Source organism: Ictalurus punctatus, chromosome 7 (genome assembly GCF_001660625.3).
Source record: "Ictalurus punctatus breed USDA103 chromosome 7, Coco_2.0, whole genome shotgun sequence".
Taxonomy (NCBI): Eukaryota; Metazoa; Chordata; class Actinopteri; order Siluriformes; family Ictaluridae; genus Ictalurus; species Ictalurus punctatus.
This window is the reverse complement of record NC_030422.2, coordinates 2201893-2490250: the sequence shown is the minus strand read 5'-3', so window position 1 is coordinate 2490250 and position 288358 is coordinate 2201893. Positions and strand designations below refer to the sequence as shown.

The 288358-nt window shown below is 39.0% G+C and overlaps 9 protein-coding genes, 9 long non-coding RNA genes and 5 pseudogenes across 25 annotated transcripts in view; 5 read left to right on the top strand and 18 right to left on the bottom strand.

Annotated features, from left to right (window-relative positions):
* LOC108261267 (B-cell receptor CD22) overlaps nucleotides 1-16955 on the bottom strand; it is a 21501-nt gene extending 4546 nt beyond the window's left edge. The window contains exons 1-5 of the mRNA XM_053681451.1: nucleotides 16613-16955; nucleotides 13334-13528; nucleotides 6015-6050; nucleotides 5625-5876; nucleotides 5220-5492 (exon numbers count right to left, since the gene is read on the bottom strand). Coding sequence (XP_053537426.1) covers nucleotides 5220-5492; nucleotides 5625-5876; nucleotides 6015-6050; nucleotides 13334-13528; nucleotides 16613-16955 — 1099 coding nt within the window. The remainder of the gene's footprint in view (nucleotides 1-5219; nucleotides 5493-5624; nucleotides 5877-6014; nucleotides 6051-13333; nucleotides 13529-16612) is intronic.
* Nucleotides 16956-24102: 7147 nt separating this feature from the next.
* LOC100379167 (leukocyte immune-type receptor TS32.17 L1.1b) lies at nucleotides 24103-37561 on the bottom strand. The gene is given in 10 exon segments (XM_053681788.1): nucleotides 24103-24130; nucleotides 24132-24159; nucleotides 24255-24362; nucleotides 26694-26942; nucleotides 27626-27892; nucleotides 29736-29987; nucleotides 30992-31264; nucleotides 31397-31645; nucleotides 31786-31821; nucleotides 37531-37561. Coding segments are annotated over 10 exon segments (1521 nt in total).
* On the bottom strand, nucleotides 36412-36538 carry LOC124627507 (uncharacterized; annotated as a pseudogene).
* Nucleotides 37562-44835: 7274 nt separating the features above from the next.
* On the bottom strand, nucleotides 44836-55804 carry LOC108261442 (carcinoembryonic antigen-related cell adhesion molecule 5). The gene is made up of 8 exons (XM_053681450.1): nucleotides 55798-55804; nucleotides 55207-55242; nucleotides 54817-55068; nucleotides 53402-53674; nucleotides 52153-52404; nucleotides 51048-51314; nucleotides 45050-45127; nucleotides 44836-44891 (listed from the first exon to the last, which is right to left on the bottom strand). Exons 1-8 carry the CDS (start codon nucleotides 55802-55804, stop codon nucleotides 44836-44838), a joined length of 1221 nt encoding a protein of 406 aa, XP_053537425.1.
* Nucleotides 55805-80388: 24584 nt separating this feature from the next.
* LOC100304647 (leukocyte immune-type receptor 3) lies at nucleotides 80389-112435 on the bottom strand (the record flags this gene model as incomplete). Its single annotated transcript, NM_001200207.1, is given in 8 exon segments — nucleotides 80389-80639; nucleotides 81464-81730; nucleotides 82473-82739; nucleotides 83570-83821; nucleotides 106518-106790; nucleotides 106923-107159; nucleotides 107301-107336; nucleotides 112410-112435. Coding segments are annotated over 8 exon segments (1590 nt in total), but the record flags the coding sequence as incomplete, so codon positions are not given.
* Nucleotides 99528-100716, top strand: LOC128632948 (uncharacterized). 2 transcript variants are annotated; one of them, XR_008396627.1, is made up of 4 exons: nucleotides 99528-99608; nucleotides 99684-99860; nucleotides 99947-100084; nucleotides 100388-100716. It is a non-coding gene; the product is annotated as an uncharacterized LOC128632948 (long non-coding RNA). The 2 variants fall into 2 exon arrangements; XR_008396626.1 differs by having other exon boundaries at nucleotides 99947-100716.
* A 4130-nt stretch (nucleotides 112436-116565) lies between the features above and the next one.
* LOC128632952 (uncharacterized) lies at nucleotides 116566-118973 on the top strand. Its single transcript, XR_008396635.1, has 2 exons — nucleotides 116566-117012; nucleotides 117212-118973. It is a non-coding gene; the product is annotated as an uncharacterized LOC128632952 (long non-coding RNA).
* A 1401-nt stretch (nucleotides 118974-120374) lies between these two features.
* LOC108261277 (uncharacterized) lies at nucleotides 120375-121273 on the bottom strand. The gene is made up of 2 exons (XR_001811422.3): nucleotides 121084-121273; nucleotides 120375-120843 (listed from the first exon to the last, which is right to left on the bottom strand). It is a non-coding gene; the product is annotated as an uncharacterized LOC108261277 (long non-coding RNA).
* A 2408-nt stretch (nucleotides 121274-123681) lies between these two features.
* On the bottom strand, nucleotides 123682-138246 carry LOC128633001 (carcinoembryonic antigen-related cell adhesion molecule 5-like). The gene is made up of 10 exons (XM_053681446.1): nucleotides 138135-138246; nucleotides 129602-129637; nucleotides 129224-129490; nucleotides 128819-129091; nucleotides 127558-127809; nucleotides 126503-126765; nucleotides 126177-126304; nucleotides 124833-125005; nucleotides 124672-124737; nucleotides 123682-124520 (listed from the first exon to the last, which is right to left on the bottom strand). The coding sequence occupies exons 1-9, from the start codon at nucleotides 138244-138246 to the stop codon at nucleotides 124679-124681; spliced, it is 1563 nt and encodes a 520-aa protein (XP_053537421.1). The 3' UTR covers nucleotides 123682-124520; nucleotides 124672-124678.
* Nucleotides 138247-140707: 2461 nt separating this feature from the next.
* LOC128633000 (carcinoembryonic antigen-related cell adhesion molecule 5-like) lies at nucleotides 140708-153902 on the bottom strand (annotated as a pseudogene).
* Nucleotides 153903-159588: 5686 nt separating this feature from the next.
* Nucleotides 159589-159715, bottom strand: LOC128633143 (uncharacterized; annotated as a pseudogene).
* A 5729-nt stretch (nucleotides 159716-165444) lies between these two features.
* On the bottom strand, nucleotides 165445-185626 carry LOC128628778 (carcinoembryonic antigen-related cell adhesion molecule 5). The gene is made up of 12 exons (XM_053681445.1): nucleotides 185515-185626; nucleotides 176619-176885; nucleotides 176214-176486; nucleotides 174940-175191; nucleotides 173839-174105; nucleotides 170798-170905; nucleotides 169487-169591; nucleotides 169278-169316; nucleotides 169080-169154; nucleotides 167587-167664; nucleotides 167381-167436; nucleotides 165445-166218 (listed from the first exon to the last, which is right to left on the bottom strand). The coding sequence occupies exons 1-11, from the start codon at nucleotides 185624-185626 to the stop codon at nucleotides 167381-167383; spliced, it is 1632 nt and encodes a 543-aa protein (XP_053537420.1). The 3' UTR covers nucleotides 165445-166218.
* A 1165-nt stretch (nucleotides 185627-186791) lies between these two features.
* Nucleotides 186792-208767, bottom strand: LOC128632999 (Fc receptor-like protein 5). The gene is made up of 15 exons (XM_053681444.1): nucleotides 208722-208767; nucleotides 199650-199898; nucleotides 199245-199517; nucleotides 198510-198782; nucleotides 198075-198347; nucleotides 197655-197972; nucleotides 197061-197327; nucleotides 196129-196377; nucleotides 194779-194892; nucleotides 193652-193756; nucleotides 191977-192015; nucleotides 191781-191855; nucleotides 190234-190311; nucleotides 190028-190083; nucleotides 186792-188866 (listed from the first exon to the last, which is right to left on the bottom strand). The coding sequence occupies exons 1-14, from the start codon at nucleotides 208765-208767 to the stop codon at nucleotides 190028-190030; spliced, it is 2415 nt and encodes an 804-aa protein (XP_053537419.1). The 3' UTR covers nucleotides 186792-188866.
* Nucleotides 192223-193411, top strand: LOC128632947 (uncharacterized). Of its 2 annotated transcripts, XR_008396625.1 has the most exons (4): nucleotides 192223-192303; nucleotides 192379-192555; nucleotides 192642-192779; nucleotides 193083-193411. It is a non-coding gene; the product is annotated as an uncharacterized LOC128632947 (long non-coding RNA). The 2 variants fall into 2 exon arrangements; XR_008396624.1 differs by having other exon boundaries at nucleotides 192642-193411.
* Nucleotides 208768-208914: 147 nt separating the features above from the next.
* LOC128632953 (uncharacterized) lies at nucleotides 208915-211359 on the top strand. The gene is made up of 2 exons (XR_008396636.1): nucleotides 208915-209370; nucleotides 209578-211359. It is a non-coding gene; the product is annotated as an uncharacterized LOC128632953 (long non-coding RNA).
* Nucleotides 211360-213217: 1858 nt separating this feature from the next.
* On the bottom strand, nucleotides 213218-214897 carry LOC128632946 (uncharacterized). 2 transcript variants are annotated; one of them, XR_008396623.1, is made up of 2 exons: nucleotides 214096-214897; nucleotides 213218-213685 (listed from the first exon to the last, which is right to left on the bottom strand). It is a non-coding gene; the product is annotated as an uncharacterized LOC128632946 (long non-coding RNA). The 2 variants fall into 2 exon arrangements; XR_008396622.1 differs by lacking the exon at nucleotides 214096-214897 and adding an exon at nucleotides 213931-214089.
* Nucleotides 214898-217859: 2962 nt separating this feature from the next.
* On the bottom strand, nucleotides 217860-231038 carry LOC108261829 (uncharacterized; annotated as a pseudogene).
* Nucleotides 231039-234368: 3330 nt separating this feature from the next.
* On the bottom strand, nucleotides 234369-243748 carry LOC128632945 (low affinity immunoglobulin gamma Fc region receptor III-A; the record flags this gene model as incomplete). Its single annotated transcript, XM_053681179.1, has 9 exons — nucleotides 234369-235341; nucleotides 236502-236557; nucleotides 236708-236785; nucleotides 238204-238278; nucleotides 238402-238440; nucleotides 240077-240181; nucleotides 241204-241317; nucleotides 242554-242802; nucleotides 243487-243748. Coding segments are annotated over 8 exons (978 nt in total), but the record flags the coding sequence as incomplete, so codon positions are not given.
* Nucleotides 238538-239552, top strand: LOC128632951 (uncharacterized). Of its 3 annotated transcripts, XR_008396633.1 has the most exons (4): nucleotides 238538-238728; nucleotides 238804-238955; nucleotides 239067-239204; nucleotides 239508-239552. It is a non-coding gene; the product is annotated as an uncharacterized LOC128632951 (long non-coding RNA). The 3 variants fall into 3 exon arrangements; XR_008396634.1 differs by lacking the exon at nucleotides 239508-239552 and having other exon boundaries at nucleotides 238543-238728; nucleotides 238804-238980; nucleotides 239067-239499; XR_008396632.1 differs by lacking the exon at nucleotides 239508-239552 and having other exon boundaries at nucleotides 238548-238728; nucleotides 239067-239499.
* Nucleotides 243749-244168: 420 nt separating the features above from the next.
* On the bottom strand, nucleotides 244169-247822 carry LOC128632992 (B-cell receptor CD22-like). The gene is made up of 7 exons (XM_053681438.1): nucleotides 247819-247822; nucleotides 247600-247635; nucleotides 247222-247458; nucleotides 246817-247089; nucleotides 245595-245846; nucleotides 244508-244764; nucleotides 244169-244300 (listed from the first exon to the last, which is right to left on the bottom strand). The coding sequence occupies exons 1-7, from the start codon at nucleotides 247820-247822 to the stop codon at nucleotides 244169-244171; spliced, it is 1191 nt and encodes a 396-aa protein (XP_053537413.1).
* Nucleotides 247823-262705: 14883 nt separating this feature from the next.
* LOC128632949 (uncharacterized) lies at nucleotides 262706-263714 on the bottom strand. Of its 2 annotated transcripts, none has more exons than XR_008396629.1 (2): nucleotides 263647-263714; nucleotides 262706-263174 (listed from the first exon to the last, which is right to left on the bottom strand). It is a non-coding gene; the product is annotated as an uncharacterized LOC128632949 (long non-coding RNA). The 2 variants fall into 2 exon arrangements; XR_008396628.1 differs by lacking the exon at nucleotides 263647-263714 and adding an exon at nucleotides 263420-263537.
* Nucleotides 263715-265168: 1454 nt separating this feature from the next.
* On the bottom strand, nucleotides 265169-277387 carry LOC108261596 (B-cell receptor CD22-like; annotated as a pseudogene).
* A 6878-nt stretch (nucleotides 277388-284265) lies between these two features.
* Nucleotides 284266-287925, bottom strand: LOC128632950 (uncharacterized). Of its 2 annotated transcripts, none has more exons than XR_008396631.1 (2): nucleotides 287724-287925; nucleotides 284266-287282 (listed from the first exon to the last, which is right to left on the bottom strand). It is a non-coding gene; the product is annotated as an uncharacterized LOC128632950 (long non-coding RNA). The 2 variants fall into 2 exon arrangements; XR_008396630.1 differs by lacking the exon at nucleotides 287724-287925 and adding an exon at nucleotides 287528-287717.
* Nucleotides 287926-288358: the final 433 nt, after the last annotated feature.

Here is a 288358-nt window from a genome sequence, read left to right as displayed (position 1 = left end):
TTTTACAAGGGTTGCAAAAATAGTGACACCTACAGGTTATACTAGTGAACTGCATTGAATTTAAGTTACTGTGGTCATGTGATTAGCCTAACTAATAGCAGTGCAAAAATGTGCATGCAGTTTTTGGTGCTACGCTGTACACGGAGTTAGATGCTAAAGAAGAGAATAATTAAACAGTAAAGCATTACAGCTACTCCTAGATTTCTGGTCGGAAGGCGCACACGGTATGTTGGTTTGTGATGTTGTGTGTTTCATGTTTGTATTGTAATGTAATAGTGCAATGATTCCTAAGGCCATTAATGCTAGTTTAATATGTGAGCAAGATGAATGAATACTCATGGACTCTTAAGAACATGCTTATGTACAATATGCTCATGTGAGAATGTGTTCTGTACTTTATTTCAGTTTTTCACGGTGTTTGACGGTGATTGATGCGCTTAAGTTGTGAAAGAATGCAATAAAAGAAACGACAAACATCAGTTGAAGCATACGTTTTAATCTGACCAGAAGAATAAGTTTGGGAGCAGCTACACAAGGACAGATAATGTACTCTGCATGGTTCTGTAGCAGCTAAACCCATACAATGATAGCTTAGTTAGCTTAGCTTGACACCAAACTAGCCTAGTCTCGTGTTAGCCAAAAAGTTTTATATTTTATGGTCTGGTAGTCCTGCAAACAATGAAAACACCTGAGGCAAGTTTTATGATAAATCCAACTTTTTATCTGATCAAGTCATACATTTGCAGGTAAATTACCACAGCCTTCAATAAAAAATAGGCTACTAGCTGAGTTGAGGTAAAGTTCTCCAGTTCTCCAGCTCAACGTTCTCAAGTTTTACTACCTGTACCACTGAGTTGGGAATTGTGAGTCATATCAAGTAGGTCCAGCAGCAAGGTTTTTACAAACAGATTATGAAAGTTTATGCAGACACTTTGAGTAGTTTTCAATTCTCATTTTATGGGGACATGAACAAAACATCATGGGAGCCTTAAGAGAACATTAGGGGAACATACTGCAAACCTATCTTTCCAAACCACATCTTTCTATTTCCATAAAGAAAACGTTGCTGGTTAACAAAAAACAAACCTTAAAAATGTATGTTCTGGGAACCAAACATTGTTAGCTGGGTATACCTGATATCATATAATCACCTGATTATACCCCTTTCCATGTATATACTGCCCCCCAGGGGTGACAGCCTCAAAATACATGCATTACACATACATTTACAAGTGCATCTAAAAAAAAATGTACATTGTGGAAAAATGTATTTTTGCCATAATTTAATATGTATATTTTATATTCATTACACATAAAGTTAAATATTTCAAGCCTTTTTTTTGTTGTTTTAATCTCGATGATTTTGGATTACAGCTCACGGAAATAAAAAATCTCAAAATATTAGAATAATGTTAATACATTATACGTTAAACGTTAATTAGAATAACTTATAATACAATAATCAAAGAAACCTGGGCTTCCAGAACACCTCAGCAGTGCCGCAGGCTGATCGCCTCCATGCCACGGCACATTGATACAGTAATTTGTGCTAAAGGATTAAAGCTCTGACCGTGTATTGAGTGCATAAATGAACATACCTTTCAGATGCTCGAATTTCTGTATTATAATTTTTTTTTCTAATATTCTAAGATACTGGATTTTTGATTCGTATTCGCCGTATTCATTGAGATTTAAAGAAAAAAAGGCTTGAAATATTTCACTTTGTGTAATGAATCTAGAAAATATGAAAGCATCACTTTTTGAATTAAATTATGGAAAAAAAAAAACTTTTCTACCATATTCATTTTTTTTTTAGATACACCTGTGTCTACAATGCCTCCTACACACCGACCCCATAATTGCTGGTGTGCAACTACAATCCATTAAATTATCAAAGGAGCCGGAATATGTATGTGTATGTCCACTTTAGAGATCAATCCTCAGTGTCTTCTAAAAACAGGTAGATTTTAATCACAGGTCTGTCCAGTAATCCTGTTTTAGTTTTGAGTTGTGCAGTTCGTACTAGTCCTCTACTCTCAGGATATGTTTGAGTTATTTCATCAATTAGCCAAGATCTCCATGGAGCTGCTGGATCCATGATGATCACAATATCACCAACAGCAAAGCTTCTGTGTGGTTTCGTCCACTTCTGATATTCCTGGAGCAGTGGAAGGAATTCTCTGACCCACCTTTTCCAAAAAGATCAGACAAGTATTGGACTTGTCGCTCTTTACGTGTTTATGTACCGATCACTGTCTTTAAAAAGCCTTGGTGGAAGAGGTGGTTTTGATCTCAGCTATAAAATGTGATTGGGCGTAAGAGCTTCCAAGTTGTTTAAATCATCAGAAGCTTTGTGATGGGGAGGTCATTAAGAATAGCTTCAATTTCACAAAGGATGGTGTGAAAATTCTCATCATCCAACGATTGTTGTTGGAGAGTGGAGTACAGGACCTTCTTTACCAGTGTTGGCTCGAATTTAGCCTATTACCCAAAAACATTTAAAACTCAACTTAGAAGCCAATACTCACATCTACCTCTGAGCCCAGTGGGAGATAGAAAAAACACACCAGCCGTGAGTGAGAAGAAGCAAGGGTCGAGCTTTATTGTTCCATTCCACCACACGAGATCCACACCGATGAGAATTCTCAAAAGTGATCCCAATACCCTGAGCTTAAGCTCCAGTATTTATACTGTATTTACACACTAGATAACCCATAGGTTTCCAGAAAAGGCCTATTTCACTTACCCATAGAATTGAAACCAGGGGTTTTACTTTACACATAAAATCAGAACCCAGGCATTTCCAACAACCCAGGACACAAAAACCCAGAGTTTCTATTTACCTAGGTTTTCAAAAACCAGGATTCCCATTTACCTAGGTTTTCAAAAACCAGGGTTCTCTTTTACCTAGGTTTTCAAAAACCAGGATTCTCATCTCCCTAGGTTAAAAAAATGACGTAAGCAAGACGACTAAACAACCGGGAGGGACCTTGGTCTTATCGTTATCTCGAGGGGGGGCAGCCACCCTTATAACTGGCTTTCTTCATGGTTCTCTAAAAATTAAGGCTTTCCTTGCGAGACGAGAATCTTCACCATCTGAATCATGAGTAAGTTATATTTTCCTTTTTTTCCTGTATTTCTCGTTTATAATTTATTTTCATATTTGCACTATATTTCTTAGTTTATATATATTTATACTACTTGAAAAGCGGTTTACTGTACTTCCAACTTCTTAAATATCATTACAGTTCTACTGTCCTGCATATCCTACAATTCTGCTTTTTATAGAGTTTCTCTATTACTATAAGATTCTATTAAAGTTATTCATGTGTGTGTATGAGGAAGAGAGTGTGTGTGTATGTATGTTTTTAGCACTCCTCAGCTCGTAAACTTCTTTTTGACTTTTTTACTATTACTGCTCTTAAATTGCTCGTAATTCCAATCCGCCTAATCCCGCTTCTATGTGTCTAGGTGCCGGTGCCCGTCGTCAGTCCCCTCTCTCTCCGTTACTGGACCTGGATCAGGGTTTGGACCTGGATCTGGACACTCATTACCAGCTTGTGCATCTCACTGCTGATATCATGATGCTGATGGATGATGGAGAAGACAACATCATCCTCGGATTGGAAGCTAGAGGGGGGTTCTGGTTCTGACTGTGTAGAGGCGTCAACACGCACGTTCGTGGGGCAGATTCTGTACCGAAGAAGAGGGGGGAATCCCGGGTCTCTATTCTTAGGGGGGTGCTGCGAAGATAGTTAAGTAGCATCATGATATCAGCTGTGAGATGCATAAGCTGGTAATGAGTGTCCAGATCCAGATCCAGATCCAGGTCCAGTAACGGAGAGAGAGGGGACTGACGACGGGCACCGGCACCTAGACATACAGAAGCGGTTTTAGTCAGAGGTGGATAGAGTGGTGAAACACTTTAAAGATCTTTATGGGTTGTTAGTCAAAAAGTCGAAAGAAGTGTACGAGCTGAGGAGTGCTAAAAACACACACACACACACACACACACTCGTACAGTCAAGGGCGGGCAAGTAGACACAACATACATACACACACACACTCTCTTCCTCATACACACACATGAATAACTTTAATAGAATCTTATAGTAATAGAGAAACTCTATAAAAAGCAGAATTGTAGGATATGCAGGACAGTAGAACTGTAATGATATTTAAGAAGTTGGAAGTACAGTAAACCGCTTTTCAAGTAGTATAAATATATATAAACTAAGAAATATAGTGCAAATATGAAAATAAATTATAGACGAGAAATACAGGAAAAATAGAAAAATATAACTTACTCATGATTCAGATGGTGAAGATTCTCGTCTCGCAAGGAAAGCCTTAATTTTTAGAGAACCATGAAGAGAGCCAGTTATAAGGGTGGCTGGGTCAAACTGCCCCCCCCCCCCCCCCCACCCCCCCCCCCCCCCCCCCCCCCGAGATAACGATAAGACCAAGGTCCCTCCAGGGTGTTTAGTCGTCTTGTCTACGTCATTTTATTTCCCTAGGTAATTGAGAATCCTGGTTTCTGACCACCTAAGGTAAATGAGAATACTGGTTTCTGATTCTCTGTGTAATTCAAAACTCTGGGTTTTTATTTTCTGGGTTATTAGAAATGCCTGGGTTCTGATTCTATGTGTAAGTGAAATAGGCCTTTTCTGGAAACATATGGGTTATCTAGTGTGTAAATACAGTATAAATACTGGAGCTTAAGCTCAGGGTATTGGGATCACTTCTGAGAATTCTCATCGGAGTGGATCTCGTGTGGTGGATTGGAATAATAAAGCTGGACCCTTGCTTCTTCTCACTCACGGCTGGTGTATTTTTTCTATCTCCAACTGGGCTCAGAGGTAGATGTGAGTATTGGCTTCTAAGTTGAGTTTTAAATGTTTTTGGGTAATAGGCTAAATTTGAGCCAACACCAGCATGACCTAGTTTTTATGAACATGTGGCCACATGAATTTGGATACATGGTGTTCCTTTGACAAGATAACAGGACGTTTCATCTCTTCTGGCATCGCTGCTCTACTAAGTCCTCCACCAACTTTGAGCACACCATCCATCAACACTGGATGAAGGTTATGAATATCACAGCTGCTCTTTACTCCAGATCTTCCAGATCAGATGTAGTGATGTGATGCTGAAATTACTAAATATTGGTGTGAGGAAGAGATTAACACACACACACACACACACACACACACACACACCTGACACAGTGAGTGTAACAGTGTTGCTGGTCTCTGAGGTCTGAGAGTCGCTTCTTCTCCGTCCGCTGCAGGTGTATTTAGCGCTGAGAGACTCTACAGGAGTGAATGAATATTTCCTGTTCTCAGTGTAGAAGGATATTTGGACACCATCTTTATACCAGTTGTACATCCACTCAGTGTCTGCATGTCCTCGTATTTCACATGTGAAAGTGACTTCCTGTCCACTGAATATCTGTCCATCAGGCTGCAGAGTCAGAATGGCTTTTGGTCTCTCTGTACAGTTACAACAAATACATCAAATCAGTCAAACACACCCTTCTCTGACCATCTGATATTTAATCAGTGTGTTTTGTAATGATTATGTGCATCAGTGCATGTTACAGGAGTGTAAGATCAGACATGTACCTATCACTGAGAGAGTCACTTCATTACTCCATGGCGTTGACCGTCGATAAATAGACCCGTAACAGCTGTATTTGTGACTCTGATCTACATTTATAGTGTAGTAATTTTCAGCAGAACTGTGACTATAACCACCATCTTTGTACCAGTAGTACGGTCCACTCCATCCTGAAATCCTACATGTGAGTGTAACCGTCTCTCCTCTGAATATTTGAGGTGAATTCGGTTCCACAGACAGAACTGGTTTAAACACTGCTGGAAAAGTCAAAAAGCAAACACACACTGTCAATGTAAACAACTTACATTCTGCATGACAATGTACAAACAATCTTCTCCACCTTAATACAAATCCAACATGTACACAACATAGGCAATAAAATATGTATAAATCACCTTGAGCTTGTCCGACTCGGATAAGTGAAATAAGCACTAAAAAGGGAAGAGGAACAGAGAATATGATGTAACGCTGACTTGTTTCTTTTCTTTAAGAAGGCAAATAAGAACAATGTCATATACTGCAACAAAATCTGTATTTAGTTTAACTTCAGCTATAAGAAATGCAATATATCGACCTGTTTCAGTAATGAATGGAGTTTAGAAAAAGCTATTTTCTCTCAGGTCACTATGCTGCTCATTACTGTCTCATGTTTAATCTGATCCACATCTGCTAATCTGAAGCTGGATTACACACTTCCTTCGCTGTGTATCACATGAGAAAGGCGCTCCTGTGCACTAGAGCTGTGGTGTAATACATACAGCCTGCAGGATGATGTCATATATCAGGAAAAACCTGAGCTCAGTAGCACATACAGGATAATGAACACACACAGGTTAATGAACACACACAGGTTAATGAACACACACAGGTTAATGAACACACACAGGATAATGAACACACACAGGATAATGAACACACACAGGTTAATGAACACACACAGGATAATGAACACACACAGGTTAATGAACACACACTGGTTAATGAACACACAGGTTAATGAACACACACTAGTTAATGAACACACACAGGCTAATGAACACACACAGGCTAATGAACACACACAGTTTAGGATGATTAATGTAAATTGTTATTTTGTCTTCTGGGAAACATGCAAGTATCTTATTTAGCATCTGAAGGGCAGTACTAAATGGAAAAAATAAGATCTTTAAATAAATAAACAATTTAAACTGATCACCCTGTTCAAAAGTTTACACCCCCCTGAATCTTAATGTATCGTGTCACCTTCTCGAGCATCAGTGAGTGTTTTGCACCTTATGTAATAGCTGTGTACGAGTCCCTCAGTCGTCCTCAGTGTGAAAAGACAGATCTGAACATCATATAGCCTGTGTTGGAAAGGGCTAAAATATGCAGAAGGTGCTGGAAAAGCAAAGAATGTGCAGGACCTGGAGGATTTTTCTGAAGAACAGGGGGCAGTTTAACTGCTCAGGGGTTAGTGTTAAGGTTAGAACATCCAGTACATAGTATATCTAATCTAATGTCATTACACCACAGGCTGCAGTGAGGACACATCCAATTAACAGCAATCCATATAAACTATGCTGAAAACAGCAGGCCAAGTTATTTTTATTGCTGCAGACTGAAGACATTTGGGTTTGAGATCAAAAGATGAAAAGGAGAAGAGAGGTTAGAATTTCAGCTTCTGTTTCCTGGTATTTATATGTAGATGTGTTAAATGACATAGTGTGGAACAATTCCTTGTCCACTATACAGTACAGATATAACACGAGTTAAGAATTTTTGGCAAAAATATACTCACGCTACTTCAGCCGAGTCCTCATTCAGGTTCAAAATATCACACAGAATCAGTGAGTGAAAAGCAAAGGTCCAATTTTATTCAGCCCAATACATGAGATCCAAACCATTTGAGACATCCCAAAGAGTGATCTAACTAGCATGGAGCGGGGCTCCCCCTTTTATACAATTTTCTATGAGCCTCCACCCCCTTGTTTCTATTTCCCAATACCAATATGTCTGGCAATTTTTACCTCCCGTTCCCCTTATGTCCGTATTTGTACAGGTTCTAATGACCCTTATGTTTCATCAGTGCCCCGTCTCAACAACTCTTATAATCGTATTTTATCTATTTCCCTAACCCCTTGGGTTCCTGTTTTAGCCTTTTCTCAAGCCCCTTAGGTTCGACCCAGCCTGGTTTGGGTTTTTTAAAACCGTACTTCCTGTTTTGTTCATCACTTGGCTTCTGGTCGTTGGACAAAGAGGGTCTCTGTTACTTTATTTTTGGATATTTTTCCCACTAATTTGAACATGGGTGAGTGTTTTAGATTATTTACTCTTGTCTGTGACTGTTCATGTTTTACTGCTCTTTTATACGTCTTTTTCCCTCTCCTTCTGTGTGTGTGTGTGTGTGTGTGTGTGTGTGTGTATGTATAGATCTATAGATAGCTCTCTGCTTTTGCCTCATTCCTTTCCTTTCTTGGTGGCCCATTTGCAACTTAGTGGTGCATGTTATTTTGGCTACCTGTGACCAGGTGCATATGGTGAATGCCCCCCTTTTCATACCTGTTGGTATGCAGCTCACAACGCGGGACTTGGTTTCCTATTCGCTGCCCTGGAGAGACTGGAGGGCTTTGATCTCAACACTAGATACCAGCTGTCTCACATATTTGCAGACCTCGCTCTTTTGGTTGACGTCCTACGCACTCCATCTATAACGTCTAACGTCCTGTGGTTATTTTCTTACTTTCCTTATTCAATATACTAAATTATTTGCAACATTCCCTCCTCTGAGGCTTTTGGGGAAGCCTCACCTCATAGTTCAAAGGATACCTATGTATGAATTGGCTTTGGGGCACCTTTCGTCCATCTTGGGTTAGTTGCCGAAGGGTCAGTTTTACAAAGCCGTACTGCCCCTGTCCATACACCTCCTCCTCCCCTGAATCACTATCCTCACTATCTGAATCTCTTGCATTTATTACTTCCACACTACAGTTATCGAGATAGGTTTTTAATAGGTCTTGATGTGCCTGAGACTTTCTAGTGCAATGTGGTGTGAGGCTTCATAGTAAATAGGCAACTAGAGAATCGGTGATAATACGCCCCTTCTCCGTTGCCCTGTCATCAGGTATACGTAGCTCGTCATGCTTTTCCTCATTTTTAGTATGCTCGGTAATCACTACTAAATACGGATTATTCTACTACACTTCCTTCTACTACACTTGCCAACATGCTTACTGATTATATAAGGTTGCTGAGAACTACCACTACTGTTACAAGGGTTACATTCATATACAAAGTGAGAAACGTATTTCCCTAGTTTTGTCAGCAAGGTTCTTGTGACCTACAGCCTTGTATCCTTCGTGTCTCGTTTTAGTATCTCATATTCTTCTGCGTGCTGCGTGTATTCAGGGGTGGGCCAAAAAACGTTACACAAGGAAAAATTCCCACCCTGCCAGCCTTTGTTAGTGCTCGACAGTGTTTATGACCAAACGAGTGCCTGAATACACTGGTTACTGTCCTTACTGTCCTCAGGGTCTATTGTTTAGCTCTTCTTATATACTGATGGTCTGATGGTCTTCAACCCAGGTGCTTTATGCACCGTTGAGGGCCACCCTTAGGGAGAGGTTAGGCTAGCACTTACACCTAGGGCATGGCTCATCCCATCTTCTTCTGATTCTTTCTGTAGTGCTTGATATTTTATGGAAGGGTCCGATGGATTTATCAGTGGTCCTTTTCTCAATCAGGTTTCTTATAGTTGATCAATTCTTTGGATATTTATGTACAAACACAGCCTTTCGTACTTTTTGGTTCTGCACAGACCATTGTCGTACTGTCACTGTTATGTATCCCCACAGGTGTTAGTCCCCCTCGTCTACGCCCAAACCCTCCTCTGTGGGTTCAATCTGTACGATAGCTTGTTCCGGGGTAGTTTTCAATGATTCCAGGACGGTTTTGTGTTCTCGCACAGTACTGCCGGAGCTATGCAAGTAAAACGTGCAGGGTAACCGCAAAATTGAATGGAGTGCGCTGGAGTCAGGTTGTCCCGGGCTGGTATACCAAAATACAGTCATGATGTGAAATACCTGCTTTTTCTCGGATAGGTCTCTTCCGACCTCTACCTTGTATAGCAGGAACTGTATGCAATCACTGTCTTCTTATTCGTAATGTACTTGTAATCGTCCTACTGTGTCACTTGTAGTTGTCCTACACAACGTCTTCCGCCTCCCGTGTCTCGTTGTCGTTTTCAATGGTGGATGCTGCTTCATCTGCATTTGAAGTCACATCAGGAGCCGTACCAGTCGCAGCCAGATCAGTCACAATACTCGCAGCTGCATGTTCGTCCCTCGCTAGCTGTCGGAGGATTACTCTAATGAAGCCATAATTCCTTCGCTCATCCTTGTATTCAAAAGGGTCCCTTACAGTAACCACTTCTACACTACACTGATCAGGATAGGAGCTGAGGAGGGTTTGTAGACCTGGTGGGAGACGTGCTAGCGGTGTGCGCCCCGGGGCTTCATAGTAGATTGGCAGCTGGAGAATGGGCCTTATGGCCCCCTATGTCACGTCTACTTTGCGTCGGACCCATGTAGATGTACCTAGCCATAACTCTTAACCCTTAACTTCTCCTTTCAACTATATATATATGTTATTTCGAATCTAACTACCTTGATTATACGTTTGTTTGCCTACATCGATTATAAGTGTGATTAACTGAGTTCCCCTAATCATTTATTACTACTACTACTGCCGTTGCTAGGCTAAGTATGAGTGACCACTACAGTAACTACTTGATTGGATCTACACGTCCCTATCTTTTTCAGCTAGGCCTGTCAGCCCACAGTTTTGTATTTGTCGGGACCTGCAGAGTCTTGCTTCCAGGAGAGCCACGGCGGGAGGCGGAGACTAGACCCAAAGCCGGAGTTAGCCGCTTGCTCTGCTTGGAAGGCCTGTAGTTGACCCAGGACCTTGGAGAGAGCACCCTCAGAACCCGTGTGCAAAGGGATCGCAGCACAGCACTCGGGACCAATCATTGCACAGACACCCTCCTCAGGGGCACGCATCTGGTCCAGGACAAAACTGTTCTGAGCAGCCATAAGGGAGGTGGCATGGAGCTGATCACGGACCAGTCCGAAAGCACTCACCGAGTAGTTAATGAAGCGTTGCTCGTTGTACCACATGTAATTAATCCACGCCACGTTGCGGTTGATCTACACGGCCGGGAGCAAAATAAATGTTACACCACTGCCAACGGCCTCCATGGCTCTGTAGCGAGCAGGAACGCCAACGAGGGGTGCCCCCAAAGTCAAGATGGATGGTCTCATCAGTGGCCCAGTCAGAATAGCTCACTGCACCAGCGTCACGGACATACTGAGTCCACAGGGCCACATCGCAGCATGAACGGGACCGGCTGGATGACGGTTGGTCAGCCACCAACAAAACACGGGTCTTACTGTCCAGCCTAACCGGGGCGCAGCACCCCTGCCATTCCGCAGGCAAAGTCTGGCGTATACGTTGGCCCCCACAAAACCAGAAAACTTCTGCAAGGGGAACTGTACCAACACTAAGATCAGGTAGGGGAATTGTCACACTGGGGGTGCATGTGGATGAATCACAGACAGTGAGGGTCTCAGTTTGCAAATCATTAGCGAACAGGGAGACATTACATCGGGCAGACACGTTTCCCACAGGATACATGCCAACAGAGGAGCAGAGGCAAATGGGAAAGAACAAGGGCAGAGACGGTTGGACACGGACAAAAGTCAACACTTGAGTGGAAACAGGGTGAAACAGGCATGAGGAGCTTGCATTGTACATACACGATGGGCCAAAGTCAGCAGAAAGGACTCCAAGAAGGCACACAGTAGGACACAAAAAATCAACAGAATAGGGGGTGGTGAGGCATTCCGTGAGGTTCCCCATAGGCAGCATAAAATGGGGGGTGAGGCTACGATCATGAAATACGAGACACGAGCGATCCGTCACAGATCGAGCAGTATGGACCATCCATGCCAGATACATGTCACTCTGCTCCTCCGTAAGCGAGGTGTTATCGGTGGAGATTGAATAGCGTTGTAATTTCATTAATTTATGTGCGATAGGAGTTGACATTGGGGCAATGAGGAGGGGGTGGAGAGCCCGGGATGCGAAAGGTGAACCTGTACTATCATGGTAAGAACACGCTGTAGTCGAGCAAAGGAACGGTAGCCACAGGGGGCCAATAGTGGGCAGCTCAAAGAAGCACCTACTCATCCGTGCCATACCAGTAATTCTAAGATGTCCCACGCGAATCTCCGCTGATCAAGCTCGGGAGAAAGTGAATGAGGCCAAATGGGGACTTCTGCCAATCAGGGACTCTTCATCGGCAAGTTTAAGGAGAGCTAACGCGCACATCGAGCTATGTGAACCCACATTTAAGCCAGGGACAGTACAGGATCGAACATGCCTAATACAGGGATAGGGGGCTGTGCGGGAAGTAGCAACCAATCGTGGGTGAATTATATAGGAATCCAGGGCATTATTGAAGGTATGAATAGTCCTTCTAAACATCAGGTCGTAGAAAAAGAAAAAGAATGATATTAGCCCTGCTGCAAAAATCACCCTACCTCCATATGCGCTACTATTCTGCGGAGCTCGTGCCACCAGTCCCCTTCGGAACTGGTGGTAGGGGAGTGTGCAAGGATTCATGTGGAGACTGAAGCTCAGGAGTAAGCCCAGGTAAGCTCAACTGTGCTTCAAGGGACTGCAGCATATCCAAGTCAATTAGGCTCAGAGGCAAAGCGGGGTCGTCAACGTCCTGACAGAGAGTGGCAAGCGTAGACAGAAAATCCTCCTCCGGTGGGGTTACAAATTCCTGCGGGCTGGTAGCTACGACACCCGTCTCTTCTACTCGGGGCGAGAGAACAAGGTCCATATCATAGTAAGGAGTGGAGAGAAGCAGAGGGGCTAGCCGTTTGGGCTACTGGCATCAGACTGAGACAGTTTATCTAGTTTTTCCACAGCCCGCCGCTTAGTCTGGGCTTGAGTGCTGTAGGCAGGGTTCAGGGATGCCTGTCACTATCGGTGAACACCACTGTCTCAGTGGGCTGCCTTGTACTGACTAGGCCTGAGGTCGACGGTTGTTCGTCGGTAGTGTCTTGCAGTAGCGGTCCCTTACCTGGTTCGGCGCAGCTGCAGTGGTTCAAGTGATACCAGTAATTCCTCCCCTGAACTTTCACAGCCGCAGGGGTTGCAGCGACCACGGTGAAGGGTCCTTCCCGGCGTCCCGCGTGGGGGCTCTTCCTCTTGAAGATATGAATGTATACCTGGTCCCCGGGTGCCACTAGACGCACGTCCTCCCGTACCTCGTTCTCTCCATGGACTGCCTCACGAACCTGTGAATACAAATGTCTATGGATTTGGGTGAGGGTTCGCACATAATCCTGCATTTCGTCCTCCAATTGTGCCAAAGACGGCCCTGTGTATGGACCTCGGGTGAACACTATGGCCATTGGGCGCCCAGTAAGCATTTCATGAGGAGTCAAGTGCGTCATACGATTGGTCTGTGAACGCATCTTCATCAATGCCATTGGTAAGGCTTGGACCCAGTTTAGGCGAAAGCTCTCGCATATTTTTGCCAGTTTACATAGTAGGGTACCGTTCTCCTGTTCCACCATGCCCTGGGATTGAGGATGATATACACAACCTAGCTTATGATCTGGGGCTATACACAACCCTTCTATGCTGTGCCACAATCCAGTACCCGCCTCTTTGTTCACCCCCTGTTTTATCCACATCGATATTTCAGCCACCCCTGCGGTGTTCTGCAGCTCCACTAAGTGGGCCACATTGTCTTCCTGTGAATGCCGCAGCTGACTCTCCTCGGGCTGAGTTAGGGCCATCATCTGCGCAGGCTCTACGGCAGCTTTCTTTGCTGCCTCATCCGCCAGTGCGTTCCCTTTAGTGATAAAGGAATCATCAGTCTTATGTGCCCTGTATTTCACTACAGCTAATTTTTTGGGCAATGTCATAGGATATAGTAAATCTGAAATCGCTTCCCCGTGGGTCACGGCAGACCCATCTGCCCGCTGGAATCCCCTTTGAGCCCAGATTGGTCCAAACACATGGCAGACTCCATGAGCATAGGCCGAGTCCGTATACACAGTGCAACTATCATTACGGCCCAACTTACATGCAGCTGTCAACGCCCGTAGTTCAGCTAGCTGGGCCGAGCAGGGTTGGGGAAGGGGAACACTCATCACCACCTCAAACGTCGCCGGGTTTCGTCGTGCTTCTACTACTGCCAACCCAGCCTTATTGCCCATATCGGTACGATAACAGGAACTGTCCACAAAATACGTATGCTTAGCATTATCAATAGGGCAGTTCTCCAAATCCGAACGCACTTTCAAAAATTTCTCTGATTCCGCTACGCACTCATGGGGTACACCATCTATCGGGGTTACCAGTTTATCGGCCGGATTCACCGTGGTGCACCGTTCTATAGTGAGCTCTGGGGCTGACAGAATGGAGTCATACCCTGTTCGACAGGAGTTCGTTAGGAGCGCATGCAGTGCATGGGTCGTATATAATGTAACTGGGTGACCCATGGTGATTGAGGACGCTTTGTGATATGCAAATGTGGCCGCTACCAAAGAACGATAACAGAGTGGCATCCTCTTTTCTATGCTATCGAGAGCCATGCTATAATAGACGATGGCCTGTTTCCCCATGCCTTGTCACTGTCGAGTTAAGACGGCCGACGCGTACCCCTTTTTTTCGGATATATAGAGGTGAAATAGTTTGCTATAGTCTGGGTTAGCCAATGCAGGAGCAGTCATTAAGGCCGTTTTAATATCTGCGAGTGCGGCTAGAGCTTCAAGAGTCCAGACAAGGGGGGGATTTGGCTGTGATGGGTCTGCTGCCTTAATCATGTCCCGTAATGGTTGAACCCTTAGCGCGAACTATACTATTTCTGCTAGGGCAACCTTGCATTCTCTTTTACCCTAATCCGAGCTAGGTCGGCGTATTTAACAAGCCCTACGTCGGTCGGATGTTTTGTCCATAGCTGTTCTGGAACAGTTTTCAGTATTTCCTCATTGTCCTGATCTTTTGCTGCCTTAACTGCCATTTGCAAACCACTTCGGTCCGTGCTCGTGCATATGCAGACACTAGTGGCCACGGCGGTGTCAACTGCCGTTATTGAGATTCACACAAACTTTCCATCAGGCGATTTGTGCAAAGATGGATTGGTAGCTGGTTTCCACTCTTTTACTTCTTTCGCCTGCCTTATCATTGGCCCTACATCTTCCGGTTCAAGGCCTTTGGTGACCATGAGTGTGACATGGGGCGCCGTCCCTTCCAGCTGATACCAGTTTGTGATTCCCTCTGGGAGCTTGATCATAGCCGCCATTCCCTGTGGGCTGCTTATTAAATCCATGGTTTTAATGTCTGTTACTTGTTCCTGTTCCATGTCTTCCCAAAGCTGAGCATATTCCTGGTCTCGTCCACCATCATCATATTTAATAGTGCAATGTAAAGGGGCCTCCACCTCTGTGCAATCGGGCCACATGTACTGTAACCATGGTTTCCATTCTGCATATCTCTGCCAGAGTTCCGAGTTAGATGGATCGGACATCTCCAACCAGTATACCATCCTCACATTACGGGCGGTGCTAGGTGGTTCGTGCAACAGTAGGTATTGTGTGGATATTGATTTAGGGAATGTCACCCAAATCCCAGTCACCTCGCACTGTATCTGAGCTCCCAGCTTACACAGGGCATCACGTCCCAGTAGGTTAACAGGCACTCCTGGCAAATATAACAGGGGTGCTTGTATTGTCACGCCATCCAGAGTTAGTTCTTGAGGCTCAGTGAATCGTAAGGTCTGTATTTTTCCTGAGAAGCCCATAGTTTGTATTGCCTTACAGGTGAGAGGGAGCTGTGAACCTTCTTTCCCTATGCTTGAATATGTAGCTCCAGTGTCGATCATAAAGGGCGCTCGCAAGGTGTTTCCGATCGTCACTGTAACAGTTGGCTCTTGTTCTGGGTGCAGTGTGGTGACGGACTGCATCAGCTCCCCCCCGGGCTTCTCTAGGCCTCCTCAACTCTGGCTGGGTCCCGGCTCCCCATAGGGGCCATACATGGGGCCACCTGGGGGTACTGGGGGTAGCGGTTGCCACTGAGGTGGCATTCCATAGCTCTCCGGCGCTCTCAGTCCAAGCACCTGACCTCTTCTTTCGGCCCTATCCACGTGGTCTCCCCAAGTTGGTCGTGGGACACGTGGACAATTTCTCCTGAAGTGGCTAGGGTCGCTGCATCCCCAACACCCTTCAGCTGCCATATTTGGTCTTTGCAGAACTCGACCCCGTCCGTATCCTTGTCCCCTCCCCCAGGCGGGTGGCGTCCCCGGGTACATGGGGGCCCTCATTTGATATATGTAATCCATCTGGGCGGCGTGCAACATAGTATTTATGTGTGGGACTTGCGGTTGTGGGTGGGCCTGGTATCCACTGGCCAGCAGCAAAGGGTCAGCTGCCGTTTGTGAATGGGGCACCATTAATGACGCTTGTTTAATGTGTTCCGTCCTCCATTCCTTCTCTTCCTGTTTAGTCCTGGTCAGTTCGCCGAGCTGTGCTTTACAGAGTTGGCTCATTAGGGTTTCAGTGGCATCTTTAGCTTCTTTTTTCAGCTTTCTGTGTTGCTCCACGTGATGGGTCACATGTGCCAGAAATGAAGCCCATTCCATTGCGTTGAGCCCCACCACTTCCTCTGTCTTCTGCTGCACTTCCCCAGGCAGAGCCTTCTTCAATAGCAGTTTGAACAGTCCCACACTTGCCACCGAATCATCCCATTTGGCACCCGTTTCATCCCTCCATTTGTCTTGAAACTCTTGTATGAAGGTTATCACGTTTTCTTCGTCTTTCAGTTTTATATTTTCGAGCTTCCCAGGGTCCATCTTAGCCAGAAACATGCTCCTCACTGCATCCCATATTTCAGTGGTGCCTCCAACGGGGGGTGGCCCTTGAGTCCTCTTCCTCACTGACGTCCTGTTCAACTTTTCCTTCATCATCTGTTTCAGTCCCCTCACTCTCAGTCCCTCCTTGTTCGTCCAGATCCATGTCTGAATTCACTTGCTTCATCTTCTGCTGGTGGTATATTAGGCTGTTTGAGTCCTTACTCAGGCTCTTCACATGTTTTCCTACTGTCTGGTTCAGTGCTCTTCTCGACCTCTGTGATTTTGATTCTCCCAATTTACCGTCCTCCAGCTGTCGAATCCTGCCCTCCGAAAGGCTTTCGCTCTCGACCGGGGTTCTATCCTCGTATCCGGCAGCTCCTTCTTCCATTTTGGTAGGTTCTCCATCCTCCCGCATGTGATGCCCCATTCTTTGGTATCCGCTGAATGTACCCTGAATGTCCACCTCGGTCCTCCAGTTCTTGCATCATGTAGAGCCTGGCAGGTGGGGGCACTTCTGACAGGTCTCACACAGGGCGGTACTGAGGGTTATATGGGGGCGGGGCCTCGGCCCGTTCTTTCTGAATGGCCTCTTATATCTTTTTTTCTAGGCTTGCTTCCCTTTCTTCTTTCTTCCGTACCACTGCCTCTGCTCGTTCTCTCTGCCGTCTATCCTTCTCCTTCTCCTCCTTCCCTGGGTTCACAAACCAGTCCACTATCTTCTCTGTCTTCACACCTTTCTCCCTCACTCTCAAGCCTTTTTTCTGTTCATTCCATACAGCTAATCTCTCTTTCATTATCTGGCATAGCTGTTCATATAGAGTACCTTCCTCGGGCCATTTCCACTCACCACTAGTCTTCTCACTCCATTTTTTACAATAATGCCTAATGGCTTTCTCATCTGTACAGAGTTTGCTTATCACCCTCTCTATCGGGCTCATCCCTTTCTTACATTCGACCATAACTCTACTGCAGGTCGTGTCTCACACCTCTCAGCCCTTAGAGTCTTTTGTACATGCCCCCCCCTAAAACCCTACGTTATCCCTCACAGCCAAATGTTTTCCTCCTACCTTGTCCTGTTGTTCCGGCCTGCTTAACCTATCTCGTACTCGTTTATCCCCTTCCGTCCGTACTCGGTCCAGCTTCCCTAGGGACTCACAAACACTCAGAGTACATACATATCAATGCACACAATTGTGGTCTCAGAGTATAAAGCACTTTCACAACAGCTCCGTATGTATGAAGCGTACAGTCATATAAATTAAATGCAACTTTCTCCGAAACTAATTTTCAAAGCTTATCCAACACACTTATCTCCTTAAATATGGAGCTCATGTTCAGAGCACTAATTAATACATTTTTCCCTGTCTCCAAAACTAAGTTTCAGAGCTTATCGCACATGCATGCATGCTCTCACACCACACTCGTATTATAAGCACACACATTTGTTATTACACATTCATACACCGGGCACGCTGGGTCCATTCCCTAAGTTGCGTGACACGGACCTGGGCCCAGGATTTATACCCCTCTCTATCCAGACCTGGACTCAATCCAGCGGTATTAGTGGTCCCCCACCAATGCAGCCGCCACCTCTAGTAGCCGGTATCTGGGGTTTGAGGCCTCATATCCACCTGCTTCCTATCCAGCCCTGGAATTTTTAACCAGTGGTCTTGCAGGACTTTCACTCACACAAGACATACAATTTCATTAAACAGTCTTATGAACCTTATTCATAGCCCTTACACAATTACAATCGGTTCACACTTCTCTTACATCTTCTCACTCACTCAAGGTTCTTTTGGAGACCAACTTTAGTCTTTCTTCCCACCCCGGGGGCTTCCCAATCGTAACAACAGACCACTAAGACAGAGCTTTGAAATAACAGGCATCTGCAATGCCTTCTTTCTACATGGCTTATCTGTTGCTTGGAGAGTAAAGTCCCATGGGAGAGATTACAGACATATAGATCTTAACCCAGTCTCATCTGGGGTGCCAAATGCTGGCCCAAATTTAGCCTATTACCCAAAGACACTTAAAATTCAACATAGAAGCAAATACTCACATCTGTGAACCCAGTTGGAGATAGAAAAAAAAGACACAAGCCGTGAGTGAGAAGAAGCAAGGGTCCAGATTTATTGATTCCGGCCCACCACACAAGATCCACACCGATGAGAATTCTCAGAAGCGATCTGACACCTGGAGCTCAAGCTCCAGTATTTATACTGTATTTACAGAGTAGATAACCAATATATCTTAGAAAGACTATGATATCAATACCAATAGGGTTAAAAAGAGCTCATCTACATTACCATGGTGTTTAAAAAGAGGCTTATCAAATTTACCATTATGTTTTGAACGAGGACTTTCTGACTACCATTAGGATTGAAAGTGGGAGCGAGACAAAACAATTTTAGAGAGACCTTGGTCTCACTTTTATCTCGCGGGGGCAGCTTGACTCAGCTACCCTTCTAAATTGCTCCTCATGGTTTCTCTTAAAATTAAGGCCGCCGTCTACACCACACCTGACCCTTCCTCGCGAGACAAGAATCTTCACCATCTGAATTATGAGTAAGTTTCTTTGACATTTTTCTGTATTTCTGGTTTATAATTTACTTTCATATTTGCTCAATAGCTCTATTTTATATATGGTTATACTGCTTGCAAATGGTTTACTGTACTCCCTACTTCATAATATCATTATATTATCCTTCTAATATCCTACATATCCTACTACTCTTTATATTACCCTTATAATATCTTAATACTCCTTTTTATTATTCTTATAAAGATATAATTTTATGTGTGTGTGTGTGTGTGTGTGTGTGTGTGTGTGTGAGAGAGAGAGAGAGAGAGAGAGAGAGAGAGAGAGAGAGAGGGAGACAGAGAGAGTGTGTGTGTGTGTGTGTTCATGTCATTTTTATCCACAACAAAACCTACAAATATAGTCATTTGTGTGAACGCATATTGCTGATTATTGCCTTTTATTCACTTAAGTTGATGATGTTTGTGGTCACAGTTTCATTCGCTGATCCTTCATATCAGATTCGACAGACCAATATTGAGTAGCGTACATCTTGGATAAGTTTCCTACATTAAAGTTTTACACCTACAGCACACATTACAGACATTGATAAACAAACATGGATATGTTCTATGTGTCTAAAGTATAAGGAAAGAATAAACTAGTCTTATAAACTCCACGATTTAGCTTCAACTTAGATAGAAAGGTTTTTCCATATTTTAATAAGAACGTATTTAATGTAACTAGTCATAAGCATATTTCCAGTACGTTTTGTTTGTTATTTAAAAAAAAAACAACAACTTACATTTCCCATCAGGCTCGTTCAAGTCATGTGCATAGTGTCAGCAACTCACTCATCTGAATCCTCTGCAAACTTCAACAGTTAGTTGAACCGGCTCATACGGTACTTTTTGAGTCGAATATAATGAAAAATCAACTCTGCCTGTAGGTTTGATTTGACCTAGTGTAGTCTCCAACTTGTTCATTTCGAACTGGGTCTCAGGCTCGTGGCAGACACACTGGATCGTCGTTATAGGCTACTATGTTGGTGTCGATGCATAAAGTGAAGCATCATTGAACAGCATCCATTAAGTCTAATGACAAATGTAATCACAAGTTCACAACTGGAAAACAAATATATTTAGGTTTAATAGGAATGTTGTAGAGTAAAATGCCTACTTCAAATTCTCAAGACCTTAGTTTGCACATATTTTTAAATAATTCAAAAATAACAGAAACAAAGATCTGTCAGTTTACAAATGTTTCATTCCACTACTGCCATTAACGTCACAGCACATAGCGGATCCTCAGTAATCCTCGGCAAACTTCGACAGTTAGATGAACCCGTTCATTCGGTTCTTTTTGAGTCGGACATGGTGCGGAGCGTGCTACTCCAGCTGTGTCTTCATCATCAAGCCAGAATTAAAGTTCGATTCAGTGAACCGGCTTGACTGATTACTTCTTGAAAACCAGCTCAAAAGAACGATTCTTTCAAGAACTGGCCATCACTACATGCGGGGGTTAGTTTGCTGGTTCATGTGGAGTTAGATGTGAGAGTAGAGTAGTGTTGTCAAAAGTAGCAATATTGAGAACTTTTTTGAAATAGCAATCCAGTCTAATTATAAAATTATTATTATATAATTAGTATTTTATTTATATATATATATATATATATATATATATATATATATATATATATATATATATATATATATATATATATATATATATATATATATATGTACTGTATATGCCCTGCGGTGGACTGGCACCCTGGGTGTACCCATCCTTGTGGAGTAAGCCGTAGAAGATGGATGGATGTATATATATACATATATATAGCGGATATTCATTTTTCTTTTCACCATTGTGTAAATATTATTTTTTTCTTTGTTTAGCCTGAGAATGTAAAATGATGGATCAGCAGTACAAAATCAGTTTAGCACCTCCTGTCTCTTTCTCACTGTTTAAATCACACTGCTGAGAAAAGCAGAACACCACAACCGCTTTAAAGCCCAGACCACACACACACACACACACACACACACACACACACACACACGTATATAAAGATGTCATTGATTTTGGGAAGACACTGTCACTGTCTGTCTATGAAGCTCTCTGGAACTACCTGTGCAGTAGTTTTAATCGCACCACCTTCCAACCAATCAGAATCCAGTATTGAGACTGAGAATTTTATAATACAACATGATCAACTTTGTATTCTGCTTACATGGGACTGCTCCAGAAGATATACTGTTGTATAATGATTAAAGTATTAATGTTTTATTATAGAAACTTGGCAAATCAAATTTCACCTGGCCATTGGACTATGTCCTTACTGAGAGACTGTGAGGTACAGCTTTTTACTTCTTTGCATGTAAACCATTATTATCAGCAGTGGCGTGTCATCATATACTACATTCACAGTACACTATAGACTGTATGTACAGTATCTGGTCTTATTCCACTCTTCATTAACAGGGACACCACTTCAGCTTGGAGGGACGGACTGTGGGATATTCATGTTGATGGTAAGTGGTCATATAATTGCTATACCATTGCCTGTAATCAGGAGGTGGTGGTGCCATCAGTCACTACAGGCATTTCCTCTGGCAAGGTATGATACTCATAACTATAGTTTGGATGAAGATGTCCATTATGTGCATTCCCAGTATGCAGGTCATTTGTAATAAATAAAAAATAATGCACACTGGAAAATTTTTTACTGTTTTGTCACTTTTTCTTCAAAGTCAAATCCAACAGTCAGTCACCAAACAAACAATCTTACTGGCGCTAAACATCATGGAGGTCACCCCATCTGTGTTAGACCTCATGGAGGTCACCCCGTCTGTCTTAAATATCATGGCGGTCACCCCATCTGTGTCAGATGTCATGGAGATCACCCCATCTGTCTCAGACCTCATGGAGGTCACCCCAACACAGAGAATCCATGTATATATAGGGAACGTTTATGTATTGTTTGACTATCGTTTGTTTATGTAATTACCTTTCTTGTTTCATAAAAGTGTTTGTGCAGCACTTGACTAATTACATGTTTATTGAAATGTCTTATCTTTTTGTACAAAGGACTCGGCGGTGATGAAACAGACTCTGCTTGCCTGTGAGTGGGTGGAGGAGAACAGACCCCACTTTGCTGGGAAAGTTCACTTACCACGGATCATGAGGATGAACGAGGATGATGCCTTGTTGGCCATCACAATATTTTTTATGAAAGTGAAATGGACGAAGAGAAAATCCGGGCTCCCTTCCTTTTTACCTTCGAGAGATTAGAGAACATGGAGTTTTTCGTGCAGGAAATATACGATAAGAAATATTCATGTGTCTTGCCTGCACAACCCTCACCGCTAACAAGCTAATTAGTGGGGTAGATCTGTGAAAATATTGCTTTTACGTGTAGTTTTAGGTTTTGTAAAATGTTGTGGTTTTCTTTTAACCCATTAAAGTTTTGTGGGAAAAAAATGTGTTCTTGAAACCTAACATACTAAAATTTTATTTTTTATCTTTTATCTTATTATATTTTTTTTTCCTAGAGTGAAGACTGATTTTTATGTCAGATGTACATTTTGTTAATGAAGGTGAATAGAAATAAAATAAATTCAGCAACACTTGAGGGCAGTGGAGTATGTGACTAATAAATTGTAAATTATTAACACTTCCAGTCTACTACCAAATGTTCATGGAGTTGGTTGCCTTGCTACCAGTCTCAGACCACATGTGTCCTCTTGTTTTGTTCTTTAGTGTGACACGTGGCTGGGTTCAGACTACAAGACAAGTTGCTTATTACCATTTGATGAAGACAATCACATGTGGACTGAGTCCATCCAAAATTATATTCACATATTTCCATCTAAATTATATTCACAATGATACTCTCGTTGTACATGCATTCATTTTTCTTTCATGAGGTGGAGACCCTAAGTGTACATTTAAAAGCAACAAAAGACAAGCAGACAGGTAATCATTTTATTTATTTATTTATTTATTTATTTATTTATTTATTTATTTTTATTATTATTTTTTTTATCACACCTGCAAGGGTAACTCAGTTCCCATGTTTAAAAGCAAACAGCATATTAGGAGTATACTTTATTACATTAATGAATCACATATGACTGAGAAAATTCACAAATAGCGTACATAGCCTTAATACAGTGGGGGGAAAAAGAAGGTAGTCTGGTCATGCAGTTTGTCACAGAAACAGTGCAGAAAAATCATGAAATCATGAAAAATGTTAAAGAAAGATAAGGCAATATTAGCTATGCCAGCATCTCCAGTTCCATGCATGTCTCATGGTTACTTTGACCTAACCTTTGTGCATTAACAATCAACATTTTTTCCCCTTTAGGTAAGTTTGATCTAATGAAGGGCTTGCATTAACGTTAACAGCCAGTAGATGGCGAAATGAGCCATAGAGGTGGAACTAGACTACATCCATAGAGGTGGAACTAGACTAGATCCATAGATTACTAGACTAGATCAAGAGAGGTGGAGCTAGACGTCCAGCTCCATCTATTTGGCTCTGCAGTGAGCAGAAGTGATGGGAAGTTCGGACCATTTTACTGACTCGGATCTTTGAATCTCGTTCAGCAAAATGAACAAATCTTTTTTCAAGTAATTTCTTTCATTTTCAGCAGAATATAATTAAAATGTTACATGTTAAATTCACCAACACATCTAGTACTTGCGCAAACGATCACATTTGGAATAAAAATAAAGTATAGGCTATTGCAGCCAAGGCCAAATTATGAGAAAGAGAAATGATTAATAGCTTAGCATTAGGTCTTCAGGCTATACAGTCTGTTAGTTCACCTCACCTCCCGATCCGAGTCGTTCTTTCTTTTGTCACGTCGCATTTCTCACGTCTGTTCCCTGGAAACAGAAATGATTAGTTCAGCTCTCGAGTCTTCGGGTCGGAATCTTTCGTTCACCACGTTACAGCTCCATGGGCTAAATGCAGTGTTCTCTGTTGCACTTGGAGCTGCTGTTATATAAACGCTAGATGATAAAAAATAATGTAAACACCTGAGACTCAGACAGACGCTTCAGCTTCTATCACTGTACGGTCTGTTGTCCTCATCAGGGTCAGCTGTAAAATACACACTCATGAACACTTCAAATTAGCCTCTTATTAAATGTCAGGGTTTAATTTTAAGGCTAATGAAGAACACTGTGAGGTCTTACTTCGAGCTCTGTAACATTTCACTGCCATAATGATGGTCACCAGCACATACGGAGAGGCCGCTACTGCACTGCTGAGGAGCTTCAGTACCGACAGTGCAGCTTTTCCATCTGATAGAACTGGAGGGAAAAATACCATGGATAATAATAATTATATAATCATCATCATAATAAATTATAATTAATCATATATAAAGCATACATTTACAGATCATACATTTAAGTTTCATGTGAAGATATGAGTCTGAAAAGTTGTCTGTAACTTAATATGTTTCTTTAACCACATACATTTAACTGAACATTAGGGCAGTTATATTTTCCTTTATGCTAGTGATAAAGGTGATACTGACATCCAAAAAGTCTCATCTTTCTGTATTCTTTTTCCCTCTTTTTTATTCTCCGAGTCTGATCTTTGTGTGCAGATGTGTGTATAATCCTCTGTGTCTCAGATCTCTGCAGCCCTGAACACAGCGCTATCTGTTGGTCTTTTGTTAGAATCGACTGAATAAAAACATCAAATCTGTGTCACCCTAGACACTGCACTCAGTTTCTTTATAACAATATTATAATTTATTTTCAACAATTCAGTAGATTATAAAAGTGTTATCTTTATTCCTGTATATTGTACATCTATTACTGATGAGAACATTGAAGACTCACGGTGCACTGTGATGTTGACAGGATTACTGCGTCCTCCAGATTCAGACATTAATAGCATTAAATGTTATTGTTACAAAGGGAATCAAATACTTTGAAAGCTGACTGAAAACACTGTGCATATACAGTGAGGGGAAAAAAGTATTTGATCCCCTGCTGATTATGTACATTTGCCCACTGACAAAAAAATGATCAGTGTATAATTTTAATGGTAGATTTATTTGAACAGTGAGAGACAGAATAACAACAAAAAAATTCAGAAAAACGCATGTCAAAAATGTTATAAATTGATTTGCATTTGAATGAGGGAAATAAGTATTTGACCCCTCTGCAAAACATGACTTAGTACTTGGTGGAAAAACCCTTGTTGGCAATCACAGAGGTCAGACGTTTCTTGTAGTTGGCCACCAGGTTTGCACACATCTCAGGAGGGATTTTGTCCCACTCCTCTTTGCAGATCTTCTCCAAGTCATTAAGGTTTCGAGGCTGACGTTTGGCAACTCAAACCTTCAGCTCCCTCCACAGATTTTCTATGGGATTAAGGTCTGGAGACTGGCTAGGCCGCTCCAGGACCTTAATGTGCTTCTTCTTGAGCCACTCCTTTGTTGCCTTGGCCGTGTGTTTTGGGTCATTGTCATGCTGGAATACCCATCCACGACCCATTTTCAATGCCCTGGCTGAGGGAAGGAGGTTCTCACCCAAGATTTGACGGTACATGGCCCCGTCCATCGTCCCTTTGATGCGGTGAAGTTGTCCTCTCCCCTTAGCAGAAAAACACCCCCAAAGCATAATGTTTCCACCTCCATGTTTGACGGTGGGGATGGTGTTCCAGGGGTCATAGGCAGCATTCCTCCTCCTCCAAACACGGCGAGTTGAGTTGATGCCAAAGAGCTCCATTTTGGTCTCATCTGACCTCAACACTTTCACCCAGTTGTCCTCTGAATCATTCAGATGTTCATTGGCAAACTTCAGACGGGTATGTATATGTGCTTTCTTGAGCAGCGGACCTTGCGGGCGCTGCAGGATTTCAATCCTTCACGGCGTAGTGTGTTACCAATTGTTTTCTTGGTGACTATGGTCCCAGCTGCCTTGAGATCATTGACAAGATCCTCCCGTGTAGTTCTGTGCTGATTCCTCACTGTTCTCATGATCATTGCAACTCCACGAGGTGAGATCTTGCATGGAGCCCCAGGCCGAGGGAGATTGACAGTTCTTTTGTGCTTCTTCCATTTGCGAATAATCGCACCAACTGTTGTCCCCTTCTCACCAAGCTGCTTGGCAATGGTCTTGTAGCCCATTCCAGACTTGTGCAGGTCTACAGTCTTGTCCCTGACATCCTTGGAGAGCTCTTTGGTCTTGGCCATGGTGGAGAGTTTGGAGTCTGACTGATTGATTGTTTCTGTGGACAGGTGTCTTTTATACAGGTAACAAACTGATATCAGGAGCACTCCTTTTAAGAGTGTGCTCCTAATCTCAGCTCGTCACCTGTATAAAAGACACCTGGGAGCCAGAAATCTTTCTGATTGAGAGGGGGTCAAATACTTTTTTCCCTCATTAAAATGCAAATTAATTTATACAATTTTTGACATGCGTTTTTCTGGATTTTTTTGTTTTTATTCTGTCTCTCACTGTTCAAATACAGCTACCATTAAAATTATAGACTGATCATTTCTTTGTCAGTGGTCAAACGTACAAAATCAGCATCAAATACTTTTTTCCCCTCACTGTAAACTTTGTTAATAAAAAGAGAATCAAATAAAAAGAAATTCTCTCAAGGTTTCTCACCTCTGACTGAAACCCAGCTTTTGGGTGACTCTCCTCTCTCGGGGTGTTTACAGTGGTAGAAACCTTCATCTGACTTTGAGACAGTACTGATGGTCATCTCTCCTGTAGTCTTGTTCTGCAGGACTGAACCATCTTTATAGAAATCAACACCAGAAGCTGAGGTATTTGAGTTGCGAGATAAACAATGTAAAGTCAGAGGATGTCCCTCAGTCACAGGATGGACAGGACTGTCCAGGATCACATGACCATCTGTAGGAAAGAGAAAGAAGACACTGAAATCAGAAAGTGTGTAAAATACAGTAATGATTTTAACACAGAGAGCTACAGTAAATCAGTGGTAGATATCAGAGAGAGTGTACACAGTGCAGCGCTCACAGAGTCTTCATGTGTGAAAGAGAAAATGTGCTTAAATGCCAGTTTTATCAGTAACATTCAGATGTGAAAGCAGCTTTCACTGTAATATTCTAAACATCCTGAAACTAAACTAGTCTTCATGAGTTATTATTATTTCAGTTTATATTCTTATTGTTAAAACATTGTGAGAAGCTTTTTTAGGTTTACCCTCTGCAGTCTAACTTCTATATGGGGATAATAGTTTTATTTATGTAAGTCTAATGTCTTTATGCCGCTATTGCTATCATCTCTTTGTATTTTTCTTCTCTTTTTCTCCTCTGAGTCTGATCTTTGTGTGCAGATGTGTGTATAAACCTCTGTGTCTCAGATCTCTGCAGCCCTGAACACAGCGCTATCTGTTGGTCTTTTGTTAGAATCGACTGAATAAAAACATCAAATCTGTGTCACACTAGAGACTGCACTCAGTTTCTTTATAACAATATTATAATTTATTTTCACCAATTCAGTAGATTATAAAAGTGTTATCTTTATTCCTGTATATTGTACATCTATTACTGATGAGAACATTGAAGACTCACGGTGCACTGTGATGTTGACAGGATTACTGCGTCCTCCAGATTCAGACTGACACCAGTAAACTCCAGTGTGTGGTGTAGAGAGGGAGCTGATGTTACATGTAGATCCTGAAATTGATGAACAATCAGACACTGCCTCACTGTGTGTGTATCCTCTGACTGTCCATCCAGTAGAGTCACTCTGGTCCTCACAGCTCAGTGAGAGAGAGTCAGCAGTAAAGTGTTGAGTTCTGCTGGGATTGATGATCAGAGACACTGGAGGAGATTCACCTGAAACACACACATTATAATTCAGATCTTATTCTGAAAATTAACATGTATTTTGATTTTATTATGATGTTAATTTTAATGTACAGTTTAGTAAACATGTGTAACATTAAAATTACCACAGGACTAATACTTGCTCTGATTACACAATGATATCCGAATAAAAATCTACTATCAGGTGCTTATTCAGCTGCTTTACACATTCCTCACTAAGGAGTTTAAATATAAACAGTTATTACACAACATATTAGCACAGATACAACACTTAATATTAATAAATGTACATTTGCTACACTCCAACTCAACACTATTGTTGATTTATTTCCTCACCAGTGATGCACAGTGGCTGTAGGTTACTGTCCCGTGTGTGAAAGACTGGTTCTCCTCTCTCTGCTCTGCACATATAAACTCCTGTGTGCTTCACAGTAACAGGACTGAGAGTGTAGGAGCCTCCAGATCCTCTGCTGCTGTCTGAGAGGAGCGCTGTACTGTACCTGAGGGAACCCTGACTGTCTCTGGAGGGAACCTCTGTGTACCAGCTGAATGTCCAGCCTGTAGAGGAGTGTTTAACCTCACAGCTTAGAGTCACTGAGTCTCCTTCAGTCAGCCAGCGCAGTGGAGACACACTCACTACTGCCTCTGCTGCATCTGATGGACAACAAATGTAAAAATAAATAAATAAAATCATACAGAGTGGTAATCTCGTTATATATAATTAATGATAAGATAAAACAAACTCACACACTCACCTGATACAGTCAGTGTAACAGCATCACTGGTGTGTGAGGAGTGTGAGCCTCCTCTCTCTCTTCCTCTACAGGTGTATTTACCTGCATGAGATGTTTCAGCACTACTGATTCTGTACTCCTGTTCACTACTGACACCAGAACCATCTTTATTCCAGCTGTAGATCCAGTCAGAGTCCTCTTCATCCTGTAGGTCACATCTGAGAGTGACAGTCTCTCCTCTGTACACCTGTTCATCAGGATTTATGGACACCACAGGTTTTGGGAGCGCTGTACAAAGATAGTAAAATATTTCCTGAAATAATTAGTATGCTTTTGATTGATTGGTTTTCATGAGTGTGTAGAGTTTAGAAGATTTTGGAGAAGAATGTAACATTACACATGTAAATGTTTTGGACAAGTTATAACCACATGCACCAAAAAGTCCAGCGTCTTCAACAGATCCTGATTCTAATCATTTGGTATTGTGTTAGATGTATTTATATTAACGTATTATTCAGATCTGTTTAATAAAATGAAAGGTGACTCATGACATCACATTTTATTCTGTATAATTCCATGTTTTGGTCATTGGTAAGGAAGCAGAGTGGAGCAAAAGAAAAAAAATCCTACAATTACTCGAGATCCTGATGTGATCTGGCTCCAGGTCTCTTATGTATGATTTCCAAAGTGATTAGTCAGCACTTATAGAGACGGAGCAGGTGATTTATTTACAGTGTAGCTTTAAGGCCTCTGGTATCAGACACACACTGTACATTCTTTCTATATTGATCATAATTTAATATTCTGTAGTGAGTGTTTCAGCACTAATGTCTGTGTTTCAGTTACAGTTATAAACACCATTATGAGTCTGATTAACATGAGTGCTGTGTAATTATAATTTCCATCTTTCTACTACCATGAGATTTATTATCCCTACAGAACACTGATATCTGATAGTCCGTATCTCTTATAACAGAGATTCTCTTCCTGATGAACACACACTCAGCGGTACTTTAACTTTTGCTCTACTCTTCATGAATGACAGGCTTTATAAATATCTAAAATTTAATAAGAAATAACTTAAAACATGCAGTGAGAGAGTAGAAAGCATGACGTACCTCTAACTGTAAGTGTAACTGTATCACTGAGCTCTGAGTCGTAGTTTCCTCTGCGTGCTTTACACTGATACACTGTTTCTCCTGCCTTAGAGACTGTATCATGGAGTGTGTTGGTGTCTTCAGCTACTTGGACTCGATCTTTGTACCAGAGAAAAGTCCATCCATTAGACAGCAGATTACAGTTCAGAGTAACTCTGTCTCCAGTGTAGACGGAGCTCTGAGGATTCACTCTCACAGTCGGTTTGGGTTTTTCTGTTGATATGAAATGATGATGATATTAAAGTTTTCCTCTTTACAACATAAACAAGAGTTTTATCATCTTAATCAGATGATTTGTGTCTAATAATGCATTTATATTCAGCATTTGTTAAACAGTTACAGTTGTGTGACTTTATCACATGGACAACATGGTCTTATAATATCTGTCAGGAACCTCGAGTCGGCACGGAAGCAGGAGCGGGGGCAGGTGTAGAGCGTGGGATCGGGGAGTTCAAGAAACGTAGTCGTAAGACAGGCAAAGGTCAAGCGATCGGACAAACAACACAAACGGGGTCAGGCAGAGAGCGTAGTCGAAACCGGAAACAGGGGTCGAGGATCACGAGAAGACTAACTAACTAGATCGGCTTGGTAACGCAGAGAAACGAGTTGACTGAATGTAGACTTCACATTGACTCTAGGTGAATGACATCCCTAAGTACTAGCGGTGAGAGTGTGTGTGTGTGTGTGTGTGTGTGTGTGTGATTGTTGCGAGGTGTGTCTGATCAGAACTCAGGGGATGGTGAGCGCATGCGTGCATGAGAAGTGAGTGTTGCATCTTGGGAAATTAAGTTCTGATCTGACTGAGCTGTGACAATATCATTATACTGTATATATACTGTACATGGAATTAATTGAAAACATTTTTTCATAACTGAACAAACACACTGGAGATTAAAAGTTTTTTTTTTCAAATGCACTTTATGAGTGGTGCATAAATACACACTCTTAATGAATTCATCTTCATCAGTGTGTTCACTATTATGAATGTTGAACACAGTGAATGTACAACTACACCATTCATCATTACTAGACACAGGATAAGTAACTAAACGTTGTTGTTTTTTTCGGATCTGTGACATTTTAAATAAATCTTGTGACTTTAATCCACACTGCATGTAGTGATGTGATGCTGAAGTTAATAAATATTGGTGTGAGGAAGAGATTAACACACACACACACACACACACACACACACACACACACACACACACACACACCTGACACAGTGAGTGTAACAGTGTTGCTGGTCTCTGAGGTCTGAGAGTCGCTTCTTCTCCGTCCGCTGCAGGTGTATTTAGCGCTGAGAGACTCTACAGGAGTGAATGAATATTTCCTGCTCTCAGTGTAGAAGGATATTTGGACACCATCTTTATTCCAGTTGTACATCCACTCAGTGTCTGCATGTCCTCGTATTTCACATGTGAAAGTGACTTCCTGTCCACTGAATATCTGTCCATCAGGCTGCAGAGTCAGAACGGCTTTTGGTCTCTCTGTACAGTTACAACAAATACATCAAATCAGTCAAACACACCCTTCTCTGACCATCTGATATTTAATCAGTGTGTTTTGTAATGATTATGTGTATCAGTGCATGTTACAGGAGTGTAAGATCAGACATGTACCTATCACTGAGAGAGTCACTTCATTACTCCATGTCATGAACCATCCATCAATAAACCCGTAACATCTGTATCTGTGACTCTGATCTACTTTTATAGTGTAGTAATTTTCAGCAGAACCGTGACTATAAACACCATCTTTGTACCAGTAGTACGGTCCATTTCCTCCTGAAATCCTACATGTGAGTGTAACCGTCTCTCCTCTGAATATTTGAGGTGAATTCGGCTCCACAGACAGAACTGGTTTAAACACTGGTGAAAAGTCAAAAAGCAAACACACACTGTCAATGTAAACAACTTACATTCTGCATGACAATGTACAAACAATCTTCTCCACCTTAATACAAATCCAACATGTACACAACATAGGCAATAAAATATGTATAAATCACCTTGAGCTTGTCCGACTCGGATAAGTGAAATAAGCACTAAAAAGGGAAGAGGAACAGAGAATATGATGTAACGCTGACTTGTTTCTTTTCTTTAAGAAGACAAATGAGAACAATGTCATATACTGCAACAAAATCTGTATTTAGTTTCACTTCAGCTATAAGAAATGCAATATATCGACCTGTTTCAGTAATGAATGGAGTTTAGATTATACTTTTTAACCCATACTAATTATTCGATTATGCTTTAAGTAGTACTTCTAAATGTAGGTTACATATTGAATACACTTCATTAACATATCCAGAAGTGAGTTATACATATTGATTACATGTCATAGAAATTTTTATATATATTTTCTATATATTTTCCTTAGAAGCTCTTATGACCAATCACATTTTATAGCTGAGATCAAAACCACTTCTTCCAGCATGACTTTTTAAAGAAAGTGATCTGTACATCAGACATAAATGGAGACAAATCCAATACTTGTCTGATCTTTTTTGGAAAAGGTGGATCAGAGAATTCCTTCCACTGCTCCAGGAATATCAGAAGTGGACGAAACCACACAGAAGCTTCGCTGTTGATGATATTGTGATCATCATGGATCCAGCAGCTCCATGGGGTTCTTGGCTACTTGACAAAATATCTCAAACATATCCTGACAAAAGAGGACTAGTACGAACTGCACAACTCAAAACTAAAACAGGATTACTGGACAGACCTGTGATTAAAAGCTGCCTGTTTTTAGAAGACACTGAGGACTGATCTCTAAAGTAGATATACACACATACATATTCCGGCTCCTTTGATAATTTAAAGGATTGTAGTTGCACACCAGCAATTATGGGGTCGGTGTTGTAGGAGCCATTGTAGATACAGATGTATCTAAAAAATTTGAATATTGTGGAAAAGTTCTTTTTTTTTTCATTAATTTAATTCAAAAAGTGATGCTTTCATATTTTCTAGATTCATTACACATAAAGTGAAATATTTCAAGCCTTTTTTCTTTTAATCTCAATGATTATGGCTTACATCTCATGGAAATCAAAAATCCAATATCTCAGAATATTAGAATAAAGAATTTATAATACAGAAATTCGACCGTCTGAAAAGTATGTTAATTTATGCACTCAATACTCGGTCAGGGCTTTAATGGTTTTGTACAAATTACTGCATCAATGCTCCGTGGCATGGAGGCAATCAGCCTGTGGCGCTGCTGAGGTGTTCAGGAAGCCCAGGTTGCTTTGATAGTGGCCTATAGCTCGTCTGTATTGTTGGGTCTGGTGTCTCTCATAGATTCTCTTTGGGGTTCAGGTCAGGCGAGTTGGCTGTCCAATCAAGCACAGTAACACCACGGTCAGTAAACCAGTTACTAGTAGTTTTGGCACTCTGGGCAGGTGCCAAGTCCTGCTGGAAGAGGAAATCAGCGTCTCCATAAAGCTTGTCAGCAAATGGAAGCATGAAGTGCTCTAAAATCTCCTGGTAGGCATCGTATTGACTCTCGACTTGAGAAAACACAGTGGACCAACACCAGCAGATGACATGGCACCCCAAATCATCACTGACTGTGGAAACTTCACACTGGACTTTACACTGGACACAGTGGCCTCTCCACTCTTCCTCCAGACTCTGGGACCTTGATTTCCAAATGAAATATACAATTTACTGTCATCTTCCCATGATTGTGGATGTGTGTACTGAACCAGACTGAGAGATTAAAGGCTCAGGAAACTTTTGCAGGTGTTTTGAGTTAATTATCTGATTATAGCTATTCTCAGGTCTCATTTCTGCATTTTAAATTCTTTATTCTAATATTTTGTGATTTTTGATTTCCATGAGCTGTAAACCAAAATCATTGAGATTAAAACAAACAACAAAAAAAAAAGGCTTGAAATATGTCACTTCGAGTGTAATGAATCTAGAATATACATATTAAATTATGGCAGAAATGTTTTTTTCCACAGTATTACATTTTTTTTTTAGATGCACTTGTAAATGTATGTGTAATACATGTATTTGGAGGCTGACACCACTGGGGGGCAGTATATGCATGGAAAGGGGTATAATCAGGTGATTGTATGATATCAGGTATACCCAGCTAACAATTTTTGGTTTCCAGAACATACATTTTTAAGGTTTGTTTTTTGTTAGCCATTAAAGTTTTCTTTATGGAAACAGAAAGATTATAGGTTTTCAGAACGTTCCCCTAATGTTCTCTTAATGCTCCCATGATGTTTTGTTAATGTCCCCATAATTTCATGAATGAGAATTGAAAACTACTCAAAGTGAATGAGTAATCTGAGTAAACTTTCATAATCTGTTTGTAAAAACCTTGCTAATGGACCTACTTGATATAAATCACAATTCCCAAGTCAGTGGTACAGGTAGTAAAACTTGAGATAAAGTTCTCCAGATCTCCAGCTCAACGTTCTCAACTCAGCTAGTAGCCTATTTTTTTAACGGAGGCTGTGGTAATTTACCTGCCAATGTATGACTTGATCAGATAAAAAGTTGGATTTATCATAAAACTTTCCTCTGGTGTTTTCATAGTTTGCAGGACTACCAGACCATAAAATATAAAACCATTTGGCTCTCTAACACGAGACTAGGCTAGTTTGGTGTCAAGCTAAGCTAACTAAGCTATCATCGTATGGGTTTAGCTGCTACAGAGCCATGCAGAGTACATTATCTGTCCTTGTGTTCTGCTCATATCATGTTCACGTAAACTGGAACTCATATAGACATTTGCACATCAGAGGATGTTAGTGTTTCAGTTTCAGCGACTTTACTGGTTAAAAATGAATAAAAATCAGTGTATATCCATTTTTCCCCTCACACTGACTGTGTGAGATGGCTTTGGGAAGAATTGAGAGCTGTCAGCAAGTATTTCCCCGTATTTTCCTGTAAACCTTGTCTGATTGGTCTCACCTCCATTTATTGAAGATAAAATTACAACACTTCAGTATTTTACTGATGTTCAGTTACATATTGACAAACTGCTCACTAGGTGAATTATTCACTACTGAGTGATTTGGGGCTAAAGAAAAAATCTTTGGGACTATAGCCCCGAATGCCCAGGCCAGGTACTCTTTCTTGTGGGTGGGTCAGTGGGGTGGTGGCGAGGGCGCTGGTGTCGCCCTAAGGACTGCCTGGTTCACCTATGTCTAGAAACGGCCCTGTCGCATACCATGACAGTACGTACTGCATTATATTCAGTACCTACAGCTCGTTGATACAGTACGTAGCCAATTCCATTACATTATGGGATAGTGCAGTATCCACAGTGTCCACTGGATCCATACTGCAGAATCAGAAGGTCATCCGGGTATTTCTCACCTACTGTTTGATGAATACTGAGAATTCTGACATGCTACTACTTTGGTGTACTGCTTTTCTCCTACTGTGTAGTAGGGTAGTAGGGATATACAGCCTATGGTAGTACGCCAAAAGTAATAGCACTGGACACTGTGATATCCCATAATGCAGTGGTTCTCAACCAGGGGCTCCACTGGGGAGGCGGGAAGAGATCGGAAGGGAGGTGCAAAAAAAACACAGACAGGGCATCAGTTGTGTACTCTGTGTATTTTATTGCTTTTCAAATATACTGAGCATAAATGAAAAACTCAGTCTTTTCTCTCCCTCTGTATTTTCTCTTTTCTGGGTACAGGTGGAGTTTAGCTGCCTTTTATCTAGCTGTCACTGCAGACCAGTGTTGCCAACTTAGTGACTTTTCAGACCCCTTTAGCAACATTCTTTTTGCAAAAAAATAAGCACCTAGTGACAAATTTAGCGACTTTTTGGAAAAACCTTAGCAACTTTCCATTTGTGGCCAGTACTGTCCTGCAAGTGCGAGGTCTTGCTTTCATGCTGCACTCACACCTCCCTCTGAATCTGCTCTGTTCAGTGAGGGGCTGAGAGCCAGAGATTTAACAATGTCATGGATAACGAGACACGCCCTTCTTCCCAATGTGAATGTTTTTAGAATGCGAGACGAAAGGAATGCTACATGTTTTACATAGTTCTCTTGTTCAAAGTATTCATAGTGTTCAGGAACACTTTATATCATTCATGTTCAATACCTGTCCATTATATAGCTTTATAAATGTCATAAAAGTTATGAAAAGTAATAAAAGAGTACAAAAACACAAAAACAAAAATAAATGTATCTATCTATTTATCAAAAACATGTTATAGATTATGTATATATATATATATATATATATATATATATATATATATATATATATATATATATATACATAATCTATAATATGTATATATATATATATATTTAAACACACACACACACACACACACACACACACACACACACACACAAAAGATATGGGATTCTTGGGGGGGCTTTAGTTACAAAAGGTTGAGAACCTCTGCCATAATGCAACAAGATAGGCACTGAAGGGCTGTCAGAATCGGCACCAAGTAGTATTTCCCGTTTGTATTCATTACTACTAATTACTACTAATTCATTACTACCGATCAGTACTGTACTGTATCAATGACCCAGCAGTAGGTACTTTTCGGATGCAGCTGCAGTTCTTATCACACGCTCACACACAACTTATCAACACTATCTTTTATTTATTTATTTAAAAGTAACAACATAACACTCTGATCATGTACTCTTCCTTTCATACCTTCTAAGAAACAGAAAATGTTCATCCATGATAAAAGCCCACAAAAATATCATGAACCAAAATCTGATTCACGCTCAGAAAAAAACTCCACGTCACCTCAGACACTCTACAACCCAAAATAACACACATATACTGAAGATGGTAGATTTTAGATTCTACACATATGCACTAAAGTGAACCAAAAGGTCGCTGCAGTCTGTAGTGTGATTAGATTAGATTAGATTAGATTGAATTGGATAAGAACCACTAGGTACTGCGTGTTGTAACACACATGCGCAACTGCAAACACTGTACATCACTGTTATCCATCTATGGTTAGGGTTGGGGTTAGAGGTAAGGTTAGAACATCCAGTACGTAGTATATCTAATCTAATGTCATTACACTACAGGCTGCAGTGAGGACACACCCAATTAACAGCAATCCACATAAACTATGCTGAAAATAAAAAATATTTAGTCCCCTCTGACACCATTGGAACAGCAGGCCAAGTTATTGTTATTGCTGCAGTCTGAAGACATTTGGGTTTGAGATCAAAAGATGAAAAGAAGAAGAGAGGTTAGAATTTCAGCTTCTGTTTCCTGGTATTTATATGTAGACGTGTTAAACAACGTAGAACATAGCACATTTCTTTCAGACCACCCAATTGGTAGATACTAGGAAATAAAAGCTGAAATCCTAAACTCTTGTCTCATATCCATCTTTTGATCGCAAACCCAAATGTCTTTGGTGTACAGCAGAAACAAATGAATAGGCCTTGCCGTTCCAATAGTTTCAGAGGGGACTGTACTGTACGCTCCCACTGATATCATTATTAATGCAACTAATTAATACTATTCTACATATAAATGTAACCCTTACCTTAACCTCAGTAACCAAATAATAATAAAACTTCTCACAAGGGCTCAACTCAAATGAACTAACTCACACAACTGATATGGATGTACACTGATCCAACAATCATATCAGAGACTCTTACGAAAATGTTCTAATCACATATTAACCTCATCACACAGGACATTAGACGTCATCTGAACATATTGTTTTAAGCCGCCACTCACTCTAATGAAGACACAAAGAAAACATTTACTCACAGATCATCACACGGAGTGGACGGAGCTCCATCCTGTCACTCTGATGAAGGACTGACTGATCAGTGGTCTGTGTTAAAGACACTACACTTCCTGTGTTCTTACACACAGAGAGAAAGTGAGAAAGACTTCCGTTCTGGTCAAAGTTGATGTGCTCTTTTCATGTGAACCCAGAAATTATAACAACAATTTGCAGAACATAACTTTATTCAACTCCTGAACTTGTACAGTTCCTCTGCTATTTCACTCAGGTTCATGACTGATCTCAACAAGACATCCAGTGGACCTTTCTGTAAAGCTTTTTATCTCGTTTGATTGAGTAAGCAAGCTAACACTTTTAAAAGAACGAGGTCTTTCCTAAATCAAGAAATTTTTCTATTCTGTCAGATTTACTTCAGGTTTTGGGTTTGATGCATTCCATAAAGATCAGAAAAGTTCACTGGACTTGATGTCAGAACCTCCTATGAAGCTGGGAGGCAGGGCTTCTGCTAGTCACAAAATGGGGTTCTTAAATCTACAACCTAGATGTGATCAGTGAAAGGGATTCTAAAATTTAGATTTTTTCCAATAAATCTGTGTGTATTTTCATCCATTATAAGTGAATAATGATATTATGATATTATATCATTATAATATATAATGATTGATATTATTGATATCAACAATATCAATAATATCAATAATTCCTTAGATCAATGTAAGGCTTTTCTAGGCACTCAAAGCGTTTTGTATTGTGTGTGTGTGTGTGTGTGTGTGTGTGTGTGTGTGTGTAGGGGGGGGGGGGGGGGGGGGGGGGTACACCCAGTACACCCAGAAAACCCAGAACACCCAGAACACCCAGATATCGGTGGAGAGGAGAGTGATGTAGCCAATTCAGGAATGGAGATTATTAGGGGGCCATGATGGGGGCCAGTGGGGGAATTTCACCAGGACACCAGGGTTATACAGAAAAATAAGTGTTCTGGGATTTTTAATGACCATAGGACCCTGGTTTAATGTCTCATCCCAAAGACTGTGCATTAGGACCCACACTGAGCACCCCACAGAGTGAGCACCCCATGCTCTCTTTGCTGCTTCTAGCAGCAAGCTTAGTTTTCCCCAGAGAGTCTTCCATGAAGGTAATGGCCAAACTCACCCCTGCTTAGCTGCAGTGGGAAACCAGACGAGATCTACAGGGGGATATGGCTCGAGCAAATGATAAGATAACAATCTGTAAAGCTTCATGTGAAAGTAGGAGGTGTTTTTCTGGAGATGAACAAGTACTGAGTAATGCTGATGACAGGTACTGAATAAATAGGCTTGAGAAATAAAATGCTATTGAAATCTAAAAAAGTTTTAAATGAAAACAAATTAAATGGAAAAAGTGAAAAGAGTCTGATATGTACTCTGGTAAAAGTCTGGAAAGGTATCACAAAAGAGGGAATTAATAATTTGGTGATGTCAGTGAGCTGCAGGCTTGATGAAGTTATTGCAAGCAAGAGATATGCAACCAAATATTAAGTGTTATTTACTTCAGTTTACTTCAACTTATCTGTTCCTACACTTTTGCTCACCTAAAAACTGTTTGGTCTGATACAAAAGGTTCTATGTTTTATGATGTTTAACACCAAGATGTAAATACCAAGAAATAAAAACTCTAAACTCTTGTCTCATATCCATCTTTTGATATTAAATCCAAAGGTCTACAGGTGTACAGCAGAAACAAATGAATTGGCCTTGCTGTTCCAATAGTTTCAGAGGGGACTGTATGTACTAATCCCATAAACAAGTGTTTAGATCTTTTATATTTATTAATCCCCATAGTCAATGTGTGTTCAGATCTTTTATATTTATTAATCCCCATCACTAATTCATGTTTAGGTCTTTAATGTATGCTGCAGTGACATCTAGCATTGTGTTCATCTTTTATTATTAGCTCAGCTCACTGAGTGCTGTTAGTGTTTACCACAGAAACTAGAGTGAGAACATGCAGGTGTGACTGTTTTAATTTTGGCTTTACTGAGAATGTGAATGGCAGCATTTCCTCATTTCTCACACAGCTCAACTACAATATAAACCAAACCACAATAATGTTTCATGTCTTAACTGCTAATCATTTAAACTGTGTAATCATTAAAATCATTTAAAATCACATATCTGCTGACGAACAAATAAGAACAAATAAACTCTTTGTGTAGTAACGTCAATTAATCACAACATTCATTGCTAGATATAAATGGTTATTTTTTAATGTAAATCAGATCTGAAATGACTGACGTGAGATAATGTGCAGTTGTGTACAGTTTTCAGATAAGACTACACAATGAAGCAGGAAGTCTTAAACTGTATCACTGCTGCCATTTGCAAAAACTTTATCTTCATAGATTAGAGTCTGCACATCTGAGCTCGGCTGTGCTGTGTGAACCTACTGGCTCTACAAGGTACTGCAAGTAAAAACATGATCTACAGTGCCCTCCACTAATATTGGCACCCTTGGTAAATATGAGCAAAGTAGGCTGTGAAAAACCTTTATATTTTATTCAAAAAATTCACAAAAATTCTCTGGATATCATGTAAAAATATCATGCAAAAAGAAACTCGCTCATCTCCGCACAGAGCTCTCGAAATCTCTGCAGGAATTTACCCCTACTAAGCCATCTCACGTCAGTGTGTAGCAGGAGCTCAGAGTGGTCGCAGTCTGCCTTCTCCAGATGCGCACGAACAGCTGTATTTGAAGTGATCTAGCACGTATAGAACAGGCGATCTCTGTTGCCACATCCACGATCTCTTTCACGTTCAGCATTTTTGCGCATAAGGCTTGTTGGTGTATTATGCAGTGGTAGTTCAGGAAGTCAGGGAAAGCATCGTCTTCCCTGCACTTGGCGATGAATCCATTTGCGCTGCTCAACCATTGCGGGCGCACCGTCCGTGGTGACTGATATCAGTTTGCACACTGGGAGCTGGGTTTCGTCAATGAAGTCTTTAAAAGACTGAAAAATGTCCTCTCCCCGCGTGTCTTCTTTCATGGGCAGCATCGTTAACAACTCTTCTTTTGCAGTCCTGTCTGTAAACAACATCCGAATAAAAACGCACAACTGGGCTGTATCACTTCCGTCCGTAGACTCGTCCGATTGCAGTGAGAAACACGCGCCGTCTGTGATGTCCTTCCAAAGCTGTTGTGTCAAATCCTCGGCCATGACTTCACAGCGCCGTGGAACTGTACTTCTTGATAGCTGGAGAGCTCTGATTGAAGATAATACTTCGGTTTTGTTTTTAAAGTCCCGAAACAACGAGTCAGCTGCGTCTACGAATGCCTCTTTTATCACCTCTCCGTCTTGGGATGACTTCTTGTGTTTAATGATGGAGTGACTCACCCGGAACGACGCTTCGGTGGCGCCTTAGCATTTGAAGTCAGTCGTGAGAATCGTAGTTTTTATGAACAGTCCTAAAGTGCCGCTCCACATCCCCCTTTTTGGGAATAGCAATGGTAGCTTGGCAGATCAGACAAACGCACTTCGAATATGACATCGTGAAAAAAATCATCCTCCCATTCCGCATGGAAGTGATGAGTCTTCGGTTTCTTGCTTGATCCCGCTACCTCTCTCATTTTGTACCCTTTCTTCAGGAGGAATAAATCGGAAAGTTAACTCAGTGATTTCGCTCGATAGTCTTTAGCGCTGGCGCGTTTGATCGCACACGCATGGTGAGAGAAAAGACGAGATCTCAGACTGGCTGCCCTCTACATCATCATAACATCTATTTTTATTTTAATGGAGATCTACCAGCACTTCCTTTGCGATCGACCGGACGTATTGGGCACCCTGATCTACCCCTTTTATTTATTACAGTATTTGGTGAGATGAACTTGACTGGTTTATATCTGTGTGAAGCTGCTTCATTCACAATAATATTATATTCTCTTTTTCTTATTTCATTATTCATTACAAGTCATCTGGACCTCCCATAGAAGTTTGTGTGACAGAAGACAAGACAGCACTCACACTCCGCCCATCTAGTTAACTTCACATCATCTCCCCACACGCGCAGTAGTTTAGTCATTGTCTAGACTGCACACGTGGGTCTGCGCTACAGCTCCATTTCACACACACACACACACACACACACACAGGTTTTTATCACATATTACTTCTCCCTGCTGATCCACATCCCCAATAATCACACTACACACACCAGATAAGTTTAAAACAGAACATCTTTATTGACGTGTCTGTATATTTGTATAGTCTGTCTTTGTTTGTGCTGTAGATTGTCCGCGTCCGTCTTCCGGGTCCAGTCCGCCGAGACTACAGCAAGAGGGAGGAGATAAACTCCTGTCCTATTTCTGCACCAGTGTTTATTTGTCTGGGGGAAAAGGGGGACTTTTATTGAAATGAACATGAGGAAGGTGGTTAATATGTGTGTATGTTCACATTATGATCATATTATATGTTCATATCTATATGTTTATGATGTTGTATACTTATCTTTATGTGTGAGGTTGTTGTGTTCATACTTACCTGATATTTATTCTTTATAATGGTTCATGCCGAATGGGCGGGGCTTCAGCTTTATAAGCGGGCTGCTTCCCTACATGCGGCGGCTGATGGAAAGTCCGATTCATTTCCACGAACCGATTCTTTCGGACGGTTTGTTTCAATGAACCGGTTCATCGGTTCCTGTACGTCATCAGACAATGGCGTCACTACATATATCTTTTCTAACAACTCAGTGTCATGTTGCATCAATGAAACCTTCAGATAAAGTCATGTGTGTGAACGCTTATTGCTGATTATTGCCTTTTATTCACTTAAGTTAATGGTGTTTGTGGTCATTAACCATTAGTATTTCCAGAAAAAAAAAAAAAAAAAAAATTAAAAACAAATGTAAAATGTACATTTCCCAAGACATAGAATTTAATAATGCATAGACTTTTCTAAAATGAATTATACCCAGAAGATGGCACTGTTGTAATCTTTTGACAAGTGCGTAAAGGTAATAAAATGACCCCTTTATACAGAAAACACATGAATGCATTTTTGTTGTTGTTTGATTGTTTTGTTTTTAAATTTGCAATATCTTACAGTAGACTTTATTCACATTCTGTGTGATGCAGGATTGATAAAATATTTCCTCATCTGAAATTTTTCATGCTCTCTGTTTAGCTTTAGCCACTTTTTAAACATAGTATTAATGAGAAACAGAGCTGATGATTTCTACTGCAATGCAGGTATTTTTCTTGTAGAGTACAACAATAATGATGCATGAGAATGAATATATGCATTGTTTCATAGGACGTCATCACTTGTAAAGCAACTGGAGGTTAATCAGTGAATAACGCCCCTTAATAAAATACAGCTGCTTTGTATACATGTATATTTTAATGCAGGATATCATTTGTGTGACCTAAAAGTACAACTGTAATTGCTGAAATGCTTACAAATTTAAACCAAAGAAAAAAAAATAAATTAAAATACCAAGTAAATAAATTGAGGGATTGCAGTGTACTGAGCACCTCTAACTTTACATATACTGATACTGCTTATGTCCACATGGATGGAGATGAGTACAAACGTTTGCTGGAGATAAAACTGTACACTCTATGCACATGACTTTTCTAACAGGCTTGTTACAGTGCAATAAAAATACATTAAAACGATAGTTTCTGGAAGACGTGTGACATTACAGACACATTTGGTGCACACAGTTTAGGACTTGTGATAGATATTCATCTTGTTGTGGTTTGTGATATCTGGTTGTACCGTGTGGTGGAAAATACATCAGTGTATCTCTGTATGTGATCGTAACGACTTTCAGTTCTGTAGGTGTGAACTGCACACAGATGACATGATGAAGCCCCTCACATGAGTGAAAAAACATTTTCAAGAATAAAAGTTCAGTCACATTGATTTATTACTCTTACTATTACTACTAAATCCTTTTGCTTTACAACCAGTCCTAATAGTGGCACAAGTAATCAATAAAATACACCCTGTAAATACTTCTTAATGCTGTCCATACACACGTTCTTAATCCCCCCCACACACATTTTAAACCAAATAAGTGCAAAGAACCTGTACAAAACAACCTCACTCCGATTTTACTGTCACTGCACACATGATGAACTTCTCTCTCTCTTCTCTCTCGTCTGTTCAGTTGTGTATTCACTCCTCCAGCACCTGTAAATGAACATTTACAGCCGTTTTAGATTTTAGTTCCTGAAATGGTTAAACTTTGGTGTTTTAAGCCAACAGCAAATCATTAAGGAACATTTAAAAGGCAATGCAAATTTATATTTCAGTATATTCAGTAATTATAAAATATAAAGCAGTAAATAGTGATGGCTTATTTAAGGAGAAACTGTCATGTATGTTATTACACTGCAATATTTGCACTTCTTATAGTAGAATTTTTCTTAACTGCACTGACGCTATAGGATTGAGCAAGAAATTTCATGAAAATGCATCATTTTTTAATTTTATTTTAAACCACTTTATCTTTATTTTATGTATTTTCCAAAAAATTGGATTGGCAGTAGAGTCAACAACTTCGATGTCGTCTTGAACAAGAGACATGGGCTTGTTTAATCCGCACACTGTATTCCACAGTAGCTAATGATACATCAGCAAAAACGAGTCTTTGTGAATGTAAAGTTATTGGGCCAGGTAGTGGTAAACAGTTTAATACACATAAAAAGTGTATTAAATCCAGTTTCTACTGTGAAAAACTGTGAAACTGATTTACTTGTCATAATACATGTTATACGTTCAGCTGTGGGATCTGGTTGCCTTAGGGTTGTTTATTTTTCTATAGACTGAGGTTTATTTGTTTTCCTAAATTAGTTGAGGGTGTGAACACAGTGAGCTTTAAAAGTAAAGATCAACCCCAGGAATTTAAAGTTCTAGAGGACTCTCTCACTTTGTTTACTGAGTGTTTGAGCTGTGAGAGGAACCAGAATGCACATCTCTATTTTCTACTGCTAAGGGCTATAGAGCATTTCTACAGTTGACTCACTTCCACTGTGATTACATCATGATACCCAGCAGCTGGTAAGGCTTGCAGCAACAGGAAGAGGGGACACTGGAGCTGCTTTTTGACATTATTTGCTTTTAGAATTGCTTTAGGTGTAGTAATTTAGAAAGTTATTAGCAATCTAACTGAGGCTGTAGCATTTATATTACACTATTTATATTTATAACTGTTTATAACTCCGACTGAACTCCTACTGAGCAAGGCACAAAACTTGAACTAGGTTTTCTATATAATTCTAAGATCTCTCCAAGTATTTCTATCTCAATTGGAGATTTGTAAATAGAACAGATTTTGTCTTACCTATGAGTTCTGCTTCAGCTGTGAATAAACAGTTCCATACTCTACACTGACCTTCACTAGATGTACACAAGAAACGCTGAATTAATGTCCACAATCAACTGCAACTAATCTAAATAGCTAAACAGTCAATAATGAAATGAATTGGTTGATAAATTAGAAAACAATAAAAAGTAATGTACATGCAGATTTATATAAATATGTACAGATAGTTTACCTTGATTTTTCTTTGCTTTTTTCTGTGGCTTGATTTCAAGCTCAGTGTAAATCACATCACTGGGTCCAGCAACATCATCTGCAGTGACAGTGAACAGAACAAAACAAACACAGCTACAGCATTAACCTGAATCAACCTGTGTAAAAAAATCAGTGTGGGGAATTACAGGTATATGATGGGATGTAGCTGAACACAAATGTGGAGCTTATAGTCACTTCTACATATTCCATCCATCTTCTATACTGCTTATCCTCTTCAGGGTCAAGGGGGAACTTGGAGCCTATCCCAGGGAGCATCGGGCACCAGGCAGGGTACACCCTGGACAGGATGCCAAACCATCACCTTTTACATGTTATGGTTTTGAAATACATGTGTTCTCGTTGTATTTTTTTTTGTTGAAAAATGCTAACTTTATATGCACATTAACTGAAGCTTGATATGTATAGCATTAAAACCATTGACAGGTGAAGGGAGCATTGATCATTTCATCACAATGACATCAAGGGGTGGGAAATATATGGCAGCAAGTGAACAATTAGTTCTTGAAGTCGATGTGTTGAAAGCAGGAAAAATGGGCAAATGTAAGGATCTGAGTGACTTTGACAAGGACCAAATTGCGATGGCTAGATGACTGGGTCCGAAGGACAGGTCTTGTGGTGTGTTCCCGGAATGCGGTGGTAAGGAGTAGAGATTGACCGATAATCGGTTTAAACGATAATTTTCGGATGCATGTGGGAAGGGAAGGCTAGCTCGTCTGATCTGATCCCACAGAAGAGCTACTGTAGTGAAAAACTAATGCTGGCTGTGATAGAAAGGTGTCAGAACACACAGTGCATCACAGCTTGCTGCGTATGGGGCTGCATACTCACAGACCAATCAGAGTGCCATGGAAGAAGGTGGGATAAATGTCTTTTTCTTTTAGATCATGTGGACGGCCGGTTGCGTGTACGTTGTTTACTTAGGGAAAAGATGACACCAGGATGCACTATGGAATGAAGGCAAGCCAGCAAAGGTAGTGTGATGTGTTGGCCAATGCTCTGCTGTGAAACCTTGAGTTCTGGCATTCATGTGGATGTAATTGTTTGATATCCATGGAAGCAGAGTATTTTTGTGAATTCTTTAACAAAAGATCAAAAAGTTATCATATTTACCAAGGGTGCCAATATTAGCGGAGGGCACTAAAATATATATATATATATATATATATATATATATATATATATATATGATGCATGCAGATTTTTAGTATAGTAGATGATTGAATGTACTGTAGACTGTAAATATTTTTTATATATAAAATGTGAAGTTGCAGTATAAAAATACTCCAGTTTTATTGTTGTGTGGCTCCTTTTTCTTCATGACCTGTGCATAAACGGCCCCATTGAGTTCAGCTGCAGCGTCACCTAATCACAGTGCAATGTGATCGTCACTACAGGAGATGTATTTACTGTATGGTGTTAATCTGAGATTTATTCCTTCTAGTGGAAAATGGAAGTGGAAATATCTGACATGAAATAAAGAAATCTCTCTCTTCTACTAGCGTTCTCCACAGTGGCATAAATGTGCACATCTACAGAAAAGAGTGCAAATAAAGAATAAACAAGATAAATTTTCAGACAATTTTGAAAGCGTTTAAGAAATGAACATTGTTAAATTAGCTTGTTAGTAAGAACATGATCTTATATTGAATTACTGTATACATAAGGAAAGTATTCATTATGTGACACGTTGTCTGACCGGTCTGAAGTGGGGCGTGTCCTGACTGAGAATCCTCAGCTCCTGACTGACTCGGGTTCTGGCCTGGTGTCTGATTGCTGTTCTGCTGTATGTCTCTGTCCTTTCCTGTATGAGAAGACAGAAATTCTTCATTTGCTCAATTTATAAACCATACAAACTTTATTTTAGAGAACGCTTATACGTTAGTGTATGGCAAAAATGTACCAGTAAATAAAGAGAAATTACAAGCTATTAAATTATGTGTAAGCAACAATTTGTCTCATTTATCAAGCTGGATATGAACACATTTATTTGTAAATCATTCACAGGAGTATTTACATACATAATGTGTTATTCATGAATATCCAGTGAGGTTGGAAAACAATAGTGTATCCTATAAGAGCTCTTGAGTGTGGGCTAATTCACTTCTAAGGAGAATCACTAATGTGAACCAATTAGGAGAAGAATAATGGTGCCCCATATTGCAACACATTGTGGTTGTCACTAAATGTAAATCTGCTGTGTCATAAATGCACTTGATGCAATTTACAGCTGATTGGAATTCATCAACATACACGAGTATGAAGAAAATCAGTGATACTAAAACTTGTGTAAATCTAGTGAGAATTATTTTCTGTTTAGTTTGGCCTATGAAAACATTTAGACACAAGTTGATAATGATTAATAAACGAGGACCAAATTATGTAATTGCAAGTACAATGTGTAATAATTAGTATTCTATTCATATTTTTTCTTACCTTGTAACTATTTCTTATTTAATAGAAGCTATGTACAGTAGTTGTGTTAAATCATGTGTAATGAGAGTAATTATTAAAAAAGTATTAGATACAGTGGGGGAAATAAGTATTGAACGTGTCAACATTTTTGTTCAGTAAATATATTTCCAATGAGGCTATTCACGTTAAATTTTCAACAGACATAAGTATTAACTCAAGAAATCCAGAAATATAAAGAATTCACAACAGTAAAGTTCATAAATGAAGTTATGTGTAATAAAGTGGAATAACACAGGAAAATAGTATTGAACACACTAACTGAAATGTATTTAATACTTAGTGGAGAAGTCATATACAAATATATAAATACCAGTCATAGACCATTTTGTTAACATGTTTGTTATTTCCATGTTCGTGTAGCTTATACTATTTCATGTTTTGTACACCATGCTTTGTAGAAGTACTGATTACATTATAAGCAATTTAGTGAAAACTAGTTATCAGACCTTTGTTGGATTTGTGCCACCAACGCAGGATCAGTGAAAGGATGATGAACAGAAAGGCCAAACTCAGTCCCACAGACACAAATACTATAACAGTATTGTATGTTGAACCTGAGATGGAGGAAAGAAAAAGACACAAATGATAAAAAACCTGCGGTCACTAATAATAGCCCAATTTCTAATTCTCCATTTCTGTCCAAACTGTTTTAAAGAGTGTTTACCAGCAATCTCTCTGAGCCTTTCTAATCAGATCCACATTCCCTACTGAGACTGCTCTTCAAGGAGTCACTCATAATCTACTCCTTTCTGCTGATGCTGGTGCCTTTCCTCCATCAGTATTTCTAGCTTGGATCATGTTTCCTTTTTCTCCTGCCCCTGACACACAAGGTATCCCTCAATGATCAATCCTTGGCCCTCTACTTTTAACTACAGGTACAGTATATGCAGCCACTTGCTCAGATCATTCAAAAACATCTGAGTTTCCACTGTTAAGCAGATAACACTGATTTATCTGATCATGAGCTATGTCTTCCACATCATTAACTGTATACATTCATGATCTAGAATAATGGATGGACTCCAACGTTCTTAAATTGAACTCTGATAAAACAGATATTTTATTTGCACCCAAAACTCCTTTGTTCTAAAATTCCAGATATTCAGTAGATATTGATGGCATTAACGTTAAACCTTCTACAAATGTAAAAAAATATTTATCATTTTTGAAAACACAGTTTCATTTGAACTCTGTATTAGGTCACTCACAACAATCTCTTTATCAGCTCTGCATGACCCTTACTTAGTTTGAAAGATGTGGAATTTTTGCTGATTTTTGAAGATCTCCTCTTCATTCTCATTTCTGGTATAACTCTTAATCAACTTCAACATGTTTGAAAATATGTTTGCTATAGTTTTTACTCATACCAAACACACATTAAATGTGTACACTATCATGAACACTGGTTACCCATCTCACAGAGAATCAAACAAACACACTCTTAATTCTCACACAGTACATGGCCTCGCTGTAACACTCTACACCCTGGAGTCTTAGATCCACCAGTACTGATCTACTAGCGGCTCCTAACGAGCAGACTGACAAGAATGGGCAGTATATTCAATGCCATAATCCACCACCAGGCCTTTAACTGCACGTCCATGAACTCAAAACACATGCTTTGTACCAACAGCTTTCCTTTTTTTTGCTTCCTGCTAGTCATTTTCCTACTGTTTTTTTTTTTTTACATTCAGTTTGAGTAATAGGTGCTACAGAAATTGAATGTATTTGTGTTCTCCTTCTTCCGCTTATTATTATTATTATTAGTAGTAGTAGTAGTAGTAGCAGTAGTCACAGTCTCTCCTTTGAACACATGTTTATCAGGCTTTATGGTCACCACAGATATAGGAATCTCTACAGAAACAATTTTAACATCCCAGATACAAACACACTTCAATAATATACAGTTCTACTTCTATTAACTGCTACATACCTAAGTGATTAGTGATGATGCAGTTTATACGTATTATATACGTGTATTGTATACAAATTGGGCCCAAAGTGTCAATATTTTGTGTTGTCCAGCACTGTCTTAACCCTCTTGGGCATGGAGTTCACCAGAGCTTCACAGGTTGCCACTGGAGACCTCTTCCACTCCTCCATGACCACATCACGGAGCTGGTGGATGTTAGAGACCTTGTGCTCCTCCACCTTCCGTTTGAGGATGCCCCACAGATGCTCAGTAGGGTTTAGGTCTGGAGACATGCTTGACCAGTCCATCACCTTCACCCTCAGCTTCTTTAGCAAGGCAGTGTTCATCTTGGAGGTGTGTTTGGGTTCGTTATCATGCTGGAATACTGCATACTGATCATGCTCTGCTTCAGTATGTCACAGTACATGTTGGCATTCATGGTTCCCTCAATGAACTGTAGCTCCCCAGTGCCGGCAGCACTCATGCAGCCCCAGACCATGACACTCCCACCACCATGCTTGACTGTAGGTGAGACACACTTGTCTTTGTACTCCTCACCTGGTTGCCGCCACACACACTTGACACCATCTGAACTAAATAAGTTTATCTTGGTCTCCTCAGACCACAGGACATGGTTACAGTAATCCATGTCCTTAGTCTGCTTGTCTTCAGCAAACTGTTTGTGGGCTTTCTTGTGCATCATCTTTAGAAGAGGCTTCCTTCTGGGACGACAGCCATGCAGACCAATTTGATGCAGTGTGCGGCGTATGGTCTGAGCACTGATAGGCTGGCCCCCCACCCCTTCAACCTCTGCAGCAATACTGGAAGCACTCATACGTCTATTTCCCAAACACAACCTCTGGATATGACGCTGAGCACGTGCACTCAACTTCTTTGGTCGACCATGGCGAGGCCTGTTCTGAGTGGAACCTGTCCTGTTAAACCGCTGTATGGTCTTGGCCACCGTGCTGCAGCTCAGTGTCAGGGTCTTGGCAATCTTCTTATATCCTAGGCCATCTTTATGTACCGCAACAATTCTTTTTTTTCAGATCCTCAGAGAGTTCTTTTCCATGAGGTGCCATGTTGAACTTCCAGTGACCAGTATGAGGGAGTGTGAGAGCGATGACACCAAATTTAACACACCTGCTCCCCATTCACACCTGAGACCTTGTAATACTAACAAGTCACATGACACCGGGAGGGAAAATGGCTAACTGGGCCCAATTTGGACATTTTCACTTAGGGGTGTAGTCACTTTTGTTGCCAGTGGTTTAGACATTAATGGCTGTGTGTTGAGTTATTTTGAGGGGACAGCAAATTTACACTGTTACACAAGCTGTACACTCACTACTTTACATTGTAGCAAAGTGTCGTTTCTTCAGTGTTGTCACATGAAAAGATATAATCAAATATTTACAAAAATGTGAGGGGTGTACTCACTTTTGTGAGATACTGTATTTTGCCATTAGTATTATTTATTATTAGATAAACCTGTGCAGCTCTAATCTACACCAGTACTGAGTGCTGAGGTGAACCTGAGGTTAATGATTACTGAAGAGATGATCACACTCACCTGATACAGTCAGTGTAACAGCATCACTGGTGTGTGAGGAGTGTGAGCCTCCTCTCTCTCTTCCTCTACAGGTGTATTTACCTGCATGAGATGTTTCAGCACTACTGATTCTGTACTCCTGTTCACTACTGACACCAGAACCATCTTTATTCCAGCTGTAGATCCAGTCAGAGTCCTCTTCATCCTGTAGGTCACATCTGAGAGTGACAGTCTCTCCTCGGTACACCTGTTCATCAGGATTTATGGACACCACAGGTTTTGGGAGCGCTGTACAAAGATAGTAAAATATTTCCTGAAATAATTAGTATGCTTTTGATTGATTGGTTTTCATGAACGTGTAGCGTTTAGGAGATTTTGGAGAAGAATGTAACATTACACATGTAACTCTGAAAAATATTTTGGACAAGTTAAAACCACTTGCACCAAAAAGTCCAGCGTCTTCAACAGATCCTGATTCTAATCATTTGGTATTGTGTTAGATGAATTTATAGTAAAGTATTATTCAGATCTGTTTAATAAAATGAAAGGTGATTCATGACATCACATTTTATTCTGTATAATTCCATGTTTTGGTCATTGGTAAGGAAGCAGAGTGGAGCAAAAGAAAAAAATCCTACAATTACTCGAGATCCTGATGTGATCTGGCTCCAGGTCTCTTATGTATGATTTCCAAAGTGATTAGTCAGCACTTATAGAGACGAAGCAGGTGATTTATTTACAGTGTAGCTTTAAGGCCTCTGGTATCAGACACACACTGTACATTCTTTCTATATTGATCATAATTTAATATTCTGTAGTGAGTGTTTCAGCACTAATGTCTGTGTTTCAGTTACAGTTATAAACACCATCATGAGTCTGATTAACATGAGTGCTGTGTAATTATAATTTCCATCTTTCTACTACCATGAGATTTATTATCCCTACAGAACACTGATATCTGATAGTCTGTATCTCTTATAACAGAGATTCTCTTCCTGATGAACACACACTCAGCGGTACTTTAACTTTTGCTCTACTGTTCATGAATGACAGGCTTTATAAATATCTAAAATATAATAAGAAATAACTTAAAACATGCAGTGAGAGAGTAGAAAGCATGACGTACCTCTAACTGTAAGTGTAACTGTATCACTGAGCTCTGAGTCGTAGTTTCCTCTGCGTGCTTTACACTGATACACTGTTTCTCCTGCATTAGAGACTGTATCATGGAGTGTGTTGGTGTCTTCAGCTACTTGGACTCGATCTTTGTACCAGAGGAAAGTCCATCCATTAGACAGCAGATTACAGTTCAGAGTAACTCTGTCTCCAGTGTAGACGGAGCTCTGAGGATTCACTCTCACAGTCGGTTTGGGTTTTTCTGTTGATATGAAATGATGATGATATTAAAGTTTTCCTCTTTACAACATCAACAAGAGTTTTATCATCTTAATCAGATGATTTGTGTCTAATAATGTATTTATATTCAGCATTTGTTAAACAGTTACAGTTGTGTGACTTTATCACATGGACAACATGGTCTTATAATATCTGTCAGGAACCTCGAGTCGGCACGGAAGCAGGAGCGGGGGCAGGTGTGGAGCGTGGGATCGGGGAGTTCAAGAAACGTAGTCGTAAGACAGGCAAAGGTCAAGCGATCGGACGAACAACACAAACGGGGTCAGGCAGAGAGCGTAGTCGAAACCGGAAACAGGGGTCGAGGATCACGAGAAGACTCACTAACTAGATCGGCTTGGTAACGCAGAGAAACGAGTTGACTGAACGTAGACTTCACATTGACTCTAGGTGAATGACATCCCTAAGTACTAGCGGGGTGTGTGTGTGTGTGTGTGTGTGTGTGTGATTGGTGCCAGGTGTGTCTGATCAGAACTCCGGAGATGGTGAGCGCATGCGCGCATGAGAAGTGAGTGTTGCATCTTGGGAAATTAAGTTCTGATCTGACTGAGCTGTGACAATATCATTATACTGTATATATACTGTACATGGAATTAATTGACTACATTTTTTCATAACTGAACAAACACACTGAAGATTAAAAGTTTTTTTTTTATTTCAAAATGCACTTTATGAGTGGTGCATAAATACACACTCTTAATGAATTCATCTTCATCAGTGTGTTCACTATTATGAATGTTGAACACAGTGAATGTACAACTACACCATTCATCATTACTAGACACAGGATAAGTAACTAAACGTTGTTTTTTTCCGGATCTGTGACATTTTAAATAAATCTTGTGACTTTAATCCACACTGCATGTAGTGATGTGATGCTGAAGTTAATAAATATTGGTGTGGGGAAGAGATTAACACACACACACACACACACACACACACACACACACACACACACACACCTGACACAGTGAGTGTAACAGTGTTGCTGGTCTCTGAGGTCTGAGAGTCGCTTCTTCTCCGTCCGCTGCAGGTGTATTTAGCACTGAGAGACTCTACAGGAGTGAATGAATATTTCCTGCTCTCAGTGTAGGAGGATATTTGGACACCATCTTTATTCCAGTTGTACATCCACTCAGTGTCAGCATGTCCTCGTATTTCACATGTGAAAGTGATTTCCTGTCCACTGAATATCTGTCCATCAGGCTGCAGAGTCAGAACGGCTTTTGGTCTCTCTGTACAGTTACAACAAATACATCAAACCAGTCAAACACACCCTTCTCTGACCATCTGATATTTAATCAGTGTGTTTTGTAATGATTATGTGCATCAGTGCATGTTACAGGAGTGTAAGATCAGACATGTACCTATCACTGAGAGAGTCACTTCATTACTCCATGTCATTGACCATCCATCAATAGACCCGTAACATCTGTATCTGTGACTCTGATATACTTTTATAGTGTAGTAATTTTCAGCAGAACTGTGACTATAACCACCATCTTTGTTCCAGTGGTACGGTCCATTTCCTCCTGAAATCCTACATGTGAGTGTAACCGTCTCTCGTCTGAATATTTGAGGTGAATTCGGCTCCACAGACAGAACTGGTTTAATCACTGCTGGAAAAGTCAAAAAGCAAACACACACTGTCAATGTAAACAACTTAAATTCTGCATGACAATGTACAATGTAAAAAAAAATCCTACAATTACTCGAGATCCTGATGTGATCTGGCTCCAGGTCTCATATGTATGATTTCCAAAGTGATTAGTCAGCACTTATAGAGACGAAGCAGGTGATTTATTTACAGTGTAGCTTTAAGGCCTCTGGTATCAGACACACACTGTACATTCTTTCTATATTGATCATAATTTAATATTCTGTAGTGAGTGTTTCAGCACTAATGTCTGTGTTTCAGTTACAGTTATAAACACCATTATGAGTCTGATTAACATGGAATTAATTTAATAAACTGTTCATAACTGAACAAACACACTGGAGTTGTAATGAATTCATCTTCATCAATGTGTTCACTATTATGAATGTTGAACACAGTGAATGTACAACTACACCATTAATCATTACTAGACACAGGATAAGTAACTAAACGTTGTTGTTTTTTTCAGAATCTGTGACATTTTAAATAAATCGTGTGACTTTAATCCACACTGTATGTAGTGATGTGATGCTGATGTTAATAAATATTGGTGTGAGGAAGAGATTAACACACACACACACACACACACACACACACACACACACACACACACACACCTGACACAGTGAGTGTAACAGTGTTGCTGATATTTAATCAGTGTGTTTTGTAATGATTATGTGTATCAGTGCATGTTACAGGAGTGTAAGATCAGACATGTACCTATCACTGAGAGAGTCACTTCATTACTCCATGGCGTTGACCGTCCATCAATAGACCCGTAACATCTGTATCTGTGACTCTGATCTACTTTTATAGTGTAGTAATTTTCAGCAGAACTGTGACTATAACCACCATCTTTGTTCCAGTAGTACAGTCCACTCCATCCTGAAATCCTACATGTGAGTGTAACCGTCTCTCCTCTGAATATTTGAGGTGAATTCGGCTCCACAGACAGAACTGGTTTAAACACTGCTGGAAAAGTCAAAAAGCAAACACACACTGTCAATGTAAACAACTTACATTCTGCATGACAATGTACAAACAATCTTCTCCACCTTAATACAAATCCAACATGTACACAACATAGGCAATAAAATATGTATAAATCACCTTGAGCTTGTCCGACTCGGATAAGTGAAATAAGCACTAAAAAGGGAAGAGGAACAGAGAATATGATGTAACGCTGACTTGTTTCTTTTCTTTAAGAAGACAAATGAGAACAATGTCATATACTGCAAAAAATCTGTATTTAGTTTCACTTCAGCTGTAAGAAATGCAATATATCGACCTGTTTCAGTAATGAATGGTGTTTAGAAAAAGCTATTTTCTCTCAGGTCACTATGCTGCTCATTACTGTCTCATGTTTAATGTCACGTCTTGTGATGTAAGGGAGATAGGGACGGATGCAAGTGCAGTAGGAACAGTTTTATTTAATGAGAAACACAGGCAGGTAAATCCAAAACGTGATCCAAAACATGCGAGAGGTCAGGCGATCGGCAAACAGGCCTACACGGGGCAAGGCAGGAAACTATGTCGTGGTCACCGAAAACAGGTCGAGATACAAAACATGACACATAAACTATGACTATGAACTGGGAGCGGAGAAACCAGCGTGAACCACACATGAAGACTGACTGACTGACTGACTGACTTAATCTAATCTAATCTAATCTAATCTAATCTAATCTAATCTAATCTAACCTAACATTCCACGCTGTGTGCTGGGAGGCGCGCGGTATATATACACAAACATACTCAGCCTCGTAATGTCTGACGGCTGAGGGCAATTCAGACACACGTGAAACAATAGCCAATGACAGAGCAGGGAGGAGACATAACAAAACATAACAAATGCACGTGTCCAAACGTCACGAATGTCACCAAAGGGAAAGCAGGTGTTCGCGCACCTTGCTCGTCCACGCGCGCTCACATGTTCTAACGCGCGCGCTGCGCTGCGTTTCCTATGAGGAAAAAAACCCGATCTCAGTAGCACGTACAGGTAAATGATCACATTCAGGCTTGGACTGTGCAACGTACTGAAACATTTCTCTGAAAAAATGTCTATGAGGATGACTGTCGAGTGTAAAACTAAAAACTGGCATGGCTTTTAAAGTTCAAAGATGTTCTCTTAAAGCTAAGACAATATAGAAGGTTCATTCAGTCTTCACTTTCTTCTGAAACAGGTGATCCTATCACAGAGCAGGACAGAGTCAAAAGGGAAATGAAGATCTGCAAGGCTGGATTACATGGTCAAAGTAGAAGTAGAAGATCTTGCTGTTGCAGATTCGGCAATCATCAGATTTTCTCAACAAGAAACGCACAAGGGAGAGATTGCTGCCTTGCAAAATGGAAGATCTGGAGTAAAGAGCAGCTGTGATATTCATAACCTTCATCCAGTGTTGATGGATGGTGTGCTCAAAGTTGGTGGAGGACTTAGTAGAGCAGCGATGCCAGAAGAGATGAAACATCCTGTTATCTTGTTAAAGGAACACCATGTGTCCAAACTCATCTGGCCACATGTTCATAAAAACTAGGTCATGCTGGAGGAAGCCACATGTCAACACTTCAAAAAAGGTAATGAGTTATAAATGCAAACTCTGCATGTAGAAAAATAATTTCAGAATGTTTGTTTGTCAACGTCTACAGGGCAAGATGGGAGAATAAAAAATGGCTGAGACTCATGCATTAAAGTTTGATAATGGCACAAATTTCATTGGAGCAGAAAGAGAGCTCCAGACAGCTTTGAACACACTGGATCATGACTAAATCCTGCGTACATGTTTCTATCTGAGGGACTCAAATGGACTTTAATCCCCCTGCAGGATTGCATCACGGTGGCGTGTGGGAGCGGCTCATTCATCTGGTAAAGAAGGTCCTGTACTCCACTCTCCAACAACAATCGTTGGATGATGAGAATTTTCACACCATTCTTTGTGAAATTGAAGCTATTCTTAATGACCTCCCCATCACAAAGCTTCTGATGATTTAAACAACTTGGAGGCTCTTACGCCCAATCACATTTTACAGCGGGGATCAAAACCACCTCTTCCACCAAGGCTTTTTAAAGACAGTGATCTGTACATAAACACGTAAAGAGCGACAAGTCCAATACTTGTCTGATCTTTTTTGGAAAAGGTGGGCCAGAGAATTCCTTCCACTGCTCCAGGAATATCAGAAGTGGACGAAACCACACAGAAGCTTCGCTGTTGGTGATATTGTGATCATCATGGATACAGCAGCTCCATGGGGTTCTTGGCTACTTGACAAAATATCTCAAATATCTCATATCCTGACAGTAGAGGACTAATACGAACTGCACAACTCAACACTAAAACAGGATTACTGGACAGACCTGTGATTAAAATCTGCCCGTTTTTAGAAGACACTGGGGACTGATCTCTAAAGTAGATATACACACATATATATTCCAGCTCCTTTGATAATTTAATGGATTGCAGTTGCACACCAACAATTATGGGGTCGGTGTGTAGGAGCCATTGTAGATACAGGTGTATCTAAAAAAAAAAAATTCATATTGTAGAAAAGTTTTTTTTTTCCCCATAATTTAATTCAAAAAGTGATGCTTTCATATTTTCTAGATTCATTACACAAAATGAAATATTTCAAGCCTTTTTTTCTTTTAATCTCAATGAATACATCGTACACCTCATGGAAATCAAAAATCCAGTATCTTAGAATATTAGAAAAAAAATTTATAATACAGAAATTCGACCATCTGAAAGGTATGTTCATTTATGCACTCAATACACGGTCGGGGCTTTAATCCTTTTACACAAATTACTGTATCAATGCGCCGTGGCATGGAGGCGATCAGCCTGTGGCACTGCTGAGGTGTTCTGGAAGCCATGGTTTCTTTGATTATTGTATTACAAGTTCGTTATTCTAATATTTTGAGATTTTTGATTTCCGTGAGCTGTAATCCAAAATCATCGAGATTAAAACAACAACAACAAAAAAGGCTTGTCAGGTGATTGTATGATATCAGGTATATGTATGTATATATAGGTATGTGTAATGCATGTATTTTGAGGCTGTCACCACTGGGGGGCAGTATATGCATGGAAAGGGGTATAATCAGGTGATTGTATGATATCAGGTATACCCAGCTAACAATTTTTGGTTCTCAGAACATACATTTTTAAGGTTTGTTTTTTGTTAACCAGGAACGTTTTCTTTATGGAAATAGAAAGATGTGGTTTGGAAAGATAGGTTTGCAGTATGTTCCCCTAATGTTCTCTTAATGCTCCCATGATTTCATGAAGGAGAATTGAAAACTACTCAAAGTGTCTGCATAAACTTTCATAATCTTGTTTGTAAAAACCTTGCTGATGGACCTACTTGATATGAATCACAATTCCCTACTCAGTGGTACAGGTAATAAAACTTGAGATAAAGTTCTCCAGTTCTCCAGCTGAACGTTCTCAACTCAGCTAGTAGCCTATTTTTTTATTGCAGGCTGTGGTAATTTACCTGCCAATGTATGACTTGATCAGATAAAAAGCTGGATTTATCATACAACTTGCCTCAGGTGTTTTCATTGTTTGCAGTACTACCAGACCATAAAATATAAAAAGTTTTTGGCTAACATGAGACTAGGCTAGTTTGGTGTCTAACTAAGCTATAATTGGGTTTAGCTGCTACAGAACCATGCAGAGTACATTATCAGTCCTTGTGTAGCTGCTCCCAAACTTATTCTTCTGGTCAGATTAAAACGTACGCTTCAACTGATGTTTGTCGTTTCTTTTATTGCATTCCTTCACAACTTAAGCGCATTCAATCACCGTAAAACACCATCAATCACCGTCAAACACCGTCAAACACCATCAATCACCATCAAACACCGTGAAAAACTGAAATAAAGTACATAACACATTCTCACATGAGCATATTGTACATAAGCATGTTCTTAAGAGTCCATGAGTATTCATTCATCTTGCTCACATATTAAACTAGCATTAATGGCCTTAGGAAACATTTGCACTATTACATTACAATACAAACATGAAACGCACAACATCACAAACCAACATACCGTGTGCGCCTTCCGACCAGAAATCTAGCTGTGCTGTAACGCTTTACTGTTTAATTATTCTCTTCTTTAGCATCTAACTTCGTGTACAGCATAGCACCAAAAACTGCATGCACATTTTTGCACTGCTATTAGTTAGGCTAATCACATATCCACAGTAACTTAAATTCAATGCAGCTCACTAGTTTAACCTGTAGGTGTCACTATTTCTGCAACCCTTGTAGAACAAAACTCACATAGGCAAATTATTATTAATATTGACATTGCATTATTGTAATAACAACAACATAACAAATAAATACTTTAAAGGCTTAAAGAAAGAAAAGACCCATACATGTTTTCAGCAGCAGCTACATCATGTTTACGTAAACTGGAACTCATATAGACATTTACACATCAGAGGATGTTAGTGATTCAGTTTCATTGCCTTTACTGGCTAAAAATAAATAAAAAATCAGTGTATATCCAATTTTTCCCTCACACTGACTGTGAGATGGCTTTTGGCAGAATTGAGAGCTGTCAGCAAATAAGACACAAGAATTTCCATGTATTTTCCTGTAAACCTTGTCTGATTGGTCTTACCCCCATTTACTGAAGATAAAATTACAACACTTCAGTCAGTCAGTGCGGTGGTGGCGAGGGCGTTGGGGCGCTTATCGGTGCCTCCAAGCTGGTGTCGCCCTAAGGACTGCCTGGTTCACCTGTGTCTAGAACCGGCCCTGTCGCATGCCATGACAGTACGTACTGCATTAGATTCAGTACCTACAGATCGTCGATACAGTGTGTACTGATCAGTATGTGTGTAGTCTGAATACAACCTGGACATACTACATCCGACATGTTGGTGCAGACAGCTCTTCCGTGCCAGTTCCGTTACGTTATGGGATAGTGCAGTATCCACAGTGTCCACTGGATCCATACTGCAGAATCAGAAGGTCATCCGGGTATTTCTCGCCTACTGTTTTATGAATACTGAGAATTCTGACATACTACTACTTTGGTGTACTGCTTTTCACCTACTGTGTAGTAGGGTAGTAGGGATATTCAGCCTATGGTAGTACACCAAAAGTAATAGCACTGGACACTGTACTATCCCATAATGCAGTGGTTCTCAACCAGGGGCCCCACTGGGGAGGCGCGAAAAAAACACAGACAGGGCATCAATTGTGTACTCTGTGTATTTTATTGCTTTTCAAATAGAATGAGTATAATTGAAAAACTCAGTCTTTTCTCTCCCTCTGTATTTTCTCTTTTCTGGGTACAGGTGGAGTTTAGCTGCCTTTTATCTAGCTGTCACTGCAGACCAGTGTTGCCAGCTTAGCGACTTTTCAGACCCCTTTAGCAACATTCTTTTTGCAAAAAAATAAGCACCTAGTGACAAATTTAGTGACTTTTTGGACAAACCTTAGCAACTTTCCATTTGTGGCCAGTACTGTCCTGCAAGCACGAGGTCTTGCTTTCATGCTGCACTCACACCTCCCTCTGAATCTGCTCTGTTCAGTGAGGGGCTGAGAGCCGGAGATTTAACAATGTCATGGATAACGAGACACGCCCTTCTTCCCAATGTGAATGTTTTTAGAATGCGAGACGAATGGAATGCAACATGTTTTACATAGTTCTCTTGTTCAAAGTATTCATAGTATTCAGGAACACTTTATATCATTCATGTTCGATACCTGTCCATTATATAGCTTTATAAATGTCATAAAAGTTATGAAAAGTAATAAAAAAGTACAAAAACACGAAAGCAAAAATAAAATAATCTATCTATCTATCTATCAAAAACATATTATATATATATATATATATATATATATATATATATATATATATATATATATATATATATCTCACAAAAATGAGTACACCCCTCACATTTTTGTAAATATTTGATTATATCTTTTCATGTGACAACACTGAAGAAATGACACTTTGCTACAATGTAAAGTAATGAGTGTACAGCTTGTGTAACAGTGTAAATTTCCTGTGCCCTCAAAAGAACTCAACACACAGACAACACCCCTAAGTGAAAATGTCCAAAATGTTCCCAATTAGCCATTTTCCCTCACTGGTGTCATGTGACTTGTTAGTGTTACAAGGTCTCAGGTGTGAATGGGGAGCAGGTGTGTTAAATTTGGTGTCATCGCTCTCACACTCCCTCATACTGGTCACTGGAAGTTCAACATGGCACCTCATGGCAAAGAACTCTCTGAGGATCTGAAAAAAAAGAATTGTTGCGGTACATAAAGATGGCCTAGGCTATAAGAAGATTGCCAAGACCCTGACACTGAGCTGCAGCACGGTGGCCAAGACAATACAACGGTTTAACAGGACAGGTTCCACTCAGAACAGGCCTCGCTATGGTCGACCAAAGAAGTTGAGTGCACGTGCTCAGCGTCATATCCAGAGGTTGTGTTTGGGAAATAGACGTATGAGCGCTGCCAGCATTGCTGCAGAGGTTGAAGGGGTGGGGGTTCAGCCTGTCAGTGCTCAGACCATACGCCGCACACTGCATCAAATTGGTCTGCATGGCTGTCGTCCCAGAAGGAAGCCTCTTCTAAAGATGATGCACAAGAAAGCCTGCAAACAGTTTGCTGAAGACAAGCAGACTAAGGACATGGATTACTGGAACCATGTCCTGTGGTCTGATGAGACCAAGATAAATTTATTTAGTTCAGATGGTGTCAAGTGTGTGTGGCAGCAACCAGGTGAGGAGTACAAAGACAAGTGTGTCTTGCCTACAGTCAAGTATGGTGGTGGGAGTGTCATGGTCTGGGGCTGCATGAGTGCTGCCGGCACTGGGGAGCTACAGTTCATTGTACTGTGACATACTGAAGCAGAGCATGACCAGTATGCAGTATGCAGTACCCCAAACACACCTCCAAGACGACCACTGCCTTGCTAAACAAGTTGAGGGTGAATATATATATATATATATATATATATATATATATATATATATATATATATATATATATATATATATCAATCATAATTATACCTGGTCTCCTTTAATATGGGGGAGTGCCACATGATAGGGAAGGCTTGGGGGGGGCTTTAGTTACAAAAGGTTGAGAACCTCTGCCATAATGCAACAAGACTGGCACGGACGAGCTGTCAGAATCGGCACCAAGTAGTATGTCTCATTTGTATTCATGCTTACCACTTACTACTGATCAGTACTGTACTGTATCAACGACCAAGCAGTAGGTACTGAATTGAATGTAGCAGGTACTGAATCTAATGTAGCAGGTACTGAATCTAATGCAGTAGGTACTGAATCGAATGTAGTAGGTACTGAATCTAATGTAGCAGGCACTGAATCTAATGTAGCAGGTACTGAATCTAATGTAGCAGGTACTGAATCTAATGCAATAGGTACTGAATCTAATGCAGCAGGTACTGAATCTAATGCAGCAGGAAGGCTACTGAATCTAATGCAGTAGACCTGTCACAGTATGCCATTTCGGATGCAGCCGCAGTTCTTACCACACAAACACGCTCACGCACAACTTATCAACACTATCTTTTATTTATTTATTTAAAAGTAACCACATAACACTCTGATCATGTACTCTTCCTTTCATACGTTCTAAGAAACAGAAAATGTTCATTCATGATAAAAGCCCCCCAAAATATCATGAACTAAAATCTGATTCACGCTCAGAAAAAACTCCACGTCACCTCAGACACTCTACAACCCAAAATAACACACAGATCGTGAAGATTTTAGATTCTACACATATGCACTAAAATGAACCAAAGGTCACTGCAGTCTGTAGTGTGATTAGATTAGATTAGATTAGATTGCACTGGATTAGATCCACTATGTAATGTATGTTGTAACACGCATGCGCCAACGGCAGACACAGTACATCACTGTTATCCATCTATGGTTAGGGTTGGGGTTAGTGTTAAAGTTAGAACATCCAGTACGTAGTATATCTAATCTAATGTCATTACACTACAGGCTGCAGTGAGGACACACCCAATTAACAGCAATTCACATAAACTATGCTGAAAACAAAAAAAAATATTTAGTCCCCTCTGACACCATTGGAACAGCAGGCCAAGTTATTGTTATTGCTGTAGACTGAAGACATTTGGGTTTGAGATCAAAAGATGAAAAGGAGAAGAGAGGTTAGAATTTCAGCTTCTGTTTCCTGGTATTTATATGTAGACGTGTTAAACGACATAGAACATAGCACATTTCTTTCAGACCACCCAATTGGTAGATACTAGGAAATAAAAGCTGAAATCCTAAACTCTTGTCTCATATCCATCTTTTGATCGCAAACCCAAATGTCTTTGGTGTACAGCAGAAACAAATGAATAGGCCTTGCCGTTCCAATAGTTTCAGAGGGGACTGTACTGTACCCTCCCACTGATATCATTATTAATGCAACTAACTAACACTATTCTACATATAAATGTAACCCTTACCTTAACCTCAGTAACCAAATAGTAATAAAACTTCTCACAAGGGCTCAACTCAAATGAACTAACTCACACAACTGATATGGATGTACACTGATCCAACAATCATATCAGAGACTCTTACGAAAATGTTCTAATCACATATTAACCTCATCACACAGGACATTAGACGTCATCTGAACATATTGTTTTAAGCCACCACTCACTCTAATGAAGACACAAAGAAAACATTTACTCACAGATCATCACACGGAGTGGACGGAGCTCCATCCTGTCACTCTGATGAAGGACTGACTGATCAGTGGTCTGTGTTAAAGACACTACACTTCCTGTGTTCTTACACACAGAGAGAAAGACTGAAAGACTTCCGTTCTGGTCAAAGTTGATGTGCTCTTTTCAGGTGAACCCAGAAATTATAACAACAATTTGCAGAACATAACTTTATTCAACTCCTGAACTTGTGCAGTTCCTCTGCTGCTTCACTCAGGTTCATGACTGATCTCAACAAGACATCCAGTGGACCTTTCTGTAAAGCTTTTTATCTCGTTTGATTGAGTAAGCAAGCTAACTCTTTTAAAAGAACGAGGTCTTTCCTAAATCAAGAAATTTTTCTATTCTGTCAGATTTACTTCAGGTTTTGGGTTTGATGCAGTCCATAAAGATCAGAAAAGTTCACTGGACTTGATGTCAGAACCTCCTATGAAGCTGGGAGGCAGGGCTTCTGCTAGTCACAAAATGGGGTTCTTAAATCTACAACCTAGATGTGATCAGTGAAAGGGAATCCAAGACTTAGATTTTTCCAATAAATCTGTGTGTATTTTCATCCATTATATTTGGATAATAATAATAATAATAATAATAATAATAATAATAATAATAAGAATAATAATATCAATAATATCAATAATATCAATAATTCCTTAGATCAATTTAAGGCTTTTCTAGGCACTCAAAGCGTTTTGTATTGTGTGTGTGTGTGTGTGTGTGTGTGTGTGGGGGGGGGGGGTTATGCCAGAACACCCAGAAAACCCAGAAAACCCAGAAAACCCAGAACACCCAGAACACCCAGATATCGGTGGAGAGGAGAGTGATGTAGCCAATTCAGGAATGGAGATTATTAGGGGGCCATGTTGGGGGCCAGTGGGGGAATTTCACCAGGACACCAGGGTTATACAGAAAAATAAGTGTTCTGGGATTTTTAATGACCATAGGACCCTGGTTTAATGTCTCATCCCAAAGACTGTGCATTAGGACCCACACTGAGCACCCCATGCTCTCTTTGCTGCTTCTAGCAGCAAGCTTAGTTTTCCCCAGAGAGTCTTCCATGAAGGTAATGGCCAAACTCACCCCTGCTTAGCTGCAGTGGGAAACCAGACGAGATCTACAGGGGGACATGGCTCGAGCAAATGATAAGATAACAATCTGTAAAGCTTCATGTGAAAGTAGGAGGTGTTTTTCTGGAGATGAACAAGTACTGAGTAATGCTGATGACAGGTACTGAATAAATAGGCTTGAGAAATAAAATGCAATTGAAATCTAAAAAAGTTTTAAATGAAAACAAATTAAATGGAAAAAGTGAAAAGAGTCTGATATGTACTCTGGTAAAAGTCTGGAAAAGCAACACAAAAGAGGGAATTAATAATTTGGTGGTGTCAGTGAGCTGCAGGCTTGATGAAGTTATTGCAAGCAAGAGATATGCAACCAAACATTAAGTGTTATTTACTTCAGTTTACTTCAACTTATCTGTTCCTTCACTTTTGCTCACCTAAAAACTGTTTGGTCTGATACAAAAGGTTCTATGTTTTATGATGTTTAACACCAAGATGTAAATACCAAGAAATAAAAACTCTAAACTCTTGTCTCATATCCATCTTTTGATATTAAATCCAAAGGTCTACAGGTGTACAGCAGAAACAAATGAATTGGCCTTGCTGTTCCAATAGTTTCAGAAGGGACTGTATGTACTAATCCCATAAACAAGTGTTTAGATCTTTTATATTTATTAATCCCCATCACTAATTCATGTTTAGGTCTTTAATGTATGCTGCAGTGACATCTAACATTATGTTTTCAATTCAATTTCAATTCAATTTTATTTGTATAGCGCTTTTTACAATAGACATTGTCTCAAAGCAGCTTTACAGAAATATCAACACGGTGTACAGATATTAAAGGTGTGAATTTATCCCAACTGAGCAAGCCACTGAGTGGCGACGGTGGCAAGGAAAAACTCCCTAAGATGTTTTAAAAAGAAGAAACCTTGAGAGGAACCCGACTCAGAAGGGAACCCATCCTCATCTGGGTAACAACAGATAGTGTGAAAAAGTTCATTATGGATTTATATGAAGTCTGTATGGCGTTAGGAGCAGCCGTAGTCCCAGCAGTCTGGAATTAGAGAAGATTTGAGCTCCATCCAGAGGCAGAAGGGATGTGGATCTCTAGTATCTCCATAAATTCGTGTGGGGCTCGGCGAAAGGAGAGAGGGAGAAAAAAGATCATTATGACTGCGAAGTAGTAGAACAGAATCTAGTCAGGGTAGGCTTGAGTAAACAAATATGTTTTAAGCCTAGACTTAAACACTGAGACTGTGTCTGAGTACCGAACACTAATAGGAAGAATGTTCCATAATTGTGGGGCTCTATAAGAGAAAACTCTTCCCCCTGCTGTAGCCTTCACTATTCGAGGTACCGTCAGATAGCCTGCATCTTTTGATCTAAGTAGGCGTGGCGGATCATATAAAACCAAAAGGTTGCTTAGATATTGTGGAGCGAGACCATTTAGTGCTTTATAGGTTAATAAAAGTATTTTATACTTAATGCGAGATTTTACTGGGAGCCAGTGCAGTATTGATAATATCGGTGTGATATGGTCGTATCTTCTAGTTCTAGTTAGGACTCTAGCAGCTGCATTCTGGACTAACTGGAGCTTATTTATATTCCTACTGGAACATCCAGACAGTAAGGCATTACAGTAATCTAATCTAGAGGTGACGAAAGCATGAACTAGTATTTCCGCGTCATGTAGTGACAATATGTTTCTTATTTTAGAAATATTTCTGAGATGAAAGAAAGCTATCCTAGTAATATTATCTACATGAGCATCAGATGATAGACTGGAGTCAATAATCACTCCAAGGTCTTTACATGATGAAACAGAAAGACCATCCACAGTAACCATGTGATCAGAAAGATTACTTCTAGCTACACGTGGGCCTAATAAAAGTATTTCTGTTTTATCAGAATTAAGTAGAAGGAAGTTAGTTAACATCCAACGTCTAATGTCCTTTACACAAAGTGTTTATCTTTTCTTTTTAGCTCAGCTCACTGAGTGCTGTTAGTGTTTGCCACAGAAACTAGAGTGAGAACATGCAGGTGTGACTGTTTTAATTTTGGTTTTACTGAGAATGTGAATGGCAGCATTTCCTCATTTCTCACACAGCTCAGCTAGAATAGAAACCAAACCACAATAATGTTTCATGTCTTAACTGCTAATCATTTAAAATGAAAGTCGCATATCTGCTGAAGAACAAATAAACTCTTTGTATAATAACGTCAATTAATCACATTCATTACTAGATATGAATGTTGTTTTTTTTTAAATGTAAATCAGATCTGAAATGACTGACGTGAGATAATGTGCAGTTGTGTACAGTTTTCAGATAAGACTACATAATGAATCAGGAAGTCTTAAACTGTATCACTGCTGCCATTTAAATGAAAACATTCATAGATTAGCATCTGTACATCTGAGCTCGTCTGTGCTGTGTGAACCTACTGGCTCTACAAGGTACTGCAAGTAAAAACATGATATACAGTGCCCTCCACTAATATTGGCACCCTTGACAAATATGAGCAAAGAAGGCTGTGAAAAATTGCATTTATTGTTTAACCTTTTGATATTTTGTTTAAAAAAAATCACAAAAATTCTCTGCTCTCATGGATATCAAACAATTGTAAACAAAACACAGGTTTATACAAAATATTTATTTTTTAAATATAGGTGTGTAACAATTATTGGCACGCTATTAGTCTATACTTCCCTTAGCCAAGATAACAGCTCTGAGTTTTCTCCTATAGTGTCTGATGAGGTTGGAGAATACATGGCAAGGGATCTGAGGACGTTCCTCTATACAGAATCTCTCCAAATCCTTCAAATTTTGCAGTCCACATTAGTGGACTCTCCTCTTCAGTTCACCACACAGGTTTTCTATGGGTTTCAAGTCAGGGGACTGGGATGGCCATGGCAGGGCAGTCAGGTTTTCATTTAATATCTGTTGATACTTGATAGAGTCCATGATGCCATGTATCCTAACAAAATGTCCAGGTCCTCTGACAGAAGAACAGCCCCAAAACATTAAAGAGCCACCACCATATTTAACCGTGGGCATGAGGTACTTTTCCATAAGTCTACCTCTCTGTGTGCTCCAAAACCACCTCTGTGTTTATTACCAAAAAGCTCTATTTTGGTTTCATCTGACCATAGAACCCGATCCCATTTGAAGTTCCAGTAGTGTCTGGCAAACTGAAGACACTCGAGTTTGTTTTTTGATGAGAGTAGAGGCTTTTTTCTTGAAACCCTTCCAAACAGCTTGTGGTGATGTAGAAGACTTCAGATTGTAGTTTTGGAGACTTTCTGACTCCAAAGACACAACTAACTTCTGCAGCTCTCCAGCTGTGGTCCTTGGAGATTTTTTGGCCACTCGAACGTCCTCTTCACGGTGCGTTGAGACGATACAGACACACGTCCTCTTCCAGGTTGAATCATAACATTTCCAGTTGACTGGAACTTACTAATTATTGCTCAGATGGTGGAAATGGGCATTTTCACTGCTTGTGCTATTTTCTTATAGCCACTTCCCATTTTGTGAAGCTCCACAACCTTTTGCTGTACATCCCAGCTATGCTTCTTGGTCTTACCAATTGTTATGAATGACTAATTGAATTTGGCCTATGTGTTACCTCATATTCATCTTGGTTGAACAATTTCCTGTTCGTAGTCACCCAGGTGTACTAAAAATGTAAAATATCAATGGGAATACACTTCACATATCATTTTCTTACATGAATTCATAAGGGTGGCAATAATTGTTGCACACCTATATTTAACACCGATATATTTTGGATAAACCTGTGCTGTGTTTGCAATTGTTTGATATCCATGAGAGCAGAGGATTTTCATGATTTTATTTTTTATTAACAAAAGATCAAAAGGTTGAAAAATAAAGACAATTGTTCACAGCCTTCTTTGTTCATATTTACCAAGGATGCCAATATTAATGGAGGGCACTGTAACTGCAATGAATGTGGCTTTACTGAGGTACTGAGTTTCAAATATGAACCGAAAGTTATCATAATGTTTTTTATTAAATATACTATATACTCATGAAGTCATGGTAAATGTGTATGATGTCTAATAATCTAACCCAGGGGTGCCCACACTTTTTTGACTTGCGAGCTACTTGTAACATGACCAGTCACAGAGATCTACCTACGCTAAAAATGCGAAACATATATTTACTCATATATATACTGAGTATACTTCAACGGTATTTGGACTTAATAATCTTCATGTGGGAAAAGGCTGACTCACATAAATAAGTAGAGCCAAATAATGCAGTCAAGGAGGTGGCACATTTCCTCATGTTTGGGTACTTTTCCCCTGTGAGGAAGTTCCAAAACTGTCCATGAGCCCTGGACTTCAGCTGAATGTCAGTCTGTAGTTTCAAAATCTCATCCTCCACTTCAGACGAGTTCAGGTGAAACAGCGTTGCAGTTTCCGATGCGAGTGAATCAACCTCATATTGACCACGGTTTTGTCTTTTCCTTGAAGCTCTGAATTAAGCTCATTTAACATGTTGGTCAGATGGGTTAAAAATGCTGGACTTGGGTCCAGCAGCCACTGATCATCATTGAGTTGGGTGCATTCTGCATGTTTAACAGCAAAAAGAAACTCGCTTATCTCCGGACAGAGCTCTCGAAATCTCTGCAGGAATTTACCCCTACTAAGCCATCTCACGTCAGTGTGTAGCAGGAGCTCAGAGTGGTCGCAGTCTGCCTTCTGCAGATGCGCACGAACAGCTGTATTTGAAGTGATCTAGCACGTATAGAACAGGCGATCTTTGTTTCCACATCCACGATCTCTTTCATGTTTAGCATTTTTGCTAAATAATCCACTCTTAACCCGATTAAGACCATACTCTGATTAAGAAACTACCATGTAAACAGCTATTTTTACTTACCTTAATCTAATTAAGGTCACACTCGAATTAAGCTCTAATCGAATTAAGACAGGTGGAGTACTGCTCTTTTAGTCGCATTACGGACGAGTATTACAGACATGTAAACACCTTAATCACATTATGAACGCCGTGTGAGAGTTTTCACCGCATTTTGCGACAGGACACGATCACACACGGCAGTTTTACGTTTTACAGCGAACAAGAGAGATCGGCCGCGTCCCAAACCGCATACTTTCCTACTATAGGCCTGTAGTGGGGAAAAATACATGTATCTCGGCTAGATATAGACGGTAAGTACGCGGTTTGAGACGCAGCCCACGGCTTCAAGCAGTCGTCTATTAGCACGTATAGCATTACAAATAATTAACTGCACTTAAAGCGTTCGTAAAAAAAAAAAAATAAAAACACCCAAAACTGTATACGGTACCATAACGAAGACCAACTGTATGTCGATACGTGAAATGTTCTATAACATGTAAAACGGGAACATGACAGGAGTATTCTAAAAGCGACTCATGTAAACACCTTAATCACATTATTATCTTACTCAGAGTAAGTTCAATAATTAGATTACTGCTGTCCATGTAAAAGTAGTCAGTATCGTAGTTTTTATGAACAGTCCTAAAGTGCCGCTCCACATCCCCCTTTTTGGGAATAGCAATGGTAGCTTGGCAGATCAGACAAACGCACTTCGAATATGACATCGTGAAAAAAATCATCCTCCCATTCCGCATGGAAGTGATGAGTCTTCGGTTTCTTGCTTGATCCCGCTACCTCTCTCATTTTGTACCCTTTCTTCAGGAGGAATAAATCGGAAAGTTAACTCAGTGATTTCGCTCGATAGTCTTTAGCGCTGGCGCGTTTGATCGCACACGCATGGTGAGAGAAAAGACGAGATCTCAGACTGGCTGCCCTCTACATCATCATAACATCTATTTTTATTTTAATGGCGATCTACCAGCACTTCCTTTGAGATCGACCGGAAGTATTGGGCACCCTGATCTACCCCTTTTATTTATTACAGTATTTGGTGAGATGAACTTGACTGGTTTATATCTGTGTGAAGCTGCTTCATTCACAATAATATTATATTCTCTTTTTCTTATTTCATTATTCATTACAAGTCATCTGGACCTCCCATAGAAGTTTGTGTGACAGAAGACAAGACAGCACTCACACTCCGCCCATCTAGTTAACTTCACATCACCTCCCCACACACGCAGTAGTTTAGTCATTGTCTAGACTGCACACGTGGGTCTGCGCTACAGCTCCATTTCACACACACACACACACACACACACAGGTTTTTATCACACATTACTTCTCCCTGCTGATCCACATCCCCAATAATCACACTACACACACCAGATAAGTTTAAAACAGAACATCTTTATTGACGTGTCTGTATATTTGTATAGTCTGTCTTTGTTTGTGCTGTAGATTGTCCGCGTCCGTCTTCCGGGTCCAGTCCGCCGAGACTACAGCAAGAGGGAGGAGATAAACTCCTGTCCGATTTCTGCACCAGTGTTTATGTGTCTGGGGGAAAAGGGGGACTTTTATTGAAATGAACATGAGGAAGGTGGTTAATATGTGTGTATGTTCACATTATGATCATATTGTATGTTTATATCTATATGTTTATGATGATGTATACTTATCTTTATGTGTGAGGTTGTTGTGTTCATACTTACCTGATATTTATTCTTTATAATGGTTCATGCCGAATGGGCGGGGCTTCAGCTTTATAAGTGTGCCGCTACCCTACATGCGGGGGCTGATGGAAAGTCCGATTCATTTCCGCGAACCGGTTCTTTCGGACAGTTTGTTTCAATGAACCGGTTCATCGGTTCCTTTAACGTCATCAGACAATGGCGTCACTACATATAACTTTTCTAACAACTCAGTGTCATGTTGCATCAATGAAACCTTCAGATAAAGTCATGTGTGTGAACGCATATTGCTGATTATTGCCTTTTATTCACTTAAGTTAATGGTGTTTGTGGTCATTAACCATTAGTATTTCCAAAAAAAATAAATAAATAAAAATTAAAAACAAATGTAAAATGTACATTTCCCAAGACATAGAATTTAATAATGCATAGACTTTTCTAAAATGAATTATACCCAGAAGATGGCACTGCTGTAATCTTTTGACAAGTGCGTAAAGGTAATAAAATGACCCCTTTATACAGAAAACACATCAATGCAATTTTTTTTGATTGTTTTGTTTTTAAATTTGCAATATCTTACAGTAGACTTTATTCACAGTCTGTGTGATGCAGGATTGATAAAATATTTCCTCATCTGAAATTTTTCATTTTCTCTGTTTAGCTTTAGCCACTTTTTAAACATAATATTAATGAGAAACAGAGCTGATGATTTCTACTGCAATGCAGGTATTTTTCTTGTAGAGTACAACAATAATGATGCATGAGAATGAATATATGCATTGTTTCATAGGACGTCATCACTTGTAAAGCAACTGGAGGTTAATCAGTGAATAACGCCTCTTAATAAAATACAGCTGCTTTGTATACATGTATATTTTAATGCAGGGTATCATTTGTGTGAACTAAAAGTACAACTGTAATTGCTGAAATGCTTACAAATTTAAACCAAAGAATACAATACATGCTTAATACAATGAAACCATGAAGTGATGTTTGTTATGATGAAATGATACATGATCTTTTTAACTGTAGGCTGGAGATTGTGGTTGTACCGTGTGGTGGAAAATACATCAGTGTATCTCTGTATGTGATCATAACGACTTTCAGTTCTGTAGGTGTGAACTGCACACAGATGACATGATGAAGCCCCTCACATGAGTGAAAAAACACTTTCAAGAATAAAAGTTCAGTCACATTGACTTATTACTCTTACTATTACTACTAAATCCTTTTGCTTTACAACCAGTCCTAATAGTGGCACAAGTAATCAATAAAATACACCCTGTAAATACTTCTTAATGCTGTCCATACACACGTTCTAACCCCCCCCCCCCCCCCCCCCACACACACACACACATTTTAAACCAAATAAGTGCAAAGAACCTGTACAAAACAATCTCACTCTGATTTTACTGTCACTGCACACATGATGAACTTCTCTCTCTCTTCTCTCTCGTCTGTTCAGTTGTGTATTCACTCCTCCAGCACCTGTAAATGAACATTTACAGCAGTTTTAGATTTTAGTTCCTGAAATGATTAAACTTTGGTGTTTTAAGCCAACAGCAAATCATTAAGGAACATTTAAAAGGCAATGCAAATTTATATTTCAGTATATACAGTAATTATTAAATATAAAGCAGTAAATAGTGATGGCTTATTTAAGGAGAAACGGTCATGTATGTTATTACACTGCAATACTTGCACTTCTTATAGTAGAATTTCTCTTAACTGCACTGACACTATAGGATTGAGCATCAAATTTCATGAAAATGCATAATTTTTTAAAAAAAAATTTAAACCACTATCTTTATTTTATGTATTTTTCAAAAAATTGGATTGGCAGTAGAGTCAACAACTTCGAGGTCGTCTTGAACAAGAGACACGGGCTTGTTTAATCCACACACTGTATTCCACAGTAACTAATGATACATCAGCAAAAACGAGTCTTTGGAAATGTAAAGTTATTGGCCCAGGTAGTGGTAAACAGTTTAATACACATAAAAAGTGTATTAAATCCAGTTTCTACTGTGAAAAACTGTGAAACTGATTTACTTGTCATAATACATGTTATACGTTCAGCTGTGGGATCTGGTTGCCTTAGGGTAGTTTATTTTTCTATAGACTGAGGTTTATTTGTTTTCCTAAATTAGTTGAGGGTGTGAACACAGTGAGCTTTAAAAGTAAAGATCAACCCCAGGAAATGAAAGTTCTAGAGGACTCTCTCACTTTGTGTACTGAGTGTTTGAGCCGTGAGAGGAACCAGAATGCACATCTCTATTTTCTACTGCTAAGAGCTACAGAGCATTTCTACAGTTGACTCACTTCCGCTGTGATTACATCATGATACCCAGCAGCTGGTAAGACTTGCAGCAACAGGAAGAGGGGACACTGGAGCTGCTTTTTGAAGTAAAGCCTACTTATACATTTACACACTGCAAAGAAGGAATTTGAAGAAAGTAGAAAAAAGCCTTGTTTCTGGGAAATTAGTCTTATTTTTTTGTGTAAAAAGAAAAAATAATCTTGTCAAGAATGTTTTGCATTAGAAAAGTAATCTCATTTGAAGAAAATAAAAATATATAATTTTGTGTAAATAAGATATGCCAGCTAATACGGAGCAAGATTTAACCAGTAACAAGCTACAACAATGGTTTGCATAAAATACCAGCAGAGGAACAACATTATTTTCCTTATTTTAAGACTATCTTTTCAATGAAGCAGCTATGTGTCCTGGGCTGCATCTGAAATGGCGTACCCTGCTACATAGTAGGCGAAAAGCAGTGCATCAGAGGGATAGTACGTCTGAATTCTCAGTAGACGAGAAACAGTAGGCACGAAATACCCGAATGGCGTACTGCTTCCGGTGAGTTTTTGCAGTATGCAACCGATGGACACTACACTAGTCAGAAATCCCACAATGCAACGGGACTGGTGCGCACAAGCTCAGAAAAAAAAAATGGTGGAAGACAGCGTATGGGCTCTTTTTAAGTATTAAACCTTGGTTAAACAGGACTTGTTTAATAATACCTGAATAAATTGTTAACTTGTTGAAGGTTTAAACAAGAAAACTGTTGTCACAGCATTTTAAAGCTTTTTTGTCATCTCCATCATGCGTTAGCTGCCCAAGATAACTGTAACGAATTTACCTCAGCCTGTTAACCCCGCTCACATTACAAATTCAGTTAATCTGGTGGTTTAATCTGGTGATTTTTGTGTTTATGATGACATCGAAGGTCGCATGACAACGCCAACATGGCTCATGTAGTATGTCCAGGATTGTATTCATACTACACACATATACTGATTAGTATGTACCGTTTCAACGGCCATGCAGTAAGTACTGTCACAGTACAAGAGTTCAGACGCAGCCCTGATTATGTTGGAAACCACACTGAACTACTTTATCCATCAGCCACAGCATGTCACATGACCTAGTCACATGTCCAACCTATCACTCACAATTGTTCTGTGTTACCCCTAATAAGCACCCCTGTACAAGTTCTAGTTTTTCAGCACCTAACAGTCAAGCTTTTGTTGTCGTGTTTATGTGTTATCATGTGTCCTACAGCTGCTCTCATAGTCTGCATGTTTTTGCCTTGTGTCCATTGTCACATTTATGGCTCCTGCTTACACAGATTTGGTTGTTTGTTTTGCACTTCATACAATAAAACAGTTTTTCCCTGTTTCAATAAAAATGATAAAAATAACAATGCTTCTTGCGGCTTAATTTAAGACAAAGTCACTTATTTTATTATGCTGTTTGAAGAAATTGTGTGTTATTATAAGCTTGTTTTGTGCTAATTATTAATCTTAGATTAAGGGATAAATTCTTATTAAACTCAAGCAAGAGACCAAAATACTCATTTTAAGTAAGTGTATGTTGAATAACTGAGTTTTCATTACTTGAAATAAGCACAACTTGCTTAAATTTGGCATTTGTGTCTAGATTTAATATCCAATAGCATTTTTAGTGACTAGACATTTATGCTATTTTCAGGAATTCTTACCAAGTCAGTTTTGCTTACCCCATTGGCAGATTTTCTTTGCTTGATTTTAGTACACTTTAACTAGATTTAAGTGTCTCTTGCTTGTTTCAAGAAAGGCATTTTTTGCACACTGCGAGTGACCTCTAACTGAAATTTGATGCAGCGTATAATTTGCTTTTAAAATTGCTTCAGGTGTAGTACCATTTGATTACACAACACTATTTATCAGACACACTCCTATTTAACTCCTTGAACAAAAGTTGAACTAGGGTTTCTATACAAGATCTCTTCAAGTATTTCTAACTCAATTTGAGAACAAATTTTGTCTCACCTATGTGTTCTGCTTCAGCTGTGAGTAAACAGTTCCATACTCTACACTGCCCTTCACTGGATGTAAACAAGAAACGCTGAATTAATGTCCACAATCAACTGCAGCCCATCTCAACTGTTAAATAGACATGCACTAAATAAATTGGTTAATAAATCAGAAAACATTCAAAGTTGTACCTGCATTCGCATGCAAAGATAGCTTTACCTTGATTTTTCTTTGTTTTTTTCTGTGGCTTGAGTTCAAGCTCAGTGTAAATCACATCACTGGGTCCAGCAACATCATCTGCAGTGACAGTGAACAGAACAAAACAAACACAGCTACAGATTTACCTGAATCTAGCTTTGCTTAAAAAGAATCAGTGTGGGGAATTAGTATATGATGGGATGTAGCTGAACACAAGATACATTTTAAATGTGGAGCTTATTGTCACTTCTACATGTTATGGTTTTGAAATACATGTGTTCTCTTTGCATGTTTTTTTGTTGAAAACTTGCAAACTTTATATGCACATTAAGTAAAGCTTGATATGTATATATAACCTTAAAACCACTGACAGGTGAAGGGATTATTGATTATCTCATCACAATGGCACTTGATCTAATGGCACCTATCACAAGGGGTGGGATATATTATTAGGTAGAAAGTGAACAATTAGTTCTTGAAGTTGATGTGTTGGAAGCAGGAAAAATGGGTAAGTGTAAGTGACTTTGACAAGGAGAAATTGTGATTGCTAGATGACTGGGTCAGAATGACAGGTCTTGTGGGGTGTTCCCAGAATGCAGTGGTTAGTACCTACCAAAAGTGCTCCAAGGAAGGACAAACCGTGAACTGGTGACAGGGTCATGGGCACCCAAGGCTCACTGATGCCTGTGGGAGGGAAGGCTAGCTTGTCTGGTCAAATCCCACAGAAGAACTAATGTAGTGTAAAAGTTAATGCTGGCTATGATAGAAAGGTGTCAGAACACACAGTGCATCATAGCTTGCTGTGTATAGGGCTGCGTAGTCCCAGAGTGTCATGGAAGAAGGTTTGATGGTCTGATGAATCACTTTTTCTTTTACATCAGGTGAAAGGTCCAGTGTGTGTGTGTACATCATTTACCTGGGGAAGAGATGGCACCGGGATGCACTATGGGAAGAAGGCAAGCCGGCGGTTTGATGCTTTGGCCAATGTTCTGCTGTGAAACCTTGGGCTCAAGTGGATGTTATTTTGACACATACCACATACAGAAACAGTGTTGCAGACCAAGTACACCCCTTCATGGTAACGGTATTCTATAATGACAGTGGCCTCTTTCAGCAGAATTATGCGTGCTGCCATACTGCATAAATTGCTGCTAATCGATATATATATACAGTGCCATCCACTAATATTGCTTCACTGACCATAAAATCAAGGTCCTGACATGGCCATCCCAGTCCCCTGACTTTAACCCCATTGAAACCTGTGGGGTGAACTGAAGAGAGTCCACCAGCATGGACCTTGAAATTTTAAGGATCTGGAGAGGTTCTGTATGGAGGACTGGTCTCAGAACCCTTGCCATGGGTTTTTCCAACCTCATCAGGCATTATAGGAGAAGACTCAGAGCTGTTACCTTGGCAAAGGGAGGTAGCACAAAGTACTGACTAAAAGTGTGCCAATAACTGTTGCACACCTATATATAACAAAGATTTTTTTTGATAAACCTGTGTTTTGTTTGCAATTGCTTGATATTATTATTTTGAAGGCACCTTTGCTCGACAGCACTTCTTTGCATTTGAATAAATATGTAAGTGTTTTTATATATAAAATGTGAAGTTGCAGTATAAAAATACTCCACTTTTATTGTTGTGTGGCTCCTTTTTCTTCATGACCTTTGTGTAAATGTGCCCACTGAGTTCTGCTGCAGCTTCACCTAATCACAGTGCAATGTGATAGTCACTCAAGGAGATGTATTTACTGTATGGTGTTTATCTGAGATTTATTCCTTCTAGTGTAAGTGGAAATATTTGACATGAAATAAAGAATTGTCTCACTTTTACTTGCGTTCTCCATAGTGGCATAAATGTGCACATCTACAGAAAAGAGTGCAAATAAAGAACAAACAAGATAAATTTTCAGAAAATTTTGAAAGCATTTAAGAAATGAACATTGTTAAATTAGCTTGTTAGTAAGAACACAATCTTATATTGAATTACTGTATACATAAGGAAAGTATTAATTATGTGACACATTGTCTGACCGGTCTGAAGTGGAGCATGTCCTGACTGAGAATCCTCAGCTCCTGACTGACTCGGGTTCTGGCCTGGTGTCTGATTGCTGTTCTGCTGTATGTCTCTGTCCTTTCCTGTATGAGAAGACAGAAATTCTTCATTTGCTCAATTTATAAACCATACAAACTTTATTTTAGAGAACGCTTATACGTTAGTGTATGGCAAAAATGTACCAGTAAATAAAGAGCAATTACAAGCTATTAAATGTGTAAGCAACAATTTGTCTCATTTATCAAGCTGGATATGAACACATTTATTTGAAAATCAAATCACAGGAGCGTTTATATACATAATGTGTTATTTATTAAAAACCCAGTTAGTTTAAAGAAGTCTATCCTACAAGATATCTTGAGTGTGGGCTAATTTATTTATAAGGAGAATCACTAATGTGAACCAATAAGGAGAAGAATAATGGTGGAAGATATAAAAGGAGGAAAAGTTATTGTGTCTACAGCTGAGCTGTATTATCAGAAAATTTAGTTTGTTTTTCACCGTTTAGTCATCATCATGTTGTTTTTGTCTCTTAATAAGTTAATGTACCAGTAAATAAAGAGCAATTACAAGCTATTAAATGTGTAAGCAACAATTAGTCTGATTTATCAAGCTGGATATGAACACATTTATTTGTAAATCATTCACAGGAGCATTTACATACATAATGTGTTACTCATGAATATCCAGTTAGTTTGGAAAACAATAGTGTATCCTATAAGAGCTCTTGAGTGTGGGCTAATTCACTTCTAAGCAGAATCACTAATGTGAACCAATTAGGAGAAGAATAATGGTGCCCCATATTGCAACACATCGTGGTTGTCACTAAATGTAAATCTGCTGTGTCATAAATGCACTTGATTCAGTTTACAGCTGATTGGAATTAATTATCATACACATGAGTATGAAGAAAACCAGCAATGCTAAAACGTGTAAATCTGGTTGGAATTTATTTTAGTTTGGCCTATGAAAACATTTAGACTTGAATTTGATAAAGATTAATAAATAAGGACCAAATTGTGTACTTGCAAGTACAATGTTGTTAATTAGTTTTATTTTTCTATTTTTAAGCATTGTACGTTATTTTAATGATAATTATGGATGTGTATAATACTGTGTAACGAGAGTAATTATTGAAAAGTGTCATGTACCAGTCATAGACCATTTTGTTAACATGTTTGTTATGTCCATGTTTGTGTAACGTATATTATTTCATGTTTTATAGACTAATCTTTGTAGAAGTACTGATTATATTATAAGCAATTTAGTGAAAACTAGTTATCAGACCTTTGATGGATTTGTGCCACCAAAGCAGGATCAGTAAAAGGATGATGAACAGCAAGGCTAAACTCAGTCCCACAGACACAAATACTATATCAATACTGGATCCAGACCCTGAGTCTGAGGAAAGAAAAAGACACAAATGAAAAAACCTGCTGTCACTACAGTTCTGTTAAACTGTCTACAAATGTTCACAATCTAGACAGAATTTTTGACAACACACTTTCATTTGAACTCTGCATTAGGTCACTCACAACAATCGCTTGTTTATATTTGATCAGATCTGACCCTTACTTAGTTTGAAAGATGCTGAATTTAATGATTTCATCATGTTACAGTAATATTCCTGTAATTTCCTCTTCATTCTCATTTCTGGTAAAGCATGTAATAGACTTAAACTAGTTTGAAAATATGTTTGCTGTAGTCCTTACTCGTACCAAGCACAGATTAGATTTGTACTCTATCATTAACACTGTTTACCCATCTCACAGAGAATCAAACAAACACACTCTTAATTCTCACACAGTACATGACCTCGCCGTAACACTCTACACCCTGGAGTCTTAGATCCACCAGTACTGATCTACTAGTGGCTCCTAATGACCAGACTGGCAAGAATGAACAATATATATATATATAGTGCCGTAATCCACCTCTAGGCCTTTAACTGTACCTCCTTAATCCTAAAACATACATTTTGTACCAACACAAAAATTACCTCTTTTTCCTCCTGCCAGCCTGTTTCATAGTCTTTTTTTTTTTTTTTACAGCCAGTTTGAGTGTTAGATGCTACAGAATTCAAATGTACTGTTGTTGTTGTTGTTGTTGTTAATAATAATAATAATAATAATAATAATAATAATAATAATAATAGTAGTAGTAGTAGTAGTAGTAGTAGTAGTAGTAGTAGAAGAAGTAGTAGTAGTAGTAGTAATCACTGCATGTTTTAAATGTAAATGTTACAAAAGGAATCAAATACTTTGAAAGCTGGCTGAAAACACTGTGCATATGAACTTATTAAAAAGAGAATCAAATAAAAAGAAATTCTCTCAAGGTTTCTCACCTCTGACTGAAACCCAGCTTTTGGGTGACTCTCCTCTCTCTGGGTGTTTACAGTGGTAGAAACCTTCATCTGACTTTGAGACAGTACTGATGGTCATCTCTCCTGTAGTCTTGTTCTGCAGGACTGAACCATCTTTATAGAAATCAGCACCAGAAGCTGAGGTATTTGAGTTGCGAGATAAACAATGTAAAGTCAGAGGATGTCCCTCAGTCACAGGATGGACAGGACTGTCCAGGATCACATGACCATCTGTAGGAAAGAGAAAGAAGACACTGAAATCAGAAAGTGTGTAAAATACAGTAATGATTTTAACACAGAGAGCTACAGTAAATCAGTGGTAGATATCAGAGAGAGTGTACACAGTGCAGCGCTCACAGAGTCTTCATGTGTGAAAGAGAAAATGTGCTTAAATGCCAGTTTTATCAGTAACATTCAGATGTGAAAGCAGCTTTCACTGTAATATTCTTAACATCCTGAAACTAAACTAGTCTTCATGAGTTATTCTTATTTCTGTTTATATTCTTATTGTTAAAACATTGTGAGAGGCTTTTTTAGGTTTACCCTCTGCAGCCTAACTTCTATACGGGGATAATAGTTTTATTTATGTAAGTCTAACGTATTTATGCCTCTCTCTCTCTCTCTCTCTCTCTCTCTCTCTCTCTCTCTCTCTCTCTCTCTCTCTCTCTCTCGCCTGCTTTGTGTGTGTGTCTTGCTCAACTCTGTCTACCTTGTTCTTTATGCTAGTGATAAAGGTGATACTGACATCCAAAAAGTCTCATCTCTCTGTATTCTTTTTTCCTCTTTTTTCTTCTCTGAGTCTGATCTTTGTGTGCAGATGTGTGTATAAACCTCTGTGTCTCAGATCTCTGCAGCCCTGAACACAGCGCTATCTGTTGGTCTTTTGTTAGAATCGACTGAATAAAAACATCAAATCTGTGTCACCCTAGACACTGCACTCAGTTTCTTTATAACAATATTATAATTTATTTTCACCAATTCAGTAGATTATAAAAGTGTTATCTTTATTCCTGTATATTGTACATCTATTACTGATGAGAACATTGAAGACTCACGGTGCACTGTGATGTTGACAGGATTACTGCGTCCTCCAGATTCAGACTGACACCAGTAAACTCCAGTGTGTGATGTAGAGAGGGAGCTGATGTTACATGTAGATCCTGAAACTGATGAACAATCAGACACTGCCTCACTGTGTGTGTATCCTCTCACTGTCCATCCAGTAGAGTCACTCTGGTCCTCACAGCTCAGTGAGAGAGAGTCAGCAGTAAAGTGTTGAGTTCTGCTGGGATTGATGATCAGAGACACTGGAGGAGATTCACCTGAAACACACACATTATAATTCAGATCTTATTCTGAAAATTAACATGTATTTTGATATTATTATGATGTTAATTTTAATGTACAGTTTATTAAACATGTGTAACATTAAAATTACCACAGGACTAATACTTGCTCTGATTAGACAATGATATCCGAATAAAAATCTACTATCAGGTGCTTATTCAGCTGCTTTACACATTCCTCACTAAGGAGTTTAAATAAAGTTATTACACAACACATTAGCACATATACAACACTTAATATTAATAAATGTACATTTGCTACACTCCAACTCAACTCTATTGTTGATTTATTTCCTCACCAGTGATGCACAGTGGCTGTAGGTTACTGTCCCGTGTGTGAAAGACTGGTTCTCCTCTCTCTGCTCTGCACATATAAACTCCTGTGTGCTTCACAGTAACAGGACTGAGAGTGTAGGAGCCTCCAGATCCTCTGCTGCTGTCTGAGAGGAGCGCTGTACTGTACCTGAGGGAACCCTGACTGTCTCTGGAGGGAACCTCTGTGTACCAGCTGAATGTCCAGCCTGTAGAGGAGTGTTTAACCTCACAGCTTAGAGTCACTGAGTCTCCTTCAGTCAGCCAGCGCAGTGGAGACACACTCACTACTGCCTCTGCTGCATCTGATGGACAACAAATGTAAAAATAAATAAATAAAATCATACAGAGTGGTAATCTCGTTATATATAATTAATGATAAGATAAAACAAACTCACACACTCACCTGATACAGTCAGTGTAACAGCATCACTGGTGTGTGAGGAGTGTGAGCCTCCTCTCTCTCTTCCTCTACAGGTGTATTTACCTGCATGAGATGTTTCAGCACTACTGATTCTGTACTCCTGTTCACTACTGACACCAGAACCATCTTTATTCCAGCTGTAGATCCAGTCAGAGTCCTCTTCATCCTGTAGGTCACATCTGAGAGTGACAGTCTCTCCTCTGTACACCTGTTCATCAGGATTTATGGACACCACAGGTTTTGGGAGCACTGTATAAAGATATTAAAATATTTCCTGAAATAATTAGTATACTTTTGATTGATTGGTTTTCATGAGTGTAGAGAGTCTAGAAGATTTTGGAGAAGAATGTAACATTACACATGTAAATGTTTTGGACAAGTTATAACCACTTGCACCAAAAAGTCCAGCGTCTTCAACAGATCCTGATTCTAATCATTTGGTATTGTGTTAGATGTATTTATAGTAAAGTATTATTCAGATCTGTTTAATAAAGTGAAAGGTGATTCATGACATCACATTTTATTCTGTATAATTCCATGTTTTGGTCATTGGTAAGGAAGCAGAGTGGAGCAAAAGAAAAAAAATCCTACAATTACTCGAGATCCTGATGTGATCTGGCTCCAGGTCTCTTATGTATGATTTCCAAAGTGATTAGTCAGCACTTATAGAGACGAAGCAGGTGATTTATTTACAGTGTAGCTTTAAGGCCTCTGGTATCAGACACACACTGTACATTCTTTCTATATTGATCATAATTTAATATTCTGTAGTGAGTGTTTCAGCACTAATGTCTGTGTTTCAGTTACAGTTATAAACACCATCATGAGTCTGATTAACATGAGTGCTGTGTAATTATAATTTCCATCTTTCTACTACCATGAGATTTATTATCCCTACATAACACTGATATCTGATAGTCTGTATCTCTTATAACAGAGATTCTCTTCCTGATGAACACACACTCAGCGGTACTTTAACTTTTGCTCTACTCTTCATGAATGACAGGCTTTATAAATATCTAAAATATAATAAGAAATAACTTAAAACATGCAGTGAGAGAGTAGAAAGCATGACGTACCTCTAACTGTAAGTGTAACTGTATCACTGAGCTCTGAGTCGTAGTTTCCTCTGCGTGCTTTACACTGATACACTGTTTCTCCTGCATTAGAGACTGTATCATGGAGTGTGTTGGTGTCTTCAGCTACTTGGACTCGATCTTTGTACCAGAGGAAAGTCCATCCATTAGACAGCAGATTACAGTTCAGAGTAACTCTGTCTCCAGTGTAGACGGAGCGCTGAGGATTCACTCTCACAGTCGGTTTGGGTTTTTCTGTTGATATGAAATGATGATGATATTAAAGTTTTCCTCTTTACAACATAAACAAGAGTTTTATCATCTTAATCAGATGATTTGTGTCTAATAATGCATTTATATTCAGCATTTGTTAAACAGTTACAGTTGTGTGACTTTATCACATGGACAACATGGTCTTATAATATCTGTCAGGAACCTCGAGTCGGCACGGAAGCAGGAGCGGGGGCAGGTGTAGAGCGTGGGATCGGGGAGTTCAAGAAACTTAGTCGTAAGACAGGCAAAGGTCAAGCGACCGGACGAACAACACAAACGGGGTCAGGCAGAGAGCGTAGTCGAAACCGGAAACAGGGGTCGAGGATCACGAGAAGACTAACTAACTAGATCGGCTTGGTAACGCAGAGAAACGAGTTGACTGAACGTAGACTTCACATTGACTCTAGGTGAATGACATCCCTAAGTACTAGCGGTGTGTGTGTGTGAATATTTATAAATATCACAGCTGCTCTTTACTCCAGATCTTCCAGATCAGATGTAGTGATGTGATGCTGAAATTACTAAATATTGGTGTGAGGAAGAGATTAACACACACACACACACACACACACACACACACACACACACACACACACACACACACACACACACACACGCGCACACACACACCTGACACAGTGAGTGTAACAGTGTTGCTGGTCTCTGAGGTCTGAGAGTCGCTTCTTCTCCGTCCGCTGCAGGTGTATTTAGCGCTGAGAGACTCTACAGGAGTGAATGAATATTTCCTGTTCTCAGTGTAGGAGGATATTTGGACACCATCTTTATTCCAGTTGTACATCCACTCAGTGTCTGCATGTCCTCGTATTTCACATGTGAAAGTGACTTCCTGTCCACTGAATATCTGTCCATCAGGCTGCAGAGTCAGAACGGCTTTTGGTCTCTCTGTACAGTTACAACAAATACATCAAACCAGTCAAACACACCCTTCTCTGATCATCTGATATTTAATCAGTGTGTTTTGTAATGATTATGTGTATCAGTGCATGTTACAGGAGTGTAAGATCAGACATGTACCTATCACTGAGAGAGTCACTTCATTACTCCATGCCGTTGACCGTCTATAAATAGACCTGTAACATCTGTATCTGTGACTCTGATCTACTTTTATAGTGTAGTAATTTTCAGCAGAACTGTGACTATAACCACCATCTTTGTTCCAGTAGTACAGTCCACTCCAACCTGAAATCCTACATGTGAGTGTAACCGTCTCTCCTCTGAATATTTGAGGTGAATTCGGCTCCACAGACAGAACTGGTTTAAACACTGCTGGAAAAGTCAAAAAGCAAACACACACTGTCAATGTAAACAACTTACATTCTGCATGACAATGTACAAACAATCTTCTCCACCTTAATACAAATCCAACATGTACACAACATAGGCAATAAAATATGTATAATTCACCTTGAGCTTGTCCGACTCGGATACGTGAAATAAGCACTAAAAAGGGAAGAGGAACAGAGAATATGATGTAACGCTGACTTGTTTCTTTTCTTTAAGAACACAAATGAGAACAATGTCATATACTGCAAAAAATCTATATTTAGTTTCACTTCAGCTATAAGAAATGCAATATATCGACCTGTTTCAGTAATGAATGGAGTTTAGAAAAAGCTATTTTCACTCAGGTCACTATGCTGCTCATTACTGTCTCATGTTTAATCTGATCCACATCTGCTAATCTGAAACTGGATTACACACTTCCTTCTCTGTGTCTCACATGAGAAAGGCGCTCCTGTGCACTAGAGCTGTGGTGTAATACATACAGCCTGCAGGATGATGTCATATATGAGGAAAAACCTGAGCTCAGTAGCACATACAGGATAATGAACACACACAGGTTAATGAACACACACAGGTTAATGAACACACACAGGATAATGAACACACACAGGTTAATGAACACACACTGGTTAATGAACACACACAGGATAATGAACACACACAGGATAATGAACACACACAGGTTAATGAACACACACTGGTTAATGAACACACACAGGTTAATGAACACACACAGGTTAATGAACACACACAGGATAATGAACACACACAGGTTAATGAACACACACTGGTTAATGAACACACACAGGATAATGAACACAAACAGGTTAATGAACACACACAGGTTAATGAACACACACAGGCTAATGAACACACACAGGATAATGAACACACACAGGTTAATGAACACACACAGGTTAATGAACACACACAGGCTAATGAACACACACAGTTTAATGAACACACACTGGTTAATGAACACACACAGGATAATGAACACACACATGTTAATGAACACACAGTTTAATGAACACACACAGGTTAATGAACACACACAGGATAATGAACACACACTTGTTAATGAACACACACATGTTAATGAACACACAGTTTAATGAACACACACAGGTTAATGAACACACAGTTTAATGAACACACACTGGTTAATGAACACACACTGGTTAATGAACACACACAGGATAATGAACACACACATGTTAATGAACACACACAGGTTAATGAACACACACAGTTTAAGTATCTTATTTAGCGTCTGAAGGGCAGTACTAAATGGAAAAAATAAGATCTTTAAATAAATAAACAATTTAAACTGATCACCCTTTTCAAAAGTTTACACCCCCCTGAATCTTAATGTATCGTGTCACCTTCTCGAGCATCAGTGAATGTTTTGCACCTTATGTAATAGCTGTGTACGAGTCCCTCAGTCGTCCTCAGTGTGAGAGACAGATCTGAACATCATATAGCCTGTGTTGGAAAGGGCTAAAATATACAGAAGATGCTGGAAAAGCAAAGAATGTGCAGGACCTGGAGGATTTTTATGAAGAACAGGGGGCAGTTTAACTGCTCAGGAGAAACAAGGAACTCGTGAACAACTCTCACAAAACATAAACACACTCGTGGATCATCCAGGTAACGACACAGTATTAAGAATCAAGGGTGTGTAAACTTTTGAACGGGGTAATTTTCATAAACTCAGCTATTGTCTTGTGGACTATATGTAAACATCTGTTATGTGAAATAGCTTATTCAGGACAGGACTAAATAAACAACAACATGGGATTTTTATGATCAATCTTATTTTGTTAAAAGTATTAAGATTTTGCAGATTCAGCAAGGGGTATGTAAACTTCCGATCGCAACTGTATGTTCTCTATATGTTTTTTCTTTACCAAAAGTAAATATATTTGTTTAACTTATTTTGTTATTTGTTAATGAATCTTCATATTACATTCATATTATATGAATTCATATTGTTCATATTGTATTTTTAATTGTTTATAAAAGTCCTTGATGTTTTTAAGTGGTTGAATTTTTGTGTGCGTGTGTTGGTAGCTGTGTGTGTGTGCGTGTGTGTGTGAGAGACAGAGAGAGAGAGAGAGATAATTTGTTTTTGCCTTTAAATATACTGTAAATATATTTATTTGTTATTTTGTTGTTTTTAAAAGTGTGTTGTTAATAAATGTTCATATTGTAGTGTATTTGTTAATGTTTAATAAAAACCCTTAATCTTATTAAATGGCTGAATTTGAGTTTCCCTACTAAAATGAAGTACATTTAGCAGTTTCTGGGCCACATCTGGCCCGGGGACCAAGCCGACTCTCAGCCAGATCTGTCTTACAGTGCCTGGGGCAGACCCGGGCCAAATAAAACAATATAATTCACTTTACAGTGTGCGGGCCGGATCTGGGCCTGAGGAAATTGTGTGTGTCGGTTTGCAGTGTGTGGGCCGGATCTGGGCTGGAGGAAATTGTGTGTGTCGGTTTGCAGTGTGTGGGCCGGATCTGGGCTGGAGGAAATTGTGCTTGTCGGTTTACAGTGTGTGGGCCGGATCTGGGCTGGAGGAAATTGTGTGTGTCGGTTTGCAGTGTGTGGGCCGGTTCTGGCCCGGGGACCCAGGCGTATACTGGGCTAGAACTAAAGCAAGTATGTGGCCCACAAGTGGCCAGACAAATTTAGCAATCTGGGTGAGAGACGGAGATTTAACAATGTCATGGATAAGGAGACGCGCCCTTCGTCCCTATTCGTCTCAATGTGAATGTTTTTAGAATATAAGACGAATGTAATGCAAGATGTTTTACATGTAAAATAGTCCATGTTATTACAGTCTAGTTCTCTGTTCAAAGTAGTTATAGTGTTCAGAAATATTTCATATCATTCAGGTTCAATACCTGTCCGTTATATCTATCTTTTTATTGATCTATCTATCTATCTATCTATCAAAAACAGATTATAGAATATATATATATATATATATATATATATATATATATATATATATATATATATATATATATATATATATATATATATATATATATATATATATATATATATAAAATAGATCACTATTATACCTGGTCCCCTCTAATATGGAGGGGGGATGGGGGGCATGCCAAATGATAGGGGAGGCTTGCAGGGGGTTTAGTTACAAAAGGTTGAGAATCCTTCCATAATGCAACGGGACTGGCACAGATGAGCTGTCAGAATCGGTGCCGAGTAGTATGTCTGGTTTGTATTCATGCTTACCACTTACTACTGATCAGTACTGTACTGTATCAACGACAGAGCAGTAGGTACTGAATCTAGTGTAGCAGGTACTGAATCTAATGTAGCAGGTAGGCTACTGAATCTAATGCAATAGGTACTGAATCTAATGTAGCAGGTACTGAATCTAATGCAAAAGGTACTGAATCTAATGTAGCAGGTACTGAATCTAATGCAATAGGTACTGAATCTAATACAGTAGGTACTGAATCTAATGCAATAGGTACTGAATCTAATACAGTAGGTACTGAATCTAATGCAGTAGGTACTGAATCTAATGCAGCAGGTAGGCTACTGAATCTAATGCAGTAGACCTGTCACAGTATGCCTTTTCGGATGCAGCCGCAGTTCTTACCACACACACACTTAAGCACAACTTATCAACACTATCTTTTATTTATTTATTTAAAAGTAACAACATAACATGTTCCTGTACTCTTCCTTTCATACCTTCTAAGAAACAGAAAATGTTCATCCATGATAAAAGCCCACGAAAATATCACAAACCAAAATCTGATTCACGCTCAGAAAAAACTCCACATCACCACATACACTCTACAACCCAAAATAACACACAAATCTTGAAGATGGTAGATTTTAGATTCCACACATATGCACTAAAATTAACCAAAAGGTCACTGCAGTCTGTAGCGTAGTGACACACTGGATTTTATCCACTAGGTAATGTATGTTGTAACACGCATGCACCAACGGCAGACACAGTACATCACTGTTATCCATCTATGGTTAGGGTTGGGGTTAGTGTTAAGGTTAGAACATCCAGTACGTAGTATATCTAATCTAATGTCATTACACTACAGGCTGCAGTGAGGACACACCCAATTAACAGCAATCCACATAAACTATGCTGAAAATAAAAAATATTTAGTCCCCTCTGACACCATTGGAACAGCAGGCCGAGTTATTGTTATTGCTGCAGTCTGAAGACATTTGGGTTTGAGATCAAAAGATGAAAAGGACAAGAGAGGTTAGAATTTCAGCTTCTGTTTCATGGTATTTATATGTAGACGTGTTAAACGACATAGAACATAGCACATTTCTTTCAGACCACCCAATTGGTAGATACTAGGAAATAAAAGCTGAAATCCTAAACTCTTGTCTCATATCCATCTTTTGATCGCAAACCCAAATGTCTTTGGTGTACAGCAGAAACAAATGAATAGGCCTTGCCGTTCCAATAGTTTCAGAGGGGACTGTACTGTACGCTCCCACTGATATCATTATTAATGCAACTAACTAACACTATTCTATATATGAATGTAACCCTTACCTTAACCTCAGTAACCAAATAATTAAAAAAAAAGTTCTCACAAGGGCTCAACTCAAATGAACTAACTCACACAACTGATATGGATGTACACTGATCCAACAATCATATCAGAGACTCTTACGAAAATGTTCTAATCACATATTAACCTCATCACACAGGACATTAGACTTCATCTGAACATATTGTTTTAAGCCGCCACTCACTCTAATGAAGACACAAAGAAAACATTTACTCACAGATCATCACACGGAGTGGACGGAGCTCCATCCTGTCACTCTGATGAAGGACTGACTGATCAGTGGTCTGTGTTAAAGACACTACACTTCCTGTGTTCTTACACACAGAGAGAAAGTGAGAAAGACTTCCGTTCTGGTCAAAGTTGATGTGATCTTTTCAGGTGAACCCAGAAATTATAACAACAATTTGCAGAACATAACTTTATTCAACTCCTGAACTTGTACAGTTCCTCTGCTACTTCACTCAGGTTCATGACTGATCTCAACAAGACATCCAGTGGACCTTTCTGTAAAGCTTTTTATCTCGTTTGATTGAGTAAGCAAGCTAACACTTTTAAAAGAACGAGGTCTTTCCTAAATCAAGAAACTTTTCTATTCTGTCAGATTTACTTCAGGTTTTGGGTTTGATGCATTCCATAAAGATCAGAAAAGTTCACTGGACATGATGTCAGAACCTCCTATGAAGCTGGGAGGCAGGGCTTCTGCTAGTCACAAAATGGGGTTCTTAAATGTACAACCTAGATGTGATCAGTGAAAGGGATTCTAAGATTTAGATTTTTCCAATAAATCTGTGTGTATTTTCATCCATTATATTTGGATAATAATAATAATAATAATAATAATAATAATAATAATAATAATAATAATAATAATAATAATAATAATTCCTTAGATCAGTGTAAGGCTTCTCTAGGCACTCAAAGTGTTTTGTATTGTATGGGGGGGGGGGGGGGGGGGGAGGTGCCTCCTCAACCTCTACCAGTGTGTAGCATCCACCTGGATACACCAGAACACCCAGAACAGCCAGAACAGCCAGCTATTGGTGGAGAGGAGAGTGATGTATCCAATTCAGGGATGGGGATTATTAGGGCGCCATGATGGGGGCCAATGGAGGAATTTCACCAGGACACCAGGGTTATACAGAAAAATAAGTGTTCTGGGATTTTAATGACCATAGGACCTTGGTTTAATGTCTCATCCCAAAGACTGTGCATTAGGACCCACACTGAGCACCCCACAGAGTGAGCACCCCATGCTCTCTTTGCTGCTTCCAGCAGCAAGCTTAGTTTTCCCCAGAGAGTCTTCCATGAAGGTAATGGCCAAACTCACCCCTGCTTAACTGCAGTGGGAAAACAGACGAGATCTACAGGGGGACATGGTTCGAGCAAATGATAAGATAACAATCTGTAAAGCTTCATGTGAAAGTAGGAGGTGTTTTTCTGGAGATGAACAAGTACTGAGTAATGCTGATGACAGGTACTGAATAAATAGGCTTGAGAAATAAAATGCTATTGAAATCTAAAAAAGTTTTAAATGAAAACAAATTAAATGGAAAAAGTGAAAAGAGTCTGATATGTACTCTGGTAAAAGTCTGGAAAAGCATCACAAAAGAGGGAATTAATAATTTGGTGGTGTCAGTGAGCTGCAGGCTTGATGAAGTTATTGCAAGCAAGAGATATGCAACCAAATATTAAGTGTTATTTACTTCAGTTTACTTCAACTTATCTGTTCCTTCACTTTTGCTCACCTAAAAACTGTTTGGTCTGATACAAAAGGTTCTATGTTTTATGATGTTTAACACCAAGATGTAAATACCAAGAAATAAAAACTCTAAACTCTTGTCTCATATCCATCTTTTGATATTAAATCCAAAGGTCTACAGGTGTACAGCAGAAACAAATGAATTGGCCTTGCTGTTCCAATAGTTTCAGAGGGGACTGTATGTACTAATCCCATAAACAAGTGTTTAGATCTTTTATATTTATTAATCCCCATAGTCAATGTGTGTTCAGATCTTTTATATTTATTAATCCCCATCACTAATTCATGTTTAGGTCTTTAATGTATGCTGCAGTGACATATAGCATTATGTTTATCTTTTATTATTGGCTCAGCTCACTGAGTGCTGTTAGTGTTTACCACAGAAACTAGAGTGAGAACATGCAGGTGTGACTGTTTTAATTTTGGCATTACTGAGAATGTGAATGGCAGCATTTCCTCATTTCTCACACAGCTCAACTACAATATAAACCAAACCACAATAATGTTTCATGTCTTAACTGCTAAACATTTAAACTGTGTAATCATTAAAATCATTTAAAATCACATATCTGCTGACGAACAAATAAGAACAAATAAACTCTTTGTGTAGTAACGTCAATTAATCACAACATTCATTGCTAGATGTAAATGGTTATTTTTTAATGTAAATCAGATCTGAAATGACTGACGTGAGATAATGTGCAGTTGTGTACAGTTTTCAGATAAGACTACACAATGAAGCAGGAAGTCTTAAACTGTATCACTGCCATTTGCAAAAACTTTATCTTCATAGATTAGAGTCTGTACATCTGAGCTCGGCTGTGCTGTGTGAACCTACTGGCTCTACAAGGTACTGCAAGTAAAAACATGATATACACTGCCCTCCACTAATATTGGCACCCTTGGTAAATATGAGCAAAGTAGGCTGTGAAAAACCTTTATATTTTATTCAAAAAATTCACAAAAATTCTCTGGATATCATGTAAAAATATCATGCAAAAAGAAACTCGCTTATCTCCGGACAGAGCTCTCGAAATCTCTGCAGGAATTTACCCCTACTAAACCATCTCACGTCAGTGTGTAGCAGGAGCTCAGAGTGGTCGCAGTCTGCCTTCTCCAGATGCGCACGAACAGCTGTATTTGAAGTGATCTAGCACGTATAGAACAGACGATCTTTGTTGTCACATCCACGATCTCTTTCATGTTCAGCATTTTTGCGCATAAGGCTTGTTGGTGTATTATGCAGTGGTAGTTCAGGAAGTCAGGGAAAGCATCGTCTTCCCTGCACTTGGCGATGAATCCATTTGCGCTGCTCAACCATTGCGGGCGCACCGTCCGTGGTGACTGATATCAGTTTGCACACTGGGAGCTGGGTTTCGTCAATGAAGTCTTTACAAGACTGAAAAATGTCCTCTCCCCGCGTGTCTTCTTTCATGGGCAGCATCGTTAACAACTCTTCTTTTGCAGTCCTGTCTGTAAACAACATCCGAATAAAAACGCACAACTGGGCTGTATCACTTCCGTCCGTAGACTCGTCCGATTGCAGTGAGAAACACGCGCCGTCTGTGATGTCCTTCCAAAGCTGTTGTGTCAAATCCTCGGCCATGACTTCACAGCGCCGTGGAACTGTACTTCTTGATAGCTGGAGAGCTCTGATTGAAGATAATACTTCGGTTTTGTTTTTAAAGTCCCGAAACAACGAGTCAGCTGCGTCTACGAATGCCTCTTTTATCACCTCTCCGTCTTGGGATGACTTCTTGTGTTTAATGATGGAGTGACTCACCCGGAACGACGCTTCGGTGGCGCCTTAGCATTTGAAGTCAGTCGTGAGAATCGTAGTTTTTATGAACAGTCCTAAAGTGCCGCTCCACATCCCCCTTTTTGGGAATAGCAATGGTAGCTTGGCAGATCAGACAAACGCACTTCGAATATGACATCGTGAAAAAAATCATCCTCCCATTCCGCATGGAAGTGATGAGTCTTCGGTTTCTTGCTTGATCCCGCTACCTCTCTCATTTTGTACCCTTTCTTCAGGAGGAATAAATCGGAAAGTTAACTCAGTGATTTCGCTCGATAGTCTTTAGCGCTGGCGCGTTTGATCGCACACGCATGGTGAGAGAAAAGACGAGATCTCAGACTGGCTGCCCTCTACATCATCCATAACATCTATTTTTATTTTAATGGAGATCTACCAGCACTTCCTTTGAGATCGACCGGACGTATTGGGCACCCTGATCTACCCCTTTTATTTATTACAGTATTTGGTGAGATGAACTTGACTGGTTTATATCTGTGTGAAGCTGCTTCATTCACAATAATATTATATTCTCTTTTTCTTATTTCATTATTCATTACAAGTCATCTGGACCTCCCATAGAAGTTTGTGTGACAGAAGACAAGACAGCACTCACACTCCGCCCATCTAGTTAACTTCACATCACCTCCCCACACACGCAGTAGTTTAGTCATTGTCTAGACTGCACACGTGGGTCTGCGCTACAGCTCCATTTCACACACACACACACACACACACACACACACACACACACAGGTTTTTATCACATATTACTTCTCCCTGCTGATCCACATCCCCAATATTCACACTACACACACCAGATAAGTTTAAAACAGAACATCTTTATTGACGTGTCTGTATAGTCTGTCTTTGTTTGTGCTGTAGATTGTCCGCGTCCGTCTTCCGGGTCCAGTCCGCCGAGACTACAGCAAGAGGGAGGAGATAAACTCCTGTCCTATTTCTGCACCAGTGTTTATGGGTCTGGGGGAAAAGGGGGACTTTTATTGAAATGAACATGAGGAAGGTGGTTAATATGTGTGTATGTTCACATTATGATCATATTATATGTTCATATCTATATGTTTATGATGTTGTATACTTATCTTTATGTGTGAGGTTGTTGTGTTCATACTTACCTGATATTTGTTCTTTATAATGGTTCATGCCGGAGCTTCAGTTTAATAAGCGGGCTGCTTCCCTACATGCGGCGGCTGATGGAAGTCTGATTCATTTCCACGAACCCGTTCTTTCGGACGGTTTGTTTCAATGAACCGGTTCATCAGTTCCTTTAACGTCATCAGACAATGGCGTCACTACATATATCTTTTCTAACAACTCAGTGTCATGTTGCATCAATGAAACCTTCAGATAAAGTCATGTGTGTGAACGCATATTGCTGATTATTGCCTTTTATTCACTTAAGTTAATGGTGTTTGTGGTCATTAACCATTAGTATTTCCAAAAAAAACAAACAAAAAAACAAAAACAAATTAAAAACAAATGTAAAATGTACATTTCCAAAGACATAGAATTTAATAATGCATAGACTTTTCTAAAATGAATTATACCCAGAAGATGGCACTGTTGTAATCTTTTGACAAGTGCGTAAAGGTAATAAAATGACCACTTTACACAGAAAACACATGAATGCATTTTTTGTTGTTGTTGTTGTTGTTTGATTGTTTTGTTTTTAAATTTGCAATATCTTACAGTAGACTTTATTCACAGTCTGTGTGATGCAGGATTGATAAAATATTTCCTCATCTGAAATTTTTCATGCTCTCTGTTTAGCTTTAGCCACTTTTTAAACGTAATATTAATGAGAAACAGAGCTGATGATTTCTACTGCAATGCAGGTATTTTTCTTGTAGAGTACAACAATAATGATGCATGAGAATAAATATATGCATTGTTTCATAGGACGTCATCACTTGTAAAGCAACTGGAGGTTAATCAGTGAATAACGCCCCTTAATAAAATACAGCTGCTTTGTATACATGTATATTTTAATGCAGGATATCATTTGTGTGACCTAAAAGTACAACTGTAATTGCTGAAATGCTTACAAATTTAAACCAAAGAAAAAAAAAATAAATTAAAATACCAAGTAAATAAATTGAGAGATTGCACTGTACTGAGCACCTCTAACTTTACATATACTGATACTGCTTATGTCCACATGGATGGAGATGAGTACAAACGTTTGCTGGAGATAAAACTGTACACTCTATGCACATGACTTTTCTAACAGGCTTGTTACAGTGCGATAAAAATACATTAAAACGATAGTTTCTGGAAGACGTGTGACATTACAGACACATTTGGTGCACACAGTTTAGGACTTGTGATAGATATTCATCTTGTTGTGGTTTGTGATATCTGCACGCATTTATTTAAAGTGTTGCTTAATACAATGAAACCATGAAGTGATATTTGTTATGATGAAATGATACATGATCTTTTTAACTGTAGGCTGGAGATTGTGGTTGTACCGTGTGGTGGAAAATACATCAGTGTATCTCTGTATGTGATCATAACGACTTAGAGTTCTGGTGGTGTGAACTGCACACAGATGACATGATGAAGCCCCTCACATGAGTGAAAAAACATTTTCAAGAATAAAAGTTCAGTCACATTGACTTATTACTCTTACTATTACTACTAAATCCTTTTGCTTTACAACCAGTCCTAATAGTGGCACAAGTAATCAATAAAATACACCCTGTAAATACTTCTTAATGCTGTCCATACACACGTTCTTAATCCCCCCCACACACATTTTAAACCAAATAAGTGCAAAGAACCTGTAAAAAACAATCTCACTCCGATTTTACTGTCACTGCACACATGATGAACTTCTCTCTCTCTTCTCTCTCGTCTGTTCAGTTGTGTATTCACTCCTCCAGCACCTGTAAATGAACATTTACAGCTGTTTTAGATTTTAGTTCCTGAAATGGTTAAACTTTGGTGTTTTAAGCCAACAGCATATCATTAAGGAACATTTAAAAGGCAATGCAAATTTATATTTCAGTATATACAGTAATTATTAAATATAAAGCAGTAAATAGTGATGGCTTATTTAAGGAGAAACTGTCATGTATGTTTTTACACTGCAATATTTGCACTTCTTATAGGAGTGTCAGTGTACTATACGAGGAGGAAATTACATGAAAATGCATCAAAGATGTGATTTTAAACCACTTTATCTTTTATTAATAGAAATGTTACTAGGGTATTTTCCAAAAAATTGGATTGGAAGTAGAGTCAACAATTGATGATTGTTTGATGTCGTCTTGAACAAGAGACACGGGCTTGTTTAATCCACACACTGTATTCCACAGTAACTAATGATACATCAGCAAAAACGAGTCTTTGTGAATGTAAAATTATAGGGCCAGGTAGTGGTGGGAGATATATACATATAGTACAAATAAAAAGTGTATTAAACCCAGTTTCTACTGTGAAAAACTGTGAAGGCAGCTGATTTATTTGTCATAATATGCATTATACGTTCAGCTGTGGGATCTGGTTGCCATAGGGTTGTTTGTTTTTTTTTTTTCTATAGACTGAGGTTTATTTGTTTTCCTAAATTTGTTTAGAAGTTTTCTTTAAAAGTAAAGATCAAGCCCAGGAAATGAAAGTTCTAGAGGACTCTCTCACTTTGTGTACTGAGTGTTTGAGCTGTGAGAGGTACCAGAATGCACAGCTCTATTTTCTACTGCTAAGAGCTATAGAGCATTTCTACAGTTGACTCACTTCCGCTGTGATTACATCATGATACCCAGCAGCTGGTAAGGCTTGCAGCAACAGGAAGAGGGGACACTGGAGCTGCTTTTTGACATTATTTGCTTTTAGAATTGCTTTAGGTGTAGTAATTTAGAAAGTTGTTAGCAATCTAACTGAGGCTGTAGCATTTATATTACACTATTTATATTTATAACTGTTTATAACTCCGACTGAACTCCTACTGAGCAAGGCACAAAACTTGAACTAGGTTTTCTATACAATTCTAAGATCTCTCCAAGTATTTCTATCTCAATTTGAGATTTGAAAATAGAACAGATTTTGTCTTACCTATGTGTTCTGCTTCAGCTGTGAATAAATAGTTTCATACTCTACACTGGCCTTCACTAGATGTAAACAAGAAACGCTGAATTAATGTCATTAATGCCATCTCAACTGTTAAATACACATGAACTATATGAATTGGTTAATAAATCAGAAAACAATAAAAAGTAATGTACATGCAGATTTATATAAATATGTACAGATAGCTTTACCCTGATTTTTCTTTGCTTTTTTCTGTGGCTTGATTTCAAGCTCAGTGTAAATCACATCACTGGGTCCAGCATCATCATCTGCAGTGACAGTGAACAGAACAAAACAAACACAGATAACATTTTAATCTGAATCAACCTTTGTAAAAAAAAAAAAAAAAAAAAAAAAAAAGAAAAAGAAAAAGAGATCAGTGTGGAGAATTACAGGTGCATGATGGGATGTAACTGAACACAGTTTTAAATGTGGAGCTTATCGTCACTTCTCCTTGTTATGGGTTTGAACTACATGTTCAATTATTATTTTTTATTTTTAAACTTGAAAAATTTTGTATGCACATTTACTGATGCTTAGTGTGTGTGTGTGTGTGTATATATATATATATACACACACACACACACACACACACACACACACACACACACACACACACACACACACACAATGGCACATGTCAGGGGTGGGATATATTAGTCAGGAAGTGAACAATCAGTCCTTGAAGTTGATGTGATGGAGGCGACTTTGACAAGGGCCAAATTGTTATAGCTAGACGACTGGATCAGAGCATCTCCGTAATGCAGTGGGTAGTATCTACCAAAAGTGGTCTAAGGAAGGACAACCAGTGAACCCACGACAGCATCATGGGCACCCAAAGCTCACTGATGCATGTGGGGAGCAAAGGCCAGCCTGCCTATTCTAATCCCACAGAGGAGCTACTGTAGCACAAACTACTGCTGTAAATGTTAATGCTGGCTATGTTAGAAAGGTGTCAGAAAACACAGTGCATCGCAGATTGCTGTGTATAGGGCTGTATAACAGCAGACCAGTCAGAGTGTCATGGAAGAAGGTGGCCTGGTGTGATGAAGCACTTTTTCTTTTACATCATGTGGACGGCCAGGTGCGTGTGCATCGCTTATCTGCGGAGGAGATGGCACCAGGATGCACTATGGGAAGAGCGCAAGCCAGTGGAGGCAGTGTGATGCTCTGGGAAATATTCTGATGAGAAACCTTGGGTCCTAGCTTTCATGTGGATGTTATGTTGACACATACCACCTACTGAAACATTGTCGCAGACCAAGTACACCTTAATGGCAACGGTATTCCCTAACGTGGCCTCTTTAGGGAAATAAAATAACACAAAAAATAACCGTTATTTCTAATCTTTTCAGTCAAATACTGTGCTGCAAACATCAATGTTAGATTTATCTTGTCAGTACTGGCAAGTGACCATGGTATAACTGCACATCGAGTGGTTCTTTGCCTCCACGTAGTGTATTAAAATCATGTAATGTACACCTAGCCAAGGATTATCCCTTGCACATGTGGTATTATGTAGAATATATTATATAATAAACAGGTTTTAGTAGTTCCTTTCTTTCTGAGGTTTATAGTGGAACTGACACCTAAAATGGGAGGTGCATGCAGATTTTTAGTATAGTAGATGATTGAATGTACTGTAGACTGTAAATATTTTTTATATATAAAATGTGAAGTTGCAGTATAAAAATACTCCACCTTTATTCTTGTATGACTCCTTTTTCTTCATGACCTGTGCATAAACGGCCCCACTGAGTTCAGCTGCAGAGTCACCTAATCACAGTGCAATGTGATCGTCACTACAGGAGATGTATTTACTGTATGGTGTTAATCTGAGATTTATTCCTTCTAGTGTAAGTGGAAATATTTGACATGAAATAAAGAAATCTCTCTCACTTTTACTTGCGTTCTCCACAGTGGCATAAATGTGCACATCTACAGAAAGGAGTGCAAATAAAGAATAAACAGGAGAAATTTTCAGACAATTCTGAAAACAATTCCACTGAAATTAACATTGTTAAATTAGCTTGTTAGTAAGAACATGATCTTATATTGAATTACTGTATATGTAGTGAGGTGTGCCGTGACTAAAACGTCATCCTTATTAACTACATGGCCAATGGGCTCTCTCCCTACCATAGTATATAAGCTGTTGTTTAGGCCTCACGGAATGCGTCATGATCGAAAACCCACGCCTTCTTTTCGTTGCTACGGACTACAGAGGTATGTGGTTTTAGCTTTATTGCTTAGCTGTTTGATGCTAGCGTTGTCCACTTATCATGCGATTTATTTATTTAGAGTGACGTTAGGCTGCCGAGACTGTGCATGTGTGGTGTGCCGTCAGGGCTCTCAACTGTGTAGCATGGTAGTTTAACGTAGCTCCGGTCGGAGCACCAGCTGTTGCCGTCACAACTATTAAAGACGCTATCATGATTTTCGGATGTTCCATTGTGAGTATCATGTCATCGGATCACGGTAGGTAAATCGTTTAGTTCTATTACTCGAGCTAAACTCTATTGCATGCATTCCTAATTGAGGTTGTAACACCTGTTTGTTCTTAGGGTCCTCGATTTTGCATGCGTTAAGGCGGGCTGAGTGAGATGTGGTCATATCGGTATAACGCCTCCCCCTCATTCGTGAAGCCACGTTGCTGCTTGGTTGCTTTGGGGCTGCTTGCTGTTTGGTTTTGCTGCTTGATGGTCTGATTTGGTTTTATTTTGTTCTGCTTTGTTTCGTTATTTTGTTTTGTGTTGGTTACTGTCACTAATATGAGTTTTCTTTAATTAACTGTGTTGTAACAGTCTTTATCAGTTATGCTGATACTGCTATGTGGTACTAGTGGTTTTGGTCAGTCTTGGTAAACTTGCTACCAGTAATCAGTTTGAGTGTGAGGTTGTGTGTTTTTGTGACAGTAAGTTTGTCTTTGTTTTGTTTTATTCTGTTGTTTGTCAGATTTGAGCGTATTGTAATTGATTTTGTGTGTTTCTGTTATCTCCTTGTAGGAGCTGAGTGCTTCCTGAGGCTGGGAGGAGTTCTTTGCTGCACCTTTGTCTTTACTTAATTAAGGGTCATTATTATTGCTGTGTTTATTCTCGGTGAATTTTGAGGGTATGATTTTGATTAGTGGGGTGCTTTTGCCTTTTGTATAGCTGGTGCTGTCGTACTAGCCTGCCCTTCATACAGGAAGCCTCAGTGCTCCTATGATTATTGTTAACTTCCTCTTGTGACTGTTTTATTTGACCAATGCCTGACTGCGTTGGATGTTGTTTCTTTTAAATAATTCTTGACCAGTCTTTTTAACTTTAAAATAAAATGTATTCTTGTATGGAAACCCATGCCTCTTGCTCGTTCTAAGTGGAACGTACTTGCGTGTCTTTATTTGGGTTATTTTCCCTGTTTTCTCAGTGGCGTAGTTGGTACAAAAACGAAACAAATGAGTCGCATAGCTACACGTGGCGTAGTTGGCAGGATTTATGAGGATCTCCATAGTATAGTTAGTTGTTGCAAAAAAAAGAGCCACATTGCTACATATACATAAGGAAAGTATTCATTATGTGACACATTGTCTGACCGGTCTGAAGTGGAGTGTGTCCTGACTGAGAATCCTCAGCTCCTGACTGACTCGGGTTCTGGCCTGGTGTCTGATTGCTGTTCTGCTGTATGTCTCTGTCCTTTCCTGTATTAGAAGACGGAAATTCTTCATTTGCTCAATTTATAAACCATACAAACTTTATTTTAGAGAATGCTTATAGGTTAGTGTATATGTCGCTGAAATGTACCAACAGTAATTACAAGCCACTAAATGTGTAAGCAACAATTGGTCTCATTTATGAAGCTGGATATGAACAAATTTATTTGAAAATCATTCACAGGAGCCTTTTCATACATAATGTGTTACTCATGAGAATCCAGTTAGTTTAGAAAACAATAGTGTATCCTACAAGAGCTCTTGAGTGCTGAGACGGATGTACTTGCAGAATAAAGTTTAATAAAGCAAAACATACACAAATCAATACAGACGAGGCAGGAGAGCATACTTGACAAAGTGGGAGAAACAAAGCCAGACACAGAGTGAGCTGCGAACAGTGACTATATACAGACTGGCGCTTATTAACCAGAAAGAGAGTCAGGTGTGGGTGATCATGTGTCTGGTACAGACTTGTGGTGGCTGCTGGGATTTGAAGTCCAGAATCCCTTCTGGGAATTCATATAACACTGTGTCATAAATGCACTTGATTCAATTTACAGCTGATTGGAATTTATCATACACATGAGTATGAAGAAAAGCAGCAATGCTAAGACTTGTGTAAATCTAGTGGGATTTTTTTTTTTTTATTAGATTGGCCTACAAAAACATTTAGACACAAGTTGAATTTGATAAAGATTAATAAATGAGCACCAAATTGTGCAATTGTAAGTGCACTGTGTCCCAATTAGTATTCTTTTCCTATTTTTATTAGTTTGGTAACTATTTCTTATTTAATGGAAGCATTGTACGTTAGTTGAATGATAATTAAGGATGTGTAAAATCCTGTGTAACGAGAGTAATTATTGAGTGTCAGATACCAGTCATAGACCATTTTGTTAACGTTTATTTCCATGTTAGTGTAATGTATACTATTTCATGTTTTATAGACTAAGCTTTGTAGAAGTACTGATTATATTATAAGCAATTTAGTGAAAACTAGTTATCAGACCTTTGATGGATTTGTGCCACCAAAGCAGGATCAGTAAAAGGATGATGAACAGCAAGGCCAAACTCAGTCCCACAGACACAAATACTATATCAGTACTGGATCCAGACCCTGAGTCTGAGGAAAGAAAGACACAAATGAAAAAACCTGCTGTCATTACAGTTCGCAAAAATACTAGCCTTGACACTAACGTACATTCTAATGATAGTCCAATTTCTAATCTTCCATTTCTGTTCAGACGGTTTTAAAGAGTGTTTACCAGCAATCTCTCTGAGCCTTTCCAATCACATCTACATTCCCTACTGAGACTGCTCTTCAACAGGCCACTCATAATCTACTCCTTTCTGCTGATGCTGGTGCCTTTCCTCTATCAGGATTTCTAGCTTGGTTCATGTTTCCTTTTCTCTCCTGCCCCGTCACACATGATATCCCAATCCTTGGCCCCCTCCTTTTCACTACAGGTACAGTATATGCATCCACTTGCCCACATATGCATCCACTTTTCACATCATTAACTGTACACATTCATGATCTAAAATAATGGATGGACTCCAACGTTCTTAAATTAAATTAAACTGATAAAACAGACATTTTTCTAGCACCCAAAACTCCACTGTTATGAATTCCAGGTATTTCATTTGATATTGATGGCATTACCGTTACACCTTCTGGAAACGTTCACAATCTAGTTATAATTTTTTGATAACACACTTTCATTTGAACTCTGCATTAGGTGACTCACAACAATCTTTTTTTTTTTATCAGCTCTTATTGATCGTTTTTTGCTGTAGTCCTTACTCAAACCAAGCACAGATTAGATTTGTACTCTATCATTAACACGGTTTACCCATCTCACAGAGAATCAAACAAACACACTCTTAATTCTCACACAGTACATGACCTCGCCGTAACTCTCTACACCCTGGAGTCTTAGATCCACCAGTACTGATCTACTAGTGGCTCCTAACGACCAGACTGACAAGAATGAGCAAAATATTTAGTGCCGTAATCCACCTCTAGGCCTTTAACTGCACCTCCTTAATCCTAAAACATAAATTTTTTACTAACACAAAAATGACCTCTTTTTCTTCCTGTTCGTCATTTAATTAACAGCCAGTTTCAGTTTTAGGTGCTACGTGCTACAGAATCAAATTTATTATTATTATTATTATTATTATTAGTAGTAGTAGTAGTAGTAATAGTAGTAGTAGTAGTAGTACTCATTGCACGTTTTAATGTTATTTTTACAAAGGGAATCAAATACTTTGAAAGCTGACTGAAAACACTGTGCATATAAACTTTGTTAATAAAAAGAGAATCAAATAAAAATAAATTCTCTCAAGGTTTCTCACCTCTGACTGAAACCCAGCTTTTGGGTGACTCTCCTCTCTCGGGGTGTTTACAGTGGTAGAAACCTTCATCTGACTTTGAGACAGTACTGATGGTCATCCCTCCTGTAGTCTTGTTCTGCAGCACTGAACCATCTTTATAGAAATCAACACCAGAAGCTGAGGTATTTGAGTTGCGAGATAAACAATGTAAAGTCAGAGGATGTCCCTCAGTCACAGGATGGACAGGACTGTCCAGGATCACAAGACCATCTGTAGGAAAGAGAAAGAAGACACTGAAATCAGAAAGTGTGTAAAATACAGTAATGATTTTAACACAGAGAGCTACAGTAAATCAGTGGTAGATATCAGAGAGAGTGTACACAGTGCAGCGCTCACAGAGTCTTCATGTGTGAAAGAGAAAATGTGCTTAAATGCCAGTTTTATCAGTAACATTCAGATGTGAAAGTAGCTTTCACTGTAATATTCTTAACATCCTGAAACTAAACTAGTCTTCATGAGTTATTCTTATTTCTGTTTATATTCTTATTGTTAAAACATTGTGAGGAGCTTTTTTAGGTTTACCCTCTGCAGTCTAACTTCTATATGGGGATAATAGTTTTATTTACGTAAGTCTAATGTCTTTATGCCTCTATTGCTATCATCTCTTTGTATTTTTCTTCTCTTTTTCTTCTCTGAGTCTGATCTTTGTGTACAGATGTGTGTATAAACCTCTGTGTCTCAGATCTCTGCAGCCCTGAACACAGCGCTATCTGTTGGTCTTTTGTTAGAATCGACTGAATATAAACATCAAATCTGTGTCACCCTAGACACTGCACTCAGTTTCTTTACAACAATATTATAATTTATTTTCACCAATTCAGTAGATTATAAAAGTGTTATCTTTATTCCTGTATATTGTACATCTATTACTGATGAGAACATTGAAGACTCACGGTGCACTGTGATGTTGACAGGATTACTGCGTCCTCCAGATTCAGACTGACACCAGTAAACTCCAGTGTGTGATGTAGAGAGGGAGCTGATGTTACATGTAGATCCTGAACCTGATGAACAATCAGACACTGTCTCACTGTGTGTGTATCCTCTCACTGTCCATCCAGTAGAGTCACTCTGGTCCTCACAGCTCAGTGAGAGAGAGTCAGCAGTAAAGTGTTGAGTTCTGCTGGGATTGATGATCAGAGACACTGGAGGAGATTCACCTGAAACACACACATTATAATTCAGATCTTATTCTGAAAATTAACATGTATTTTGATTTTATGATGTTAATTTCAGTGTACAGTTTAGTAAACATGTGTAACATTAAAATTACCACAGGACTAATACTTGCTCTGATTAGACAATGAAATCCGAATAAAAATCTACTATCAGGTGCTTATTCAGCTGCTTTACACATTCCTCACTAAGGAGTTTAAATATAAACAGTTATTATACAACACATTAGCACAGATACAACACTTAATATTAATAAATGTACATCTGCTACACTCCAACTCAACACTATTGTTGATTTATTTCCTCACCAGTGATGCACAGTGGCTGTAGGTTACTGTCCCGTGTGTGAAAGACTGGTTCTCCTCTCTCTGCTCTGCACATATAAACTCCTGTGTGATTCACAGTAACAGGACTGAGAGTGTAGGAGCCTCCAGATCCTCTGCTGCTGTCTGAGAGGAGCGCTGTACTGTACCTGAGGGAACCCTGACTGTCTCTGGAGGGAACCTCTGTGTACCAGCTGAATGTCCAGCCTGTAGAGGAGTGTTTAACCTCACAGCTTAGAGTCACGGAGTCTCCTTCAGTCAGCCAGCGCAGTGGAGACACACTCACTACTGCCTCTGCTGCATCTGATGGACAACAAATGTAAAAATAAATAAATAAAATCATACAGAGTGGTAATCTTGTTATATATAATTAATGATAAGATAAAACAAACTCACACACTCACCTGATACAGTCAGTGTAACAGCATCACTGATCTCTGAGCTCTGAGAGTCACTTCTCCTCCCTCTGCAGGTGTATTCAGCACTGTCATCATTTATAACTGAGCTGAAGCTGAGCTCCTGTGTTGTGCGGGATGAGTAGAGTGTGTTATATTTCTTATACCAGCTGTATGTCCACTCAGTGTCTCCTCCTCCCTGTATTTCACATCTGAGAGTCACAGTCTCTCCTCTGAACACATGTTTATCAGGCTTTATGGTCACCACAGCTTTAGCACTCTCTGCAGAAACATAATTTTATTATTCATTTTATTATTTTATTTTTGTTTCATTATTAAACCGAATACAAACACACTTCAATAATATACAGTTCTAATACTACAACTGCTGTATATTTAAGTGATTAGTGATGATGCAGTGTTTTGCAACCTGTTTTCACTCACCAGTAACATTTACCCAGAATGCATCACTGTAGTATGTGTAGTAGACTGGGTTTCCTCTTCCAGCTCTGCACCTGTACTGACCTCCATCAGAGACTCTAACGGAGCTGATGTTGTAGTAGTCTGTTTCAGTCTCAGTCTCAGTGCTCTGTGTGGGTTTGATCCAGTAAAACTTCCATCCAGCAGACTGCAGCTTCAGTGTACAGGACAGAGTCACGGAGTTTCCTTTCAGTACAGCTCCTTCACGACTTGATGTGAGTTCAGGTTTAGGTTTTTCTGCAGTTGGAGATGAAACACACAGTTCAGGATGTTAACTGCTCATGTTCTGCTGTCAGAGTGATTAACACACTAATCACTACTACAGACAAACACACTATTACTGATACACTGTAAAGACTCCTGTCATAGTGAAATTATTCATGAATATCTATCAAAATATTTTGTGGTATTTGTGAAAGTAATTTAGTTTTTGTGAGAGTAGATTTAATGTGAAGTACATTGTTCTCTTATTCAAGAAAAAGTGTACAGACAAAATGTACTGCATTATGTTTGACTGTTATTTAAAACATATTTCAATATGAAATATTTGAATTTTTGTGACTTTAATCCACACTGCATGTAGTGATGTGATGCTGAAGTTAATAAATATTGGTGTGAGGAAGAGATTAACACACACACACACACACACACACACACACACACACACACACACCTGACACAGTGAGTGTAACAGTGTTGCTGGTCTCTGAGGTCTGAGAGTCGCTTCTTCTCCGTCCGCTGCAGGTGTATTTAGCGCTGAGAGACTCTACAGGAGTGAATGAATATTTCCTGCTCTCAGTGTAGGAGGATATTTGGACACCATCTTTATTCCAGTTGTACATCCACTCAGTGTCTGCATGTCCTCGTATTTCACATGTGAAAGTGACTTCCTGTCCACTGAATATCTGTCCATCAGGCTGCAGAGTCAGAACGGCTTTTGGTCTCTCTGTACAGTTACAACAAATACATCAAATCAGTCAAACACACCCTTCTCTGACCATCTGATATTTAATCAGTGTGTTTTGTAATGATTATATGTATCAGTGCATGTTACAGGAGTGTAAGATCAGACATGTACCTATCACTGAGAGAGTCACTTCATCGCTCCATGCCGTTGACCGTCCATAAATAGACCCGTAACATCTGTATCTGTGACTCTGATCTACTTTTATAGTGTAGTAATTTTCAGCAGAACCGTGACTATAAACACCATCTTTGTACCAGTAGTACAGTCCACTCCATCCTGAAATCCTACATGTGAGTGTAACCGTCTCTCCTCTGAATATTTGAGGTGAATTCGGCTCCACAGACAGAACTGGTGAAAAAGTCAAAAAGCAAACACACACTGTCAATGTAAACAACTTACATTCTGCATGACAATGTACAAACAATCTTCTCCACCTTAATACAAATCCAACATGTACACAACATAGGCAATAAAATATGTATAAATCACCTTGAGCTTGTCCGACTCGGATAAGTGAAATAAGCACTAAAAAGGGAAGAGGAACAGAGAATATGATATAACGCTGACTTGTTTCTTTTCTTTAAGAAGACAAATGAGAACAATGTCATATACTGCAAAAAATCTATATTTAGTTTCACTTCAGCTATAAGAAATGCAATATATCGACCTGTTTCAGTAATGAATGGAGTTTAGAAAAAGCTATTTTCTCTCAGGTCACTATGCTGCTCATTACTGTCTCATGTTTAATCTGATCCACATCTGCTAATCTGAAACTGGATTACACACTTCCTTCTCTGTGTCTCACATGAGAAAGGCGCTTCTGTGCACTAGAGCTGTGGTGTAATACATACAGCCTGCAGGATGATGTCATATATCAGGAAAAACCTGAGCTCAGTAGCACATACAGGATAATGAACACACACAGGTTAATGAACACACACAGGTTAATGAACACACACAGGTTAATGAACACACACAGGCTAATGAACACACACAGGTTAATGAACACACACAGGTTAATGAACACACACAGGTTAATGAACACACACAGGCTAATGAACACACACAGGTTAATGAACACACACAGGTTAATGAACACACACAGGATAATGAACACACACAGGTTAATGAACACACACAGGCTAATGAACACACACAGGCTAATGAACACACACAGGTTAATGAACACACACAGGTGAATGAAAACACACAGGATAATGAACACACACAGGATAATGAACACACACAGGATAATGAACACACACAGGTGAATGAACACACACAGGATAATGAACACAAACAGGCTAATGAACACACACAGGCTAATGAACACACACAGGTTAATGAACACACACAGGTTAATGAACACACACTGGTTAATGAACACACACAGGCTAATGAACACACACAGGATAATGAACACACACAGGATAATGAACACACACAGGATAATGAACACACACAGGATAATGAACACACACAGGCTAATGAACACACACAGGATAATGAACACACACAGGTTAATGAACACACACAGGTTAATGAACACACACAGGCTAATGAACACACACAGGTTAATGAACACACACAGGCTAATGAACACACACAGGCTAATGAACACACACAGGCTAATGAACACACACTGGTTAATGAACACACACAGGCTAATGAACACACACAGGTGAATGAACACACACTGGTTAATGAACACACAGTTTAATGAACACACACTGGTTAATGAACACACACAGGATAATGAACACACACAGGTTAATGAACACACACAGGATAATGAACACACACATGTTAATGAACACACACAGGTTAATGAACACACACAGTTTAATGAACACACACAGGTTAATGAACACACACAGGTTAATGAACACAAACAGGATAATGAACACACACAGGATAATGAACACACACATGTTAATGAACACACACAGTTTAATGAACACACACAGGTTAATGAACACACACAGGTTAATGAACACACACAGGTTAATGAACACACACAGTTTAGGATGATCAGTGTAAATTGTTATTTTGTCTTCTGGGAAACATGCAAGTATCTTATTTAGCGTCTGAAGGGCAGTACTAAATGGAAAAAATAAGATCTTTAAATAAATAAACAATTTAAACTGATCACCCTGTTCAAAAGTTTACACCCCCCTGAATCTTAATGTATCGTGTCACCTTCTCGAGCATCAGTGAATGTTTTGCACCTTATGTAATAGCTGTGTACGAGTCCCTCAGTCATCCTCAGTGTGAAAAGACAGATCTGAACATCATATAGCCTGTGTTGGAAAGGGCTAAAATATACAGAAGATGCTGGAAAAGCAAAGAATGTGCAGGACCTGGAGGATTTTTATGAAGAACAGGGGGCAGTTTAACTGCTCAGGAGAAACAAGGGACTCGTGAACAACTCTCACAAAACATAAAAACACTCGTGGATCATCCAGGTAACGACACAGTATTAAGAATCAAGGGTGTGTAAACTTTTGAACGGGGTAATTTTCATAAACTCAGCCATTGTCTTGTGGACTATATGTAAACATCTGTTATGTGAAATAGCTTATTCAGGACAGGACTAAATAAACAACAACATGGGATTTTTATGATCAATCTTATTTTGTTAAAAGTATTAAGATTTTGCAGATTCAGCAAGGGGTATGTAAACTTCCGATCGCAACTGTATGTTCTCTATATGTCTTTTCTTTACAAAAAGTAAATATATTTGTTTAACTTATTTTGTTATTTGTTAATGAATATTCATATTACATTCATATTATATGAATTCATATTGTTCATATTGTATTTTTAATTGTTTATAAAAGTCCTGATGTTTTTAAGTGGTTGAATTTTTGTGTGCGTGAGTTGGTAGCAGTGTGTGTGTGTGTGTGTGTGTGTGTGTGTGTGTGTGTGTGTGTGTGAGAGAGAGAGATAATTTGTTTTTGCCTTTAAATATACTGTAAATATATTTATTTGTTATTTTGTTGTTTTTAAAAGTGTGTTGTTAATAAATGTTCATATTGTAGTGTATTTGTTAATGTTTAATAAAAACCCTTAATCTTATTAAATGGTTGAATTTGAGTTTCCCTACTAAAATGAAGTACATTTAGCAGTTTCTGGGCCACATCTGGCCCGGGGACCAAGCCGACTCTCAGCCAGATCTGTCTTACAGTGCCTGGGGCAGACCCGGGCCAAATAAAACAATATAATTCACTTTACAGTGTGTGGGCCGGATCTGGGCCTGAGGAAATTGTGTGTGTCGGTTTGCAGTGTGTGGGCCGGATCTGGGCCTGAGGAAATTGTGTGTGTCGGTTTGCAGTGTGTGGGCCGGTTTTGGCCCGGGGACCCAGGCGTATACTGGGCTAGAACTAAAGCAAGTATGTGGCCCACAAGTGGCCAAACAAATTTTGCTATGTGGGTGAGAGACGGAGATTTAACAATGTCATGGATAAGGAGACGCGCCCTTCGTCCCTATTCGTCCCAATGTGAATGTTTTTAGAATGTAAGACGAATGTAATGCAAGATGTTTTACATGTAAAATAGTCCATGTTATTACAGTCTAGTTCTCTGTTCAAAGTAGTTATAGTGTTCAGAAACATTTCATATCATTCATGTTCAATACCTGTCCGTTATATCTATCTTTTTATTGATCTATCTATCTATCTATCTATCAAAAACAGATTATAGAATATATATATATATATATATATATATATATATATATATATATATATATATATATATATATATATATATATATATAAAAAATAGATCACTATTATACCTGGTCCCCTCTAATATGGAGGGGGGATGGGGGGCATGCCAAATGATAGGGGAGGCTTGCAGGGGGTTTAGTTACAAAAGGTTGAGAATCCTTCCATAATGCAACGGGACTGGCACAGATGAGCTGTCAGAATCGGTGCCGAGTAGTATGTCTGGTTTGTATTCATGCTTACCACTTACTACTGATCAGTACTGTACTGTATCAACGACAGAGCAGTAGGTACTGAATCTAATGTAGCAGGTACTGAATCTAATGTAGCAGGTACTGAATCTAATGCAATAGGTACTGAATCTAATGTAGCAGGTACTGAATCTAATGTAGCAGGTAGGCTACTGAATCTAATGCAATAGGTACTGAATCTAATGTAGCAGGTACTGAATCTAATGCAATAGGTACTGAATCTAATGTAGCAGGTACTGAATCTAATGTAGCAGGTACTGAATCTAATGCAATAGGTACTGAATCTAATACAGTAGGTACTGAATCTAATGCAGTAGGTACTGAATCTAATGCAATAGGTACTGAATCTAATACAGTAGGTACTGAATCTAATGCAGCAGGTAGGCTACTGAATCTAATGCAGTAGACCTGTCACAGTATGCTTTTTCGGATGCAGCCGCAGTTCTTACCACACACACACTTAAGCACAACTTATCAACACTATCTTTTATTTATTTATTTAAAAGTAACAACATAACATGTTCATGTACTCTTCCTTTCATACCTTCTAAGAAACAGAAAATGTTCATCCATGATAAAAGCCCACGAAAATATCACAAACCAAAATCTGATTCACGCTCAGAAAAAACTCCACATCACCACATACACTCTACAACCCAAAATAACACACAAATCTTGAAGATGGTAGATTTTAGATTCCACACATATGCACTAAAATTAACCAAAAGGTCTTCACTGCAGTCTGTAGAGTAGTGACACATTGGATTTTATCCACTACGTACTGCATGTTGTAACACGCATGCACCAACGGCAGACACAGTACATCACTGTTATCCATCTATGGTTAGTGTTGGGGTTAGTGTTAAGGTTAGAACATCCAGTACGTAGTATATCTAATCTAATGTCATTACACTACAGGCTGCAGTGAGGACACACCCAATTAACAGCAATCCACATAAACTATGCTGAAAATAAAAAATATTTAGTCCCCTCTGACACCATTGGAACAGCAGGCCGAGTTATTGTTTTTGCTGTAGACTGAAGACATTTGGGTTTGAGATCAAAAGATGAAAAGGACAAGAGAGGTTAGAATTTCAGCTTCTGTTTCCTGGTATTTATATGTAGACGTGTTAAACGACATAGAACATAGCACATTTCTTTCAGACACCCAATTGGTAGATACTAGGAAATAAAAGCTGAAATCCTAAACTCTTGTCTCAATCCATCTTTTGATCACAAACCCAAATGTCTTTGGTGTACAGCAGAAACAAATGAATAGGCCTTGCCGTTCCAATAGTTTCAGAGGGGACTGTACTGTACGCTCCCACTGATATCATTATTAATGCAACTAATTAATACTATTCTATATATGAATGTAACCCTTACCTTAACCTCAGTAACCAAATAATAATAAAAGTTCTCACAAGGGCTCAACTCAAATGAACTAACTCACACAACTGATATGGATGTACACTGATCCAACAATCATATCAGAGACTCTTACGAAAATGTTCTAATCACATATTAACCTCATCACACAGGACATTAGACTTCATCTGAACATATTGTTTTAAGCCGCCACTCACTCTAATGAAGACACAAAGAAAACATTTACTCACAGATCATCACACGGAGTGGACGGAGCTCCATCCTGTCACACTGATGAAGGACTGACTGATCAGTGGTCTGTGTTAAAGACACTACACTTCCTGTGTTCTTACACACAGAGAGAAAGTGAGAAAGACTTCCGTTCTGGTCAAAGTTGATGTGCTCTTTTCAGGTGAACCCAGAAATTATAACAATTTGCAGAACATAACTTTATTCAACTCCTGAACTTGTGCAGTTCCTCTGCTGCTTCACTCAGGTTCATGACTGATCTCAACAAGACATCCAGTGGACCTTTCTGTAAAGCTTTTTATCTCGTTTGATTGAGTAAGCAAGCTAACTCTTTTAAAAGAACGAGGTCTTTCCTAAATCAAGAAACTTTTCTATTCTGTCAGATTTACTTCAGGTTTTGGGTTTGATGCATTCCATAGAGATCAGAAAAGTTCACTGGACATGATGTCAGAACCTCCTATGAAGCTGGGAGGCAGGGCTTCTGCTAGTCACAAAATGGGGTTCTTAAATGTACAACCTAGATGTGATCAGTGAAAGGGATTCTAAGATTTAGATTTTTCCAATAAATCTGTGTGTATTTTCATCCATTATATTTGGATAATAATAATAATAATAATAATAATAATAATAATAATAATAATAATAATAATAATAATTCCTTAGATCAGTGTAAGGCTTTTCTAGGCACTCAAAGTGTTTTGTATTGTATGGGGGGGGGGGGGGGGGGGGGCAGGTGTACCTCCTCAACCTCTACCAGTGTGTAGCATCCACCTGGATACACCAGAAGAACAGCCAGCTATTGGTGGAGAGGAGAGTGATGTATCCAATTCAGGGATGTGGATTATTAGGGCGCCATGATGGGGGCCAATGGAGGAATTTCACCAGGACACCAGGGTTATACAGAAAAATAAGTGTTCTGGGATTTTAATGACCATAGGACCTTGGTTTAATGTCTCATCCCAAAGACTGTGCATTAGGACCCACACTGAGCACCCCACAGAGTGAGCACCCCATGCTCTCTTTGCTGCTTCCAGCAGCAAGCTTAGTTTTCCCCAGAGAGTCTTCCATGAAGGTAATGGCCAAACTCACCCCTGCTTAGCTGCAGTGGGAAAACAGACGAGATCTACAGGGGGACATGGCTCGAGCAAATGATAAGATAACAATCTGTAAAGCTTCATGTGAAAGTAGGAGATGTTTTTCTGGAGATGAACAAGTACTGAGTAATGCTGATGACAGGTACTGAATAAATAGGCTTGAGAAATAAAATGCAATTGAAATCTAAAAAAGTTTTAAATGAAAACAAATTAAATGGAAAAAGTGAAAAGAGTCTGATATGTACTCGGGTAAAAGTCTGGAAAAGTATCACAAAAGAGGGAATTAATAATTTGGTGGTGTCAGTGAGCTGCAGGCTTGATGAAGTTATTGCAAGCAACAGATATGCAACCAAATATTAAGTGTTATTTACTTCAGTTTACTTCAACTTATCTGTTCCTACACTTTTGCTCACCTAAAAATTGTTTGGTCTGATACAAAAGGTTCTATGTTTTATGATGTTTAACACCAAGATGTAAATACCAAGAAATACAAACTCTAAACTCTTGTCTCATATCCATCTTTTGATATTAAATCCAAAGGGCTACAGGTGTACAGCAGAAACAAATGAATTGGCCTTGCTGTTCCAATAGTTTCAGAGGGGACTGTATGTACTAATCCCATAAACAAGTGTTTAGATCTTTTATATTTATTAATCCCCATAGTCAATGTGTGTTTAGATCTTTTATATTTATTAATCCCCATCACTAATTCATGTTTAGGTCTTTAATGTATGCTGCAGTGACATCTAGCATTATGTTTATCTTTTATTATTAGCTCAGCTCACTGAGTGCTGTTAGTGTTTGCCACAGAAACTAGAGTGAGAACATGCAGGTGTGACTGTTTTAATTTTGGCTTTACTGAGAATTTGAATGGCAGCATTTCCTCATTTCTCACACAGCTCAACTAGAATATAAACCAAACCACAATAATGTTTCATGTCTTAACTGCTAATCATTTAAACTGTGTAATCATTAAAATCATTTAAAATCACATATTTGCTGACGAACAAATAAGAACAAATAAACTCTTTGTGTAGTAACGTCAATTAATCACAACATTCATTGCTAGATATAAATGGTTATTTTTTAATGTAAATCAGATCTGAAATGACTGACGTGAGATAATGTGCAGTTGTGTACAGTTTTCAGATAAGACTACACAATGAAGCAGGAAGTCTTAAACTGTATCACTGCCATTTGCAAAAACTTTATCTTCATAGATTAGAGTCTGCACATCTGGAGCTCGACTGTGCTGTTTGAACCTACTGGCTCTACAAGGTACTGCAAGTAAAAACATGATATACAGTGCCCTCCACTAATATTGGCACCCTTGATAAATATGAGCAAAGTAGGCTGTGAAAAACCTTTATATTTTATTCAAAAAATTCACAAAAATTCTCTGGATATCATGTAAAAATATCATGCAAAAAGGAACTCGCTTATCTCCGGACAGAGCTCTCGAAATCTCTGCAGGAATTTACCCCTACTAAGCCATCTCACGTCAGTGTGTAGCAGGAGCTCAGAGTGGCTGCCCTCTACATCATCCATAACATCTATTTTTATTTTAATGGAGATCTACCAGCACTTCCTTTGAGATCGACCGGACGTATTGGGCACCCTGATCTACCCCTTTTATTTATTACAGTATTTGGTGAGATGAACTTGACTGGTTTATATCTGTGTGAAGCTGCTTCATTCACAATAATATTATATTCTCTTTTTCTTATTTCATTATTCATTACAAGTCATCTGGACCTCCCATAGAAGTTTGTGTGACAGAAGACAAGACAGCACTCACACTCCGCCCATCTAGTTAACTTCACATCATCTCCCCACACGCGCAGTAGTTTAGTCATTGTCTAGATCAGCGTTTCCCAACCATTTTTCAGTCAAGGCACCCTTTGAAAATTAAAAAAAATATATAGCACCCTACTTTACACAAACAATAATGCTAGACAGCGTTAAACCTGGTTTATACTCGACACATCCACAATAGCGCGAGGGAACGTGTGGCATAAATTATGACATCGCAGAGTGGGCCATCGAGCGCGTTGAGTGCACGAGGCCTCGTTTCTCATGTCGGTTTGCACGACATTTTTTGTAACTTGCTGGATCCGAAAATTAATGACTTTGAGGCGACTCTTACCAAAAGGTACAATTGTACAGGCTTCTCTATGATCCATCCATGCAGGACCATAGAAAGAGCCAGAGGGCAAAAAATCCATGGAAAGGTTTTTAAAAAGTTATTTCGATTTGCTTTGTACATACTGTTGATAGAATAAAGTTAATGTTTTTTTTGGGGAGTGCACCATGTTTTCATTCATCAGTATCTTCACAAATAAACTCAGTCACTACACTACACCTTCAGACACAGTGATTAAACCTCATTCTCTTGTCTTTATACACAGAGACGTTTAGACTGATGGGTGAACATACAGAGTGATCATTCTGTAATAACTTTCTTTTGTCTCTATAAATAAAGATACGTTTACACTGATGGGTGAACATAATAATCACCTGATTTTGTAAATATGAGAAATGAAATTAGCAGGATGCTCCCACTTTTTGCTGATATCTACAGTAATTGCTAACATTTACAAAATGAGCCTACAATAAATAATAAATAAGTCTATATAATGACTGTAAAGGTCCATGTTAAATAAAAATCTTAATGAAATGAATAAAATAAAAAAATTGAGGTTGTTCAATTTAGTTTTATACATGTTCTCATATTTATAGCTATATATTTTGTTGTAATGTGATGTGATAATCTCAAGGTTTACTGGGTTTTATATGATTCTTATATGATTCTTTGTTCTTTTTTTCACACTATGGGTTTTAGTGAAGTTTACTGATATCAAACATCAACAACAAACACAACAATTCCTCCTCGGCATTCAGCAACTCCACGCGAGACGCCATGTTTGTAAACGTTGCTATGGTTGTTCAGACAAACTACTTCTTCTCTCACCTACTTCCTGTTGGTTTATAGGACGATTACTCAGAGTCGCCCCCTTTCGTTTAAAAGAATATTACAACCGCGTGCTCGTCTTGCGTTTGTGGAGGTGCGCGCGCAGGCAGTGGAGGCTCGCGCTGCGGAGTCAGGCGGAAGTATGAACAGGGCTTTAGCTCCATGAGGATGAAGTTGATGGTCCAGAAGCATCTGGAGCTTTTCTTTTAAGAAATCTGTCCATATTCTTTTGCACTACACACGCATCGTCACACGCTAATTATGAGGATGTTGACGTGCTGCTGACAGGTCAGAGAGGGGGAGGGAATTATTATTATTATATATATATTTTTTATTTTTATTGTTATGCACGTGTGTCTCTCTTATTATTTCAGTGTCTGTGTTATTATTTCAGACATCAGATATTGATCATATATCGGCTATTAAATGTTTTATAGCTACACAATTTAGCATTTTAGAAATGTTTGAAGGATTTCTACACGGCACCCTGCTCTCATCAGATGGTACACCAGTTGGGAAACACTGAAACAGACTGCACACGTGGGTCTGCGCTACAGCTCCATTTCACACACACACACACACACACACACACACACACACAGGTTTTTATCACATATTACTTCTCCCTGCTGATCCACATCCCCAATAATCACACTACACACACCAGATAAGTGTAAAACAGAACATCTTTATTGACGTGTCTGTATATTTGTATAGTCTGTCTTTGTTTGTGCTGTAGATTGTCCGCGTCCGTCTTCCGGGTCCAGTCCGCCGAGACTACAGCAAGAGGGAGGAGATAAACTCCTGTCCGATTTCTGCACCAGTGTTTATGTGTCTGGGGGAAAAGGGGGACTTTTATTGAAATGAACATGAGGAAGGTGGTTAATATGTGTGTATGTTCACATTATGATCATATTATATGTTTATATCTATATGTTTATGATGATGTATACTTATCTTTATGTGTGAGGTTGTTGTGTTCATACTTACCTGATATTTATTCTTTATAATGGTTCATGCCGAATGGGCGGGGCTTCAGCTTTATAAGTGGGCCGCTACCCTACATGCGGGGGCTGATGGAAAGTCCGATTCATTTCCGCGAACCGGTTCTTTCGGACAGTTTGTTTCAATGAACCGGTTCATCAGTTCCTTTAACGCAGTGGTCGGGAACCTATAGCTCGCGAGCCAGATGTGGCTCTTTTAATGGCTGCATCTGGCTCGCAGACAAATCTTTAATTAAAAAAATAATAACGTTAAAAATATAAAACATTCTCATGTATTTCAATCCATTCATTTGCTACCGCTCATGTTCATGGTTGCGGGTGGCTGGAGCCAATCACAGCTGTCCTCCGGGACAACACCAATTTTTTATTGGATAATGCGTAACGCACACGGGTCGTTGTGAGGTCAGGAAGTAAACTTCCCTCCTTTTAATCAAGTAGTCAGCTAGCTAATTGCAGAAACCCTTTTATCGAAGAAGATGTCTAAAAGAAAAAAAGATGAGTATCGTACTTTTCAGCAGGAATGGACAGAGGAATTCGCCTTTGTGGAGAGAGCAGCTTCTGCAGTGTGTCTAATATGCAATGATGAAACGGTCAAATATAAAGCAGCACTTCGACACACGCCATACTACACAGCGGCTTCACATCTAATCTCCTGCAGTCATTCAAAGCGCGCTTTGGAGAATTTCGTGAGCGCACTCGTCTTTTTAAGTTCATCACCCATCCACACGAGTGTGCAGTGGACAGGCCGACCTGAGTTACAGCCCCGGTGTCTCCGTCAGAGATCCTGAGCTACAAGCTGCTGACCTGAAGGCCTCAGACATGTGGGTGAATAAGTTCAAGTCGCTGGATGAAGATTTGGGAAGACTTGCACGACAGCAAGCAGAGTTGGCGAGCAAACACAAGTGGGGAGAAATGAAAAAACTTCAACCCGCGGACCAGCTGATTGTCAAAACTTGGAAGGCGCTTCCCGTCACATAGCACACACTGCAGCGTGTGAGTATTGCTGTACTGACCATGTTTGACTCTACGTATGCATGTGAGCAGTCTTTCTCACATCTAAAGAACATTAAGATCAACCTACGATCACGTTTAACGGATGGAAGTCTCAACGCCTGCATGAAGCTTAACCTCACCACGTATCAACCAGACTACAAAGCCATCAGAAAACCCTGCAGCACCAGAAGTCGCATTAATGCCAAGAAGTACTTTATTCATCATTGGTAAGAAACAGCACAACAACGTTATTAAAAAGAATTCAGAGACTTATTGTACTTTAAAAGTGTTGGTCTTACATGACATGCACACATTTACTTGTATTTAGTTTTAAACATATTGTATGGCTCACGGAATTACATTTTAAAATATGTGGCGTTCATGGCTCTCTCAGCCAAAAAGGTTCCCGACCCCTGCTTTAACATCATCAAGCAATGGCGTAGTGCATGTGTCTGTCATGTTGTATCAATGAAACCTTCAAATAAAGTCATTTGTGTGAACGCATATTGCTGATTATTGCCTTTTATTCACTTAAGTTAATGGTGTTTGTGGTCACAGTTTAATTTGCTGATCCTTCATGTAAGATTCGACTGACCAGTATTGAGTAGCCTACATCTTGGACAAGTCTCCTCCATTAAAGTTTTACACCTACAGCATACATAACACACACTGATGTACAAACACAGATATGTTCTACTTGTCTGAAGTATAAGGAAAGAATAAACTAGTCTTATAAACTCCATGATTTATCTTAACTTAAAATATAATCTGCATACACAATAAGCTATAATAAAATTCATTTATATTTCTTGATAGAAAGGATTTTACATATTTTAATAAGAATGTATTTAATAAAACTAGCCATAAGTATAATTCCAATACGTTTTGTTTGTTATTAAAGAAACTTGCATTTCACATCAGGCTCGTTCAAGTCATGTGCATAGTGTCAGCAACTCACTCGTCTGAATCCTCGCTGATCCTCTGCAAACCTCGACAGTTAGTTGAACCGGCTCATACGGTTCTTTTTGAGTCGGACATGCTGTGGAGCGTGCTACTACAGCCGTGCATCTTGCGTCATCAACCCGGAATTAAAGTTAGATTCAGTTTGATTTTGTGAACCACCTTAACTGATTACTTCTGGAGAATCAGCTCAAAAGAACAGTTCATTCAAGAACTGGCCATCACTACATGCAGGGGTTAGTTTGCTGGTCCATGTGGAGTTAGATGTGAGAGTAGTGTTGTCAAAAGTATTAATATTGTGAACTTTTTTGAAAAAAGCAATCCAGTCTAATTATAAAATTATATAATTATAGTCAAGATATATATTTTGTCAATATTAATTTATTTTCACCATCATGTAAATATTTTTTTCTTCATTTAGCCTGAGAATGTGAAATGATGGATCAGCAGTGCAAAATCAGTTTAGCACCTCCTCTCTCTTTCTCACTGTTTAACTCACACTGCTGAGAAAATCAAAACACCACAACCGCTTTAAAGCCCAGTGATGATCAGAGTGGGAAATGTGACTGTTGACTCAGTCTGACAGTCACAGACAATTCAACATAATGGCAGTATGTAAAACTGAACTCTAAAGATAAACTGAACTTTGAGACGTGTGTAAAATGTTTCCATAGCATCAAAAAATGAGAAGCTAAATATAGATAATTTGTGGTTCAGTGACACATTTTAAGTTTTGTTTCAGCTAATGTTAACACTGTATTATAACCGATTCATACAATTGGCATTAAATGTTCTTGGATTTATATTATATATCAATCCTGCATGGAAGGAACTGTTATTCACAGTTTAGTAAATCCGACTACTCCACACTGGGGAAGAACCAGGGAAATACTCCCAAATAAGTTTTACCGATTGAAGGCAAAGAACATGAGAGTGAGACATGAGTATCAATAAAAGCTACATTTTATTATCACACTTAAGCGTCATTAAAAATGATAAATATAAAGTCACCCTCCCATGAAGCACAATAAGAATTTTAAAACTAAGCAATTCTCCAGGCCCAGGCTTGGTGGGAACAAGGCAGGCCAGCTACTTCCTGGGAGGTCATCCAAACCCACCTTAATTAAAACCAAATCATTAAACACTACCTACACCACAAGGAGGTTGTTGTGCCGGCACACTGAGCACGCTGTGAAGCACACACCACCGAATGAAGGCAGCTAGCTTCCCCTGTCCACCAAGACTCACTGGCTCCTGGAGAGAAAGAAAAACACCAATTAACCCAGAATTACACAACACACTAAACAATAAGCAAAGAAAGAAAAACTAAAATATTACAGACACTGTGATGTGGTGGCTAGAACACTCAGGCCCACTGACACCACCACATGAAATAGAGGCAGTTAAACAGCTCCTAAACAGAACCAGAATGATTGTTAACAGTAAATAAAATGAAAAGTATAGCCACTATAGTGTGGAGACAACAGGACAAAGCCACAACATACACCCCATCAATAGTGTCACATGTAGCGTCTTCAGCTAGGGATTTGTCTTAGAGGAGATTTAGATGCTCAACTCCCCACTCTCACCTCAACACAAATATCAGAGTCAAATCTACCAAGTCCCAGTGTGAAAAAGGGAGAGGTGCACTTACTATTGGGTTGAACAAACACCAGACACGAGGTTGTATGATTACGCACGCGCGGCTAATGTTACCGTCACTGAACGCACGCGCCACCAGCGCCGCTCCAAAACTATAAATAAACAAATTAGCCTTGAGATGTTCACATCATTACACCCTGAGCAAAGCCCCAACGTACCTGAACTGAACCGGAAATGCCAGGGAGCGAGGAACTCTGAATCACCAATACACATATGCGCCTGCCAAAATAAAGGTCCTTAAATAATAGAATAGCTCCGACCTTATTGATCTGCCAAAGCCATACCCCGAGCAGGGTCAATAGGGTAGTTCACTTATCCTGCCACACACACACACACACACACACACACACACTGTCATTAATTTTGGGAAGACACTGTCAGTATCTGTCTACGCAAGCTCTCTGGAACTGCCTGTGCAGTAACTTTGTGCAGCATCATGGAGGTCACCCCATCTGTGCTAGATCTCATGGAGGTCACCCCATCTGTGCTAGATCTCATGGAGGTCACCCCATCTGTGCCAGATAGTGTGGTGTCTTAATGCACATCACCTTCTAACCAATCAGAATCCAGTATTGAGACTGACCATGGTATAATACATTATGATCAACTTTGTATTCTGCTTACATGTGACTGCTCCAGAAGATATATTGTTGTATAATAATTAAAGTATTAATGTTTTATTATAGAAACTTAGCAAATCAAATTTCACCTGGCCATTGGACTATGTCCTTACTGAGAGACTGTGAGGTACAGCTTTTAACTTCTTTGCATGTAAACCATTATTATCAGCAGTGGAGTGTCATCATATACTACATTCACAGTACACTGTATGTACAATATCTGGTCTTATTCCACTCTTCATTAACAGGGACACCACTTCAGCTTGGAGGGACGGACTGTGGGATATTCATGTTGATGGTAAGTGGTCATATAATTGCTATACCATTGCCTCTGTGTGTGCTAAACACTGCATTTGTTAATATAACATCAGAGTTTTGATTTTGTATTTCAGTACACCCTGTATGTGACCCTTGCAAAGCCCTTTGATTTTTCAGCTGTGAGTTTTTATCAATTTATGTTTGTTTTTTTTTCAGCAAAAAGGACCGTAAACACAACTAAAATTTTATGATTAAGATTTTCAATTGTCATCGTTTATCAGTCTGACATGCCTGTAATCAGGAGGTGGTGGTGCCATCAGTCACTACAGGCATTTCCTCTGGCAAGGTAAGATACTCATAACTATAGTTTGGATGAAGATGTCCATTATGTGCATTCCCAGTATGCAGGTCATTTGTAATAAATAAAAAATAATGCACACTGGAATTTTTATTTATTTTTATTTTTTTACTGTTTTGTCAGTCCAACAGTCAGTCACCAAACAAACAATCTTACTGGAGCTAAACATCATGGAGGTCACCCCATCTGTGTTAGACCTCATGGAGGTCACCCCGTCTGTCTTAAATATCATGGAGGTCACCTCATCTGTGTCAGATGTCATGGAGGTCACCCCATCTGTGCCAGACCTCATGGAGGTCACCCCAACACAGAGAATCCATGTATATACAGGGATTGTTTATGTATTGTTTGACTATCGTTTGTTTATGTAATCACCTTTCTTGTTTCATAAAAGTGTTTGAGCAGCACTTGACTAATTACATTTTTATTGAAATGTCTTATCTTTTTGTACAAAGGACTCGGCGGTGATGAAACAGACTCTGCTTGCCTGTGAGTGGGTGGAGGAGAACAGACCCCACTTTGCTGGGAAAGTTCACTTACCACGGATCATGAGGATGAACGAGGATGATGCCTTGTTGGCCATCACAATGCAGGACCTGTTTATCAACACTATTTTTTATGAAAGTGAAATGGACGAAGAGAAAATCCGGGCTCCCTTCCTTTTTACCTTCGAGAGATTAGAGGACATGGAGTTTTTCATGCAGGAAATATACGATAAAAGAAATATTCATGTGTCTTGCTTCACAACCATCACCGCTAACAAGGTTTTGTAAAATGTGTTTTTTTTTTTTTTAGTTTTATGGGGGGAAAAAAGTGTTCTTGAAACCTAATATACTAAAATTTAAGTTTAATTTAAGTATCTTTTATCTTATTATATATATTTTTTTTTCTAGAGTGAAGAGTGATTTTTATGTTAGATGTACATTTTGTTAATGAAGGTGAATAGAAATAAAATAAATTCAGCAACACTTGAGGGCAGTGGAGTATGTGACTAATAAATTGTAAATTATTAACACTCCCAGTCTACTACCAAATGTTCATGGAGTTGGTTGCCTTGCTACCAGTCTCAGACCACACGTGTCCTCTTGTTTTGCTCTTTAGTGTGACACGTGGCTGGGTTCAGACTACAAGACAAGTTGCTTATTACCATTTGATGAAGACAATCACATGTGGACTGAGTCCATCCAAAATTATATTCACATATTTCCATCTAAATTATATTCACAATGATACTCTTGTTGTACATGCATTAATTTTTCTTTCATGAGGTGGAGACACTAAGTGTACATTTAAAAGCAACAAAAGACAAGCAGATAGGTGATCATTTTATTTATTTATTTTTTATCACACCTGCAAGGGTAACTCAGTTCCCATGTTTAAAATCAAAGAGTATATTAGGAGCATACTTTATTACATTAATGAATCACATGACTGAGAAAATTCACAAATAGCTTACATAGCCTTAATACAGTGGGGAAAAAAGAAGGTAGTCTAGTCATGCAGTTTGTCACAGAAACAGTGCAGAAAAATCATGAAATCATGAAAAATGTTAAAGAAAGATAAGGCAATATTAGCTATGCCAGCATCTCCAGTTCCATGCAAGTCTCATGGTTACTTTGACCTAACCTTCGTGCATTAACAATCAACATTTTTTCCCCTTTAGGTAAGTTTGATCTAATGAAGGGCTTGCATTAACGTTAACAGCCAGTAGGTGGCGAAATGAGCCATAGAGATGGAACTAGACTACATCCATAGAGGTGAAACTAGACTAGATCCATAGATTACTAGACTAGATCAAGAGAGGTGGAGCTAGACGTCCAGCTCCATCTATTTGGCTCTTCAGTGAGCAGTAGTGATAGGAAGTTCGGACCATTTTACTGACTCGGATCTTTGAATCTCGTTCAGCAAAATGAACAAATCTTTTTTCAAGTCATTTCTTTCATTTCAGCAGAATATTATTAAAATGATACATGTTAAATTCACCAACACATCTAGTACTTGCGCAAACGTTGATCACATTTGGAATAAAAATAAAGTATAGGCTATTGCAGCCAAGGCCAAATTATGAGAAAGAGAAATGATTAATTAATAGCTTAGCATTAGGTCTTCAGGCTATACAGTCTGTTAGTTCACCTCACCTCCCGATCCGAGTCGTTCTTTCTTTTGTCACGTCGCATTTCTCACGTCTGTTCCCTGGAAACAGAAATGATTATTTCAGCTCTCGAGTCTTCGGGTCAGAGTCGTTCGTTCATCATGTTACAGCTCCATGGGCTAAATGCAGTGTTCTCGGTTGCACGGGGAGCTGCTGTTATATAAAAGCTAGATGATAAAATAATGTAAACACCTGAGACTCAGACAGACGCTTCAGCTTCTATCACTCTGTACGGTCTGTTGTCCTCATCAGAGTCAGCTGTAAAATACACACTCATGAACACTTCAAATTAGCCTCTTATTGAATGTCAGGGTTTAATTTTAAGGCTAATGAAGAACACTGTGAGGTCTTACTTCGAGCTCTGTAACATTTCACTGCCAGAATGATGGTCACCAGCACATACAGAGAGGCCGCTACTGCACTGCTGAGGAGCTTCAGTACCGACAGTGGAGCTTTTCCATCTGATAGAACTGGAGGGAAAAATACCATGGATAATAAAATTATATAATCATCACAATAATAAATTCTAATTAATCATATATAAAGCATACATTTACAGATCATACATTTAAGTTTCATGTGAAGATATGAGTCTGAAAAGTTGTCTGTAACTTAAGATGTTTCTTTAACCATATACATTTAATTGAACATTAGGGCAGTTATATTTGCCTTTATGCTAGTGATAAAGATGATACTGACATCCAAAAAGTCTCATCTTTCTGTGTTCTTTTTTCCTCTTTTTTCTCCTCTGAGTCTGATCTTTGTGTGCAGATGTGTGTATAAACCTCTGTGTCTCAGATCTCTGCAGCCCTGAACACAGCGCTATCTGTTGGTCTTTTGTTAGAATCGACTGAATAAACACATCAAATCTGTGTCACCCTAGACACTGCACTCAGTTTCTTTATAACAATATTATAATTTATTTTCACCAATTCAGTAGATTATAAAAGTGTTATCTTTATTCCTGTATATTGTACATCTATTACTGATGAGAACATTGAAGACTCACGGTGCACTGTGATGTTGACAGGATTACTGCGTCCTCCAGATTCAGACTGACACCAGTAAACTCCAGTGTGTGATGTAGAGAGGGAGCTGATGTTACATGTAGATCCTGAAACTGATGAACAATCAGACACTGCCTCACTGTGTGTGTATCCTCTCACTGTCCATCCAGTAGAGTCACTCTGGTCCTCACAGCTCAGTGAGAGAGAGTCAGCAGTAAAGTGTTGAGTTCTGCTGGGATTGATGATCAGAGACACTGGAGGAGATTCACCTGAAACACACACATTATAATTCAGATCTTATTCTGAAAATTAACATGTATTTTGATTTTATTATGATGTTAATTTCAGTGTACAGTTTAGTAAACATGTGTAACATTAAAATTACCACAGGACTAATACTTGCTCTGATTAGACAATGATATCCGAATAAAAATCTACTATCAGGTGCTTATTCAGCTGCTTTACACATTCCTCACTAAGGAGTTTAAATATAAACAGTTATTACACAACACATTAGCACAGATACAACACTTAATATTAATAAATGTACATTTGCTACACTCCAACTCAACTCTATTGTTGATTTATTTCCTCACCAGTGATCCACAGTGGCTGTAGGTTACTGTCCCGTGTGTGAAAGACTGGTTCTCCTCTCTCTGCACTGCACATATAAACTCCTGTGTGATTCACAGTAACAGGACTGAGAGTGTAGGAGCCTCCAGATCCTCTGCTGCTGTCTGAGAGGAGCGCTGTACTGTACCTGAGGGAACCCTGACTGTCTCTGGAGGGAACCTCTGTGTACCAGCTGAATGTCCAGCCTGTAGAGGAGTGTTTAACCTCACAGCTTAGAGTCACTGAGTCTCCTTCAGTCAGCCAGCGCAGTGGAGACACACTCACTACTGCCTCTGCTGCATCTGATGGACAACAAATGTAAAAATAAATAAATAAAATCATACAGAGTGGTAATCTTGTTATATATAATTAATGAGATAAAACAAACTCACACACTCACCTGATACAGTCAGTGTAACAGCATCACTGGTGTGTGAGGAGTGTGAGCCTCCTCTCTCTCCTCCTCTACAGGTGTATTTACCTGCATGAGATGTTTCAGCACTACTGATTCTGTACTCCTGTTCACTACTGACACCAGAACCATCTTTATTCCAGCTGTAGATCCAGTCAGAGTCCTCTTCATCCTGTAGGTCACATCTGAGAGTGACAGTCTCTCCTCTGTACACCAGTTCATCAGGATTTATGGACACCACAGGTTTTGGGAGCGCTGTACAAAGATAGTAAAATATTTCCTGAAATAATTAGTATGCTTTTGATTGATTGGTTTTCATGAGTGTAGAGAGTCTAGAAGATTTTGGAGAAGAATGTAACATTACACAGCGTCTTAGCGTCTTCAACAGATCCTGATTCTAATCATTTGGTATTGTGTTAGATGTATTTATAGTAAAGTATTATTCAGATCTGTTTAATAAAATGAAAGGTGATTCATGACATCACATTTTGTTCTGTATAATTCCATGTTTTGGTCATTGGTAAGGAAGCAGAGTGGAGCAAAAGAAAAAAAATCCTACAATTACTCGAGATCCTGATGTGATCTGGCTCCAGGTCTCTTATGTATGATTTCCAAAGTGATTAGTCAGCACTTATAGAGACGAAGCAGGCGATTTATTTACAGTGTAGCTTTAAGGCCTCTGGTATCAGACACACACTGTACATTCTTTCTATATTGATCATAATTTAATATTCTGTAGTGAGTGTTTCAGCACTAATGTCTGTGTTTCAGTTACAGTTATAAACACCATTATGAGTCTGATTAACATGAGTGCTGTGTAATTATAATTTCCATCTTTCTACTACCATGAGATTTATTATCCCTACATAACACTGATATCTGATAGTCTGTATCTCTTATAACAGAGATTCTCGTCCTGATGAACACACACTCAGCGGTACTTTAACTTTTGCTCTACTGTTCATGAATGACAGGCTTTATAAATATCTAAAATATAATAAGAAATAACTTAAAACATGCAGTGAGAGAGTAGAAAGCATGACGTACCTCTAACTGTAAGTGTAACTGTATCACTGAGCTCTGAGTCGTAGTTTCCTCTGCGTGCTTTACACTGATACACTGTTTCTCCTGCATTAGAGACTGTATCATGGAGTGTGTTGGTGTCTTCAGCTACTTGGACTCGATCTTTGTACCAGAGGAAAGTCCATCCATTAGACAGCAGATTACAGTTCAGAGTAACTCTGTCTCCAGTGTAGACGGAGCTCTGAGGATTCACTCTCACAGTCGGTTTGGGTTTTTCTGTTGATATGAAATGATGATGATATTAAAGTTTTCCTCTTTACAACATCAACAAGAGTTTTATCATCTTAATCAGATGATTTGTGTCTAATAATGTATTTATATTCAGCATTTGTTAAACAGTTACAGTTGTGTGACTTTATCACATGGACAACATGGTCTTATAATATCTGTCAGGAACCTCGAGTCGGCACGGAAGCAGGAGCGGGGGCAGGTGTAGAGCGTGGGATCGGGGAGTTCAAGAAACGTAGTCGTAAGACAGGCAAAGGTCAAGCGACCGGACGAACAACACAAACGGGGTCAGGCAGAGAGCGTAGTCGAAACCGGAAACAGGGGTCGAGGATCAGGAGAAGACTAACTAACTAGATCGGCTTGATAACGCAGAGAAACGAGTTGACTGAACGTAGACTTCACATTGACTCTAGGTGAATGACATCCCTAAGTACTAGCGGTGTGTGTGTGTGTGTGTGTGTGTGTGATTGGTGCCAGGTGTGTCTGATCAGAACTCCGGGGATGGTGAGCGCATGCGTGCATGAGAAGTGAGTGTTGCATCTTGGGAAATTAAGTTCTGATCTGACTGAGCTGTGACAATATCATTATACTGTATATATACTGTACATGGAATTAATTGAATACATTTTTTCATAACTGAACAAACACACTGAAGATTAAAAGTTTTTTTTTTATTTCAAAATGCACTTTATGAGTGGTGCATAAATACACACTCTTAATGAATTCATCTTCATCAGTGTGTTCACTATTATGAATGTTGAACCCAGTGAATGTACAACTACACCATTCATCATTACTAGACACAGGATAAGTAACTAAACGTTGTTTTTTTTTCCGGATCTGTGACATTTTAAATAAATCTTCTGACTTTAATCCACACTGCATGTAGTGATGTGATGCTGAAGTTAATAAATATTGGTGTGAGGAAGAGATTAACACGCACACACACACACACACACACACACACACACACACACACACACACACACACACACACCTGACACAGTGAGTGTAACAGTGTTGCTGGTCTCTGAGGTCTGAGAGTCGCTTCTTCTCCGTCCGCTGCAGGTGTATTTAGCGCTGAGAGACTCTACAGCAGTGAATGAATATGTCCTGCTCTCAGTGTAGGAGGATATTTGGACACCATCTTTATTCCAGTTGTACATCCACTCAGTGTCTGCATGTCCTCGTATTTCACATGTGAAAGTGACTTCCTGTCCACTGAATATCTGTCCATCAGGCTGCAGAGTCAGAACGGCTTTTGGTCTCTCTGTACAGTTACAACAAATACATCAAATCAGTCAAACACACCCTTCTCTGACCATCTGATATTTAATCAGTGTGTTTTGTAATGATTATGTGTATCAGTGCATGTTACAGGAGTGTAAGATCAGACATGTACCTATCACTGAGAGAGTCACTTCATTACTCCATGCCGTTGACCATCCAGCAATAGACCCGTAACATCTGTATCTGTGACTCTGATCTACTTTTATAGTGTAGTAATTTTCAGCAGATCTGTGACTATAAACACGATCTTTGTACCAGTAGTACGGTCCATTTCCTCCTGAAATCCTACATGTGAGTGTAACCGTGTCTCCTCTGAATATTTGAGGTGAATTCGGCTCCACAGACAGAACTGGTGAAAAAGTCAAAAAGCAAACACACACTGTCAATGTAAACAACTTACATTCTGCATGACAATGTACAAACAATCTTCTCCACCTTAATACAAATCCAACATGTACACAACATAGGCAATAAAATATGTATAAATCACCTTGAGCTTGTCCGACTCGGATAAGTGAAATAAGCACTAAAAAGGGAAGAGGAACAGAGAATATGATGTAACGCTGACTTGTTTCTTTTCTTTAAGAAGACAAATGAGAACAATGTCATATACTGCAACAAAATCTATATTTAGTTTCACTTCAGCTGTAAGAAATGCAATATATCGACCTGTTTCAGTAATGATGGAGTTTAGATTATGCTTTTTAACCCATACTAATTATTCGATTATGCTTTAAGTAGTACTTCTAAATGTAGGTTACATATTGAATACACTTCATTAACATATCCAGAAGTGAGTTATACATATTGATTACACGTCATAGATATTTTCTATATATATTTTCTATATATTTTCCTTAGAAGCTCTTATGACCAATCACATTTTACAGCTGAGCTCAAAACCACTTCTTCTAGCATGACTTTTTAAAGAAAGTGATCTGTACATAAGACATAAATGGAGACAAGTCCAATACTTGTCTGATCTTTTTTGGAAAAGGTGGATCAGAGAATTCCTTCCACTGCTCCAGGAATATCAGAAGTGGACGAAACCACACAGAAGCTTCGCTGTTGGTGATATTGTGATCATCATGGATCCAGCAGCTCCATGGGGTTCTTGGCTACTTGACAAAATATCTCAAACACATCCTGACAAAAGAGGACTAGTACGAGCTGCACAACTCAAAACTAAAACAGGATTACTGGACAGACCTGTGATTAAAATCTGCCTGTTTTTAGAAGACACTGAGGACTGATCTCTAAAGTAAATATACACACATACATATTCCGGCTCCTTTGATAATTTAAAGGATTGTAGTTGCACACCAACAATTATGGGGTCGGTGTTGTAGGGGCCATTGTCGATACAGGTGCATCTAAAATATTTGAATATTGTGGAAAAGTTCTTTTTTTTTCATAAATTTAATTCAAAAAGTGATACTTTCATATTTTCTAGATTCATTACACACAAAGTGAAATATTTCAAGCCTTTTTTCTTTTAATCTCAATGATTATGGCTTACACCTCATGGAAATCAAAAATCCAATATCTCAGAATATTAGAATAAAGAATTTATAATACAGAAACTCGACCGTCTGAAAAGTATGTTAATTTATGCACTCAATACTCGGTCAGGGCTTTAATGGTTTTGTACAAATTACTGCATCAATGCTCCGTGGCATGGAGGCAATCAGCCTGTGGCGCTGCTGAGGTGTTCTGGAGGCCCAGGTTGCTTTGATAGTGGCCTATAGCTCGTCTGTATTGTTGGGTCTGGTGTCTCTCATAGATTCTCTTTGGGGTTCAGGTCAGGCGAGTTGGCTGTCCAATCAAGCGCAGTAACACCATGGTCAGTAAACCAGTTACTAGTAGTTTTGGCACTCTGGGCAGGTGCCAAGTCCTGCTGGAAGAGGAAATCAGCATCTCCATAAAGCTTGTCAGCAAATGGAAGCATGAAGTGCTCTAAAATCTCCTGGTAGGCATCGTATTGACTCTCGACTTGAGAAAACACAGTGGACCAACACCAGCAGATGACATGGCACCCCAAATCATCACTGACTGTGGAAACTTCACACTGGACATTACACTGGACACAGTGGCCTCTCCACTCTTCCTCCAGACTCTGGGACCTTGATTTCCAAATGAAATATACAATTTACTGTCATCTTCCCATGATTGTGGATGTGTGTACTGAACCAGACTGAGAGATTAAAGGCTCAGGAAACTTTTGCAGGTGTTTTGAGTTAATTATCTGATTATAGCTATTCTCAGGTCTCATTTCTGCATTTTAAATTCTTTATTATAATATTTTGTGATTTTTGATTTCCATGAGCTGTAAACCAAAATCATTGAGATTAAAACAAACAAACAAAAAAGGCTTGAAATATGTCACTTCATGTGTAATGAATCTAGAATATACATATTAAATTATGGCAAAAATGGTTTTCTTTATGGAAATTGAAAGATGTTTATAGGTTTGCAGAACGTTCCCCTAATGTTCTCTTAATGCTCCCATGATGTTTTCTTAATGTCCCCATAATTTCATGAATGAGAATTGAAAACTACTCAAAGTGAATGAGTAATCTGAGTAAACTTTCATAATCTGTTTGTAAAAACCTTGCTGATGGACCTACTTGATATAAATCACAATTCCCTACTCAGTGGTACAGGTAGTAAAACTTGAGGTAAAGTTCTCCAGTTCTCCAGCTCAACGTTCTCAACTCAGCTAGTAGCCTATTTTTTATTGAAGGCTGTGGTAATTTACCTGTCTGTAGGTAAATTAGGACTTGTAGGACTTATAATGTAGGACTTGATCAGATAAAAAGTTGGATTTATCATAAAACTTGCCTCAGGTGTTTTCATTGTTTGCAGGACTACCAGACCATAAAATATAAAACCATTTGGCTCTCTAACATGAGACTAGGCTAGTTTGGTGTCAAGCTAAGCTAACTAAGCTATCATCGTATGGGTTTAGCTGCTACAGAGCCATGCAGAGTACATTATATGTCCTTGTGTTCTGCTCATATCATATTCACGTAAACTGTAACTCATATAGACATTTACACATCAGAGGATGTTAGTGATTCTGTTTCAGCGACTTTACTGGTTAAAAATAAATAAAAATCAGTGTATAGTATATCCATTTTTCCCCTCACACTGACTGTGTGAGATGGCTTTGGGCAGAATTCAGAGCTGTCAGCAAGTATTTCCACGTATTTTCCTGTAAACGTTGTCTGATTGGTCTCACCTCCATTTACTGAAGATAAAATTATAACACTTCAGTATTTTACTGATGTTCAGTTTTGTTTTACATATTGACAAACTGCTCACTAGGTGAATTATTCACTACTGAGTGACTGGGGCTAAACAAAAAATCTTTGGGACTATAGCCCAGGCCAGGTACTCTTTCTTGTGGGTGGGTCAGTGGGGTGGTGGCCAGGGCGTTGGGGCGCTCATTGGTGGCTCCAAGCTGGTGTCGCCCTAAGGACTGCCTGGTTCACCTATGTCTAGAAACGGCCCTGTCGCATACCATGACAGTACGTACTGCATTAGATTCAGTACCTACAGCTCGTTGATACAGTACGTAGCCAATTCCATTACATTATGGGATAGTGCAGTATCCACAGTGTCCACTGGATCCATACTGCAGAATCAGAAGGTCATCCGGGTATTTCTCGCCTACTGTTTGATGAATACTGAGAATTCTGACATGCTACTACTTTGGTGTACTGCTTTTCTCCTACTGTGTAGTAGGGTAGTAGGGATATTCAGCCTATAGTAGTACGCCAAAAGTAATAGCACTGGACACTGTGATATCCCATAATGCAGTGGTTCTCAACCAGGGGCTCCACTGGGGAGGCGGGAAGAGATCGGAAGGGAGGTGCAAAAAAAAACACAGACCGGGCATCAGTTGTGTACTCTGTGTATTTTATTGCTTTTCAAATATATTGTGCATAAATGAAAAACTCAGTCTTTTCTCTCCCTCTGTATTTTCTCTTTTCCGGGTACAGGTGGAGTTTAGCTGCCTTTTATCTAGCTGTCACTGCAGACCAGTGTTGCCAACTTAGTGACTTTTCAGACCCCTTTAGCAACATTCTTTTTGCAAAAAAATATGCACCTAGTGACAAATTTAGCGACTTTTTGGAAAAACCTTAGCAACTTTCCATTTGTGGCCAGTACTGTCCTGCAAGCACGAGGTCTTGCTTTCATGCTGCACTCACACCTCCCTCTGAATCTGCTCTGTTCAGTGAGGGGCTGAGAGCCATAGATTTAACAATGTCATGGATAACGAGACACGCCCTTCTTCCCAATGTGAATGTTTTTAGAATGCGAGACGAAAGGAATGCAACATATTTTACATAGTTCTCTTGTTCAAAGTATTCATAGTGTTCAGGAACACTTTATATCATTCATGTTCAATACCTGTCCATTATATAGCTTTATAAATGTCATAAAAGTTATGAAAAGTAATAAAAGAGTACAAAAACACAAAAGCAAAAATAAATGTATCTATCTATTTATCAAAAACATATTATAGATTATGAATGTATATATATATATATATATATATATATATATATATATATATATATATATAAACACACACACACACACACACAAGATATGGGATTCTTGGGGGGGGCTTTAGTTACAAAAGGTTGAGAACCTCTGCCATAATGCAACAAGATAGGCACTGAAGGGCTGTCAGAATCGGCACCAAGTAGTATTTCCCGTTTGTATTCATTACTACTAATTACTACTAATTCATTACTACCGATCAGTACTGTACTGTATCAATGACCCAGCAGTAGGTACTGAATCTAATGTAGCAGGTACTGAATCTAATGTAGCAGGTACTGAATCAAATGCAATAGGTACTGAATCAAATGCAATAGGTACTGAATCAAATGCAATAGGTACTGAATCTAATGCAGTAGACCTGTCACAGAATGCCTTTTCGGATGCAGCTGCAGTTCTTATCACACGCTCACGCACAACTTATCAACACTATCTTTTATTTATTTATTTAAAAGTAACAACATAACACTCTGATCATGTACTCTTCCTTTCATACCTTATAAGAAACAGAAAATGTTCATCCATGATAAAAGCCCACAAAAATATCATGAACCAAAATCTGATTCACGCTCAGAAAAAACTCCACGTCACCTCAGACACTCTACAACCCCAAATAACACACATATACTGAAGATGGTAGATTTTAGATTCTACACATATGCACTAAAGTGAACCAAAAGGTCACTGCAGTCTGTAGTGTGATTAGATTAGATTAGATTAGATTGAATTGGATAAGAACCACTAGGTACTGCGTGTTGTAACACACATGCGCAACTGCAAGCACAGTACATCACTCTTATCCATCTATGGTTAGGGTTGGGGTTAGAGGTAAAGTTAGAACATCCAGTACGTAGTATATCTAATCTAATGTCATTACACTACAGGCTGCAGTGAGGACACACCCAATTAACAGCAATCCACATAAACTATGCTGAAAATAATAAATATTTAGTCCCCTCTGACACCATTGGAACAGCAGGCCAAGTTATTGTTATTGCTGCAGTCTGAAGACATTTGGGTTTGAGATCAAAAGATGAAAAAGAGAAGAGAGGTTAGAATTTCAGCTTCTGTTTCCTGGTATTTATATGTAGACGTGTTAAACGACATAGAACATAGCACATTTCTTTCAGACCACCCAATTGGTAGATACTAGGAAATAAAAGCTGAAATCCTAAACTCTTGTCTCATATCCATCTTTTGATCACAAACCCAAATGTCTTTGGTGTACAGCAGAAACAAATGAATAGGCCTTGCCGTTCCAATAGTTTCAGAGGGGACTGTACTGTACGCTCCCACTGATATCATTATTAATGTAACTAATTAATACTATTCTATATATGAATGTAACCCTTACCTTAACCTCAGTAACCAAATAATAAAAAAAACTTCTCACAAGGGCTCAACTCAAATGAACTAACTCACACAACTGATATGGATGTACACTGATCCAACAATCATATCAGAGACTCTTACGAAAATGTTCTAATCACATATTAACCTCATTACACAGGACATTAGACGTCATCTGAACATATTGTTTTAAGCCACCACTCACTCTAATGAAGAAACAAAGAAAACATTTACTCACAGATCATCACACGGAGTGGACGGAGCTCCATCCTGTCACTCTGATGAAGGACTGACTGATCAGTGGTCTGTGTTAAAGACACTACACTTCCTGTGTTCTTACACACAGAGAGAAAGACAGAAAGACTTCCGTTCTGGTCAAAGTTGATGTGCTCTTTTCAGGTGAACCCAGAAATTATAACAACAATTTGCAGAACATAACTTTATTCAACTCCTGAACTTGTACAGTTCCTCTGCTACTTCACTCAGGTTCATGATTGATCTCAACAAGACATCCAGTGGACCTTTCTGTAAAGCTTTTTATCTCGTTTGATTGAGTAAGCAAGCTAACTCTTTTAAAAGAACGAGGTCTTTCCTAAATCAAGAAACTTTTCTATTCTGTCAGATTTACTTCAGGTTTTGGGTTTGATGCAGTCCATAAAGATCAGAAAAGTTCACTGGACTTGATGTCAGAACCTCCTATGAAGCTGGGAGGCAGGGCTTCTGCTAGTCACAAAATGGGGTTCTTAAATCTACAACCTAGATGTGATCAGTGAAAGGGATTCTAAAATTTAGATTTTTTCCAATAAATCTGTGTGTATTTTCATCCATTATATTTGGATAATAATAATAATAATAATAATAATAATAATAATAATAATAATAATAATAATAATAATAATAATTCCTTAGATCAGTGTAAGGCTTTTCTAGGCACTCAAAGTGTTTTGTATTGTATCAACCTCTACCAGTGTATAGCATCCACCTGGATACACCAGAACACCCAATACACCCAGAACACCCAGAACAGCCAGAACAACCAGCTATTGGTGGAGAGGAGAGTGATGTATCCAATTCAGGGATGGGGATTATTAGGGCGCCATGATGGGGGCCAATGGAGGAATTTCACCAGGACACCAGGGTTATACAGAAAAATAAGTGTTCTGGGATTTTAATGACCATAGGACCTTGGTTTAATGTCTCATCCCAAAGACTGTGCATTAGGACCCACACTGAGCACCCCACAGAGTGAGCACCCCATGCTCTCTTTGCTGCTTCCAGCAGCAAGCTTAGTTTTCCCAAGAGAGTCTTCCATGAAGGTAATGGCCAAACTCACCCCTGCTTAGCTGCAGTGGGAAAACAGACGAGATCTACAGGGGGACATGGTTCGAGCAAATGATAAGATAACAATCTGTAAAGCTTCATGTGAAAGTAGGAGGTGTTTTTCTGGAGATGAACAAGTACTGAGTAATGCTGATGACAGGTACTGAATAAATAGGCTTGAGAAATAAAATGCTATTGAAATCTAAAAAAGTTTTAAATGAAAACAAATTAAATGGAAAAAGTGAAAAGAGTCTGATATGTACTCGGGTAAAAGTCTGGAAAAGCATCACAAAAGAGGGAATTAATAATTTGGTGGTGTCAGTGAGCTGCAGGCTTGATGAAGTTATTGCAAGCAAGAGATATGCAACCAAACATTAAGTGTTATTTACTTCAGTTTACTTCAACTTATCTGTTCCTTCACTTTTGCTCACCTAAAAACTGTTTGGTCTGATACAAAAGGTTCTATGTTTTATGATGTTTAACACCAAGATGTAAATACCAAGAAATAAAAACTCTAAACTCTTGTCTCATATCCATCTTTTGATATTAAATCCAAAGGGCTACAGGTGTACAGCAGAAACAAATGAATTGGCCTTGCTGTTCCAATAGTTTCAGAGGGGACTGTATGTACTAATCCCATAAACAAGTGTTAAGATCTTTTATATTTATTAATCCCCATAGTTAATGTGTGTTTAGATCTTTTATATTTATTAATCCCCATCACTAATTCATGTTTAGGTCTTTAATGTATGCTGCAGTGACATCTAACATTATGTTCATCTTTTATTATTAGCTCAGCTCACTGAGTGCTGTTAGTGTTTACCACAGAAACTAGAGTGAGAACATGCAGGTGTGACTGTTTTAATTTTGGCATTACTGAGAATTTGAATGGCAGCATTTCCTCATTTCTCACACAGCTCAACTACAATATAAACCAAACCACAATAATGTTTCATGTCTTAACTGCTAATCATTTAAAATGTGTAAGCATTAAAATCATTTAAAATCACATATTTGCTGACGAACAAATAAGAACAAATAAACTCTTTGTGTAGTAACGTCAATTAATCACAACATTCATTGCTAGATATAAATGGTTATTTTTTAATGTAAATCAGATCTGAAATGACTGACGTGAGATAATGTGCAGTTGTGTACAGTTTTCAGATAAGACTACATAATGAATCAGGAAGTCTTAAAACTGTATCACTGCTGCCATTTGCAAAAACTTTATCTTCATAGATTAGAGTCTGCACATCTGAGCTCGGCTGTGCTGTGTGAACCTACTGGCTCTACAAGGTACTGCAAGTAAAAACATGATATACACTGCCCTCCACTAATATTAGCACCCTTGGTAAATATGAGCAAAGTAGGCTGTGAAAAACCTTTATATTTTATTCAAAAAATTCACAAAAATTCTCTGGATATCATGTAAAAATATCATGCAAAAAAGAACTCGCTTATCTCCGGACAGAGCTCTCGAAATCTCTGCAGGAATTTACCCCTACTAAGCCATCTCACGTCAGTGTGTAGCAGGAGCTCAGAGTGGTCGCAGTCTGCCTTCTCCAGATGCGCACGAACAGCTGTATTTGAAGTGATCTAGCACGTATAGAACAGGCGATCTCTGTTGCCACATCCACGATCTCTTTCATGTTTAGCATTTTTGCGCATAAGGCTTGTTGGTGTATTATGCAGTGGTAGTTCAGGAAGTCAGGGAAAGCATCGTCTTCCCTGCACTTGGCGATGAATCCATTTGCGCTGCTCAACCATTGCGGGCGCACCGTCCGTGGTGACTGATATCAGTTTGCACACTGGGAGCTGGGTTTCGTCAATGAAGTCTTTAAAAGACTGAAAAATGTCCTCTCCCCGCGTGTCTTCTTTCATGGGCAGCATCGTTAACAACTCTTCTTTTGCAGTCCTGTCTGTAAACAACATCCGAATAAAAACGCACAACTGGGCTGTATCACTTCCGTCCGTAGACTCGTCCGATTGCAGTGAGAAACACGCGCCGTCTGTGATGTCCTTCCAAAGCTGTTGTGTCAAATCCTCGGCCATGACTTCACAGCGCCGTGGAACTGTACTTCTTGATAGCTGGAGAGCTCTGATTGAAGATAATACTTCGGTTTTGTTTTTAAAGTCCCGAAACAACGAGTCAGCTGCGTCTACGAATGCCTCTTTTATCACCTCTCCGTCTTGGGATGACTTCTTGTGTTTAATGATGGAGTGACTCACCCGGAACGACGCTTCGGTGGCGCCTTAGCATTTGAAGTCAGTCGTGAGAATCGTAGTTTTTATGAACAGTCCTAAAGTGCCGCTCCACATCCCCCTTTTTGGGAATAGCAATGGTAGCTTGGCAGATCAGACAAACGCACTTCGAATATGACATCGTGAAAAAAATCATCCTCCCATTCCGCATGGAAGTGATGAGTCTTCGGTTTCTTGCTTGATCCCGCTACCTCTCTCATTTTGTACCCTTTCTTCAGGAGGAATAAATCGGAAAGTTAACTCAGTGATTTCGCTCGATAGCCTTTAGCGCTGGCGCGTTTGATCGCACACGCATGGTGAGAGAAAAGACGAGATCTCAGACTGGCTGCCCTCTACATCATCCATAACATCTATTTTTATTTTAATGGAGATCTACCAGCACTTCCTTTGAGATCGACCGGACGTATTGGGCACCCTGATCTACCCCTTTTATTTATTACAGTATTTGGTGAAATGAACTTGACTGGTTTATATCTGTGTGAAGCTGCTTCATTCACAATAATATTATATTCTCTTTTTCTTATTTCATTATTCATTACAAGTCATCTGGACCTCCCATAGAAGTTTGTGTGACAGAAGACAAGACAGCACTCACACTCCGCCCATCTAGTTAACTTCACATCACCTCCCCACACACGCAGTAGTTTAGTCATTGTCTAGACTGCACACGTGGGTCTGCGCTACAGCTCCATTTCACACACACACACACACACACACACACAGGTTTTTATCACACATTACTTCTCCCTGCTGATCCACATCCCCAATAATCACACTACACACACCAGATAAGTTTAAAACAGAACATCTTTATTGACGTGTCTGTATATTTGTATAGTCTGTCTTTGTTTGTGCTGTAGATTGTCCGCGTCCGTCTTCCGGGTCCAGTCCGCCGAGACTACAGCAAGAGGGAGGAGATAAACTCCTGTCCTATTTCTGCACCAGTGTTTATGTGTCTGGGGGAAAAGGGGGACTTTTATTGAAATGAACATGAGGAAGGTGGTTAATATGTGTATATGTTCACATTATGATCATATTATATGTTCATATCTATATGTTTATGATGATGTATACTTATCTTTATGTGTGAGGTTGTTGTGTTCATACTTACCTGATATTTATTGTTTATAATGGTTCATGCCGAATGGGCGGAGCTTCAGCTTTATAAGCGGGCCGCTTCCCTACATGCGGCGGCTGATGGAAAGTCCGATTCATTTCCACGAACCGGTTCTTTCGGACAGTTTGTTTCAATGAACCGGTTCATCGGTTCCTTTACTTCATCAGACAATGGCGTCACTACATATATCTTTTCCAACAACTCAGTATCATGTTGCATCAATGAAACCTTCAGATAAAGTCATGTGTGTGAACGCATATTGCTGATTATTGCCTTTTATTCACTTAAGTTAATGGTGTTTGTGGTCATTAACCATTAGTATTTCCAAAAAAACACACAAATTAAAAACAAATGTAAAATGTACATTTTCAAAGACATAGAATTTAATAATGCGTAGACTTTTCTAAAATGAATCATACCCAGAAGATGGCACTGTCGTAATCTTTTGACAAGTGCGTAAAGGTAATAAAATGACCCCTTTATACAGAAAACACATGAATGCATTTTTGTTGTTGTTTGTTTTGTTTTTAAATTTGCAATATCTTACAGTAGACTTTATTCACAGTCTGTGTGATGCAGGATTGATAAAATATTTCCTCATCTGAAATTTTTCATGCTCTCTGTTTAGCTTTAGCCACTTTTTAAACGTAATATTAATGAGAAACAGAGCTGATGATTTCTACTGCAATGCAGGTATTTTTCTTGTAGAGTACAACAATAATGATGCATGAGAATGAATATATGCATTGTTTCATAGGACGTCATCACTTGTAAAGCAACTGGAGGTTAATCAGTGAATAACGCCCCTTAATAAAATACAGCTGCTTTGTATACATGTATATTTTAATGCAGGATATCATTTGTGTGACCTAAAAGTACAACTGTAATTGCTGAAATGCTTACAAATTTAAACCAAAGAAAAAAAAAATAAATTAAAATACCAAGTAAATAAATTGAGAGATTGCACTGTACTGAGCACCTCTAACTTTACATATACTGATACTGCTTATGTCCACATGGATGGAGATGAGTACAAACGTTTGCTGGAGATAAAACTGTACACTCTATGCACATGACTTTTCTAACAGGCTTGTTACAGTGCAATAAAAATACATTAAAACGATAGTTTCTGGAAGACGTGTGACATTACAGACACATTTGGTGCACACAGTTTAGGACTTGTGATAGATATTCATCTTGTTGTGGTTTGTGATATCTGCATGCATTTATTTAAAGTGTTGCTTAATACAATGAAACCATGAAGTGATATTTGTTATGATGAAATGATACATGATCTTTTTAACTGTAGGCTGGAGATTGTGGTTGTACCGTGTGGTGGAAAATACATCAGTGTATCTCTGTATGTGATCATAACGACTTAGAGTTCTGGTGGTGTGAACTGCACACAGATGACATGATGAAGCCCCTCACATGAGTGAAAAAACATTTTCAAGAATAAAAGTTCAGTCACATTGACTTATTACTCTTACTATTACTACTAAATCCTTTTGCTTTACAACCAGTCCTAATAGTGGCACAAGTAATCAATAAAATACACCCTGTAAATACATCTTAATGCTGTCCATACACACGTTCTTAATCCCCCCCACACACATTTTAAACCAAATAAGTGCAAAGAACCTGTAAAAAACAACCTCACTCCGATTTTACTGTCACTGCACACATGATGAACTTCTCTCTCTCTTCTCTCTCGTCTGTTCAGTTGTGTATTCACTCCTCCAGCACCTGTAAATGAACATTTACAGCTGTTTTAGATTTTAGTTCCTGAAATGGTTAAACTTTGGTGTTTTAAGCCAACAGCAAATCATTAAGGAACATTTAAAAGGCAATGCAAATTTATATTTCAGTATATACAGTAATTATTAAATATAAAGCAGTAAATAGTGATGGCTTATTTAAGGAGAAACTGTCATGTATGTTTTTACACTGCAATATTTGCACTTCTTATAGGAGTGTCAGTGTACTATACGAGGAGGAAATTACATGAAAATGCATCAAAGATGTGATTTTAAACCACTTTATCTTTTATTAATAGAAATGTTACTAGGGTATTTTGCAAAAAATTGGATTGGAAGTAGAGTCAACAATTGATGATTGTTTGATGTCGTCTTGAACAAGAGACACGGGCTTGTTTAATCCACACACTGTATTCCACAGTAACTAATGATACATCAGCAAAAACGAGTCTTTGTGAATGTAAAATTATAGGGCCAGGTAGTGGTGGGAGATATATACATATAGTACAAATAAAAAGTGTATTAAACCCAGTTTCTACTGTGAAAAACTGTGAAGGCAGCTGATTTATTTGTCATAATATGCATTATACGTTCAGCTGTGGGATCTGGTTGCCATAGGGTTGTTTATTTTTTTTTCTATAGACTGAGGTTTATTTGTTTTCCTAAATTTGTTTAGAAGTTTTCTTTAAAAGTAAAGATCAAGCCCAGGAAATGAAAGTACTAGAGGACTCTCACTTTGTGTACTGAGTGTTTGAGCTGTGAGAGGAACCAGAATGCACAGCTCTATTTTCTACTGCTAAGAGCTATAGAGCATTTCTACAGTTGACTCACTTCCGCTGTGATTACATCATGATACCCAGCAGCTGGTAAGGCTTGCAGCAACAGGAAGAGAGGACACTGGAGCTGCTTTTTGACATTATTTGCTTTTAGAATTGCTTTAGGTGTAGTAATTTAGAAAGTTGTTAACAATCTAACTGAGGCTGTAGCATTTATATTACACTATTTATATTTATAACTGTTTATAACTCCAACTGAACTCCTACTGAGCAAGGCACAAAACTTGAACTAGGTTTTCTATACAATTCTAAGATCTCTCCAAGTATTTCTATCTCAATTTGAGATTTGAAAATAGAACAGATTTTGTCTTACCTATGTGTTCTGCTTCAGCTGTGAATAAATAGTTTCATACTCTACACTGGCCTTCACTAGATGTAAACAAGAAACGCTGAATTAATGTCATTAATGCCATCTCAACTGTTAAATACACATGAACTATATGAATTGGTTATTAAATCAGAAAACAATAAAAAGTAATGTACATGCAGATTTATATAAATATGTACAGATAGCTTTACCTTGATTTTTCTTTGCTTTTTTCTGTGGCTTGATTTCAAGCTCAGTGTAAATCACATCTCTGGGTCCAGCATCATCATCTGCAGTCACGGTGAACAGAACAAAACAAACACAGATAACATTTTAATCTGAATCAACCTTTGTAAAAAAAAAGAAAAAAAAGAAAAAAGAAACGAAAAAGAAAAAGAGATCAGTGTGGAGAATTACAGGTGCATGATGGGATGTAACTGAACACAGTTTTAAATGTGGAGCTTATCGTCACTTCTCCTTGTTATGGGTTTGAACAACATGTTCAATTATTATTTTTTATTTTTAAACTTGAAAAATTTTGTATGCACATTTACTGATGCTTAGTGTGTGTGTGTGTGTATATATATATATATATACACACACGCACACACACACACACACACACACACACACACACACACACACACACACAATGGCACATGTCAGGGGTGGGATATATTAGTCAGGAAGTGAACAATCAGTCCTTGAAGTTGATGTGATGGAGGCGACTTTGACAAGGGCCAAATTGTTATAGCTAGACGACTGGATCAGAGCATCTCCATAATGCAGTGGGTAGTATCTACCAAAAGTGGTCTAAGGAAGGACAACCAGTGAACCGACGACAGCATCATGGGCACCCAAAGCTCACTGATGCATGTGGGGAGCAAAGGCCAGCCTGCCTATTCTAATCCCATAGAGGAGCTACTGTAGCACAAACTACTGCTGTAAATGTTAATGCTGGCTATGTTAGAAAGGTGTCAGAAAACACAGTGCATCGCAGATTGCTGTGTATAGGGCTGTATAACAGCAGACCAGTCAGAGTGTCATGGAAGAAGGTGGCCTTGTGTGATGAAGCACTTTTTCTTTTACATCATGTGGACGGCCAGGTGCGTGTGCATCGCTTATCTGCGGAGGAGATGGCACCAGGATGCACTATGGGAAGAGCGCAAGCCAGTGGAGGAAGTGTGATGCTCTGGGCAATGTTCTGATGAGAAACCTTGGGTCCTAGCTTTCATGTGGATGTTATGTTGACACATACCACCTACTGAAACATTGTCGCAGACCAAGTACACCTTAATGGCAACGGTATTCCCTAACGTGGCCTCTTTAGGGAAATAAAATAACACAAAAAATAACCGTTATTTCTAATCTTTTCAGTCAAATACTGTGCTGCAAACATCAATGTTAGATTTATCTTGTCAGCACTGGCAAGTGACCATGGTATAACCGCACATCGAGTAGTTCTTTGCCTCCACGTAGTGTATTAAAATCGTGTAATGTACACCTAGCCAAGGATTATCCCTTGCACATGTGGTATTATGTAGAATATATTATATAATAAACAGGTTTTAGTAGTTCCTTTCTTTCTGAGGTTTATAGTGGAACTGACACCTAAAATGGGAGGTGCATGCAGATTTTTAGTATAGCAGATGATTGAATGTACTGTAGACTGTAAATATTTTTTATATATAAAATGTGAAGTTGCAGTATAAAAATACTCCACCTTTATTCTTGTATGACTCCTTTTTCTTCATGACCTGTGCATAAACGGCCCCACTGAGTTCAGCTGCAGCTTCACCTAATCACAGTGCAATGTGATCGTCACTACAGGAGATGTATTTACTGTATGGTGTTAATCTGAGATTTATTCCTTCTAGTGTAAGTGGAAATATTTGACATGAAATAAAGAAATCTCTCTCACTTTTACTTGCGTTCTCCACAGTGTCATAAATGTGCACATCTACAGAAAGGAGTGCAAATAAAGAATAAACAGGAGAAATTTTCAGACAATTCTGAAAACAATTCCACTGAAATGAACATTGTTAAATTAGCTTGTTAGTAAGAACACAATCTTATATTGAATTACTATATACATAAGGAAAGTATTAATTATGTGACACGTTGTCTGACCGGTCTGAAGTGGAGCGTGTCCTGACTGAGAATCCTCAGCTCCTGACTGACTCGGGTTCTGGCCTGGTGTCTGATTGCTGTTCTGCTGTATGTCTCTGTCCTTTCCTGTATGAGAAATTCTTCATTTGCTCAATTTATAAATCATACAAACTTTATTTTAGAGAACGCTTATACGTTATATATACACGTGTATAGCTAAAATGTACCAGTAAATAAAGAGAAATTACAAGCTATTAAATTATGTGTAAGCAACAATTTGTCTCATTTATCAAGCTGGATATGAACACATTTATTTGTAAATCATTCACAGGAGCATTTACATACATAATGTGTTATTCATGAATATCCAGTGAGTTTGGAAAACAATAGTGTATCCTATAAGAGCTCTTGAGTGTGGGCTAATTCACTTCTAAGGAGAATCACTAATGTGAACCAATTAGGAGAAGAATAATGGTGCCCCATATTGCAACACATTGTGGTGGTCACTAAATGTAAATCTGCTGTGTCATAAATGCACTTGATGCAATTTACAGCTGATTGGAATTCATCAACATACACGAGTATGAAGAAAATCAGTGATACTAAAACTTGTGTAAATCTAGTGAGAATTATTTTTTGTTTAGTTTGGCCTATGAAAACATTTAGACACAAGTTGATAATGATTAATAAACGAGGACCAAATTATGTAATTGCAAGTACAATGTGTAATAATTAGTATTCTATTCATATTTTTTATTACCTTGTAACTATTTCTTATTTAATAGAAGCTATGTACAGTGGTTGTGTTAAATCATGTGTAATGAGAGTAATTATTAAAAAAGTAGTAGATACAGTGGGGGAAATAAGTATTGAACGTGTCAACATTTTTGTTCAGTAAATATATTTCCAATGAGGCTATTCACGTTAAATTTTCAACAGACATAAGTATTAACTCAAGAAATCCAGAAATATAAAGAATTCACATTAAAGTCCATAAATGAAGTTATGTGTAATAAAGTGGAATAACATAGGAAAATAGTATTGAACACACTAACTGAAATGTATTTAATACTTAGTGGAGAAGCCTTCGTTTGTAAAGCAGCTTCAAGCTGCTTCCTGTATGAAGAAATTAATCGGCCAAAGTATTCAGGTGTGATTTTGGCCCGTTCTTCTAAACATAAATAAACACTGTAAATACCAGTCATATACCATTTTGTTAACATGTTTGTTATTTCCATGTTCGTGTAGCTTATACTATTTCATGTTTTGTACACCATGCTTTGTAGAAGTACTGATTATATTATAAGCAATTTAGTGAAAACTAGTTATCAGACCTTTGTTGGATTTGTGCCACCAACGCAGGATCAGTAAAAGGATGATGAACAGAAAGGCCAAACTCAGTCCCACAGACACAAATACTATAACAGTATTGTATGTTGAACCTGAGACGGAGGAAAGAAAAAGACACAAATGATAAAAAACCTGCTGTCACTAATAATAGCCCAATTTCTAATTCTCCATTTCTGTCCAAACTGTTTTAAAGAGTGTTTACCAGCAATCTCTCTGAGCCTTTCTAATCAGATCCACATTCCCTACTGAGACTGCTCTTCAAGGAGTCACTCATAATCTACTCCTTTCTGCTGATGCTTTTCCTCCATCAGTATTTCTAGCTTGGTTCATGTTTCCTTTTTTCTCCTGCCCCTGACACACAAGGTATCCCTCAGTGATCAATCCTTGGCCCCCTCCTTTTAACTACAGGTACAGTATATGCATCCACTTGCTCAGATCATTCAAAAACATCTGAGTTTCCACTGTTAAGCAGATAACACTGATTTATCTGATCATGAGCTATGTCTTCCGCATCATTAACTGTATACATTCATGATCTAGAATAATGGATGGACTCCAACGTTCTTAAATTGAACTCTGATAAAACAGACATTTTATTTGCACCCAAAACTCCTTCGTTTTAACATTCCAGATATTCAGTAGATATTGATGGCATTAACGTTAAACCTTCTACAAATGTAAAAAAATATTTATCATTTTTGAAAACACAGTTTCATTTGAACTCTGCATTAGGTCACTCACAACAATCTCTTTATGAGCTCTGCATGACCCTTACTTAGTTTGAAAGATGTGGAATTTTTGCTGCATGAGTTTCACAGTTAGACTTTTGAAGATCTCTTCATTCTCATTTCTGGTATAACTCCTAATCGACTACAACATGTTTGAAAATATGTTTGCTATAGTTTTTACTCATACCAAACACACATTAAATGTGTACACTATCATGAACACTGGTTACCCATCTCACAGAGAATCAAACACACTCTTAATTCTCACACAGTACATGACCTCGCTGTAACACTCTACACCCTGGAGTCTTAGATCCACCAGTACTGATCTACAAGTGGTTCCTAACGAGCAGACTGACAAGAATGGGCAGAATATTGAATGCCATAATCCACCACCAGGCCTTTAACTGCACGTCCATGAACTCAAAACACATGCTTTGTACCAACAGTTTTCCATTTTTTTTCTTCCTGCTAGTCATTTTCCTACTGTTTTTTTTTTACAGTCAGTTTGAGTGATAGGTGCTACAGAAATTGAATGTATTTGTGTTCTCATTCTTCCACTTATTATTATTATTAGTAGTAGTAGTAGTAGTAGCAGTAGTCACAGTCTCTCCTTTGAACACATGTTTATCAGGCTTTATGGTCACCACAGATATAGGAATCTCTACAGAAACATTTTTAACATCCCAGATACAAACACACTTCAATAATATACAGTTCATCTTCTATTAACTGCTATATACCTAAGTGATTAGTGATGATGCCGTTTATACGTATTATATACGTGTATTGTATACAAATTGGGCCCAAAGTGTCAATATTTTGTGTTGTCCAGCACAGTCTTAACCCTCTTGGGCATGGAGTTCACCAGAGCTTCACAGGTTGCCACTGGAGTCCTCTTCCACTCCTCCATGACGACATCACGGAGCTGGTGGATGTTAGAGACCTTGTGCTCCTCCACCTTCTGTTTGAGGATGCCCCACAGATGCTCAATAGGGGTTAGGTCTGGAGACATGCTTGGCCAGTCAATCACCTTCACCCTCAGCTTCTTTAGCAAGGCAGTGGTCGTCTTGGAGGTGTGTTTGGGGTCGTTATCATGCTGGAATACTGCATACTGATCATGCTCTGCTTCAGTATGTCACAGTACATGTTGGCATTTATGGTTCCCTCAATGAACTGTAGCTCCCCAGTGCCGGCAGCACTCATGCAGCCCCAGACCATGACACTACCACCACCATGCTTGACTGTAGGAGAGACACACTTGTCTTTGTACTCCTCACCTGGTTGCCCCACACACGCTTGACACCATCTGAACTAAATAAGTTTATCTTGGTCTCATCAGACCACAGGACATGGTTCCAGTAATCCATGTCCTTAGTCTGCTTGTCTTCAGCAAACTGTTTGTGGACTTTCTTGTGCATCATCTTTAGAAGAGGCTTCCTTCTGGGACGACAGCCATGCAGACCAATTTGATGCAGTGTGCGGTGTATGGTATGAGCACTGACAGGCTGAACTCCCACCCCTTCAACCTCTGCAGCAATGCTGGCAGCACTCATACATCTATTTCCCAAAGACAACCTCTGGATATGACGCTGAGCACGTGCACTCAACTTCTTTGGTCGACCATGGTGAGGCCTGTTCTGAGTGGAACCTGTCCTGTTAAACCGTAGTATAGTCTTGGCCACCGTGCTGCAGCTCAGTGTCAGGGTCTTGGCAATCTTCTTATAGCCTAGGCCATCTTTATGTAGAGCAACAGTTCTTTTTTTTCAGATCCTCAGAGAGTTCTTTTCCATGAGGTGCCATGTTGAACTTCCAGTGACCAGTATGAGGGAGTGTGAGAGCGATGACACCAAATTTAACACACCTGCTCCCCAATCACACCTGAGACCTTGTAACACTAACAAGTCACATGACACCGGGGAGGGAAAATGGCTAATTGGGCCCGATTTGGACATTTTCACTTAGGGGTGTAGTCACTTTTGTTGCCAGCGGTTTAGACATTAATGGTTGTGTGTTGAGTTATTTTGAGGGAACAGAAAATTTACACTGTTACACAAGCTGTACACTCACTACTTTACATTGTAGCAAAGTGTCATTTCTTCAGTGTTGGCACATGAAAAGATATAATTAAATACTTACAAAAATGTGAGGGGTGTACTCACTTTTGTGAGATAGTGTATTTTGCCATTAGCATTATTTATTATTAGATAAACCTGTGCACCTCTAATCTACACCAGTACTGAGTGCTGAGGTGAACCTGAGGTTAATGAGTACTGAGGAGATGATCACACTCACCTGATACAGTCAGTGCAACAGCATCACTGGTGTGTGAGGAGTGTGAGCCTCCTCTCTCTCTTCCTCTACAGGTGTATTTACCTGCATGAGATGTTTCAGCACTACTGATTCTGTACTCCTATTCACTACTGACACCAGAACCATCTTTATTCCAGCTGTAGATCCAGTCAGAGTCCTCTTCATCCTGTATGTCACATCTGAGAGTGACAGTCTCTCCTCTGTACACCTGTTCATCAGGATTTATGGACACCACAGGTTTTGGGAGCGCTGTACAAAGATAGTAAAATATTTCCTGAAATAATTAGTATACTTTTGATTGATTGGTTTTCATGAGTGTAGAGAGTTTAGGAGATTTTGGAAAAGAATGTAACATTACACATGTAAGTCTGAAAAATATTTTGGACAAGTTAAAACCACTTGCACCAAAAAGTCCAGCGTCTTCAACAGATCCTGATTCTAATCATTCGGTATTGTGATAGATGTATTTATAGTAAAGCATTATTCAGATTTGTTTAATAAAATGAACAGAAGTTTGAGATTTTTCATATGAATAATTGTTGTTTTTTTAATCCATTTATTTGACATCACATTTTATTCTGTATAATTCCATGTTTTGGTCATTGGTAAGGAAGCAGGGTGGAGCAAAAGAAAAAAAATCCTACAATTACTCGAGATCCTGATGTGATCTGGCTCCAGGTCTCTTATGTATGATTTCCAAAGTGATTAGTCAGCACTTATAGAGATGAAGCAGGTGATTTATTTACAGTGTAGCTTTAAGGCCTCTGGTATCAGACACACACTGTACATTCTTTCTATATTGATCATAATTTAATATTCTGTAGTGAGTGTTTCAGCACTAATGTCTGTGTTTCAGTTACAGTTATAAACACCATCATGAGTCTGATTAACATGAGTGCTGTGTAATTATAATTTCCATCTTTCTACTACCATGAGATTTATTATCCCTACATAACACTGATATCTGATAGTCTGTATCTCTTATAACAGAGATTCTCTTCCTGATGAACACACACTCAGCGGTACTTTAACTTTTGCTCTACTGTTCATGAATGACAGGCTTTATAAATATCTAAAATATAATAAGAAATAACTTAAAACATGCAGTGAGAGAGTAGAAAGCATGACGTACCTCTAACTGTAACTGTAACTGGATCACTGAGCTCTGAGTCGTAGTTTCCTCTGCGTGCTTTACACTGATACACTGTTCCTCCTGCATTAGAGACTGTATCATGGAGTGTGTTGGTGTCTTCAGCTACTTGGACTCGATCTTTGTACCAGAGAAAAGTCCATCCATTAGACAGCAGATTACAGTTCAGAGTAACTCTGTCTCCAGTGTAGACGGAGCTCTGAGGATTCACTCTCACAGTCGGTTTGGGTTTTTCTGTTGATATGAAATGATGATGATATTAAAGTTTTCCTCTTTACAACATCAACAAGAGTTTTATCATCTTAATCAGATGATTTGTGTCTAATAATGCATTTATATTCAGCATTTGTTAAACAGTTACAGTTGTGTGACTTTATCACATGGACAACATGGTCTTATAATATCTGTCAGGAACCTCGAGTCGGCACGGAAGCAGGAGCGGGGGCAGGTGTAGAGCGTGGGATCGGGGAGTTCAAGAAACGTAGTCGTAAGACAGGCAAAGGTCAAGCGATCGGACGAACAACACAAACGGGGTCAGGCAGAGAGCGTAGTCGAAACCGGAAACAGGGGTCGAGGATCACGAGAAGACTAACTAACTAGATCGGCTTGGTAACGCAGAGAAACGAGTTGACTGAACGTAGACTTCACATTGACTCTAGGTGAATGACATCCCTAAGTACTAGCGGGGTGTGTGTGTGTGTGTGTGTGTGTGTGTGTGTGTGTGTGTGTGTGTGTGATTGGTGCCAGGTGTGTCTGATCAGAACTCCGGAGATGGTGAGCGCATGCGCGCATGAGAAGTGAGTGTTGCATCTTGGGAAATTAAGTTCTGATCTGACTGAGCTGTGACAATATCATTACACTGTATATATACTGTACATGGAATTAATTGAATACATTTTTTCATAACTGAACAAACACACTGAAGATTAAAAGTTTTTTTTTTATTTCAAAATGCACTTTATGAGTGGTGCATAAATACACACTATTAATGAATTCACCTTCATCAGTGTGTTCACTATTATGAATGTTGAACACAGTGAATGTACAACTACACCATTCATCATTACTAGACACAGGATAAGTAACTAAACGTTGTTTTTTTTCTGGATCTGTGACATTTTAAATAAATCTTGTGACTTTAATCCACACTGCATGTAGTGATGTGATGCTGAAGTTAATAAATATTGGTGTGGGGAAGAGATTAACACACACACACACACACACACACACACACACACACCTGACACAGTGAGTGTAACAGTGTTGCTGGTCTCTGAGGTCTGAGAGTCGCTTCTTCTCCGTCCGCTGCAGGTGTATTTAGCACTGAGAGACTCTACAGGAGTGAATGAATATTTCCTGCTCTCAGTGTAGGAGGATATTTGGACACCATCTTTATTCCAGTTGTACATCCACTCAGTGTCTGCATGTCCTCGTATTTCACATGTGAAAGTGACTTCCTGTCCACTGAATATCTGTCCATCAGGCTGCAGAGTCAGAACGGCTTTTGGTCTCTCTGTACAGTTACAACAAATACATCAAACCAGTCAAACACACCCTTCTCTGACCATCTGATATTTAATCAGTGTGTTTTGTAATGATTATGTGCATCAGTGCATGTTACAGGAGTGTAAGATCAGACATGTACCTATCACTGAGAGAGTCACTTCATTACTCCATGTCATTGACCATCCATCAATAGACCCGTAACATCTGTATCTGTGACTCTGATATACTTTTATAGTGTAGTAATTTTCAGCAGAACTGTGACTATAACCACCATCTTTGTTCCAGTGGTACGGTCCATTTCCTCCTGAAATCCTACATGTGAGTGTAACCGTCTCTCGTCTGAATATTTGAGGTGAATTCGGCTCCACAGACAGAACTGGTTTAATCACTGCTGGAAAAGTCAAAAAGCAAACACACACTGTCAATGTAAACAACTTAAATTCTGCATGACAATGTACAATGTAAAAAAAAATCCTACAATTACTCGAGATCCTGATGTGATCTGGCTCCAGGTCTCTTATGTATGATTTCCAAAGTGATTAGTCAGCACTTATAGAGACGAAGCAGGTGATTTCTTTACAGTGTAGCTTTAAGGCCTCTGGTATCAGACACACACTGTACATTCTTTCTATATTGATCATAATTTAATATTCTGTAGTGAGTGTTTCAGCACTAATGTCTGTGTTTCAGTTACAGTTATAAACACCATTATGAGTCTGATTAACATGGAATTAATTTAATAAACTGTTCATAACTGAACAAACACACTGAAGTTGTAATGAATTCATCTTCATCAATGTGTTCACTATTATGAATGTTGAACACAGTGAATGTACAACTACACCATTAATCATTACTAGACACAGGATAAGTAACTAAACGTTGTTGTTTTTTTCAGAATCTGTGACATTTTAAATAAATCGTGTGACTTTAATCCACACTGTATGTAGTGATGTGATGCTGATGTTAATAAATATTGGTGTGAGGAAGAGATTAACACACACACACACACACACACACACACACACACACACACACACCTGACACAGTGAGTGTAACAGTGTTGCTGATATTTAATCAGTGTGTTTTGTAATGATTATGTGCATCAGTGCATGTTACAGGAGTGTAAGATCAGACATGTACCTATCACTGAGAGAGTCACTTCATTACTCCATGGCGTTGACCGTCCATCAATAGACCCGTAACATCTGTATCTGTGACTCTGATCTACTTTTATAGTGTAGTAATTTTCAGCAGAACCGTGACTATAAACACCATCTTTGTTCCAGTAGTACAGTTCACTCCATCCTGAAATACTACATGTGAGTGTAACCGTCTCTCATCTGAATATTTGAGGTGAATTCGGCTCCACAGACAGAACTGGTTTAAACACTGCTGGAAAAGTCAAAAAGCAAACACACACTGTCAATGTAAACAACTTAAATTCTGCATGACAATGTACAAACAATCTTCTCCACCTTAATACAAATCCAACATGTACACAACATAGGCAATAAAATATGCATAAATCACCTTGAGCTTGTCCGACTCGGATAAGTGAAATAAGCACTAAAAAGGGAAGAGGAACAGAGAATATGATGTAACGCTGACTTGTTTCTTTTCTTTAAGAAGACAAATGAGAACAATGTCATATACTGCAACAAAATCTGTATTTAGTTTCACTTCAGCTGTAAGAAATGCAGTATATCGACCTGTTTCAGTAATGAATGGAGTTTAGAAAAAGCTATTTTCACTCAGGTCACTATGCTGCTCATTACTGTCTCATGTTTAATGTCACGTCTCGTGACGTAAGGGAGATAGGGACGGATGCAAGTGCAGTAGGAACAGTTTTATTTAATGAGAAACACAGGCAGGTAAATCCAAAACGTGATCCAAAACATGCAAGAGGTCAGGCGATCGGAAAACAGGCCTACACGGGGCAAGGCAGGAAACTATGTCGTGGTCACCGAAAACAGGTCGAGATACAAAACATGACACATAAACTATGACTATGAACTGGGAGCGGAGAAACCAGCGTGAACTACACATGAAGACTGACTGACTGACTGACTGACTGACTTAATCTAATCTAATCTAATCTAACCTAACATTCCGCGCTGTGTGCTGGGAGGCGCGCGGTATATATACACAAACATACTCAGCCTCGTAATGTCTGACGGCTGAGGGTAATTCAGACACACGTGAAACAATAGCCAATGACAGAGCAGGGAGGAGACATAACAAAACATAACAAATGCACGTGTCCAAATGTCACGAATGTCACCAAAGGGAAAGCAGGTGCTCGCGCACCTTGCTCGTCCACGCGCGCTCACATGTTCTAACGCGCGCGCTGCGCTGCGTTTCCTATGAGGAAAAAAACCCGATCTCAGTAGCACGTACAGGTAAATGAACACATTCAGGCTTGGACTGTGCAACGTACTGAAACATTTCTCTGAAAAAATGTCTATGAGGATGACTGTCGAGTGTAAAACTGAAAACTGGCATGGCTTTTAAAGTTCAAAGATGTTCTCTTAAAGCTAAGACAATATAGAAGGTTCATTCAGTCTTCACTTTCTTCTGAAACAGGTGATCCTATCACAGAGCAGGACAGAGTCAAAAGGGAAATGAAGATCTGCAGGGCTGGATTACATGGTCAAAGTAGAAGTAGAAGATCTTGCTGTTGCAGATTCGGCAATCATCAGATTTTCTCAACAAGAAACGCACAAGGGAGAGATTGCTGCCTTGCAAAATGGAAGATCTGGAGTAAAGAGCAGCTGTGATATTCATAACCTTCATCCAGTGTTGATGGATGGTGTGCTCAAAGTTGGTGGAGGACTTAGTAGAGCAGCGATGCCAGAAGAGATGAAACGTCCTGTTATCTTGTTAAAGGAACACCATGTATCCAAACTCATCTGGCCACATGTTCATAAAAACTAGGTCATGCTGGAGGAAGCCACATGTCAACACTTCAAAAAAGGTAATGAGTTATAAATTGAAACTCTGCCTGTAGAAATAAATTTTCAGAATGCGTTGTCCGTCAACGTCTACAGGGCAAGATGGGAGAATAAAAAATGGCTGAGACTCATGCATTAAAGTTTGATAATGGCACAAATTTCATTGAAGCAGAAAGAGAGCTCCAGACAGCTTTGAACACACTGGATCATGACTAAATCCTGCGTACATGTTTCTGAGGGACTCAAATGGACTTTAATCCCCCTGCTGCATCGCATCACGGTGGGAGTGGCTCATTCATCTGGTAAAGAAGGTCCTGTACTCCACTCTCCAACAACAATCGTTGGATGATGAGAATTTTCACACCATCCTTTGTGAAATTGAAGCTATTCTTAATGACCTCCCCATCACAAAGCTTCTGATGATTTAAACAACTTGGAAGCTCTTACGCCCAATCACATTTTATAGCTGAGATCAAAACCACCTCTTCCACCAAGGCTTTTTAAAGACAGTGATCTGTACATAAACACGTAAAGAGCGACAAGTCCAATACTTTGATCTTTTTGGAAAAGGTGGGTCAGAGAATTCCTTCCACTGCTCCAGGAATATCAGAAGTGGACGAAACCACACAGAAGCTTCGCTGTTGGTGATATTGTGATCATCATGGATCCAGCAGCTCCATGAGGTTCTTGGCTACTTGACAAAATAACTCAAACATATCCTGAAAGTAGAGGACTAATACGAACTGCACAACTGAAAACTAAAACAGGATTACTGGACAGACCTGTGATTAAAATCTGCCCGTTTTTAGAAGACACTGAGGACTGATCTCTAAAGTGGACATACACATACATATTCCGGCTCCTTTGATAATTTAATGGATTGTAGTTGCACACCAGCAATTATGGGGTCGGTGTGTAGGAGCCATTGTAGATACAGGTGTATCTAAAAAAAAATTTAATATGGTAGAAAAGTGTTTTATTTCCATAATTTAATTCAAAAAGTGATACTTTCATATTTTCTAGATTCATTACACATAACGTGAAATATTTCAAGCCTTTTTTCTTTTAATCTCAATGAATACGGCTTACACCTCATGGAAATCAAAAATCCAGTATCTTAGAAAAAAAAATTATAATACAGAAATTTGACCATCTGAAAGGTATGTTCATTTATGCACTCAATACACGGTCGGGGCTTTAATCCTTTTGCACACATTACTCTATCAATGCGCCGTGGCATGGAGGCGATCAGCCTGTGGCACTCCTGAGGTGTTCTGGAAGCCAAGGTTTCTTTGATTATTGTATTATAAGTTCTTTATTCTAATATTTTGAGATTTTTGATTTCCGTGAGCTGTAATCCAAAATCATCGAGATTAAAACAACAACAAAAAAAAGGCTTGAAATATTTCACTTGATGTGTAATGAATATAAAATATACATATTAAATTATGGCAAAAATACATTTTTCCACAATGTAACATTTTTTTTTAGATGCACTTGTAAATGTATGTGTACTGCATGTATTTTGAGGCTGTCACCACTGGGGGGCAGTATACGCATGTTAAGGGGTATTATCAGGTGATTATATGATATCAGGTATACCCAGCTAACAATTTTTGGTTCTCAGAACATACATTTTTAATGTTTGTTTTTTGTTAACCAGGAACATTTTATTTATGGAAATAGAAAGACGTGGTTTGGAAAGATAGGTTTGCAGTACGTTCCCCTAATGTTCTCTTAATGCTCCCATGATGTTTTGTTAATGTCCCCATAATTTCATAAATGAGAATTGAAAACTACTCAAAGTGTCTGCATAAACTTTCATTATCTGTTTGTAAAAACCTTGCTGATGGACCTATTTGATATGAATCACAATTCCCAACTCAGTGGTACAGGTAGTAAAACTTGAGGTAAAGTTCTCCAGCTCAACATTCTCAACTCAGCTAGTAGCCTATTTTTTTATTGAAGGCTGTGGTAATTTACCTGCCAATGTATGACTTGATCAGATAAAAAGCTCGATTTATCATAAAACTTGCCTCAGGTGTTTCATTGTTTGCAGGACTACCAGACCATAAAATATCAAACTTTTTGGCTAACATGAGACTAGGCTAGTTTGGTGTCAAGCTAAGCTAACTAAGCTATCATTGTATGGGTTTAGCTGCTACAGAACCATGCAGAGTACATTATCTGTCCTTGTGTAGCTGCTCCCAAACTTATTCTTCTGGTCAGATTAAAACGTATGCTTCAACTGATGTTTGTCGTTTCTTTTATTGCATTCCTTCACAACTTAAGCGCATTCAATCACCGTCAAACACCATCAATCACCGTCAAACACCGTCAAACACCATCAATCACCGTCAAACACTCAGTGAAAAACTGAACTAAAGTACATAACACATTCTCACATGAGCATATTGCACATAAGCATGTTCTTAAGAGTCCATGTGTATTCATTCATCTTGCTCACATATTAAACTAGCATTAATGGCCTTAGGAAACATTTGCACAATTACATTACAATACAAACCAACATACCGTGTGCGCCTTCCGACCAGAAATCTAGGAGAAGCTGTAACGCTTTACTGTTTAATTATTCTCTTCTTTAGCATCTAACTCCGTGTACAGCGTAGCACCAAAAACTGCATGCACATTTTTGCACTGCTATTAGTTAGGCTAATCACATGACCACAGTAACTTAAATTCAATGCAGTTCACTAGTTTAACCTGTAGGTGTCACTATTTCTGCAACCCTTGTAGAACAAAACTCACATAGGCAAATTATTATTAATATTTACATTGCATTATTGTAATAACAACAACATAACAAATAAATACTTTAAAGGCTTAAAGAAAGAAAAGACCCATACATGTTTTCAGCGACAGCTACATCATGTTCACGTAAACTGGAACTCATATAGACATTTACACATCAGTGGATGTTAGTGATTCAGTTTCAGTGCCTTTACTGGCTAAAAATGATTTTAAAAATCAGTGTATATCCATTTTTCTCTCACACTGACTGTGAGATGGCTTTTGGAAGAATTGAGAGCTGTCAGCAAATAAGACACAAGAATTTCCACGTATTTTCCTGTAAACCTTGTCTGATTGGTCTCACCTCCATTTACTGAAGATAAAATTACAACACTTCAGTCAGTCAGTCGGGTGGTGACGAGGGCGTTGGGGCGCTCATCGGTGCCTCCAAGCTGGTGTCACCCTAAGGACTGCCTGGTTCACCTATGTCTAGAACCGGCCCTGTCGCATGCCATGACAGTACGTACTGCATTAGATTCAGTACCTACAGCTCGTTGAAACAGTGTGTACTGATCAGTATGTGTGTAGTCTGAATACAAAGTGGACATACTACATCCGACATGTTGGTGCAGACAGCTCTTCCGTGCCAGTTCCGTTACATTATGGGATAGTGCAGTATCCACAGTGTCCACTGGATCCATACTGCAGAATCAGAAGGTCATCTGGGTATTTCTCGCCTACTGTTTGATGAATACTGAGAATTCTGACATGCTACTACTTTGGTGTACTGCTTTTCTCCTACTGTGTCGTAGGATAGTAGGGATATTCAGCCTATAGTAGTACGCCAAAAGTAATAGCACTGGACACTGTACTATCCCATAATACAGTGGTTCTCAACCAGGGGCTCCACTGGGGAGGCGGGAAGAGATCGGAAGGGAGGTGCAAAAAAAACACAGACCGGGCATCAGTTGTGTACTCTGTGTATTTTATTGCTTTTCAAATATATTGAGCATAAATGAAAAACTCAGTCTTTTCTCTCCCTCTGTATTTTCTCTTTTCTGGGTACAGGTGGAGTTTAGCTGCCTTTTATCTAGCTGTCACTGCAGACCAGTGTTGCCAACTTAGCGACGTTTCAGACCCCTTTAGCGACATTCTTTTTGCAAAAAAATAAGCACCTAGTGACAAATTTAGCGACTTTTTGGACAAACCTTAGCAACTTTCCATTTGTGGCCAGTACTGTCCTGCAAGCGCGAGGTCTTGCTTTCATGCTGCACTCACACCTCCCTCTGAATCTGCTCTGTTCAGTGAGGGGCTGAGAGCCGGAGATTTAACAATGTCATGGATAACGAGACACGCCCTTCTTCCCAATGTGAATGTTTTTAGAATGCGAGACAACTGGAATGCAACATGTTTTACATAGTTCTCTTGTTCAAAGTATTCATAGTGTTCAGGAACACTTTATATCATTCATGTTCAATACCTGTCCGTTATATAGCTTTATAAATGTCATAAAAGTTATGAAAAGTAATAAAAAAGTACAAAAACACTAAAGCAAAAATAAAATAATCTATCTATCTATCTATCTATCTATCTATCAGTCAAAAAAATATATATAATGTACATATTTATAATATATAAGATATATATATATATATATATTTAGTATAGAATAGATCATAATTATACCTGGTCTCCTCTAATATGGGGGGGTGCCACATGATAGGGGAGGCTTGGGGGGGCTTTAGTTACAAAAGGTTGAGAACCTCTGCCATAATGCAACAAGACTGGCACAGACGAGCTGTCAGAATCGGCACCAAGTAGTATGTCTGGTTTGTATTCATGCTTACCACTTACTACTGATCAGTACTGTACTGTATCAACAACTGAGCAGTAGGTACTGAATCTAATGTAGTAGGTACTGAATGTAATGCAGTAGGTACTGAATCTAGTGTAGCAAGTACTGAATCTAATGCAGTAGACCTGTCACAGTATGCCATTTCGGATGCAGCCGCAATTCTTACCACACACACGCTCACACACAACTTATCAACACTATCTTTTATTTATTTATTTAAAACTAACCACATAACACTCTGATCATGTACTCTTCCTTTCATACGTTCTAAGAAACAGAAAATGTTCATCCATGATAAAAGCCCACAAAAATATTATGAACTAAAATCTGATTCACGCTCAGAAAAAAACTCCATGCCACCTCAGACACTCTACAACCCAAAATAACACAAATCCTGTAGATTTTAGATTCTACACATATGCACTAAAATGAACCAAAGGAAACTGCAGTCTGTAGTGTGATTAGATTAGATTAGATTAGATTGCATTGGATTAGATCCACTACGTAATGTATGTTGTAACACGCCTGCGCCAACTGCAGAAACAGTACCTCACTGTTATCCATCTATGGTTAGGGTTGGGGTTAGTGTTAAGGTTAGAACATCCAGTACGTAGTATATCTAATCTAATGTCATTACACTACAGGCTGCAGTGAGGACACACCCAATTAACAGCAATCCACATAAACTATACTGAAAATAACAAATATTTAGGCCCCTCTGACACCATTGGAACAGCAGGCCAAGTTATTGTTATTGCTGTAGACTGAAGACATTTGGGTTTGATATCAAAAGATGAAAAGGACAAGAGAGGTTAGAATTTCAGCTTCTGTTTCCTGGTATTTATATGTAGACGTGTTAAACAACGTAGAACATAGCACATTTCTTTCAGACCACCCAATTGGTAGATACTAGGAAATAAAAGCTGAAATCCTAAACTCTTGTCTCATATCCATCTTTTGATCACATACCCAAATGTCTTTGGTGTACAGCAGAAACAAATGAATAGGCCTTGCTGTTCCAATAGTTTCAGAGGGGACTGTACTGTACGCTCCCACTGATATCATTATTAATGTAACTAATTAACACTATTCTACATATAAATGTAACCCTTACCTTAACCTCAGTAACCAGATTATAATAAAAAAGTTCTCACAAGGGCTCAACTCAAATGAACTAACTCACACAACTGATATGGATGTACACTGATCCAACAATCATATCAGAGACTCTTACGAAAATGTTCTAATCACATATTAACCTCATCACACAGGACATTAGACTTCATCTGAACATATTGTTTTAAGCCACCACTCACTCTACTGAAGACACAAAGAAAACATTTACTCACAGATCATCACACGGAGTGGACGGAGCTCCATCCTGTCACTCAGATGAAGGACTGACTGGCCTGTGGTCTGTGTTAAAGCCACTACACTTCCTGTGTTCTTACACACAGAGAGAAAGTGAGAAAGACTTCCGTTCTGGTCAAAGTTGATGTGCTCTTTTCAGGTGAACCCAGAAATTATAACAACAATTTGCAGAACATAACTTTATTCAACTCCTCAACTTGTACAGTTCCTCTGCTACTTCACTCAGGTTCATGATTGATCTCAACAAGACATCCAGTGGACCTTTCTGTAAAGCTTTTTATCTCGTTTCATTGAATAAGCAAGCTAACTCTTTTAAAAGTACGAGGTCTTTCCTAAATCAAGAAATTTTTCTATTCTGTCAGATATACTTCAGGTTTTGGGTTTGATGCATTCCATAAAGATCAGAAAAGTTCACTGGACTTGATGTCAGAACCTCCTATGAAGCTGGGAGGCAGGGCTTCTGCTAGTCACAAAATGGGGTTCTTAAATCTACAACCTAGATGTGATCAGTGAAAGGGATTCCAATATTTAGATTTTTCCAATAAATCTGTGCATAGCTTCATCCATTTTACAATAATAATAAAAAAAAATAAAAAATAAAAAATAAAATAAATAAAAATAATAATAATAATAATAATAATTCCTTAGATGCATGGGGGGGGGGGGGGGGTCTTCTCAACCACCACCAGTGTGTATGATGCAATAGGACATCCACTACACACCATCCATTGGTGGAGAGGAGAGGAGAGTGTTGTAGCCAATTCAGAGATGGAGATTATTAGCAGGCCATGCTAGATAAGGGCCAATGGAGGAATTTCATCAGGACACCAGGGTTACACCCCTACTCTTTACAAGAAGTGTCCTGGAATTTTTAATGACCATAGTGAACCAGGACCTTGGTTTAATGTCTCATCCCAACGACTGTGCATTTGGACCCACATAGACCATTAAGTGAGCACACCATACTGGCCTCACTAATAGGTATTTAATGTATAAATTTTATACTAATCCCCACAAGTATGATAAACAACTAGCTCTTTATTTACTGAATCCCATTAGCTTTCCACAGTTCTACAGGTTCCTGTTGCTGCTGAAGGTCACAGTGAACCTCCACTGAGTCTCAGGATTTTCCTCCTTTTTGCATCTTGCTTACTGTTAACAATTTTCAACAGACTAGCAGATAAAATATCCAGTTTGTGTGAACACAGCACTGTACTTAAAGCTTTTATGTTAATTCTTCTTTCTGCCTGTTGATGATTCAAGTTATTTACATTCTGAGCTCTCTGTGTTTAGATGCATTTAATGGAAGCACAAAGTAATGTGTTATAAGATGACATAAGATCTAGCATTATGTTTATCTTTTATTATTAGCTCAGCTCACTGAGTGCTGTTAGTGTTTACCACAGAAACTAGAGTGAGAACATGCAGGTGTGACTGTTTTAATTTTGGCTTTACTGAGAATGTGAATGACAGCATTTCCTCATTTCTCACACAGCTCAACTAGAATAGAAACCAAACCACAATAATATTTCATGTCTTAACTGCTATTCATTTAAACTGTGTAATCATTAAATCATTTAAAATCACATATTTGCTGACGAACAAATAAGAATAAATAAAACGTTTTGTGTAATAATGTCAATTAATCACAACATTTACTGAATGGTTATTTATTTATTTTTTTGATCAAGGTTTCTTTATTAACATTTTTCAAATTAAACATACAACACCAACCAAACAGTCAGAACAACCCCCCCCCGCCCCTTGCCAGACACAGAACATACATATTACATATTATAAAGCCAGACCACCACAGAAGAGAGCAAAAGAAATAAAATTATAGACAATGATCACATAACAATACTGTCAGCATCCACGTCTCTGACAAAGAACAGAAAAGGTTGCCAGATTCTGTAAAATTTCCCAGTCGCCCCCATGACAGTGTACCTAATCTTTTCCAACTTAAGAGGAGATATGACTTCCCTGACCCAACGACCATACACTGGTGGAGCAGGATCCTTCCATCTAAACAATATTAATCTCCTGGCCAGGAGAGTGCAGAAGGACATCATGCTGGTCTCGCACCATCTGAAAGGAGTATTCTCCGGGGTCACCCCAAACATTGCAATAAGAGGGGACGGCTGTACTACTCTTCCCAATATCTTAGTAAAGGTCTCAAATATAGATTGCCAGAATGTGTACAGCTTTGGACATGTCCAGAACATATGCAACAGAGTGGCTGGGGCCTGTCTGCATCAATCACATGTGGGATCTATGCCGGAATTAATCTTCGAGAGTCTAGCTTTGGACCAATGCAGATGGTGAACAATTTTAAATTGGACAACCGCATGTCTGAGACATATGGAGGAGGAGAAAATCCCCCGGATTACCTTGCACCAATCAGCGTCAGAAATTGATTCGCCTAAGTCCGCCTCCCATTTATTCTTAAGGAGATCTAGGGACGACAAATCATGCATGCTGAGTAGGTCATAGATAACCCTTATTGTCTGCTTCCTGGCCAGTTTTACAGTTAAAATTGGGAAGGGCACAACGGGAAGGTGTCCGAATTTAAGGCGACAAAGCTTCTAAGCTGCAAATATTTATAAAAATGCAATCTGGCAATGTCATATTTCTGCATGAGCTGCTTGAATGAGACAAAAACACCCTCAAAATAGAGATCAGGCAGTAAGACAGCTCCCTTTCTAGACCAAGTAACGAAAGTCTTATCCAACAAAGATGGGAGAAACAGATGATTATTTGCAATTGGCCCCATGAGTGACAAGTCCCCAAGAGAGAAAGATCTTCTAAACTGATTCCAAATTTTGATTGAGTGTACAGCAACTGGATTACAGGTAAAGCTAGACTGGGGTTGTGCGAATGGTAATTTAACACACAGTAGGGCCGCCGGGGAGGTGGACGCGATGGACGCCCCCTCCATAATTGTCCATACAGGGGCTGCCACATTCTCCCCCATCCAGGACAACAATGATCTTGTATTAGCTGCCCAGTAGTAGTACATGAAGTTTGGGAGTGCCATCCCTCCCTTCCCTCGAGGTGTCTGCAATATATGCCTTTTGATCCATGGTGGCTTTTTGTTCCAGATAAAGGCTGAGATTTGATTGTTCAGTTTTGAAAAGAAGGATTTCGTAAGAAACACTGGGAAACACTGAAAAACATATCAAAATTTAGGCAGCACATTCATCTTTATAATATTGATTCTGCCCCCCAAGGAGAGAGGCAGGGGATCCCACCGCTCAATATCTTGCTTCAGATTAGATAACAGGGGCTGATGCGTAACCCACACCCCGGGATACTTGAATTTCTTTAGACTAATTTTGAAAGGGAATGAGTCCAGGGGTACCTGGAGTGCCCCCTCCCCAACAGTCATCAGTTCACTTTTTTGAATATTGACCTTATAGCCCGATATTCTACCAAAAACCTCGAGTAGGGTCATTAGTTCAGGGAGACTCTCAAGGGCTGTGAGATGAACAATAGCATGTCGTCCGCATACAAGAAACTTCATGCTCTATCCCCGCACGCCGGATCCCCCTAATGTCAGCATTCTGTCTTAGCGCTACAGCAAGTGGCTCCATTTTTGCAATGGCAAATAGCAGTGGTGATAGAGGACATCCCTGTCTTTTACCCCGCTGGAGCTCGAAGTAGGTGGACAAATTATTATTAGTGCGAACAGCAGTCCTCGGAGACGTATATTGAAGTTTGATCCATGATATGAACCTGGGACCAAACCCAAACCTCTCCAGCACGCTGAAAAGATAGCCCCACTCCACCCGGTCAAATGCCTTTTCAGCGTCAAGTGAAAGCATCACTTCTGGGGTACCAGGTGGGGAGGGGCTATAGAGGATATTGAAAAGGCGTCTGATGTTGAAAAAAGAGTATCGATTCCTAATAAAACCTGTTTGGTACGGTGATATAATGGATGGAAGAACTCCCTCCAAGCGACGTGCCAGAGTTTTAGCAAGGATTTTAACATCGCTATTTAGTAAAGAAATTGGCCGGTAAGAACTGCACTCAAGAGGGCTTTTGTCTTTCTTAAGGAGTAAGGAGACAACTGCTTCACGCATAGTAGATGGCAGGGCTCTCAAGGAGAACGACTCCTTGAAATCCGACGATAACAAAGGGGAGAGTTGCCTTGAAAACTTTTTATAGAAATCGTTTGGATAACCATCCGGTCCTGGGGACTTACCGCTCTGCATAGAGCCAATCGCTGATACTATCTCCCCAACCGAGAGGTCCTACTCTAACCCTGCGGCTTCCCCTGGATCTAAGGACAGAACATGCAGGGTCTTAAAAAAATCTTCCAATGCAGAAGGGTCTAATAAAATATTTCCTCATCTGAAATTTTTCATGCTCTCTGTTTAGCTTTGGCCACTTGTTAAACATAATATTAATGAGAAACAGAGCTGATGATTTCTACTGCAATGCAGGTATTTTTCTTGTAGAGTACAACAATAATGATGCATGAGAATGAATATATGCATTGTTTCATAGGACGTCATCACTTGTAAAGCAACTGGAGGTTAATCGGTGAATAACGCCCCTTAATAAAATACAGCTGCTTTGTATACATGTATATTTTAATGCAGGGTATCATTTGTGTGACCTAAAAGTACAACTGTAATTGCTGAAATGCTTACAAATTTAAACCAAAGAAAAAAAATACATTAAAATACCAAGTAAATAAATTGAAGGATTGCAGTGTACTGAGCACCTCTAACTTTACATATACTGATACTGCTTATGTCCACATGGATGGAGATGAGTACAAACGTTTGCTGGAGATAAAACTGTACACTCTATGCACATGACTTTTCTAATAGGCTTGTTACAGTGCGATAAAAATACATTAAAACGATAGTTTCTGGAAGACGTGTGACATTACAGACACATTTGGTGCACACAGTTTAGGACTTGTGATAGATATTCATCTTGTTGTGGTTTGTGATATCTGCACGCATTTATTTAAAGTGTTGCTTAATACAATGAAACCATGAAGTGATGTTTGTTATGATGAAATGATACATAATCTTTTTAACTGTACGCTGGTGATTGTGGTTGTACCGTGTGGTGGAAAATACATCAGTGTATCTCTGTATGTGATCATAACGACTTAGAGTTCTGGTGGTGTGAACTGCACACAGATGACATGATGAAGCCCCTCACATGAGTGAAAAAACACTTTCAAGAATAAAAGTTCAGTCACATTGACTTATTACTCTTACTATTACTACTAAATCCTTTTGCTTTACAACCAGTCCTAATAGTGGCACAAGTAATCAATAAAATACACCCTGTAAATACATCTTAATGCTGTCCATACACACGTTCTTAATCCCCCCCACACACATTTTAAACCAAATAAGTGCAAAGAACCTGTACAAAACAATCTCACTCCGATTTTACTGTCACTGCACACATGATGAACTTCTCTCTCTCTTCTCTCTCGTCTGTTCAGTTGTGTATTCACTCCTCCAGCACCTGTAAATGAACATTTACAGCAGTTTTAGATTTTAGTTCCTGAAATGGTTAAACTTTGGTGTTTTAAGCCAACAGCAAATCATTAAGGAACATTTAAAAGGCAATGCAAATTTATATTTCAGTATATACAGTAATTATTAAATATAAAGCAGTAAATAGTGATGGCTTATTTAAGGAGAAACTGTCATGTATGTTTTTACACTGCAATATTTGCACTTCTTATAGGAGTGTCAGTGTACTATACGAGGAGGAAATTACATGAAAATGCATCAAAGATGTGATTTTAAACCACTTTATCTTTTATTAATAGAAATGTTACTAGGGTATTTTGCAAAAAATTGGATTGGAAGTAGAGTCAACAATTGATGATTGTTTGATGTCGTCTTGAACAAGAGACACGGGCTTGTTTAATCCACACACTGTATTCCACAGTAACTAATGATACATCAGCAAAAACGAGTCTTTGTGAATGTAAAATTATAGGGCCAGGTAGTGGTGGGAGATATATACATATAGTACAAATAAAAAGTGTATTAAACCCAGTTTCTACTGTGAAAAACTGTGAAGGCAGCTGATTTATTTGTCATAATATGCATTATACGTTCAGCTGTGGGATCTGGTTGCCATAGGGTTGTTTATTTTTTTTTCTATAGACTGAGGTTTATTTGTTTTCCTAAATTTGTTTAGAAGTTTTCTTTAAAAGTAAAGATCAAGCCCAGGAAATGAAAGTACTAGAGGACTCTCTCACTTTGTTTACTGAGTGTTTGAGCTGTGAGAGGAACCAGAATGCACATCTCTATTTTCTACTGCTAAGAGCTATAGAGCATTTCTACAGTTGACTCACTTCCGCTGTGATTACATCATGATACCCAGCAGCTGGTAAGGCTTGCAGCAACAGGAAGAGGGGACACTGGAGCTGCTTTTTGACATTATTTGCTTTTAGAATTGCTTTAGGTGTAGTAATTTAGAAAGTTGTTAACAATCTAACTGAGGCTGTAGCATTTATATTACACTATTTATATTTATAACTGTTTATAACTCCGACTGAACTCCTACTGAGCAAGGCACAAAACTTGAACTAGGTTTTCTATACAATTCTAAGATCTCTCCAAGTATTTCTATCTCAATTTGAGATTTGAAAATAGAACAGATTTTGTCTTACCTATGTGTTCTGCTTCAGCTGTGAATAAATAGTTTCATACTCTACACTGGCCTTCACTAGATGTAAACAAGAAACGCTAAATTAATGTCATTAATGCCATCTCAACTGTTAAATACACATGAACTATATGAATTGGTTAATAAATCAGAAAACAATAAAAAGTAATGTACATGCAGATTTATATAAATATGTACAGATAGCTTTACCCTGATTTTTCTTTGCTTTTTTCTGTGGCTTGATTTCAAGCTCAGTGTAAATCACATCACTGGGTCCAGCATCATCATCTGCAGTGACGGTGAACAGAACAAAACAAACACAGATAACATTTTAATCTGAATCAACCTTTGTAAAAAAAAAAAAAAAAAAACAAAGAAAAGAAAAAGAAAAAGAGATCAGTGTGGAGAATTACAGGTGCATGATGGGATGTAACTGAACACAGTTTTAAATGTGGAGCTTATCGTCACTTCTCCTTGTTATGGGTTTGAACTACATGTTCAATTATTATTTTTTATTTTTAAACTTGAAAAATTTTGTATGCACATTTACTGATGCTTAGTGTGTGTGTGTGTGTGTATATATATATATACACACACACACACACACACACACACACACACACACACACACAATGGCACATGTCAGGGGTGGGATATATTAGTCAGGAAGTGAACAATCAGTCCTTGAAGTTGATGTGATGGAGGCGACTTTGACAAGGGCCAAATTGTTATAGCTAGACGACTGGATCAGAGCATCTCCGTAATGCAGTGGGTAGTATCTACCAAAAGTGGTCTAAGGAAGGACAACCAGTGAACCGACGACAGCATCATGGGCACCCAAAGCTCACTGATGCATGTGGGGAGCAAAGGCCAGCCTGCCTATTCTAATCCCATAGAGGAGCTACTGTAGCACAAACTACTGCTGTAAATGTTAATGCTGGCTATGTTAGAAAGGTGTCAGAAAACACAGTGCATCGCAGATTGCTGTGTATAGGGCTGTATAACAGCAGACCAGTCAGAGTGTCATGGAAGAAGGTGGCCTTGTGTGATGAAGCACTTTTTCTTTTACATCATGTGGACGGCCAGGTGCGTGTGCATCACTTATCTGCGGAGGAGATGGCACCAGGATGCACTATGGGAAGAGCGCAAGCCAGTGGAGGAAGTGTGATGCTCTGGGCAATGTTCTGATGAGAAACCTTGGGTCTTAGCTTTCATGTGGATGTTATGTTGACACATACCACCTACTGAAACATTGTCGCAGACCAAGTACACCTTAATGGCAACGGTATTCCCTAACGTGGCCTCTTTAGGGAAATAAAATAACACAAAAAATAACCGTTATTTCTAATCTTTTCAGTCAAATACTGTGCTGCAAACATCGATGTTAGATTTATCTTGTCAGTACTGGCAAGTGACCATGGTATAACCGCACATCGAGTGGTTCTTTGCCTCCACGTAGTGTATTAAAATCGTGTAATGTACACCTAGCCAAGGATTATCCCTTACACATGTGGTATTATGTAGAATATATTATATAATAAACAGGTTTTAGTAGTTCCTTTCTTTCTGAGGTTTATAGTGGAACTGACACCTAAAATGGGAGGTGCATGCAGATTTTTAGTATAGCAGATGATTGAATGTACTGTAGACTGTAAATATTTTTTATATATAAAATGTGAAGTTGCAGTATAAAAATACTCCACCTTTATTCTTGTGTGACTCCTTTTTCTTCATGACCTGTGCATAAACGGCCCCACTGAGTTCAGCTGCAGAGTCACCTAATCACAGTGCAATGTGATCGTCACTACAGGAGATGTATTTACTGTATGGTGTTAATCTGAGATTTATTCCTTCTAGTGCAAGTGGAAATATCTGACATGAAATAAAGAAATCTCTCTCACTTTTACTTGCGTTCTCCACAGTGTCATAAATGTGCTCATCTACAGAAAGGAGTGCAAATAAAGAATAAACAGGAGAAATTTTCAGACAATTCTGAAAACAATTCCACTGAAATGAACATTGTTAAATTAGCTTGTTAGTAAGAACACAATCTTATATTGAATTACTGTATACATAAGGAAAGTATTCATTATGTGACACGTTGTCTGACCGGTCTGAAGTGGAGCGTGTCCTGACTGAGAATCCTCAGCTCCTGACTGACTCGGGTTCTGGCCTGGTGTCTGATTGCTGTTCTGCTGTATGTCTCTGTCCTTTCCTGTATGAGAAATTCTTCATTTGCTCAATTTATAAATCATACAAACTTTATTTTAGAGAACGCTTATACGTTATATATACACGTGTATAGCTAAAATGTACCAGTAAATAAAGAGAAATTACAAGCTATTAAATTATGTGTAAGCAACAATTTGTCTCATTTATCAAGCTGGATATGAACACATTTATTTGTAAATCATTCACAGGAGCATTTACATACATAATGTGTTATTCATGAATATCCAGTGAGTTTGGAAAACAATAGTGTATCCTATAAGAGCTCTTGAGTGTGGGCTAATTCACTTCTAAGGAGAATCACTAACGTGAACCAATTAGGAGAAGAATAATGGTGCCCCATATTGCAACACATTGTGGTGGTCACTAAATGTAAATCTGCTGTGTCATAAATGCACTTGATGCAATTTACAGCTGATTGGAATTCATCAACATACACGAGTATGAAGAAAATCAGTGATACTAAAACTTGTGTAAATCTAGTGAGAATTATTTTTTGTTTAGTTTGGCCTATGAAAACATTTAGACACAAGTTGATAATGATTAATAAACGAGGACCAAATTATGTAATTGCAAGTACAATGTGTAATAATTAGTATTCTATTCATATTTTTTATTACCTTGCAACTATTTCTTATTTAATAGAAGCTATGTACAGTAGTTGTGTTAAATCATGTGTAATGAGTAATTATTAAAAAAGTATTAGATACAGTGGGGGAAATAAGTATTGAACGTGTCAACATTTTTGTTCAGTAAATATATTTCCAATGAGGCTATTCACATTAAATTTTCAACAGACATAAGTATTAACTCAAGAAATCCAGAAATATAAAGAATTCACATTAAAGTCCATAAATGAAGTTATGTGTAATAAAGTGGAATAACACAGGAAAATAGTATTGAACACACTAACTGAAATGTATTTAATACTTAGTGGAGAAGCCTTCGTTTGTAAAGCAGCTTCAAGCTGCTTCCTGTATGAAGAAATTAATCGGCCAAAGTATTCAGGTGTGATTTTGGCCCGTTCTTCTAAACATAAATAAACACTGTAAATACCAGTCATATACCATTTTGTTAACATGTTTGTTATTTCCATGTTCGTGTAGCTTATACTATTTCATGTTTTGTACACCATGCTTTGTAGAAGTACTGATTATATTATAAGCAATTTAGTGAAAACTAGTTATCAGACCTTTGTTGGATTTGTGCCACCAAAGCAGGATCAGTAAAAGGATGATGAACAGAAAGGCCAAACTCAGTCCCACAGACACAAATACTATAACAGTATTGTATGTTGAACCTGAGACGGAGGAAAGAAAAAGACACAAATGATAAAAAACCTGCTGTCACTAATAATAGCCCAATTTCTAATTCTCCATTTCTGTCCAAACTGTTTTAAAGAGTGTTTACCAGCAATCTCTCTGAGCCTTTCTAATCAGATACGCATTCCCTACTGAGACTGCTCTTCAAGGAGTCACTCATAATCTACTCCTTTCTGCTGATGCTTTTCCTCCATCAGTATTTCTAGCTTGGTTCATGTTTCCTTTTTTTCTCCTGCCCCTGACACACAAGGTATCCCTCAATGATCAATCCTTGGCCCCCTCCTTTTAACTACAGGTACAGTATATGCATCCACTTGCTCAGATCATTCAAAAACATCTGAGTTTCCACTGTTAAGCAGATAACACTGATTTATCTGATCATGAGCTATGTCTTCCGCATCATTAACTGTATACATTCATGATCTAGAATAATGGATGGACTCCAACGTTCTTAAATTGAACTCTGATAAAACAGACATTTTATTTGCACCCAAAACTCATTTGTTTTAAAATTCCAGATATTCAGTAGATATTGATGGCATTAACGTTAAACCTTCTACAAATGTAAAAAAATATTTATCATTTTTGAAAACACAGTTTCATTTGAACTCTGCATTAGGTCACTCACAACAATCTCTTTATGAGCTCTGCATGACCCTTACTTAGTTTGAAAGATGTGGAATTTTTGCTGCATGAGTTTCACAGTTAGATTTTTGAAGATCTCTTCATTCTCATTTCTGGTATAACTCCTAATCAACTTCAACATGTTTGAAAATATGTTTGCTATAGTCTTTACTCATACCAAACACACATTAAATGTGTACTCTATCATGAACACTGGTTACCCATCTCACAGAGAATCAAACAAACTCTTAATTCTCACACAGTACATGACCTCGCTGTAACACTCTACACCCTGGAGTCTTAGATCCACCAGTACTGATCTACAAGTGGTTCCTAACGAGCAGACTGATAAGAATGGGCAGAATATTGAATGCCATAATCCACCACCAGGCCTTTAACTGCACGTCCATGAACTCAAAACACATGTTTTGTACCAACAGTTTTCCATTTTTTTTCTTCCTGCTAGTCATTTTCCTACTGTTTTTTTTTTTACAGTCAGTTTGAGTGATAGGTGCTACAGAAATTGAATGTATTTGTGTTCTCATTCTTCCACTTATTATTATTATTATTAGTAGTAGTAGTAGTAGCAGTAGTAACAGTCTCTCCTTTGAACACATGTTTATCAGGCTTTATGGTCACCACAGATATAGGAATCTCTACAGAAACATTTTTAACATCCCAGATACAAACACACTTCAATAATATACAGTTCTACTTCTATTAACTGCTATATACCTAAGTGATTAGTGATGATGCCGTTTATACGTATTATATACGTGTATTGTATACAAATTGGGCCCAAAGTGTCAATATTTTGTGTTGTCCAGCACGGTCTTAACCCTCTTGGGCATGGAGTTCACCAGAGCTTCACAGGTTGCCACTGGAGTCCTCTTCCACTCCTCCATGACGACATCACGGAGCTGGTGGATGTTAGAGACCTTGTGCTCCTCCACCTTCTGTTTGAGGATGCCCCACAGATGCTCAATAGGGGTTAGGTCTGGAGACATGCTTGGCCAGTCAATCACCTTCACCCTCAGCTTCTTTAGCAAGGCAGTGGTCGTCTTGGAGGTGAGTTTGGGGTCGTTATCATGCTGGAATACTGCATACTGATCATGCTCTGCTTCAGTATGTCACAGTACATGTTGGCATTTATGGTTCCCTCAATGAACTGTAGCTCCCCAGTGCCGGCAGCACTCATGCAGCCCCAGACCATGACACTACCACCACCATGCTTGACTGTAGGAGAGACACACTTGTCTTTGTACTCCTCACCTGGTTGCCCCACACACGCTTGACACCATCTGAACTAAATAAGTTTATCTTGGTCTCATCAGACCACAGGACATGGTTCCAGTAATCCATGTCCTTAGTCTGCTTGTCTTCAGCAAACTGTTTGTGGACTTTCTTGTGCATCATCTTTAGAAGAGGCTTCCTTCTGGGACGACAGCCATGCAGACCAATTTGATGCAGTGTGCGGTGTATGGTATGAGCACTGACAGGCTGAACTCCCACCCCTTCAACCTCTGCAGCAATGCTGGCAGCACTCATACATCTATTTCCCAAAGACAACCTCTGGATATGACGCTGAGCACGTGCACTCAACTTCTTTGGTGGACCATGGTGAGGCCTGTTCTGAGTGGAACCTGTCCTGTTAAACCGCTGTATGGTCTTGGCCACCGTGCTGCAGCTCAGTGTCAGGGTCTTGGCAATCTTCTTATAGCCTAGGCCATCTTTATGTAGAGCAACAGTTCTTTTTTTTCAGATCCTCAGAGAGTTCTTTTCCATGAGGTGCCATGTTGAACTTCCAGTGACCAGTATGAGGGAGTGTGAGAGCGATGACACCAAATTTAACACACCTGCTCCCCAATCACACCTGAGACCTTGTAACACTAACAAGTCACATGACACCGGGGAGGGAAAATGGCTAATTGGGCCCGATTTGGACATTTTCACTTAGGGGTGTAGTCACTTTTGTTGCCAGCGGTTTAGACATTAATGGTTGTGTGTTGAGTTATTTTGAGGGAACAGCAAATTTACACTGTTACACAAGCTGTACACTCACTACTTTACATTGTAGCAAAGTGTCATTTCTTCAGTGTTGGCACATGAAAAGATATAATTAAATACTTACAAAAATGTGAGGGGTGTACTCACTTTTGTGAGATAGTGTATTTTGCCATTAGCATTATTTATTATTAGATAAACCTGTGCAGCTCTAATCTACACCAGTACTGAGTGCTGAGGTGAACCTGAGGTTAATGAGTACTGAGGAGATGATCACACTCACCTGATACAGTCAGTGTAACAGCATCACTGGTGTGTGAGGAGTGTGAGCCTCCTCTCTCTCTTCCTCTACAGGTGTATTTACCTGCATGAGATGTTTCAGCACTACTGATTCTGTACTCCTGTTCACTACTGACACCAGAACCATCTTTATTCCAGCTGTAGATCCAGTCAGAGTCCTCTTCATCCTGTAGGTCACATCTGAGAGTGACAGTCTCTCCTCTGTACACCTGTTCATCAGGATTTATGGACACCACAGGTTTTGGGAGCGCTGTACAAAGATAGTAAAATATTTCCTGAAATAATTAGTATGCTTTGATGGGTTTTCATGAACGTGTAGCGTTTAGGAGATTTTGGAAAAGAATGTAACATTACACATGTAACTCTGAAAAATATTTTGGACAAGTTAAAACCACTTGCACCAAAAAGTCCAGCGTCTTCAACAGATCCTGATTCTAATCATTTGGTATTGTGTTAGATGTATTTATAGTAACGTATTATTCAGATCTGTTTAATAAAATGAAAGGTGATTCATGACATCACATTTTATTCTGTATAATTCCATGTTTTGGTCATTGGTAAGGAAGCAGAGTGGAGCAAAAGAAAGAAAATCCTACAATTACTCGAGATCCTGATGTGATCTGGCTCCAGGTCTCTTATGTATGATTTCCAAAGTGATTAGTCAGCACTTATAGAGACGGAGCAGGTGATTTATTTACAGTGTAGCTTTAAGGCCTCTGGTATCAGACACACACTGTACATTCTTTCTATACTGATCATAATTTAATATTCTGTAGTGAGTGTTTCAGCACTAATGTCTGTGTTTCAGTTACAATTATAAACACCATCATGAGTCTGATTAACATGAGTGCTGTGTAATTATAATTTCCATCTTTCTACTACCATGAGATTTATTATCCCTACATAACACTGATATCTGATAGTCTGTATCTCTTATAACAGAGATTCTCTTCCTGATGAACACACACTCAGCGGTACTTTAACTTTTGCTCTACTGTTCATGAATGACAGGCTTTATAAATATCTAAAATATAATAAGAAATAACTTAAAACATGCAGTGAGAGAGTAGAAAGCATGACGTACCTCTAACTGTAAGTGTAACTGGATCACTGAGCTCTGAGTCGTAGTTTCCTCTGCGTGCTTTACACTGATACACTGTTTCTCCTGCATTAGAGACTGTATCATGGAGTGTGTTGGTGTCTTCAGCTACTTGGACTCGATCTTTGTACCAGAGAAAAGTCCATCCATTAGACAGCAGATTACAGTTCAGAGTAACTCTGTCTCCAGTGTAGACGGAGCTCTGAGGATTCACTCTCACAGTCGGTTTGGGTTTTTCTGTTGATATGAAATGATGATGATATTAAAGTTTTCCTCTTTACAACATCAACAAGAGTTTTATCATCTTAATCAGATGATTTGTGTCTAATAATGCATTTATATTCAGCATTTGTTAAACAGTTACAGTTGTGTGACTTTATCACATGGACAACATGGTCTTATAATATCTGTCAGGAACCTCGAGTCGGCACGGAAGCAGGAGCGGGGGCAGGTGTAGAGCGTGGGATCGGGGAGTTCAAGAAACGTAGTCGTAAGACAGGCAAAGGTCAAGCGATCGGACGAACAACACAAACGGGGTCAGGCAGAGAGCGTAGTCGAAACCGGAAACAGGGGTCGAGGATCACGAGAAGACTAACTAACTAGATTGGCTTGGTAACGCAGAGAGACGAGTTGACTGAACGTAGACTTCACATTGACTCTAGGTGAATGACATCCCTAAGTACTAGCGGTGTGTGTGTGTGTGTGTGTGTGTGTGTGTGTGTGTGATTGGTACCAGGTGTGTCTGATCAGAACTCCGGGGATGTTGAGCGCATGCGCGCATGAGAAGTGAGTGTTGCATCTTGGGAAATTAAGTTCTGATCTGACTGAGCTGTGACAATATCATTACACTGTATATATACTGTACATGGAATTAATTTAATACATTTTTTCATAACTGAACAAACACACTGAAGATTAAAAGGTTTTTCTTTTTTTTTTTCAAAATGCACTTTATGAGTGGTGCATAAATACACACTATTAATGAATTCACCTTCATCAGTGTGTTCACTATTATGAATGTTGAACCCAGTGAATGTACAACTACACCATTCATCATTACTAGACACAGGATAAGTAACTAAACGTTGTTTTTTTTTCCGGATCTGTGACATTTTAATAAATCGTGTGACTTTAATCCACACTGCATGTAGTGATGTGATGCTGAAGTTAATAAATATTGGTGTGAGGAAGAGATTAACACGCACACACACACACACACACACACACACACACACACACACACACACACACACACACACCTGACACAGTGAGTGTAACAGTGTTGCTGGTCTCTGAGGTCCGAGAGTCGCTTCTTCTCCGTCCGCTGCAGGTGTATTTAGCGCTGAGAGACTCTACAGCAGTGAATGAATATTTCCTGCTCTCAGTGTAGGAGGATATTTGGACACCATCTTTATTCCAGTTGTACATCCACTCAGTGTCAGCATGTCCTCGTATTTCACATGTGAAAGTGACTTCCTGTCCACTGAATATCTGTCCATCAGGCTGCAGAGTCAGAACGGCTTTTGGTCTCTCTATACAGTTACAACAAATACATCAAATCAGTCAAACACACCCTTCTCTGACCATCTGATATTTAATCAGTGTGTTTTGTAATGATTATGTGCATCAGTGCATGTTACAGGAGTGTAAGATCAGACATGTACCTATCACTGAGAGAGTCACTTCATTACTCCATGCCGTTGACCATCCAGCAATAGACCCGTAACATCTGTATCTGTGACTCTGATCTACTTTTATAGTGTAGTAATTTTCAGCAGATCTGTGACTATAAACACGATCTTTGTACCAGTAGTACGGTCCATTTCCTCCTGAAATCCTACATGTGAGTGTAACCGTCTCTCCTCTGAATATTTGAGGTGAATTCGGCTCCACAGACAGAACTGGTGAAAAAGTCAAAAAGCAAACACACACTGTCAATGTAAACAACTTACATTCTGCATGACAATGTACAAACAATCTTCTCCACCTTAATACAAATCCAACATGTACACAACATAGGCAATAAAATATGTATAAATCACCTTGAGCTTGTCCGACTCGGATAAGTGAAATAAGCACTAAAAAGGGAAGAGGAACAGAGAATATGATGTAACGCTGACTTGTTTCTTTTCTTTAAGAAGACAAATGAGAACAATGTCATATACTGCAACAAAATCTGTATTTAGTTTCACTTCAGCTGTAAGAAATGCAATATATCGACCTGTTTCAGTAATGAATGGAGTTTAGATTATGCTTTTTAACCCATACTAATTATTCGATTATGCTTTAAGTAGTACTTCTAAATGTAGGTTACATATTGAATACACTTCATTAACATATCCAGAAGTGAGTTATACATATTGATTACACGTCATAGATATTTTCTATATATATTTTCTATATATTTTCCTTAGAAGCTCTTATGACCAATCACATTTTACAGCTGAGCTCAAAACCACTTCTTCTAGCATGACTTTTTAAAGAAAGTGATCTGTACATAAGACATAAATGGAGACAAGTCCAATACTTGTCTGATCTTTTTTGGAAAAGGTGGATCAGAGAATTCCTTCCACTGCTCCAGGAATATCAGAAGTGGACGAAACCACACAGAAGCTTCGCTGTTGGTGATATTGTGATCATCATGGATCCAGCAGCTCCATGGGGTTCTTGGCTACTTGACAAAATATCTCAAACACATCCTGACAAAAGAGGACTAGTACGAGCTGCACAACTCAAAACTAAAACAGGATTACTGGACAGACCTGTGATTAAAATCTGCCTGTTTTTAGAAGACACTGAGGACTGATCTCTAAAGTAAATATACACACATACATATTCCGGCTCCTTTGATAATTTAAAGGATTGTAGTTGCACACCAACAATTATGGGGTCGGTGTTGTAGGGGCCATTGTCGATACAGGTGCATCTAAAATATTTGAATATTGTGGAAAAGTTCTTTTTTTTTTCATAAATTTAATTCAAAAAGTGATACTTTCATATTTTCTAGATTCATTACACACAAAGTGAAATATTTCAAGCCTTTTTTCTTTTAATCTCAATGATTATGGCTTACATCTCATGGAAATCAAAAATCCAATATCTCAGAATATTAGAATAAAGAATTTATAATACAGAAACTCGACCGTCTGAAAAGTATGTTAATTTATGCACTCAATACTCGGTCAGGGCTTTAATGGTTTTGTACAAATTACTGCATCAATGCTCCGTGGCATGGAGGCAATCAGCCTGTGGCGCTGCTGAGGTGTTCTGGAGGCCCAGGTTGCTTTGATAGTGGCCTATAGCTCGTCTGTATTGTTGGGTCTGGTGTCTCTCATAGATTCTCTTTGGGGTTCAGGTCAGGCGAGTTGGCTGTCCAATCAAGCGCAGTAACACCATGGTCAGTAAACCAGTTACTAGTAGTTTTGGCACTCTGGGCAGGTGCCAAGTCCTGCTGGAAGAGGAAATCAGCATCTCCATAAAGCTTGTCAGCAAATGGAAGCATGAAGTGCTCTAAAATCTCCTGGTAGGCATCGTATTGACTCTCGACTTGAGAAAACACAGTGGACCAACACCAGCAGATGACATGGCACCCCAAATCATCACTGACTGTGGAAACTTCACACTGGACTTTACACTGGACACAGTGGCCTCTCCACTCTTCCTCCAGACTCTGGGACCTTGATTTCCAAATGAAATATACAATTTACTGTCATCTTCCCATGATTGTGGATGTGTGTACTGAACCAGACTGAGAGATTAAAGGCTCAGGAAACTTTTGCAGGTGTTTTGAGTTAATTATCTGATTATAGCTATTCTCAGGTCTCATTACTGCGTTTTAAATTCTTTATTATAATATTTTGTGATTTTTGATTTCCATGAGCTGTAAACCAAAATCATTGAGATTAAAACAAACAAACAAAAAAGGCTTGAAATATGTCACTTCATGTGTAATGAATCTAGAATATACATATTAAATTATGGCAAAAATGGTTTTCTTTATGGAAATTGAAAGATGTTTATAGGTTTGCAGAACGTTCCCCTAATGTTCTCTTAATGCTCCCATGATGTTTTCTTAATGTCCCCATAATTTCATGAATGAGAATTGAAAACTACTCAAAGTGAATGAGTAATCTGAGTAAACTTTCATAATCTGTTTGTAAAAACCTTGCTGATGGACCTACTTGATATAAATCACAATTCCCTACTCAGTGGTACAGGTAGTAAAACTTGAGGTAAAGTTCTCCAGTTCTCCAGCTCAACGTTCTCAACTCAGCTAGTAGCCTATTTTTTATTGAAGGCTGTGGTAATTTACCTGTCTGTAGGTAAATTAGGACTTGTAGGACTTATAATGTAGGACTTGATCAGATAAAAAGTTGGATTTATCATAAAACTTGCCTCAGGTGTTTTCATTGTTTGCAGGACTACCAGACCATAAAATATAAAACCATTTGGCTCTCTAACATGAGACTAGGCTAGTTTGGTGTCAAGCTAAGCTAACTAAGCTATCATCGTATGGGTTTAGCTGCTACAGAGCCATGCAGAGTACATTATATGTCCTTGTGTTCTGCTCATATCATATTCACGTAAACTGTAACTCATATAGACATTTACACATCAGAGGATGTTAGTGATTCTGTTTCAGCGACTTTACTGGTTAAAAATAAATAAAAATCAGTGTATAGTATATCCATTTTTCCCCTCACACTGACTGTGTGAGATGGCTTTGGGCAGAATTCAGAGCTGTCAGCAAATATTTCCACGTATTTTCCTGTAAACGTTGTCTGATTGGTCTCACCTCCATTTACTGAAGATAAAATTACAACACTTCAGTATTTTACTGATGTTCAGTTACATATTGACAAACTGCTCACTAGGTGAATTATTCACTACTGAGTGACTGGGGCTAAACAAAAAATCTTTGGGACTATAGCCCAGGCCAGGTACTCTTTCTTGTGGGTGGGTCAGTGGGGTGGTGGCCAGGGCGTTGGGGCGCTCATTGGTGGCTCCAAGCTGGTGTCGCCCTAAGGACTGCCTGGTTCACCTATGTCTAGAAACGGCCCTGTCGCATACCATGACAGTACGTACTGCATTAGATTCAGTACCTACAGCTCGTTGATACAGTACGTAGCCAATTCCATTACATTATGGGATAGTGCAGTATCCACAGTGTCCACTGGATCCATACTGCAGAATCAGAAGGTCATCCGGGTATTTCTCGCCTACTGTTTGATGAATACTGAGAATTCTGACATGCTACTACTTTGGTGTACTGCTTTTCTCCTACTGTGTAGTAGGGTAGTAGGGATATTCAGCCTATAGTAGTACGCCAAAAGTAATAGCACTGGACACTGTGATATCCCATAATGCAGTGGTTCTCAACCAGGGGCTCCACTGGGGAGGCGGGAAGAGATCGGAAGGGAGGTGCAAAAAAAAACACAGACCGGGCATCAGTTGTGTACTCTGTGTATTTTATTGCTTTTCAAATATATTGTGCATAAATGAAAAACTCAGTCTTTTCTCTCCCTCTGTATTTTCTCTTTTCCGGGTACAGGTGGAGTTTAGCTGCCTTTTATCTAGCTGTCACTGCAGACCAGTGTTGCCAACTTAGTGACTTTTCAGACCCCTTTAGCGACTTTCTTTTTGCAAAAAAATATGCACCTAGTGACAAATTTAGCGACTTTTTGGAAAAACCTTAGCAACTTTCCATTTGTGGCCAGTACTGTCCTGCAAGCACGAGGTCTTGCTTTCATGCTGCACTCACACCTCCCTCTGAATCTGCTCTGTTCAGTGAGGGGCTGAGAGCCATAGATTTAACAATGTCATGGATAACGAGACACGCCCTTCTTCCCAATGTGAATGTTTTTAGAATGCGAGACGAAAGGAATGCAACATATTTTACATAGTTCTCTTGTTCAAAGTATTCATAGTGTTCAGGAACACTTTATATCATTCATGTTCAATACCTGTCCATTATATAGCTTTATAAATGTCATAAAAGTTATGAAAAGTAATAAAAGAGTACAAAAACACAAAAGCAAAAATAAATGTATCTATCTATTTATCAAAAACATATTATAGATTATGAATGTATATATATATATATATATATATATATATATATATATATATATATATATATATATATATATATATATATAAACACACACACACACACACACAAGATATGGGATTCTTGGGGGGGGCTTTAGTTACAAAAGGTTGAGAACCTCTGCCATAATGCAACAAGATAGGCACTGAAGGGCTGTCAGAATCGGCACCAAGTAGTATTTCCCGTTTGTATTCATTACTACTAATTACTACTAATTCATTACTACCGATCAGTACTGTACTGTATCAATGACCCAGCAGTAGGTACTGAATCTAATGTAGCAGGTACTGAATCAAATGCAATAGGTACTGAATCAAATGCAATAGGTACTGAATCAAATGCAATAGGTACTGAATCTAATGCAGTAGACCTGTCACAGAATGCCTTTTCGGATGCAGCTGCAGTTCTTATCACACGCTCACGCACAACTTATCAACACTATCTTTTATTTATTTATTTAAAAGTAACAACATAACACTCTGATCATGTACTCTTCCTTTCATACCTTATAAGAAACAGAAAATGTTCATCCATGATAAAAGCCCACAAAAATATCATGAACCAAAATCTGATTCACGCTCAGAAAAAAACTCCACATCACCACATACACTCTACAACCCCAAATAACACACATATACTGAAGATGGTAGATTTTAGATTCTACACATATGCACTAAAGTGAACCAAAAGGTCACTGCAGTCTGTAGTGTGATTAGATTAGATTAGATTAGATTGAATTGGATAAGAACCACTAGGTACTGCGTGTTGTAACACACATGCGCAACTGCAAGCACAGTACATCACTCTTATCCATCTATGGTTAGGGTTGGGGTTAGAGGTAAAGTTAGAACATCCAGTACGTAGTATATCTAATCTAATGTCATTACACTACAGGCTGCAGTGAGGACACACCCAATTAACAGCAATCAACATAAACTATGCTGAAAATAATAAATATTTAGTCCCCTCTGACACCATTGGAACAGCAGGCCAAGTTATTGTTATTGCTGTAGTCTGAAGACATTTGGGTTTGAGATCAAAAGATGAAAAAGAGAAGAGAGGTTAGAATTTCAGCTTCTCTTTCCTGGTATTTATATGTAGACGTGTTAAACGACATAGAACATAGCACATTTCTTTCAGACCACCCAATTGGTAGATACTAGGAAATAAAAGCTGAAATCCTAAACTCTTGTCTCATATCCATCTTTTGATCACAAACCCAAATGTCTTTGGTGTACAGCAGAAACAAATGAATAGGCCTTGCCGTTCCAATAGTTTCAGAGGGGACTGTACTGTACGCTCCCACTGATATCATTATTAATGTAACTAATTAATACTATTCTATATATGAATGTAACCCTTACCTTAACCTCAGTAACCAAATAATAAAAAAAACTTCTCACAAGGGCTCAACTCAAATGAACCAACTCACACAACTGATATGGATGTACACTGATCCAACAATCATATCAGAGACTCTTACGAAAATGTTCTAATCACATATTAACCTCATTACACAGGACATTAGACTTCATCTGAACATATTGTTTTAAGCCACCACTCACTCTAATGAAGAAACAAAGAAAACATTTACTCACAGATCATCACACGGAGTGGACGGAGCTCCATCCTGTCACTCTGATGAAGGACTGACTGATCAGTGGTCTGTGTTAAAGACACTACACTTCCTGTGTTCTTACACACAGAGAGAAAGACAGAAAGACTTCCGTTCTGGTCAAAGTTGATGTGCTCTTTTCAGGTGAACCCAGAAATTATAACAACAATTTGCAGAACATAACTTTATTCAACTCCTGAACTTGTACAGTTCCTCTGCTACTTCACTCAGGTTCATGATTGATCTCAACAAGACATCCAGTGGACCTTTCTGTAAAGCTTTTTATCTCGTTTGATTGAGTAAGCAAGCTAACTCTTTTAAAAGAACGAGGTCTTTCCTAAATCAAGAAACTTTTCTATTCTGTCAGATTTACTTCAGGTTTTGGGTTTGATGCAGTCCATAAAGATCAGAAAAGTTCACTGGACTTGATGTCAGAACCTCCTATGAAGCTGGGAGGCAGGGCTTCTGCTAGTCACAAAATGGGGTTCTTAAATGTACAACCTAGATGTGATCAGTGAAAGGGATTCTAAAATTTAGATTTTTTCCAATAAATCTGTGTGTATTTTCATCCATTATATTTGGATAATAATAATAATAATAATAATAATAATAATAATAATAATAATAATAATAATAATTCCTTAGATCAGTGTAAGGCTTTTCTAGGCACTCAAAGTGTTTTGTATTGTATCAACCTCTACCAGTGTGTAGCATCCACCTGGATACACCAGAACACCCAATACACCCAGAACACCCAGAACAGCCAGAACAACCAGCTATTGGTGGAGAGGAGAGTGATGTATCCAATTCAGGGATGGGGATTATTAGGGCGCCATGATGGGGGCCAATGGAGGAATTTCACCAGGACACCAGGGTTATACAGAAAAATAAGTGTTCTGGGATTTTAATGACCATAGGACCTTGGTTTAATGTCTCATCCCAAAGACTGTGCATTAGGACCCACACTGAGCACCCCACAGAGTGAGCACCCCATGCTCTCTTTGCTGCTTCCAGCAGCAAGCTTAGTTTTCCCAAGAGAGTCTTCCATGAAGGTAATGGCCAAACTCACCCCTGCTTAGCTGCAGTGGGAAAACAGACGAGATCTACAGGGGGACATGGTTCGAGCAAATGATAAGATAACAATCTGTAAAGCTTCATGTGAAAGTAGGAGGTGTTTTTCTGGAGATGAACAAGTACTGAGTAATGCTGATGACAGGTACTGAATAAATAGGCTTGAGAAATAAAATGCTATTGAAATCTAAAAAAGTTTTAAATGAAAACAAATTAAATGGAAAAAGTGAAAAGAGTCTGATATGTACTCGGGTAAAAGTCTGGAAAAGCATCACAAAAGAGGGAATTAATAATTTGGTGGTGTCAGTGAGCTGCAGGCTTGATGAAGTTATTGCAAGCAAGAGATATGCAACCAAACATTAAGTGTTATTTACTTCAGTTTACTTCAACTTATCTGTTCCTTCACTTTTGCTCACCTAAAAACTGTTTGGTCTGATACAAAAGGTTCTATGTTTTATGATGTTTAACACCAAGATGTAAATACCAAGAAATAAAAACTCTAAACTCTTGTCTCATATCCATCTTTTGATATTAAATCCAAAGGGCTACAGGTGTACAGCAGAAACAAATGAATTGGCCTTGCTGTTCCAATAGTTTCAGAGGGGACTGTATGTACTAATCCCATAAACAAGTGTTAAGATCTTTTATATTTATTAATCCCCATAGTTAATGTGTGTTTAGATCTTTTATATTTATTAATCCCCATCACTAATTCATGTTTAGGTCTTTAATGTATGCTGCAGTGACATCTAACATTATGTTCATCTTTTATTATTAGCTCAGCTCACTGAGTGCTGTTAGTGTTTGCCACAGAAACTAGAGTGAGAACATGCAGGTGTGACTGTTTTAATTTTGGCATTACTGAGAATTTGAATGGCAGCATTTCCTCATTTCTCACACAGCTCAACTACAATATAAACCAAACCACAGTAATGTTTCATGTCTTAACTGCTAATCATTTAAAATGTGTAAGCATTAAAATCATTTAAAATCACATATTTGCTGACGAACAAATAAGAACAAATAAACTCTTTGTGTAGTAACGTCAATTAATCACAACATTCATTGCTAGATATAAATGGTTATTTTTTAATGTAAATCAGATCTGAAATGACTGACGTGAGATAATGTGCAGTTGTGTACAGTTTTCAGATAAGACTACATAATGAATCAGGAAGTCTTAAACTGTATCACTGCTGCCATTTGCAAAAACTTTATCTTCATAGATTAGAGTCTGCACATCTGAGCTCGGCTGTGCTGTGTGAACCTACTGGCTCTACAAGGTACTGCAAGTAAAAACATGATATACACTGCCCTCCACTAATATTAGCACCCTTGGTAAATATGAGCAAAGTAGGCTGTGAAAGACCTTTATATTTTATTCAAAAAATTCACAAAAATTCTCTGGATATCATGTAAAAATATCATGCAAAAAAGAACTCGCTTATCTCCGGACAGAGCTCTCGAAATCTCTGCAGGAATTTACCCCTACTAAGCCATCTCACGTCAGTGTGTAGCAGGAGCTCAGAGTGGTCGCAGTCTGCCTTCTCCAGATGCGCACGAACAGCTGTATTTGAAGTGATCTAGCACGTATAGAACAGGCGATCTCTGTTGCCACATCCACGATCTCTTTCATGTTTAGCATTTTTGCGCATAAGGCTTGTTGGTGTATTATGCAGTGGTAGTTCAGGAAGTCAGGGAAAGCATCGTCTTCCCTGCACTTGGCGATGAATCCATTTGCGCTGCTCAACCATTGCGGGCGCACCGTCCGTGGTGACTGATATCAGTTTGCACACTGGGAGCTGGGTTTCGTCAATGAAGTCTTTACAAGACTGAAAAATGTCCTCTCCCCGCGTGTCTTCTTTCATGGGCAGCATCGTTAACAACTCTTCTTTTGCAGTCCTGTCTGTAAACAACATCCGAATAAAAACGCACAACTGGGCTGTATCACTTCCGTCCGTAGACTCGTCCGATTGCAGTGAGAAACACGCGCCGTCTGTGATGTCCTTCCAAAGCTGTTGTGTCAAATCCTCGGCCATGACTTCACAGCGCCGTGGAACTGTACTTCTTGATAGCTGGAGAGCTCTGATTGAAGATAATACTTCGGTTTTGTTTTTAAAGTCCCGAAACAACGAGTCAGCTGCGTCTACGAATGCCTCTTTTATCACCTCTCCGTCTTGGGATGACTTCTTGTGTTTAATGATGGAGTGACTCACCCGGAACGACGCTTCGGTGGCGCCTTAGCATTTGAAGTCAGTCGTGAGAATCGTAGTTTTTATGAACAGTCCTAAAGTGCCGCTCCACATCCCCCTTTTTGGGAATAGCAATGGTAGCTTGGCAGATCAGACAAACGCACTTCGAATATGACATCGTGAAAAAAATCATCCTCCCATTCCGCATGGAAGTGATGAGTCTTCGGTTTCTTGCTTGATCCCGCTACCTCTCTCATTTTGTACCCTTTCTTCAGGAGGAATAAATCGGAAAGTTAACTCAGTGATTTCGCTCGATAGCCTTTAGCGCTGGCGCGTTTGATCGCACACGCATGGTGAGAGAAAAGACGAGATCTCAGACTGGCTGCCCTCTACATCATCCATAACATCTATTTTTATTTTAATGGAGATCTACCAGCACTTCCTTTGAGATCGACCGGACGTATTGGGCACCCTGATCTACCCCTTTTATTTATTACAGTATTTGGTGAAATGAACTTGACTGGTTTATATCTGTGTGAAGCTGCTTCATTCACAATAATATTATATTCTCTTTTTCTTATTTCATTATTCATTACAAGTCATCTGGACCTCCCATAGAAGTTTGTGTGACAGAAGACAAGACAGCACTCACACTCCGCCCATCTAGTTAACTTCACATCACCTCCCCACACACGCAGTAGTTTAGTCATTGTCTAGACTGCACACGTGGGTCTGCGCTACAGCTCCATTTCACACACACACACACACACACACACACACACAGGTTTTTATCACACATTACTTCTCCCTGCTGATCCACATCCCCAATAATCACACTACACACACCAGATAAGTTTAAAACAGAACATCTTTATTGACGTGTCTGTATATTTGTATAGTCTGTCTTTGTTTGTGCTGTAGATTGTCCGCGTCCGTCTTCCGGGTCCAGTCCGCCGAGACTACAGCAAGAGGGAGGAGATAAACTCCTGTCCGATTTCTGCACCAGTGTTTATGTGTCTGGGGGAAAAGGGGGACTTTTATTGAAATGAACATGAGGAAGGTGGTTAATATGTGTGTATGTTCACATTATGATCATATTATATGTTTATATCTATATGTTTATGATGATGTATACTTATCTTTATGTGTGAGGTTGTTGTGTTCATACTTACCTGATATTTATTCTTTATAATGGTTCATGCCGAATGGGCGGGGCTTCAGCTTTATAAGCGGGCCGCTTCCCTACATGCGGGGGCTGATGGAAAGTCCGATTCATTTCCACGAACCGGTTCTTTCGGACAGTTTGTTTCAATGAACCGGTTCATCGGTTGCTTTACTTCATCAGACAATGGCGTCACTACATATATCTTTTCTAACAACTCAGTATCATGTTGCATCAATGAAACCTTCAGATAAAGTCATGTGTGTGAACGCATATTGCTGATTATTGCCTTTTATTCACTTAAGTTAATGGTGTTTGTGGTCATTAACCATTAGTATTTCCAAAAAAACACACAAATTAAAAACAAATGTAAAATGTACATTTTCAAAGACATAGAATTTAATAATGCGTAGACTTTTCTATAATGAATTATACCCAGAAGATGGCACTGTCGTAATCTTTTGACAAGTGCGTAAAGGTAATAAAATGACCCCTTTATACAGAAAACACATGAATGCATTTTTGTTGTTGTTTGTTTTGTTTTTAAATTTGCAATATCTTACAGTAGACTTTATTCACAGTCTGTGTGATGCAGGATTGATAAAATATTTCCTCATCTGAAATTTTTCATGCTCTCTGTTTAGCTTTAGCCACTTTTTAAACGTAATATTAATGAGAAACAGAGCTGATGATTTCTACTGCAATGCAGGTATTTTTCTTGTAGAGTACAACAATAATGATGCATGAGAATGAATATATGCATTGTTTCATAGGACGTCATCACTTGTAAAGCAACTGGAGGTTAATCAGTGAATAACGCCCCTTAATAAAATACAGCTGCTTTGTATACATGTATATTTTAATGCAGGATATCATTTGTGTGACCTAAAAGTACAACTGTAATTGCTGAAATGCTTACAAATTTAAACCAAAGAAAAAATAAATAAATTAAAATACCAAGTAAATAAATTGAGAGATTGCACTGTACTGAGCACCTCTAACTTTACATATACTGATACTGCTTATGTCCACATGGATGGAGATGAGTACAAACGTTTGCTGGAGATAAAACTGTACACTCTATGCACATGACTTTTCTAACAGGCTTGTTACAGTGCGATAAAAATACATTAAAACGATAGTTTCTGGAAGACGTGTGACATTACAGACACATTTGGTGCACACAGTTTAGGACTTGTGATAGATATTCATCTTGTTGTGGTTTGTGATATCTGCACGCATTTATTTAAAGTGTTGCTTAATACAATGAAACCATGAAGTGATATTTGTTATGATGAAATGATACATGATCTTTTTAACTGTAGGCTGGAGATTGTGGTTGTACCGTGTGGTGGAAAATACATCAGTGTATCTCTGTATGTGATCATAACGACTTAGAGTTCTGGTGGTGTGAACTGCACACAGATGACATGATGAAGCCCCTCACATGAGTGAAAAAACATTTTCAAGAATAAAAGTTCAGTCACATTGACTTATTACTCTTACTATTACTACTAAATCCTTTTGCTTTACAACCAGTCCTAATAGTGGCACAAGTAATCAATAAAATACACCCTGTAAATACATCTTAATGCTGTCCATACACACGTTCTTAATCCCCCCACACACACATTTTAAACCAAATAAGTGCAAAGAACCTGTACAAAACAATCTCACTCTGATTTTACTGTCACTGCACACATGATGAACTTCTCTCTCTCTTCTCTCTCGTCTGTTCAGTTGTGTATTCACTCCTCCAGCACCTGTAAATGAACATTTACAGCTGTTTTAGATTTTAGTTCCTGAAATGGTTAAACTTTGGTGTTTTAAGCCAACAGCAAATCATTAAGGAACATTTAAAAGGCAATGCAAATTTATATTTCAGTATATACAGTAATTATTAAATATAAAGCAGTAAATAGTGATGGCTTATTTAAGGAGAAACTGTCATGTATGTTTTTACACTGCAATATTTGCACTTCTTATAGGAGTGTCAGTGTACTATACGAGGAGGAAATTACATGAAAATGCATCAAAGATGTGATTTTAAACCACTTTATCATTTATTAATAGAAATGTTACTAGGGTATTTTGCAAAAAATTGGATTGGAAGTAGAGTCAACAATTGATGATTGTTTGATGTCGTCTTGAACAAGAGACACGGGCTTGTTTAATCCACACACTGTATTCCACAGTAACTAATGATACATCAGCAAAAACGAGTCTTTGTGAATGTAAAATTATAGGGCCAGGTAGTGGTGGGAGATATATACATATAGTACAAATAAAAAGTGTATTAAACCCAGTTTCTACTGTGAAAAACTGTGAAGGCAGCTGATTTATTTGTCATAATATGCATTATACGTTCAGCTGTGGGATCTGGTTGCCATAGGGTTGTTTGTTTTTTTTTTCTATAGACTGAGGTTTATTTGTTTTCCTAAATTTGTTTAGAAGTTTTCTTTAAAAGTAAAGATCAAGCCCAGGAAATGAAAGTTCTAGAGGACTCTCACTTTGTGTACTGAGTGTTTGAGCTGTGAGAGGAACCAGAATGCACATCTCTATTTTCTACTGCTAAGAGCTATAGAGCATTTCTACAGTTGACTCACTTCCGCTGTGATTACATCATGATACCCAGCAGCTGGTAAGGCTTGCAGCAACAGGAAGAGGGGACACTGGAGCTGCTTTTTGACATTATTTGCTTTTAGAATTGCTTTAGGTGTAGTAATTTAGAAAGTTGTTAACAATCTAACTGAGGCTGTAGCATTTATATTACACTATTTATATTTATAACTGTTTATAACTCCGACTGAACTCCTACTGAGCAAGGCACAAAACTTGAACTAGGGTTTCTATACAATTCTAAGATCTCTCCAAGTATTTCTATCTCAATTTGAGATTTGAAAATAGAACAGATTTTGTCTTACCTATGTGTTCTGCTTCAGCTGTGAGTAAACAGTTCCATACTCTACACTGACCTTCACTAGATGTAAACAAGAAACGCTGAATTAATGTCATTAATGCCATCTCAACTGTTAAATACACATGAACTATATGAATTGGTTAATAAATCAGAAAACAATAAAAAGTAATGTACATGCAGATTTATATAAATATGTACAGATAGCTTTACCCTGATTTTTCTTTGCTTTTTTCTGTGGCTTGATTTCAAGCTCAGTGTAAATCACATCACTGGGTCCAGCATCAGCATCTGCAGTGACAGTGAACAGAACAAAACAAACACAGATAACATTTTAATCTGAATCAACCTTTGTAAAAAAAAAAAAAAAAAAAAAAAGAAACGAAAAAGAAAAATAGATCAGTGTGGAGAATTACAGGTGCATGATGGGATGTAACTGAACACAGTTTTAAATGTGGAGCTTATCGTCACTTCTCCTTGTTATGGGTTTGAACTACATGTTCAATTATTATTTTTTTTTTAAACTTGAAAAATTTTGTATGCACATTTACTGATGCTTAGTGTGTGTGTGTGTGTGTGTGTGTGTGTATATATATATATATATATATATATATATATATATATATATATATATATATATATATACACACACACACACACACACACACACACACACACACACACACACAATGGCACCTGTCAGGGGTGGGATATATTAGTCAGGAGGTGAACAATCAGTCCTTGAAGTTGATGTGATGGAGGCGACTTTGACAAGGGCCAAATTGTTATAGCTAGACGACTGGATCAGAGCATCTCCGTAATGCAGTGGGTAGTATCTACCAAAAGTGGTCTAAGGAAGGACAACCAGTGAACCGACGACAGCATCATGGGCACCCAAAGCTCACTGATGCATGTGGGGAGCAAAGGCCAGCCTGCCTATTCTAATCCCACAGAGGAGCTACTGTAGCACAAACTACTGCTGTAAATGTTAATGCTGGCTATGTTAGAAAGGTGTCAGAAAACACAGTGCATCGCAGATTGCTGTGTATAGGGCTGTATAACAGCAGACCAGTCAGAGTGTCATGGAAGAAGGTGGCCTGGTGTGATGAAGCACTTTTTCTTTTACATCATGTGGACGGCCAGGTGCGTGTGCATCGCTTATCTGCGGAGGAGATGGCACCAGGATGCACTATGGGAAGAGCGCAAGCCAGTGGAGGCAGTGTGATGCTCTGGGAAATATTCTGATGAGAAACCTTGGGTCCTAGCTTTCATGTGGATGTTATGTTGACACATACCACCTACTGAAACATTGTCGCAGACCAAGTACACCTTAATGGCAACGGTATTCCCTAACGTGGCCTCTTTAGGGAAATAAAATAACACAAAAAATAACCGTTATTTCTAATCTTTTCAGTCAAATACTGTGCTGCAAACATCGATGTTAGATTTATCTTGTCAGTACTGGCAAGTGACCATGGTATAACCGCACATCGAGTAGTTCTTTGCCTCCACGTAGTGTATTAAAATCATGTAATGTACACCTAGCCAAGGATTATCCCTTGCACATGTGGTATTATGTAGAATATATTATATAATAAACAGGTTTTAGTAGTTCCTTTCTTTCTGAGGTTTATAGTGGAACTGACACCTAAAATGGGAGGTGCATGCAGATTTTTAGTATAGTAGATGATTGAATGTACTGTAGACTGTAAATATTTTTTATATATAAAATGTGAAGTTGCAGTATAAAAATACTCCACCTTTATTCTTGTGTGACTCCTTTTTCTTCATGACCTGTGCATAAACGGCCCCACTGAGTTCAGCTGCAGCTTCACCTAATCACAGTGCAATGTGATAGTCACTACAGGAGATGTATTTACTGTATGGTGTTAATCTGAGATTTATTCCTTCTAGTGTAAGTGGAAAAATTTGACATGAAATAAAGAAATCTCTCACTTTTACTTGCGTTCTCCACAGTGGCATAAATGTGCACATCTACAGAAAGGAGTGCAAATAAAGAATAAACAGGAGAAATTTTCAGACAATTCTGAAAACAATTCCACTGAAATGAACATTGTTAAATTAGCTTGTTAGTAAGAACACGATCTTATACTGAATTACTGTATATGTAGTGAGGTGTGCCGTGACTAAAACGTCATCCTTATTAACTACATGGCCAATGGGCTCTCTCCCTACCATAGTATATAAGCTGTTGTTTAGGCCTCACGGAATGCGTCATGATCGAAAACCCACGCCTTCTTTTCGTTGCTACGGACTACAGAGGTATGTGGTTTTAGCTTTATTGCTTAGCTGTTTGATGCTAGCGTTGTCCACTTATCATGCGATTTATTTATTTAGAGTGACGTTAGGCTGCCGAGACTGTGCATGTGTGGTGTGCCGTCAGGGCTCTCAACTGTGTAGCATGGTAGTTTAACGTAGCTCCGGTCGGAGCACCAGCTGTTGCCGTCACAACTATTAAAGACGCTATCATGATTTTCGGATGTTCCATTGTGAGTATCATGTCATCGGATCACGGTAGGTAAATCGTTTAGTTCTATTACTCGAGCTAAACTCTATTGCATGCATTCCTAATTGAGGTTGTAACACCTGTTTGTTCTTAGGGTCCTCGATTTTGCATGCGTTAAGGCGGGCTGAGTGAGATGTGGTCATATCGGTATAACGCCTCCCCCTCATTCGTGAAGCCACGTTGCTGCTTGGTTGCTTTGGGGCTGCTTGCTGTTTGGTTTTGCTGCTTGATGGTCTGATTTGGTTTTATTTTGTTCTGCTTTGTTTCGTTATTTTGTTTTGTGTTGGTTACTGTCACTAATATGAGTTTTCTTTAATTAACTGTGTTGTAACAGTCTTTATCAGTTATGCTGATACTGCTATGTGGTACTAGTGGTTTTGGTCAGTCTTGGTAAACTTGCTACCTGTAATCAGTTTGAGTGTGAGGTTGTGTGTTTTTGTGACAGTAAGTTTGTCTTTGTTTTGTTTTATTCTGTTGTTTGTCAGATTTGAGCGTATTGTAATTGATTTTGTGTGTTTTTGTTATCTCCTTGTAGGAGCTGAGTGCTTCCTGAGGCTGGGAGGAGTTCTTTGCTGCACCTTTGTCTTTACTTAATTAAGGGTCATTATTATTGCTGTGTTTATTCTCGGTGAATTTTGAGGGTATGATTTTGATTAGTGGGGTGCTTTTGCCTTTTGTATAGCTGGTGCTGTCGTACTAGCCTGCCCTTCATACAGGAAGCCTCAGTCCTCCTATGATTATTGTTAACTTCCTCTTGTGACTGTTTTATTTGACCAATGCCTGACTGCGTTGGATGTTGTTTCTTTTAAATAATTCTTGACCAGTCTTTTTAACTTTAAAATAAAATGTATTCTTGTATGGAAACCCATGCCTCTTGCCCGTTCTAAGTGGAACGTACTTGCGTGTCTTTATTTGGGTTATTTTCCCTGTTTTCTCAGTGGCGTAGTTGGTACAAAAACGAAACAAATGAGTCGCATAGCTACACGTGGCGTAGTTGGCAGGATTTATGAGGATCTCCATAGTACAGTTTGTTGTTGCAAAAAAAAGAGCCACATTGCTACATATACATAAGGAAAGTATTCATTATGTGACACATTCTCTGACCGGTCTGAAGTGGAGTGTGTCCTGACTGAGAATCCTCAGCTCCTGACTGACTCGGGTTCTGGCCTGGTGTCTGATTGCTGTTCTGCTGTATGTCTCTGTCCTTTCCTGTATGAGAAGACAGAAATTCTTCATTTGCTCAATTTATAAACCATACAAACTTTATTTTAGAGAATGCTTATAAGTTAGTGTATATGTCGCTGAAATGTACCAACAGTAATTACAAGCCACTAAATGTGTAAGCAACAATTGGTCTCATTTATGAAGCTGGATATGAACAAATTTATTTGAAAATCATTCACAGGAGCCTTTTCATACATAATGTGTTACTCATGAGAATCCAGTTAGTTTAGAAAACAATAGTGTATCCTACAAGAGCTCTTGAGTGCTGAGACGGATGTACTTACAGAATAAAGTTTAATAAAGCAAAACATACACAAATCAATACAGACGAGGCAGGAGAGCATACTTGACAAAGTGGGAGAAACAAAGCCAGACACAGAGTGAGCTGCGAACAGTGACTATATACAGACTGGCACTTATTAACCAGAAAGAGAGTCAGGTGTGGGTGATCATGTGTCTGGTACAGACTTGTGGTGGCTGCTGGGATTTGAAGTCCAGAATGCCTTCTGGGAATTCATATAACACTGTGTCATAAATGCACTTGATTCAATTTACAGCTGATTGGAATTTATCATACACATGAGTATGAAGAAAAGCAGCAATGCTAAGACTTGTGTAAATCTAGTGGGATTTTTTTTTTTTTTATTAGATTGGCCTACAAAAACATTTAGACACAAGTTGAATTTGATAAAAATTAATAAATGAGCACCAAATTGTGCAATTGTAAGTGCACTGTGTCCCAATTAGTATTCTTTTCCTATTTTTATTAGTTTGGTAACTATTTCTTATTTAATGGAAGCATTGTACGTTAGTTGAATGATAATTAAGGATGTGTAAAATCCTGTGTAACGAGAGTAATTATTGAGTGTCAGATACCAGTCATAGACCATTTTGTTAACGTTTATTTCCATGTTAGTGTAATGTATACTATTTCATGTTTAATAGACTAAGCTTTGTAGAAGTACTGATTATATTATAAGCAATTTAGTGAAAACTAGTTATCAGACCTTGGATGGATTTGTGCCACCAACGCAGGATCAGTAAAAGGATGATGAACAGCAAGGCCAAACTCAGTCCCACAGACACAAATACTATATCAGTACTGGATCCAGACCCTGAGTCTGAGGAAAGAAAGACACAAATGAAAAAACCTGCTGTCATTACAGTTCGCAAAAATACTAGCCTTGACACTAACGTACATTCTAATAATAGTCCAATTTCTAATCTTCCATTTCTGTTCAGACGGTTTTAAAGAGTGTTTACCAGCAATCTCTCTGAGCCTTTCCAATCACATCTACATTCTCTACTCAGACTGCTCTTCAACAGGCCACTCATAATCTACTCCTTTCTGCTGATGCTGGTGCCTTTCCTCTATCAGGATTTCTAGCTTGGTTCATGTTTCCTTTTCTCTCCTGCCCCGTCACACATGATATCCCAGTCCTTGGCCCCCTCCTTTTCACTACAGGTACAGTATATGCATCCACTTGCCCACATATGCATCCACTTTCCACATCATTAACTGTATACATTCATGATCTAAAATAATGGATGGACTCCAACGTTCTTAAATTAAATTAAACTGATAAAACAGACATTTTTCTAGCACCCAAAACTCCACTGTTATGAATTCCAGGTATTTCATTTGATATTGATGGCATTACCGTTACACCTTCTGGAAACGTTCACAATCTAGTTATAATTTTTTGATAACACACTTTCATTTGAACTCTGCATTAGGTCACTCACAACAATCTTTTTTTTTTTTTTTATCAGCTCTTATTGATCCTTTTTTGCTGTAGTCCTTACTCAAACCAAGCACAGATTAGATTTGTACTCTATCATTAACACTGTTTACCCATCTCACAGAGAATCAAACAAACACACTCTTAATTCTCACACAGTACATGGCCTCGCCGTAACTCTCTACACCCTGGAGTCTTAGATCCACCAGTACTGATCTACTAGTGGCTCCTAACGACCAGACTGACAAGAATGAGCAAAATATTTAGTGCCGTAATCCACCTCTAGGCCTTTAACTGCACCTCCTTAATCCTAAAACATACATTTTTTACTAACACAAAAATGACCTCTTTTTCTTCCTGTTCGTCATTTAATTAACAGCCAGTTTCAGTTTTAGGTGCTACGTGCTACAGAATCAAATTTATTATTATTATTATTATTATTATTATTATTATTATTAGTAGTAGTAGTAGTAGTAGTAGTAATCACTGCACGTTTTAATGTTATTTTTACAAAGGGAATCAAATACTTTGAAAGCTGACTGAAAACACTGTGCATATAAACTTTGTTAATAAAAAGAGAATCAAATAAAAAGAAATTCTCTCAAGGTTTTTCACCTCTGACTGAAACCCAGCTTTTGGGTGACTCTCCTCTCTCTGGGTGTTTACAGTGGTAGAAACCTTCATCTGACTTTGAGACAGTACTGATGGTCATCTCTCCTGTAATCTGGGACTGGACAACTGAACTATCTTTATAGAAATCAACACCAGAAGCTGAGGTCTTTGAGTTGCGAGATAAACAATGTAAAGTCAGAGGATGTCCCTCAGTCACAGGATGGACAGGACTGTCCAGGATCACATGACCATCTGTAGGAAAGAGAAAGAAGACACTGAAATCAGAAAGTGTGTAAAATACAGTAATGATTTTAACACAGAGAGCTACAGTAAATCAGTGGTAGATATCAGAGAGAGTGTACACAGTGCAGCGCTCACAGAGTCTTCATGTGTGAAAGAGAAAATGTGCTTAAATGCCAGTTTTATCAGTAACATTCAGATGTGAAAGCAGCTTTCACTGTAATATTCTTAACATCCTGAAACTAAACTAGTCTTCATGAGTTATTCTTATTTCTGTTTATATTCTTATTGTTAAAACATTGTGAGAAGCTTTTTTAGGTTTACCCTCTGCAGTCTAACTTCTATATGGGGATAATAGTTTTATTTACGTAAGTCTAATGTCTTTATGCCTCTATTGCTATCATCTCTTTGTATTTTTCTTCTCTTTTTCTTCTCTGAGTCTGATCTTTGTGTACAGATGTGTGTATAAACCTCTGGGTCTCAGATCTCTGCAGCCCTGAACACAGCGCTATCTGTTGGTCTTTTGTTAGAATCGACTGAATAAAAACATCAAATCTGTGTCACCCTAGACACTGCACTCAGTTTCTTTATAACAATATTATAATTTATTTTCACCAATTCAGTAGATTATAAAAGTGTTATCTTTATTCCTGTATATTGTACATCTATTACTGATGAGAACATTGAAGACTCACGGTGCACTGTGATGTTGACAGGATTACTGCGTCCTCCAGATTCAGACTGACACCAGTAAACTCCAGTGTGTGATGTAGAGAGGGAGCTGATGTTACATGTAGATCCTGAAACTGATGAACAATCAGACACTGCCTCACTGTGTGTGTATCCTCTCACTGTCCATCCAGTAGAGTCACTCTGGTCCTCACAGCTCAGTGAGAGAGAGTCAGCAGTAAAGTGTTGAGTTCTGCTGGGATTGATGATCAGAGACACTGGAGGAGATTCACCTGAAACACACACATTATAATTCAGCTCTTATTCTGAAAATTAACATGTATTTTGATTTTATTATGATGTTAATTTCAGTGTACAGTTTAGTAAACATGTGTAACATTAAAATTACCACAGGACTAATACTTGCTCTGATTAGACAATGAAATCCGAATAAAAATCTACTATCAGGTGCTTATTCAGCTGCTTTACACATTCCTCACTAAGGAGTTTAAATATAAACAGTTATTATACAACACATTAGCACAGATACAACACTTAATATTAATAAATGTACATCTGCTACACTCCAACTCAACTCTATTGTTGATTTATTTCCTCACCAGTGATCCACAGTGGCTGTAGGTTACTGTCCCGTGTGTGAAAGACTGGTTCTCCTCTCTCTGCTCTGCACATATAAACTCCTGTGTGCTTCACAGTAACAGGACTGAGAGTGTAGGAGCCTCCAGATCCTCTGCTGCTGTCTGAGAGGAGCGCTGTACTGTACCTGAGGGAACCCTGACTGTCTCTGGAGGGAACCTCTGTGTACCAGCTGAATGTCCAGCCTGTAGAGGAGTGTTTAACCTCACAGCTTAGAGTCACTGAGTCTCCTTCAGTCAGCCAGCGCAGTGGAGACACACTCACTACTGCCTCTGCTGCATCTGATGGACAACAAATGTAAAATAAAATAAAATCAAATCATACAGAGTGGTAATCTTGTTATATATAATTAATGATAAGATAAAACTAACTCACACACTCACCTGATACAGTGAGTGTAACAGCATCACTGATCTCTGAGCTCTGAGAGTCACTTCTCCTCCCTCTGCAGGTGTATTCAGCACTGTCATCATTTCTAACTGAGCTGAAGCTGAACTCCTGTGTTGTGCGGGATGGGTAGAGTGTGTTATATTTCTTATACCAGCTGTATGTCCACTCAGTGTCTCCTCCTCCCTGTATTTCACATCTGAGAGTCACAGTCTCTCCTCTGAACACATGTTTATCAGGCTTTATGGTCACCACAGCTTTAGGACTCTCTGCAGAAACATAATTTTATTATTCATTTTATTATTTTATTTTTGTTTCATTATTAAACCGAATACAAACACACTTCAATAATATACAGTTCTAATACTACAACTGCTGTATATTTAAGTGATTAGTGATGATGCAGTGTTTTGCAACCTGTTTTCACTCACCAGTAACATTTACCCAGAGTGCATCACTGTAGTATGTGTAGTAGACTGGGTTTCCTCTTCCAGCTCTGCACCTGTACTGACCTCCATCAGAGACTCTAACTGAGCTGATGTTGTAGTAGTCTGTTTCAGTCTCAGTCTCAGTGCTCTGTGTGGGTTTGATCCAGTAAAACTTCCATCCAGCAGACTGCAGCTTCAGTGTACAGGACAGAGTCACGGAGTTTCCTTTCAGTACAGCTCCTTCACGACTTGATGTGAGTTCAGGTTTAGGTTTTTCTGCAGTTGGAGATGAAACACACAGTTCAGGATGTTAACTGCTCATGTTCTGCTGTCAGAGTGATTAACACACTAATCACTACTACAGACAAACACACTATTACTGATACACTGTAAAGACTCCTGTCATAGTGAAATTATTCATGAATATCTATCAAAATATTTTGTGGTATTTGTGAAAGTAATTTAGTTTTTGTGAGAGTAGATTTAATGTGAAGTACATTGTTCTCTTATTCAAGAAAAAGTGTAAAGACAAAATGTACTGCATTATGTTTGACTGTTATTTAAAACATATTTCAATATGAAATATTTGAATTTTTGTGACTTTAATCCACACTGCATGTAGTGATGTGATGCTGAAGTTAATAAATATTGGTGTGAGGAAGAGATTAACACACACACACACACACACACACACACACACACACACACACACACACACACACACACACACACACACACCTGACACAGTGAGTGTAACAGTGTTGCTGGTCTCTGAGGTCTGAGAGTCGCTTCTTCTCCGTCCGCTGCAGGTGTATTTAGCGCTGAGAGACTCTACAGGAGTGAATGAATATGTCCTGCTCTCAGTGTAGGAGGATATTTGGACACCATCTTTATTCCAGTTGTACATCCACTCAGTGTCTGCATGTCCTCGTATTTCACATGTGAAAGTGACTTCCTGTCCACTGAATATCTGTCCATCAGGCTGCAGAGTCAGAACGGCTTTTGGTCTCTCTGTACAGTTACAACAAATACATCAAATCAGTCAAACACACCCTTCTCTGACCATCTGATATTTAATCAGTGTGTTTTGTAATGATTATATGTATCAGTGCATGTTACAGGAGTGTAAGATCAGACATGTACCTATCACTGAGAGAGTCACTTCATCGCTCCATGCCGTTGACCGTCCATCAATAGACCCGTAACATCTGTATCTGTGACTCTGATCTGCTTTTATAGTGTAGTAATTTTCAGCAGAACCGTGACTATAAACACCATCTTTGTACCAGTAGTACGGTCCACTCCATCCTGAAATCCTACATGTGAGTGTAACCGTCTCTCCTCTGAATATTTGAGGTGAATTCGGCTCCACAGACAGAACTGGTTTAAACACTGCTGGAAAAGTCAAAAAGCAAACACACACTGTCAATGTAAACAACTTACATTCTGCATGACAATGTATAAACAATCTTCTCCACCTTAATACAAATCCAACATGTACACAACATAGGCAATAAAATATGTATAAATCACCTTGAGCTTGTCCGACTCGGATAAGTGAAATAAGCACTAAAAAGGGAAGAGGAACAGAGAATATGATGTAACGCTGACTTGTTTCTTTTCTTTAAGAAGACAAATGAGAACAATGTCATATACTGCAAAAAATCTATATTTAGTTTCACTTCAGCTGTAAGAAATGCAATATATCGACCTGTTTCAATAATGAATGGAGTTTAGAAAAAGCTATTTTCACTCAGGTCACTATGCTGCTCATTACTGTCTCATGTTTAATCTGATCCACATCTGCTAATCTGAAGCTGGATTACACACTTCCTTCTATGTGTCTCACATGAGAAAGGCGCTCCTGTGCACTAGAGCTGTGGTGTAATACATACAGCCTGCAGGATGATGTCATATATCAGGAAAAACCTGAGCTCAGTAGCACATACAGGATAATGAGCACACACAGGTTAATGAACACACACTGGTTAATGAACACACACAGGATAATGAACACACACTGGTTAATGAACACACACAGGTTAATGAACACACACAGGATAATGAACACAAACAGGTTAATGAACACACACAGGATAATGAACACAAACAGGATAATGAACACACACAGGATAATGAACACACACAGGTTAATGAACACACACAGGTTAATGAACACACACAGGCTAATGAACACACACAGGATAATGAACACACACAGGCTAATGAACACACACAGGTTAATGAACACACACTGGTTAATGAACACACACAGGTTAATGAACACACACAGGCTAATGAACACACACTGGATAATGAACACAAACAGGTTAATGAACACACACAGGCTAATGAACACAAACAGGCTAATGAACACACACAGGTTAATGAACACACACTGGCTAATGAACACACACAGGCTAATGAACACACACAGTTTAATGAACACACACAGGTTAATGAACACACACAGGCTAATGAGCACACACAGGTTAATGAACACACAGTTTAATGAACACACACTGGTTAATGAACACACACAGGATAATGAACACACACTTGTTAATGAACACACAGTTTAATGAACACACACAGGATAATGAACACACACTTGTTAATGAACACACACTGGTTAATGAACACACACTGGTTAATGAACACACACTGGTTAATGAACACACACAGGTTAATGAACACACACAGTTTAAGTATCTTATTTAGTGTCTGAAGGGCAGTACTAAATGGAAAAAATAAGATCTTTAAATAAATAAACAATTTAAACTGATCACCCTTTTCAAAAGTTTACACCCCCCTGAATCTTAATGTATCGTGTCACCTTCTCGAGCATCAGTGAATGTTTTGCACCTTATGTAATAGTTGAGTCCCTCAGTCGTCCTCAGTGTGAGAGACAGATCTGAACATCATATAAGCTGTGTTGGAAAGGGCTAAAATATACAGAAGATGCTGGAAAAGCAAAGAATGTGCAGGACCTGGAGGATTTTTATGAAGAACAGGGGGCAGTTTAACTGCTCAGGAGAAACAAGGGACTCATGAACAACTCTCACAAAACATAAACACACTCGTGGATCATCCAGGTAACGACACAGTATTAAGAATCAAGGGTGTGTAAACTTTTGAACGGGGTAATTTTCATAAACTCAGCTATTGTCTTGTGGACTATATGTAAACATCTGTTATGTGAAATAGCTTATTCAGGACAGGACTAAATGAACAACAACATGGGATTTTTATGATCAATCTTATTTTGTTAAAAGTATTAAGATTTTGCAGATTCAGCAAGGGGTATGTAAACTTCCGATCGCAACTGTATGTTCTCTATATGTCTTTTCTTTACAAAAACTAAATATATTTGTTTAACTTATTTTGTTATTTGTTAATGAATCTTCATATTACATTCATATTATATGATTTCATATTGTTCATATTGTATTTTTAATTGTTTATAAAAGTCCTTGATGTTTTTAAGTGGTTGAATTTTTGTGTGCGTGTGTTGGTAGCAGTGTGTGTGTGTGTGTGTGTGTGTGTGTGTGTGTGTGTGTGTGTGTGTGTGTGTGAGAGAGAGAGATAATTTGTTTTTGCCTTTAAATATACTGTAAATATATTTATTTGTTATTTTGTTGTTTTTAAAAGTGTGTTGTTAATAAATGTTCATATTGTAGTGTATTTGTTAATGTTTAATAAAAACCCTTAATCTTATTAAATGGTTGAATTTGAGTTTCCCTACTAAAATGAAGTACATTTAGCAGTTTCTGGGCCACATCTGGCCCGGGGACCAAGCCGACTCTCAGCCAGATCTGTCTTACAGTGCCTGGGGCAGACCCGGGCCAAATAAAACAATATAATTCACTTTACAGTGTGCGGGCCGGATCTGGGCCTGAGGAAATTGTGTGTGTCGGTTTGCAGTGTGTGGGCCGGTTTTGGCCCGGGGACCCAGGCGTATACTGGGCTAGAACTAAAGCAAGTATGTGGCGCACAAGTGGCCAAACAAATTTTGCTATGTGGGTGAGAGACGGAGATTTAACAATGTCATGGATAAGGAGACGCGCCCTTCGTCCCTATTCGTCCCAATGTGAATGTTTTTAGAATGTAAGACGAATGTAATGCAAGATGTTTTACATGTAAAATAGTCCATGTTATTACAGTCTAGTTCTCTGTTCAAAGTAGTTATAGTGTTCAGAAACATTTCATATCATTCATGTTCAATACCCGTCCGTTATATCTATCTTTTTATTGATCTATCTATCTATCTATCTATCTATCTATCTATCTATCTATCTATCTATCTATCTATCAAAAACAGATTATAGAATATATATATATATATATATATATATATATATATATATATATATATATATATATATAAAAAAAAAATAGATCACTATTATACCTGGTCCCCTCTAATATGGAGGGGGGATGGGGGGCATGCCAAATGATAGGGGAGGCTTGCAGGGGGTTTAGTTACAAAAGGTTGAGAATCCTTCCATAATGCAACGGGACTGGCACAGATGAGCTGTCAGAATCGGTGCCGAGTAGTATGTCTGGTTTGTATTCATGCTTACCACTTACTACTGATCAGTACTGTACTGTATCAACGACAGAGCAGTAGGTACTGAATCTAATGTAGCAGGTACTGAATATAATGTAGCAGGTAGGCTACTGAATCTAATGCAATAGGTACTGAATCTAATGTAGCAGGTACTGAATCTAATGCAATAGGTACTGAATCTAATGTAGCAGGTACTGAATCTAATGTAGCAGGTACTGAATCTAATGCAATAGGTACTGAATCTAATACAGTAGGTACTGAATCTAATGCAATAGGTACTGAATCTAATACAGTAGGTACTGAATCTAATGCAGCAGGTAGGCTACTGAATCTAATGCAGTAGACCTGTCACAGTATGCTTTTTCGGATGCAGCCGCAGTTCTTACCACACACACACTTAAGCACAACTTATCAACACTATCTTTTATTTATTTATTTAAAAGTAACAACATAACATGTTCATGTACTCTTCCTTTCATACCTTCTAAGAAACAGAAAATGTTCATCCATGATAAAAGCCCACGAAAATAACACAAACCAAAATCTGATTCACGCTCAGAAAAAACTCCACGTCACCACATACACTCTACAACCCAAAATAACACAAATCTTGAAGATGGTAGATTTTAGATTCCACACATATGCACTAAAATTAACCAAAAGGTCTTCACTGCAGTCTGTAGAGTAGTGACACACTGGATTTTATCCACTACGTACTGCATGTTGTAACACGCATGCACCAACGGCAGACACAGTACATCACTGTTATCCATCTATGGTTAGGGTTGGGGTTAGTGTTAAGGTTAGAACATCCAGTACGTAGTATATCTAATCTAATGTCATTACACTACAGGCTGCAGTGAGGACACACCCAATTAACAGCAATCCACATAAACTATGCTGAAAATAAAAAATATTTAGTCCCCTCTGACACCATTGGAACAGCAGGCCGAGTTATTGTTTTTGCTGTAGACTGAAGACATTTGGGTTTGAGATCAAAAGATGAAAAGGACAAGAGAGGTTAGAATTTCAGCTTCTGTTTCCTGGTATTTATATGTAGATGTGTTAAATGACATAGAACATAGCACATTTCTTTCAGACACCCAATTGGTAGATTCTAGGAAATAAAAGCTGAAATCCTAAACTCTTGTCTCAATCCATCTTTTGATCACAAACCCAAATGTCTTTGGTGTACAGCAGAAACAAATGAATAGGCCTTGCCGTTCCAATAGTTTCAGAGGGGACTGTACTGTACGCTCCCACTGATATCATTATTAATGCAACTAATTAATACTATTCTATATATGAATGTAACCCTTACCTTAACCTCAGTAACCAAATAATAATAAAAGTTCTCACAAGGGCTCAACTCAAATGAACTAACTCACACAACTGATATGGATGTACACTGATCCAACAATCATATCAGAGACTCTTACGAAAATGTTCTAATCACATATTAACCTCATCACACAGGACATTAGACTTCATCTGAACATATTGTTTTAAGCCGCCACTCACTCTAATGAAGACACAAAGAAAACATTTACTCACAGATCATCACACGGAGTGGACGGAGCTCCATCCTGTCACTCTGATGAAGGACTGACTGATCAGTGGTCTGTGTTAAAGACACTACACTTCCTGTGTTCTTACACACAGAGAGAAAGTGAGAAAGACTTCCGTTCTGGTCAAAGTTGATGTGCTCTTTTCAGGTGAACCCAGAAATTATAACAACAATTTGCAGAACATAACTTTATTCAACTCCTGAACTTGTGCAGTTCCTCTGCTGCTTCACTCAGGTTCATGACTGATCTCAACAAGACATCCAGTGGACCTTTCTGTAAAGCTTTTTATCTCGTTTGATTGAGTAAGCAAGCTAACTCATTTAAAAGAACGAGGTCTTTCCTAAATCAAGAAACTTTTCCATTCTGTCAGATTTACTTCAGGTTTTGGGTTTGATGCATTCCATAAAGATCAGAAAAGTTCACTGGACATGATGTCAGAACCTCCTATGAAGCTGGGAGGCAGGGCTTCTGCTAGTCACAAAATGGGGTTCTTAAATGTACAACCTAGATGTGATCAGTGAAAGGGATTCTAAAATTTAGATTTTTCCAATAAATCTGTGTGTATTTTCATCCATTATATTTGGATAATAATAATAATAATAATAATAATAATAATAATAATAATAATAATAATAATAATAATTCCTTAGATCAGTGTAAGGCTTTTCTAGGCACTCAAAGTGTTTTGTATTGTATGGGGGGGGGGGGGGGGGGGGCAGGTGTACCTCCTCAACCTCTACCAGTGTGTAGCATCCACCTGGATACACCAGAAGAACAGCCAGCTATTGGTGGAGAGGAGAGTGATGTATCCAATTCAGGGATGTGGATTATTAGGGCGCCATGATGGGGGCCAATGGAGGAATTTCACCAGGACACCAGGGTTATACAGAAAAATAAGTGTTCTGGGATTTTAATGACCATAGGACCTTGGTTTAATGTCTCATCCCAAAGACTGTGCATTAGGACCCACACTGAGCACCCCACAGAGTGAGCACCCCATGCTCTCTTTGCTGCTTCCAGCAGCAAGCTTAGTTTTCCCCAGAGAGTCTTCCATGAAGGTAATGGCCAAACTCACCCCTGCTTAGCTGCAGTGGGAAACCAGACGAGATCTACAGGGGGACATGGCTCGAGCAAATGATAAGATAACAATCTGTAAAGCTTCATGTGAAAGTAGGAGATGTTTTTCTGAAGATGAACAAGTACTGAGTAATGCTGATGACAGGTACTGAATAAATAGGCTTGAGAAATAAAATGCAATTGAAATCTAAAAAAGTTTTAAATGAAAACAAATTAAATGGAAAAAGTGAAAAGAGTCTGATATGTACTCTGGTAAAAGTCTGGAAAAGCAACACAAAAGAAGGAATTAATAATTTGGTGATGTCAGTGAGCTGCAGGCTTGATGAAGTTATTGCAAGCAAGAGATATGCAACCAAACATTAAGTGTTATTTACTTCAGTTTACTTCAACTTATCTGTTCCTTCACTTTTGCTCACCTAAAAACTGTTTGGTCTGATACAAAAGGTTCTATGTTTTATGATGTTTAACACCAAGATGTAAATACCAAGAAATACAAACTCTAAACTCTTGTCTCATATCCATCTTTTGATATTAAATCCAAAGGTCTACAGGTGTACAGCAGAAACAAATGAATTGGCCTTGCTGTTCCAATAGTTTCAGAGGGGACTGTATGTACTAATCCCATAAACAAGTGTTTAGATCTTTTATATTTATTAATCCCCATAGTCAATGTGTGTTTAGATCTTTTATATTTATTAATCCCCATCACTAATTCATGTTTAGGTCTTTAATGTATGCTGCAGTGACATCTAGCATTATGTTTATCTTTTATTATTGGCTCAGCTCACTGAGTGCTGTTAGTGTTTACCACAGAAACTAGAGTGAGAACATGCAGGTGTGACTGTTTTAATTTTGGCTTTACTGAGAATGTGAATGACAGCATTTCCTCATTTCTCACACAGCTCAACTACAATATAAACCAAACCACAGTAATGTTTCATGTCTTAACTGTTAATCATTTAAAATGTGTAAGCATTAAAATGATTTAAAATCACATATTTGCTGACGAACAAATAAGAACAAATAAACTCTTTGTGTAGTAACGTCAATTAATCACAACATTCATTGCTAGATATAAATGGTTATTTTTTAATGTAAATCAGATCTGAAATGACTGACGTGAGATAATGTGCAGTTGTGTACAGTTTTCAGATAAGACTACACAATGAAGCAGGAAGTCTTAAAACTGTATCACTGCCATTTGCAAAAACTTTATCTTCATAGATTAGAGTCTGCACATCTGGAGCTCGACTGTGCTGTTTGAACCTACTGGCTCTACAAGGTACTGCAAGTAAAAACATGATATACAGTGCCCTCCACTAATATTGGCACCCTTGATAAATATGAGCAAAGTAGGCTGTGAAAGACCTTTATATTTTATTCAAAAAATTCACAAAAATTCTCTGGATATCATGTAAAAATATCATGCAAAAAGGAACTCGCTTATCTCCGGACAGAGCTCTCGAAATCTCTGCAGGAATTTACCCCTACTAAGCCATCTCACGTCAGTGTGTAGCAGGAGCTCAGAGTGGCTGCCCTCTACATCATCCATAACATCTATTTTTATTTTAATGGAGATCTACCAGCACTTCCTTTGAGATCGACCGGACGTATTGGGCACCCTGATCTACCCCTTTTATTTATTACAGTATTTGGTGAAATGAACTTGACTGGTTTATATCTGTGTGAAGCTGCTTCATTCACAATAATATTATATTCTCTTTTTCTTATTTCATTATTCATTACAAGTCATCTGGACCTCCCATAGAAGTTTGTGTGACAGAAGACAAGACAGCACTCACACTCCGCCCATCTAGTTAACTTCACATCATCTCCCCACACACGCAGTAGTTTAGTCATTGTCTAGATCAGCGTTTCCCAACCATTTTTCAGTCAAGGCACCCTTTGAAAATTAAAAAAAATATATAGCACCCTACTTTACACAAACAATAATGCTAGACAGCGTTAAACCTGGTTTATACTCGACACATCCACAATAGCGCGAGGGAACGTGTGGCAAAAATTATGACATCGCAGAGTGGGCCATCGAGCGCGTTGAGTGCACGAGGCCTCGTTTCTCATGTCGGTTTGCACGACATTTTTTGTAACTTGCTGGATCCGAAAATTAATGACTTTGAGGCGACTCTTACCAAAAGGTACAATTGTACAGGCTTCTCTATGATCCATCCATGCAGGACCATAGAGAGAGCCAGAGGGCAAAAAATCCATGGAAAGGTTTTTAAAAATAGTTATTTCAATGTGCTTTGTACATACTGTTGATAGAATAAAGTTAATGTTTTTTTTGGGGAGTGCACCATGTTTTCATTCATCAGTATCTTCAAAAATAAACTCAGTCACTACACTACACCTTCAGACACAGTGATTAAACCTCATTCTCTTGTCTTTATACACAGAGACGTTTAGACTGATGGGTGAACATACAGAGTGATCATTCTGTAATAACTTTCTTTTGTCTCTATAAATAAAGAGACGTTTACACTGATGGGTGAACATAATAATCACCTGATTTTGTAAATATGAGAAATGAAATTAGCAGGATGCTCCCACTTTTTGCTGATATCTACAGTAATTGCTAACATTTACAAAATGAGCCTACAATAAATAATAAATAAGTCTATATAATGATTGTAAAGGTCCATGTTAAATAAAAATCTTAATGAAATGAATAAAATAAAAATTGAGGTTGTTCAATTTAGTTTTATACATGTTCTCATATTTATAGCTATATATTTAGTTGTAATGTGATGTGATAATCTCAAGGTTTACTGGGTTTTATATGATTCTTATATGATTCTTTGTTCTTTTTTCACACTGTGGGTTTTAGTGAAGTTTACTGATATCAAACATCAACAACAAACACAACAACAAACACAACAATTCCTCCTCGGCATTCAAACACAACATACAAACACAACAAATACAAACACAACAAATACAAACAACAAATACAAACAACAAATACAAACAACAAATACAAACACAACAATTCCTCCTCGGCATTCAGCAACTCCACGCGAGACGCCATGTTTGTAAACGTTGCTATGGTTGTTCCGACAAACTACTTCTTCTCTCACCTACTTCCTGTTGGTTTATAGAACGATTACTCAGAGTCGCCCCTTTCGTTTAAAAGAATATTACAACCGCGTGCTCGTCTTGCGTTTGTGGAGGTGCGCGCGCAGGCAGTGGAGGCTCGCGCTGCGGAGTCAGGCGGAAGTATGAACAGGGCTTTAGCTCCATGAGGATGAAGTTGATAGTCCAGAAGCATCTGGAGCTTTTCTTTTAAGAAATCTGTCCATATTCTTTTGCACTACACACGCATCGTCACACGCTAATTATTAGGATAAAACACACAGACTGATGTTGACGTGCTGCTGACAGGTCAGAGAGGGGGAGGGAATTATTATTATTATATATATTTTTTATTATTATTGTTATGCACGTGTGTCTCTCTTATTATTTCAGTGTCTGTGTTATTATTTCAGACATCATATATTGATCATATATCGGCTATTAAATGTTTTATAGCTACACAATTTAGCATTTTAGAAATGTTTGAAGGATTTCTACACGGCACCCTGCTCTCATCAGATGGTACACCAGTTGGGAAACACTGAAACAGACTGCACACGTGGGTCTGCGCTACAGCTCCATTTCACACACACACACACACACACACACACACACACACACACACACAGGTTTTTATCACATATTACTTCTCCCTGCTGATCCACATCCCCAATAATCACACTACACACACCAGATAAGTGTAAAACAGAACATCTTTATTGACGTGTCTGTATATTTGTATAGTCTGTCTTTGTTTGTGCTGTAGATTGTCCGCGTCCGTCTTCCGGGTCCAGTCCGCCGAGACTACAGCAAGAGGGAGGAGATAAACTCCTGTCCTATTTCTGCACCAGTGTTTATGTGTCTGGGGGAAAAGGGGGACTTTTATTGAAATGAACATGAGGGAGGTGGTTAATATGTGTGTATGTTCACATTATGATCATATTGTATGTTCATATCTATATGTTTATGATGATGTATACTTATCTTTATGTGTGAGGTTGTTGTGTTCATACTTACCTGATATTTATTCTTTATAATGGTTCATGCCGAATGGGCGGGGCTTCAGCTTTATAAGCGGGCTGCTTCCCTACATGCGGGGGCTGATGGAAAGTCCGATTCATTTCCGCGAACCGGTTCTTTCGGACAGTTTGTTTGAATGAACCGGTTCATCAGTTCCTTTAACGCAGTGGTCGGGAACCTATAGCTCGCGAGCCAGATGTGGCTCTTTTAATGGCTGCATCTGGCTCGCAGACAAATCTTTAATTAAAACAATAATAACGTTAAAAATATAAAACATTCTCATGTATTTCAATCCATTCATTTGCTACCGCTCATGTTCATGGTTGCGGGTGGCTGGAGCCAATCACAGCTGTCCTCCGGGACAACACCAATTTTTTATTGGATAATGCGTAACGCACACGGGTCGTTGTGAGGTCAGGAAGTAAACTTCCCTCCTTTTAGTCAAGTAGTCAGCTAGCTAATTGCAGAAACCCTTTTGTCGAAGAAGATGTCTAAAAGAAAAAAAGATGAGTATCGTACTTTTCAGCAGGAATGGACAGAGGAATTCGCCTTTGTGGAGAGAGCAGCTTCTGCAGTGTGTCTAATATGCAATGATGAAATTGCATCGATGAAACGGTCAAATATAAAGCAGCACTTCGACACACGCCATACTACATAGCGGCTTCACATCTAATCTCCTGCAGTCATTCAAAGCGCGCTTTGGAGAATTTCGTGAGCGCACTCGTCTTTTTAAGTTCATCACCCATCCACACGAGTGTGCAGTGGACAGGCCGACCTGAGTTACAGCCCCGGTGTCTCCGTCAGAGATCCTGAGCTACAAGCTGCTGACCTGAAGGCCTCAGACATGTGGGTGAAGTGAATAAGTTCAAGTCGCTGGATGAAGATTTGGGAAGACTTGCACGACAGCAAGCAGAGTTGGCGAGCAAACACAAGTGGGGAGAAATGAAAAAACTTCAACCCGCGGACCAGCTGATTGTCAAAACTTGGAACGCGCTTCCCGTCACATAGCACACACTGCAGCGTGTGAGTATTGCTGTACTGACCATGTTTGGCTCTACGTATGCATGTGAGCAGTCTTTCTCACATCTAAAGAACATTAAGATCAACCTACGATCATGTTTAACGGATGGAAGTCTCAACGCCTGCATGAAGCTTAACCTCACCACGTATCAACCAGACTACAAAGCCATCAGCAAAACCCTGCAGCACCAGAAGTCGCATTAATGCCAAGAAGTACTTTATTCATCATTGGTTAGAAACAGCACAACAACGTTATTAAAAAGAATTCAGAGACTTATTGTACTTTAAAAGTGTTGGTCTTACATAAAATGCACACATTTACTTGTATTTAGTTTTAAACATATTGTATGGCTCACGGAATTACATTTTAAAATATGTGGCGTTCATGGCTGTCTCAGCCAAAAAGGTTCCCGACCCCTGCTTTAACATCATCAAGCAATGGCGTAGTGCATGTGTCTGTCATGTTGCATCAATGAAACCTTCAAATAAAGTCATTTGTGTGAACGCATATTGCTGATTATTGCCTTTTATTCACTTAAGTTAATGGTGTTTGTGGTCACAGTTTAATTTGCTGATCCTTCATGTAAGACTCGACTGACCAGTATTGAGTAGCCTACATCTTGGACAAGTCTCCTCCATTAAAGTTTTACACCTACAGCATACATAACACACACTGATGTACAAACACAGATATGTTCTACTTGTCTGAAGTATAAGGAAAGAATAAACTAGTCTTATAAACTCCATGATTTAGCTTAACAACTTAAAATATAATCTGCATACACAATAAGCTATAATAAAATTCATTTATATTTCTTGATAGAAAGGATTTTCCATATTTTAATAAGAATGTATTTAATAAAACTAGCCATAAGTATAATTCCAATACGTTTTGTTTGTTATTAAATAAATTTACATTTCACATCAGGCTCGTTCAAGTCGTGCATAGTGTCAGCAACTCACTCGTCTGAATCCTCGCTGATCCTCTGCAAACCTCGACAGTTAGTTGAACCGGCTCATACGGTTCTTTTTGAGCCGGACTTGCTGTGGAGCGTGCTACTACAGCTGTGCATCTTGCGTCATCAACCCGGAATTAAAGTTAGATTCAGTTTGATTTTGTGAACCACCTTAACTGATTACTTCTGGAGAATCAGCTCAAAAGAACAGTTCATTCAAGAACTGGCCATCACTACATGCAGGGGTTAGTTTGCTGGTCCATGTGGAGTTAGATGTGAGAGTAGTGTAGTCAAAAGTATTAATATTGTGAACTTTTTTGAAAAAAGCAATCCAGTCTAATTATAAAATTATTATATAATTATAGTCAAGATATATATTTTGTCAATATTAATTTATTTTCACCATCATGTAAATATTTTTTTCTTCATTTAGCCTGAGAATGTGAAATGATGGATCAGCGGTGCAAAATCAGTTTAGCACCTCCTCTCTCTCTCTCACTGTTTAACTCACACTGCTGAGAAAAACACAACACCACAACCGCTTTAAAGCCCAGTGATGATCAGAGTGGGAAATGTTGACTCAGTCTGACAGTCACAGACAATTCAACATAATGGCAGTATGTAAAACTGAACTCTAAAGATAAATTGAACTTTGAGACGTGTGTAAAATGTTTCCATAGCATCAAAAAATGAGAAGCTAAATATAGATAATTTGTGGTTCAGTGACACATTTTAAGTTTTGTCTCAGCTAATGTTAACACTGTCTATTATAACCGATTCATACAATTGGCATTAAATGAGCTAGCTAACATCCATCCCATACCAAAACAGTGGGCGTGAATAACCCGACACATGTGGACATTGCCTTTGGCAACTTTTAGCAAGAGTAGGCAGTGTGTATTATAAGTATAGTCGTATAGTTGCAATCAAAATTATTCAACCCCCATTGCAAATCAGGTTTATTGTCAAAATTTACAGACTTTCAACTGTTTGCAATGAACACATCAAACAAAAGCAATTGAAATAGTTCAACACAATGAATGCATCAAGTGGTTTACCCAAATTCAACTGAAAATGCAACTTATAATGACTTCTCCAGTCTCAAAATTATTCAACCCCTTCATGGCATTTTTAGTACTTAGTAGAGCACGCTTTTGCTGTTATGACCTGCTGATGACGAGATGCAGAGCTTCTGCCAGCGGTCCTGAGGAATCTCAGCCCATTCCTCATGAGCAGTGGCCTCTAGTTCAGTGATGTTCTTGGATTTATATTATATATCAATCCTGCATGGAAAGAACTGTTATTCACAGTTTAGTAAATCCGACTACGCCACCCTGGGGAAGAACCAGGGAAATACTCCCAAATAAGTTTTACCGACTGAAGGCAAAGAACATGAGAGTGAGACATGAGTATCAATAAAAGCTACATTTTATTATCACACTTAAGCATCATTAAAACTTATAAATATAAAGTCACCCTCCCATGAAGCACAATAAGAATTTTAAAACTAAGCAATTCTCCAGGCCCAGGCTTGGTGGGAACAACGCAGGCCAGCTACTTCCTGGGAGGTCATCCAAACCCACCTTAATTAAAACCAAATCATTAACAGTACCTACACCACAAGGAAGTTGTTGTGCCGGGACACTGAGCACGCTGTGAAGCACACACCACCGAATGAAGGCAGCTAGCTTCCCCTGTCCACCAAGACTCACTGGCTCCTGGAGAGAAAGAAAAACACCAATTAACCCAGAATTACACAATACACTAAACAATAAGCAAAGAAAGAAAAACTAAAATATTACAGACACTGTGATGTGGTGGCTAGAACACTCAGGCCCACTGACACCACCACATGAAATAGAGGCAGTTCAACAGCTCCTAAACAGAACCAGAATGATTGTTAACAGTAAATACAATGAAAAGTATAGCCACTATAGTGTGGAGACAATAGGACAAAGCCACAACATACACCCCATCAATAGTGTCACATGTAGCGTCTTCAGCTAGGGATTTGTCTTAGAGGAGATTTAGATGCTCAACTCCCCACTCTCACCTCAACACAAATATCAGAGTCAAACTAAATCTACCAAGTCCCAGTGTGAAAAAGGGAGAGGTGCACTTACTATTGGGTTGAACAAACTCCAGACACGAAGTCGTATGATTACGCACGTGCGGCTAATGTTACTATCACTGAACGCACGCGCCACCAGCGCCGCTCCAAAACTATAATAAACAAATTGGCCTTGAGATGTTCACCTCATTACACCCTGAGCAAAGCCTCAACGTACCTGAACTGAACCGGGAACTGAACCGGGAACTGAAACTGAACCGGAAATGCCAGGGGGCGAGGAACTCTGAATCACCAATACACATATGCGCCTGCCAAAATAAAGGTCCTTAAATAATAGAATAGCTCCGACCTTATTGATCTGCCAAAGCCATACCCCAAGCAGGGTCAATAGGGTAGTTCACTTATCCTGCCACACACACACACACACACACACACACACATACACACACACACTCTGTCATTAACTTTGGGAAGACACTGTCAGTATCTGTCTACGCAAGCTCTCTGGAACTGCCTGTGCAGTAACTTTGGCAGCATCATGGACGTCACCCCATCTGTGCTAGATCTCATGGAGGTCACCCCATCTGTGCCAGATAGTGTGGTGTCTTAATGCACATCACCTTCTAACCAATCAGAATCCAGTATTGAGACTGACCATGGTATAATACATTATGATCAACTTTGTATTCTGCTTACATGTGACTGTTCCAGAAGATATATTGTTGTATAATAATGAAATGTATTACTATTTGTTTATGTGATTACCTTTCTTGTTTCATAAAAGTGTTTGAGCAGCACTTGACTAATTACATGTTTATTGAAATGTCTTATCTTTTTGTACAAAGGACTCGGCGGTGATGAAACAGACTCTGCTTGCCTGTGAGTGGGTGGAGGAGAACAGACCCCACTTTGCTTGGAAAGTTCACTTACCACGGATCATGAGGATGAACGAGGATGATGCCTTGTTAGCCATCACAATGCAGGACCTGTTTATCAACACTATTTTTTATGAAAGTGAAATGGACGAAGAGAAAATCCGGGCTCCCTTCCTTTTCACCTTCGAGAGATTAGAGGACATGGAGTTTTTCATGCAGGAAATATACGATAAAAGAAATATTCATGTGTCTTGCCTGCACAAAGTTCACCGCTAACAAGCTAATTAGTGGGGTAGATCTGTGAAAATATTGCTTTTACGTGTAGTTTTAGGTTTTGTAAAATGTTGTGCTTTTTTTAACCCATTAAAGTTTTGTGGGGAAAAAATGTGTTCTTGAAACCTAATATACTAAAATTTTATTTTGTATCTTTTATCTTATTATATATTTTTTTTTCTAGAGTGAAGATTGATTTTTATGTTAGATGTACATTTTGTTAATGAAGGTGAATAGAAATAAAATAAATTCAGCAACACTTGAGGGCAGTGGAGTATGTGACTAATAAATTGTAAATTATTAACACTCCCAGTCTACTACCAAATGTTCATGGAGTTAGTTGCCTTGCTACCAGTCTCAGACCACACGTGTCCTCTTGTTTTGTTCTTTAGTGTGACACGTGGCTGGGTTCAGACGACAAGTTGCTTATTACCATTTGATGAAGACAATCACATGTGGACTGAGTCCATACAAAATTATATTCGCATATTTCCATCTAAATTATATTCACAATGATACTCTCGTTGTACATGCATTCATTTTTCTTTCATGAGGTGGAGACCCTAAGTGTACATTTAAAAGCAACAAGAGATAAGACAAGCAGATAGGTGATCATTTTATTTATTTATTTATTTTTATCACACCTGCAAGGGTAACTCAGTTCCCATGTTTAAAAGCAAAGCGCATATTAGGAGCACACTTTATTACATTAATGAATCACATATGACTGAGAAAATTCACAAATTGCTTACATAGCCTTAATACAGTGGGGAAAAAAGAAGGTAGTCTGGTCATGCAGTTTGTCACAGAAACAGTGCAGAAAAATCATGAAATCATGAAAAATGTTAAAGAAAGATAAGGCAGTATTAGCTATGCCAGAATCTCCAGTTCCATGCAAGTCTCATGGTTACTTTGACCTAACCTTCGTGCATTAACAATCAACATTTTTTCCCCTTTAGGTAAGTTTGATCTAATGAAGGGCTTGCATTGACGTTAACAGCCAGTAGGTGGCGAAATGAGCCATAGAGGTGGAACTAGACTAGATCAAGAGAGGTGGAGCTAGACGTCCAGCTCCATCTATTTGGCTCTGCAGTGAGCAGTAGTGATAGGAAGTTCGGACCATTTTACTGACTCGGATCTTTGAATCTCGTTCAGCAAAATGAACAAATCTTTTTTCAAGTCATTTCTTTCATTTCAGCAGAATATAATTAAAATGTTACATGTTAAATTCACCAACACATCTAGTACTTATGCAAAGGTTGATCACATTTGGAATAAAAAATAAAGTATAGGCTATTGCAGCCAAGGCCAAATTATGAGAAACAGAAATTATTAATTAATAGCTTAGCATTAGGTCTTCAGGCTATACAGTCTGTTAGTTCACCTCACCTCCCGATCCGAGTCGTTCTTTCTTTTGTCACATCGCATTTCTCACGTCTGTTCCCCGGAAACAGAAATGATTATTTCAGCTCTCAAGTCTTCGGGTCAGAGTCGTTCGTTCACCACGTTACAGCTCCATGAGCTAAATGCAGTGTTCTCTGTTGCACGGGGAGCTGCTGTTATATAAAAGCTAGATGATAAAATAATGTAAACACCTGAGACTCAGACAGACGCTTCAGCTTCTATCACTCTGTACGGTCTGTTGTCCTCATCAGGGTCAGCTGTAAAATACACACTCATGAACACTTCAAATTAGCCTCTTATTAAATGTTAGGGTTTAATTTTATGTCTCATGAAGAACACTGTGAGGTCTTACTTCGAGCTCTGTAACATTTCACTGCCAGAATGATGGTCACCAGCAAATACGGAGAGGCCGCTACTGCACTGCTGAGGAGCTTCAGTACCGACAGTGGAGCTTTTCCATCTGATAGAACAGGAGGGAAAATTCCATGGATAATAAAATAATTATAATCATACTAATAATAAATTATAATTAATCATATATAAAGCATAAATGAACAGGCCATAGATCTAATACATACAAGTTTCATGAGTATTCAAATTTCAAGATATGAGTCTGAAAAGGTGTCTGAAACTTAATATGTTTCTTTAACCATATACAAGCGTTTCTCTGGAATATTTAATTGAACATTAGGACCGTTATATTTCTGCTTTACTACTGATAATTTAGAAGACATAAAAATAAACATCTAAATAAACACAAAATAAAAATCAGACCGACTTTTGGACAGTGCTGTATTGTTTAGCATGAACTGATAAGCTAGTTAATAACATTATTAACACTGCAAATACAAATATACTTCAATAATGTAGAGTTCTATAATACTATAACTGCTTTATATTTAAGTAATTAGTGATGATGCAGTGTACACGTATGTAATAATATATAAAATCTGTTAAGAAGTGCCAACCTTTTTCACTCACCAGTAACATTTACCCAGAGTGCATCACTGTAGTGTGTGTAGTAGACTGGGTTTCCTCTACCAGCTCTGCACCTGTACTGACCTCCATCAGAGACTCTAACTGATCTGAAGATGTAGTGGTGTGTTTCAGTCTCAGTCTCAGTGCTCTGTGTGGGTTTGATCCAGTAAAACTTCCATCCAGCAGACTGCAGCTTCAGTGTACAGGACAGAGTCACTGGGTTTCCTTTCAGTACAGCTCCTTCACGACTTGATGTGAGTTCAGGTTTAGGTTTTTCTGCAGTTGAAGATGAAACACAGTTCAGGATGTTAACTGTTCATGTTCTGCTCTCAGAGTGATTAACACACTAATCACTACTACAGACAAACACACTATTACTGATACACTGTAAAGACTCCTGTCGTAGTGAAATTATTCATGAATATCTATCAAAATATTTTGTGGTATTTATGAAAGTAATTTAGTTTTTGTGAGAGTAGATTTAATGTGAAGTACATTGTCCTCTTATTCAAGAAAAAGTGTACAGACAAAATGTACTGCATTATGTTAGACTGTTATTTAAAACAGCCTTCAATATAAAATGTTTGAACCAGCAGAATGCATTTTATTATTTCATTTTACACTTAATGCAATAATAATAAAAAAAGAAGAGATATTTTGCCATTAATATTATTTATTATTGGATAAACCTGGGACATTTTCATGTTCAGCATTTTGCAGCACATTGAGTCAGCAAATAAATAAAAATCACCTCTGTAGTCTTCATCGACTGCATTTCACATCATCATCTCAAAGTCCAACATCTTTACTGCATATCACACTTTGTATGCATATTGTGCAGCTCTAATCTACACCAGTACTGAGTGCTGAGGTGAACCTGAGGTTAATGAGTACTGAGGAGATGATCACACTCACCTGATACAGTCAGTGTAACAGCATCACTGGTGTGTGAGGAGTGTGAGCCTCCTCTCTCTCTTCCTCTACAGGTGTATTTACCTGCATGAGATGTTTCAGCACTACTGATTCTGTACTCCTGTTCACTACTGACACCAGAACCATCTTTATTCCAGCTGTAGATCCAGTCAGAGTCCTCTTCATCCTGTAGGTCACATCTGAGAGTGACAGTCTCTCCTCTGTACACCTGTTCATCAGGATTGATGGACACCACAGGTTTTGGGAGCGCTGTACAAAGATAGTAAAATATTTCCTGAAATAATTAGTATGCTTTTGATTGATTGGTTTTCATGAGTGTAGAGAGTTTAGAAGATTTTGGAGAAGAATGTGACATTACACATGTAAATGTTTTGGACAAGTTATAACCACTTGCACCAAAAAGTCCAGCGTCTTCAACAGATCCTGATTCTAATCATTTGGTATTGTGTTAGATGTATTTATAGTAAAGTATTATTCAGATCTGTTTAATAAAATGAAAGGTGATTCATGACATCACATTTTATTCTGTATAATTCCATGTTTTGGTCATTGGTAAGGAAGCAGCGTGGAGCAAAAGAAAAAAAATCCTACAATTACTCGAGATCCTGATGTGATCTGGCTCCAGGTCTCTTATGTATGATTTCCAAAGTGATTAGTCAGCACTTATAGAGACGAAGCAGGTGATTTATTTACAGTGTAGCTTTAAGGCCTCTGGTATCAGACACACACTGTACATTCTTTCTATATTGATCATAATTTAATATTCTGTAGTGAGTGTTTCAGCACTAATGTCTGTGTTTCAGTTACAGTTATAAACACCATCATGAGTCTGATTAACATGAGTGCTGTGTAATTATAATTTCCATCTTTCTACTACCATGAGATTTATTATCCCTACATAACACTGATATCTGATAGTCTGTATCTCTTATAACAGAGATTCTCTTCCTGATGAACACACACTCAGCGGTACTTTAACTTTTGCTCTACTGTTCATGAATGACAGGCTTTATAAATATCTAAAATATAATAAGAAATCACTTAAAACATGCAGTGAGAGAGTAGAAAGCATGACGTACCTCTAACTGTAACTGTAACTGTATCACTGAGCTCTGAGTCGTAGGTTCCTCTGCGTGCTTTACACTGATACACTGTTCCTCCTGCATTAGAGACTGTATCATGGAGTGTGTTGGTGTCTTCAGCTACTTGGACTCGATCTTTGTACCAGAGAAAAGTCCATCCATTAGACAGCAGATTACAGTTCAGAGTAACTCTGTCTCCAGTGTAGACGGAGCTCTGAGGATTCACTCTCACAGTCGGTTTGGGTTTTTCTGTTGATATGAAATGATGATGATATTAAAGTTTTCCTCTTTACAACATCAACAAGAGTTTTATCATCTTAATCAGATGATTTGTGTCTAATAATGCATTTATATTCAGCATTTGTTAAACAGTTACAGTTGTGCAACTTTATTACATGGACAACATGGTCTTATAATATTATTATACTCTATATATACTGTACATGGAATTAATTGAATACATTTTTCATAACTAAACAAACAATGTGTGTTCACTATTATGAATGTTGAACACAGTGAATGTACAACTACACCATTCATCATTGCTAGACACAGGATATGTAACTAAACATTGTTTTTTTTCAGAATCTGTGACATTTTAAATAAATCTTGTGACTTTAATCCACACTGCATGTAGTGATGTGATGCTGAAGTTAATAAATATTGGTGTGAGGAAGAGATTAACACACACACACAAACACACACACAAACACACCTGACACAATGAGTGTAACAGTGTTGCTGATATTTAATCAGTGTGTTTTGTAATGATTATGTGTATCAGTGCATGTTACAGGAGTGTAAGATCAGACATGTACCTATCACTGAGAGAGTCACTTCATTACTCAGTAGCGTTGACCATCCATCAATAGAGCCGTAACAGCTGTATTTGTGACTCTGATCTACATTTATAGTGTAGTAATTTTCAGCAGAACTGTGACTATAAACACGATCTTTGTTCCAGTAGTACAGTCCACTCCATCCTGAAATCCTACATGTGAGTGTAACCGTCTCTCCTCTGAATATTTGAGGTAAATTCGGCTCCACAGACAGAACTGGTTTAAACACTGCTGGAAAAGTCAAAAAGCAAACACACACTGTCAATGTAAACAACTTACATTCTGCATGACAATGTACAAACAATCTTCTCCACCTTAATGCAAATCCAACATGTGCACAACATAGGCAATAAAATATGTATAAATCACCTTGAGCTTGTCCGACTCGGATAAGTGAAATAAGCACTAAAAAGGGAAGAGGAACAGAGAATATGATGTAACGCTGACTTGTTTCTTTTCTTTAAGAAGACAAATGAGAACAATGTCATATACTGCAAAAAATCTATATTTAGTTTCACTTCAGCTATAAGAAATGCAATATATCGACCTGTTTCAATAATGAATGGTGTTTAGAAACAGCTATTTTCACTCAGGTCACTATGCTGCTCATTACTGTCTCATGTTTAATCTGATCCACATCTGCTAATCTGAAGCTGGATTACACACTTCCTTCTCTGTGTGTCACATGAGAAAGGCGCTCCTGTGCACTAAAGATGTCGTGTAATACATACAGCCTGCAGGATGATGTCATATATCAGGAAAAACCTGAGCTCACTAGCACATACAGGCTAATGAACACACACAGGATAATGAACACACACAGGCTAATGAACACACACAGGCTAATGAACACACACAGTTTAATGAACACACACAGGATAATGAACACACACAGGTTAATGAACACACACACGTTAATGAACACACACAGGATAATGAACACACACAGGTTAATGAACACACACACGTTAATGAACACACACAGGTTAATGAACACACACAGGTTAATGAACACACACAGGCTAATGAACACACAAGCAAGTATCATGCAAGTATCTTATTTAGCGTCTGAAGGGCAGTACTAAATGGAAAAAATAAGATCTTTAAATAAATAAACAATTTAAACTGATCACCCTGTTCAGAAGTTTACACCCCCCTGAATCTTAATGTATCGTGTCACCTTCTCGAGCATCAGTGAATGTTTTGCACCTTATGTAATAGTCGTGTACGAGTCCCTCAGTCGTCCTCAGTGTGAAAAGACAGATCTGAACATCATATAGCCTGTGTTGGAAAGGGCTAAAATATACAGAAGATGCTGGAAAAGCAAAGAATGTGCAGGACCTGGAGGATTTTTCTGAAGAATGGGGGCAGTTTAACTGCTCAGGAGAAACAAGGGACTCGTGAACAACTCTCACAAAACATAAACACACTCGTGGATCATCCAGGTAACGACACAGTATTAAGAATCAAGGGTGAGTAAACTTTTGAACGGGGTAATTTTCATAAACTCAGCTATTGTCTTGTGGACTATATGTAAACATATGTTCTGTGAAATAGCTTATTCAGGACAGGACTAAATAAACAACAACATGGGATTTTTATGATCAATCTTATTTTGTTAAAAGTATTAAGATTTTGCAGATTCAGCAAGGGGTATGTAAACTTCCGATCGCAACTGTATGTTCTCTATATGTCTTTTCTTTACAAAAACTAAATATATTTGTTTAACTTATTTTGTTATTTGTTAATAAATATTCATATTACATTCATATTATATGAATTCATATTGTTCATATTGTATTTTTAATTGTTTATAAAAGTCCTTGATGTTTTTAAGTGGTTGAATTTTTGTGTGCGTGAGTTGGTAGCAGTGTGTGTGTGTGTGTGTGTGTGTGTGTGTGTGTGTGAGAGAGAGAGAGAGAGAATTTGTTTTTGCCTTTAAATATACTGTAAATATATTTATTTGTTATTTTGTTGTTTTTAAAAGTGTGTTGTTAATAAATGTTCATATTGTAGTGTATTTGTTAATGTTTAATAAAAGCCCTTAATCTTATTAAATGGCTGAATTTGAGTTTCCCTACTAAAATGAAGTACATTTAGCAGTTTCTGGGCCACATCTGGCCCGGGGACCAAGCCGACTCTCAGCCAGATCTGTCTTACAGTGCCTGGGGCAGACCCGGGCCAAATAAAACAATATAATTCACTTTACAGTGTCTGGGTCGGATCTGGGCCTGAGGAAATTGTGCGTGTCGGTTTGCAGTGTGTGGGCCGGATCTGGGCCTGAGGAAATTGTGTGTGTCGGTTTGCAGTGTGTGGGCCGGTTCTGGCCCGGGGACCCAGGCGTATACTGGGCTAGAACTAAAGCAAGTATGTGGCCCACAAGTGGCCAGACAAATTTAGCAATCTGGGTGAGAGACGGAGATTTAACAATGTCATGGATAAGGAGACGCGCCCTTCGTCCCTATTCGTCTCAATGTGAATGTTTTTTGAATGTAAGACGAATGTAATGCAAGATGTTTTACATGTAAAATAGTCCATGTTATTACAGTCTAGTTTTCTGTTCAAAGTAGTTATAGTGTTCAGAAACATTTCATATCATTCAGGTTCAATACCTGTCCATTATATACTTTTATAAAAGTCATAAAAGTTTGTTTTTTTTAAATCATGAAAGTTATCTAAAGTAATAAAAAAGTACAAAAACAAAAGCAAAAAAAAAATTATCTATCTATTTATTGATCTATCTATCTATCTATCTATCTATCTATCTATCTATCTATCTATCTATCTATCTATCTATCAAAAACAGATTATAGAATATATATATATATATATATATATATATATATATATATATATATATATATATATATATATATATATATATATATATAACAGATCATCATTATACCTGGTCCTCTCTAATATGGAGGGGTGATGGGGGGCATGCCAAATGATAGGGGAGGCTTGGGGGGGCTTTAGTTACAAAAGGTTGAGAACCTCTGCCATAATGCAACGGGACTGGCACGGAAGAGCTGCCGAGTAGTATGTCTGGTTTGTATTCATGCTTACCACTTACCACAAAAATATCATGAACCAAAATCTGATTCACGCTCAGAAAAAACTCCACGTCACCTCAGACACTCTACAACCCAAAATAACACACAAATCCTGAAGATGGTAGACTTTAGATTCTACACATATGCACTAAAATAGACCAAAAGTTCCTCACTGCAGTCTGTAGCGTAGTGACACACTGGATTTTATCCACTAGGTAATGTATGTTGTAACACGCATGCACCAACGGAAGACACAGTACATCACTGTTATCCATCTATGGTTAGGGTTGGGGTTAGTGTTAAGGTTAGAACATCCAGTACGTAGTATATCTAATCTAATGTCATTACACTACAGGCTGCAGTGAGGACACACCCAATTAACAGCAATCCACATAAACTATGCTGAAAATAATAAATATTTAGTCCCCTCTGACACCATTGGAACAGCAGGCCAAGTTATTGTTATTGCTGTAGACTGAAGACATTTGGGTTTGAGATCAAAAGATGAAAAGGAGAAGAGAGGTTAGAATTTCAGCTTCTGTTTCCTGGTATTTATATGTAGACGTGTTAAACGACATAGAACATAGCACATTTCTTTCAGACCACCCAATTGGTAGATACTAGGAAATAAAAGCTGAAATCCTAAACTCTTGTCTCATATCCATCTTTTATCACAAACCCAAATGTCTTTGGTGTACAGCAGAAACAAATGAATAGGCCTTGCCGTTCCAATAGTTTCAGAGGGGACTGTACTGTACCCTCCCACTGATATCATTATTAATGCAACTAATTAATACTATTCTACATATAAATGTAACCCTTACCTTAACTTCAGTAACCAAATAATTAAAAAAAAAGTTCTCACAAGGGCTCAACTCAAATGAACTAACTCACACAACTGATATGGATGTACACTGATCCAACAATCATATCAGAGACTCTTACGAAAATGTTCTAATCACATATTAACCTCATCACACAGGACATTAGACTTCATCTGAACATATTGTTTTAAGCCACCACTCACTCTAATGAAGACACAAAGAAAACATTTACTCACAGATCATCACACGGAGTGGACGGAGCTCCATCCTGTCACTCTGATGAAGGACTGACTGATCAGTGGTCTGTGTTAAAGACACTACACTTCCTGTGTTCTTACACACAGAGAGAAAGACAGAAAGACTTCCGTTCTGGTCAAAGTTGATGTGCTCTTTTCATGTGAACCCAGAAATTATAACAACAATTTGCAGAACATAACTTTATTCAACTCCTGAACTTGTACAGTTCCTCTGCTACTTCACTCAGGTTCATGACTGATCTCAACAAGACATCCAGTGGACCTTTCTGTAAAGCTTTTTATCTCGTTTGATTGAATAAGCAAGCTAACTCTTTTAAAAGAACGAGGTCTTTCCTAAATCAAGAAACTTTTCTATTCTGTCAGATATACTTCAGGTTTTGGGTTTGATGCAGTCCATAAAGATCAGAAAAGTTCACTGGACATGATGTCAGAACCTCCTATGAAGCTGGGAGGCAGGGCTTCTGCTAGTCACAAAATGGGGTTCTTAAATGTACAACCTAGATGTGATCAGTGAAAGGGATTCAATTTTTCCAATAAATCTGTGCATAGTTTCATCCAGTTTACAACAATAATAATAATAATAATAATAATAATAATAATAATAATAATAATAATAATTCCTTAGATGTATGGGGGGGGGTCTTCTCAACCACCACCAGTGTGTATGATGCGACAGAAAACCCACTACACACCATCCATTGGTGGAGAGGAGAGGAGAGTGTTGTAGCCAATTCAGGGATGGGGATTATTAGCAGGCCATGCTAGATAAGGGCCAATGGAGGAATTTCATCAGGACACCAGGGTTACACCCCTACTCTTTACAAGAAGTGTCCTGGGATTTTTAATGACCATAGTGAACCAGGACCTTGGTTTAATGTCTCATCCCAATGACTGTGCATTTGGACCCACATAGACCATTAAGTGAGCACCCCATACTGGCCTCACTAATAGGTATTTAATGTATAAATTTTATACTAATCCCCACAAGTATGATAAACAATTAGCTCTTTATTTACTGAATCCCATTAGCTTTCCACAGTTCTACAGGTTCCTGTTGCTGCTGAAGGTCACAGTGAACCTCCACTGAGTCTCAGGATTTTCCTCCTTTTTGCATCTTGCTTACTTTTAACAGTTTTCAACAGACTAGCAGATAAAATATCCAGTTTATGTGAACACAGCACTGTACTTAAAGCTTTTATGTTAATTCTTCTTACTGCCTGTTGATGATTCAAGTTATTTACATTCTGAGTTCTCTGTGTTTAGATGCATTTAATGGCAGCACAAAGTAATGTGTTATAAGATGAGATAAGATCTAACATTATGTTCATCTTTTATTATTAGCTCAGCTCACTGAGTGCTGTTAGTGTTTGCCACAGAAACTAGAGTGAGAACATGCAGGTGTGACTGTTTTAATTGTGGCTTTACTGAGAATGTGAATGACAGCATTTCATCATTTCTCACACAGCTCAACTACAATATAAACCAAACCACAATAATGTTTCATGTCTTAACTGCTATTCATTTAAACTGTGTAATCATTAAAATCATTTAAAATCACATATTTGATGAAGAACAAATAAGAATAAATAAACATTTTGTGTAATAATGTCAATTAATCACAACATTTACTGAATGGTTATTTATTTATTTTTTTGATCAAGGTTTCTTTATTAACATTTTTCAAATTAAACATACAACGCCAACCAAACAGACAGAACAACCCCCCCCCCCCCCCCCCCCCCCCAAGTGCCAGACACAGAACATACATATTACATATTATAAAGCCAGACCACCACAGAAGAGAGCAAAAGAAATACAATTATAGACAATGATCACATAACAATACTGTCAGCATCCACGTCTCTGACAAAGAACAGAAAAGGTTGCCAGATTCTGTAAAATTTTCCAGTCGCCCCCATGACAGTGTATCTAATCTTTTCCAACTTAAGAGGAGACATGACTTCCCTGATCCAATCACCATACACTGGTGGAGCAGGATCCTTCCATCTAAACAATATTAATCTCCTGGCCAGGAGAGTGCAGAAGGACATCATGCTGGTCTCGCACCATCTGAAAGGAGTATTCTCACCCCAAACATCGCAATAAGAGGGGACGGCTGTACTACTCTTCCCAATATCTTAGTAAAGGTCTCAAATATAGGTTGCCAGAATGTGTACAGCTTTTGGACATGTCCAGAACATATGCAACAGAGTGGCTGGGGCCTGTCTGCATCGATCACATGTGGGATCTATGCCGGAAATTAATCTTCGAGAGTCTAGCTTTGGACCAATGCAGACGGTGAACAATTTTAAATTGGACAGCCGCATGTCTGAGACATATGGAGGAGGAGAAAATCCCCCGGATTACCTTGCACCAATCAGCATCAGAAAATGATTCGCCTACGTCCGCCTCCTATTTATTCTTAAGGAGATCTAGGGATGACAAATCATGCATGCTGAGTAGGTCATAGATAACCCTTATTGTCTGCTTCCTGGCCAGTTTACAGTTAAAAATTGCATCTAATAGCGAATTGGAAGGGCACAACGGGAAGGTGTCCGAATTTAAGACCACAAAGCTTCTAAGCTGCAAATATTTATAAAAATGCGATCTGGGAATGTCATATTTCTGCATGAGCTGCTCGAATGAGACAAAAACGCCCTCAAAATAGAGATCAGACAGTAAGACAGCTCCCTTTCTACGTAACGAAAGTCTTATCCAACAAAGATGGGAGAAACAGATGATTTGCAATTGGCCCCATGAGTGACAAGTCCCCAAGAGAGAAAGATCTTCAAAACTGATTCCAAATTTTGATTGAGTGTACAACAACTGGATTACAGGTAAAGCTAGTCTGAGGTTGTGCGAATGGTAATTTAGCACACAGTAGGGCCGCCGGGGAGGTGGACGCGATGGACGCCCCGTCCATAATTGTCCATACAGGGGCTGCCACACTCTCCCCCCATCCAGTACAACAATGATCTTATATTAGCTGCTCTATTAGTAGTAGTACATAAAGTTTGGGAGTGCCATCCCTCCCATCGCTCGAGGTCTCTGCAATATATGCCTTTTGATCCGTGATGGCTTTTTGTTCCAGATACAGGCTGAGATTTGATTGTTCAGTTTTGAAAAGAAGGATTTCGTAAGAAACACTGGGAAACACTGAAAAACATATAAAAATTTAGGCAGCACATTCATCTTTATAATATTGATTCTGCCCCCCAGGCAGAGAGGCAGGGGATCCCACCGCTCAATATCTTGCTTCAGATTAGATAACAGGGGCTGATGCATATCCCACATATACTTGAATTTATTTAGACTAATTTTGAAAGGGAATGAGTCCAGGGGTACCTGGAGTGCCCCCTCCCCAACAGTCATCAGTTCACTTTTTTGAAAATTACCTTATAGCCCGATATTCTACCAAAAACCTTCGAGTAGGGTCATTAGTTCAGGGAGACTCTCCAAGGGCTGTGAGATGAACAATAGCATGTCGTCCGCATACAAATAAACTTCATGCTCTATCCCCGCACGCCGGATCCCACTAATGTTAGCATTCTGTCTTAGCGCCACAGCAAGTGGCTCCACTGCAATGGAAAATAGCAGTGGTGATAGAGGACATCCCTGTCTTGTACCCCGCTGGAGCTCGAAGTAGGTGGACAAATTATTATTAGTGTGAACAGCAGTCCTCGGAGACGTATATTGAAGTTTGATCCATAATATGAACCTGGGACCAAACCCAAACCTCTCCAGCGTCAAGTGAAAGCACCACTTCTGGGGTACCAGGTGGGGAGGGGCTATAGAGGATATTGAAAAGGCGTCTGATATTGAAAAAAGAGTATCGATTCCTAATAAAACCTGTTTGGTCTGGTGATATAATGGATGGAAGAACTCCCTCCAAGCGACGTGCCAGAGTTTTAGCAAGGATTTTAACATCGCTATTTAGTAAAGAAATTGGCCGGTAAGAACTGCACTCAAGAGGGCTTTTGTCTTTCTTAAGGAGTAAGGAGATAACTGCTTCACGCACAGTAGATGGCAGGGCTCTCAAGGAGAACGACTCCTTGAAATCCGACGATAACAAAGGGGAGAGTTGCCTTGAAAACTTTTTATAGAAATCGTTTGGATAACCATCCGGTCCTGGGGACTTGCCGCTCTGCATAGAGCCAATCGCTGATGCTATCTCCCCAACCGAGAGGTCCTACTCTAACCCTGCGGCTTCCCCTGGATCTAAGGACAGAACATGCAGGGTCTTAAAAAAGTCTTCCAATGCAGAAGGGTCTACAGATGGGCCGGAGATGTATAGTGACATATAAAAAATTGAAAACTGGAGTTAATCTTATGATTATCTGTGCATTTTGAGCCCTGCTCATCATATATTTCAGAGATGGTCAGATTAGCAGTCCTCTGTCTTAGTTGGTGGGCGAGAATTCGTCCAGCCTTCTCCCCATGCTCATAAAACCCGTATCGTGATTTGGAGATAAGATACTCAGCCTGTTTCCTCGATAAAAGGTCAAACTCTGTCTGCAGTGACAAACACCTCTTCATAAAATCTGCAGAAGGTAGTTGGCTATGTGCCCTATCCAGCTCAAGAATCTCTTCCTCCAGTTCTTTGAGTCGAGCCATGTTCACTCTCTTCTGTTTAGCACAGTATGAGATGACCTGACCTCGTAAATATACCTTCAGTGACTCCAAATCGTCAAGGAGGACATTCCAGGTGTTTGATTAATATCCAAACCCCCCCCGAAATTTCAGATGCAATAAAACTAGTAAAAACATCATCAGACAGGAGCAGAGCATTGAGTCTCCAAGGGCGGTAATTGGATTGTATATCCGGGATGCGCATTTTCATAGTCAAGGGGCAGTGATCTGAAATAACTATGGGTCCATAATCATATCTGTCTATGAGGGGAAGCATTCTTTTGTCCAAAAAGAAATAGTCTATACGGGAATATGTATTATGGACTGAGGTGAAAAAGGAGTAACTCCTGGAAGCAGGGTTGCGAAAACGCCACCACTCCATACGACTCGAGGAAGGGCTGGATAGAACGCGCCACCCCCGACAGGGATGAGGATCTAGGTGAGCTACGATCCAACACGGGGGAAAGTGTACAGTTCAGGTCACCGCCGAGGATAAGGTAATGCGATGACATATTCGGTAGGCGTGAAAAAAATTTGTGAAGAACATTGAATCATCCCAGTTTGGTGCATAAACACTGGCCAAAATGACCGGAAAAGTATAAATTCGCCCAACGACAATAACATAGCGCCCAGCGGGGTCAGCTTCCACACGTCATCGTAAATGGTGTATTTCTATCAATTAATATAGCTGCCCCCCTAGCCTTCGAATGGAAATTTGAATGAAATATCTGTCCTGACCACTCCCCTCCCAATCTAGCGTGGTCTGATGACCGTAGATGCGTCTCCTGAAGAAATGCAATATTTATATTAAGCCGTTTCAGATGTGCAAATACCTTCTTCCGCTTCAAAGGATGATTAAGTGCCTTAACATTCCAGCTCACGAAATTAACCATACTACCATCCGATCCTCTGGGAATACTGAAGTCAGTAATAATGAGAGAAGAAAAAAAAAAGGTTAGATATCTGAGCCCTGCAGGGAACCTAGAATGACCGCAGATGGGCCACAATACAGATGTCTGGCAAATTAAACACAATAAATGACACAATAAAAGTCTGGCACACCCTCCACTTAACCCCACTCCACCCCCCACAGCACCTACAGGAACAGGGTGCTCACCATACACATCCAAAACGAATCCGTACATTCAGTGTTTGTGTGGGGGAACTCTATAGAGCCACAACAAAAGCTCCCACCGAACCCCTGGTACGAAAAATAAATTGAAAAAGTGCATCCTATCACAGTGTAGAAGCATACACCCTATCATAGCTTATATAACAGAAAATAAGACAGCGGAGTTGACCATCTTCCTCGTTACAGTAAAAGTCTGATCAAACAGTTATCATCCAGTCAGAGTTCAGAGTGAATGAATTAGCCGGGGCAACGTTACTCACTCAGCCCTCTACAGTAGTAACGATATTCTTCTTGACGTAGCTCATCGCTTTGCTTGCGTCTGTGAACTGCTTTTCTTTTCCGTTGAACGTAATACGGAGATGGGCTGGAAACACGATGCCATACCGGACCCCCTGCCGGTTACGGAGCAACTTCCTGACCTCATTGAAGGCCGCCCTGGCCTTAGCGACACTCGCAGTACAATCCGGAAAGATAGCAATCGTCTCACTGTTATGCCGGAGCGGTGCTCGAGAGCGCGCCACGCTCAGTACCTCAACGCAGTCCTGGTAGTAGTGGAGTTTGGCTATGATGGCACGTGGTTTCCCATCCTTCCTCACAGGACCCAGGCTTCTATGAGAGCGGTCCACAAGCACATCTTTATCCAGCTGTAGTATTTCTTTCAGTAGCTCTGAGACCGATGTTGTGGAGCTGGATCCATTCGCTTCCACCACCCCCAGAATTCTGATATTACAACTCCTCAGTCTGCCGTCCATGTCCTCACTCCTGTTTCTGAGTCCACTCACCTCCACTGCCAGGTCCTTCACCCTAGTCTGTAAGACTGCCACTTCATCCGACCAGGTCGTTAGCCCACCTTCCACCTCTTTAATTGCAGCTTTCATCAGGTCGATTTCGGAGTGAATTGCGGCCGTACTGTTCTGTATTTAGGCTTTCATCGCTTGCAACTCGCTCTTAAGAAAGTCGAAGCCTTCAGCAAGTGCACTTTTCAGCTCAGTTTTTATCACCGCAGCAATGTCAGCCCTAAGTGAAAGTAGGATATCCATCTTCAATGATTCAGCGTCTAACTCCTGGCTGCTCGGCCGGGGCGGGGGCTCCGAACCCGGAGAGGCAGCAGAACTTGCGGCCGAGGCGGTGCTGGGCCTAGATTTGGTTGACTCGGTGAATTTATATTTCCGCAAGTTTGTCTCCATCTTCACACAAATGTACACACAATCAAATTGGAAAAATGTGTTAGGAACAGGGTTTGCTAGTATTTAACTATGAAAAAACACTTAAAAAAAACTTTTTAAAAAACATAAGTTCGACGGGAGCTCAAACGAAACACTACCTACTCCATTTCCCGCTCGACAGCGCCCCCTGAATGGTTATTTTTAATGTAAATCAGATCTGAAATGAATGATGTGAGCTAATTTGCAGTTGTGTACAGTTTTCAGATAAGACTACATAATGAAGCAGGTAGTGTCAAACTGTATCACTGCTGCCATTTGCAAAAACTTCAACGCTCATAGATTAGCATCTGCACATCTGAGCTCAGCTGTGCTGTGTGAACCTACTGGCTCTACAAGGTACTGCAAGTAAAAACATGAGAGCAAAGTAGGCTGTGAAAAACCTTTATATTTTGTTAAAAAAATTCACAAAAATTCTCTGGATATCATGGATAAACAATTGCAGACAAAACACAGGTTTATAAAAAAATATATCTTTGTTAAATATAGGTGTGCACCAATTACTGGCACCCTTTAAGTCGATACATTGGGCTACCTCACTTTGACAAGATTTGACAAGAGTCTTCTCCTATGAGAAGACTCTTCTCCTGATGAGTTTGGAGGGGAAGGGATACATGGTAAGGGATCTGAGACCGTTCCTCCATACAGAATCACACCAGATCTTTCAAACGCTGGTGGATGCTCCTCTTCAGTTCACCCCACAGGTTAATTTTTTGATATTTGCATTGAATCATTGTCCTGCTGGAAGATCCAACCATGACCCATTTGAAGCTTTCTGGCAGAGGTAGTCAGGTTTTCATTTAATATCTGTTGATATTTGATAGAGTCCATGATGCCATGTATCCTAACATAATGTGCAAGTCTTCTGGCAGAAAAACAGCCCCAAAACATTAAAGAGCCTCCACCATATTTAACCGTGGGCATGAGGCAGTTTTCCAAATGGCTACCTCTCTGTTTGCGCCAAAACCACCTCTGGTGATTATTGCCGAAAGACTCTATTTTCTGACATTTGACCATAGAACTCGATCCCATTTGAAGTTCCAGTAGTGTCTGGCAGACTGAACATGCTTGAGTTTGTTTTTGGATGAGAGTAGAGGCTTTTTTCTTTAAACCCTACCAAGACTTTATGACCCCAAGATGCAACTAACTTCTGTAATTCTCCAGCTGTGGTCCTTGGAGATTTTTGGCCACTCGAACCGTCCTCTTCACACAAGAGACGATATAGACACACAACCAATTCTAGGTTGATTCATAACATTTCTAGTTGACTGAAATTTCATAATTATTACCCTGATGGTGGACATGGACATTTTCAATGCTTGTGCTATTTTCTTATTGCCACTTCCCATTTTGTGAAGCTCCACAACCTTTTGCCACACATCCCAGCTATGTTGCTTGGTCTTACCCATTATTATGAATGAGTAAGGGAATTTGGCCTATGTGTTACCTCATATTTATCTTGGTTGAACAATTTCTCCAGGTGTACTAAAAATAAAATATCAATGGGAATATACTTCAAATATAATTTTCTTACATGAATTCATAGGGGTGCTAGTAATTGTTTCACACCTATATTTAACAAAGATATTTTTGGATAAACCTGTGATGTGTTTGCAATTGTTTGATATCCATGAGAACAGAGTAGTTTTGTGATTTTTTTTTAAACAAAAGATGGAAAGGTTAAACAATAAAGACAACACACAGCCTTTTCACAGCCTTCTTTGCTCATATTTACCAGTGGTGCCAATATTAATGGAGGGCACTATAACTGCAATAAATGTGGCTTCAAATATGAACAGAGAGTTATCGTTATGTTTTTTTTTTTTTTTTTTTTTTTTTTTAAATATACTATATACTCATGAAGTCAGGGTAAATGTGTATAATGTCTAATAATCTACCCCTTTTATTTATTACAGTATTTGGTGAGATGAACTTGACTGGTTTATATCTGTGTGAAGCTGCTTCATTCACAATAATATTATATTCTCTTTTTCTTATTTCATTATTCATTACAAGTCATCTGGACCTCCCATAGAAGTTTGTGTGACAGAAGACAAGACAGCACTCACACTCCGCCCATCTAGTTAACTTCACATCATCTCCCCACACACGCAGTAGTTTAGTCATTGTCTAGACTGCACACGTGGGTCTGCGCTACAGCTCCATTTCACACACACACACACACACACACACACACACACACACACACACACACAGGTTTTTATCACATATTACTTCTCCCTGCTGATCCACATCCCCAATAATCACACTACACACACCAGATAAGTGTAAAACAGAACATCTTTATTGACGTGTCTGTATATTTGTATAGTCTGTCTTTGTTTGTGCTGTAGATTGTCCGCGTCCGTCTTCCGGGTCCAGTCCGCCGAGACTACAGCAAGAGGGAGGAGATAAACTCCTGTCCTATTTCTGCACCAGTGTTTATGTGTCTGCGGGAAAAGGGGGACTTTTATTGAAATGAACATGAGGAAGGTGGTTAATATGTGTGTATGTTCACATTATGATCATATTATATGTTCATATCTATATGTTTATGATGATGTATACTTATCTTTATGTGTGAGGTTGTTGTGTTCATACTTACCTGAAATGTATTCTTTATAATGGTTCATGCCGAATGGGCGGGGCTTCAGCTTTATAAGTGTGCCGCTACCCTACATGCGGGGGCTGATGGAAAGTCCGATTCATTTCCACGAACCGGTTCTTTCGGACGGTTTGTTACAATGAACCGGTTCATCGGTTCTTTTACGTCATCAGACAATGGCGTCACTACACATATCTTTTCTAACAACTCAGTGTCATGTTGCATCAATGAAAACTTCAGATAAAGTCATGTGTGTGAACGCATATTGCTGATTATTGCCTTTTATTCACTTAATTTAATGGTGTTTGTGGTCATTAACCATTAGTATTTCTAAAAAAAAAAACAAAAAAAAAAAACACAAATTAAAAACAAATGTAAAATGTACATTTTCAAAGACATAGAATTTAATAATGCATAGACTTTTCTAAAATGAATTATACCCAGAAGATGGCACTGCTGTAATCTTTTGACAAGTGCGTAAAGGTGATAAAATGACCACTTTAAAATATTTCCTCATCTGAAATTTTTCATGCTCTCTGTTTAGCTTTAGCCACTTTTTAAACATAATATTAATGAGAAACAGAGCTGATGATTTCTACTGCAATGCAGGTATTTTTCTTGTAGAGTACAACAATAATGATGCATGAGAATGAATATATGCATTGTTTCATAGGACGTCATCACTTGTAAAGCAACTGGAGGTTAATCAGTGAATAACGCCTCTTAATAAAATACAGCTGCTTTGTATACATGTATATTTTAATGCAGGGTATCATTTGTGTGACCTAAAAGTACAACTGTAATTGCTGAAATGCTTACAAATTTAAACCAAATAATACAATACATGCTTAATACAATGAAACCATGAAGTGATATTTGTTATGATGAAATGATACATGATCTTTTTAACTGTAGGCTGGAGATTGTGGTTGTACCGTGTGGTGGAAAATACATCAGTGTATCTCTGTATGTGATGATAACGACTTTCAGTTCTGGTGGTGTGAACTGCACACAGATGACATGATGAAGCCCCTCACACGAGTGAAAAAACATTTTCAAGAATAAAAGTTCAGTCACATTGACTAATTACTCTTACTATTACTACTAAATCCTTTTGCTTTACAACCAGTCCTAATAGTGGCACAAGTAATCAATAAAATACACCCTGTAAATACTTCTTAATGCTGTCCATACACACGTTCTTAATCCCCCCACACACACATTTTAAACCAAATAAGTGCAAAGAACCTGTACAAAACAATCTCACTCCGATTTTACTGTCACTGCACACATGATGAACTTCTCTCTCTCTTCTCTCTCGTCTGTTCAGTTGTGTATTCACTCCTCCAGCACCTGTAAATGAACATTTACAGCTGTTTTAGATTTTAGTTCCTGAAATGGTTAAACTTTGGTGTTTTAAGCCAACAGCAAATAATTAAGGAACATTTAAAAGGCAATGCAAATTTATATTTCAGTATATACAGTAATTATTAAATATAAAGCAGTAAATAGTGATGGCTTATTTAAGGAGAAACTGTCATGTATGTTATTACACTGCAATATTTGCACTTCTTATAGGAGTGTCAGTGTACTATACGAGGAGGAAATTACATGAAAATGCATCAAAGATGTGATTTTAAACCACTTTATCTTTTATTAATAGAAATGTTACTAGGGTATTTTGCAAAAAATTGGATTGGAAGTAGAGTCAACAATTGATGATTGTTTGATGTCGTCTTGAACAAGAGACACGGGCTTGTTTAATCCACACACTGTATTCCACAGTAACTAATGATACATCAGCAAAAACGAGTCTTTGTGAATGTAAAATTATAGGGCCAGGTAGTGGTGGGAGATATATACATATAGTACAAATAAAAAGTGTATTAAACCCAGTTTCTACTGTGAAAAACTGTGAAGGCAGCTGATTTATTTGTCATAATATGCATTATACGTTCAGCTGTGGGATCTGGTTGCCATAGGGTTGTTTATTTTTTTTTCTATAGACTGAGGTTTATTTGTTTTCCTAAATTTGTTTAGAAGTTTTCTTTAAAAGTAAAGATCAAGCCCAGGAAATGAAAGTACTAGAGGACTCTCACTTTGTGTACTGAGTGTTTGAGCTGTGAGAGGAACCAGAATGCACAGCTCTATTTTCTACTGCTAAGAGCTATAGAGCATTTCTACAGTTGACTCACTTCCGCTGTGATTACATCATGATACCCAGCAGCTGGTAAGGCTTGCAGCAACAGGAAGAGGGGACGCTGGAGCTGCTTTTTGACATTATTTGCTTTTAGAATTGCTTTAGGTGTAGTAATTTAGAAAGTTGTTAGCAATCTAACTGAGGCTGTAGCATTTATATTACACTATTTATATTTATAACTGTTTATAACTCCGACTCAACTCCTACTGAGCAAGGCACAAAACTTGAACTAGGTTTTCTATACAATTCTAAGATCTCTCCAAGTATTTCTATCTCAATTTGAGATTTGAAAATAGAACAGATTTTGTCTTACCTATGTGTTCTGCTTCAGCTGTGAATAAACAGTTTCATACTCTACACTGGCCTTCACTAGATGTAAACAAGAAACGCTGAATTAATGTCATTAATGCCATCTCAACTGTTAAATACACATGAACTATATGAATTGGTTAATAAATCAGAAAACAATAAAAAGTAATGTACATGCAGATTTATATAAATATGTACAGATAGCTTTACCCTGATTTTTCTTTGCTTTTTTCTGTGGCTTGATTTCAAGCTCAGTGTAAATCACATCTCTGGGTCCAGCATCATCATCTGCAGTGACAGTGAACAGAACAAAACAAACACAGATAACATTTTAATCTGAATCAACCTTTGTAAAAAAAAAAAAAAAAAAAAAAGAAAAGAAAAAGAAAAAGAGATCAGTGTGGAGAATTACAGGTGCATGATGGGATGTAACTGAACACAGTTTTAAATGTGGAGCTTATCGTCACTTCTCCTTGTTATGGGTTTGAACAACATGTTCAATTATTATTTTTTTTTTAAACTTGAAAAATTTTGTATGCACATTTACTGATGCTTAGTGTGTGTGTGTGTGTGTGTATATATATATATACACACACACACACACACACACACACACACACACACACACACACACAATGGCACATGTCAGGGGTGGGATATATTAGTCAGGAGGTGAACAATCAGTCCTTGAAGTTGATGTGCTGGAGGCGACTTTGACAAGGGCCAAATTGTTATAGCTAGACGACTGGATCACAGCATCTCCATAATGCAGTGGGTAGTATCTACCAAAAGTGGTCTAAGGAAGGACAACCAGTGAACCCACGACAGCATCATGGGCACCCAAAGCTCACTGATGCATGTGGGGAGCAAAGGCCAGCCTGCCTATTCTAATCCCATAGAGGAGCTACTGTAGCACAAACTACTGCTGTAAATGTTAATGCTGGCTATGTTAGAAAGGTGTCAGAAAACACAGTGCATCGCAGATTGCTGTGTATAGGGCTGTATAACAGCAGACCAGTCAGAGTGTCATGGAAGAAGGTGGCCTGTTGTGATGAAGCACTTTTTCTTTTACATCATGTGGACGGCCAGGTGCGTGTGCATCGCTTATCTGCGGAGGAGATGGCACCAGGATGCACTATGGGAAGAGCGCAAGCCAGTGGAGGCAGTGTGATGCTCTGGGAAATATTCTGATGAGAAACCTTGGGTCTTAGCTTTCATGTGGATGTTATGTTGACACATACCACCTACTGAAACATTGTCGCAGACCAAGTACACCTTAATGGCAACGGTATTCCCTAACGTGGCCTCTTTAGGGAAATAAAATAACACAAAAAATAACCGTTATTTCTAATCTTTTCAGTCAAATACTGTGCTGCAAACATCAATGTTAGATTTATCTTGTCAGTACTGGCAAGTGACCATGGTATAACCGCACATTGAGTGGTTCTTTGCCTCCACGTAGTGTATTAAAATCGTGTAATGTACACCTAGCCAAGGATTATCCCTTACACATGTGGTATTATGTAGAATATATTATATAATAAACAGGTTTTAGTAGTTTCTTTCTTTCTGAGGTTTATAGTGGAACTGACACCTAAAATGGGAGGTGCATGCAGATTTTTAGTATAGCAGATGATTGAATGTACTGTAGACTGTAAATATTTTTTATATATAAAATGTGAAGTTGCAGTATAAAAATACTCCACCTTTATTCTTGTATGACTCCTTTTTCTTCATGACCTGTGCATAAACGGCCCCACTGAGTTCAGCTGCAGCTTCACCTAATCACAGTGCAATGTGATCGTCACTACAGGAGATGTATTTACTGTATGGTGTTAATCTGAGATTTATTCCTTCTAGTGTAAGTGGAAATATTTGACATGAAATAAAGAAATCTCTCTCACTTTTACTTGCGTTCTCCACAGTGGCATAAATGTGCACATCTACAGAAAAGAGTGCAAATAAAGAATAAACAGGAGAAATTTTCAGACAATTCTGAAAACAATTCCACTGAAATGAACATTGTTAAATTAGCTTGTTAGTAAGAACATGATCTTATATTGAATTACTGTATATGTAGTGAGGTGTGCCGTGACTAAAACGTCATCCTTATTAACTACATGGCCAATGGGCTCTCTCCCTACCATAGTATATAAGCTGTTGTTTAGGCCTCACGGAATGCGTCATGATCGAAAACCCACGCCTTCTTTTCGTTGCTACGGACTACAGAGGTATGTGGTTTTAGCTTTATTGCTTAGCTGTTTGATGCTAGCGTTGTCCACTTATCATGCGATTTATTTATTTAGAGTGACGTTAGGCTGCCGAGACTGTGCATGTGTGGTGTGCCGTCAGGGCTCTCAACTGTGTAGCATGGTAGTTTAACGTAGCTCCGGTCGGAGCACCAGCTGTTGCCGTCACAACTATTAAAGACGCTATCATGATTTTCGGATGTTCCATTGTGAGTATAATGTCATCGGATCACGGTAGGTAAATCGTTTAGTTCTATTACTCGAGCTAAACTCTATTGCATGCATTCCTAATTGAGGTTGTAACACCTGTTTGTTCTTAGGGTCCTCGATTTTGCATGCGTTAAGGCGGGCTGAGTGAGATGTGGTCATATCGGTATAACGCCTCCCCCTCATTCGTGAAGCCACGTTGCTGCTTGGTTGCTTTGGGGCTGCTTGCTGTTTGGTTTTGCTGCTTGATGGTCTGATTTGGTTTTATTTTGTTCTGCTTTGTTTCGTTATTTTGTTTTGTGTTGGTTACTGTCACTAATATGAGTTTTCTTTAATTAACTGTGTTGTAACAGTCTTTATCAGTTATGCTGATACTGCTATGTGGTACTAGTGGTTTTGGTCAGTCTTGGTAAACTTGCTACCAGTAATCAGTTTGAGTGTGAGGTTGTGTGTTTTTGTGACAGTAAGTTTGTCTTTGTTTTGTTTTATTCTGTTGTTTGTCAGATTTGAGCGTATTGTAATTGATTTTGTGTGTTTTTGTTATCTCCTTGTAGGAGCTGAGTGCTTCCTGAGGCTGGGAGGAGTTCTTTGCTGCACCTTTGGCTTTACTTAATTAAGGGTCATTATTATTGCTGTGTTTATTCTCGGTGAATTTTGAGGGTATGATTTTGATTAGTGGGGTGCTTTTGCCTTTTGTATAGTTGGTGCTGTCGTACTAGCCTGCCCTTCATACAGGAAGCCTCAGTGCTCCTATGATTATTGTTAACTTCCTCTTGTGACTGTTTTATTTGACCAATGCCTGACTGCGTTGGATGTTGTTTCTTTTAAATAATTCTTGACCAGTCTTTTTAACTTTAAAATAAAATGTATTCTTGTATGGAAACCCATGCCTCTTGCCCGTTCTAAGTGGAACGTACTTGCGTGTCTTTATTTGGGTTATTTTCCCTGTTTTCTCAGTGGCGTAGTTGGTACAAAAACGAAACAAATGAGTCGCATAGCTACACGTGGCGTAGTTGGCAGGATTTATGAGGATCTCCATAGTATAGTTAGTTGTTGCAAAAAAAAGAGCCACATTGCTACATATACATAAGGAAAGTATTCATTATGTGACATGTTGTCTGACCGGTCTGAAGTGGAGCGTGTCCTGACTGAGAATCCTCAGCTCCTGACTGACTCGGGTTCTGGCCTGGTGTCTGATTGCTGTTCTGCTGTATGTCTCTGTCCTTTCCTGTATGAGAAGACAGAAATTCTTCATTTGCTCAATTTATAAACCATACAAACTTTATTTTAGAGAATGCTTATACGTTAGTGTATATGTCGCTGAAATGTACCAACAGTAATTACAAGCCACTAAATGTGTAAGCAACAATTGGTCTCATTTATGAAGCTGGATATGAACAAATTTATTTGAAAATCATTCACAGGAGCCTTTTCATACATAATGTGTTACTCATGAGAATCCAGTTAGTTTAGAAAACAATAGTGTATCCTACAAGAGCTCTTGAGTGCGGAGACGGATGTACTTACAGAATAAAGTTTAATAAAGCAAAACATACACAAATCAATACAGACGAGGCAGGAGAGCATACTTGACAAAGTGGGAGAAACAAAGCCAGGCACAGAGTGAGCTGCGAACAGTGACTATATACAGACTGGCGCTTATTAACCAGAAAGAGAGTCAGGTGCGGGTGGTCATGTGACTGGTACAGACGTGTGGTGGCTGCTGGGATTTGAAGTCCAGAACCCCTTCTGGGAATTCATATAACACTGTGTCATAAATGCACTTGATTCAATTTACAGCTGATTGGAATTTATCATGCACATGAGTATGAAGAAAAGCAGCAATGCTAAGACTTGTGTAAATCTAGTGGGATTTTTTTTTTTTTTATTAGATTGGCCTACAAAAACATTTAGACACAAGTTGAATTTGATAAAGATTAATAAATGAGCACCAAATTGTGCAATTGTAAGTGCACTGTGTCCCAAATAGTATTCTTTTCCTATTTTTATTAATTTGGTAACTATTTCTTATTTAATAGAAGCATTGTACGTTAGTTGAATGATAATTAAGGATGTGTAAAATCCTGTGTAACGAGAGTAATTATTGAGTGTCAGATACCAGTCATAGACCATTTTGTTAACGTTTATTTCCATGTTAGTGTAATGTATACTATTTCATGTTTTATAGACTAAGCTTTGTAGAAGTACTGATTATATTATAAGCAATTTAGTGAAAACTAGTTATCAGACCTTGGATGGATTTGTGCCACCAACGCAGGATCAGTAAAAGGATGATGAACAGCAAGGCCAAACTCAGTCCCACAGACACAAATACTATATCAGTACTGGATCCAGACCCTGAGTCTGAGGAAAGAAAAAGACACAAATGAAAAAACCTGCTGTCATTACAGTTCGCAAAAATACTAGCCTTGACACTAACGTACATTCTAATGATAGTCCAATTTGTAATCTTCCATTTCTGTTCAGACGGTTTTAAAGAGTGTTTACCAGCAATCTCTCTGAGCCTTTCCAATCATATCTACATTCTCTACTCAGACTGCTCTTCAACAGGCCACTCATAATCTACTCCTTTCTGCTGATGCTGGTGCCTTTCCTCTATCAGGATTTCTAGCTTGGTTCATGTTTCCTTTTCTCTCCTGCCCCTGACACACAAGATATCCCAATCCTTGGCCCCCTCCTTTTCACTACAGGTACAGTATATGCATCCACTTGCCCACATATGCATCCACTTTCCACATCATTAACTGTATACATTCATGATCTAAAATAATGGATGGACTCCAACGTTCTTAAATTAAATTAAACTGATAAAACAGACATTTTTCTAGCACCCAAAACTCCACTGTTATGAATTCCAGGTATTTCATTTGATATTGATGGCATTACCGTTACACCTTCTGGAAACGTTCACAATCTAGTTATAATTTTTTGATAACACGCTTTCATTTGAACTCTGCATTAGGTCACTCACAACAATCTTTTTTTTTTTTTTATCAGCTCTTATTGATCCTTTTTTGCTGTAGTCCTAACTCAAACCAAGCACAGATTAGATTTGTACTCTATCATTAACACGGTTTACCCATCTCACAGAGAATCAAACAAACACTCTCTTAATTCTCACACAGTACATGACCTCGCCGTAACTCTCTACACCCTGGAGTCTTAGATCCACCAGTACTGATCTACTAGTGGCTCCTAACGACCAGACTGACAAGAATGAGCAAAATATTTAGTGCCGTAATCCACCTCTAGGCCTTTAACTGCACCTCCTTAATCCTAAAACATACATTTTTTACTAACACTTTCCTCTTTTTCTTCCTGTTCGTCATTTAATTAACAGCCAGTTTCAGTTTTAGGTGCTACGTGCTACAGAATCAAATTTATTATTATTATTATTATTAGTAGTAGTAGTAGTAGTAGTAGTAGTAGTAGTAGTAGTAGTAGTACTCACTGCACGTTTTAATGTTATTTTTACAAAGGGAATCAAATACTTTGAAAGCTGACTGAAAACACTGTGCATATAAACTTTGTTAATAAAAAGAGAATCAAATAAAAAGAAATTCTCTCAAGGTTTCTCACCTCTGACTGAAACCCAGCTTTTGGGTGACTCTCCTCTCTCTGGGTGTTTACAGTGGTAGAAACCTTCATCTGACTTTGAGACAGTACTGATGGTCATCTCTCCTGTAGTCTTGTTCTGCAGCACTGAACCATCTTTATAGAAATCAACACCAGAAGCTGAGGTCTTTGAGTTGCGAGATAAACAATGTAAAGTCAGAGGATGTCCCTCAGTCACAGGATGGACAGGACTGTCCAGGATCACATGACCATCTGTAGGAAAGAGAAAGAAGACACTGAAATCAGAAAGTGTGTCAAATACAGTAATGATTTTAACACAGAGAGCTACAGTAAATCAGTGGTAGATATCAGAGAGAGTGTACACAGTGCAGCGCTCACAGAGTCTTCATGTGTGAAAGAGAAAATGTGCTTAAATGCCAGTTTTATCAGTAACATTCAGATGTGAAAGCAGCTTTCACTGTAATATTCTTAACATCCTGAAACTAAACTAGTCTTCATGAGTTATTCTTATTTCTGTTTATATTCTTATTGTTAAAACATTGAGAGGAGCTTTTTTAGGTTTACCCTCTGCAGCCTAACTTCTATATGGGGATAATAGTTTTATTTATGTAAGTCTAATGTCTTTATGCCTCTATTGCTATCATCTCTTTGTATTTTTCTTCTCTTTTTTATTCTCTGAGTCTGATCTTTGTGTACAGATGTGTGTATAATCCTCTGTGTCTCAGATCTCTGCAGCCCTGAACACAGCGCTATCTGTTGGTCTTTTGTTAGAATCGACTGAATAAAAACATCAAATCTGTGTCACCCTACACAATGCACTCAGTTTCTTTATAACAATATTATAATTTATTTTCACCAATTCAGTAGATTATAAAAGTGTTATCTTTATTCCTGTATATTGTACATCTATTACTGATGAGAACATTGAAGACTCACGGTGCACTGTGATGTTGACAGGATTACTGCGTCCTCCAGATTCAGACTGACACCAGTAAACTCCAGTGTGTGATGTAGAGAGGGAGCGGATGTTACATGTAGATCCTGAAACTGATGAACAATCAGACACTGCCTCACTGTGTGTGTATCCTCTCACTGTCCATCCAGTAGAGTCACTCTGGTCCTCACAGCTCAGTGAGAGAGAGTCAGCAGTAAAGTGTTGAGTTCTGCTGGGATTGATGATCAGAGACACTGGAGGAGATTCACCTGAAACACACACATTATAATTCAGATCTTATTCTGAAAATTAACATGTATTTTTATTTTATTATGATGTTAATTTCAGTGTACAGTTTAGTAAACATGTGTAACATTAAAATTACCACAGGACTAATACTTGCTCTGATTAGACAATGATATCCGAATAAAAATCTACTATCAGGTGCTTATTCAGCTGCTTTACACATTCCTCACTAAGGAGTTTAAATAAACAGTTATTACACAACACATTAGCACATATACAACACTTAATATTAATAAATGTACATTTGCTACACTCCAACTCAACTCTATTGTTGATTTATTTCCTCACCAGTGATGCGCAGTGGCTGCAGGTTGCTGAGCCATGTGTGAAAGACTGGTTCTCCTCTCTCTGCTCTGCACATATAAACTCCTGTGTGATTCACAGTAACAGGACTGAGAGTGTAGGAGCCTCCAGATCCTCTGCTGCTGTCTGAGAGGAGCGCTGTACTGTACCTGAGGGAACCCTGACTGTCTCTGGAGGGAACCTCTGTGTACCAGCTGAATGTCCAGCCTGTAGAGGAGCGTTTAACCTCACAGCTTAGAGTCACTGAGTCTCCTTCAGTCAGCCAGCGCAGTGGAGACACACTCACTACTGCCTCTGCTGCATCTGATGGACAACAAATGTAAAAATAAATAAATAAAATCATACAGAGTGGTAATCTTGTTATATATAATTAATGATAAGATAAAACAAACTCACACACTCACCTAATACAGTCAGTGTAACAGCATCACTGGTGTGTGAGGAGTGTGAGCCTCCTCTCTCTCTTCCTCTACAGGTGTATTTACCTGCATGAGATGTTTCAGCACTACTGATTCTGTACTCCTGTTCACTACTGACACCAGAACCATCTTTATTCCAGCTGTAGATCCAGTCAGAGTCCTCTTCATCCTGTATGTCACATCTGAGAGTGACAGTCTCTCCTCTGTACACCTGTTCATCAGGATTTATGGACACCACAGGTTTTGGGAGCGCTGTACAAAGATAATAAAATATTTCCTGAAATAATTAGTATGCTTTTGATTGATTGGTTTTCATGAGTGTAGAGAGTTTAGAAGATTTTGGAGAAGAATGTAACATTACGCATGTAAATGTTTTGGACAAGTTATAACCACATGCACCAAAAAGTCCAGCGTCTTCAACAGATCCTGATTCTAATCATTTGGTATTGTGTTAGATGTATTTATAGTAAAGTATTATTCAGATCTGTTTAATAAAATGAAAGGTGATTCATGACATCACATTTTATTCTGTATAATTCCATGTTTTGGTCATTGGTAAGGAAGCAGAGTGGAGCAAAAGAAAAAAAATCCTACAATTACTCGAGATCCTGATGTGATCTGGCTCCAGGTCTCTTATGTATGATTTCCAAAGTGATTAGTCAGCACTTATAGAGACGAAGCAGGTGATTTATTTACAGTGTAGCTTTAAGGCCTCTGGTATCAGACACACACTGTACATTCTTTCTATATTGATCGTAATTTAATATTCTGTAGTGAGTGTTTCAGCACTAATGTCTGTGTTTCAGTTACAGTTATAAACACCATCATGAGTCTGATTAACATGAGTGCTGTGTAATTATAATTTCCATCTTTCTACTACTATGAGATTTATTATCCCTACATAACACTGATATCTGATAGTCTGTATCTCTGATAACGGAGATTTTCGTCCTGATGAACACACACTCAGCGGTACTTTAACTTTTGCTCTACTGTTCATGAATGACAGGCTTTATAAATATCTAAAATATAATAAGAAATAACTTAAAACATGCAGTGAGAGAGTAGAAAGCATGACGTACCTCTAACTGTAACTGTAACTGTATCACTGAGCTCTGAGTCGTAGTTTCCTCTGCGTGCTTTACACTGATACACTGTTCCTCCTGCATTAGAGACTGTATCATGGAGTGTGTTGGTGTCTTCAGCTACTTGGACTCGATCTTTGTACCAGAGAAAAGTCCATCCATTAGACAGCAGATTACAGTTCAGAGTAACTCTGTCTCCAGTGTAGACGGAGCTCTGAGGATTCACTCTCACAGTCGGTTTGGGTTTTTCTGTTGATATGAAATGATGATGATATTAAAGTTTTCCTCTTTACAACATAAACAAGAGTTTTATCATCTTAATCAGATGATTTGTGTCTAATAATGCATTTATATTCAGCATTTGTTAAACAGTTACAGTTGTGCGACTTTATTACATGGACAACATGGTCTTATAATATCTGTCAGGAACCTCGAGTGGGCACGGAAGCAGGAGCGGGGGCAGGTGTAGAGCGTGGGATCGGGGAGTTCAAGAAACGTAGTCGTAAGACAGGCAAAGGTCAAGCGATCGGACGAACAACACAAACGGGGTCAGGCAGAGAGCGTAGTCGAAACCGGAAACAGGGGTCGAGGATCAGGAGAAGACTCACTAACTAGATCGGCTTGGTAACGCAGAGAAACGAGTAGACTGAACGTAGACTTCACATTGACTCTAGGTGAATGACATCCCTAAGTACTAGCGTGTGTGTGTGTGTGTGTGTGTGCGTGTGTGTGATTGGTGCCAGGTGTGTCTGATCAGAACTCCGGTCATGGTGAGCGCATGCGTGCATGAGAAGTGAGTGTTGCGTCTTGGGAAATTAAGTTCTGATCTGACTGAGCTGTGACAATATCATTACACTGTATATATACTGTACATGGAATTAATTGAATACATTTTTTCATAACTGAACAAACACACTGAAGTTTAAAAGTTTTTTTTTTTTTTCAAATGCACTTTATGAGTGGTGCATAAATACACACTCTTAATGAATTCATCTTCATCAGTGTGTTCACTATTATGAATGTTGAACACAGTGAATGTACAACTACACCATTCATCATTACTAGACACAGGATAAGTAACTAAACGTTGTTTTTTTTCCGGATCTGTGACATTTTAAATAAATCTTGTGACTTTAATCCACACTGTATGTAGTGATGTGATGCTGAAGTTAATAAATATTGGTGTGAGGAAGAGATTAACACACACACACACACACACCTGACACAGTGAGTGTAACAGTGTTGCTGGTCTCTGAGGTCTGAGAGTCGCTTCTTCTCCGTCCGCTGCAGGTGTATTTAGCGCTGAGAGACTCTACAGCAGTGAATGAATATTTCCTGTTCTCAGTGTAGGAGGATATTTGGACACCATCTTTATACCAGTTGTACATCCACTCAGTGTCTGCATGTCCTCGTATTTCACATGTGAAAGTGACTTCCTGTCCACTGAATATCTGTCCATCAGGCTGCAGAGTCAGAACGGCTTTTGGTCTCTCTGTACAGTTACAACAAATACATCAAATCAGTCAAACACACCCTTCTCTGACCATCTGATATTTAATCAGTGTGTTTTGTAATGATTATGTGTCTCAGTGCATGTTACAGGAGTGTAAGATCAGACATGTACCTATCACTGAGAGAGTCACTTCATTACTCCCTGTCGTGAACCCTCCATCAATAGACCCGTAACATCTGTATCTGTGACTCTGATCTGCTTTTATAGTGTAGTAATTTTCAGCAGATCTGTGACTATAAACACGATCTTTGTACCACTGGTACGGTCCATTTCCTCCTGAAATCCTACATGTGAGTGTAACCGTCTCTCCTCTGAATATTTGAGGTGAATTCGGCTCCACAGACAGAACTGCTGGAAAAATCAAAAAGCAAACACACACTGTCAATGTAAACAACTTACATTCTGCATGACAATGTACAAACAATCTTCTCCACCTTAATACAAATCCAACATGTACACAACATAGGCAATAAAATATGTATAAATCACCTTGAGCTTGTCCGACTCGGATAAGTGAAATAAGCACTAAAAAGGGAAGAGGAACAGAGAATATGATGTAACGCTGACTTGTTTCTTTAATTTAAGAAGACAAATGAGAACAATGTCATATACTGCAAAAAATCTGTATTTAGTTTCACTTCAGCTGTAAGAAATGCAATATATCGACCTGTTTCAGTAATGAATGGAGTTTAGATTATGCTTTTTAACCCATACTAATAATTCGATTATGCTTTAAGTAGTACTTCTAAATGTAGGTTACATATTGAATACACTTCATTAAGATATCCAGAAGTGAGTTATACATATTGATTACACGTCATAGATATTTTCTATATATATTTTCTATATATTTTCCTTAGAAGCTCTTATGACCAATCACATTTTATAGCTGAGATCAAAACCACTTCTTCCAGCATGACTTTTTAAAGAAAGTGATCTGTACATCAGACATAAATGGAGACAAGTCCAATACTTGTCTGATCTTTTTGGAAAAGGTGGATCAGAGAATTCCTTCCACTGCTCCAGGAATATCAGAAGTGGACGAAACCACACAGAAGCTTCGCTGTTGGTGATATTGTGATCATCATGGATCCAGCAGCTCCATGGGGTTCTTGGCTACCTGACAAAATATCTCAAACATATCCTGAAAGTAGAGGACTAATACGAACTGCACAACTGAAAACTAAAACAGGATTACTGGACAGACCTGTGATTAAAATCTGCCTGTTTTTAGAAGACACTGGGGACTGATCTCTAAAGTAAACATACACACATACATATTCCGGCTCCTTTGATAATTTAAAGGATTGTAGTTGCACACCAACAATTATGGGGTCGGTGTGTAGGAGCCATTGTAGATACAGGTGTATCTAAAAAATTTTAATATTGTGGAAAAGTTCTTTTTTTTCATTAATTTAATTCAAAAAGTGATACTTTCATATTTTCTAGATTCATTACACAAAGTGAAATATTTCAAGCCTTTTTTTCTTTTAATCTCAATGATTATGGCTTACATCTCATGGAAATCAAAAATCCAATATCTTAGAATATTAGAATAAAGAATTTATAATACAGAAACTCGACCGTCTGAAAAGTATGTTAATTTATGCACTCAATACTCGGTCAGGGCTTTAATGGTTTTGCACAAATTACTGCATCAATGCTCCGTGGCATGGAGGCGATCAGCCTGTGGCGCTGCTGAGGTGTTCTGGAGGCCCAGGTTGCTTTGATAGTGGCCTATAGCTCGTCTGTATTGTTGGGTCTGGTGTCTCTCATAGATTCTCTTTGGGGTTCAGGTCAGGCGAGTTGGCTGGCCAATCAAGCACAGTAACACCACGGTCAGTAAACCAGTTACTAGTAGTTTTGGCACTCTGGGCAGGTGCCAAGTCCTGCTGGAAGAGGAAATCAGCATCTCTATAAAGCTTGTCAGCAAATGGAAGCATGAAGTGCTCTAAAATCTCCTGGTAGGCATCGTATTGACTCTCGACTTGAGAAAACACAGTGGACCAACATCAGCAGATGACATGGCACCCCAAATCATCACTGACTGTGGAAACTTCACACTGGACTTTACACTGGACACAGTGGCCTCTCCACTCTTCCTCCAGACTCTGGGACCTTGATTTCCAAATGAAATATACAATTTACTGTCATCTTCCCATGATTGTGGATGTGTGTACTGAACCAGACTGAGAGATTAAAGGCTCAGGAAACTTTTGCAGGTGTTTTGAGTTAATTATCTGATTATAGCTATTCTCAGGTCTCATTACTGCGTTTTAAATTCTTTATTATAATATTTTGTGATTTTTGATTTCCATGAGCTGTAAACCAAAATCATTGAGATTAAAACAAACAAACAAAAAAGGCTTGAAATATGTCACTTCGAGTGTAATGAATCTAGAATATACATATTAAATTATGGCAAAAATGGTTTTCTTTATGGAAATTGAAAGATGTTTATAGGTTTGCAGAACGTTCCCCTAATGTTCTCTTAATGCTCCCATGATGTTTTCTTAATGTCCCCATAATTTCATGAATGAGAATTGAAAACTACTCAAAGTGAATGAGTAATCTGAGTAAACTTTCATAATCTGTTTGTAAAAACCTTGCTGATGGACCTACTTGATATAAATCACAATTCCCTACTCAGTGGTACAGGTAGTAAAACTTGAGGTAAAGTTCTCCAGTTCTCCAGCTCAACGTTCTCAACTCAGCTAGTAGCCTATTTTTTATTGAAGGCTGTGGTAATTTACCTGTCTGTAGGTAAATTAGGACTTGTAGGACTTGTAATGTATGACTTGATCAGATAAAAAGTTGGATTTATCATAAAACTTGCCTCAGGTGTTTTCATTGTTTGCAGGACTACCAGACCATAAAATATAAAACCATTTGGCTCTCTAACACGAGACTAGGCTAGTTTGGTGTCAAGCTAAGCTAACTAAGCTATCATCGTATGGGTTTAGCTGCTACAGAGCCATGCAGAGTACATTATCTGTCCTTGTGTTCTGCTCATATCATGTTCACGTAAACTGTAACTCATACAGACATTTACACATCACAGGATGTTAGTGATTCTGTTTCAGTGACTTTACTGGTTAAAAATAAATAAAAATCAGTGTATAGTATATCCATTTTTCCCCTCACACTGACTGTGTGAGATGGCTTTGGGCAGAATTCAGAGCTGTCAGCAAATATTTCCACGTATTTTCCTGTAAACCTTGTCTGATTGGTCTCACCTCCATTTACTGAAGATAAAATTACAACACTTCAGTATTTTACTGATGTTCAGTTACATATTGACAAACTGCTCACTAGGTGAATTATTCACTACTGAGTGATTTGGGGCTAAACAAAAAATCTTTGGGACTATAGCCCCGAATGCCCAGGCCAGGTACTCTTTCTTGTGGGTGGGTCAGTGGGGTGGTGGCGAGGGCGCTGGTGTCGCCCTAAGGACTGCCTGGTTCACCTATGTCTAGAAACGGCCCTGTCGCATACCATGACAGTACGTACTGCATTAGATTCAGTACCTACAGCTCGTTGATACAGTACGTAGCCAATTCCATTACATTATGGGATAGTGCAGTATCCACAGTGTCCACTGGATCCATACTGCAGAATCAGAAGGTCATCCGGGTATTTCTCGCCTACTGTTGATGAATACTGAGAATTCTGACATGCTACTACTTTGGTGTACTGCTTTTCTCCTACTGTGTAGTAGGGTAGTAGGGATATTCAGCCTATAGTAGTACGCCAAAAGTAATAGCACTGGACACTGTGATATCCCATAATGCAGTGGTTCTCAACCAGGGGCTCCACTGGGGAGGCGGGAAGAGATCGGAAGGGAGGTGCAAAAAAAAACACAGACCGGGCATCAGTTGTGTACTCTGTGTATTTTATTGCTTTTCAAATATACTGAGCATAAATGAAAAACTCAGTCTTTTCTCTCCCTCTGTATTTTCTCTTTTCTGGGTACAGATGGAGTTTAGCTGCCTTTTATCTAGCTGTCACTGCAGACCAGTGTTGCCAACTTAGTGACTTTTCAGACCCCTTTAGCAACATTCTTTTTGCAAAAAAATATGCACCTAGTGACAAATTTAGCGACTTTTTGGAAAAACCTTAGCAACTTTCCATTTGTGGCCAGTACTGTCCTGCAAGCACGAGGTCTTGCTTTCATGCTGCACTCACACCTCCCTCTGAATCTGCTCTGTTCAGTGAGGGTCTGAGAGCCAGAGATTTAACAATGTCATGGATAACGAGACACGCCCTTCTTCCCAATGTGAATGTTTTTAGAATGCGAGACAACTGGAATGCAACATGTTTTACATAGTTCTCTTGTTCAAAGTATTCATAGTGTTCAGGAACACTTTATATCATTCATGTTCAATACCTGTCCATTATATAGCTTTATAAATGTCATAAAAGTTATGAAAAGTAATAAAAGAGTACAAAAACACAAAAGCAAAAATAAATGTATCTATCTATTTATCAAAAACATATTATAGATTATGAATGTATATATATATATATATATATATATATATATATATATATATATATATAAACACACACACACACACACACACACACACACACACACACACACACACACACACACACACACACACAAGATATGGGATTCTTGGGGGGGCTTTAGTTACAAAAGGTTGAGAACCTCTGCCATAATGCAACAAGATAGGCACTGAAGAGCTGTCAGAATTGGCACCAAGTAGTATTTCCCGTTTGTATTCATTACTACTAATTACTACTAATTCATTACTACCAATCAGTACTGTACTGTATCAATGACCCAGCAGTAGGTACTGAATCTAATGTAGCAGGTACTGAATCTAATGTAGCAGGTACTGAATCAAATGCAATAGGTACTGAATCAAATGCAATAGGTACTGAATCAAATGCAATAGGTACTGAATCAAATGCAGTAGGTACTGAATCTAATGCAGTAGACCTGTCACAGAATGCCTTTTCGGATGCAGCTGCAGTTCTTATCACACGCTCACGCACAACTTATCAACACTATCTTTTATTTATTTATTTAAAAGTAACAACATAACACTCTGATCATGTACTCTTCCTTTCATACCTTATAAGAAACAGAAAATGTTCATCCATGATAAAAGCCCACAAAAATATCATGAACCAAAATCTGATTCATGCTCAGAAAAAACTCCACGTCACCTCAGACACTCTACAACCCCAAATAACACACATATACTGAAGATGGTAGATTTTAGATTCTACACATATGCACTAAAGTGAACCAAAAGGTCACTGCAGTCTGTAGTGTGATTAGATTAGATTAGATTAGATTGAATTGGATAAGAACCACTAGGTACTGCGTGTTGTAACACACATGTGCAACTGCAAGCACAGTACATCACTGTTATCCATCTATGGTTAGGGTTGGGGTTAGTGTTAAAGTTAGAACATCCAGTACGTAGTATATCTAATCTAATGTCATTACACTACAGGCTGCAGTGAGGACACACCCAATTAACAGCAATCCACATAAACTATGCTGAAAATAATAAATATTTAGTCCCCTCTGACACCATTGGAACAGCAGGCCAAGTTATTGTTATTGCTGTAGACTGAAGACATCTGGGTTTGAGATCAAAAGATGAAAAAGAGAAGAGAGGTTAGAATTTCAGCTTCTCTTTCCTGGTATTTATATGTAGACGTGTTAAACGACATAGAACATAGCACATTTCTTTCAGACCACCCAATTGGTAGATACTAGGAAATAAAAGCTGAAATCCTAAACTCTTGTCTCATATCCATCTTTTGATCGCAAACCCAAATGTCTTTGGTGTACAGCAGAAACAAATGAATAGGCCTTGCCGTTCCAATAGTTTCAGAGGGGACTGTACTGTACGCTGCCACTGATATCATTATTCACGCAACTAATTAACACTATTCTACATATAAATGTAACCCTTACCTTAACCTCAGTAACCAAATAATTAAAAAAAAAGTTCTCACAAGGGCTCAACTTGTTGTGGATAAAAATGACATGAAATAAACACGAGGGAGATTGAGTATGAGTAAAAATGTAATTTTATTGGTAATTCACAGGACGGGTGGGTGCGTAGTCTGGAGGAGAGTAAGAGGGGGAGGAAAATGGGGTGCGTCCTGGGGACATGGGGAAATCAGGGTGGGTGAAGTGAGCGGACCACTGAGAGTCGGGCGGACTGGTGGGTGAGAAGAGGGACGGATGGTCGGGGCCCGGATCGGAGAAGACAACATCATCATCCTCGGATTGGAAGCTGGAGGGGGGTTCTGGGTCTGACTGTGTAGAAGCGTCAACACGCACGTTCGTGGGGCAGATTCTGTACCGAAGAAGAGGGGGGAACCCCGGATCTCCATTCTTAGGGGGGGTGCTGCGAAGATAGTTAAGTAGCATCATGATATCAGCAGTGAGATGCACAAGCTGGTAATGAGTGTCCAGATCCAGGTCCAAATCCTGATCCAGGTCCAGTAACGGAGAGAGAGGGGACTGACGACGGGCACCGGCACCTAGACACATAGAAGCGGGATTAGGCGGATTGGAATTACGAGCAATTTAAGAGCAGTAATAGTAAAAAAGTCAAAAAGAAATGTACGAGCTGAGGAGTGCTAAAAACACACACACTCTCTTCCTCATACACACACATGAATAACTTTAATAGAATCTTATAGTAATAGAGAAACTCTATAAAAAACAGAATAGTAGGATATGCAGGACAGTAGAACTGTAATGATATTAAGAAGTTGGAAGTACAGTAAACCGCTTTTCAAGTAGTATAAATATATATAAACTAAGAAATATAGTGCAAATATGAAAATAAATTATAAATGAGAAGTACAGGAAAAAAAGGAAAATATAACTTACTCATGATTCAGATGGTGAAGATTCTCGTCTCGCAAGGAAAGCCTTAATTTTTAGAGAACCATGAAGAAAGCCAGTTATAAGGGTGGCTGCCCCCCCCCTCGAGATAACGATAAGACCAAGGTCCCTCCCGGTTGTTTAGTCGTCTTGCTTACGTCATTTTTTTAACCTAGGGAAATGGGAATCTTGGTTTTTGAAAACCTAGGTAAAAGAGAACCCTGGTTTTTGAAAACCTAGGTAAAAGAGAACCCTGGTTTTTGAAAACCTAGGTAAATAGAAACACTGGGTTTTTGTTTCCTGGGTTGTTGGAAATGCCTGGGTTCTGATTTTATGTGTAAAGTAAAACCCCTGGTTTCAATTCTATGGGTAAGTGAAATAGGCCTTTTCTGGAAACCTATGGGTTATCTAGTGTGTAAATACAGTATAAATACTGGAGCTTAAGCTCAGGGTATGGGGGATCACTTTTGAGAATTCTCATCGGTGTGGATCTCGTGTGGTGGAACAATAAAGCTGGACCCTTGCTTCTTCTCACTCACGGCTGGTGTGTTTTTTCTATCTCCAACTGGGCTCAGAGGTAGATGTGAGTATTGGCTTCTAAGTTGAGTTTTAAATGTTTTTGGGTAATAGGCTAAATTTGAGCCAACAAACTCAAATGAACTAACTCACACGACTGATAAGGATGTACACTGATCCAACAATCATATCAGAGACTCTTACGAAAATGTTCTAATCACATGTTAACCTCATCACACAGGACATTAGACTTCATCTGAACATATTGTTTTAAGCCACCACTCACTCTAATGAAGACACAAAGAAAACATTTACTCACAGATCATCACACGGAGTGGACGGAGCTCCATCCTGTCACTCTGATGAAGGACTGACTGATCAGTGGTCTGTGTTAAAGACACTACACTTCCTGTGTTCTTACACACAGAGAGAAAGTGAGAAAGACTTCCGTTCTGGTCAAAGTTGATGTGCTCTTTTCAGGTGAACCCAGAAATTATAACAACAATTTGCAGAACATAACTTTATTCAACTCCTGAGCTTGTACAGTTCCTCTGCTACTTCACTCAGGTTCATGACTGATCTCAACAAGACATCCAGTGGACCTTTCTGTAAAGCTTTTTATCTCGTTTGATTGAGCAAGCAAGCTAACTCTTTTAAAAGAACGAGGTCTTTCCTAAATCAAGAAATTTTTCTATTCTGTCAGATTTACTTCAGGTTTTGGGTTTGATGCATTCCATAAAGATCAGAAAAGTTCTCTGGACTTGATGTCAGAACCTCCTATGAAGCTGGGAGGCAGGGTTTCTGCTAGTCACAAAATGGGGTTCTTAAATCTACAACCTAGATGTGATCAGTGAAAGGGATTCTAAAATTTAGATTTTTCCAATAAATCTGTGTGTATTTTCATCCATTATATTTGGATAATAATAATAATAATAATAATAATAATAATAATAATAATAATTCCTTAGATCAGTGTAAGGCTTTTCTAGGCACTCAAAGTGTTTTGTATTGTATTGGGGGGGGGGGGGGGGGTGCCTCCTCAACCTCTACCAGTGTGTAGCATCCACCTGGATACACCAGAACACCCAATACACCCAGAACACCCAGAACAGCCAGACCAGCCAGCTATTGGTGGAGAGGAGAGTGATGTATCCAATTCAGGGATGGGGATTATTAGGGCGCCATGATGGGGGCCAATGGAGGAATTTCACCAGGACACCAGGGTTATACAGAAAAATAAGTGTTCTGGGATTTTAATGACCATAGGACCTTGGTTTAATGTCTCATCCCAAAGACTGTGCATTAGGACCCACACTGAGCACCCCACAGAGTGAGCACCCCATGCTCTCTTTGCTGCTTCCAGCAGCAAGCTTAGTTTTCCCAAGAGAGTCTTCCGTGAAGGTAATGGCCAAACTCAATCCTGCTTAACTGCAGTGGGAAACCAGACGAGATCTACAGGGGGACATGGTTCGAGCAAATGATAAGATAACAATCTGTAAAGCTTCATGTGAAAGTAGGAGGTGTTTTTCTGGAGATGAACAAGTACTGAGTAATGCTGATGACAGGTACTGAATAAATAGGCTTGAGAAATAAAATGCTATTGAAATCTAAAAAAGTTTTAAATGAAAACAAATTAAATGGAAAAAGTGAAAAGAGTCTGATATGTACTCTGGTAAAAGTCTGGAAAAGCATCATAAAAGAAGGAATTAATAATTTGGTGGTGTCAGTGAGCTGCAGGCTTGATGAAGTTATTGCAAGCAAGAGATATGCAACCAAACATTAAGTGTTATTTACTTCAGTTTACTTCAACTTATCTGTTACTTCACTTTTGCTCACCTAAAAATTGTTTGGTCTGATACAAAAGGTTCTATGTTTTATGATGTTTAACACCAAGATGTAAATACCAAGAAATAAAAACTCTAAACTCTTGTCTCATATCCATCTTTTGATATTAAATCCAAAGGTCTACAGGTGTACAGCAGAAACAAATGAATTGGCCTTGCTGTTCCAATAGTTTCAGAGGGGACTGTATGTACTAATCCCATAAACAAGTGTTTAGATCTTTTATATTTATTAATCCCCATAGTCAATGTGTGTTTAGATCTTTTATATTTATTAATCCCCATCACTAATTCATGTTTAGGTCTTTAATGTATGCTGCAGTGACATCTAGCATTATGTTCATCTTTTATTATTAGCTCAGCTCACTGAGTGCTGTTAGTGTTTACCACAGAAACTAGAGTGAGAACATGCAGGTGTGACTGTTTTAATTTTGGCATTACTGAGAATTTGAATGGCAGCATTTCCTCATTTCTCACACAGCTCAACTACAATATAAACCAAACCACAATAATGTTTCATGTCTTAACTGCTAATCATTTAAACTGTGTAATCATTAAAATCATTTAAAATCACATATCTGCTGACGAACAAATAAGAACAAATAAACTCTTTGTGTAGTAACGTCAATTAATCACAACATTCATTGCTAGATATAAATAGTTATTTTTTAATGTAAATCAGATCTGAAATGACTGACGTGAGATAATGTGCAGTTGTGTACAGTTTTCAGATAAGACTACACAATGAAGCCGGAAGTCTTAAACTGTATCACTGCTGCCATTTGCAAAAACATTATCTTCATAGATTAGAGTCTGCACATCTGGAGCTCGGCGGTGCTGTTTGAACCTACTGGCTCTACAAGGTACTGCAAGTAAAAACATGATATACACTGCCCTCCACTAATATTGGCACCCTTGGTAAATATGAGCAAAGTAGGCTGTGAAAAACCTTTATATTTTATTCAAAAAAATTCACAAAAATTCTCTGGATATCATGTAAAAATATCATGCAAAAAGGAACTCGCTTATCTCCCGACAGAGCTCTCGAAATCTCTGCAGGTATTTACCCCTACTAAACCATCTCACGTCAGTGTGTAGCAGGAGCTCAGAGTGGTCGCAGTCTGCCTTCTCCAGATGCGCACGAACAGCTGTATTTGAAGTGATCTAGCACGTATACAACAGGCGATCTTTGTTGTCACATCCACGATCTCTTTCACGTTCAGCATTTTTGCGCATAAGGCTTGTTGGTGTATTATGCAGTGGTAGTTCAGGAAGTCAGGGAAAGCATCGTCTTCCCTGCACTTGGCGATGAATCCATTTGCGCTGCTCAACCATTGCGGGCGCACCGTCCGTGGTGACTGATATCAGTTTGCACACTGGGAGCTGGGTTTCGTCAATGAAGTCTTTACAAGACTGAAAAATGTCCTCTCCCCGCGTGTCTTCTTTCATGGGCAGCATCGTTAACAACTCTTCTTTTGCAGTCCTGTCTGTAAACAACATCCGAATAAAAACGCACAACTGGGCTGTATCACTTCCGTCCGTAGACTCGTCCGATTGCAGTGAGAAACACGCGCCGTCTGTGATGTCCTTCCAAAGCTGTTGTGTCAAATCCTCGGCCATGACTTCACAGCGCCGTGGAACTGTACTTCTTGATAGCTGGAGAGCTCTGATTGAAGATAATACTTCGGTTTTGTTTTTAAAGTCCCGAAACAACGAGTCAGCTGCGTCTACGAATGCCTCTTTTATCACCTCTCCGTCTTGGGATGACTTCTTGTGTTTAATGATGGAGTGACTCACCCGGAACGACGCTTCGGTGGCGCCTTAGCATTTGAAGTCAGTCGTGAGAATCGTAGTTTTTATGAACAGTCCTAAAGTGCCGCTCCACATCCCCCTTTTTGGGAATAGCAATGGTAGCTTGGCAGATCAGACAAACGCACTTCGAATATGACATCGTGAAAAAAATCATCCTCCCATTCCGCATGGAAGTGATGAGTCTTCGGTTTCTTGCTTGATCCCGCTACCTCTCTCATTTTGTACCCTTTCTTCAGGAGGAATAAATCGGAAAGTTAACTCAGTGATTTCGCTCGATAGCCTTTAGCGCTGGCGCGTTTGATCGCACACGCATGGTGAGAGAAAAGACGAGATCTCAGACTGGCTGCCCTCTACATCATCCATAACATCTATTTTTATTTTAATGGAGATCTACCAGCACTTCCTTTGAGATCGACCGGACGTATTGGGCACCCTGCTCTACCCCTTTTATTTATTACAGTATTTGGTGAGATGAACTTGACTGGTTTATATCTGTGTGAAGCTGCTTCATTCACAATAATATTATATTCTCTTTTTCTTATTTCATTATTCATTACAAGTCATCTGGACCTCCCATAGAAGTTTGTGTGACAGAAGACAAGACAGCACTCACACTCCGCCCATCTAGTTAACTTCACATCATCTCCCCACACACGCAGTAGTTTAGTCATTGTCTAGACTGCACACGTGGGTCTGCGCTACAGCTCCATTTCACACACACACACACACACACACACACACACACACACACACACACAGGTTTTTATCACACATTACTTCTCCCTGCTGATCCACATCCCCAATAATCACACTACACACACCAGATAAGTTTAAAACAGAACATCTTCATTGACGTGTCTGTATATTTGTTTAGTCTGTCTTTGTTTGTGCTGTAGATTGTCCGCGTCCGTCTTCCGGGTCCAGTCCGCCGAGACTACAGCAAGAGGGAGGAGATAAACTCCTGTCCTATTTCTGCACCAGTGTTTATGTGTCTGGGGGAAAAGGGGGACTTTTATTGAAATGAACATGAGGAAGGTGGTTAATATGTGTGTATGTTCACATTGTGATCATATTATATGTTCATATCTATATGTTTATGATGATGTATACTTATCTTTATGTGTGAGGTTGTTGTGTTCATACTTACCTGATATTTATTCTTTATAATGGTTCATGCCGAATGGGCGGGGCTTCAGCTTTATAAGTGTGCCACTACCCTACATGCGGGGGCTGATGGAAAGTCCGATTCATTTCCGCGAACCGGTTCTTTCGGACAGTTTGTTTCAATGAACCGGTTCATCGGTTCCTTTAACGCAGTGGTCGGGAACCTATGGCTCGCGAGCCAGATGTGGCTCTTTTAATGGCTGCATCTGGCTCGCAGACAAATCTTTAATAATAAAAAAAATAATAATAATAACGTTAAAAATATAAAACGTTCTCATGTATTTCAATACATTCATTTGCTACCGCTCATGTTCATGGTTGCGGGTGGCTGGAGCCAATCACAGCTGTCCTCCGGGACAACACCAATTTTTTATTGGATAATGCGTAACGCACACGGGTCGTTGTGAGGTCAGGAAGTAAACTTCCCTCCTTTTAATCAAGTAGTCAGCTAGCTAATTGCAGAAACCCTTTTATCGAAGAAGATGTCTAAAAGAAAAAAGATGAGTATCGTACTTTTCAGCAGGAATGGACAGAGGAATTCGCCTTTGTGGAGAGAGCAGCTTCTGCAGTGTGTCTAATATGCAATGATGAAATTGCATCGATGAAACGGTCAAATATAAAGCAGCACTTCGACACACGCCATACTACACAGCGGCTTCACATCTAATCTCCTGCAGTCATTCAAAGCGCGCTTTGGAGAATTTCGTGAGCGCACTCGTCTTTTTAAGTTCATCACCCATCCACACGAGTGTGCAGTGGACAGGCCGACCTGAGTTACAGCCCCGGTGTCTCCGTCAGAGATCCTGAGCTACAAGCTGCTGACCTGAAGGCCTCAGACATGTGGGTGAATAAGTTCAAGTCACTGGATGAAGATTTGGGAAGACTTGCACGACAGCAAGCAGAGTTGGCGAGCAAACACAAGTGGGGAGAAATGAAAAAACTTCAACCCGCGGACCAGCTGATTGTCAAAACTTGGAAGGCGCTTCCCGTCACATAGCACACACTGCAGCGTGTGAGTATTGCTGTACTGACCATGTTTGGCTCTACGTATGCATGTGAGCAGTCTTTCTCACATCTAAAGAACATTAAGAACAACCTACGATCACGTTTAACGGATGGAAGTCTCAACACCTGCATGAAGCTTAACCTCACCACGTATCAACCAGACTACAAAGCCATCAGCAAAACCCTGCAGCACCAGAAGTCACATTAATGCCAAGAAGTACTTTATTCATCATTGGTAAGAAACAGCACAACAACGTTATTAAAAAGAATTCAGAGACTTATTGTACTTTAAAAGTGTTGGTCTTACATGAAATGCACACATTTACTTGTATTTAGTTTTAAACATATTGTATGGCTCACGGAATTACATTTTAAAATATGTGGCGTTCATGGCTCTCTCAGCCAAAAAGGTTCCCGACACCTGCTTTAACATCATCAAGCAATGGCGTAGTGCATGTGTCTGTCATGTTGTATCAATGAAACCTTCAAATAAAGTCATTTGTGTGAACGCATATTGCTGATTATTGCCTTTTATTCACTTAAGTTAATGGTGTTCGTGGTCACAGTTTAATTTGCCGATCCTTCGTGTAAGATTCGACTGACCAGTATTGAGTAGCCTACATCTTGGACAAGTCTCCTCCATTAAAGTTTTACACCTACAGCATACATAACACACACTGATGTACAAACACAGATATGTTCTACATGTCTAAAGTATAAGGAAAGAATAAACTAGTCTTATAAACTCCATGATTTAGCTTAACAACTTAAAATATAATCTGCATACACAATAAGCTATAATAAAATTCATTTATATTTCTTGATAGAAAGGATTTTACATATTTTAATAAGAATGTTTTTAATAAAACTAGCCATAAGTATAATTCCAATACGTTTTGTTTGTTATTAAATAAATTTACATTTCACATCAGGCTCGTTCAAGTCATGTGCATAGTGTCAGCAACTCACTCGTCTGAATCCTCGCTGATCCTCTGCAAACCTCGACAGTTAGTTGAACCGGCTCATACGGTTCTTTTTGAGTCGGACATGCTGTGGAGCGTGCTACTACAGCTGTGCATCTTGCGTCATCAACCCGGAATTAAAGTTAGATTCAGTTTGATTTTGTGAACCACCTTAACTGATTACTTCTGGAGAATCAGCTCAAAAGAACAGTTCATTCAAGAACTGGCCATCACTACATGCAGGGGTTAGTTTGCTGGTCCATGTGGAGTTAGATGTGAGAGTAGTGTAGTCAAAAGTATTAATATTGTGAACTTTTTTGAAAAAAGCAATCCAGTCTAATTATAAAATTATTATATAATTATAGTCAAGATATATATTTTATCAATATTAATTTATTTTCACCATCATGTAAATATTTTTTTCTTCATTTAGCCTGAGAATGTGAAATGATGGATCAGCAGTGCAAAATCAGTTTAGCACCTCCTCTCTCTTTCTCACTGTTTAACTCACACTGCTGAGAAAAGCAAAACACCACAACCGCTTTAAAGCCCAGTGATGATCAGAGTGGGAAATGTTGACTCAGTCTGACAGTCACAGACAATTCAACATAATGGCAGTATGTAAAACTGAACTCTAAAGATAAATTGAACTTTGAGACGTGTGTAAAATGTTTCCATAGCATCAAAAAATGAGAAGCTAAATATAGATAATTTGTGGTTCAGTGACACATTTTAAGTTTTGTCTCAGCTAATGTTAACACTGTCTATTATAACCGATTCATACGATTGGCATTAAATGAGCTAGCTAACATCCATCCCATCCCAAAACAGTGGGCGTGAATAACCCGACACATGTGGACATTGCCTTTGGCAACTTTTAGCAAGTGTAGGCAGTGTGTATTATGATAAGTTTAGTCGTACAGTTGCAATCAAAATTATTCAACCCCCATTGCAAATCAGGTTTATTGTCAAAATTTACAGACTTTCAACTGTTTGCAATGAACACATCAAACAAAAGCAATTGAAATAGTTCAACACAATGAATGCATCAAGTGGTTTACCCAAATTCAACTGAAAATGCAACTTATAATGACTTCTCCAGTCTCAAAATTATTCAACCCCTTCATGGCATTTTTGTACTTAGTAGAGCACGCTTTTGCTGTTATGACCTGCTGATAATGAGATGCAGAGCTTCTGCCAGCGGTCCTGAGGAATCTCAGCCCATTCCTCATGAGCAGTGGCCTCTAGTTCAGTAATGTTCTTGGATTTATATTATATATCAATCCTGCATGGAAAGAACTGTTATTCACAGTTTAGTAAATCCGACTACGCCACCCTGGGGAAGAACCAGGGAAATACTCCCAAATAAGTTTTACCGACTGAAGGCAAAGAACATGAGAGTGAGACATGAGTATCAATAAAAGCTACATTTTATTATCACACTTAAGCATCATTAAAACTTATAAATATAAAGTCGCTCTCCCATGAAGCATAATAAGAATTTTAAAACTAAGCAATTCTCCAGGCCCAGGCTTGGTGGGAACAACGCAGGCCAGCTACTTCCTGGGAGGTCATCCAAACCCACCTTAATTAAAACCAAATCATTAAACACTACCTACACCACAAGGAAGTTGTTGTGCCGGGACACTGAGCACGCTGTGAAGCACACACCACTGAATGACAGCAGCTAGCTTCCCCTGTCCACCAAGACTCACTGGCTCCTGGAGAGAAAGAAAAACACCAATTAACCCAGAATTACACAATACACTAAACAATAAGCAAAGAAAGAAAAACTAAAATATTACAGACACTGTGATGTGGTGGCTAGAACACTCAGGCCCACTGACACCACCACATGAAATAGAGGCAGTTAAACAGCTCCTAAACAGAACCAGAATGATTGTTAACAGTAAATACAATGAAAAGTATAGCCACTATAGTGTGGAGACAATAGGACAAAGCCACAACATACACCCCATCAATAGTGTCACATGTAGCGTCTTCAGCTAGGGATTTGTCTTAGAGGAGATTTAGATGCTCAACTCCCCACTCTCACCTCAACACAAATATCAGAGTCAAACTAAATCTACCAAGTCCCAGTGTGAAAAAGGGAGAGGTGCACTTACTATTGGGTTGAACAAACACCAAACACGAGGTTGTATGATTACGCACGCGCGGCTAATGTTACCGTCACTGAACGCACGCGCGGCTAATGTTACTATCACTGAACGCACGCGCGGCTAATGTTACTATCACTGAACGCACGCGCCACCAGCGCCGCTCCAAAACTATAATAAACAAATTAGCCTTGAGATGTTCACCTCATTACACCCTGAGCAAAGCCTCAACGTACCTGAACTGAACCGGGAACTGAACCGGGAACTGAAACTGAACCGGAAATGCCGGGGAGCGAGGAACTCTGAATCACCAATACACATACGCGCCTGCCAAAATAAAGGTCCTTAAATAATAGAATAGCTCCGACCTTATTGATCTGCCAAAGCCATACCCCGAGCAGGGTCAATAGGGTAGTTCACTTATCCTGTCACACACACACACACACACTCTGTCATTAACTTTGGGAAGACACTGTCAGTATCTGTCTACGCAAGCTCTCTGGAACTGCCTGTGCAGTAACTTTGTGCAGCATCATGGAGGTCACCCCATCTGTGCCAGATCTCATGGAGGTCACCCCATCTGTGCCAGATAGTGTGGTGTCTTAATGCACATCACCTTCTAACCAATCAGAATCCAGTATTGAGACTGACCATGGTATAATACATTATGATCAACTTTGTATTCTGCTTACATGTGACTGTTCCAGAAGATATATTGTTGTATAATAATGAAATGTATTACTATTTGTTTATGTGATTACCTTTCCTGTTTCATAAAAATGTTTAAGCAGCACTTGACTAATTACATGATTATTGAAATGTCTTATCTTTTTGTACAAAGGACTCGGCGGTGATGAAACAGACTCTGCTTGCCTGTGAGTGGGTGGAGGAGAACAGACCCCACTTTGCTGGGAAAGTTCACTTACCACGGATCATGAGGATGAACGAGGATGATGCCTTGTTGGCCATCACAATGCAGGACCTGTTTATCAACACTATTTTTTATGAAAATTAAATGGACGAAGAGAAAATCCGGGCTCCCTTCCTTTTCACCTTCGAGAGATTAAAGGATATGGAGTTTTTCATGCAGGAAATATACGATAAAAGAAATATTCACGTGTCTTGCCTGCACAACCCTCACCGCTAACAAACTAATTAGTGGGGTAGATCGGTGAAAATATTGCTTTTACGTGTAGTTTTAGGTTTTGTAAAATGTTGTGTTTTTTTTAACCCATTAAAGTTTTGTGGGGGAAAAAATGTGTTCTTGAAACTGAATATACTAAAATTTTATTTTGTATCTTTTATCTTATTATATATTTTTTTCCTAGAGTGAAGAGTGATTTTTATGTTAGATGTACATTTTGCTAATGAAGGTGAATAGAAATAAAATAAATTCAGCAACTCTTGGGGGCAGTGGAGTATGTGACTAATAAATTGTAAATTATTAACACTCCCAGTCTACTACCAAATGTTCATGGAGTTGGTTGCCTTGCTACCAGTCTCAGACCACACGTGTCCTCTTGTTTTGTTCTTTAGTGTGACACGTGGCTGGGTTCAGACTACAAGACAAGTTGCTTATTACCATTTGATGAAGTCAATCACATGTGGACTGAGTCCATCCAAAATTATATTCACATATTTCCATCTAAATTATGTTCACAATGATACTCTTGTTGTACATGCATTCATTTTTCTTTCATGAGGTGGAGGCCCTAAGTGTACATTTAAAAGCAACAAAAGAGATAAAACAAGCAGATAGGTGATCATTTTATTTATTTATTTATTTTTATTTTTTATCACACCTGCAATGGTAACTCAGCTCCTATGTTTAAAAGCAAAGAGCATATTAGGAGCACACTTTATTACATTAATGAATCACATGACTGAGAAAATTCACAAATTGCTTACATAGCCTGTCACGTATCGGGAAACTCTGGACTCCACTTCACATCAGTCACTGCACTTCTCTAGTTGTCACATGACCACCTGCACCTGATTCATGTTTTGGGTAATGAGCACTCATGTGTATATATAGTCCTTGTCTGCACCATTAGCTTGTCTTTCGTTGTCTTAGACTCATGTTGTTTCTGTCTCAGTGTTTTGTTTCATGCCACAGTGGTTTTTCAAGTTGTCTTTGTTTCTTAGTACGTTTGCTTCAATAAAAGTCATTATCTGCACCTGCTTCTGGCTTGACCATGACTCGTGACATAGCCTTAATACAGTGGGGGAAAAAAGAAGGTAGTCTGGTCATGCAGTTTGTCACAGAAACAGTGCAGAAAAATCATGAAATCATGAAAAATGTTAAAGAAAGATAAGGCAATATTAGCTATGCCAGCATCTCCAGTTCCATGCAAGTCTCATGGTTACTTTGACCTAACCTTCGTGCATTAACAATCAACATTTTTTCCCCATTAGGTAAGTTTGATCTAATGAAGGGCTTGCATTAACGTTAACAGCCAGTAGGTGGCGAAATGAGCCATAGACGTGGAACTAGACTAGATCCATAGATTACTAGACTAGATCAAGAGAGGTGGAGCTAGACGTCCAGCTCCATCTATTTGGCTCTGCAGTGAGCAGTAGTGATAGGAAGTTCGGACCATTTTACTGACTCGGATCTTTGAATCTCCTTCAGCAAAATGAACAAATCTTTTTTCAAGTCATTTTTCATTTCAGCAGAATATAATTAAAATGTTACATGTTAAATTCACCAACACATCTAGTACTTATGTAAACGATCACATTTGGAATAAAAAATAAAGTATAGGCTATTGCAGCCAAGGCCAAATTATGAGAAACAGAAATGATTAATAGCATTAGGTCTTCAGGCTATACAGTCTGTTAGTTCACCTCACCTCCCGATCCGAGTCGTTCTTTCTTTTGTCACATCGCATTTCTCACGTCTGTTCCCCGGAAACAGAAATGATTAATTCAGCTCTCAAGTCTTCGGGTCAGAGTCGTTCGTTCATCACGTTACAGCTCCATGGGCTAAATGCAGTGTTCTCTGTTGCACTTGGAGCTGCTGTTATATAAAAGCTAGATGATGAAAAATAATGTAAACACCTGAGACTCAGACAGACGCTTCAGCTTCTATCACTCTGTACGGTCTGTTGTCCTCATCAGGGTCAGCTGTAAAATACACACTCATGAACACTTCAAATTAGCCTCTTATTAAATGTTAGGGTTTAATTTTATGTCTAATGAAGAACACTGTGAGGTCTTACTTCGAGCTCTGTAACATTTCACTGCCAGAATGATGGTCACCAGCACATACGGAGAGGCCGCTACTGCACTGCTGAGGAGCTTCAGTACCGACAGTGGAGCTTTTCCATCTGATAGAACTGGAGGGAAAAATACCATGGATAATAAAATAATTATAATCATACTAATAATAAATTATTATTAATCATATATAAAGCATAAATGAACAGGCCATAGATCTAATACATACAAGTTTCATGAGTATTCAAATTTCAAGATATGAGTCTGAAAAGGTGTCTGAAACTTAATATGTTTCTTTAACCATATACAAGTGTTTCTCTGGAACATTTAATTGAACATTAGGACCGTTATATTTTATTATTTCATTTTACACTTAATGCAGTAATAATAAAAGAAGAGATATTTTGACATTAATATTATTTATTATTGGATAAACCTGGGACATTTTCATGTTCAGCATTTTGCAGCACATTGAGTCAGCAAATAAATAAAAATCACATCTTTAGTCTTCATCGACTGCATTTCACATCATCATCTCAAAGTCCAACATCTTTACTGCATATCACACTTTGTATGCATATTGTGCAGCTCTAATCTACACCAGTACTGAGTGCTGAGGTGAACCTGAGGTTAATGAGTACTGAGGAGATGATCACACTCACCTGATACAGTCAGTGTAACAGCATCACTGGTGTGTGAGGAGTGTGAGCCTCCTCTCTCTCTTCCTCTACAGGTGTATTTACCTGCATGAGATGTTTCAGCACTACTGATTCTGTACTCCTGTTCACTACTGACACCAGAACCATCTTTATTCCAGCTGTAGATCCAGTCAGAGTCCTCTTCATCCTGTAGGTCACATCTGAGAGTGACAGTCTCTCCTCTGTACACCTGTTCATCAGGATTGATGGACACCACAGGTTTTGGGAGCGCTGTACAAAGATAGTAAAATATTTCCTGAAATAATTAGTATGCTTTTGATTGATTGGTTTTCATGAGTGTAGAGAGTTTAGAAGATTTTGGAGAAGAATGTAACATTACACATGTAAATGTTTTGGACAAGTTATAACCACTTGCACCAAAAAGTCCAGCGTCTTCAACAGATCCTGATTCTAATCATTCGGTATTGTGTTAGATGAATTTATAGTAAAGTATTATTCAGATCTGTTTAATAAAATGAAAGGTGATTCATGACATCACATTTTATTCTGTATAATTCCATGTTTTGGTCATTGGTAAGGAAGCAGAGTGGAGCAAAAGAAAGAAAATCCTACAATTACTCGAGATCCTGATGTGATCTGGCTCCAGGTCTCTTATGTATGATTTCCAAAGTGATTAGTCAGCACTTATAGAGACGGAGCAGGTGATTTATTTACAGTGTAGCTTTAAGGCCTCTGGTATCAGACACACACTGTACATTCTTTCTATATTGATCATAATTTAATATTCTGTAGTGAGTGTTTCAGCACTAATGTCTGTGTTTCAGTTACAGTTATAAACACCATTATGAGTCTGATTAACATGAGTGCTGTGTAATTATGATTTCCATCTTTCTACTACCATGAGATTTATTATCCCTACATAACACTGATATCTGATAGTCTGTATCTCTTATAACAGAGATTCTCTTCCTGATGAACACACACTCAGCGGTACTTTAACTTTTGCTCTACTGTTCATGAATGACAGGCTTTATAAATATCTAAAATATAATAAGAAATAACTTAAAACATGCAGTGAGAGAGTAGAAAGCATGACGTACCTCTAACTGTAAGTGTAACTGTATCACTGAGCTCTGAGTCGTAGTTTCCTCTGCGTGCTTTACACTGATACACTGTTTCTCCTGCATTAGAGACTGTATCATGGAGTGTGTTGGTGTCTTCAGCTACTTGGACTCGATCTTTGTACCAGAGAAAAGTCCATCCATTAGACAGCAGATTACAGTTCAGAGTAACTCTGTCTCCAGTGTAGACGGAGCTCTGAGGATTCACTCTCACAGTCGGTTTGGGTTTTTCTGTTGATATGAAATGATGATGATATTAAAGTTTTCCTCTTTACAACATCAACAAGAGTTTTATCATCTTAATCAGATGATTTGTGTCTAATAATGCATTTATATTCAGCATTTGTTAAACAGTTACAGTTGTGTGACTTTATCACATGGACAACATGGTCTTATAATATCTGTCAGGAACCTCGAGTCGGCACGGAAGCAGGAGCGGGGGCAGGTGTAGAGCGTGGGATCGGGGAGTTCAAGAAACATAGTCGTAAGACAGGCAAAGGTCAAGCGACCGGACGAACAACACAAACGGGGTCAGGCAGAGAGCGTAGTCGAAACCGGAAACAGGGGTCGAGGATCACGAGAAGACTAACTAACTAGATCGGCTTGGTAACGCAGAGAAACGAGTTGACTGAACGTAGACTTCACATTGACTCTAGGTGAATGACATCCCTAAGTACTAGCGGGGTGTGTGTGTGAATATTTATGAATATCACAGCTGCTCTTTACTCCAGATCTTCCAGATCAGTTGTAGTGATGTGATGCTGAAATTACTAAATATTGGTGTGAGGAAGAGATTAACACACACACACACACACACACACACACACACACTCCTGACACAGTGAGTGTAACAGTGTTGCTGGTCTCTGAGGTCTGAGAGTCGCTTCTTCTCCGTCCGCTGCAGGTGTATTTAGCGCTGAGAGACTCTACAGGAGTGAATGAATATTTCCTGCTCTCAGTGTAGGAGGATATTTGGACACCATCTTTATTCCAGTTGTACATCCACTCAGTGTCTGCATGTCCTCGTATTTCACATGTGAAAGTGACTTCCTGTCCACTGAATATCTGTCCATCAGGCTGCAGAGTCAGAACGGCTTTTGGTCTCTCTGTACAGTTACAACAAATACATCAAACCAGTCAAACACACCCTTCTCTGACCATCTGATATTTAATCAGTGTGTTTTGTAATGATTATGTGCATCAGTGCATGTTACAGGAGTGTAAGATCAGACATGTACCTATCACTGAGAGAGTCACTTCATTACTCCATGCCGTTGACCGTCCATCAATAGACCCGTAACATCTGTATCTGTGACTCTGATCTACTTTTATAGTGTAGTAATTTTCAGCAGAACTGTGACTATAACCACCATCTTTGTTCCAGTGGTACGGTCCACTCCAACCTGAAATCCTACATGTGAGTGTAACCGTCTCTCCTCTGAATATTTGAGGTGAATTCGGCTCCACAGACAGAACTGGTTTAAACACTGCTGGAAAAGTCAAAAAGCAAACACACACTGTCAATGTAAACAACTTACATTCTGCATGACAATGTACAAACAATCTTCTCCACCTTAATACAAATCCAACATGTACACAACATAGGCAATAAAATATGTATAATTCACCTTGAGCTTGTCCGACTCGGATAAGTGAAATAAGCACTAAAAAGGGAAGAGGAACAGAGAATATGATGTAACGCTGACTTGTTTCTTTTCTTTAAGAAGACAAATGAGAACAATGTCATATACTGCAACAAAATCTGTATTTAGTTTCACTTCAGCTGTAAGAAATGCAATATATCGACCTGTTTCAGTAATGAATGGAGTTTAGAAAAAGCTATTTTCTCTCAGGTCACTATGCTGCTCATTACTGTCTCATGTTTAATGTCACGTCTTGTGACGTAAGGGAGATAGGGACGGATGCAAGTGCAGTAGGAACAGTTTTATTTAATGAGAAACACAGGCAGGTAAATCCAAAACGTGATCCAAAACATGCAAGAGGTCAGGCGATCGGAAAACAGGCCTACACGGGGCAAGGCAGGAAACTATGTCGTGGTCACCGAAAACAGGTCGAGATACAAAACATGACACATAAACTATGACTATGAACTGGGAGCGGAGAAACCAGCGTGAACTACACATGAAGACTGACTGACTTAATCTAATCTAATCTAATCTAATCTAATCTAATCTAATCTAATCTAACATTCCGCGCTGTGCGCTGGGAGGCGCGCGGTATATATACACAAACATACTCAGCCTCGTAAAGTCTGACGGCTGAGGGCAATTCAGACACACGTGAAACAATAGCCAATGACAGAGCAGGGAGGAGACATAACAAAACATAACAAATGCACGTGTCCAAACGTCACAAATGTCACCAAAGGAAAAGCAGGTGCTCGCGCACCTTGCTCGTCCACGCGCGCTCACATGTTCTAACGCGCGCGCTGCGCTGCGTTTCCTATGAGGAAAAACCCGATCTCAGTAGCACGTACAGGTAAATGATCACATTCAGGCTTGGACTGTGCAACGTACTGAAACATTTCTCTGAAAAAATGTCTATGAGGATGACTGTCGAGTGTAAAACTGAAAACTGGCATGGCTTTTAAAGTTCAAAGATGTTCTCTTAAAGCTAAGACCATATAGAAGGTTCATTCAGTCTTCACTTTCTTCTGAAACAGGTGATCCTATCACAGAGCAGGACAGAGTCAAAAGGGAAATGAAGATCTGCAAGGCTGGATTACATGGTCAAAGTAGAAGTAGAAGATCTTGCTGTTGCAGATTCGGCAATCATCAGATTTTCTCAACAAGAAACACACAAGGGAGAGATTGCTGCCTTGCAAAATGGAAGATCTGGAGTAAAGAGCAGCTGTGATATTCATAACCTTCATCCAGTGTTGATGGATGGTGTGCTCAAAGTTGGTGGAGGACTTAGTAGAGCAGCGATGCCAGAAGAGATGAAACGTCCTGTTATCTTGTCAAAGGAACACCATGTATCCAAACTCATCTGGCCACATGTTCATAAAAACTAGGTCATGCTGGAGGAAGCCACATGTCAACACTTCAAAAAAGGTAATGAGTTATAAATTGAAACTCTGCCTGTAGAAATAAATTTTCAGAATGCGTTGTCCGTCAACGTCTACAGGGCAAGATGGGAGAATAAAAAATGGCTGAGACTCATGCATTAAAGTTTGATAATGGCACAAATTTCATTGGAGCAGAAAGAGAGCTCCAGACAGCTTTGAACACACTGGATCATGACTAAATCCTGCGTACATGTTTCTATCTGAGGGACTCAAATGGACTTTAATCCCCCTGCTGCATCGCATCACGGTGGCGTGTGGGAGCGGCTCATTCATCTGGTAAAGAAGGTCCTGTACTCCACTCTCCAACAACAATCGTTGGATGATGAGAATTTTCACACCATCCTTTGTGAAATTGAAGCTATTCTTAATGACCTCCCCATCACAAAGCTTCTGATGATTTAAACAACTTGGAAGCTCTTACGCCCAATCACATTTTACAGCTGAGATCAAAACCACCTCTTCCACCAAGGCTTTTTAAAGACAGTGATCGGTACATAAACACGTAAAGAGCGACAAGTCCAATACTTTGATCTTTTTGGAAAAGGTGGGTCAGAGAATTCCTTCCACTGCTCCAGGAATATCAGAAGTGGACGAAACCACACAGAAGCTTCACTGTTGGTGATATTGTGATCACCATGGGTCCAGCAGCTCCATGGGGTTCTTGGCTACTTGACAAAATATCTCAAATATCTCATATCCTGACAGTAGAGGACTAATACGAACTGCACAACTCAACACTAAAACAGGATTACTGGACAGACCTGTGATTAAAATCTGCCTGTTTTTAGAAAACACTGGGGACTGATCTCTAAAGTGGACATACACATATATATTCCGGCTCCTTTGATAATTTAATGGATTGTAGTTGCACACCAGCAATTATGGGGTCGGTGTGTAGGAGCCATTGTAGATACAGGTGTATCTAAAAAAAAATTAATATTGTAGAAAAATGTTTTTTTTTCCATAATTTAATTCAAAAAGTGATACTTTCATATTTTCTAGATTCATTACACAAAGTGAAATATTTCAAGCCTTTTTTCTTTTTATCTCAATGAATACGGCTTACACCTCATGGAAATCAAAAATCCAGTATCTTAGAAAAAAAATTATAATACAGAAATTTGACCATCTGAAAGGCATGTTCATTTATGCACTCAATACACGGTCGGGGCTTTAATCCTTTTGCACACATTACTCCATCAATGCGCCGTGGCATGGAGGCGATCAGCCTGTGGCACTGATGAGGTGTTCTGGAAGCCAAGGTATCTTTGATTATTGTATTATAAGTTCTTTATTCTAATATTTTGAGATTTTTGATTTCCATGAGCTGTAATCCAAAATCATCGAGATTAAAACAACAACAAAAAAAGGCTTGAAATATTTCACTTGATGTGTAATGAATATAAAATATACATATTAAATTATTGCAAAAATAAATTTTTCCACAATGTAACATTTTTTTTTAGATGCACTTGTAAATGTATGTGTACTGCATGTATTTTGAGGCTGTCACCACTGGGGGGCAGTATACACATGTTAAGGGGTATTATCAGGTGATTATATGATATCAGGTATACCCAGCTAACAATTTTTGGTTCTCAGAACATACATTTTTAAGGTTTGTTTTTTGTTAACCAGGAACATTTTATTTATGGAAATAGAAAGATGTGGTTTGGAAAGATAGGTTTGCAGTACGTTCCCCTAATGTTCTCTTAATGCTCCCATGATGTTTTGTTAATGTCCCCATAATTTCATGAATGAGAATTGAAAACTACTCAAAGTGTCTGCATAATCTTTCATAATCTGTTTGTAAAAACCTTGCTGATGGACCTATTTGATATGAATCACAATTCCCAACTCAGTGGTACAGGTAGTAAAACTTGAGGTAAAGTTCTCAAGTTCTCCAGCTCAACATTCTCAACTCAGCTAGTAGCCTATTTTTTATTGAAGGCTGTGGTAATTTACCTGCCAATGTATGACTTGATCAGATAAAAAGCTGGATTTATCATAAAACTTGCCTCAGGTGTTTCATTGTTTGCAGTACTACCAGACCATAAAATATAAAACTTTTTGGCTAACATGAGACTAGGCTAGTTTGGTGTCAAGCTAAGCTAACTAAGCTATCATTGTATGGGTTTAGCTGCTACAGAACCATGCAGAGTACATTATCTGTCCTTGTGTAGCTGCTCCCAAACTTATTCTTCTGGTCAGATAAAAATGTATGCTTCAACTGATGTTTGTCGTTTCTTTTATTGCATTCCTTCACAACTTAAGCGCATTCAATCACCATCAAAAACCATCAATCACCGTCAAACACCGTGAAAAACTGAAATAAAGTACATAACACATTCTCACATGAGCATATTGCACATAAGCATGTTCTTAAGAGTCCATGTGTATTCATTCATCTTGCTCACATATTAAACTAGCATTAATGGCCTTAGGAAACATTTGCACTATTACATTACAATACAAACCAACATACCGTGTGCGACTTCCGACCAGAAATCTAGGAGTAGCTGTAACGCTTTACTGTTTAATTATTCTCTTCTTTAGCACCTAACTCCGTGTACAGCGTAGCACCAAAAACTGCATGCACATTTTTGCACTGCTATTAGTTAGGCTAATCACATGACCACAGTAACTTAAATTCAATGCAGTTCACTAGTATAACCTGTAGGTGTCACTATTTCTGCAACCCTTGTAAAACAAAACTCACATAGGCAAATTATTATTAATATTGACATTGCATTATTGTAATAACAACAACATAACAAATAAATACTTTAAAGGCTTAAAGAAAGAAAAGACCCATACATGTTTTCAGCGGCAGCTACATCATGTTCACGTAAACTGTAACTCATATAGACATTTACACATCAGAGGATGTTAGTGATTCAGTTTCAGTGCCTTTACTGGCTAAAAATAAATAAAAAATCTCTGTATATCCATTTTTCTCTCACACTGACTGTGAGATGGCTTTTATTTCCACGTATTTTCCTGTAAACCTTGTCTGATTGGTCTCACCTCCATTTACTGAAGATAAAATTACAACACTTTAGTCAGTTAGTCGGGTGGTGGTGAGGGCGTTGGGGCGCTCATCGGTGCCTCCAAGCTGGTGTCGCCCTAAGGACTGCCTGGTTCACCTATGTCTAGAAACGGCCCTGTCGCATGCCATGACAGTACGTACTGCATTAGATTCAGTACCTACAGATCGTTGATACAGTGTGTACTGATCAGTATGTGTGTAGTCTGAATACAAAGTGGACATACTACATCCGACATGTTGGTGCAGACAGCTCTTCCGTGCCAGTTCCGTTACATTATGGGATAGTGCAGTATCCACAGTGTCCACTGGATCCATACTGCAGAATCAGAAGGTCATCTGGGTATTTCTCGCCTACTGTTTTATGAATACTGAGAATTCTGACATGCTACTACTTTGGTGTACTGCTTTTCACCTACTGTGTAGTAGGGTAGTATGGATATTCAGCCTATGGTAGTACACCAAAAGTAATAGCACTGGACACTGTACTATCCCATAATGCAGTGGTTCTCAACCAGGGGCTCCACTGGGGAGGTGTGAAATAAACACAGACAGGGCATCAATTGTGTACTCTGTGTATTTTATTGCTTTTCAAATAGAATGAGTATAAATGAAAAACTCAGTCTTTTCTCTCCCTCTGTATTTTCTCTTTTCTGGGTACAGGTGGAGTTTAGCTGCCTTTTATCAAGCTGTCACTGCAGACCAGTGTTGCCAACTTAGTGACTTTTCAGACCCCTTTAGCGACATTCTTTTTGCAAATAAAGCACCTAGTGACAAATTTAGCGACTTTTTGGACAAACCTTAGCAACTTTCCATTTGTGGCCAGTACTGTCCTGCAAGCGCGAGGTCTTGCTTTAATGCTGCACTCACACCTCCCTCTGAATCTGCTCTGTTCAGTGAGGGGCTGAGAGCCAGAGATTTAACAATGTCATGGATAACGAGACACGCCCTTCTTCCCAATGTGAATGTTTTTAGAATGCGAGACGACTGGAATGCTACATGTTTTACATAGTTCTCTTGTTCAAAGTATTCATAGTGTTCAGGAACACTTTATATCATTCATGGTCAATACCTGTCCATTATATAGCTTTATAAATGTCATAAAAGTTATGAAAAGTAATAAAAGAGTACAAAAACACAAAAGCAAAAATAAATGTATCTATCTATTTATCAAAAACATATTATAGATTATGAATGTATATATATATATATATATATATATATATATATATATATATATATATATATAAACACACACACACACACACACAAGATATGGGATTCTTGGGGGGGCTTTAGTTTCAAAAGGTTGAGAACCTCTGCCATAATGCAACAAGATAGGCACTGAAGGGCTGTCAGAATCGGCACCAAGTAGTATTTCCCGTTTGTATTCATTACTACTAATTACTACTAATTCATTACTACCGATCAGTACTGTACTGTATCAATGACCCAGCAGTAGGTACTGAATCTAATGTAGCAGGTACTGAATCTAATGTAGCAGGTACTGAATCTAATGCAATAGGTACTGAATCAAATGCAATAGGTACTGAATCAAATGCAATAGGTACTGAATCTAATGCAGTAGACCTGTCACAGAATGCCTTTTCGGATGCAGCTGCAGTTCTTATCACACGCTCACGCACAACTTATCAACACTATCTTTTATTTATTTATTTAAAAGTAACAACATAACACTCTGATCATGTACTCTTCCTTTCATACCTTATAAGAAACAGAAAATGTTCATCCATGATAAAAGCCCACAAAAATATCATGAACCAAAATCTGATTCACGCTCAGAAAAAACTCCACGTCACCTCAGACACTCTACAACCCCAAATAACACACATATACTGAAGATGGTAGATTTTAGATTCTACACATATGCACTAAAGTGAACCAAAAGGTCACTGCAGTCTGTAGTGTGATTAGATTAGATTAGATTAGATTGAATTGGATAAGAACCACTAGGTACTGCGTGTTGTAACACACATGCGCAACTGCAAACACTGTACATCACTGTTATCCATCTATGGTTAGGGTTGGGGTTAGTGGTAAGGTTAGAACATCCAGTACGTAGTATATCTAATCTAATGTCATTACACTACAGGCTGCAGTGAGGACACACCCAATTAACAGCAATCCACATAAACTATGCTGAAAATAAAAAATATTTAGTCCCCTCTGACACCATTGGAACAGCAGGCCAAGTTATTGTTATTGCTGCAGTCTGAAGACATTTGGGTTTGAGATCAAAAGATGAAAAGAAGAGAGGTTAGAATTTCAGCTTCTGTTTCCTGGTATTTATATGTAGACGTGTTAAACAACGTAGAACATAGCACATTTCTTTCAGACCACCCAATTGGTAGATACTAGGAAATAAAAGCTGAAATCCTAAACTCTTGTCTCATATCCATCTTTTGATCACAAACCCAAATGTCTTTGGTGTACAGCAGAAACAAATGAATAGGCCTTGCCGTTCCAATAGTTTCAGAGGGGACTGTACTGTACGCTCCCACTGATATCATTATTCACGCAACTAACTAACACTATTCTACATATAAATGTAACCCTTACCTTAACCTCAGTAACCAAATAATAATAAAACTTCTCACAAGGGCTCAACTCAAATGAACTAACTCACACAACTGATATGGATGTACACTGATCCAACAATCATATCAGAGACTCTTACGAAAATGTTCTAATCACATATTAACCTCATCACACAGGACATTAGACGTCATCTGAACATATTGTTTTAAGCCACCACTCACTCTAATGAAGACACAAAGAAAACATTTACTCACAGATCATCACACGGAGTGGACGGAGCTCCATCCTGTCACACTGATGAAGGACTGACTGATCAGTGGTCTGTGTTAAAGACACTACACTTCCTGTGTTCTTACACACAGAGAGAAAGTGAGAAAGACTTCCGTTCTGGTCAAAGTTGATGTGCTCTTTTCAGGTGAACCCAGAAATTATAACAACAATTTGCAGAACATAACTTTATTCAACTCCTGAACTTGTACAGTTCCTCTGCTACTTCACTCAGGTTCATGATTGATCTCAACAAGACATCCAGTGGACCTTTCTGTAAAGCTTTTTATCTCGTTTGATTGAGTAAGCAAGCTAACTCTTTTAAAAGAACGAGGTCTTTCCTAAATCAAGAAATTTTTCTATTCTGTCAGATTTACTTCAGGTTTTGGGTTTGATGCATTCCATAAAGATCAGAAAAGTTCACTGGACTTGATGTCAGACCCTCCTATGAAGCTGGGAGGCAGGGTTTCTGCTAGTCACAAAATGGGGTTCTTAAATCTTCAACCGAGATGTGATCAGTGAAAGGGATTCTAAAATTTAGATTTCTTCCAATAAATCTGTGTGTATTTTCATCCATTATATTTGGATAATAATAATAATAATAATACTAATAATAATAATAATAATAATAATAATAATAATATCAATAATATCAATAATTCCTTAGATCAATGTAAGGCTTTTCTAGGCACTCAAAGCGTTTTGTATTGTGTGTGTGTGTGTGTGTGTGTGTGTGTGGGGGGGGGGGGGTATGCCAGAACACCCAGTACACCCAGAAAACCCAGAACACCCAGAACACCCAGATATCGGTGGAGAGGAGAGTGATGTAGCCAATTCAGGGATGGGGATTATTAGGGGGCCATGATGGGGGCCAGTGGGGGAATTTCACCAGGACACCAGGGTTATACAGAAAAATAAGTGTTCTGGGATTTTTAATGACCATAGGACCCTGGTTTAATGTCTCATCCCAAAGACTGTGCATTAGGACCCACACTGAGCACCCCACAGAGTGAGCACCCCATGCTCTCTTTGCTGCTTCTAGCAGCAAGCTTAGTTTTCCCCAGAGAGTCTTCCATGAAGGTAATGGCTAAACTCACCCCTGCTTAGCTGCAGTGGGAAACCAGACGAGATCTACAGGGGGATATGGCTCGAGCAAATGATAAGATAACAATCTGTAAAGCTTCATGTGAAAGTAGGAGGTGTTTTTCTGGAGATGAACAAGTACTGAGTAATGCTGATGACAGGTACTGAATAAATAGGCTTGAGAAATAAAATGCAATTGAAATCTAAAAAAGTTTTAAATGAAAACAAATTAAATGGAAAAAGTGAAAAGAGTCTGATATGTACTCTGGTAAAAGTCTGGAAAAGCATCACAAAAGAAGGAATTAATAATTTGGTGATGTCAGTGAGCTGCAGGCTTGATGAAGTTATTGCAAGCAAGAGATATGCAACCAAACATTAAGTGTTATTTACTTCAGTTTACTTCAACTTATCTGTTCCTACACTTTTGCTCACCTAAAAGTTGTTTGGTCTGATACAAAAGGTTCTATGTTTTATGATGTTTAACACCAAGATGTAAATACCAAGAAATACAAACTCTAAACTCTAAACTCTTGTCTCATATCCATCTTTTGATATGAAATCCAAAGGTCTACAGTGGCTGCAGTGGCATCTAACATTATGTTTGCTGTTAGTGTTTACCACAGAAACTAGAGTGAGAACATGCAGGTGTGACTGTTTTAATTTTGGCATTACTGAGAATGTGAATAGCAGCATTTCCTTATTTCTCACACAGCTCAACTAGAATAGAAACCAAACCACAATAATGTTTCATGTCTTAACTGCTAATCATTTAAACTGTGTAATCATTAAAATCATTTACAATCACATATTTGCTGACGAACAAATAAGAACAAATAAACTCTTTGTGTAGTAACGTCAATTAATCACAACATTCATTGCTAGATATAAATGGTTATTTTTTAATGTAAATCAGATCTGAAATGACTGACGTGAGATAATGTGCAGTTGTGTACAGTTTTCAGATAAGACTACACAATGAAGCAGGAAGTCTTAAACTGTATCACTGCTGCTATTTGCAAAAACATTATCTTCATAGATTAGAGTCTCCACATCTGAGCTCGGCTGTGCTGTGTGAACCTACTGGCTCTACAAGGTACTGCAAGTAAAAACATGATATACAGTGCCCTCCACTAATATTGGCACCCTTGGTAAATATGAGCAAAGTAGGCTGTGAAAAACCTTTATATTTTATTCAAAAAATTCACAAAAATTCTCTGGATATCATGGATAAACAATTGCAGAAAAACATAGGTTTATATAAAAAATATCTTTGTTAAATATAGGTGTGCACCAATTATTGGCACCCTTTAAGTTGATACTTTGTGCTACCTCCTTTGACAACATAACAGACAAGAGTCTTCTCTTATAACGCCTGATGAGGCTGGAGAATACATGGCAAGGGATCTGAGACAGTTCCTCCATATAGAACCTCTCCAGATCCTTCAAACGCTGGTGGACTCTCCTCTTCAGTTCACCCCACAGGTTTTTTATTTTTTTTTTTTATGTATGTTTTGGATCATTGTCTTGCTGTAAGATCCAAACACGGCCCATTTGAAGCTTTCTGGCAGAGGCAGTCAGGTTTTCATTCAATATTTCTTGATATTTGATAGAGTCCATGATGCCATGTATCCTAACTAAATGTCCAGGTCCTCTGGCAGAAAAACAGCCCCAAAACATTAAAGAGCCACCACCATATTTAACCGTGGGCATGAGGTATTTTTCCATGTCTACCTCTCTGTGTGTGCCAAAACCACCTCTGGTGTTTATTACCAAAAAGCTCAATTTTGGTTTCATCTGACCATAGAACCCGATCCCATTTGAAGTTCCAGTAGTGTCGGCAAACTGAAGACACTTGAGTTTGTTTTTTTGATGAGAGTAGAGGCTTTTTTCTTGAAATGTAGGAGACTTCGGATTGTAGTTTTGGAGACTTTCTAACCCCAAGACGCAACTAACTTCTGCAGCTCTCCAGCTGTGATCCTTGGAGATTTTTTGTCCACTCGAACCGTCCCCTTCACAGTGCGTTGAGACTATACAGACACACGTCCTCTTCCAGGTTGATTCATAACATCTCCAGTTGACTGGAACTTATTAATTATTGCTCAGATGGTGGAAATGGGCATTTTCACTGCTTGTGCTATTTTCTTATAGACACTTCCCATTTTGTGAAGCTCCACAACCTTTTGCTGCACATCCCAGCTATGCTGCTTGGTCTTACCAATTGTTATGAATGACTAATTGAATTTGGCCTATGTGTTACCTCATATTTATCTTGGTTGAACAATTTCCTGTTCGTAGTCACCCAGGTGTACTAAAAATGTAAAATATCAATGGGAATACACTTCACATATCATTTTCTTACATGAATTCATAAGGGTGGCAATAATTGTTGCACACCTATATTTAACACAGATATATTTTGGATAAACCTGGGTGGGTGCATTCTGCATGTTTAACAGCAAAAAGAAACTCGCTTATCTCCGGACAGAGCTCTCGAAATCTCTGCAGGAATTTACCCCTACTAAGCCATCTCACGTCAGTGTGTAGCAGGAGCTCAGAGTGGTCGCAGTCTGCCTTCTCCAGATGCGCACGAACAGCTGTATTTGAAGTGATCTAGCACGTATACAACAGGCGATCTTTGTTGCCACATCCACGATCTCTTTCATGTTTAGCATTTTTGCTAAATAATCCACTCTTAACCCGATTAAGACCATACTCTGATTAAGAAACTACCATGTAAACAGCTATTTTTACTTACCTTAATCTAATTAAGGTCACACTCGAATTAAGCTCTAATCGAATTAAGACAGGTGGAGTACTGCTGTTTCAGTCGCATTACGGACGAGTATTACAGACATGTAAACACCTTAATCACATTATGAACGTCGTGTGAGAGTTTTCACCGCATTTTGCGACAGGACACGATCACACGGCAGTTTTACGTTTTACGGCGAACAAGAGAGATCGGCCGCGTCCCAAACCGCATACTTTCCTACTATAGGCCTGTAATGTATCTCGGCTACTATATAGACGGTAAGTATGCGGTTTGAGACGTAGCCCACGGCTTCAAGCAGTCGTCTATTAGCACGCACAGCATGACAAATAATTAACTGCACTTAAAGCGTTCGTAAAAAAATAAAAATAAAAACACCCAAAACTGTATACGGTACCATAACAAAGACCAACTGTATGTCGATACGTGAAATTCTGGAGGGACGTGGGACAGCATGGTGCGGTGACGTAATGACGTGTGACGTTAATGTAATTATGTTCTAAAACATGTAAAACGGGAACATGACAGGAGTATTCTAAAAGCGACTCATGTAAACAACTTAATCACATTATTATCTTACTCAGAGTAAGGTCAATAATTACATTACTGCTGTCCATGTAAAAGTAGTCAGTATCGTAGTTTTTATGAACAGTCCTAAAGTGCCGCTCCACATCCCCCTTTTTGGGAATAGCAATGGTAGCTTGGCAGATCAGACAAACGCACTTCGATTATGACATCGTGAAAAAAATCATCCTCCCATTCCGCATGGAAGTGATGAGTCTTCGGTTTCTTGCTTGATCCCGCTACCTCTTTCATTTTGTACCCTTTCTTCAGGAGGAATAAATCGGAAAGTTAACTCAGTGATTTCGCTCGATAGCCTTTAGCGCTGGCGCGTTTGATCGCACACGCATGGTGAGAGAAAAGACGAGATCTCAGACTGGCTGCCCTCTACATCATCCATAACATCTATTTTTATTTTAATGGCGATCTACCAGCACTTCCTTTGAGATCGACCGGACGTATTGGGCACCCTGATCTACCCCTTTTATTTATTACAGTATTTGGTGAAATGAACTTGACTGGTTTATATCTGTGTGAAGCTGCTTCATTCACAATAATATTATATTCTCTTTTTCTTATTTCATTATTCATTACAAGTCATCTGGACCTCCCAGAGAAGTTTGTGTGACAGAAGACAAGACAGCACTCACACTCCGCCCATCTAGTTAACTTCACATCATCTCCCCACACACGCAGTAGTTTAGTCATTGTCTAGATCAGCGTTTCCCAACCATTTTTCAGTCAAGGCACCCTTTGAAAATTAAAAAAAATATATAGCACCCTACTTTGCACAAACAATAATGCTAAACAGCGTTAAACCTGGTTTATACTGGACACATCCACAATAGCACGAGGGAACGTGTGGCAAAAATTATGACATCGCCAAACAGGCTACACAGATTCTAGTCCAGTCTCTTGTTATCTCTAAACTGGACTACTGCAACTCACTGCTTTCAGGCCTCCCAGCCAGCTCCATCAAACCCCTTCAGATGATTCAGAATGCTGCGGCGCGCCTCGTCTTCAACCAGTCCAAGAGAACCCATGTCACACCCCTCTTCATCTCCCTCCACTGGCTTCCTGTAGCCGCCCGCATCAAGTTCAAGGCCTTGATGCTCACCTACAAGACCTTGTCAGGAACAGCACCCTCCTACCTCAACTCTCTCCTGAAGGCCTACGTTCCCTCTCGCAATCTGCGATCGATTAGCGACCGACGTTTAGCAGTTCCAACTCAGCGTGGCGCTAGGTTCCTTTCCAAAACCTTCACACTAACTGTTCCTAAGTGGTGGAATGCACTTCCAATATCAATCCGGACCGCAGAATCTCTCACCATCTTCAAAAAACAACTAAAGACCCACCTCTTCAATGAACACCTAACAAACACATAAAAAAAAAAAAATTTGCATTTACACCTCTACTCTGCACTTTGCTTCTTCTGGAATTCAATTAATGGATCTCGTATGGTAGCACTTATTGTATTGTTCTCTGCTTGATATCGCTTTGCTTGTATCTTTCTCATTTGTAAGTCGCTTTGGATAAAAGCGTCTGCTAAGTGCATAAATGTAAATGTAAATATGTTTATATCTATATGTTTATGATGTTGTATACGTATCTTTATGTGTGAGGTTGTTGTGTTCATACTTACCTGATATTTATTCTTTATAATGGTTCATGCCGAATGGGCGGAGCTTCAGCTTTATAAGTGGGCTGCTTCCCTACATGCGGGGGCTGATGGAAAGTCCGATTCATTTCCGCGAACCGGTTCTTTCGGACAGTTTGTTTCAATGAACCGGTTCATCAGTTCCTTTAACGCAGTGGTCGGGAACCTATGGCTCGCGAGCCAGATGTGGCTCTTTTAATGGCTGCATCTGGCTCGCAGACAAATCTTTAATCAAAAAAATTAATAACGTTAAAAATATAAAACGTTCTCATGTATTTCAATCCATTCATTTGCTACCGCTCATGTTCGTGGTTGCGGGTGGCTGGAGCCAATCACAGCTGTCCTCCGGGACAACACCAATTTTTTATTGGATAATGCGTAACGCACACGGGTCGTTGTGAGGTCAGGAAGTAAACTTCCCTCCTTTTAATCAAGTAGTCAGCTAGCTAATTGCAGAAACCCTTTTATCGAAGAAGATGACTAAAAGAAAAAAAGATGAGTATCGTACTTTTCAGCAGGAATGGACAGAGGAATTCGCCTTTGTGGAGAGAGCAGCTTCTGCAGTGTGTCTAATATGCAATGATGAAATTGCATCGATGAAACGGTCAAATATAAAGCAGCACTTCGACACACGCCATACTACACAGCGGCTTCACATCTAATCTCCTGCAGTCATTCAAAGCGCGCTTTGGAGAATTTCGTGAGCGCACTCGTCTTTTTAAGTTCATCACCCATCCACACGAGTGTGCAGTGGACAGGCCGACCTGAGTTACAGCCCCGGTGTCTCCGTCAGAGATCCTGAGCTACAAGCTGCTGACCTGAAGGCCTCAGACATGTGGGTGAATAAGTTCAAGTCGCTGGATGAAGATTTGGGAAGACTTGCACGACAGCAAGCAGAGTTGGCGAGCAAACACAAGTGGGGAGAAATGAAAAAACTTCAACCCGAGGACCAGCTGATTGTCAAAACTTGGAACGCGCTTCCCGTCACATAGCACACACTGCAGCGTGTGAGTATTGCTGTACTGACCATGTTTGGCTCTACGTATGCATGTGAGCAGTCTTTCTCACATCTAAAGAACATTAAGACCAACCTACGATCACGTTTAACGGATGGAAGTCTCAACGCCTGCATGAAGCTTAACCTCACCACGTATCAACCAGACTACAAAGACATCAGAAAACCCTGCAGCACCAGAAGTCGCATTAATGCCAAGAAGTACTTTATTCATCATTGGTAAGAAACAGCACAACAACGTTATTAAAAAGAATTCAGAGACGTATTGTACTTTAAAAGTGTTGGTCTTACATGAAATGCACACATTTACTTGTATTTAGTTTTAAACATATTGTATGGCTCACGGAATTACATTTTAAAATATGTGGCGTTCATGGCTCTCTCAGCCAAAAAGGTTCCCGACCCCTGCTTTAACATCATCAAGCAATGGCGTAGTGCATGTGTCAGTGTCATGTTGCATCAATGAAACCTTCAAATAAAGTCATTTGTGTGAACGCATATTGCTGATTATTGCCTTTTATTCACTTAAGTTAATGGTGTTCGTGGTCACAGTTTAATTTGCTGATCCTTCATGTAAGACTCGACTGACCAGTATTGAGTAGCCTACATCTTGGACAAGTCTCCTCCATTAAAGTTTTACACCTACAGCATACATAACACACACTGATGTACAAACACAGATATGTTCTACATGTCTAAAGTATAAGGAAAGAATAAACTAGTCTTATAAACTCCATGATTTAGCTTAACAACTTAAAATATAATCTGCATACACAATAAGCTATAATAAAATTCATTTATATTTCTTGATAGAAAGGATTTTACATATTTTAATAAGAATGTATTTAATAAAACTAGCCATAAGTATATTTCCAATATGTTTTGTTTGTTATTAAAGAAACTTGCATTTCACATCAGGCTCGTTCAAGTCATGTGCATAGTGTCAGCAACTCACTCGTCTGAATCCTCGCTGATCCTCTGCAAACCTCGACAGTTAGTTGAACCGGCTCATACGGTTCTTTTTGAGTCGGACATGCTGTGGAGCGTGCTACTACAGCTGTGCATCTTGCGTCATCAACCCGGAATTAAAGTTAGATTCAGTTTGATTTTGTGAACCAGCTTAACTGATTACTTCTGGAGAATCAGCTCAAAAGAACAGTTCATTCAAGAACTGGCCATCACTACATGCAGGGGTTAGTTTGCTGGTCCATGTGGAGTTAGATGTGAGAGTAGTGTTGTCAAAAGTATTAATATTGTGAACTTTTTTGAAAAAAGCAATCCAGTCTAATTATAAAATTATTATATAATTATAGTCAAGATATATATTTTGTCAATATTAATTTATTTTCACCATCATGTAAATATTTTTTTCTTCATTTAGCCTGAGAATGTGAAATGATGGATCAGCGGTGCAAAATCAGTTTAGCACCTCCTGTCTCTTTCTCACTGTTTAACTCACACTGCTGAGAAAAGCAAAACACCACAACCGCTTTAAAGCCCAGTGATGATCAGAGTGGGAAATGTTGACTCAGTCTGACAGTCACAGACAATTCAACATAATGGCAGTATGTAAAACTGAACTCTAAAGATAAACTGAACTTTGAGACGTGTGTAAAATGTTTCCATAGCATCAAAAAATGAGAAGCTAAATATAGATAATTTGTGGTTCAGTGACACATTTTAAGTTTTGTCTCAGCTAATGTTAACACTGTCTATTATAACCGATTCATACGATTGGCATTAAATGAGCTAGCTAACATCCATCCCATACCAAAACAGTGGGCGTGAATAACCCGACACATGTGGACACAGCCTTTGGCAACTTTTAGCAAGTGTGGGCAGTGTGTATTATAAGTATAGTCGTATAGTTGCAATCAAAATTATTCAACCCCCAATGCAAATCAGGTTTATTGTCAAAATTTACAGACTTTCAGCTGTTTGCAATGAACACATCAAACAAAAGCAATTGAAATAGTTCAACACAATGAATGCATCAAGTGGTTTACCCAAATTCAACTGAAAATGCAACTTATAATGACTTCTCCAGTCTCAAAATTATTCAACCCCTTCATGGCATTTTTAGTACTAAGTAGAGCACGCTTTTACTGTTATGACCTGCTGATAACGAGATGCAGAGCTTCTGCCAGCGGTCCTGAGGAATCTCAGCCCATTCCTCATGAGCAGTGGCCTCTAGTTCAGTAATGTTCTTGGATTTATATTATATATCAATCCTGCATGGAAGGAACTGTTAATCACAGTTTAGTAAATCCGACTACGCCACCCTGGGGAAGAACCAGGGAAATACTCCCAAATAAGTTTTACAGACTGAAGGCAAAGAACATGAGAGTGAGACATGAGTATCAATAAAAGTTACATTTTATTATCACACTTAAGCATCATTAAAACTTATAAATATAAAGTCACCCACCCATGAAGCACAATAAGAATTTTAAAACTAAGCAATTCTCCAGGCCCAGGCTTGGTGGGAACAAGGCAGGCCAGCTACTTCCTGGGAGGTCATCCAAACCCACCTTAATTAAAACCAAATCATTAAACACTACCTACACCACAAGGAAGTTGTTGTGCCGGGACACTGAGCACGCTGTGAAGCACACACCACCGAATGAAGGCAGCTAGCTTCCCCTGTCCACCAAGACTCACTGGCTCCTGGAGAGAAAGAAAAACACCAATTAACCCAGAATTACACAATACACTAAACAATAAGCAAAGAAAGAAAAACTAAAATATTACAGACACTGTGATGTGGTGGCTAGAACACTCAGGCCCACTGACACCACCACATGAAATAGAGGCAGTTCAACAGCTCCTAAACAGAACCAGAATGATTGTTAACAGTAAATAAAATTAAAAGTATAGCCACTATAGTGTGGAGACAACAGGACAAAGCCACAACATACACCCCATCAATAGTGTCACATGTAGCGTCTTCAGCTAGGGATTTGTCTTAGAGGAGATTTAGATGCTCAACTCCCCACTCTCACCTCAACACAAATATCAGAGTCAAACTAAATCTACCAAGTCCCAGTGTGAAAAAGGGAGAGGTGCACTTACTATTGGGTTGAACAAACTCCAGACACGAAGTCGTATGATTACGCACGCGCGACTAATGTTACTATCACTGAACGCACGCGCGGCTAATGTTACTATCACTGAACGCACGCGCCACCAGCGCCGCTCCAAAACTATAATAAACAAATTGGCCTTGAGATGTTCACCTCATTACACCCTGAGCAAAGCCTCAACGTACCTGAACTGAACCGGGAACTCAACCGGGAACTGAAACTGAACCGGAAATGCCAGGGGGCGAGGAACTCTGAATCACCAATACACATATGCGCCTGCCAAAATAAAGGTCCTTAAATAATAGAATAGCTCCGACCTTATTGATCTGCCAAAGCCATACCCCGAGCAGGGTCAATAGGGTAGTTCACTTATCCTGCCACACACACACACACACACACACACACACACACACACACACACTCTGTCATTAACTTTGGGAAGACACTGTCAGTATCTGTCTACGCAAGCTCTCTGGAACTGCCTGTGCAGTAACTTTGTGCAGCATCATGGAGGTCACCCCATCTGTGCTAGATCTCATGGAGGTCACCCCATCTGTGCCAGATAGTGTGGTGTCTTAATGCACATCACCTTCTAACCAATCAGAATCCAGTATTGGGACTGACCATGGTATAATACATTATGATCCACTTTGTATTCTGCTTACATGTGACTGCTCCAGAAGATATACTGTTGTATAATAATTAAAGTATTAATGTTTTATTATAGAAACTTGGCAAATCAAATTTCACCTGGCCATTGGACTATGTCTTTACTGAGAAACTGTGAGGTACAGCTTTTAACTTCTTTGCATGTAAACCA

Excerpts from the sequence above, each read along its gene's own strand:
- LOC108261442 (XM_053681450.1), bottom strand. Across the intron at positions 52,405-53,401 it reads TGTTACACTCACTGTGTCAG|AAAAACCCAAACCGACTGTG; the intron begins GTGTGTGTGTGT and ends TCATATCAACAG. Across the intron at positions 51,315-52,152 it reads AGTTACACTTACAGTTAGAG|CGCTCCCAAAACCTGTGGTG; the intron begins GTACGTCATGCT and ends ATCTTTGTACAG.
- LOC128633001 (XM_053681446.1), bottom strand. The coding sequence starts at position 138,246 with ATGCTGCCCATGAAAGAAGACACGCGGGGAGAGGACATTTTTCAGTCT. Across the intron at positions 129,638-138,134 it reads GATATCAGTCACCACGGACG|TGCTTATTTCACTTATCCGA; the intron begins GTGCGCCCGCAA and ends TTCCCTTTTTAG. Across the intron at positions 125,006-126,176 it reads ACACTCTCAGTCCTGTTACT|AATTTATTATTGTGATGATT; the intron begins GTGAATCACACA and ends ATGATTAATTAG.
- LOC128628778 (XM_053681445.1), bottom strand. The coding sequence starts at position 185,626 with ATGCTGCCCATGAAAGAAGACACGCGGGGAGAGGACATTTTTCAGTCT. Across the intron at positions 176,487-176,618 it reads AGTGACTCTCTCAGTGATAG|AGAGACCAAAAGCCGTTCTG; the intron begins GTACATGTCTGA and ends GTAACTGTATAG. Across the intron at positions 169,317-169,486 it reads ACACGCTCCACTTCAGACCG|ATGAGCACATTTATGACACT; the intron begins GTCAGACAACGT and ends TCCTTTCTGTAG.
- LOC128632999 (XM_053681444.1), bottom strand. The coding sequence starts at position 208,767 with ATGGCGTCTCGCGTGGAGTTGCTGAATGCCGAGGAGGAATTGTTGT. Across the intron at positions 198,348-198,509 it reads ACTCTGGGTAAATGTTACTG|AGAGTCCTAAAGCTGTGGTG; the intron begins GTGAGTGAAAAC and ends ATGTTTCTGCAG. Across the intron at positions 196,378-197,060 it reads TGTCAACATCACAGTGCACC|ATGGTCATGTGATCCTGGAC; the intron begins GTGAGTCTTCAA and ends TCTTTCCTACAG.
- LOC128632992 (XM_053681438.1), bottom strand. Across the intron at positions 244,765-245,594 it reads AGTTACAGTTACAGTTAGAG|CGCTCCCAAAACCTGTGGTG; the intron begins GTACGTCATGCT and ends ATCTTTGTACAG. Across the intron at positions 244,301-244,507 it reads CCAGTGATGCTGTTACACTG|GCTGGACATTCAGCTGGTAC; the intron begins ACTGTATTAGGT and ends GCTCCTCTACAG.